General features: G+C 53.7%; 4 protein-coding genes across 9 annotated transcripts; 3 read left to right on the top strand and 1 right to left on the bottom strand.

The window, feature by feature from the left end:
* Positions 1–21,868: 21,868 nt before the first annotated feature.
* On the top strand, positions 21,869–123,794 carry NCOA2 (nuclear receptor coactivator 2). 4 transcript variants are annotated; one of them, XM_054178883.1, is made up of 23 exons: positions 21,869–21,999; positions 30,071–30,150; positions 82,788–82,889; positions 83,572–83,744; positions 93,107–93,210; positions 95,135–95,312; positions 96,630–96,815; positions 97,606–97,707; positions 97,797–97,937; positions 99,832–99,979; positions 101,973–103,236; positions 107,564–107,774; positions 108,389–108,598; positions 110,122–110,337; positions 111,131–111,260; positions 112,842–113,007; positions 114,652–114,933; positions 115,424–115,501; positions 115,999–116,239; positions 116,355–116,532; positions 118,654–118,852; positions 121,976–122,065; positions 122,852–123,794. In XM_054178883.1, the coding sequence occupies exons 3-23, from the start codon at positions 82,807–82,809 to the stop codon at positions 122,861–122,863; spliced, it is 4,392 nt and encodes a 1,463-aa protein (XP_054034858.1). In that variant the 5' UTR covers positions 21,869–21,999; positions 30,071–30,150; positions 82,788–82,806; the 3' UTR covers positions 122,864–123,794. The 4 variants fall into 4 exon arrangements, with proteins under 4 accessions (XP_054034858.1, XP_054034865.1, XP_054034872.1 ...); XM_054178890.1 differs by having other exon boundaries at positions 21,887–22,040; XM_054178897.1 differs by lacking the exons at positions 21,869–21,999; positions 30,071–30,150 and adding an exon at positions 75,863–76,097.
* Positions 123,795–128,283: 4,489 nt separating this feature from the next.
* PRDM14 (PR/SET domain 14) lies at positions 128,284–134,475 on the top strand. The gene is made up of 7 exons (XM_009904127.2): positions 128,284–129,244; positions 129,478–129,531; positions 129,620–129,777; positions 129,879–130,149; positions 131,449–131,651; positions 133,099–133,200; positions 134,296–134,475. Exons 1-7 carry the CDS (start codon positions 128,284–128,286, stop codon positions 134,473–134,475), a joined length of 1,929 nt encoding a protein of 642 aa, XP_009902429.2.
* A 32,096-nt stretch (positions 134,476–166,571) lies between these two features.
* SLCO5A1 (solute carrier organic anion transporter family member 5A1) lies at positions 166,572–192,345 on the top strand. Its single transcript, XM_054178914.1, has 9 exons — positions 166,572–167,939; positions 181,733–181,865; positions 184,226–184,449; positions 185,827–185,991; positions 187,007–187,205; positions 188,099–188,258; positions 189,615–189,853; positions 190,625–190,689; positions 191,900–192,345. Exons 1-9 carry the CDS (start codon positions 167,111–167,113, stop codon positions 192,343–192,345), a joined length of 2,460 nt encoding a protein of 819 aa, XP_054034889.1. The 5' UTR covers positions 166,572–167,110.
* A 5,116-nt stretch (positions 192,346–197,461) lies between these two features.
* On the bottom strand, positions 197,462–228,953 carry SULF1 (sulfatase 1). 3 transcript variants are annotated; one of them, XM_009904085.2, is made up of 19 exons: positions 228,721–228,953; positions 224,283–224,522; positions 218,349–218,500; positions 216,352–216,521; positions 211,289–211,439; positions 210,213–210,388; positions 209,392–209,520; positions 209,117–209,173; positions 208,045–208,174; positions 205,835–206,051; positions 204,664–204,898; positions 202,799–202,895; positions 202,623–202,717; positions 202,154–202,219; positions 201,520–201,692; positions 200,691–200,833; positions 200,483–200,606; positions 199,639–199,672; positions 198,717–198,820 (listed from the first exon to the last, which is right to left on the bottom strand). In XM_009904085.2, the coding sequence occupies exons 1-19, from the start codon at positions 228,890–228,892 to the stop codon at positions 198,790–198,792; spliced, it is 2,592 nt and encodes an 863-aa protein (XP_009902387.1). In that variant the 5' UTR covers positions 228,893–228,953; the 3' UTR covers positions 198,717–198,789. The 3 variants fall into 3 exon arrangements, with proteins under 3 accessions (XP_054034905.1, XP_009902387.1, XP_054034896.1); XM_054178930.1 differs by lacking the exon at positions 199,639–199,672 and having other exon boundaries at positions 197,462–198,820; XM_054178921.1 differs by lacking the exon at positions 198,717–198,820 and having other exon boundaries at positions 199,431–199,672.
* Between the last annotated feature and the right edge of the window lie 48,871 nt (positions 228,954–277,824).

Genomic DNA, 277,824 nt, shown 5'->3' on the forward strand with positions numbered 1-277,824 from the left:
TTTGTAGCATGGTGCCTGTGCCCTGGTTGTTCTCTGGTCATCTTGCTGATGCTATTGCACCGTTTTTCAGTGATTCAGCAAGATGGCTTTCAGCAGCAGTGTTTGTGTGCAGGTGTGTGGCCCATGCTGCCCACAGTGCCTGAGTTCTGCAATTGAGTTTCAAAGGTCTGGGACCACAGTGTCCTGAAACAGGACCTAACAGCAGCCTAACAAATAAAATCCCTTTTGGCAGGAGTGCTGCTGGCCTACCCTTGTGGCTGGGGGTAACTGGGATTTCTCACTGGAGATCTGCTGCTCCTTAAAGGGTCACAACTAGTCATAGGACACAGGTTTTAGAACTAAAAATCTTCCAGGTGGAGCTGCCTCATGAGTTGTTGTGCCAGTTGGTTTTGTCCTTTTCCTGGTGTTGTTAGGTACTGACACAGGGCACTGCCAAGATGTGACCTGCAAATGTGCTTTGATCTGCTGTGCCTTGCACCTGCCTTAAAGAAAGCAGGCACTGGGTTGTGTGTGCCTAGGGGATTCAGCTGGGTGGGGAAGGTTGTCTGCCTGCAGCAGAAGAGCTGGAGGTCCAAAGACTTCCACAGTACCATGGGGAACTGAGCTGGAATCAGAGTTCAGCCACTGGATGTGTGAGAGGGAGATGTGGCCTTGGACACCTTTGTTAAAATCCATCTGAAGCCAGAGATCTGTTGATGTTTGCATTTGGGGGGGAGTTTTATTCTTAAAAGAAGAATTGAAGAAGACCTAAGGTTTGATTTGCCTTCTGCTACCCCAGTGCTGGAGCCTGTGGAATGCCAGCATTCAGATGAGTTTGCAGTGCCTGCACTTGCAGCAGCCTGGAGGACCGTGAACAGCCCCAGTAAGCACGCAGGGATCCAGCACATTGTCTGAACGAGCTAAAATTAGATTGCTCCACTGTGTGTGCATCACTCTGCCTCCTCTGCAGGAAGACAAATTTCTTTCCAAAGTCTTTAAGCTTGAATTATGGCTCCTTAATGACGGGGAGGGGTGGGAGGCTTTTTGAGGGGAAACTCCTGCCGGGCTGGGTCTCATTTTCTGAACGCAGCCAGCACTGAAGGGAAAAGCAGCTGCAAGTTCCTGGAAAGTGTGGAGGTACCTTGCTGCAGCTTGCTCCCACAGCTCCACCTCTCTGCTCTCTGTGTCCCCCCTTTCAAGGACATCTGCACCTTGAATGCAGCAAATGCTCGAGTGCTCTGCAGGAGCCTTAGGGAAGGTGTGGTGGGAAGCGCCCAGGGAACTCTCGGTGCTGTCTGGGTTCAGTGACATCGTCTGTCCTGTGCTGAGGGGACTTGAATTCTCAGCCTCCAGCCATTCTTTGCAGCAACCCCCAGTAGCTATGTGTGTGAGGTAGGTCTGAAGGGCTGCTGATAGCAGCTGGGAACACCTGAGCTCACTGGGACTGTTGGCACAAGCCTGTTACACTGCCCAGGAAATAAACTTTCTTGTCCAGGTCACTCACTGCTGAGTTCAGTATGTCCATGGTCTCCTCTTCCCACCTTCCCAGGGGGGTGCTTGTGGGGAGGAATTCATTTGACAGGGACATTTCATAGCAAGATTCTGCCATGCTTGGCACTGTTAAATAAACAGTGGTGTGTTAGCAAGGACAGCGTGGAGGATCAATCATTGCTGAGCTGAGTTGCAGCACGCCTGGAGGTGGGACTGGTCATTTTATTTCTGGTCTCTGCGGCCCTGTTGGCAGGAGACTGCTGTGCAGTTCTGCATGGAGAAAGCTCTGCTGCACTGAGACTGAATGCAAGGTTCCTGGAGCTTGGTGTGGGGTTGGAAAGCAGGGTGAGGGAGGGGGCTCTGAGCTCTTGGAGCGCACCATTAGGGTGCTGCTGACCAGCATCAATCACCCATCTGTGCACCTCCTCACCTTGGGGACCATGACACCGCTGCCTGTGCTGGGCTTGCAGTGGCCACTGGGATGAGTTCAGACACATGGCTGAGGTCTCTGGACCCCACTGGTGTCTTGCAGTGCTCCCAGGAGGTCTCACACAGGGTTCTGCACACCCTGAGAAGAGACTGCAGGGTGTGAGTTAATCCTCTGAGGGAATCCAGGAGTTTCACATCTTTAATTTCCAGGCCAGTCTGTGAGTTTAACTCTTTGTTGTTGACCGAGCAAGAGCTGAGTCCATGCTGGGCTGTGAAAGCCTCCATCACCCCCACCTCTGCTGCATGGAACTGCACCTTTCTGCCTGGCAGATCCTGGGCACGTTTTCCCTCTCTGGTTTTCTGGGGGAGGTGATTTTTTGGGTAGCCTTTTCACCCAGAGGCACTGGGTGCAGCTGCGTATGGCACACTGCCTGCGCTCCGTGCGTTGGTGTCTCCGTGCTGCTGCGTGTCCGAACACGCCTGTGACTGCGCAGGGAGCGCCAACCGAGGCCAGCAATCCCTTCCCCAAGGAATTTCCATGCGATCGGGAACGCCGCAGAGCCGGCAACGATCAGGTTTGGCCACGCGAGGGAGCGGCGTTTGCCCGCACCGGGACCTTGTGCCACCGGAAAGGAGCCGGCGTCTGCCCGCACCGGCTTCGATTCCCTGGCTCCTGGCGAGGCGTAGGAAAGAGGCGGCGCTGAGGAAAAGCACGAAATGCAGCACAGCTGCTGAGCAACCTGCACCTACATCAGCGCTCACCTGAAAACTGCCAGCTGGCTGCGCAGAGCCTGCCCACCCTGCCTGGGCACTCAGTGCCAGGGACGACCCGGTGGTATCACTCAGGACAGAACCTCATCTCCTGGTTCTCCAGGGCCATGCTTTTCTCTCCAGTTCCCTTTTGCTCCCTCCGAGGCAGCAACTGGAAACAGAATTTTATGTCATCGTTTACTCAACAGCAAATGAGCTCAGCAAGCAAATGCTCCCCTCCTGCTGCAGGCTGCAGCTGCATTTCCCCATGGTTTTCTGGTTAATCTATTACAAAGCTTAAATCCTGACCACTGGTCACCTTGTTAGGTGGGAGGGGAAGGGAAACCGAAGGGGCTGAGAAGGGGGTCTGGTTGCCTCCCTCAGCTCCAGGCTGATGCAGAGACATCCAGTAGTGGGACAGTGGCCATAAGTGAGAGTGAACTGGGAGGGCAGGTGGGAAGAGGCTGCTTGGTGTAGGGAGATGTGGAAGGTATAAAGCTTGAAAAAGCAAGAGCAGCGTGAAAATGAGGGGTGGGGAGCAGGGAGGTTGGGCTGCTGGTCAGGGACCTGCTGGGGGTGGGAAGAAGTCATCTGTGGTTCAGCTCGAGGTGCCAGAGTGAGAACCTGGCGGGGCGGGGGGGCTGGTCCCTGTTGCTGCAGGGAAGGAAGTGGATCTCTAGAGGAGGAGAATTGCAAAAGGCCTCAAGCCGGTCCCGAAGATCCTCAGACCCTGTAGGTATGACCAGATGGCTGTTCTGGGGGGTTGTGTCTGTTTGGAGGTGAAGGGAAGGGCCATGAGCAGCTTCACCTAAAGGGGTTTGTTTTCTGGTTGCACCTAGCAATGCTCTGTAGTCTTCCCGAGACTTCCCAGGGCTTGACTAACAAACCCAGGATGGGCTGTGAGTTTCAAACCTGGGTTTCAGATGGTAGCAGCATATCTGGACTTGTTGCTTGTGATGTTCAGGAGGCTTTTTTCCTACCATAAGGTAAACAGGATAACTGAATTTTACACTTTGGCTGTGCCTAGGACATGAAAAGGTGAGGAACATCTGCACCTCTGGCAATGCTCTTGGCTGAGGGAGGCTGCAGATGGTCGACCAGGCAAGGGGATTCAGTAGAAGTTTAGGTATTTGCATGTGACAGGAGTGGTGGCTGCTGGAGGGTTTTATTGCAGGGTTTGATCTCAGCTCTGAGAGCCTGGAAGCAGAACATGGTCCTTCCTGTGAACAAAGCTCTGTGCATGTTTGGCAGCCAGCATGACCGAAAGCACTGGAGTGGCCCCATGGGAGTATCCTGAAGAAGGGTTTTCTGTAATGCAACCAGAAATGTGCTTTAGATCAGAGAGCCTGGGTGGTTTTGATCTGCTTGGGGGTTATAGAGAGAGACTTGGCCTTAGCCAGGGAGCCCTCTCTGCACAAGCCAGGTTTTAGATCTGTTCCTAGCTGCTTTGCTGATTAAGCCTTTTCCCTGTCTCACTTCTCATGGAAGATTTGTTGCCTAGTCCAGTAACAGGTCGTGGTCAGCTCAGCTGCTCTTCTTTCTCGAACAATCCTTTTGCAGGACACCAAATTTTCCTGGTGGTTTGTTTGCCTCAGAGATTTTCCTCAAGACACAAATCCCTCCAGCACTGCTGGACCAGCAGTGCTTTGTCCTCAGTCACTTGGGTGGTGCTTTGTTGCTCATGGTGAAGGCAGTGTTGAGGAGAAAAGGAGAAGGGGGGCACATCTGTTACAGACACGTCTGTTATATCAGTGTGCTGGTTTCTAACGAGATAGAAGTGAGCCAGAGCTTCACTGTCTGTGTTTCCCTCTAAAATCCTGGCTTTGATTCACAGGCTCCTGACAGCATCATGTGGAGAACGTGGAAATGGGTAATGCTGGCTGGGAAATGTCTCAGCTGTTCTGAGAGTGCTGTGGAGGAGGAACTCTTTCTAGTGGAGAGAGACAGCCAGAGGAATCCCGTGGTGAGGAACAGGTGCTGGTGAGCAGAGGTTTGAATGTGGTTTGGAAACAAAAACGTTGCAAGAGCAATATTTTGGTCCCACTGGAAAACAAACACTTTGTAAAAATCAAAACCAAACCAGCCACACACAACCCCCACACTCCCACCCCAGAAGAAGCAAAAGGCAAACCAGGGGAGGGCAGGCAGGAGCTCACTGGGGATCCCAGGTCACTTTGGGGATGCTGAAGCAGTGCTGCTGTGGGGTGAGCGGGGGGCTGGCAAGCTCAGCTTTGCCAGTCCCATCACTTTCAGCGCTTCTGTGGTGCTTGGACATCCTCTTTTCTCCGGTGGCAGTGAGAGGGCATGATGAAGAAATAAACCCACATTTCATAATGTCACTTGTGCTGCTAAAAAGCCTTGCTCCTGTGTGCAGGGAAAGGTTTCAGTAGTGTCTGCTCAGTCCTTGCTGCTGAGACATTGCAAACATGAAGATAATAACAAACAAATCTTCACCCAAAAGCTTAGCAAAACAAATTCTTTGTGTTTATATTTGCACTCCTAATCCCCGCAGAGCTCAGGGAGTTGTAGTATCAGGAGCTGTTTCACCGATGACTGAATCGTGACCACTTCTGCCTGAGAGAGCAGCATCAGTCTGACAACTCAGAGCTTTATTGCTCAACAGCTTGGAGCAGGAGAGGAGCTGATAGTCTCTGGGAGGAGCTGAGGGCAGCTCCAGGGCTGGAGCCTGGCCAGCAGCCCGTGCTCGGCTGTCTTCCCATGACACCCACGCCAAAGCCGTGTCCTTCACCCAGCTCAGCCAGCATGTCATGTTTGGGTCTCCTGCTGTCACTCTGACTGCTCTTTAAAACCCACTCTGCCTGAAAACCTCTCCAAGTGCCAGGGCTCTAAACCCAGGCAGTGCAAAAGAAGGAAATTCTCTGTTCCCCAGGCACTAGGCATCGGTGGATACACTCACTTTAAACGTGCTGTTGGAGCATCACCTGGCTGCTTCATCCGCTTAGTTCTTCACCTGCTGTAACTGTGACCATCTGAGCTGATCTCTGGTTGCTGTTCTAGAGCACACTGGACACAGCTGCCCTCTGCTCTCATCCCAGGCGAGGAAAAGCTCACAGAAGTTGTGTGAACATTAGATAGTTCTGTTTTCTTCCATCTTCCCAAGGACATTATCTGTGTACACTTACACCAGAGGAACAAACAGCTGCTGTGGATGTCCCTTTCATAATGTTCCCTTTGGCTTGGAGATCACAATTCTTCCACAGTGCCTACAGTGTCTCAAAATACAAGGTGCCCAGAGCAGATCTGGGGGGTTAAGAGAGACCACAGGGGCTGGTGTCAGCAGTGCCTGCTGCTCTGGCTGCCGTCGGATGCTCTCTGGTGCACAGAGGTCCTGTTGGGTCTTAAAGATGCAGGAAATGGGACTCAGACTCTGAAACTTACCAAGGACTTCTGAGTGCCTTTGGCTCTGTCACTCTCTCTGATGTCAGCTGCCTTTGGGGTGCTCGTCTGCTGCACCAGCTGCCAGGTCAGCTTCTTCAATGCTCCTTTCAGGATTTCAGCCTGGGTTCACAGAGAAATGCTCTCAAAATCATCACTGTTTTTGGAAATGTCTGAATCTTTCTGGAGCATTTGGAGCTCCTTAGCAGAAGCAGTAGGAGGAAACAAGGTTGTGTAAGAAGGAAGCGCTGGCCAGGGCAGAGGCTCTGGCTGTGCCACTCACACACTGCCTGCTGCCTGGCTTTGTGGCCTGCTGGGCAAAAGGGTTTTCCCACCCTCAAAACAGAATTGTGTTTCATATTTGAAGGCAGTAACAAGGTCACCCAAAAGACTTCAGAGACCTTTCTTGACCACAGTCCAGGCCACCCCATCCCCCAGACAGTTAAATGGTACACGCACCGTAAGTGAATGAGGTTGTCTTCATCATGATGAAGATGAAGGTGGTGTCCCCTCCTGTGGAGAGGAGCTCCTGTGTGGGCTCCCCTCAGCTGAAGAGCTGATCTTCACAGGCTACCAGACCCTTTGTGTCTCACAGGACAGCAGTCAAGGTGCCCTCTGAATAGACTTCATCCCTTGTCCTGCCAGGGGATGGAGAGAGACAGTGCAAAAGAAGCAGAGATTGTCTGTGGGAAGGGCAGCCATAACCTGGGACCGCTGAGAGCAGCAGGGGGTCTCAGCTGTTTGGAGAAGGGATGCTCCTCAGTGGAGTCCCATCCTGAACCAAACTTCTCAGGGGGTTGCCAACAAGTCCTGGGGGCTGGAGGAATGTTCTGCTGTTGAGCTCTCAGCGCTTTTTGTCTCTGTAGGGAAGATCTGAACTGCTTGGGTAGAACCTTGTGGGACAGGGCAAGTGTGATGCTGGGTGGTGTCTTCTGCAAGGTCTCATTTCAGAAACCAGCTTTAGTCTCATGGTCTGCTCAGTCCACAGTTCCTCTCCAAAATAAAGCAACAGGCCTGCTGTTATGCTCCGAAAATGGCTTCTGGTCCCAAAGGATTCCTTTTGTCATTTTGGGAAGGGGGGTTAGAAGTGAAATGTCACCCAAAGGGAGTCGCTGTTCTGCAGCTGCGGCCGTGTTTACATTTAGCTGTGGGCTGCCTCTGTAGCACCAGTACTGACAGACAGCAAACTGCCAGTCTGCAGAGACCAAAATGCCTCCCACCTGCCTTCCCTCCCAGCTCTAACACCGAGCTGTCCTGTGCTGGAGCTTTGGTAACCAGTGATAGAAAAACCCATTTAAGAAGCACCAAGGCCTGGCTTATTTTTGTATCAGGGAAGCTTCTGTAATTTCTCAGCTGTCTTGCAGCTTCAAAGGGAATTCAGAGCAGTGGCAGCAGCGTGCAGTGTGCTGGGGCTCGGCTGGAGCACCATGAGCTCTGCCATTAGCTGCATTTCATTGCCCCTTCGCAGGGAATCCTCCGTTTGCTCGTGCCGGCGCTGAACTCGCTGCTGCCTCCCCTTCGCCAATACGGGGTGGTAATGGGGGAGATGGCCCCCCACCAGGAGACACTAGCATCACCAGCATCTGGGGGTGCTCCCACTGCCCCATAGTCCTGGGGCTGGCACACCCTGCACCCCTGGGCTCCTCAACCACACTGCACTGATTGGGGGGTATTGAACGCTCACCCCTAGGCTGCGCTCAGCTTGCTCCTTCTCGGCCAAGTTCTCACAGCTGTGCTGGCACTGCCGGGGTGCATCGCAGCCCTGCCCAGGTGTCAGCCGTGGGACATCACTTCACCTTCTCACTCTGCTGGGAAACTGGTGAGCAAACAGTCCTCACTGTACCCTGGTTGTACCACGGGGCTGGGAGAGATGGCAAAGGGGGAAAAACAAAAATGGCATCGTAACTGCTGAGTTGTTTTTTCCTGCCTTCCCTGTGTCTAGAAATTACAGCCCGCGCTGGGCTCCTCCAGCCGCTCACTCGTAATGCCACATTTTTTCCAACACTTGGGATATAGAAGACACAAGTTAAACACACAAGATAAACAAAGATTATCTTTAGTAGCAGTATCGCCAGACAAAAGGCTCCTCTGAGCCCGCAGTCCCCACCCCTGCACTTCTATTTCTGCTCCACTTCCAGGCGCGGATCCTCCGCCTGCGGAACGCTGCGGAGCCTTTGTGTCGGTGAAGCCTGCTGGGGCTGGCCACGGCCAGCGTGACTCCAGCGGCTGTAGGGCGCCTCCTGCTCCAGACCGGGGAGGGGGTTCCCCCCTCTCCCCCACTGTCAGTGCGGGGGGCGGCGGGGGGTTAAAGTTCAGGTTCAGTTTGCGTCACTCGGCCCCGATCCGCCCGGCGGCCACGTGAGCGGCGGCGCTGCGCGGGGGCGGCCGGGGCGCTGCCGGAGCGGGCACCGGCGGGCGCCCAGGATGGGGTTATGGGCTCCTCTGCCTCTCTGCTGGTTACGAACCTATCGTTACAGTGCACAAACAATGTCGCGATGCCTGCCGTGGGGTTCTGGAGCCTCCGATATTTTTCCCGGTGAAAAAGGCTTTTTTTTTTTAAATTGCAAGTTTGCGGCAGGATGGCTGCCTGCTGCCTGTGTCATCAGCCCGCGATGGCAGCCCAGAGCATCTGCCCTGCTTGTGATAAAACCGGGAAAAGCAAAGTGATGGAACCAGGAAAACACTCGGGCTTCCAAGTCCAGCAGGATGGAGCAGACCATTGATGCTGTGGAGGTGGGATGTGACCCTGGAGAGACTCACAGCCCAGTGCCACATTCTTCTTGTGTTGCAGGACAGAGCCTGAGCCAGCTGTGGGCTACAGGCCCTTTATCAGCTTGCAGCCAGCCAGGGCAGCTGAGCTGGCTTGGCCCCAGGTGAATCCCATCCCATAAACATCACCCTCAGTATAAAGGGGGAGCTTGAGCACAGGAACCATCCTGATTCTGTCTCTTCCTGCTTTGCTGTGTGTTCCCTGGGTTGAGGAAAACTTTAACTGCTTGATATTGGGGTGAGTTTGACTGTTTCATTCAATCCATTCCAACCCAAGGGTCTTCTCTCCTGCTCCCCTTTTCTCCTGGAGAAGTATTATGGAGTGATGGAGCAGCTGCTGTAGGTTGACCCCAGACATAGGCTAAATGTGGACAGTTCTGCAGAAGACTTTGAATGGATTTAGCCAGAATGAATGGATTCAGGACATGCACCTGTAGTCCCTCCTGCCCTTTGTTGTTTGATTTAATGTTTCCAAACTTTCATTCATTTATGAAAGGGAAATTTCAAAGCCTCTTAACAGTTTAATGTTTTCCTTGCACTCTTTGAGACCTTTCCTCTCTTTCTACCCTTCATTTCAGTTTATGCCAGCATGCTGCGTTTCTCCTGGGAATGCAAAGTGAAACAGATTTAGTTGGTGAAGGTGGCTTCCTCTGCTCTGTTGGATGAGAAAGGCCGCAGCAGCAGCCTGCATTTTTCACACTTTTTAGCGACTACATCAGGTTGTGGAACCTCCTTGGAGCTGCTGCTCGGTGTCACTGCACCCCTTTGCCTGCTTGGGTTTGCTCTCCCTGCAGAGACCAGCAAACACCTGTGTTTCCTGAGTGCTTTCATTTTCTGCTGTCTCTGCTCTCACAGATGCCACCAGAGCCTCTTCCTTTAGCACTATGTGATGTTGTTCACAACACATTCTGCCATTTTATTAATGAATATTAAACCAATTTAGAAACCTCCTTAAGCTCACAGGCAGCTAAATAAGCTCCACCACACCCTGATCATCTTTCTGGCTTTCAAAGATGCTTTGTGGGACTTTCAAGCCACATCAGCCAGCCCGGAGCCCCTCGGTGTGCAGGATCAGCTGGGCACGTCCCCATGTTTCTCGTGATCACGCTCCGGACATCCTGCTGCGTTCTGCTTGCCAAACCCCCCTCTGGAGTCCCTCAGAACATTCCTCAAACTGAGGTTATCTATTTTCTGAAGGTACTTTCAGGGCATGGTTTTAACAAATTGCTAGTTATTCTGTGTCCCAGTTCTTGTGGAAACCTCCAAGGGGACCTGATTTGCAGAAGGCATTGAGGACAGGAGAGCAGACTGCATTCCACTTTCGGGTACCCTGAAATCGCCAGCAGTTAAGTCTTGGCCGCTTCTGCTTCCATTTCCCTCCCCTTGTACTCTGTGCTTTGCAGATCATCAAGCAGAAAGATGAGTGTTTTGTCTCTCATGGAGAAAGGCCCTAATCTGAGGAATTTCAGCGGATGTGGAATTCCTCTGCTTTACTTAATTTATCACCGTGTCAACTGCATTAGAAATAGGTAAATGCTAATTTAAAATCTCTCCTTTGGTTGATTTTTGTCTTGCCTCATTACACAGAAGCAGAGAAAAATACCTGATGATAGTTTGCTTGGTGTGCCTGTGGAGAAGCTGGAGTTAGGATCATCCTGATTTCCTCTCCCAGTCGTTTGTTCACATCACTGTTAGGAAACTGAAGTGCTCTCCCTGACCTTCTTCTACAGCCCTCTTGCTCCCCTGTGCTGTTCTCTGCCTTCTATGCAGTCACTGTTTGTTTGCTTTTTTTAGCTCCCTTTAGAAATGTATTTATTACAGGTGTGATTCTTTCTTTGACTCTCATCCTCAGAGATGTGGCTTCTTGTTCAATTTCTGATGAAACTACACATTCATGTCACAAAAGTTGTGCTCAGTGAAGAGGAAGGTTCTGGTTTGTGTCCCAGGTTGTGCTGCAGTGTTTTGGTGAAGGGCTGGAGAACTGGTCTCCACTGCCTAGTGGAGCTGTGAGCAAACCCCTGTCACTCCAGGCTCTTTACTGCCCAGTACTTGGTTCATTTTGAAAGATGAGAGCTCAGTTTTCCATCTGAAGTTTCTGTGTTCGTTCTCCAGCTAAGCTAAGGAAAATATGTTGTTTACTTTAAAAGGTTTCAGAGTCTGGCCAAGCTAAGAGGGAGACACAAATCCGTTTGCATGATGATGCCGCACTACAGGCCTGTGGATTCTTTTCTTCCTCAGCAATGGGATTATGGCACGAGCATCCAGGATTCCTTATCCATATAATTTGATGGCAGGAAATATTAACATAAACTATAAACTCAATTTGCAGCTTGTCTTAGGGAGGAAATTGGGCTATGGCTGGGTAAAATACAGCTGGCAGCTTTGCAGAACTGGAACACTTACATAAGGGTCTTTGTCATTCTCTCTCGGCAGCACCTAGGGCCTCACTATTGCCCCTGCTCAGTGCTGGCTGCAGCAACGCAAACCTTTGTATCCCTTGTCAAAACTGGACACTCTTCAACTAACTCTGCTCCTGGTGAAGCTCCTACACCTTCATTCATGCAATGAAATGAACTCTGAAGCTGTGTGGGATGGTCACTTCTGTGAGCAGGGCTGGGGTTTGACAAGGGCCTGGCTTCTGAAGGTTTGTTTGTAAGTGAATTAATTGCTCTTCTACTGAGGTACAAGGAAATCACCAAAGGGCCCCATCCCTGCGCTTCAGGCCTGTCAGCAACAGATCCACTTCTCTACTCCTGCTGGGGCTCTTCCCTTGTAAGAGAGGTCCAAGGGGGGTGCTGATGGATCTGCCCCCTGAAGATGCTCTGCCTGGTACCTGGGGCCATGCAGCTTCTGAAGAGATGCCCTGCCTATAGGAGGGAGAGGGTTGGCCTTTTGTTACCATTCCATTATTGTGTTTTTATTCTATTTTGTCCTCCCCACACCTGCCTGATGCCCATGTTTCAAGAGAGTTTCCACAGAAAAGTATCACTTCAACACTTGTTGGTTTTTTCTTAAAGCAAAAAACAAACCTCAGAACTTTCACTCTTTCTATATTTTATTTTCTTCACCCAACTGTTCCTTTGACTTGCCAGACTTGCAATGAGTTTTGTTTTGTGGTCCATGGAGGCTGAGGGACCATGCTGCACTTGCCAGCCTCTGGTGAGGCAGGGCCCCTGGCCCCATCCACCCCTACTCCACCTGCTTCCCCTCCAGCCACACTTGTTCAAGGTGGGAGAGAGAGAATTTCTCTGTAAAAGGGAGCCTGGGGTTTTTAATCCCCTTGGTGAGAGAGGATGTGAAGGGCAAGGGAAGGTACAATGGAGGGAGTGCTGCCTGAGAGGAGCACACCACTAGAAATTGCCTGGGTGCAAACCCAAAAGGAGTCAGCTCATGCCTCAGTCCTGGCTTGGACCAAGATGGACCCCTTGCCCCAAGTGGTAAATAATATCTCCTCATTCTGCCTGAGGAGTCTGAAGCAGCTGATTTATTTTCTCAAAGTCGAATGCTTGCATGGTTTTTTCCTAGTTAACACTGCTGAGAATGCCAGTTTGTCATCTTTGACAGTTTGCCTTCTGAAGTGGCTTCCTTCAGCAGCTCTGCAAGATGTTCTCCAGTGCCTGCAGAGCCACCTGACCCACTGTGCCTGAGCAGCTCCTGCCCCTGGAAGCCCAGCTGCAGGGGCTGCGTGTGAGGGCAGGGATGTCACTGATTGACACAGCACCGCAGCAATGCTGATGGGGAGAGCTGGGGGAACCGCAGGGTAGGGCTGGAGAGAGGTCCTCTGTGGCCTGGTTTTGATGTTGTGCAGCTCCCCTTGCTGTGAGCGCTGTCAGCGCACGGGGCGAGGGAAGGGCAGCACGAAGCCCTGCACGGGAAAGAGCTGACGCAGGGCTTGATGCAGATCTCTGCCTACCTGTGTCTGAACCAGTTACACAAGAACTACAAAGTGATTTTTTTTTTTTAGTAAGTGGTGGTTGCAGACGCTGAGATTCAGGGCAGGGTGAGGTTCCTCTCTGCTGGCCTTGGAGTCACACTGGCACTTACAGCAGGGTGCAGGGCTGGGGCTCTCCTGCAGCCCTGGGCAGTAAAACCCTGCCATGGTGCAATGCGGGTTCTGCCCTCCTGCAGTCTGCTGCACTTTCCCATGTCATTCTCTCTGGATTAAAGGTGGGGAGGTCTTGGAGGAACGTGTGAGTTTGGGGATTGCAGCAGGTTTGAATAAAATGACATTTCCATACCTTGACTACTTGGGAACTTTGCTTTTTGCAATAAACCTTCTCACTTGCTCTGAAGCAGCACTTCAGGCATGATTTGGCTATGGATTATGGCATATCTAATCTGTATGTACATTTCCTTGTCCAAGACAACTGGATTTGCAGTTCCACCTTCATTTGCATTTAATTTCCAGAACTCCTTACCCCAGCCACCAAGCTGCATTTTGTGTGTAAAGAAGATAAATTCTCTCCTGAAAGTACTCTTGCTTATTAGAATCATATCTGCCTGGAATTAGGCATCATTTAGTCTTTTACCTTTTTAGCTTGTATTATTTTGTCTCTTCTTTACTTCATGTTTAGTTACAGTGAGTATGAATCATTCCAGCTGGCACTTTTATAGGTGGCATTCTGTGCCCGTGATGTGTGTACAGGCACATTTTGAGGTGTAATGCATCACATTACAAATGATAAGTACAGGGTTTCAAAGCAACGTGCTCTGAATGGTGGTGTTAGGTGAGATTCCAAATCTTTAAATGCTCTGCTTCTAAAATAAACAGCATTAATTAGGGATTGCTCTTGCATTACTTCTTCATTCCATTGTTTGGGGTTTGCCAGCTCACTTGATTTTCTTGTTTGAGTCATGTGAATTAGGAAGGTTTGCTCGATGTGGGCAAGCCTGCTGCTCCTTGCTTGTGCTCTCCCTGGTTATAGTTTACTTTTTCTCCATGTCTTGATAGTCTGTTGAGAAAGCTCTTGGGAAATAAGCTCACCCAGTGAGTAAATGGCAGTTTATTTATTACTATGTAGTTGTACAGGCCATTTGATGGTTAAACACAAACACAAGGCAGGACTTCTCTACCCAGCATATTTTCTTGCTCCACCAAAATTTGCAAGTATTCACAAGCAATTCATCAGTGAAAAGGATGATAAGAAACAGGGACTGAGGAATTTAACACGTTCAGAGCAATGAACCAAGCAGAATTCTTGAACAACATCATGAGCCCTTCCTCTGGAGAAAGGGACATCAACATTTCTTAGGAGCAGGTGACACTGCACTTTTCTTGCAGGTAGATTATAAACTGAAGTGCATTTTGTCCTAAAGTTGCCTGTAAGAGTGGGATGGAAAGCCCAGCCCTGTGCTGTTATACCCCAAGCCAAAGTGTATTGATGAATATTGGCACATTGCTGCACAAGTTGCACACAGCTGCACTCTGCTTGCCTAGAGCAGTGCTCGCTCCACAGGTCACATCCCAGGCTCCTTCTTTGTCACTGTTATTAAAAGAAAATGAAAGATTTTTATCAAAGCAGTAGGGGATGAGATTTAAGGAAATTCTATGAAAAAAAAAGGCTTTTTTGTTGTTGTTGTTTGCAAATATGCTTTGCCTCAAAATTGTGTTTTATGAATACTGAGGTGTTGAACTGATTAATGTCTTTCATTGATTTCATTTTCATAGCAAAGAGGGATATGTGGGTCTGCAGTAATGAGCATATATTAAAAAAACCCTTTCAAAATATAGAGGAGGCAAATAAACTGAACTGAAGGCACGTTTGGAAGGCATATTGTGTATGCATGATTCTGTCTTGCAGGAGCCAGCTCAAACCAGGCCCACCAGCCTCACACAAACACATTTCAGTTTCTGACTGCAGATAGCTCCAACAGCCTCCTGATTAGCCAGGCACTTAGGCTGTGAGTAGCCTCGGTGAGTATCCCCCGAGAAAGGAACTGTATTTGCCAAATCACTTACCTAAGGGTGTCTCCTGGATTGTTGGAATTGTTGCATTGTTTACCCTGCTCTAGTTTCTACTAGGAGTGACTCAAGCACAGCTAAGCAGCTGCTGCGGCAGGACACCTCTGTCACTTGGCCAGTTTCTCGTTGTCCCTTTTACCTCCAGTCTCTAGGAGGGGGGAGGGGAGGTGTTACAGGTTAGGGGGTTGCTATTTATTATTTCAGTCCACCCATTCCTTCTCTGGTATTGACCTTGTCATCCTTGTCCAGGGAAAGTATTTTTGCAATAAACTTGTGGTACAGTCCTCAGCAAGAAGGGATCTCGTTCAGCAACTCACCCCTGTGCCAACAGGAGTGCAGGTCCCTGTCAGAGCCCACAGGTATGTGACCTGCTCCAGAAAATAGAGGTGTGAACAGAATGGTTGAGTGGAAGTGACCATCTCATGCAGAGTGCCTTTCTCCACCCTGATTTTCTGCAAGCACTCTAATGAGCTGTTAGCAGCCATTTCTGTAGCTGAGTGCTCCTCTGATATTCCTGATCCTGACCTGTAGAGACACAGCCATAACGTGTATGCCGCAGCCTTCGCTCTGCACGCAGGAAGCAGCAGCATTCTTTGTTTATTATGCTCTGATCTCTAGTCTTGATTTTGCCAAACTGCTTAAACATTGGAGCTCTACACAAGGCTGAGGGCTGGCAAAGAGAGGGGAAGAAATATGCCTGTATCTGTGGCTGATTTGAGGAGAAGATATAGGCCCAGGATGCAGCAAAAGGGACCATGTTTCAGCGCTGGTAAAAGGGCTGGTGAGAGCTGAGCCGTGCGGCAGCCTGGGAGGCTGAGATGTCTTCATCACAGGTCACTGAGAACAGGTTTGACCAATGCATTAGCAGTGAGATAGGTGTGGATCATCCTGCCTTAAAGGAAGGGGGAGGCCACCGATGGCCTCTTGACCTCTTTCAGACTCACGGTCTTGTTGTCTCTTTCTTTTTTCTGGGTTCAGGGTGTATCTTTAACCAACCCAGCTGTACTTAAACTAAGAAGGAATGTGATCATTTCTACACAAATTAAATTCCTCTTTATCCTATGGCACTCTCCAGTGTCAGAAATGGACATCTCTGCCTCAGCTCTGTGTCCTTCACAGGACTTTTTTGCCTTGGCTGACACTGTGGGTAGAGGAGCATACAAGGGACAACTGGCAGTGGAAGGCTGCATCCCAGCAAGCCCCATATCTGTCACCATCACATTGAGCAGGCTTGAATTGTCTAATCCCTTTGTAGGATCTGTAGTGAGTAAAAACAGTCAAAATGGTGAGAGGAAAGTCTAGGCTGCAATTTGTCTTCTAAGAGAACTGCCAAGGTGGGGGGGAGGGATGGCTTCATGCCACTCCTCTTCCAAACGTCAGGGCTACAGTGGCTCTTGCAAAACCCTTGTTGACTTAGGCAGGGCAAGCAGAACTATTGACAGAGCCCATCACCATAGCCGTCAGGCTGGAGTCACCAGACAACTGTAGGGTTGAGGTGGTTGGGTTGTGTGTAAGTGTAGAGCTGGTCACAAGCTGCTTCCACACCACTCAGCACGTTTGCCTTCTCTCTCAGGCACCTCTTGAGCACAGATCATCTTCAAACAAGCCCTGAGTTGGTTCATCTGTTTCTTTGTTACTATTTTTTTGGTGTTCAGTGGTTGTTGTTTTTGAAGCAGCTTTATTGTATAATGTTTGGGTTTGCAAATCATTATGATAATTAGCTAAATGTACCTGAGAAATTAAAAGTGGGATGGCTGGAGTGGCTTGGAGAAGAGAAATACCTTGATGTAGTACAGCTGTGGCCTCTTCCACCTTCAGCCTCTGCAAACCTTACTGCTGATGAGCCCTTTTTAAAGGATGTGAACTACAGGCACATAGAGGGAAACCAAAACCTCTGTCTGGAGAAGCCAGAGCTGTGAGAATGTGCTGTGACAGTACCACAGCTTCAGGAACATGAATTGCATTGTGCTGACGCAGAGCTGTCTGCTGGGGTACGCACAGACGCTGGAGATGGGCCTCCTTTTGGTGAGGTGCTATTTCTGATGCCCAGTGATGATTTAAAAATCACCTCTCCTTCCTGCCACACCAAAGGGGAAGGCAATCCACAGAGTACTTGCTGTATTGTGAGCAGTGTGTCCTCCTGATGCCACACCTGAAGGAACCCTGCACCAAAGCTCCAAAGCAGGGGAAGCCAGTTCAAGCAGACTGCAAAGTCTCCAGATCTGAGGAGCCACTGGAGGAAGGAAAGGGTAGATATCCACAACCCATCAGGGAGACCTTCAGCTTGCTCTGTGCTCCCTGGCTCAGGCTTTGAGGATGGTGGCTCCCCATCCCTGATGCCTTCCTCTGGTGAGTCAGCTGAAGCCGATGCCAAGGATATGCTGTAGGATAACTGCAGGTGCTCTCAGGCCTCTGTCCTACCTCATAGTGCAGTGCATAGTTCTAATATTTGTTAGTACGATTCCATACAAAAATTTAGTTATTCAGGAGTATAGGGTTGGAAATTGAACCAGAACCATAAGTTTAAGAAGCTCTAATGAAAATGTAATTGTTTTAATAATAGAAGTGAATTAAAGTACTAATTAAAATGAGATGGCAAGCAGCTGAATGTCTGAATGCACAGAACTTGAACCTAAACCCCTGAACTCTAACTTGAAGTGAAGCCAGTCTCTGTGCTTCCTGTTGCAGGCTTTCTTTGCTTCAGTGAAACGTTTCTGAGATTAGCAGATGGCACAGAAGCTCCACTGACAAGCTATCTGTGGCCTCAAGTTTGAAAGCCATTTGACTGGTTCTGTGACTAAATCAGTCATCCTTCCATCTTGATTTCATCTCTTTCATAATGATATTAAGAACTGCAGCAGAGAGGCAGATCTGAAGTCTGCTGCATGAAACATGCTGCTTGTACAGACATGCTGGGTTTTTGCTGGGTGCAAACTTGCTTCACCACCACTCTCTCTTTTCTCACATCGTCTGCACTCTAATTACATGAGCCAGTGCATTTGCATGTATACATAACTGGATTTGCATCATAAGTGGCCAATGGAGGGCACAGATTGATCGTCCTCAAGGTGTAATCAGCTTAACAGTGAATTTAAAAAGTGCACTCAAGAAAGATGTGGAGGGCTGCTCTGGCTGAGGGCTGTGCCATGGCTATGCCTTAGGAGGGAAGGGTTCAAATGTGAATGATCACTGATAAATGATTGTTACAAGTGGATTAATAAAGCCTCCTTTGAATGCTGTTCTGCAGAACATCCCAAAGACAGCAGCACAACGAGTGTCTGAGGGACTTGTTAAAATGCACATCTCCAGTTGCCAGCAGTGGGAGGGATTTTAATTCTGCCCTTCCTCAGCAAGGCTGCTTATTAGCAAGTTCTTGTGGAGGTACAAAAAGGGGGTGTGTGTTGAAGGGCAGGGGGTGGAGGCAGGAAGAGAGTGTTGCACGGCTCTGAGCAAAGGGAAGGTAATGTGCAACAGTGTGACTGCAAGGGAAGACAATGTTGCTCTTTAAACAGCTGGACCGGAATGAAACTCTAGCTCCATCTTTTAACTGTAGCTCATCTGCAGCCTTCGATGTGTTTGAAGGCCGCTTAGTTCAAGACAGCTCATAGGGGGAGTTGGGCTTTACTCCTCCTCAGCAGGAGGAAGGACAATGTCTTTTTCACTGCATGAATATACAGAGGATCAGAGTGTGACTATGGCTGAGCACAAGCCGCAGGATGAGGGTATGGGACAGGCTGAGATAAAGAACCCTGTGAAGTCCAGTGAATGGTGGGGCAGCGTGCTGCATCTGGGACAAAATGGGCCTCCACTTTATGAGCTGGAGGCCCAGTGGATAGAAAAGACCTTTGCAAACAAGAATTTGGTGAGCAACAAGAGAGTCAGCAGTGACCTGGCAACAAAGAAGGTCAACAGCATCTTGGGTCACAATGGCAAAAGAACAGTCAGTGGGTGGAGAGAAGTGGCTCTTCCCATCCATGCAGCACCTGTGAGATGGCATCTGATCCTGTGTGCAGTTCTGAGCTCCTCGGTAGGTGACAGACACAGATGTAACAAAGCAAACCCAGAGGAGAGCTGCCAGCATGGGGAGGGTATTGCAGCATGTGGTGTACAAGGAGAGGCTGGGAAGGTCAGGCAGTTAGTCTCAAGAGAAGGGCTGGCATGAATGGTATTGTTTTCCACAGCTACCTAATGAGCAGGTACAGAAAAGATGGAGCCTTGTTTGAAGTCCACAGAGCACCAACAGCTGCATTATGTGAAGCCCTGGTTGCACAGAAACTCTTCTTCCTTGCACGTCAGAGGTGTAAATGGAGCATGGAGACAGCAGCGAGACTAGAGGGGCCCACCAAGATCACAAAGTCAACAATTTGTTCATAACCTTTCACCTTACAGAAGAATAACTTTAATTTATTTGAAAAATCAGTTAGAAACACCCCTAAAAGTGCTGGGGTCACTCCCAGTACCTGTGTGCCAATATGCTCTGTAAAAAAGCAAGGAAGAGTATTGGTAATGTATGGCCATGGTGGTGAGGAGCATGTGGCTGCCTTCAGGTTTGGATTCTTCTGCTGATTTGGTGGGGGGTGGAGGGAAGGTTATGAGGGGGAATTTAACCACATTTGAAAAGAATGAGGAATTTCTCTCTGGGTTAAATTTCACCCCAGAAAGGGTTTGCAGAAGTACAAAAGGGAGGAGGGTGACTATGAAAGGATGGCAGGAAGCTGAAATTGCTGCTCTTTAGATGGATAAAGCTTCTGCTGTGTAACAAGGCCAGCTCTGGCCAGCACACTGCAGCAGTGGTGGCACTGGAGGAGGTTCAGAGAAGAGCTGTGGCACTGAGCACAGCCCAGTGCTGAAGTGTGGTTATCCATCCCATTCCCATCTGGAAGCTGGCACTTTCTTTTGGAAAGCAGCAGTTGGGAATCACATCACTCCTGCTCTTTGCAGGCAGTGATGTTTGTAAGCAGGACTTTGGGTCCCGCCCTCAGATCACACAATGTTTCTGCTCTGGAGTTGGAAGCTTGCAGTGGTTGGGTGGATCTGGGCACACTGTGTGGTGCAGCCCCCTCTCCTGTGAGGCTCAGCCACATGAGACATGGGGCTGGCAGTGTGAGGTCATAAACTCTGCTGCTCCCCACCCTGCGCAAGCCACGGGGCCTGCCTTGCTTTCCCCTGTGGATCCAGGCACTCAGTTATGTAGAAGGAAGTGCTGGACAAAATCAAGCCCTCATAAAGTAAGGGTTCTGGAATTAAAATTACCTGTGCAGTCCTAAAGGGAACTGCTTATGGCCATAAAATTAAAGACATGTTCTATACATTGGAATGGGCTGCCTGGGGAGGTGGTGGAGTCGCCATCACTGGAGGTGTTCAGGAGGAGACTTGATGGGGTGCTTGGTGCCGTGGGTTAGTTGTTTGGGTGGTGTTGGATTGGTTGATGGGTTGGACGCGATGATCTTGAAGGTCTCTTCCAACCTGGTTTATTCTATGTATTCTATGTACATACTTCCCCCCCTCCACCACCCCCCAGCAGACCAGCATTGCACTTAGCACAGGAGAAGGAATGAATCATGGCTGTGAGGTAAATGACATTATTGCCTGTGTAACTGTTGGCTTATTTGCTACAGAGATTTGCACAGATAGAACAAATGAGGCCAGAGGAAAAGCTCAGTGTCTCCACAACTCCTTGCCCCAGCTTTATTTCACACACAAGCCACTCTCATCTGCCATATTGTTATTTCAAGGTAATATTCTGATCTCTCTGCTCTGCAGCCAGAATTAACCATCGGTCTCTTTGCTGCCTGCCTGTGCACAGGCAGGGTGGGTGAGCTCCCTGGAGAGAGAGTCAGTTCTCCGCTGACTGGTGGGGAGGGACCCCGAGAAAGGTTGTCCTCTCCAGCTGCTGCATGTGCCCACTTGTCTTCTGTAGATGACACCAGAAGTACTCCCCTTAAACCTTTTAATGTGGGTAGGGTCTCTGGTTGATTTAGCAGCAGAGCTCTAATTGAGCATAGACAAACTACAATCCCTCCATCCTTATTTCCTGATGGGACTGAATTGGATGGATTTCTGATGGCCTTCCCTCCCAGGCCTCAGTTCTTTCTCCAGAAGAGGGAAATACAGGAAATTTTCAGTGTCTTGATTGCAAAGACTTTTCCAGTATCAGGGGAGAGGGGGGGAAGCCAGCTCTCCATTAATTCCTTTGGAAAAGACAGAATTTCCACCCACAGAAAGAAGAAAACTTAAAAAAATGGCCAGTCACAAGTATGGGAAATTGTGTAGTACAGCAGGACAAAACATAACGCTCTGAAAAATGAGGGTTGTGATCAAGAAAGGGTTGGAGTAGCCCAATTGCAAGCAGAGTTAGCCCTCAGTAAAAATGCAGTCTGTGGGGAGCTGCAGGGAGCCTGGGGGCTGTGCACCCATGAAAGAAGATGTCAGAAATAACAGCGTATGGAGCACAGCTCGGCATGATCAGCGTGAAAATGGAAAGCTTTTCTTTCGAGACAGGCTTTCTGCATCACGCATTGCTTCTTGAACTAAAGGGCAATGTTTAACACGTGCCCTCCAGCCCTTAATAATTTTTAACTTGGGTATTCATTCCTCCAGCCTAGGGTGAGCCTGCATCTTCATCCCCCAATTCCCGTGAGCCAGACACAGCCGCAGCTGGGCATTTGTGACACGGTTTTCAGCGTGTGTGCGCTTTTTTTTATGTTTTCCGGGGACACAGAAAGGCACCGAGTGCCCCCCGGCCGCTGCCGTGGAGAGGGCCCGCGGAGATTCCTGCCCGGGCTGGCCGCCGCCGCGCAGCGAGGTTCCTCCCCGGCCGGACGCAGGGGCCACATTCAGAGCCGCCCTGAAAGGAGGGCAGGACTTTCTTGCCCTCCCTTTGCTGTCTGCGGTCCGGTGCCGGTGTCTGTGCCGGGGAGGAGGCAGCGGACGGCTGCCATTGTCCCCGCGGCGGCAGCGGTCCCGCAGCAGCGCCCGGCGGCCGCCCGGCCCGGCCCAGCCTCTCCCTTCCCGAGGCCCGGGCGCTGCCGCTGAGCCCGGGGACAGGGGGAGTGACTTGAGCCACCCCCGCCTCCTCCCCGTCCAGCCCTCCGCCGGGTAGAAGGGGAGGAGGAGGAGGCCGAGTGGTGGGAGGGTCTCCATTGAAATAAACAAGCAGCAGTTATTAAAACGGGAACATGGCGGCCGCAGCCCCAGCGCCAGCTCCAGCTTACAAAGCGAAGGTCAGCGCCGGCGGCAGGGGTGGGATTCGGCACTGACCCCGGTAACGGCCCGGGCGCGGCGGGAAGCGTGCCCGAGCCCCCTGCGCCTCCCTGGCCGCCTTCTTGTGTAACGCGGGAGGACGCCGGGGCCGCGCCGGTGCGCGGAGGGGCGGCGGTGGGGGCGGCAGCGCGGCCGGGCGACGCGTCGGGGGAAGCGGGGCGGGGTCGCGGCCCCCTCCAGGGGGCACCGTGGGCAGGGGACAGTCCCAAGCCGGGGCATCGTGCTCGCAGCCCCGGGGCCCGATGCGGGGTGCGGGTTCACTTCCCCGGGACGTTCCCGGTTTCGGCAGAGCTGGGGGGGGGGCCCTCCACACCCCGCCCTGCCGGGCCGAACGGCCGCTTTCCTGCTCCCAGGCCCGGCGGGGGCTGGGGGCCGCCTCTCCGCACCCCCGGGCCCGGTGCTGTGGTGGGGACGTGAAGGGAGACGAGGTTGCGGCGGCGGGTGGAGGGCCGGGGGGGGGGGCCGGGGCAGCTCCGAGGGGGTGTGGAGGACGTTCCCCCGACACCCCCAGCACGCACCGAGGGGAAACTTGAGGCAGGGTCTCCCCGGTGACAAAAGGGCTGGCTCGGGGAGTAGGGCGGTGCTCGTCCCCTCCCTCCCCCGGCTGACAACGATCGGTGCGCAGCGGTGCGGGCCGCGCCGCTTCCCCCCGCGGCGCCCGGTGCCCCCTTCCCCTCCTGCCGCTCCGCGCCCGCCCAGCCGCGCGGGGAAGGAGGGGGCGAGCGGCAACTTCGCTAACTTTATGCGCGGGGGCTGCGCCTGCGTGTGCGGGCCGGGCCGCGGGGCCGCAGCCAGGCCGCGGCTGCACAGCTGCGTGCGAGCGAGCGCAGCCCGGGGCGCCCGGCCGCCGCCGCCCGGGGAGGGAGGGAGGGGAGGGGAGGGGAGGGGGCCCGGCCGCCGCAGTGCTGTGTGGCTGCGTGTGCGCGGGGCGGGGAGCGGCGGCGGGAGGAGGAGCGGGGCCATGGCAGCTGGCGGGGCCGGGGTCCCTGCGCGCCTGGCGGGGCGGGCGACGCCGCTCGCTCCAGCTTCCCGACAGCGGGGCTGCGGGCGTGGGGAGCTGGGAAGGTGCCCCCCGCTGCCCCGAAGGGCGGGTGCCCGATTGGCTCCCCTCCCCCCCCGCGGAACCCGGGGGCTCCTGGGCGAGGTGTAACCGGAGCCTCGTCCCTTTCCTCCGCTGCCTCTCGCTTCTCCGGCCCGGCTTGGGCCGGAGCGGTGCCCGCCAGGCCGTCAGCCACACGCTGCCCCTCGCGGAGAGGCTGCCAAGCCGGGAACGCTGCCTGCAGGAAACCTGCCCCAGCGCCCGGAAGAGAAAGGCTCCCGGCGGGGGGAAGGAGAAACCCCACCAAGAGGCAAAGGGGGTGCCGGTAGTCACCGGGAAATTAAGATCTCAGAATGGTGTTAGCCTGCGAGCTTCTCGACAAACCCACCCGACAGTGAGCCAAGAAGGAGTCTCCTTGTGGTAGAGCAGCCTGCTTGCTCAGTGACAATCAGTTGGGGTTGTATTTACCTTTTTTTTTTTTCTGTTGTTCCTTCCAGAGTAGCAGGAAGCAGGAGAACAGGCTCCAGAAGCCAGCTGATAATGTTTTCATGGTATTTGAGTGCAGTTTGAGCAATGACAGAGCAGAGCGCTGCTGCCGCGGTAAATATGCAGTTGAAAGCTGCCAGTCTTTTTACCTAAAGTGAGGGTTTTGTTCCGAGTTCGCTGCCATTGTGGCTGAAGGCAGTCATTTTTTTATCCCTTTGGGGGTTTATGTACTCAACTATAAAATCCACTCTAGGCAGTTAATTTTCTGCCTCTTCGCAGCCTGACAGGGCTGTTGGGCCACTGTGACAGTTTCAGGCTCGTGGGCTCCTCTCCTGGGGGAGTCCTCTGGGGGTACCTCAAGGGAGGGAGCTGTTGCTGGGCTCTCCTGGATCCGCAGGGAGCCATGGATGCTGCGGGAGGAGTGGCAGCGCTGGCAGTGTCACACCCTGCAGCAGGGCTCGTTTGCTTAGGCTGCTGGGATCATGCTGGGCCTTTGGTGGCAGTCAGTGGAGGCTCTGTGCCCCCTCCAGTGTTCTTCAGGACATTTGTGTGTCAGCATCAGTGGCGGTGTCGCAGATGAGCTGCACCAGGCTCACGCACCTTGGTGTGCAGATGTGTGGGCACCGATGTGCTGGTGCCTGCTGTTGGCAGTTGTGGCACAGCTGTTTGGGGATGTGGGCGTCAGCTCTGCTGTGTCACACAAGGCAAAGAGAGGCACAAATTGCCCATAGTGGTTAATCATTGAGTACATGAGAAGTGCTGTGATGAGGCTTATGGCCACTCTTGGTCACCTGCTGGCTTGAGGAGAGCACTGTCCTGGACTTGGCCTTCAGGACATTGAGAACAGTTTTAGGAAGAAGGGTTGAGGTTTTAACAGCGTGTGAACAGGGGAAGAATCCTGCCACGTTGTAATGGTGCTTGTGTCCTCCTTGGATGAGCATTAGACAGTAAATGCCTGACAGAAGCAATGGAACCATCTCTGGCTGTTCAGCCTCTGTACTCTTTTATCTCACATGCACACTGGAGATGCTTCCTCAAGCTTGTGGTCTGACCTGGGGAGAGGATCAATGTCTGATGTGCTTCATCTCTGCAGTGTCTGCAGCCACTTCTTGACCACGTGTAAATCTTGTGTTCCTCAAGGTGTGTCCTGGTGGTGTCCGTGCTAAGCTTGAAACAAGGCATGAGGAAGGAACGCTTACTGCTGTCAGGAGTGATGCTTTGGGGATAAAGTAGTGCTGGGACTGTGTTACTTGGAGAGAAAGTGAAGATAATTTCTGGTGGAAAAAAGATAAAATCCCAGGGGTTTACTCAGTTGTGGTGTTGTGTGTTAGGCTGAGGCTCTGAAGTCAGAGTTAATTACTCAAGAATCATATTTGTTCCTGGAATCCTTTAGAGTGCAGCTTGGTCATTTTCAGGCTGAAGGGCTCTGTCAGGAGAGGCATGTGGGCAGTCTGTGGGTTGACATTCCCAACTTTTCCCTCTGTCCGTGCAAACCAGTCAGAGCTGGCCCATCCACAGGGGTCCAGATCTGCAGCAGGAGGAACAAAGTCGAGCGAGCCAGCTGCTGCCACAATGCCCACTGCGTCCTGCTCCTCGCCTTTGTTGCTCTTGTCACTGTTTCATTGGCAGGACCTGGGCTGCTGCACCCAGCTGGGGCTGCTCCAGCACCTGACACCGGAGCTGCAGAAGCTGCGGAGGTTAGTGGGGCCTGAGCCTGGAGGATGCTGTCAGGAGGCCGAAGCAGGAACAGTACCAAATCCTAACTCTTTGTCTGCTGAGCTGATGCAGAGGGGCAGCGCTGAGCCGGGACAGGGCCTGCTGCACTCGGTGTTTGTGTGCTTGCTGTGGTTGGCCCCTGCACAAGGCAGTTTGTGTGCAGCAGGGGTAAAGAGCGATCAGCAGGCTCCACGGCTTGTTAGTGCTCCTGTGGGCATCACACCACTCAGCACTGCTGTATTGCTGTGTTTGGCTCTGAGGTCGGAGGGCAGATGTGTTGTTGGAGTCGATACTCAACACCTTGACCCCTGCGAGAGGAGCTTCACTCCATGGAGAGCCCACTGCAGCACCCAGCCACCTGCCCTTCTCTGCTCCAGGTTAACTCTGTTCCAGATGGCTGCCCTGGCAGCATCCCCTCGTCCTGTTTGTAGATGAAGTGAACTTCACTGCACTCCTGTATTTTTTGTTAGCTGTTAAAACATCGTGGTGCTGGTGGTGGCTGTAGGGCTGGGAGCAGGGGAGGCAGAGAACCAGGGAGGGGAGGATGCCCCTCCTGAGCATATGGAGACATCCAGAAAAAGATGTGCATCGTCAGCTGTGCTTCCATTGTGTGCGCAGGCGGCGTCCCAGCGCCCCTTCTCCTGAGAATTCCGGCCGCGCAGAAGTGCTCTGTGGCTGTGAGAGGGCAGCACAATCAATCTTGGCTAACAGGGGCCTGCATTTCGTGCAGGTAGTGTTTGATAACGCTTGAAGCTTTCAGGGGATCGGCAGAGTTTGCAGGACTCCCCCGTGCTGGGGGAGCGAGGGCTTGTGTCTCGGCGAAATGGCAACCGTGGGCTCTCCCAGTGGTCACACATGACTCAGGCATCTTGCAGCTCCCCGCTCAGTGTTTGTCAGCAGGACTCTCTGCAAACACTCCCTGGTTTTAATGATTCAGTAGCTTAGCCTTTTCAGAACGTACCAAGTAGAAACGTGACATGAAAAATGACAGCTGGTGTGGCTTGTTGAGTTTGTGCAATTTAGGACACAGGATTACACAGCCCAGACCAAACCTGGGGGATTTTTGAGCAGGGTTTCAGACAAAGCAATTTTGTCAGTGTTGGGAGGATTCAGGAGCCACATTTACACGATAAAAAAACTGAGGGGGGAGAGAGGAATTTCCTTTTATTCAGTCCTGCGTTTGCCCATTAATTAGACCAGTGTTCTGTCTCCTGAGCATTTGGAAAACTTGTGCTGATTTGATACAATTATTTAGAGTTGATGAATAGTCTGAAAAGCAGATCCTGAACGTGGTGGGTTTGCTGCGCTGTGTTTTGTGGCTGTTTATGATTTGTCAGCCGTGCTTGAGGGAAATTGCACATTACTCAAGTTAAAGAAGAATGGAAGTTTTGCTTAGGGATCTAATGGAAATGAGATAGGCACAGTTCCTATGGAAAGTGTCTGGTCACTGGGGTGCTTGGCATTTTGAAGTTTGAAATTAGTTCATTAATTTCAATGGCTGCAGCTATGCAACAGCGTATTAACAATGCACACATTTTCTCCTTGCAGCTGCATCATTGTGCCCCTCCGAGCCCTGCATTTCCTTCAACGGCTTCCATAACAATCTTGCATTAATACAGTTACTGGCAGATATTATTCCTGCTCTGCTCTGGTTTTAGCAGCTGTAAGTGATAGTAAATCTCACTCTCTGAGCATGCTTCCATTACTTGGAATTTCAGCAGCCTATTTGTGATGCGTTTGCTTTTCACAGTGAAGATGCAGTGTCCTCTGTAAGGCCTAGTTACAGCTTCCTGTTTGGTTTGGAACTTCCAGAAGTTGCTTGCTGTTTGGAAAGGATTTGTGTCTTGCTAAATAGTCCACATTGTGTGGAAAACATGACTGTGTTAATGGCTGTGCAGGATAGGTGACAAATCAATTGAAATGTCCCCAAATGTGTGGGTTTATCCCTGGATCTCAGGTGGTACTGCTCACGTGAGGCTCCTTGGCGAGGCGAGCACAGCGCTGTGGGTGCCGCTGTTGGGGCGCGGGGGGAGCGCAGCGCTGTGGTGTGCTCTGTTTGGGTGCTTTTTCAGTGAGCTGTGTATGACATGCTGTTGCTCTTGGGCAGGATTTATAGTGGGCATATCACAATTGGTTGCCTTATTGGCTGCCTCTGAGGAGAAGTCTGAGATTGAAGATTGGGCATGGAAAGTGAAATAACATTTTATTTATCAGAACTGTTATGGAATTTTACCCCTACTCTGCCTGTGCTGTAATTCATCTGCGTGAAGGGATTTAGTTTTTTGTTGCTGTCAGTATTGATCTCTAAAGAGCCTTGCTGTGGGTTTGGAAGAAAATCGCCCCAGATCAAACCAGTGCAGCTTGTCACCCACTTGTGCCTTGGAGGTTGGGGAGGGGGTTCTGGATTGCATTGAAGAAGAGAGCTTTATGAGGATGAAGGAAAGTCTGCCTATGAGTAAAGTTGCAATCCCATACTGACATGTTCATTACAGCTGGTGTTGTGAGCTTGCAAGTTCGTCCCCTGCCTGTGTGACAGAGTCAGGTTTGGGCAAAGAGAACCCACAACCCCCAAGGAGGTGATGTTCTGGTGTTTGTGCAAGACAGAGTTTGGGTATCACCCAGCCTACTGCAGATACTTCTTCATGCTTCTTTCACCATGCCTGAGTTCAGGAGGCAGCTTTTCGGTTCGTGTTCTTTACTGCTTCAACATCAACCTCAGGACTCGCTGACTAGCTGTTTAGGTTATTTCCAGAAATCAGTTGGTTATTGTTAACTGATTTCACTTGCTACCCTTACACAGATGTGTAGCTTGGTCTCCTGATCTGTCAGCAATGTCCTCCTATTTGATCAATTTCCTCAAAGGAAAGAGAGGAGGATGAGTGTGTACACATAAATACATTATTTATCTTAGCAGCTTGCAGTGATGTTCTGGAGGGCAAAACCCTTCTTCAGATCTAAATCTTTGTGTCTTTTCCAAAATAAAGGTTTACCACTAGAAATACAGCATTTTTGTTTCAATGTGACCAGAATACTTGTAGCCTTTATCTTAAAAGGCAACCTGTTGGTGCTTCCCTGGCTGTAAAACGGAGCTCTAAGAACATAACGTCAAGTTGGCTTTTTTGATTGCTTGCCACTTTGCAGTGCAAACAGAGCTCTGCTTGCTCTGCTGGTCTGTTGTTCTAACTATGCTGGCTTACATTCATACAAAGATGCTGAATTTTTAATGACACTTCAAACTATTTTCTTGCTGCAGTTGTGTGTGAAGTGCTGCACTGTGCTGCATGAGGTGAGCTCAGCTGTGGCAACTTTCATTAGGACAAGAAGGAGGGAATCTGGAAGTGGTGTGGATGAAGGAGTGTGTTGATAGTGGTCTGACAGTGGCAGCTGTTCAGCCCCTTCCAGCTAAGCTGTGGTTTGCAGAGTTGCTAACATCTCTTTTAGCACAATTCATCACAATTTTATCACAGCACAGTGCAAGGCTGTAACACATCTTGGGTATCTGGAATGCAGATGCCGGTTGTCAGGGAACAAAATGGTAGCAGAGTAGGCATTCTTGTCCAGTGGCCTGCTGCAGCTGAAGGACAGGAGATGAGTGGGAAATGACTCTGTCTGCACAGGAGCTCTCATCCTTGCTGCTCTCTGAGGAGAGGTCTCCTCACCACAGGCTGGGGCTGCAGCCTGCATCTGCTGGCAAGGCAGCAGCTTCCCTCTGGTGTCTCCCGGAGCTGTGGTGTCAGACAGACACTGTGCAGCTCCAGACCATCTGCTAGTGTCCTACACACTGTTGTGTTCCAAGAGAAGATGTTCCCTATCAGTGAGGAAGCCCCATGTGTGTGATCTGTAGAGCCTGTGTGCTTTTTGGGCACCCCTGAGGAAATGATGGAATCCTCTCTTGGGTGGGTGTGTGCCTGGTTCTGTCTTGGGGTCCATCCCAAGATGGAGCTTCGGCAGGGTTTGTGTGAGGCAGGGTCCTGTGAGGTGGCAAAGAATGAAATTGTTTCTCAATTCCAGCTCTCCTTGAGGCATAATTAGTGTGGGTTTTGCCCTCCTGTTGATGACTCTTGTAGTCTGTCTTTCATTTTCTCTATGTTCTGCCTTGTTGTTTGTCAGAATAAGAAAGCAGAAAACTCTTCTTTGGTAGCTTGCTTGGATACAGTTGACAGCAAGTCCTGTTTGACCTACAAAGAGGAGTGCAGGTGTAGTATTTCTGTGGGCAGGGGTGCATTGCTCTCCCTGAGGAGCTCTGTGAAGCTGTGCAGTGAACACCTTTGCTCCCCGGGACTCCTCAGCTGGCTGTTTATTTGCCTGCTGATGCTCATCACCCGGGTGAGGAGTGTCCCAGTTGGAGGCTCAGGGGAGAAATGTGCTCTGTACCTGCAGCTTTAATGATAGGTCGGAGACACCTTACAAGAACACCAGGTTCTCCTTTCTGGAGACTTGAAACTAATGTGTTGTGGAGTCAGCCATGCATGCAATCAACCAAAAAAGGAACCAGCCACTTGCACAGAGAGTTCCCACCGATTCTGTAGTGAAAATAAAGGCTGTGTACGGCGTGAGTTGATGTAAACATCTGAGCTGTTGTCACTGTGCAGCGGGCAGCAGGGAGGGAGGGAGCTGCGTGCCTGGAGTGATTGTGCAGCTGGAAGGGGGTTGTAGTTTTATGTAGCAAAGCAGGTAATGCTCTCTGGAGTTTGCTTCCCTCCCTGCGCAATGTGCCAAGCATCCTACTTGTGTGGTTCTCTCCCTGTCACCTACAAAGACTGATGTTTTGCTCTCTGTTTCGTTCCCAGCCTTCTTGAAATGTGTCTGAGCAGCAAGGTCCCCTGCACGCACAGCCCCTAGGAGTCGCCGCCCGCCTCGCCGCGCCTGGGTGAGTGTCTGCGTCCTGCTGCAGTTAATCGGCTCGCTAGTTTTATCTCCTTCACTGGGGAATTTGATGTCAGGTGTCTTACACTGATTATGTGGAGAAAGCAGCACAAGCCCTGGGTTTCAGTGCTGGGTGACACTGCAGAGGGAGGTGGGATGCAGCCCTTCTGGGCACCTCCAGAAATGCTGCTCAGGCTGGCATCAGGGACTTTGTGTAGTGCAGGACCAGGAGTGGTGCTGCTGAGAAAGGCTGAAGGGATCAACGCCTGATGTTCTTTCACATGAAGCTTGTCTGATCTTTTACAAGTAAGGAATTGGTGTGTTTCAGATGTGCTGATTATGGTCTGTCCCATGGCAAAGGTTGAGTATGAAATAATACCAGCTTTGGCATCCAGATATCTGCACTAATAAATTACTGAAATTGAGGGTTGAAAGGGGTATAATGACACTGACAGCTTCAGCTGCTTGTTGCTCAAGAATTACTGTCTGATGACTCCATCAGGCAGTGCTGTGTCTGTTTAGCTGCTGGCAGGAAGGGATAATGCTGCTGAGAAGCAGAGAAAGGGACCCCTGCTGACTGTTTAAATGGAGACTAATAATAATTTGGTGGTGTGGGGAGGGGAAGGGACATGGAAATGCTGTGTTTTTATGTGAGCTATGTTTAATATATCAACACACTCGCTTGGTATAAACCTTTTACAAACAGGCATTTGAGATTTTATGTGAGAACCTTTTCAGGGTGCTTGTGAATAAATGCTGTCATTCAGCGGGCAGAGTGACTTATTAAGGTCAGAAATATGTATTTTGGGGGCTTGCACACTAAATATAGAGGTGGGAAATGAGCCTGCTGAAAAGGTTTCTAGTTGTTTGGGGGGAGAGCTCTGTGCATTCTGCCAACTATCTATGGGTGAAATTCTGTATGTCCACCTCCAGAATCCTTTCCTCCTTTGTTGATTATGCTGAGCAGCTTTTGCAGGCTGACAGTGCTGTTCTTGAAGCTCACTGAGGTCTCCAGCTTCAGGGAATGAGAACAGATTAAGCAGCTTTCCAGTGATTCTGGGTTTTTTCCTGCCGTTTCCCTTGGCTGTTGTGATACAACACTTTGCGGTTCATTGCCTTCAATGAAGTTTCTAATAGTGGTTAATAGTTTGTTTATGTGTGATATTAACTTGAGAATGCTCAGCCACATAGCTGTTATTACTGAGTTACACTTATTACACTATATTACTTATTTATTCACACTGCTTGTTGGGGCTGCATAATGATCATCATCATGTGCAGGACTCCTCAAGAAAAAGCTGCCTTTGTCTTACAAAAGGGCAATGGTAAGAATCCAAATTAGTTTTTTTCCTGATGAATAGACTCAGGAAGAGTTATGTGGAATGGAGAGAGAAATGCCCAGGTTCTGCAAAGAGAAGAGGAAGTTCTGTTGTCAGGTTGTCAATGTGCTTGTTTTCAGTTGTCTCAACTGCAGATTTCCATTAAGAGAGGAATGCATTAGGTAAAGACTGGAAAAGGATTCAAATAGAAAGCAATTTGCATATAGTTTCTGCTTGGTGCTGCTACATTCCGCTCCAAAATGATGAGTTTGGTTGTTGCTATGCCAGAAAGTGATCTGCTACTGCCTAGGGTCACTTAGTGCTTACTGCAGCTGTTTTGATTTTAGATGATGGATAGAAGTGTGGCTCTTGGGCTGGTTAGATGCATCGGTGTATGTGTGCGTGAACTGCCTGGGCATCATCTCAATGGCAGAACTTGTGGCTGCTCCCAGCGCTGCTGCTGCATGCTGCCAAAGGGCTGTGTGAGTGGAGAACTTTGGACTTCAGTTTACAAAACCTCCAAACACATAGAAACAGCAACTTTAGTTCCTGGTCTGGAAGTTTTCAGTCAGAAGACATTTTCTTCTTTGCTGTTCTTTCTGCATGAAGTGGTTTGCTCTGCGAGGAGAGGGGAGTCTGCTGCTGTCACTCTGCGTTTGCAGAGTCTCATTCTGGCCTTGTAGTGATTTCAGTGGTGTTAGTGTCAAGTGCCAGGGATAGAAAGTATTGGTGTCTTTGCTCTGAGTTATAGTACTCCATGCAGTTGTTTACAGGAAGAGCAGGTAAAGAAAATTCTGACAGATGTCTCATTTTTGCCTCTGCTCCATCCATGTGTGTAAAGGGAATGCTGTCAGGAAATGAAGTGCAGGTCTGAATATAAAGAGTGCCTTAGACTGGAACAAGTGTCAGGAGCCTTCAGTATTAGTTTAGGGATGCAAGAGAGGAACCTACAGTAAGCTCCAAGAATTGGATCTCAACGAGAGCTTACCAGCATGCAGAGTTGGGCTGTGACACTGCCTGCCTGGAGCTCTGGAGTCAGCTGGGAGCTGCCTCATTCCCACAGGAGCTGTTCCTGGAATACCTGGAAAAAATACAGGGATTGACCACAGGTAAGGATAACCTGGACTGACTCAGGTCTGCTCCTGTGCAGAGGGATGTGTGAGGGAGATGGTTTGTGCTAAATGAAGGGAAAGTGTTGCCAGCCCCAGAGCTCGCTGTGGGGACCTGTGCTTTGCATACAGCAGAATCAGACCTTTCTGTTTCCAGTCACTCCTGTTCAGCAGTGACATTGCTTAACATCAATTGCCTCTGAAGATGCCTGCAAATGTTGAGGCTTGATTATAGAGAATTTAAAGTAATCAGCATTAAAATGATACTCCTAATCCCAGAGCCAAGTTCTGTGTGGGTGGTACAATGAGAGCAGAAGTAGTGAGAATTGAGCATCTATTAAGATTTATACAACTGCACCCTGCAGAGAGGGATTTATTTTGTTTCCTAAAATTGGAAATGGAGGCTTATGGAAACCTCTGGGGTTTGTTTTGTGGAAAGGCTGAAATTTACACAAGGGTAATCTATGGCATTTCCTTTTAAAAGGGATGGAAATTGAGAGAAATCTCATGGTGCTGGCAGAGCTGGGTCTGTGAAGCATGGAGGCCCTTTTAAAGGCCTTGCCTGGGTTTGAGGCCACAACGATCACATTGGTTATAGATCTGGAGTCAACCATTCCTAAAGACTGCAGCTCGCTAAGACTTAAAAGGAGTGCTCTGGCAGAGCTGCTTACTGAGCTGGATGGAACCAAGCTCCCCATCTCTGTAGGACTGCTGAGGACACTCATTCTGTGGGCTGAAGTTGCCCTTTGTGTGTGGCTGTGCCCTGGGAGATTGTTCTGAACAGTTTGGTTTCAGTGAGGCAAATAACAAATACTTAGGAAATGTGGTTGCTCACTTGATTTGATTCACTTCTGTATTGGTCTTGACTTAGTAATGGCCTTAGAGGGTTTTTTCATTTTTTACCTTGATAGGACCCTTTTTATGTGAGCAAAGGTACAGCATATTTGCATTTAGAGAAGAAATAGCTGCCATTATCATCTGTGGAAAGTCAATCTATATTTTAAATATAGATTGATGACATTGTGCCACCAGCATCTGAGCCTGGGAATTCTAGAGGGGTCAAGAACAGGACAACTGAGCACTTGCATCATCAAAGAAGATGAGATGCATTTACTTGGGCAGATTTTCCTCTGGGCTTGCCTTTAGCTCCTGAATTGGGAGGAGTGAAATATTTGCCCAGCCTGGCTCCTGACAGTAAATAGTATTAATTAAATACAGGGCTTGGAAATGACACTGGTATTTCAGATTAAGGCCAGTAGATTTTGCCTTGGCTTTCTGGAAATTGAATTCCAGTAGTCTGTTTATTTGACAGCATTATAGGACAATAATTTGAGGTTGCTGGGTATTTCTGTACATTAGAGTGAGTGACTGTTTATAATGTCAGAGTGCTGGGCTGTTGGGCTCGGCAGCCTCGTGTGGCTGCAGCAGTAACTGAGTTTGCAGCTGGCTAATAGGAAGGGTGGCACCACGTGTCCCCATCTGATTAATTTGCCTTTACATTAACTGCACTGGCAAGAAATTGCAGTTTTTCTTCTTAGGACAGACTTTGGGCCTTGAAAAATTGAGAGAGGTCTCAGCTAAGTTGCAGATGTTAAGTGTTGTTAAAATGATTCAGAAACGTTGGTGAGTTCTGCAGTAGCCTCGGGCAGGGCTCCAGCTCTTCCTAATGTTCTACACAACGCTCCTCTGGTGACCTCAGCAGAAGCAGAAGGGGGCACGGACACTCCTGTGCAGTGTCCATAAACCACCATCCTCTGGGTCTTCAGCATTTCCAAATGGCAGCAGCAGGCAGGCTGGGAATGTTGAACGTGAGAACTAAGAATGAGCTTTGGTGTGGGACTTGCAAACCAGCTCATCCTGCAGGAACTGGACTAGTGTCAGGGGGAGTTAAAATGTTTCCCTTCATGGTGCTCAGCACCCTTATCTTCAGCTTATGTTTGGGTATTATCACCCAAGTTTTGAATCCTCATCCTGAGGAGTAGCATTGAAGATCCTCTTTTGTGCTCCCTTCAGTCTTCAGGAGCCTGTCCTACAGCTGCAAGGAGTGAGATGACTCCTGCATTCCTTGCTCAGGTCATGAGCTCAAAGCTCTGCTGTGTGGTGCCACATTTAGTGGTGTTTTAAAGTGCGATTAAAACCTCTACGTTTCTCTAAAAGCAGGTGGCAAGCACGCGTGACATTCATCTGAGCTCATTGTATGGCCTTTCAGTTTTCAGTTGTGGGTTTTACCCTGGCTTGAGGTGTGCGCCCAGACCTATTTAGCATTTCAGTCCCCCCCGGGAATGCTCTTAATGCCTTGAGAGGGCTCACTGCGTGCTCAGGTGGGGCAAGGCAGCTGAAACAAGGGCGTTTTTTCTTGGAACCGAGAGGCTGTGCAGCTTGACCAAGTTTGGGTTTCTTGCCCTGTGCGGTGGCTGAAATGAAAACTGCATGGCAGGCACAGCCCTGTCCCTACCGTCGGAGGCTTGGCTGCCTGTAATTCAGTGGGTTCCTTAGGCTGTGAACCTGCAGTGCAGATGTAAAATCTAATACTGGGTCAAACCTTCTGCTAATTGAAAACGTTTCTCACTTGCCGTGGATGAATGTGAAGAGGGCTCTGTTTGTTACTGGTTTTTAGCTGATTTTGCTTACCCCTGGCAGGGAAGGAAGCCAGGAACAGGGAATTGCTGTTTCGTGTCCTGAGGAGCAGGTCTGATGCAGCCTGGTGTCAGTGAGAGTCCATGCCTGACCCAACCTGAGGATTTGATTTAATATTGTAATAACCAAGAGTCTGTAGGCTTCTCTGCCCATCTGTCTGAGCCGTGAGTGGCACTGGTTGTGTGGTCAGTTTTGAGTTCTGTTGCTCTCCTCAGGATGGTGTCAGCCCCTCTTGGGCCGTGCCAGTAATGGGCTCTGGGGCTCCTGTGGTGCCAGCCTCCTGCTGTTGGCCTCACCTGAGGGGAAGCTGGGGCTGGGGGTTAGTATTTGTTTCACCTTCAGGGTTGTTTATGAAGGGGGAAGCCTTTCTTTCCCATTCCTTACATTTGCATAAATGGTTTGTGTCCCACCAAGAATCTTACCTTTTTCCTTTCATGATAGAAGTGACTGTGAAGTGCCACTCATGTGCCCGTGGAGCTGAGGGAGAAATTCTGCTGCTTCTAAGCAAAGAAGCAGCCTGAATGTTTTGCAAGTTCGTGCATGTGGCATTTATCCTGCCAAAACCTTTACAATTAATTGGCAAAGTATTGAAACGAAGAGCTCCTGCTTTGTGCTGTGTCACACAGAAAGGGCGTGTTTGGCAGCTAGGTAGCAACTTGGGTTTGGGGAGGTCAGGGCAGGGTTTCGGTGAACACAATTCACTGGAACAGTTTTCTCTGCACCCTGGCTTATGTTGAGCATTCTGCTCATATTGCTGTTACAATCTTTTTCAGCTGCAGCTCACCTCTAAAAGCCCTGTGACAAACCTGGCCATGGCTTAGCAGGTTCCATGTTTCTGTGTCTTACAAATTGGATTTTTAAACACCTGTGGTTTGTGATGTTGCAGGGTGGGTGTGGATGAATACAAGGCAGGCTTGGTGCAATACATCATGGTGACAGCACTGAGTGTCTCCTCAGGAGTGCATGGACTGAGAAATCTCAGCAGGGTCCCTGAGCTGAGTCTGGGAGGAGTGCTGGGCTGGGCTGTGCACAAAATGCCACCAGGAGTGGAGGAAGGGATACGGATTTTCTTCAAGCCTGCTTTCAGCTTGCATAAAGAAGGGATAGATCTGTTCAAAGTGGCAGACTTCGGGTAAGAGCCTAAGCTGTGTCTGCTAGATGTGAGTGAGCAATGAGCAGCCTGAGGACTGGCTGCAGGTAAGCCAGCAGCTGGGACAGCTGGAGCTGCTCTGCAGTACGGGGGTACAGTCAGGAGCTGAGCGGTGCCAGTGTGAATCAGCTCTGTCCCACTGAGCCTTCTGCCTTCAGACCTGTGCTGCTTGTGCTAGCTGGGGCTTAAATACAGGATAACTGGGCAGGAAAAATAAGTTGCAGCAGCGGAGGCAAGCACTTCATCAGGGGCCGAAGGAAAACAACCCCGCTGCCCCTGTGCCCCCACAGCCCTGGGTGCTGCCTGTGCCTGGCTGGCAGGCAGGCATGGCAGAGCTCCCCAAGGAGGGCTGTCACCTTGATGTGTGACTGATTTGAAGCAGTGCAGCTGCAAGGGGAGCATGAATTCTGTTCTCTGTCACAGCCTGTAAAAGAGTGTTTGTTTTAGCAGCTACTGGGGATGGAAGTGTTCATCCCGTGGCTGTGCTGTTGCTGAGGCTGGGCCTGGGAGTCTCTCATTCGCTGTCCTTTCCCGTCCAGCACCTCAGCACTTCGAGCAGGCCATTGCCATGATCTTCTCAGCTCTTCCTTCTGCATTTGGGTGGAAATCTTGGAGTTCCACCGGGGGGTGTGTGAGTGTGCATGACTCTGGAATTAGCTATTGCATAAAACTTTAGGTGCAGTTGCAAAGGAGTGATGCCTTTTGTTCCGTAAAGGCTTCTGCGCAGGAGGCAGAGGGACAGCCCTGCCAGGCTGTCAGGTGATGGAGGATGATACCTAATGCACTGGGAGTGCAACTGGTCACTCACCTTGGTTTGTCATATGACTTCTGTCACAGGCTTCTGCTGCTGATAGGCAGAGTTCTCTCTGAATGTGAAAAGGCTGCCCAGGGTCTAGATGTAACTGTGCCTGAAAGCTGTGTTCTTTGGTGTAATTTATTTCAGCAGTAGCTTAGCACTGCACTTACCCCATCTCAGCCATTCAACACAGAGTCCTCCCCAGGAGCTTCTGCAGTGCTGCTGTAGTGAGGGAGGGGGGAAAAAGGAGACCTGATGGGGTTGGACTATTTTGGGTTTGTTTGGCTGTTTAATATAGAGCTGAAGCTTAATGAAGTTCAAGGGTTTGAAACTGGAAACAAAACCCATGAGAAGCAGGTCTGTGATGATCTTGGCATCATCAGAAGAGGGGTGAAGTGGTGAGGGAAGCTGGGTTTGTGCTGGTGTTGCTTACAATGGTGTGTAACTTACTAATGACCTTTGGTGTGACGTGGTTGGTGCCAAGCTGCTGCTTCCTGAGGTGCCCAGGATCCCGTGTGAGGGGATTATGCTTCCTGCTGTTTCTACAGGAGTTGGAGATGCCCAAGTATTTCCCAAGCTCCTCTTTGATGGGGAACACAATGTAACAGGGAAGGCTGACCAAAAACCCTGGAGGAAGCGAGCAGGAGAGAGATAAAAAGGTGTGAGAAGGACTGGCTGTGGTAGCTGTGTGCCCACAGCTCTTCCCCACTGCCTGCTCCGGGGTCTGGTTTCTGGAGGAAATGGAGCTGACCGAGACGAAACATGGTGCTGTGGTGTGTTCTCACTTCCTCCTCCTCCCAGCAGTTGCTCTTGCTGCCATGCTGCTAGTGAAGGAAGGACCTCACCTGTTGGCAGCCCTGCTGTGGCATTGGGACGATGATGCATGGCTGCAAGCCAGCCTTGACCTAGGCTTCAGGAATTCCTGAAGTCAGTGGTTGGGTGGCTTGGCTTCAGTGCATCTTGGAAAGTGAGAAGCATGTGGAAGGGCAGTAAAATGAGAAATCTGAACTGCAGAAGGCTTTAAAACCTTGAAATCGTGTTTATTCTGTTCCAGTGACAGATCTTGCTGGCACAGAAACTGTTATGGCATGTTAGTTCAGTTGTAAATATTAATTTGTATATTTGACTGCAAATACTGTGGTGGGTATTTTTATAAGCACCCTTTAAGAACATATTGTATTGTAAGCTCCCAGAGTCTGTACAGTTCTGTGGCAGTGTTTACAGCAGCCAGAGCCAGGAAATTGTGAATGAAGCCATGCTCTCATCTGTCACGCACAAGAACACGCTGGGCTTTCTGCTCCCAGAGCTGAGCTGAGGGCCGGGTGGGGATTCCTGTCTGCACTGCAGGCCGTGCGCAGTCTTCTTCCAGCATCATTAGCTGGGTTGGTTCTGTGCTTTCTGTACAGCTCAGGATCTGCTCAGGAGAAGTTCCAAGTCCGGCCCCATGTCATCGCAGCACCCGGGTAGCTAACTGCTCGTGAACGCTGGCAGGAGTGGGAAGGTTGGGCTCTTGCACCCAGTGCTGTTACACAAATGAAGTGTGTAGCTGTCTCCCAGGTGTCACAAACAAATGGACGTCACCAAAACAGGCACTGTTGTGAGCAGGGAAAAGCTACCAGGAAGAACATGGCCAGTGACAATTTTGCTTTTCACAGAGATGCATTTTATCCCCCTGCTCCACACCTTGGTTTCCTGGCGTTTGTTTTGGCTTAATCATTTGTGTGGTGTTTGTTTTTCTTTGAAGTTTCCCTTTGGAGATGAGCTAATAGAGGCACTACAGAAATGCTTTCTTGTTTGGAATGGAGTCTGTCACATTCAAAAGCTATTTTTATTCTTTTACTGTCAGAGTTCCTGTAAATGCAGGCACCAGTGGTTTGGTACTGGAGCAACCTTTGTGCTTTACTGGGACCTAGGTATCTCTTCAGAGAACTTTCCAGCTCCTGTAACTCCAACTGCTCATCACCCACCTGAATGTCTCCAGCTGCTGCCCGCAGTTGTAGTGCACAGGACTGCTCTAGAGCCACTTTGGAAGAACTGAAGTGATGCCCCGGTGTGACAGGGAGCAGGAAGGTCTGCAGGGCTGCACACAGCAGTTACTGCTGGCGTAAGCCTGCGGCAGCGCAGGGTTCGTGTGGAGCAGTGCTGGGGAGAGACAAAATCTAACTGCTAACCAGAGCTCTGAACTCTGAGCCCAAGGAAGAGCTGAGATGCCTTTTCACATATCACAAGCAGGGAAACCTCATTCAGGTTTTTATGCTGTGTTTCTCAACTCCCTGGATTATCTTTTAAACCCTTCTGGCAAGGCCACACCAACAGGACAATTGTGGTGCCTGTAGGAAACCCAGCAGGAGATGCTTTGCATGGGGAGGTGGAACCTGCTGCATGTTCTGTTACCAAAGCTGAAGAGCACAGGCATCTGTCCCTGCCCCAGCTGGGCTTTGCAGGGTGTGTGCTCCCCAGGCAGGTGGTGCTGGTGATGGAGCACGGGGAGCAGCATTCCGCAGGGCTTGTGACTTTGTACCCTGCCAGTGTTTAGCAACCCCTGGAGATTGTAACAGCAAACAGTTTAACCAACTTGTTGGAAAAGCTGCTCTTACAGGAAGAAAAGAATTGTTGAACCTCAAACAAACACTTTCTGAAACTTGCTGGGACAAAAATTAGTGGTTTTTTTCCTATTTTGTGGGGTGGTTTTGTTGTTTCTGGGTGGACTGCACACGTGCAAGGGCTTTGCCTTCTCTGGTGCAATGGTTCTTCATGCTGGCTGACCCAGGGTGCTTGATGGCAGCAGCATTTTGTATGTAGGACAGCTGCATAAATGCCCACTGAGTTATAAACAGCTTCAAATGCAACTGAATTTGTTGGGAAAATCAGGCTGTGACAGGGCAGTGTAAATCTGCCTGCTCCCTGCAGAACAGCCTGGAACCTCCTTCCCTGCTCACTGCCAGCCTTAGGTGTGTGTCTTGGCGCAGGGCACTGGCGTTTGATCAGGTGGACAAAGTGAACTCTGTAAGGCTCAGGAAGACTGGAAGCTCAGTTCTGGAGCGTGTTAGTGCCAGGCTGTGGCAGTTGAGAAGCCACAGTAAGTTCAATAGCAATACTGATAGCTAGCAAGGTGGAGTCCTGGTGGAGCATGCTGGTTTTGGGGTGTTTCTGAAGACAGACCCTTTAACCTGGATTGATTTGCCAGCTGTGCATGCTGTAGTATGTGTAGGTCCATGCCACGTTCAGATGAGCCCTATGGGTGCCTGAAAGGCTGCTGTGCCAGCCTGGCACAGAACTACCTGGTTTGATACAGATTTGGGGGCTTCCTCAGTGTTTGTGGAGGGCAGAAGCGGCTCCTGTGCTTGGCCTTGGCTCAAGCCAGGGGAAAACTTGCTTCTTGGGTCCTCTGCCTGTCTGTTGTGTTTGGCTTCTGGTAAACCGAAGCCAGCCCATGCCTGAAATCTCTGACGTGCCAGAGCAGAGTTCAGGGGTTGATGAAGGAATCAAGTGATGCCTCTGCTCTGTCTGCCAAGGAGAGTGAATTCTGCTACAGAATCCTAGTGAGTCCTTGAAACTCCAGATGGCAATGCTGACCAGAGTGGTGCTTCCCAAGCAGTTCTTTAAACAAAGCATAGTCTGAGGGATGTTCAAAGGCGAATTTTAATTGGCTTAGGAAGCTAATGAATGAGAGGGCCTTCAGGTCTAGAAAAGCCCTGAGAGCTAATATTTGCTTTTCAGATGCTAAAAGGGGCAAGTGATTGGTGTGAGCAGCTGCTGCCTTGCAGACTACCAGTAGGGAACAGAGCTCCAAAGACAGCAATTTGCCCGAGTAGCTGGGATGTATTTGAAAACACTTGCAATAATTGCAGGTTTGACTGAGCACTGTCCCTTAGAACCTCTCAGGGTTGTGGATGAGGACGAAAGGTTAACTGATTTAAACACTCTGCTGCTGGAGTTTGTAACCTTAAACAGCCCTGGAGCACCCAATAGGTGCTTGCAGCACCATGTGCTGACCTGGCCTTCTGGACCACCACTGGCAACTTGCTGCCTTTTAATACCAGTTGCAAGCCAGTAGTGTAGCCCTGGCCACAGCATGAGCAGGGGTTTTATCGGTGCTAGGGCTGTAAACATCCCAACCTTGGCTGCCAGCATTTACTCCTTAGATAAATCTTCCACTATTACTGCATTTCCCCAGCTTTCTCCTGTTTGATCTCTTTGTTGGAAAATGTAAGTTCTTAAACTTGAGTAACTGACCATGTGGGATCACTTGAAGCTGACAGTAAATACACTGCCACAGATGGACTTCTGCTGGGCCCTGACTTTCAGAACAGCAATGAAATCCACACTCTTCAAGCCAGTGCTCCACTGAGGAGCATATGCCTTGGGAAACAGACAGCTCCTGAGCTGCTGCAAAGTAAACCTGATGGATTTTTTTCCTTGATTCAGTCTCTATGAAATGTGAACAAGCCCAGCTTTTGCACCTCATTAGTGTGGGCTAGCAGCTTGGGTATTAACAAAGTGCAATGGCAGAATTGCAAATAGTCACTGAAAAAAGGTCATTACCTTTTAAATTCATTAAATTTATTCTCATGTTCAGGCTAAAAAGGCTTTGAATGAAGCCTGATCTCCTCTTCTACTGAAAACTTTCAGGGTTTTGGTTGATAGTTTCTTAGAAGAATTTCATCAGGAAGACTAAATGCTTGAAAAGAGCAGCAGTGGATTCGAGAGGGGTTTCCCAGCCTAACCACGGTGCTGCTGCCGGGACTTCAGCAGGCTGCTCGAGTCTCATGGCTTTGGTTTTTCAAGGCAGTCTCTGGTGAGCTGCTCAGGTGCTGGAGGGTGCTCTCTGGCTGCTCTTCATTCTCATCTCAACAGAGTAAGCAGGTCCAGTCTTGTTGGTGGCCTTGAGGCAGTCCTGAGGAAGCAGGGTACTTAAACCCAGAGCATTTGGTCTTTGAGATGCCTCTTGCTGTAGGACAGTTGTTCAGGGGGGCCTGTTTCCTAGCATTCCACCCCTTCTTTTTCTGACCTCTCAGTGGAGACTTTGTCATTGCCTGTGAGGCTTTCTGAGAAGTCTGATAGCCATCTGAAATGATCCTTAATGGAAAACCTCATGAAGAGCTGGTGTGACTCTGAGATGCTGTCTCACTGGCGGAGTCCTGCCTTGAAGTTGACCCTGTCACACGTTCAGACTGCAAGAGCCAGCTCCAGGAGGCAGGAGATCTGTTGATGGAAAGAAACTTCATGGCATGAAGAAATGCTCTGACCCCCTTCACCCATCTGTGGGGCTGGCAGTTGCTCCTTGTCCTCAGAGGGGGAGAGATCAAAGATTCCCAGGAGCGCTCCAGCATTATTTGCTTTCACAAAGCTGGCCAAACAGGGCACAAGAGATGCTGCGAGGGCTTCTCTGAGCAGGCAAACCTTCTGTGTCAGAATCCCCTCACTTGGGTGAGAGTAAGGCTGAAGGACTACCTTGGAGTCAGCAGGGCATCCTGCATCCGTGAGTGAATCCAGGTGTGCCTGTTGCTGTGGTGCTGTTGTTGACACGCTCCTTGACAAAGGTGATGTTTTCTCTGTGAAGGCTGCTTGGTGTCTGGTGCCGGTCTGAAATCTTTTGTTCTCCACGTACCTAGTAACGAGGAAGCACAGCTCGTTCCTCTTGGTGGATTTCTTCCTTCATTTGGGCATCCTTTGAGAATCCCCTTGTTAAAGGTTCTTCACTTTGAGAACTCTTCCTGATTTGCTCACTTACTGCATAAGAAATGCTGATGGAACATGAGATTGAATTCATTTGCCTTGCAAAGTGGTCAGCCTTCTTCCTTGGCCTCTTGGTCAGCCCCCTCCAAAGCAAGGTCAGTCATCTTTGAAAGAGCTCAGAAGATTCCAGCTTCTTGTTTGCTGCAGTGGAGTCTGTGCTGCAGCTAGGACTTTCTCAAGCTTTCTGGAAGTTCTTGTTGGGGCATCATGGATATCAGATGGGAAGATCTCAGTCTTGTGTGATATTCCACAAGAGAGCTACTGAGCTACTCAAGTCTCGAGCTGTCCTCATTAGTGTGCATGCTACGAACAGCAGCAGGTCTCTGCCTCCCTTCTGAAATTGCAGGGAAGGGCAGATTGCAGTTATCAGTTTTTCTTTAAAAGCTGTAAACACCACTTTGAACATTTTAATCAGCCCATACAGCACTGCTGAGCTGTGCCTGTAAAAAGATTAGGGAATATAAATAGCATTGGGAAGAAGTTTGCTTGGATGGTCTTGTGACTGCTCAGGAGAGTCTCTTTCTTTCAAGTGGCTTTGAGGCATGCACGATCCCCACACTGGAGGAATCCTTCCTGTTCTGCAGTGCAGCCACAGGAGTGGCCAAACAGAGTGTTTGGGTGGGATCATCATGGAGAAACCTGTCACCTGCCATTGCAGTGTCTCAAAGTCTGGAGTGTGCAACCTGAATTTTGTGCTCTGACAGCCACTGCAGGAACATTTTGGGGTTAATGAGTGGGAAGCAGTAAGATGTGGAACAGCAGCACTGATGTTAGGGAGTTCAGTGAACCACAGAGCTATCTGCCATCACTCTGGGAGGATGGAGCCCATTTGGGTTTCCAGGTGTGTGGATGGGCAAGGCACCTTCTGGTGCTGAGAGGGTATGTGAACCTCACCCTTGTCCAGGCCTTAAGGAGACAACTCTCTGTGTTAGCACCTTGTGGAATCTCAGCTGCTGTAGCTTCTGCTGAACCTGGCTGTTTACAGTCACTGGGTTACAAGTGAGGGTAAGGAACCTTCTGAGCTGCATGGTGGGTTTTGAAAGGTAAATTGAGAGGACATAGGGGGGAAGAGTTTGCTGCTGCCCAGTTAAATGCTTCTGGCAGTTCCATTGCTGCTTTGGGGGTGAAGGGAGCCCGGCTTTGTACCAACTGCTTATGACTGGGGTGCTGCCAAAAGTGTTGCAGGAATGCAGGAGGGGAGAAGAATCTGGACTTGAACAGTTTATACATCATCCACAAGTGAATGGAATTTCATGGAACAAAATGCAAACAGTTCTCTAGCCCCTGGGGATTTCCTCTGCTGATATTAAAGGTGCCCTGCAAACCGTGGAGGTTTCAGGATCCTTTCTGATGAGAGGAGCGGGGCGGGAGGGCTGCTAACAAGGCTCATTAGAGGCAGGGAGCAGTGCTGTGTACAGTGACCTCCACTGGACTTTGCTCCATTTCTTTTTTCACTGTTGCTGTGGGCATGGAGGCTGTGCTGCAAAGCCAGTGTGATGGGATGGCTTTGGCTGTGCCTGGCATTCTCACCTCAGCAGCCTGGCACACAAGGGACCAAACTCGCTTCTTTTCCGGGCGAGTCTTGGAACTGCAGGAGCTCCTGGAGGGCTGAGGCATAAGGCATTAGCTGGAGCTAGATGTGTTTGTCCTGCTGCGTGTGTTTTGTGCTTACCTCCTTGACAGAGCATCCTTATCACATGACCCAGCAGGTGATGGTATTTTGCAGCCTGCCAGAAGTGCAGACCAGACTCTTGCTGCCCTGCAAGCAGCAGTCTGGAGAAGAATGGGAAACCCCTGTGGGGTGCCATTAACTTTCCTGGGAAGCCTCCTCAGAGAGGCTGTCAGCTGGTGTTTGTGAAGCTCACCGGACAGCGAGGCCTCAGCTCTGGGCAGGGTCTTTGAGAACCACAGAGGTGTATCCTCCAAAAGACCCCTTTCCAAAAAAGAGGAAGTTGTGGATGCCTGAGTCACCTGCTCCTTCTCAGGTATCTGGGGTGTTCCAGGGAAAGGTAAGGCCTAGAAAAGCCATAGCCCCAACCCTACAGCACAGGTTCTGTGATCAGCAGCATATTAGTAAAATGAACTTCCAGCAGCCAACAGCAGGGCTGTGTAACAAGGGAAGCCTCCTGAGGCTGTAAAGAGAGATGCATTGCTTGATCTGTGGCTCCAAGGAAAACCAGAGGAAGGAGAGAGCTGGAATAAGCAGCCTGAAGTGAAGTCCAGAGCTGGAGCAAGCAGCCTAAGCTGACCATGTAAGAGATGAGTGAGGTGAGACTGTGCTCACGAATGGAGCTGGCTGGTTTGAAGCTGAGGGTGAGTAGGCTCAGAGCTGATGAACTTGTCATTCCAGTCCCACCCTGCTGCTGCTTTGCTCAGAGCAGATGAAAGGTTTCTTTAAGTACAGGTACTGTGGAGCTGCATTCCTGCTGATGCTGGCAGCTAATGACACTCTTTGTTATAGAAGTCAGGAAATGTGGGTTGAGCCTCTGGGATCTGTGTGGCTGCAGTATGAAAATATCAGGTGCTAAATGGTGAGGTCTTGCTGGGGCAACTTGGCATGAAGGGTGGCTAATGATAGGTGTCTGCAGCTTTGCTTCTCAGATGCATTTGCTCACTTACTGTGATGCTAATTCACTTCCACCCATGCCCCAAAGCTACTTCTGATGATGAGACTTCTCCCTGTTTCTGAGGGTGCTCGGTGTGGGTGTCTGGCTTCTGTCACCAGTGCTGTCTGGTGGCATCTTCATTCCAAGTCTGTTGGACCGGCTCTGGTCGCTTACGTGGGCTGACGTTGAACATGAATTAACTTCATTACACTGATTAAAGCACCCCTTGTGGTACACAGACTTGCATTTCCATTTGAGTTTTTTATTTTCATGCAAAGGACTCTTGCCCAGGGTTTACTCAAGGGGATCTTTGTGTGCAGTGCAGCTCCTATGGGCCAGGCTCAAGGGCTGTGCCTGTGAGTGAGAAGAGGCTCTGGGAATCTCTTGCCTGTTTGGCCTGATTTTGAGTTTGCAGTGAGTGTGGGTAGGGCAGGACTGGCACTGGGACTGGAGAAAGAGCTCTGCACTTGAGTGGGATATCAGAATCCTTGCTTCGGAAGTTTGGTTTTGGCCATGTCCACTGCAAAGCAGGAGGCTTTCACTGAAAGTGATGGTGGCATCTTCCTAGCCCACATCCCTGTGTGGGGTGCTGGCTGCTTAGGGGGAAGGTCTTAGGGTCACTCCTGTTCTATCCAAATGAAAAGTTGTCTTCCTGCCAAGGTATCTCTGGGGGGATGCTGATGCTTGGGTTGAGATCATAACTTAGTCTGCTTCTTAACCTCTGCTTTGTCTACCAAGTGTTGCATCCCTTGGGATGCTGATCTGCTATATCGAGCGGTCACAGAGCTGAAGGGGTAGTTCAGGTCTGCAGAAATGGAGTCAATGCCATCTGCACAGGACAGCTGTTCACAGAGAGGTGATGCAGTTTAACCCCTGCCTCCCCATGCTGACTCTTATGTAGCTTTTGTGCACTTCATGTTCTGAGCTGTGTCCTCTGGTGCCAAGATGTGCAGGGAAGGATCTGAAGCTGCAGGCTTATAAGTGTGCCTGAGCGGATTGCTGCTGTGGTGCTGTGTGTGCAGTCAGTGCTGGGGCTGCCTTCTGTGCCCTCATTTCCACACAAGAAACACTCACCCAGATTTAGCAGGCTTGGCTCCCTGAGAAAGTTTGGTGCCTTAAGGTTGCATGAAGACTGAAACATCAAGAGAATGCATGAGGGAGCAGTGCTGAGCGAGGTTCTAAAATAACCTGGTGAAGAAACTTAACGTGAGAAGAAATCTGGAATTCCTTTAGTACCTTTACCCCCCACCCCACACTCTAACTGCCCCACTGTGTCCCTGTAGAACGATAACAAATCCTAGGATTTAGAGCTCACTCTGTTGCATTCACCTGAATGGAGTCAAGCCCCTTGGTATCCCATCTGGAACTTTCCTCTGTGGAGCACAGGAAATGGTTGTGCATCCACAGCAGTAATGAAAGAGGCAGCTCACTCCTTGGTGAGAAGTGCAAAGGGTGACTGCATCAGAGACGAGAACTGGAGCAGTGGGGCAGTCTGAATGTGACAGTTGGGGGTTTGGAAGTGGATTGGAAACTGAATATTGCTAATTGCTCTCCAGGGTGGCAAGCTGCCTGTCCTTGCAGTCTGGGTTTGTTCAGGGTTTAAGTCTTTTAGTTATCACTGAGGTGATCTTTAGCCAGTGCTGGCTAGCAGAGATGGGATTCAGCAGAGTAAATGCTTGCTTCATTTATTGCCTTCAAAACAATTTCTTGTTTGCCTTTTATTGAGAACTGTGTTGGTTTTCCATCTGCTTTAAACAGTTGATTTGTAAAGGCTGCAAGCAAAGTTTGACCATAAAGATAGAGCCAGATTAAAACTGCAGCAGAATGCTTCTCTTGTTTTCAGCTGACTAAAGCATTTTTTAGCTCCAGCCCTAATTGCTGTGTGTGAAGAGGAGGGGGCTGTAAGAGGGGACTCTTACAGAGGGACTGTTTCAGCTGCAGGCAGGGATGGAAAACAGTCCCTGCTTTAGGGTTCTGGGTTGTGGTGGTTTGTTTCTCTTGGAATTGGGGAGGGCTGATGTTTTGGGTTGTTTTTTACCTCTCAGACCCGTATATCAAAACTCAAACCAAACCAAAACTCTTACAGCCCCTTGCCCCAAAGCTCTGCAAGGCTTCAGATACTAACGCAGAGTGACAGATGGGTGCCTCCTGCTAGCTGGCTGAGATCTCCTCAATTTCTAGAGTTGTGTGAGAGCTGGAAAGAGCTGAGAGTGAGGTGAAGCCAGGGACTCTGAAAGGTTTTGGTTTCCACTTTTCTGCATTACTTCTTACTTTGCTCTGTGTTTTGCTTCATGAATCAGAATGCTGAAGTTGCAGGCAGTGTTAGAAAATGTGGCCACTGGCAAGTACCATCACATCCTGGGCAGGCACTGGGCAGGCTCGCCAGGTTGACAGCACACCTTGGCCAGGAGAACAGAGCCCACTGGCTTCACGGCAGCCTTGGAGTCTCTGGTGAGACTGGAGACCTGCTGGAGACCAGTGGTGGCAGCCAGCATAGGGCAGGGCAGTTGTACCTTGCCCTGGCTCACCTAAGGGAAGGCCAGTCTGCAGAAAGCCCTTTTCCTGCCCAGAACAGAGCTGTGCCTCTTCTCTTCAAAGTCTGCAGCTCTGAAGCAAATTTGAAGGAAAATTACTCTGTATAGTGATTGTCCTGAAGCATAGCTTAGAGCTACCAGGAGAGAATTCTATCAGAGTCCACTGAAAATCCTCCTGTAAAGTCTGTAGGGTAATTGGGCTGCTTGCTGCACGAGTGAAAGCCCAGGGAACTTTTGCAGGGTGAGGCTGGTGTGGTGTGGGCACTGCATGGTGCTGGTGCACAGCCTGTAAGGTGGCTTTGGTGCTGGTTGAGAGAGACTGTACTGAAATGGGGACCTGGCTGTTTGTTGTTCAGATCATCTACTTTGTGTCACAAAAGTTCAGGGGAAACAGTTGAATAATTGTTCAATGATTTCATGAGGATTTTGGCATGACAATTCTAACATATAATCAGTGCTTTGGTTTGATTCAGACTTGGAAGACTTTGCCCTTATAAGGGAGATGGATGGAAGATGAGTCTAAAATAGGAGACTTGGCAGATGCTCTGCATCTTCAGAGGGGTATGAATGTAGGGGCTGTTTGCAGCCAGATAGCTCTAGAAAACCACGTAATCTGCTCCCAGTGCTGGGCAGCAAGCTCTGTGTGACAGCCTGAGATCAAACTGCTCAGCTTCGAGCAGCTGGAGAAGTCCTGGTGCAGGAAGTAATCTGGAATCAGAAATACTGAATTACTGACTGCCTCTTGTAATCAGCTCTGAAGGAGCCTGCACACTGGGTGCTCTCACGTCCTGCAGCTCTGGGACACTTGTACCCAGAGCTGTAGCAGAAGGAAAATGAAGAGGCTTGCCTGCATGGCACCAACTCTGCCCCTATCCAGCGCTGCTCACTGGCAGGCTGCTGGAACAGCCAAGGGGTCCTGGGCTGCCCTTTGTCTTGGTTACCACTAACAGCTGGTGGAGCTCCAGTGAGGAGCTGATTAGGTCAGACCAGGTGCCAGATCCAACATCACTCTTCAGTTGATGTTGTCTGGTTGTTTAGAGAGGTGGCAAGAAAGAATTTTCTTCCCTGCAAATGTGTTGCCTTAGAGACTTGCTTCCTGCCTGATGGGAAGAAGCCTCCTGGGCAGCCTCAGAACCAGCCAGGATCTGTTTCTGAGGTGGTCACTGCCTGGGGAGGGTTTCAACTGGAACCATTTCTGCTGCCAGTCAGAAGTGCAGAAGTGATGAAGGGAGGCTTACTGCTGGAGTTCCCAATTGTGTTAAAACTTTAACAGAACTTAAAATGTATAAATGTCCCAGAACTGTTGCAGTAAAGCATCTTGTTTAAGTTAGGCTTTTTCTGCTTGCAGAGCAGAGCTGCATTTTCCCTTTTCTCCTCTCTGCTTCATTGCTGACACCCAGCAGAGTTCCTGCGGAAGGCTGCAGTGCCGCTGGCCCTTGCTGTGAGCAGGGCTGGAGTCCCTGTGCCCGGCGTGCTGGAATGCAGGCAGCAGCTCTGCATCTGTGCTGATTGGAGTGCAGCTGGGATTAACTTGTGCTGCAGAAAGCAAGCTAGGCCCCAGATTCACCACTTTCTGCTTCTCATTTGAAGAAGATTTGTAATTATTATTTTGTCTTTCTTTGTGTTGTGGTTGGGATCTTCCTGTTCGCATTTGCTCCACTTTCCTTTCCAATAAAATGAAGATGGTGAAGGAGGTGGAGTTTTTGCAGCGAGATGTGAATGAGCTGAGGGTCAAGCTAAGGCATCACCTGGGGAATGGTTGTGGACTTCTTCAGAGTGCTGTTTGCAGCACATGGACATCTGATCCAGGTTACAAGTACGTAGCAAAGGAGGGCAAAAAGTGCACAAACACTGAGCAGAGGTTTTCCTGCTAGGAAAGTGAACACACAAAAAAATCCAAAGGTCAAAAGGCATTTGATGAGATTGGGGTTTTCTTTGGTTTGGTTGGGTTTTTTCTCTTTTAGATTCTTGACTGCTGCTGTCTGTGGTAGGAAACTACAGTAATAGAAAAAAATTATTAGAGACTGTCTCATTCTTTTTGGTTCCTTGGTGAAAGGAGCTTCTGAAGGTTTGCCTCTTGGTGTAAGGCAGTCAGTAGGCCAGCAGGCTTTGCTCTCAGGAGCTGCTGCTGGACACCTCTCCTGCACTGGTGCAGCTGGGTGTGCTGGCTTTCTCTGCCAGCTTCTGTCCATAGCTCTCTCTGGGATGGTCTGCAAAGCTTCCACCTATGATGTCCATTTGCCACCCACTGCTTCTGGTTTGTCAGCTGTGGGAAGTGCAGATGGACCTGGCAAAGGTTTAGCACTATCTCAGGCAGGGTGAGCTGCTGCTTCCACACCTAACAGCCTGACCCCAGCCCCAGATAAAATCTCAGAGGCTGACCAAGGGCTTGATTAACCAGTCATTACACCAGAGCAATTTAATGAATGCTAGCCAGTGTAAGCTATTTGACAAGATGATCTCTGATGTTATCTGGAGGAGCAATTAGTAGTTTTTATGCAATATGCTCAGGTACCAGAGCTCCAGCAACAGCTTGAATGAGCTTCAGGTGCCTGAGTGCAGAGGCTGCTGTCCAGCTCTCTCTCCCAGCAGCAGCTGGCCAAGGCCAGTACAGTGCTTCCTTAGGCAGCTTGATAAATGTTTTTTGTTTTGGAATTAAGAGTAGGAGTCAGGACTTTGGTTTCCTTAAAAGAGCTTCCTAACTCTGATCAAAACAAACAGTCTCAGGCTGCGCCAGGGGAGGTTCAGGCTGGATGTTAGGAAAAAGTTCTACACAGAAAGAGTGATTGCCCATTGGAATGGGCTGCCTGGGGAGGTGGTGGAGTCGCCATCACTGGAGGTGTTCAGGAGAAGACTTGATGGGGTGCTTGGTGCCGTGGGTTAGTTGTTTGGGTGGTGTTGGATTGGTTGATGGGTTGGACGCGGTGATCTTGAAGGTCTCTTCCAACCTGGTTTATTCTATGTATTCTAAATCCCCTTTGCTATCCCACTGTGCCTCTGTTCTGATACACAGCGACCTCACTCCAAGTGGCAGCAAGCTAAGGAGATCTGCTTTGAATGCAGTCAAGTATGGAGGCCATCATCCAGAAATGCCAAAGGGGGCTGTGTAGGGGTGGTGGTGGTGAATAATCAGTTGAACCCAGGAGCTCCCAGATAATCCTGGTGAAGGGACTGACACAAAGGTGTTTGTGCAAAGAAGAAGCAGAGAGCAGAGGGGAGGTGGACTGCAGGAGTCAGGATGTTGCACAATTTCTGCATTCAGCAATTATTTTGCTTGCTGGCACCCACAAGAAGACTTGGAAAAGAGCTGGGAAGCTGGGTGTGCTTCCCTTGGAAAAGACCAGGCTGAAGTTAGAGGTGACCATGGTCTAACATGGGCAGCAGTTCTATGATAGCAGGCCCAGGAGTGGAGCAAACAAATCTGTGAGCAGCTCCCAGGGCAGAGCCACTGATTCAGAACTCAAGGTGCCAGTGCTTACAGGGATTATAACAGCAGCAGAATGCTGGATTGCCATATAGGGCAGTGGATTCACAGCCATTTTTAATCAAGGTCAGAGGCTTTCTGGGCAGGAAAAGATTAATTCAAAACTTAGTTTGGTTTTATTGCCTGTAGTGAGGTTGTTGGAGCCAGGGTAGTGCAAATCTGAGTGAGTGCAGAGCGTGCTGGGGCTCAGAGGTGTGTGGTTCGTGTCTCTGGGGTGATGGGTGTGCACAGGGCTAATTTTGTGGTTGCTTGGCTTTGTGTTGGGGCTTTTTGTGTTGCTTCTTTTTTAAAGTCACATACTTTGAGAGAACTCCACTAAACATGGAGCTGGTGTACCTGTTCCACCCCTCATGAACTAATGAACCAAACCCTTGCTTAGCAGTGGTGCTCGTGCACAACCAGCAGTGAGTTATCGGATCGCCTCGGATGTGTGCTGTGTGCGCAGCAGAGAGCACGCTGCCTGGCACAGATAGTAGAGGCTCTGCTTGTGTGCTCTGCTGTGTGAAGGGAGGCTCTGCAGCCCCAGAAATCCACATGTGCATGAAGTAAATTAAAATGCATTGAATACCCAAACATTAAAATCAGTAAACCTGTAGGTATGAGCCAGCACCACTTGGCCTTGGATCTTTCTGGTGTTTTTCTTCTCTTGATGGGTTTGGGGGAAGGGGAAATTGGTTTAGGGATTTTTCTAGGTGGTTATTGCTCAAAAGAAGACTTACTACCTCTGTTTTCCAGGCTGAGATGCAGGGTGAGTGTATTTGGTGAGTGTATTTTTCTTGAAACCAGAAAATCTGATGATGTGAAAGCCCAAAGCTAGAAAGCCGAGGGAAGCTGCGGCGGAAAGGCACTCTGCGCACTGGCAGGGGCACCCTTCTGCAGGGGCACCCTTCTGCAGGGGCTGGTGCTGGCATGCATTGAGATCCTGCTGCTCTGATACCTGAATGTGACTATGCCAGCCTCAAAGCACTCCATTAAACAAAGACAGTTTTGGCTGAGAAGAACTTCAGCAGATGGGTGCTGAGCAGCACTGTGGCAGAGCTTGCAAGAGTGTGCATGCACTGGTGACAATGACAGACACTGCCCAAGCAGAGCAGGACAGCTGATGTGGGGTTAGCTGATGTGCAGATGCCTTCCTCTGGGGCTGCTGTGCTTGGAGCATGTTTGCAAGCAGCTGCTTGCTTTGTAATTTTGGACAGTGGTATGGAATGTGATTCTAAATATCTGAGCAGGTACTGCTGAGGATGCAGTTGTTGGCTTCCCAGCAGCCAATCAGTGCCAGTGTTCCCCAGATGTGCCAGGGATGAGTTTTCTTTCCAGGCTTCACCCTTGTGGTGATGCCTCAAGCTCAAGCATCCCACTGTATCTTGGGAGGCCACTGACACAGACCTGAAGGTGTCTATGTCTCTGTTTGAAACAGAAGTAGATAAAGACCCGCAAGTGCTGCCCTGGACTTAGTGCAGATGCTTCTCACAGGGAAAGCAGCAGAGGAGGCAGGGTCAAACCTCCTGACCTTCACTGTTGCTGCTGTTAGCAGAGCCCTCTGCAGCCACAAACTCCCTCTGTGAACTTGCTGATGCCTTTGCTCCTCTAGCTTTCTCTTCTAGCTCTGAGTGACTTCAGCGTGTGCCTGAGCAAAGACTCAAACTGCTGCTTCTTCAAGTGGGAGGTTGTCAGCAAGTTGTTTTTTCCTCCTCTTCTGCACTGTTTTAAGGCCTGGCTTTAAAAGCCCCATGCTGCTGCTGCACCTCGGTCAGCACAGAGCCTTCTTTTGGTCCAGGTCCATTGCCAACTTTAAGCTGCAAATGACAGGGAATGCTTCTGCTCCATTTAAATACCTTGTGGGTTTTTTAATGTTATATTTAAACGTATATGTAATGACTGCTTAGCTTTGGCTCCCCTCTTTTCCTATTCCAAGGCAGCTCCTATGGTCAGGTATTTAAAAATAGCCTCTGGGCAGAGCTCCTGGAGCCACATGCAGCGGTGCAGAGCCCCACGGCCCACGTCACGCCATGGGCAGCGCTGCGTTGTGGCTTCCCCAGGCTCTTCATGCCCTGTTGGTGCCTGTGGCCTGGCCATCAGCCAGCCTCTGGCCTCCTTGCCACAGCCAGGTTTTCCTGTCCAGGAGCAGGACTGTCTCTGCTGCTTTGTGCCAGCCCAGCTCTCCACAGTTTGTCACTAGCTGGGCAGTGGCCCTGCTTCTGCCCCTCCTGCAGCCCAGCAGCATCCCCCATGGCCGCAGCCAGAGCCTGCCCTGCCTACTCCTCCCTCCGACACAAAACGGATCTGCTAAGGACTTCTAAGAGACAGGAACCACTTTTCTGGCACCTCAAGTACTGCAGTTAGTGCTTTAATTATGGGGCTGGTGTCGTTAGTTGCCTTGGGGGCAATGGCTGTGGAGTGGGGTGAGTGGGAGCCTTCAGGAGGAGCCTCGTGGGACAGCAGCCAAGGTTCTGAGCAGGAGTCATCCTAGGGCTGCTCACTGTGACAACCCTGCATTTGCATACAGATTTCCTTTGTTTTTCCATGAATCTGCTCTGACTAATCCTTTGGCCTGTGCTTCATTAGCAGTGTTGACTGCAGACTGGTGGGTTTGGTAGCAGATGAAACAAAACTTTTCCTTTTTTCCCTCCTTCACATGTGCATGTACAAACCCAGGTCCAGGATGGCCTCTTTGATCTGATAACTGAGACGGTGCCTGACTTTGCTAGAGAAGCCACTGTCCAGGAGTGGGGTTAGGGGTTTAATCTAGCTCTGGTGTAGCTGAAAGCAGCTCAGGCACTTCATCCTGGCCGCGTTCTTCCTTCCTGAAAGCCCCATCCTATTTTCCTATCTCAGATTGCCACCAGCATCCCTTCAGTTCAAGGTCTTGCCCAGTCTTTCCCCATGACAGGTTCTGGCTGCCCTGCAGCCACCAGCAAGGTGATGAAACTGGCACTTTGAGCAGCATGGTGCCCCCGGTGGGGCTTGGAGCAGTTGGAGTTACTGACATTTGAGTAGCTCCCCAGCTTGCTTCCTCACCATCATATGCAAAGATCATCTAGGGGGGGGAAAAAGACACCTTAGGTTTTAATAAGAATTTAATATGGTCCTGGCATTGGGGTTTTCTCCCTGTGCTGAACTGTCGGTTCAGGGGTTTGCTCCCTTTTAGAGAGCCTTGCAGTGACACTCATTGGAAGCCACCAAAGGTTCATTTTTACATAGAATACATAGAATAAACCAGGTTGGAAGAGACCTTCAAGATCACCGCATCCAACCCATCAACCAATCCAACACCACCCAAACAACTAACCCACAGCACCAAGCACCCCATCAAGTCTGCTCCTGAACACCTCCAGTGATGGCGACTCCACCACCTCCCCAGGCAGCCCATTCCAATGTGCAATCACTCTTTCTGTATAGAACTTCTTCCTAACATCCAGCCTGAACCTCCCCTGGTGCAGCCTGAGACTGTGTCCTCTTGTTCTGGTACTGGCCGCCTGGGAGAAGCTGATACTGATGACAGGTTGTAAAGAATTATGGAATCTGCACCTGGCTGAATGGCTGTGGCTGTTACAAAGCAGGTTTGACACCAGGCCAGTTTTGGTCTCTGTAGACCTAATAAATGAAAGAGATTCTTCCCCTGGCCTGTCACGGAGCACAGCAGCGCAGTTCCCGGGGCTGGCTCCTCGCTGCCAGTGGGGAGAGAATGGTCCTTCTCTTGCCCTGTGCAATAAAAGCAGCACTAATTAGCAGAAAGCACTACAACAATCCCAGATGCTTCCTTTAGTATTTGAAGCTTGGAAAATAATTCTTTTTATGTGTAATTGTGATAAGAACTTTTGAGAACTCGGAGTGTTGTTAAACTTCAGTGATCAGCTTGCAGACTCTCCAGGCTGCTCTTTAGGCAGAGAGGAGCTGTTATAAGCCTCAGGGTTGAGCTGTTGGTTTGCAGGCTCTGACAGCTCCTCTGAAATAGGCCTTTTCTTCTTTGAAAGGTCAGAATAAACCTACAATTGACTTATGGAGCCTGGCACTCAAGTTGATGCCATTTCTTTCTGTCTGGGATGTAGAAGGAAGAAGTGGAGGAAAGAGGGAGGCCTTGCATCTGCTCAGCAGGCCCAGCTCTGTAATTGTGTGGAGATCAAAGAACCATTTGGTGGTGGTCGTTAACACCTTCCAGCACCATACCCCCTGCTCCCTCTGCCCATCCTCCTAGCGCAGCTTAGGGAGTTGGCACGCTCAAAGACCTGCCTCCTGACCAGCATGGGAGTAGAGGAATGAGGATTTGGGGTGCATGGGAAGTGGAATGGAAGAGGATGTAGAAGCAAGGTGGGCTGAGAAGCCCTGGAGTTGCCAAAGGACTTTTGCATGCTGTGGATAGGGATGGGAGGCTGAGTGTCCTGCTGATGTGAGAGTTGTGTCCTGCTGATGTGAGAGTTGTGCCTGCTGGGTGGGCATTAGAACCTCGTGCTTGGATGCCCTGTGTGTGTGCAGTGGTGCCAGCCATGCCAGGGGTATGGCACAGACGTGGTACAAGGGCTGGGAGTCTGCATGGCCTGTGCAGCAGCATTCCCACACATCTCCTGGGTAACTGGAGTCCTCTCCTTTGCAGTCATGAAGGCAGCAGCCAAACTGGCCTGCCTGCTTAGGAGCCAGCCAGGGAGCCATCACCTGAAGGCCTTCAGCTTCCCATAGAGTGGCTGAGGAGGAGCAGTGCCCTGTGACTCAGGGAGCAGATAAGGTGGGGCAGAGGTCCACAAGGCAGAAGGGTGGAAATGTGGCACAGAGGTGTCCAGAGTGCTCCAAAGCGGAGCCATGGACGTGGCTGGCAGCGGCAGGGAGATGTGAAGCTTTCTGTGCCCCCTGGCATTTCTCTGCAGCCAGCACTGCCCTGCAGCCTGCCCTGCAGCACAACATTGACTCAGTGAAGCTGTGGCCTGCCCTGCTCGTGGCTGGAGAGGCAGTAGCTTTGCCCTTTGCTTCCACCTGCACTTCAGCAACGCTTGGAACAGTTCAGATGTTTTCTGTCTTGTCAGATGTAACTTAACCCACTGGTGTTCAGCAGGAACAAAAGCAGTTGCCTCATTTTTGGGGTTTCTGCAGAATGATCCTCAAACCAAAGAAAGCAAGTGAGTCATCAAATTTAGTCATAAAGTTGGAGCTACTTTGATTTTCAGAAGTGAGTAGCATTTTGGGGGCAGCTTTGTTAGCCAGCATTAGAAATTCTAGCCCAGGTCCCCGTGTCTGTATCTGTGCAAATCCACATGCAGAGAGCGTGCTGCCCGAGTTCCTTGGGTTCTAGTAGATGGAGCAGGACTCCCTCCTCTCAAACTGGTGTCTGAATGCTGTACACTCCTTTTGACTCAGAAATCGGTGGGATTAATATAGAATAACTCTTTGTGTTGAAACTGCCACTGGAGGTTAGTGCTAAACCATTTCACATTTGGGGAGATGATGTGATAAAGAATCTGTTCCTTCATCTGGGTTCCATAGTGGGTTCTGGTGAGCTGGCTTACAGGAAAAAAAACACAGGATGCTTGGCAAGAAACCCAAGAATAATAGAAACCAGGCAGCTGCACTGGAGCTCCAGCAGGCAGCACACTGGAGGTACTGTTGTTGCTTCTGCCCTCTTTGCTGAAAGACTCACGAAGCCTCCACAACTGCTGCACTGTCCAGCCTGAAGTGTGTTAAGTGTGTGGTGCACGGTATCCAGCTGCCCAGGCTGGAGAGCAAAGAGCCACTGAGGCTGTGGAGGGGGAGTGGGACTTGCTCTGGCTGCACTGGGAGCTTCTTCAGCTCCTGCACCAGAGCCCAGGCTGGGCAGACTCTCTCTCTCTCACCTGGCTCTTCTCTAAGCCATTGAGGCTGTTCCCCTCCTTTTACTGCATCTTCTCCCTGGCTGCTGCTGTAATGCTGTGAAATGTGGGCAGGGTTGGCATGTTGTGCCCTTGCCTTGCTGGCTGGAAATCCTGGCCCAGCCCTTGATGACTGATCCTGTGTGCTGATCTACAAGAGAAAAGGGGAGAGTGTGATGGCAGGTGAGGGGTCTCAGCGGGTTTGCTGAAGGGTGGGATGAAGGCAAGGAGAGGGGTGGGAGCTCTTGGGATGGCTCAGAGCCCTGGTGTGAGAGCCTTGAGCGTTTCTGTCTGGAGTGCTGTTTGGGGTATTTCCACCAGAGGAAGGATTTGTGCTCAAATAAGAGATCTCAAAAAGGATATTAAGTTGTACAGATGCAGCCTGGGGCACAGGGGAGAAATCAGCACGCTAGATCAGAGCTGTCTAGATCTGAGGCACCAAGACTGTGGCTGCTCACAGGGTATCCATTAGAAACTACTCTTTGCTCCTTCTCGTGATGGGTTGCAGGCTCAAACCTTACAGTTTCTGGAGCTAAGCACACTCCTGGCCTGGCCAGGTGCTGTAGAAGAGGACACTTTATTCAAAGAAACTCACCACAGGGGGCTGGTGTGGGTGCTTCTGGTGTCAGCCTCTGCATATGACTGTGAGCCACAAAACTGAGGGTGCTGTGCCACAGCAGTGGGAAGCTACAGGTGCTGTTGTCAGTGTTGGTAACTCAGATTTCTTTCTTTTCTTTTAAATAATATGCCCCAAGCCAATAAGCCCCCTAGAATCCAGGTATAAAGTTGCTGTTCCATTTTAATCTCCTTTCCAGCATGAGGACAAGCTGTGAGCAGCTCGTGCAGTGTACTGTGGAGCTGTAACCTCCATGTGGGAGCCTGTTTATTTGCATAAGAACCATGATGTTTCATATTAGCTCACAGAGACATTTCATTTGAACAGATTGAAATAAAAGAGCAGTGCCTGGAGGAGATGTTGTGCTGCTGGTGTCACAGCACTTATGGGGATATTGCAGTTCCTGGGAATTAAAAAGGGAAGCATGATTTGGGGAGTTTGGGTGATGGAAAGCTCGCGTATTGTGGGAAGTGATGTTCCTCAGGAGGATATAAAGAGCAGCTTCCCCAAGCAAGCTTGGTGACAGAGTTGGTGTTCCCATGTAGGGAATCATCCCTCACCAGCTGAGGCCAGCACGCTGCTAGCATTCTGGTGTGGCTTTGTTAGCAACAGGGAGCTGCTGGAGGTGTCCAGGGAATCACTTGGACTGCAGAAGTGGAAAGTTAGAGGAACAGCAGAAGGGAGTCTTAGCTCACAGTGGATGAATGGGCTTGGTGAGTCTCTGCTGCTGGGTGAATGTTCAGCTGGCTCCAGTCCCTCTGGGAATCCAGTGGTGCTGGGAAGGTCAGGCCTGGTGATCAGCTCACACCCTGAGCCCCACCTTTTCCCTGAGGTGCAGCACTGAGGGTGTCTGTGCTCACAGATCTCCCAGAACTGCTCCTGGAGCCTTCCCAGGCGTTCCCTGGTCAGTGCTGTTAGGGTTTGGTTCCACTGAAGCCATGCTGCGTGCTGCCATGGTGAGCCCCTGAGCACTGCCACGAGGGTTAGGTTAGCTGGTGTCGCACGGAGTGGCTTCGGAGCTCTGCTGGCCTTTTGTGCTGGGTTGAGGCAGCCCCCTCTCTCCCCACCACAGGCAGGAATAGAACACTCAGACAAACGGATTGCAAAAGTGATGAAAGTTTAAATGGAAAGCAGTGAATGTTACAGAGAACCCAAAGCGCAGTGACAAAGAAAGATCCCAAAGCAAACCCAGAGGCATCCCATTCCCACCTGAGGGTACACCCGAGACCCTCAGGGCTCCTCCTTCCCCCTCCCTCTGCTGGGCTAGTCTCAGCTGGCCAGGCCTGAGACTGCCCATCCCCCTGTGGCCTTGGGCCTAGCCAGGCCCAACGCCAGCAGACATCTCCCCCAGTTACTGGCTGGCGGAGGAGGAAGAAAAGAGAACGTGCTAGACTCCGCACTGGATCTTATAGTGGTGCAAAGAATCATGGTAGGAAATACACACAATTTCCTGTGTCCATCCCTCTGGGCTGGACTTCTGGACACAGGAAGTGAACACACCAGGGGGGCACCCAGCTCAAACTGCAACACCTTTGCATGGGTTTTGGTCTGCAGGAGCTGAGTCTGTTACAGCTGCTTACAGCGAGAGGCAGCTACCAGTGCCTGGCACTCCTCGTCAGCTGGGCACTGTCATCTGAATGGAAATTTTCCTTTCCTTTTCCTTCCTTGAAAAGAGTGCTTTGCTGACAGAAAGTGTGTTCCACTGCCAGGTGCAACAGTGTGTGAAATTCTGCTCCCTTGCTTAAGGAAGGAGCTCTCTGTAGTTTCCATGGCCAGACAGTTAAGTTTCATTCAGCATAATTAAACATTTTCTCTTGACTGTAGCTAGTGATCAAATGATGAGTCTGGTGTTTAGAAACAATGAACCTAACTGTTTGAGGGGCTTGATAGCCAGTTCTGTTAGTTAAATTGAATTCAAGGTAGAATGGAATTGGTTGGTAACTTTTGACAGTGGAAGTGTGCTTCTAATGCTTCCTTGTTTGACACTGGTGGGGAAGCTTCTCACTTGATGCTGGTGACAGTCGTGGGTGTTCTGGCAGTGTGCATGTGGCTCATGCACAGGTTTGGCTGCAGCTCATAGGTGCTCTGTGAAAAGGAGGTCCATCAGGTGTCTCTGGGCTGAGCACAGCCTCACAGGAACAGGTGGCTGTTCCTTGGAAAGAATTATTTCTTACTGCAAAGCAAACCTGCAGCCAGCCTGAGCACACAGTGCTGGTTTTCTCTTCCCTTGCTCTGTTCTTCTGGGCCAGCTTTGTACCCAAGTGCCTAGGAGAGCTCTCGAGCAGTTCTTGTCTCGTCTGCTCCTCACAGCTGAGTAAAAAGACCTGTGAGTAGGATTTTGGTCTAAAAGAGGATTTCCTGCCTCTGTATGTTAGTTGCCAGTGTGCTGCATTTGTTTTTCATGATGAGATAAGTAACTGCTAAGCAGAAAAAAGGAAAGAAGGTCCCTGGAGATCCAGAAGGTCATTTCCCTGTGGCAGGGGCAGCAGCTCCCTGTGCAGCCACCCTTCCTCCTGGAGAGCTGACACATGACTGTGGCTCACTTGGTGCCACTGTGGGGGAAATTGTCTCTGGGAGCCCTGTGTGATCTTCACTGGGAGCCAAGCTAACCCATTTCACTCCAGGTTTTTGTGGCCTGGAAGTATTTTGTGAGCAGCTCTAGCTTTTTGAGTGAGCATTGGTGCCTCTGGGATGGGAAAAGGGGAGAGTGTGGCACTACCAGTCAAGCCTAGGAGTCACCAAGCCAAGAAAATGAGAAGCCTTGGGGAGTGGGGGTGAGATGTGGCAAGGGCACTGGAGGCAGGGATGAAGAACAGGGACCAGAGGATATGGCTTGAGGAAAAGAGGCAGGGGAGCTTGATCTGGAAAGTTCTTTTCTATAGAGGTTTTTGAATATAAACAAACACTCTGACTCCAGCAGAAGCTCCTTGAGAACATCTTCAGCCATCACCTGTGGCTAGTCCCCGTGCAGAGAATCGTTGTCCATTTGCAACCAGGCTCCTCCGTTGCCCCAGGAGCTGCACGGACTGACGCTGCAGGTGTTGGTGTGACCCCATCGGACCAGGCTGGGTGTCTCAGTGCCTCTTGTCCGGAAGCAGTGGGTGCAGCGCAGCAGTGTCCACGGCCAGGAACGCTGCAAGGAGCTCAGCTTTGCCAAGCCCTTTCCTGGCCCCGCGCCGGTGCTCAGCCCGCTGAGCGGCTGCCGCTCGGCTCGCAGGGTGGGGCTGCTCCGGGCATGACTCGGCTGGCAGCGGTGCAGGAGGCTGTGCCCTGCGGTGCCTCCTTGCTGCCAGCCGTCGGGACCCCGGCCGCTGGCAGGAGGCAGCAGCCGCCCTGGGGTTCAGCGCAGCTGCTGCCCGGGCAGCAGGACCCCTCTCCAGCTCTGCTCCTCACTCCCTGGGTGATGCTGGGTGAGTGGCCTGGCCAGGCTCTTCTGCCTTTGCTTGCTTTCTTGTGGATGACTCGAGATCCTTGGATCCCGTTTGGAAAAGTGCTGAGCACTGATAACGGCAGGCAAGGCAGCGGGGGCCGAGGGTTGAAAGAGCTAAATAAAGCACAACGTTGTGCTAAGTGCTGTGAAAAATGAGGTCTGAGTTGTGCCAAGCTGCAGACAAAGTTGTCTTCAGATCAGAGAATCGGTTTGACCTTAAAGCTGTCCCAGCCTTGGGCAGGAAGCTGGGAATCACGGAGTCGCTGGGAGTTAGGAGTAAGAGTGTGGCCATGGGACACACTGTGGGGTTAGGAAGCTCTTTGCTGCACATGCAGGAGAGGGTCAGTGCCACCTCCCAGACAGCAGCAGGGTGCAGTAAGTAGGGCATGTCCTACGCACCAGAGAGCAGGAGTGAAGAGATTGCTGCTTTGGTGAGTGGTGGCTGTGTGCTGGATGAAGCCGAGGTGCCATGGAAGTGACACAGTTGTGGGGGTGCCCCATGGCCCAGAGACAAGCAGAGATTTGTCCAGAGCTTCACCCCTGCCCTGGGCTCTTGCCTCTGCACCCAGGGGTCAGTGTTTTTGTTGTGGGATGCTTTGGGGTGCAAGAAGCACACCAGGTTTTGATGTGTCAGCTCAGATCAGCTCTGCACACCAAACACAGACCCTAGCGTTCCTCATGGCAGGAGCCCAGAGCCTGCTCCCTGCATCAGATACAGAGGGCTGCTGGTGTAGTGCCTGCTGCCAGAGTAGCATCTCTTCAGGCTCAGGGGCTGCATTATCCCAGTCGATGTCCGTGGCTAGTACAGTGCTGCTGTAGTCAGTTGGTAACAGAGGGGTTTCTGGCTGAAGCAGGGTTTAGCTAAATACTGTTTTAACTTGGCTAACCTGAACGCAAAATATCTGACAGGAGGTCAGGTTTTGTGAATTAACTGAGAAGTGGCCTGGAAATGCTGCTGGCATGTTTGCCAGGGGAGCTGCTGCCCTGGTGGGAGAGGGAGAGGCAGCAAGAGCTGAGAGGCCTTGAGAGTGGCTAAATACTGTATGAAATGCACAGAGGAAGGGCGCAGGCTCCCATCCAGCCTGCTCACAGGGCTCTGCTGCATGTGGCTCGGAGCAGCGTTTGGGAGTGCTGCTGTCTGGGAAAGCCCAAGGTGCTTTGGTTTGGCTGTGCCGGCAGTGTGGGCCCTTCCTGCAGGCTGGAAGTGCAAGAGGGGGACAGGGGAAGCAAGCTGGGTTTCAAGCAGCAGCAAACAATCAAGTTCTGTGCCTTACCCAGAGTGCTGGGGCTGCGGTGTGAGGCAGCATCACATCTTCCAGAAGCATCCCCAGCTCACACGGCCCGCAGCAGACCGGTGTGGGGCTGCGGGCAGGAGGATGGATGGGCTGATGTGGAGGGAGGAAGGACAAGGGAAACAAAGCCTGTGCTGTTCCCAGGTATTCCATGGAACACGGCCAGCAGTGGGTGCCCACTTTATTGCAATGCCACGTCTAATCCAGCATGGAAAACATTCTCTGTTCTGTGAAGGGAGGAAGGATGGCAATGGAAGCTTGCTCTGAGCTGATGCATTTTGAAAGCTGCTAATAACAGTGGAGTTTCTACAACAGAGAAGTCCGATTCCTCTGGGTTAAGTGGAACATCTGTTGAACAAATTGGCTCAGTTTCATGAGGCTGTTGCTAACTGTGACAGGTAGCTGCTGTTTTACAAACTCTGGGAGTCTGAACCTACCCAGATCCCTTCATGCTCTGTTACCACAGTAGCTCATTCTGAAGTGCTAGGATTTGGTGAGTGCAGCAGTGCTGTGGTAAATATTCACAGCCCAAACTTTAGCTCTCCTTTGGTGGAGCTTTGCCACTGGTTTGGATCACCATTGTTCACATGCTTTAATGCTCTGGCTTTCCAGCTTTACCAAATTGGTAGCGATGAAGGCTTTATTAGAAGCCTCTTTTGGTGCTTTTCTGCCTGCATTTCCTCCTGTCTGCAGCGTTTTCTACTTGGTTTACTTAAGGAGTTAGGATATTAACCAAATTTTAGTTGCTTCTACTGCTCTTTCCTTGTTTGGATTAATTCTTCTTTGCAGTGTCACAGCTGTGAGAAGAATCTTGTAGGTGACAAGTCTGTGGCTCCACGTGGTGGATGTTCAGAGCATCTGAAGTCAGCCAGCTGATTTCAGAGGAATTCTCAAACTGAGAGAAAGGGAGAAATGAAAACCAGTTTCTGAGCTTCTGGTACCAGGCACCAGGAATGCTCTGATTCAGACTCCTGCACACAGAGCTCACAGCAGAGGGGTTTCTCAGGTGCATCTCCTGGCAATAGCATCAGTGGCAGGAAGTCATGAGCCAGGTAACCTTAAGGTGCCATCAGACAGAGCTGTGGGAGCTTTGCTGCTGAGCAGTCAGTGCACAGAACGAGCAGTGCTGTGCTCACAGGGAAGAGCTGAGCTGGGAAGGCAGGGAATGTGGACTTCTTTGTAGCCCATGTGTTACATGGGGAGCACCAGGCTGGCATCCAGCATGGGCATTCTGTGGGACTGTCAGCTGTGACATCTTCAGCTGGTGGTCAGGCTGCGACTGCTGGAGTAGCTCAGTCTGCGAAGGATGCAGTGGAAGCTGGTGGAACTTCCCAATGTCACTTCAGCAGGTCAGGCACTTTGGAGGTATTAAAGCTTCCAAAACAGCCACAGTGTTAATGAGTAGTCATCACGTTAATTAATAGCCACAGTGTTAATGAATAGCCATCATGTTAATTAATAGCCATAACGTTAATTCTGTGGTGATTTGGTTTTCCTCTGTAAGGCAGAGGCCAGTGCCAGTATAAATAAGAGGGACAGCAGTGTAGGATGCCATTGCTTTGGGAGATGGCTGGGGTGAGCAGGAAGGGGGGTGTGCAGTAGAGGCTTGTGCAGGTGCATGTGAGTGCTGGCAGCACAAGGAGCTGCCCCACTGCTGGTGTGGGATGTTCAGAGTCCCCTTGGGTCAGCTCCATCCTGGCTGCAGCTCACTGCAGTTCTGGATGTCATGGATGACACAAAGCGAGGGGAAGCTCTGTGGCTGAAGTCCTGCGCCAAGGCCTTTTGAAGTCTTGTGCAGCAGCTGTGGTGAAGCTGCAGAAAGGCTCTTTGCCTCCATCACATCTGCACGATCCTCAGCAGCAGAACTGTTCCGCTGTGAGCTGTCATTCAGCTCATCTGGGCTGGCTGCCTTAAGACTTTTTTCCTTTTCCATACTGGGAATGCTCTCATGCCTTTGGGAAGAGGCTTGCAAAGGTCTGGCCTTGAGCGCTTCTATGCAGAAACAGGAGGCTCCATTCAACAGACAGCCAAGAGGAGCTGAGATGTGGAGCCTGCAGCTCAGTGAAGCAGCTTTAGGCTGCACCTCATGAGTTGGACTTCCTGTGTCCTTCCTTGTGTGGGGCAGTGCAAATGCTGCGGCTTCTCTGTTTAGGACTTTGGTGATCTGGGCTGTGAGCAGTTGGTGTGTGTAGGGTGCTTGGCTCTCACACAGGATGCCACAAACAAGAGCTGGAGAAGTACACTGGAAATGAATGGGGGTGGGGGGGAGAGGCTGTTGTAAGTAAGACTTATCCTATTCTATCATCAGGAATTACTGCTGAATGTGCTGCTGCTTTTCAGCTGAACACCGCTCAGGCCCTGCTGTAGACTCTTAGGAGTAGGCCTGTCAGCGGAAGAGCAGAGCACTGATTTATGCCACTGCAGAAGTTTGGGTCGTGAGATCCAATCAGCATAAATAAGCAAAGTGAAAAAAGGGCACAGGAAGCAGAGTGCTGCTTGTGAGAGCTGTTAAATGCTATTTGCAGAGTTATCTCTCCTGGTCACAGAGCCATTTCCTTTGCTCTCTGCCAGGAGGGCTGTGTGACTCCTCACACTTGGTGTCCGTGGAATGGGATGTTCCCTTGGCACACCGAGGAGTTCATGCCCTCCTGTGCTGAACAGCAAGGCTCCATTGCCAATGCCTCGAAACGCTGTGCTGAGAGGACAAGGATGGTTCTGCTGGAGCTGGAGCCCGGCCTGCCCGCCCCCGGCGCGACCGTCACCGGGCACCCGCACGCCCCAGGTGACCGCTGGGGCTTCCAGCCTCACACGTGGAAAACATCTGTGTCTGCTGGTGCCTGGGGGGGACATGCAGGTCCTGCAGACAGAGATGCTTGCCAGCAGCACTCCAGTTTATGCATTGTTTTGTCTGCAGGTTTATAAACTGTCAGACAAGCTCCTAAGGCCACCTCAAAGCTGAGCCTCTGAACAGCTCTGGTCCCAGCTGCAAGGACTTACCTTGGAACCAGGAACTGCCCAGGCTGATAGAAAGTTGTAGAGTTTCAGCTGTCATAAATGTGGTTTCAATGCAGTTGCAAGCAGCTTACTTCCTCCTCCAGCCAAAGGGCAAACAGCCATGTAATAAAGGATCCTGGGCTCATTCCTCGGCTGGGTTCAGTGCTTTCTTTGGTCCATCCACAGAAAGCTGGACTGGCTCAGGACTGTTCTCAGGTGTTCTTGGTCATGACCAGCCCTGCAGATGGACAAAGCAGGGTCTTTGGTCACCCCTCAAGCCTGGCAGCAGCAGCCCTGTGAGCACGGCTGGTGTGTGGCCAGGCTCCCCGGGGAGGAGCGAGCCCTGCCAAGCTGGCTCCTGGCCACCACAAACTGCATGGGCAGCAGAACCTGCTGCAGAGCTGGGAGACTGTTCTTCTCTTTAGGGACTCCCCTCCTTACATTCCACTGCAAATTGGCTTTATTCAAAGTCTTTTATCATTAATATTTTGAGGCCTGATTGCTCAGCTTTTCTGGACAGCCTTCTTCTGAGTTCATTCACCCATCCTGCCTCTGCTCCTGCACTCAGCAGGAGTACAAAAGGCAAGGAGTTGTTCTGCTCCTCTGCACTCTCTGCTGCTTCAGGTGTGGCTGGGGCTGCTCAGGGCCTTTGAGTCAAGCCCTGACTTCCCACCCAGAAAGGGGCTGTCATCACTTCTGTGTCTGCTGGTATGAGGCACTTGAGCAGCAAATACCTCCTGAATATTGCCCACATACTCTGCTTGCTGGGCAGAGCTGCTGAGGAGCTGTGCCAAGGAAAGCTGCCTCTCCTGTGGGAGCTTCTCCAGGGACTCTGCTTGGTTACTGAAGCTGCAGCACTTGCTGCATAGGATAATCCACAGTGGAGCTTTTCTTCTCCACGTGAGGGATGGCACTGCAGTTAAAGCCCTGTGAGAGACCTTTAGGCAGAGCTCAGCAAATGTGACTCTGCCCTGAAGCATTTCCCTTCTTCCCCTCCCTCGCTTTCCTCACCTCTCAGATGAGCAATGGAGAGCCCTTACTGCAGACCTGTGGAGTACCACACAATCACAGTGACCTTCTCTTGACTTCATGCAAGAAGGTTCATAGTCCTTAGAAGGACAGTTTCCTCCTGAGCTAGCCAAGGGTTTCCCTTCTTCAGGAAGGGAAGTAGGGTCAGTCAGCTCCATGCCATGAATGGGCTGCTCTGATTCCTAGAGGAGTATGGTCCAAGCAGACTGTGGGCCAAGACCAGCCTACAGGAAATTTCCATCTGCTCTGCTTACCAAAGGAGATGGAGAGCAGCTCTGCAGCAGCAGCTGCTGCCCAGTGGCTGGACTGGCTTGCCACAGTCTGGTCTGGAGGAAGGTAGTGTAGAAGGGGTCAGGTTGAGAAGCTTCCCTTCTCAGCTGGTCCAATCTCATTTCCATGGTGACACCGTGACAGCATTTCTGGGGTAGCTGCTTGTGGCATTTGCAGGCTGGTCAGGTCAGTGACTACCCTGAGGACTAGGAAGTGAGACCTGTGAGAATGAGCTGGTGTGGGAGGTTCTGCACCCAACCTCCAGAATGTGAATGCAAACCCTTGTAATAAGCAACCTCTTTTAATAGAAACCCACATCCTCCAGAGCAGCTCATGAAAGGGCCCTTATCAGTCAGAAGCTCCTAGGCCATAGGAGCAGCATCTTGATCTGTGAGAATCAAGCTGTGTGGAAGCACCTAAAGGTGCCCTGACAGAGGGAAAGGTTACAGCATGAAATAATCTTACTATTTGCCTGGGAATTCTAGTGATGGGAAAAGAGAGGCTTAAACAAATGTCCCAGCTGTGGGAAAAGCTCTGTTCAAAGCTTTCACCTTTCTAGACTCCACAGTCGACTGAGCAGGTGTAAATCTGTGGGAGCTCAGGCTCCATTAATTCTGTTGTTTGTGGGACTCCTTGCTCCTTAGATATTTAAATAACAGTAATATCAGCAGCATAAGTGGCTCCAGCCAATGCATTTTTGCATATTTAATTATGCAGAGATTTTCTTACAACAATCCTAACTTCCAGAGACAGTTTTTGTTTCCCTGTGAACATTACTTTCAGTGTTTGCAGGGCACCTTCTCTCCCTGCTGGGACAAATGGAGCAGTTGCTGCCCCTGCTTTCCAAAGCCAGGCCAGGCAGGGCTGGCTCCTTCCAGCCACTTGCCCAGAGGTCTGCAGGGCCCTGCCCAGAGATGCTGGAAGGTTCATGGCACTGTGGTTGCGCACCAGGGGAGCTGACTGGGCAGAGCGAGGTGGCTGCAGCGCGCCGCTGGGTGTGGAAGCGCTGCCAGGGGTGCAGCTCCCCGGCAAGGGTGTGCGCAGGACCCGCGGGTTTGTGTGAGCTGCCTGCCTGCAACGCAGGAACCGCTGCGAGCGTGGGGCAGAGATTACGCAGTGCAGGTTCTACGACTGGCTATGGACAAGCGAAACAGGACAGGCGAAACTTTTGACCCTGCACCAGCAGCTGGAGCTGTGCAGAGCACCTGCAGCTGGCAGGGGTTGGCGCCTGGCGGGGCTGCGGCACCCCCTGCCCGCGTTCCCGGTGCGGGCAGCGTCCCCAGCTCGCACGCTGCAGCTCTCCCCGCCCCGCCTCGGCAGCGCCTGCTTCGTTTCTCCAGGACCATCCATTAGCTTGGCAAGAAGAATTCCACTTTTGTTGCTCGTGTTTGACTCGCTGGGTTCCTGACCAGCCTGCCAAGTCCATTTGGAACAAAAAAATCATTTGAGCAGTCTGGATGATTTTGGTGGTTCAGACTGCAGCGGATTTATTGCTGAGCTTGAAAGAGCCAGGGGAACGTTTTACGGCGTCGTGCTGCTGATGTGGGGCTGAAGGGACAAGGGGATGGGATCTGGGAAGTGCCATGCCCAAGCTCAGCTCCTCCTGTAGGTGTGTGCTGTGTGACTGCTGCCTGAGTTTGCAGTCTGCAAAATTTAAGGAGCAAAGAGACCCAGAGGTCAAGTGCTCCTGTGACAGTGTTGTGGCATTTAGCGAGTTCAGTGGCTTTTGGGTTTGCTGGTACCTGTGAAATGCTTCAGGAACGCGGAGAAGTGAAAGTCTGAATTCCAGAGCATGGTTGCCCTTTTCCTGTCCGTTTTGTTGGTTAAGGAAATCAGGAGTCCGGTTGCACCGTTGGCACTGAGCAACGGCTCTGGAGCCGGCCAAGCACATTGGGTGCAACTGGCTGCCTTCGAGGGGCTGCCTGAAGCAGGGGGTGTCTGTGTCTGTGCGTTGGGACTTCTCCTAAGGTTGGTTTTACTTAACCAGGCTCTGACGTCTCTGTGTTTGGGAGCAGCCCAGGGTTGCTCCTTGTGATCCAGCCGCTGTCGCCTTTCCCTCTTGGCTTTGCCTCCCGGCTGTAACCCGATGCCGTGCCAGATGTGTGGAGGCGGAGCAGCAGCGCTCCCAGCTCTGGGAGCATTGCGGGGGGGGCAGTTACTTCATTATATCTGTGGTGCACAAAAATTTTCCTTTGGTCTTCCAGAGCGGCTGCTATGGAGTGCAGAAATTGCAAGCATATGGGAAGAAGCTAAAGGAGATAGTGGAAGAGGCTGCTGAGAGGAGAGCAGCGTTTTCAAACACTGATACAATAAAGAGGAGTTGGTTAGGTTTGTTTTCTTAGGTCATGCTGAAGCTTGCACTGCACATTGATTGCTGGTTTAATTCCATCCCTTCTTGGAGACGAGTTGTGTTCATTTTAGCCATGCCAGTACCTGCAGCAAAGAGCTGCTGCTGCTGCAAGCTCTAGGGCACTTCAGTGGCGCAGTGACCGCTACCACCCGAGCTTGGTCTGGGCACAGGAGAGTTTGAGACTTCCCTGGTTGTTACAAGACAGTGAATGAAAATTACTCCCGTGCCAAGCAGTGCATGCTGCCAGGCTTCATTCTTTCTCCAGTTCTCTAACCCTGCCCTCACATCAAAAACCTCACCACCAAAATAAACTTTGTCATTTAAAACCATCAGCCGCCTCCACCAGGGGTGAGGGGTTGGCAGAGTCACCCAGCAGGTGTCCATCAAACATCACTGAGAAACCTCACTCCAAAGGGAGCAGCAGAGTTCTGAAGCATGCAGTGATGCCCCTGTGCTGGTCAGGACTTCTGTGTGAGCTGGGCTGCGGCATGGCAGCTATTCCTCCTGCAGCTGGCAGCAGCCAGCTGTTTGCATCTGGGCTGCCAACCTCATGGAGGGCTTCTGGGCTTGTTGTACGCAGGAGATACAAGAAGCAGCCGTGTGGAGAAAGTGTTCTTGATCCATGGGGCAGAAAGGCAAAAGAATTAAAGAGGTGTTTCATACTGGAGAAAAGAAGAGTTTATGTTCTCTTAGGGGTTTTGAAGTTCAAAGAGGCATCGGAATGTTGTTACTGAAAAGTTGTTACTGAAGCATTGTGGATTATTTCCATAGTTTCACTGACTGAACAGAAATCTAACTGAAGGACAGGCCCCTGCCACAGGCTTGGCTAGCTTTGTGTTCCAGGGGCTGAAGTATCTCCAACCATTACTTAATAAATACAATTTCTGCCTCTATCAATGCTCTGTGAAGCATGGCAGCACATCACCCAGACTGAGGGCTGGGTCCAACTTGTGCCACCCTGCTCCCCCTTTCCCTTGCTATCTGCTGGGTGTGCAGTGTGCACTGCCAGTGATGTGCTGTAGTTTGGAGTTCCTCACTTTGCGCTGCAGCATCACACTGACACTCCCATTTCCTACTCGTTGCTGGAAACAAAGTGGTTAAAGTGACTCCTGTGGTATCACTCCAAGCTGGGTACGAAGGTTTCCATGATGAGTGGCACACCAGGCTCTTATCTACCCCTGCTAAGTGGGTGAAATGCCGCCTGCGGAGCGCCCGGCCCAGCTTCCTTCCAGCCTTATCTGCATATCTGAGTCACTTTTCTTTGCTGTGCTCTCAGAGTGGCTGACAGAAGCCAGCATTTCTGACTGCATCTCACAGACAGGTACAGGTAGAGTGTGATGGGGACTTTGCTCCCAGGAGACATCTTTGCAATGCCGGTGGCATCTTGCCCTGTGTAATGGGTTGGGGCAGACCCCCTCCCCACCACAGGCAGAAATAACGACTCAGGCAAACGGATTGCAAAAAGTGATGGAAAGTTTAACTAGGAAAACAATAACAACAATGAAAGCTTTACAGAGACCCACAAGCACCGTGACAAAGAGAGAGATCCCAGAACATACCCAAGAACATCCCCTCCCCACCTGGGGGTACACCCAAACCCCCCCCCAACCCAGCCTGGGGCCTGGGCAGGCCCAAGGGAGGCAGCTCAGCCATTGTACCTAGGCAGCAGCAGGGGACGAAAGAGGAAGTGAAGACCCCGCATGGACCTTTTATAGGGGAGCAGGGCATTATGGGAATGGAATACCTGGTCCCTGTGACCACCCCCTGGGCTGGGCACACCCCTTGGGACCTCCCAGGTGTGGCCTGCGCAGTGGCATCTGGGCCAGCACCCAGCCTAAACCACCACACCCTGCTGTCCCATGTCTAAGTGTTCCTCACCTGCAGCCAGACTCACCTGGTCTAGCTCAGGGCTGGAGGCAGCAGAGCACCATCCACCACATCATGGATATTGGGGTTACTGCCACAGGAGTATCCTGGGTATTGCAATGGTTTTAACTTGTTATTGAACTGTGATCTAATCATTAGTAATTAGCAGACAGATTGTAGGTACAGTGTAACACAGCATTATCTGCATCTCCAGACTAAGTGCTGGCTGTGGAACTGGAGAGTAAAAGCAGTAATTTGCCCATCTAGGTGTAGCTAAAGGAGCTGGTTGTCAAGGTAGATCTAACTGAGTGCACAAGGTGCCCCGAAGTGCCAGGGCAGCCTTGAGCTCGGCACTGTGCTGCGTGCCTGACACAGGTACTTGGAACATGACAGGAACGGCGGCACTCAGCATCCATGTGCTCCATGGGCATGAGGACTGGATTGATTCTCGGCTCTAGCAGCAGGTGGGGGGGGCAGAATGGAGAGGTGATTTCGTACCCCTCATTGGCCTGGGTGCTGGTTCTGCCCTCTGACAGCCAGTCCCAAGGCTCAGCTGGAGCGCTGGTGGGGTGCTTGCAGATGTGACTGCCTCTGGCTGATAAGCTTGTGATGAGTTACTGAAGGTTATAGGGGAAAAAAAGTAAGGAGCTTAGATCTAGGAAAAGGGTAGGGGGCTGCCTGCAAGGGGCTAAGGCTGTCCCAGCACGCCCTGCCTTCACTCCTGCTGTACACCAGGCAGGGCAGTGGGGCTGAGTCCACCCTCAGCATCCTGATCTCTCCCTGACTGCGATGCTGCTGCAGCTGGACAGAAATCTCCAGACTTGTGCTGGCTTCTTGTAAAGCCTGCCCAGGGATTTTTGATGACACATCACATTTGGGTTGCTGTCTGGAGGACTCCCTGTGCACAGAGCAGTGTATTTCATTTGGCCTTCCCAAGCTTCTGTTCTGAAGCTCCTCTCCTCTCACCCAGGCTGCTTTGCTGTGGATGACTTGGTTGGAAGATAGTACAGGCCCCTGCCTACTGTGCATCTGGTACCTAAATGGAGTAAATTCAACTTGGAGAGGCTTGGGGAGAAGAGAGGAGTTTAAAATGGCTCCTCTTTAATTAATCTTGGGAAAATTCTGACAAATCTGACTTCACTTGGTGCATGCTGCATGTCCTTAACTCCACTGCATTCTGACTGCACAGACAGAAATCAGAGGGTTGGTTTTGTCTTCTTTTTTCACAGTGATGCTTTGGTTTGTCAGTAGTCAGGTCTGGGGTTACCTCATTTTAGCACCTGCAGAGTGAGGAGTGTCTGTGGTTTGTGATGTTTCTGCCTTTCAAAAAGCTTGCTTTCTGCCAAGGAAACATTCTGGTGGTGGCTTTAGTAAAACCCAGCTTTGAAGTTCTGACCTTTTGTGAAAGTGGTTTGTTGCCAGTGCTTGTAAAGCTCTGCTGATAATGGTGGTGATAATTTCCCCCCCCCCGTAATCCAGAAGTCTTGAGCTTGTTTAAACACCTTGGCACTTGCAGAGAGCAAGCTCCCTCTGTGCTGGCTTAGAGCTACCTCCTTCCTTTGGGGAAACAAACACAAACAAAGCAGGGAAGCAGCCCAAGCCTTGCTTTTGTTAGTTTTTTGGCTAACAGGTAAAAGGATCTTGAGACCTGCTGCATTCAGAGGGCAGCTGGACAAGGAATTTAGGTAACTTCTGTGCTTCTAAGTCCTCAGCAGCCTGAGACAATGTAAGGACTCTGTCCTGAAGAGTAAGGAATATTCTGATTTTATTCTAGCAAGGCACATACCCATGAGCTTTGCTGCTAGGGATGTGAATGGAGCCCTGGACTTAGGTCTGGTGAGGCAGCTCAGAGAGCTGCAGTGTTGAATCCTCAGCATTACTACCCTGCTCTTAACTACAGGCCAGCTGGATCTTCACACTGCAGCATGAACATCTCCAGCTGGACTTGGAAGCAGCAGCAACTCATATAGATTGTGGGCAAGTGGCAGACATTCCTGCTAGGATCTGCTGCTTGTTTACCTGGGCTTCTCTCTCATCAGCTTTGGCCTCTGCAAAGCTTTGGGAATGGTCTTCAGCTGAGCTAAGTCAGAAGCAGTTTCCCAAATCCAAGCGACTAACGGGAGTGTCTGTGGGGACCTTCCAAAACAACAGCTTCCCAAACCCACAGATCCCGTCACCTGCAGTACAGAGAAAAGCAGCTTCCAGTGTCCAGACCCTTCATGGCTTTATCACAATCAGTTGTGCAGCATCATCTGTCCCTCATGTGAGACAGATGCCTGGCATAGAACCAGCGCAGGAGGTGGTCTCGCAGTGTTGCTCAGCCAGTGAGTGGTGGCTTGTCTCCGTGGGCAGTGGCTCTGTGCTTGGTGCTGCAGGTGGCCCCAGGGTCATCCTGCTGCTGGGGTGCAGGCTGGAAGCACAATGCTCATGGCTGCTCCTACACTGCCTTTGGTTGTCTGTTGGCTTGTGGTTGGATTTCTGACTTGAAAGCCATAGAAGACTTGACATCCAGATTATTTCTCAGGTCATCTCTGGCTCCCTGTGCCATAGTGCTGCTAAAGCTGCCAGCAGATGTTCTCTGTTAGCCCTCTTTGGCTGGCTGTGCTGCAAGTCCTGCTGTTTCCTCTGTAATTTTGGGAAAGAAAGTGCCCAGGAGCAGGGACAGTTATGTTCAGGGCCGTGGCTGAGCTCCTCTCCTGGGGATCCCTCTTCACTCAAGGTAAAGGGCCTAGACACTTCTGTATTTTTACCTTGTTAACATGAAGCTTACAAAATGTAGGTTCTTAAGAACCTGGGACAGGCAATTTGTAAGAACCTCAATAACTGCTAAGGGTGATTGTCCAGGACTTCAGCAACTGGTCCTGTGAGCTGTGAAGTTCTGAGATGAGTCCTGTGAGCTCTGTGTGTGCAAGGTGGAGGTGGGAGCCTCTCTGCAGAAGCAAAATGACCAGGGAGCCTGGGGTTCCTCCAGACTTGGCTTCTCTCCCCCATCACTGCCCTTGTGTCATCTCCTGCTGCAGTACAGGTCCTCAAACATCAGCTTCAGGAGAACGGAGCAGCTGGCCCTGAGGCCAGCCTGTGGAACTTTGAAGAGTTAGCAGTGGGCCCAAGTCCTGAGGTGTTCCCTAAGGTCCACTTCACTACTTAGTGCTGAGCATGCGGGGGCTGCGACCGGACACAGCTCTGCTCAGGTAGGGCTCTGGTAGAATCTTGCACCTGGTTTCCCCTGCAGGGAATTCTCTGTGTACCTAAACTGTGCTGTTTGTGTCCTTGGATGAAATGAGTGTTGAGAACTGAGAACTGCCACTGTCACTGCTGGCACTAGTGGCACACCTTGTGGCATACTTTGTGGGATGAGAGGTGAACAAGCCCTGTTCCTGCTGAGCTGTCACTGTCCCTGCTCAGATGCTCCTCAGTGCCCCACACCCTGTGCTTCCCCTTAGCACAGCAGGGGGATCTGTGACCCTCATCAAGGAAAATTGGAAGTTCTTGGATTTTTACAATACTTGGGCTAAATCCCAGTTTTGTGGCAACAGTCTGCTTGTAAAGAGGAGCACAGGGCAGTTGTCCTAGAGCTGGCCTTTGTGTCTTATCGGAGTATTGAATGATTTGATTATCATCAAATTAATTCCAGCTGCTGCTGCTCTTCCTTTCACTTTTGTTTTACTTGGTAGGCTGCAGGCTCTGCCTCTTCCTTTTCTCACAGGTGGTGTTCTCTCTGACAGCCTGTGTGGTTTCCAGGAGTACTTGTGAGGGGTTCAGCTGAGCAGGGTTTTTCTCATGGTTCTGTCAGATACTGATAGAAGTTAGCCCCATGTGGTGGTGTAGCCCCAGCTGGCAACTCAGACGCACGCAGCTGCTCTTTCACGCCTCCTCCAGTGTGATGGGGAGGAGAATCCGGGGTAAAGAGTGCAACTCAGGGGCTGAGGCGAGAACCGTTTAAGTATCTGAACTCAGATATAATTGTATTAATCAGTAACAACATTTGCTGCCTGGTCAGCCCCTTCCTCCTCTGCAGTTGCACGTTTCCTTATCGCTGCTCAGACTGCCGGTTTTTCACCCCGTTCTGCAAGCGAGCCGGGCGCTGGCAGGAGCCGAGCCGTGGGAAGAGTATTTATTGCAGCAGAGCTGCAGTTACAGGCAACCCCCAAAGTACTCGGGGGGTGGGGAGGGGTGGGGGGGGGAAGACTGAGTCTGGCATGCCAGAGAGCCAGGATGAAGCATGCTCGATGTGTAGTTTAGTCTCCCATGGGATGTTTTGGGCAGCGCGTGTGCCCCACGCCGGGCACTGCCCGCAGCCCGGCAGGTCCTTGCTGCCGTGGCAGAAGCGGTGGCCGCGCTCCGCTCCTCCGCCAGCGGCACGGGAAGGTGCAGGAGCTGCCGAGCGCCCCGCGAAGGGCCGGCGGCCGGGGGGCGCCGAGGGGCGCCGGCTGCCCCCGGAGCGCCGCGCCGGCCCCGGCGCACGTGACTGCGGGAGCGGCGGTTCCTGAACGGGGAGGAAGCGGCGGAGAGCGGCGCGGCCGCAGGAATTTTCGAGCGCTGCAGCGTGCTGGCTGTCACAGGGGCATCTCCCCGCTCAGCACTTAGGGGATTAGCGGGGCCGGGCTGTCAGCTGTGGCCAGGAGCGGATCACAGGACCATAAGCTGCTGCGTGCGCCTCCGCGTCCCGCGTGTGCTGCGCTGTGCAGCCAGACCTAACCGCTGGCCTGCCTCGGGCTGAGAATTCACAGGCTCCTGGTCTTTGCTAGTGCTTTCCTCTTCCGTTTTCCCTCTGCTCCTGTTTTTCACACAAAGCCATGTGATGGATGGGAAATGTATCCGCGTCTTGATCTGAAGACGCAGAGAAACCTAACTGGAGAGATCTGCCGGCAGCTGCAAGGGCTGCGAGCCCAGGAGGTGTGTTGCGAGTGACTTCATTGTCCGTGCGCTCCTTGCACGTAGGTGTGCTCCGCGGTGCCGGGGGCAAGGCAGGGGGGCTGCTTTGGGGGCGTGGGGGAAGAGTTGGTTTCCTTAGAGCATTAAGGCTTTCGAGACGATGTTTCTAAATAGCAAATATAAAGAAATGATGTACGTTTGCTTCTCCAGGCTCTGTAGTTTCCCCTTTTGTAATGGCTACAGGTGTACTCGTTGTTGGCTGTGACAGTTTTACGTGTTTATGAGGCTAAATATATCTCCGTGCACAGGAAATGTTTTTGTAAGCAAGTTTTCTGGCGTCCAGAATCCTACACAAACCCAGCTAGATTTTCCCACTGTCGAGAGGAGGTGGAGCCTGAGGGCGTCTCTTTCTCTGCAGTCATTACTGGTCAATATTCAGTAATTGCTGGGCACGTGAAGAAGTACAGGTATGTCAGGCGGAGAGGTTTGTGCACGCAAGCTTTCTCCTGAGCAGAGCTGAGGCAGACGAAGCAGAGGGACAGGCTCCAGTCGTTGTGTAACTCCTCTGGGCTCTAATCTGAGCAGTTTTCCTTACGGGACGCGATAGCTAAGCAGAGCCACGCTCAGCTAATCTGCAGACCTTGCATTTATCTCATGGCTGTGCGTGCTGATGTCATTGGCTGTCTTGGCACTGTTTACCTTCGTTTTGACCTCGGGAGGGCAACATTTAATGTTGAAACTAATAATAATAATCTCCTCTGGAAAAGGTTCTAGCCGCTGGTATTAGGTGAAGATATTGTGCGGTGTCCCTTGCTCGGGAGGCCGTGGCAAGCTTGGTGGCTTTATCTTCCTGTCACACAGCACTGAGCCCAAGCAGCAGCAGTGGTCCCAGACTACAAAAGAGAGCTAACCCCGGGTGTCTGGGTCTGTGTGGGAGAGCTGGTGCCACTCCTCCCGAGTCCTGCCCGACGTGCTGGGCGGGATGGTGACGCTGGGTACCGCCGGTCGCTGCGCAGGGTACTGCAGCTCGCTCTCCATGTGTTGGCCGGGGTTCATCTCAAGGTGCTAGTGGGGACTGCTCTGCTTAGAGCATGGCTGATAATTAACGCAATCCACACAGGAAACGCCCTGGTTTATTTTATGTCGGACCTTGAAAAGCTCGTGCTGCTTTGAGATAGGAGCGGGGAAGGAAAATGTTGTTTTGCAGGGGAGCGTGGTGTGTGCTTGAAGAGACCTGATGTCACACCGGGAGGGCAGGGCCAGGAGCCACAGCACCTCAGTGCTATTTATTTGCTTGTTCTCTTTTGTCCTGCTTTGATTGTTTGAATTGCTATGCGCCCACATCGGGATGCGGAGACCGGGGCGGGCGGTGCCGCGGGGCAGAGGCTGCAGCGCCCAAGCCGCGGCAACAATGAAACTTCCTCTGCCGCTGCTGTCCTCTTCCTTCGCTTCATTAGGGAAGATCTAACGAGATAGTGGGGCCCGAGGGTGCTCACTGAAGTGCTGGCACCTTGGTTCTGTGCGAAAAGGGATTTTGCTGCCTCCGCAGACGCTCCAATTTGCCCTGTGCCTATGCAGCATGAGGTCCTGAGGAGCTCTTGCTCATGTTCACTGGTGGATGTATCAAGCTGTGTGGTTAGGGCATGCAGGCTGCTGTGCCCAGGCTAATCAGATGTCCCAGGTGTTTGTCAGGCACTGGCATGCGGCTCTGACGTGATTTCCTCTGCTGGGTTTGATTTGTGTGCTCGCTAACACCGTGCTTGGTGCTCCCCATGGCTTTGCCAGGAGTTTAACTCACACCTGACACGTCTGTGCTCAGCGCTGAGCTCCAGTTGTGTATCCGGGAGGTGGTGCAGGTATCATCTCTTCTCCTCAGGGCTGTCTTCTCTCACATGTATGACCTGGGTTGTGCTTCAGAATTCAGTGAGAAAAAGCCCCAAGTGTCTGGGGGTTTGTGCTTCCTGTCTCCTGCACTGCTGCTCCAGTAGAAATGGGCATGGGTATCTGCACCCACTGAGGTGCCTGCTCCTCGTGCAGATAGGGGCCAGACCCTTCTGGTCTCTCCCATGACATCTGGACCATGTCCCTGTCAGCAGGGCTGGAGAGAGCGCTGGGTTTCCCAGGGCAGAGGCTCTGCGTGCGTATCAGAGGCCGGGGGAGCTGGCTCTCTGCTGAAGAGAATGACTTGGGGGTACAGCTTCCAGGGGTGCTGCAGCTCATGTGGGCAGAGTCACCCTCTGGCACTGCAATTTGGGGGTTGATCTGTAGTTTTAAGGGGAGTGTTAGTGTTACTGAGCTGCACTTCTTTTGCCCTGGAGTGTTAAACAGAAGCAGTAGTTGGTAACAGGAGAGAGGCAGAGTCCCAAATGTGCAGCTGTGGTACAGAGCCTGGAGTGGTTTCTGCAGCAGTACCACCTGCCTCCTCTCTGACAGTGTGCTGGGAAAACAGGCCTTTTCCTCTGGAAAAGTGGAATTTGAGCAAACCTGTTACATGCTATGTTTAAAAAAACCCCAAGGTACTTTCTTTCTCTGTTATTTTTTCTCTCCTGCCTTATCAGAGCCTAGTCCTGCTATTCCGGGGCATATTAGAGGTGGCTGACGCAGGCTAATCCGTAAGCAGCTGGGTGAGTGGCTCTGTAAGAGCCTTATCCCATGGGAATACTGGAGGTAGGAGCCATCCCACCCTGCTGGGTCAGCCCAGAGCAGGCTTTGCAAAGTCCCAGCAGGAACAAGGAGTTCTCCAACCTGTGTGCTTGAGTAGCTGTGAAGAAACTCTTCTCCTTCAAGATTCTGGAGGGGTTTCAAGCAAGCCCAGTTAAATATCAGTCTGTACCAGTGAACATTAATGTCAGCCACTTCGGGGGCTGTTACAGCATGTGTTAAAGAGCTGCTGCCCATTTGCAGCTAATGTGTTTATTAGACAGCCCTCCCAGTGGCATCTCCAAGTGTCTGTCAGGTAAAAAATTCATGAGCGGGGTCGGCATGCAGGCTGTGAGTGGGAAATGTCTCCTGCAGCACTCTAAAGCCATTACAGAGGAGATGCTGAGGAAGGAGCCTTTGGCTTAAACATTTGTTTATAGTCTGTTGGCTTTTTGTAGAGTGAGCAGGAATCTGAGCAGTAGGAGCTGGAGCCAGTTTTCTGCCCTGTTACACACAAGCTCCGTGGCCATTGCTAGTAAATTACGTAGCTCTTGGTAGTGGCAGCTTGTGGAGCTCAGGAGCAAGGCAGAGTTCAGTGTCAGCATAAAGCGTGTTTGAACGTTGCCTGCCATGGGCTGGCTGTCTCTGGCAGGTAACAAGTCTCATTGTCAGAGGGAAGAGGCCACAGGTGCACTCAGGTGCTGGTACAAGTCCCCTGAAGGGGACCAAGGTCTCCCAGCCTGCTGCTGCCACCTTTCTCCTGGGAGCTTTCTGGAGAGTGCCAGGTGTGGGCAGCTTCATCTGCAGTGGTGATGATGGGGGGGGCAGTGCTCTTCCAGGCAGAAGCTCAGCTCAAGTAGAGGAGTTCTCCTTGGGGGAGGCTGGGTATCAGTATGAAGTCGTTTGTGATTTGGAAATGGAGGCAGTGAAGAAGGGAGTGGTAAGCAGGAAAAGCACAGCCTCAGCAGCTGCCTGTGACTGGTAGCTTCCCTCCAGCCCCTGCCAGGATTGACGCAGCACCTCAGTAATCCTGAAACCAAGACTGAAAGCTTCTGCTCATGGGAACTGCACAGGAAGGAGCAAGAATGGTGCTGGATGGGGTCTGGAGCTTAGCACTGAGCACAGCAGCAGGGTCTGGTGGTGGTTTTCAATCGGGCTGGCAGAGAACTTGTGACACTTCCCCCTGCCCTGCGGTGTGCCCGGCCAGTGGCTGCTAACATTGCTTGAGCTGCTGGGTGCCAGGGTCTCCAGGCAGCCAGCCCCTCCTGAGCTGTGCTGATGGCTGATGGTGCTGAGGGGTGAGGCCCAGCACTGCCACCTGACTGCCCACTTGGGGGACTTGACCTTTTGTTTGCTCCTTTTCAGATGGAAATAGCAGCTTTGAAGGTGTAATCCTCATTTATTCTCTAACTGCATTTGTTGGGCTTACCATAAATCTGGCATTTAGCAGCCCGGGCTGGAAGATGGCCTGCCCCGATAAGAGAGGCAGTGCTCGTTGTCTGCGGCACTGGCTCTGCCTGGTGAACCAGCCAGGGCTGCCAGGGTCACTGCTGGGCTTTGGGGAGCCCTTGCACACGGACCCAGCAGGGTTGTGCCAGCTTTTCTTGCTCTCCTTCGCAGGGCCTCTTTTTCTGCTCTTCTCCCATGTGTTTTACTTTTGGGTTTGCATTGCTTCGGGGTTTTGCCCTTTGAAAGATGCATGTCTGGTGAAAATGTGTTTGCCATTGCCTTCTGGTGAAGTCTCTCTGTGCACTCCAGCTCAGAGCAGTTGCTGGTGGAGGATGTGGCAGGGGATGTGCTGTCACAGTGAGAGCAGAAACTTGTGTTGTTGCTGATAACAAGAACAAATGCATGTGAGCCTTCCAGGCTCCCTCCTTCCAGTCTCCCAGCTTCTGCTGGAAACTGTTTAGGTCTCAGTGGCTATGGGTATAACACAAGCTGCCCAAGAGTTTATTCCCTTCATTTCCCAGTGTTTGTCCTTTGCCTTTAACAGCTGGGTAAAATCAGGGAGGGATTTTTGTGTGCAGGAGTTTTGGTGGCAGTGAAATGAAGAGAGCAGAGAAATGCACTTGTGGTGCTACGTGTGAACACAGAGTATTTACTTACCTGTGGTGTCCTGGTGGCCCAGGTCGTCTGCTGGAGCCTAAAATTAGTTCTTTAGGTATTTTTAGTAACTAATTCTGCTTCTCTAATGATCTCCTTCCTCCTATCAAAGTGCTGCAGTGAGTCTGTTTATCTTTCCACTGCTCTGTTGCTCCTGGTTGATGCCCACTGGAATAGATGCTTGAGGGACATCTGAGTCAGCTTCAGAAGCTCAGCTTTTAGCTATGGCTGTAGGGGGTTTGTAGGACAAGTGGAAGCCCTTCCTGTCTTTTGGGAAGAAAAATCTGCTGCTGCCACTGAGGGCAGCATGCTGATCCCATGGGGGGTCAGGTGTGGGTGCTGGGGAGCAGTGCAACTCCCAAACAACTCGCAGGAGGAAGGGTCTGGCCTGACACTTGCCCATTCCAGCTCAGCTGTGGGGAAAATGCTCATTCAGATAAAAGCTGCCTTAGCTCAGCTTCTGCCAGGTCCTGCTGCTGCTTTGTCCTTAGGGAAGGCATCTCTGTGCCCCTCTGCTCGGTGCAGTGCTTGTGCCGGCTTTGTTTTCATGCATTCCCACTTGGGTCCACACCAGGCTCAGTAAGCCTTGCTCACTTCTTCTGGATGTTTGCTCCAGGACATCTCCAGTTCTTCTAAAGCACTAAATGGACCCAACTGTTCCATTTCTTTATCTTTCTGCTCTCTGGAAATCTCTGCAGAGAAGTATGAAAGGAGCAGAGGAGCAGGATGAATGCTGCTTCCTCACCTGAGGTGGCTGCCTGCAGATGAAGATTACTGGAGTAAACCTTGGAGCCTGTGGCTTGTCACTCTGCTGGCAGTGGCTTCAGTTCTCAATGGTCATCTTTCCTGGAAAAGCTCAGGCTTCAAGCCTGGGGCTTTGATTTTCTGCTCTGAGAAACTCTCAACATCTTATAGGTGATGTGGTTCAGCACCCTCAGAATATTTGGAGCAACTTTAGAAGTTCAAAATGGTTAGAAAACTCTTCCTTGGTGTGTGTGCATTGTAAGTCCACCAGGAATGGTGACTCACCTGGAGGTGGTGAGTGAATGAGTGTGGAGGCAGCTAGGGCAGAGCCTACAGGCAGCCTGTGCAGTTCAGCTGCACCTGGGCCACAGGTGTCTGTATCTGAGATCTGGCCATGCCATCTAAATTCATCAGGCTTTCCCCTTCTCACTTGAAAGCTTCTTGGGTGCCCACTCCTGGTGCTACCTGTGCCCAGAAATACTCTGAGAAATGTGGGGTTAGTTCCTTGCTTGTGACACGTGCCACTTGAACTCTGTGGAGGTGCCCAGCCCCTGTGGAGATCTCCATCGAGTCACAGGCTTAGACCTTGTGTGTGGATCAGCTGCTGGGAGCAAACCCAGGTGTAGCCACTGTCTGTCTAAGCACCCAGGGAGTAAGGCAACCTGTGGCATTGTCCTGATGGGGAGGGGTGGCATGTACAAGCTCTTCACCAGTTCCTGGGTGAGCTCTGCTGCTGCCAGCTGTTCTGTGGCACTGTACTGTCCATGTGTAGGCAAAAGCTGCATGAGCTGCCTTCTCCTGGAGCTGGGATGCAGGTTTCATACGGTGCCTTCCCCTGGAGCTGGGGTACAGGTTCCATACCAGCTGTTCAGGTCTGTTGTGTTTTCCTGTGTGGCTCTGTGGCCTTTCCTTTGTCTTTCCTCATTAAGCCTTGCAAAATTGCTGTGACAATTCAGCAGCCCAGACACGAACTCTGCTCTCCTACACGACTGGTCACAACTAAAAGATGGTGACCCTTTGCTTGGCCACCACAGATTTTCTTCTGCAGGAGTTCTGTGCACTGCTGTGGGAGGCCACAGAGCTTTCAAACAAACTCTGTTTTGAATGATGTTGAATGATGGATTTGCCAGGTGAAAACTGAGCTAAGCATGGAATGAGAACTTTGGAAACACGAACAGGGGACACTTCCACCATAACCCTTTTCTTGCACTTTCTTCCTTTTAGTTGCTGATATGTGTTCAAGATGAGTGGTATGGGAGAAAACACCCCAGACCCATCCCGAGCAGAGTCAAGAAAGCGCAAGGATCCCGACCAGCTCGGACCCAGGTCAGACCCTTTCTGTCTGAAGATGTTGAAAGAGAAATGTGTTTGAAAATGTAATGTTGTCTGTGTAGTTATTTGTGGGTTGGACAATGGCAAACTGACCCCTCTGGCAAAGAGGAGCTGGGGCCAAACTCTGCTGCTGTAGCTCTGTGGTGCTGTGGGTGTGGGACGGGGGTGGAGGCTGTTGTCTTTTATTGGTAGTTGTTGATTTGGTTTGGTTCCAGGGAGGGCCAAAATACCAAATGCTGGGGATGGTACAGAAGTGATGTAAAAACCTTTGTTGGCTAATCTTTGCTGGGATTCTTCAGTCACCCATTCTGGCAAGCTAAGATTTTTTACTACCTCTCTTGTGTGTTGTGATCAGGAATGTGAAACCTATTCCTCAGGCTTGCAGCAGCTGCAAGGACAGCAGCAGTGTGGGAGCAGAGGCAGTCCTGCACTTTTTGTGTCTCAGGACAGCAGCACTGTGGGAGCAGAGGCAGTCCTGCACCACTGTGCTCATGACTCTCTTGTCATGTAGAGGCAGGGGATGGCTTCTTTGGGTCAAGCCATCAGTTAGGTTTCTGTGGTGGGAGTGGGCTGTGCTCTCTGGGTTGGTTAAACTCCTCAAGCCATCTGAGCTGATCTTTGAGCTGGCCAGCAGGTGAGCCGACATTAAATCCTGTGTTACAAACTCCTCTTGCAGCCCCAAGAGAAGCACTGAGAAACGCAATCGTGAGCAGGAGAATAAGTACATAGAAGAACTGGCAGAGCTGATTTTTGCAAATTTTAATGATATTGACAACTTTAACTTTAAACCTGACAAATGTGCAATCTTGAAAGAAACTGTGAAGCAAATTCGTCAGATCAAAGAACAAGGTAAGAGGAGAAGCTAATTGCCTTCGGATGCTTTCTGTGGGGGTTCTTGCTTTATTTTTGGCAGACCTGATAGTCTCTCCTGTGCCTCTTTAGCAAATTCCCAGGTTTTTCATTAGCTAGTAGTGGAAAATGCTGTAATGGCCTGGGAGCAGGGTGTGTGAGGTGTCATACCCAGCATTTTAAAACTAAGCTTCACAGAAAGTTCAGGAGGTGCTGAGAGGGGCAGAAAATCCATTGGTCTGATCCGTGCGTGTCCAGCGGCTGAGATCAGCTGGGACTGACAAAGGTCAAGCTGGCATATGGCTTTGGGGGGAAAAAGACTACCTAGAGACTCCTATGTGGGTGAAGAATCCATGCAAAATAGGGACAGTCTGGGAGAGGGGGCTGTGAAAGCATCCTGCATGCCCCTTTCTGCTGCCCTTAGCTGGTATGAATAGATATTGTGGACAAAATTATCTCCGTTCCCTCAAATGATGACATCACATCCTCGACTACAATAGATCTGAACCTGCTCTAATCTCTAGATAGGGCCCTTCATAAATGTAAACCAGAGAACAAGACACTTTTCTTCCTGTTCTTGGTCCAGAAGATTAGTTCTGCATTTCTTTTCTTTTGGTATGTTTCCTACTTCAGGGAAAACCCCAAATCCTTTAGAAAGTGTGAATTCTGGGAGGTGGGTTTTGGGGCACAGCTCTGCCTGGGCAGGTGAGAGCAGCACTGCTTAGGGCAGTTTCAGGTTCTTCAGTAGGGGTGTGTTGGGTTTTTAATGCAGAGGATTTAACACAGCCTCTTCACAAACCCTGTTCAGAGAAGTCCTCTGAAGGAGCCTCCGGCACTAACATGGGCAGGTGGAAAGGGCTCCTTGGCTGTGCAGAGGCTCTGCCCTGCCTTCCTTCAAAGACAGCCTGGATTCAGTCAGTGAAGACCCATTGGTTGGTTCTGTTATTCAGAAGCTCTAGGGTCTCTTCTAGGGTTGCACCCCAGAGCCCGGTGGCTTAGCAAGGCTCAGGCAGCTCAAACACTGCCTTCAGCCTCTGGAAGCAGCACACTTTGGAGCTGCTGCTGGGACAAGGAGACTGCTGTGGGCTCCAGGAATGAGAGTGGGGAAGGAAAACAGAGAGATTGATGTTCATTTTCCATACCAGGCTTGCTGGGCTAGAGCTTGTGCTGTAGTAATAGTGGCTAATTGAGGGCAATGGTGCCCTGATCTATTTTCTATGCAAATAGATAGTTGCAGTGCTCCATCTGTTATCTCTAGATCGTTTCTCACAGTGTGCACTTCAAAGATCCTTCAGTTGTGGTGTGTTCCATTGCAGTTTGAAAGCAAGTTATAAATATATGCACATGACTGAGTTCAGCAGAGGAGTTAAAGCTCTTTTGAAGATGTAACCATTGTCTGTAGTTTTAATCTGGATTTTGAGGTGGGTTAGTCCTTGGACAGATGAAGATGAGGTTCTTGACCAAAGCTTCCTTTTCTGCTGGCCACTTCGACCACAAAGTCTTGCAGTGGATTTTTTCAAGGGCTTCTGCATGGCTGTTATTATTTCTGTGTGCTGTGCTTTCAGCCTGATGGGATTTCAAGACTGAATGAAGTGTCAGAGGAATTTGTGCTGTGAATCCAAGCCATTTAAGCAGAACATTCACCCAAAAAAATCTATTCCTGAGCTTGTTTGCTGTCTCCTCTACCTACAGCTGAGAGGGATGCACTGAACGGGGCTTTGATCTCCCTCTGCACATTGTAAAGCTTTTTGGCCAAGTACCCAGGGCTGTTGACCTTACTGCTTGCGTGTCTCCAGAGAAGCACTGATGTGCTGAAGAATTTAAGTTGGGGTTAGGTAATGCAAACCATCAGCTGCTTCTCTTTCTCCAGAAAGGCAGAGCCACCAAGTGGGACATTCCCTGGGGCTTGCTTACTTGCTGGAGCTGTGTGTCATTGGCCTGTACCTTCTGTTACTCACAGGGTAGGGCACCTCAGTTACACTGCAGCAATGTTATAATTAAGTAGTAAGGCTTAGGAGAGGAGTAGCTGAAGACACCTGTGTGTGACATATCACTGTGACCATGCTGGACTCAGCTATGGAGACTTGGGGTTGTTTGGCCTGGAGAGAAGACCTTGGGGACACCTTCTTGTGGCCTTTCAGCACTTAAAGGGTCCAGGAAGGGAGAGGGGGACAGGCTTGCTGCTGAGGTGTGCTGCGGCAGGAAGAGGGCAGTAGCTTTAAGCTGGAAGAGGGGAGATGCAGACTGGGCAGAAGGAAGACACTCTGTGCATGAGTGGTGTGGCTCCTGCACTTGTGTGGTGGGCCTGGGCAGTGCTGCTGATCTGACAGGGAAGAAGAAATTGGAGGGGTGTCCCAGCCCTCCACGAGAGTTCTGAATGCCCTGAAAAATGCCTGCTGCAGTTCAGGAGAGGTTCTGGGGGTGATGCAGGAGTCACTGTGTGAAGTGTTCTGAGATGCCTCAGAGAGGTCCAGCTGGACAGCTCGAGTGTCCCTTGGCATCTGAGGATGTTTGAGCATGAAGAGCATGAGCCCTTCGCTGGCACTTGTTCTTCTGAGGCACAGTTTCCTAGAAAGCCTTGGAACAGCCTGCAGTTCCCGTGGCCCTTCTGAGGGAGAGGCCTTCCAGAGACAGCTTACTCTGGGTCACACTAGCTCCGGGCCATGTTCAGTTCTGGAGAGGAAGTGTGCTTAAAAATAACAATTGATTCACTTGGAAATGAAAAAAAACCAGCACCCAAAAAAAGCCCAAAGAGGAAGAGATACCAAGGTTGGGAATTCTAAACATAGCTTGGAAAGCTCCATGGGACCCTCATTTAGACTTCTCTTGGTTTGTTTTGGTGTTGAGTGGAAAAATATCCAGGTATTTTGTGCCAATAACATAAAATTCTTCCCATCTTCCTTCTTCTGTACAAAACCTTTCACCTCCTTAGCTTGGAGGAAATACTTGAATGTTTGTTTTTCTGTCTTTAGTTATTTCTGAGGATGCCTTTGTCTTTCTGAGTGCAGTGCTCCTGTCACTAGCTGTCAGAAATGGTATTTAATGCAGAGTGGATTTTCTGTTTCCCTGTTTCTGCCTTTTCTCCTGAAGGCCCTTAGTGCCCAGCCTCTGCTGGTTTCTTTTCTGTTCTTTTAACAGCAATTACTGTGGTGTTCACTTCTTCCCCAGTCTTGCTCTCTCTTGCCTTCAGTGTGGCTGTGGCTGTAACTCTGGGCCTGGTGTCCCCATGGCAGTGACACTTTGATTCCCTTCATTGTTGACTCTCTGATGCTGTTTTTTTCTCTTAGTGCTGCAGTAAGAAATCACCAAATAGTTTCAGGGAATGTGACAAAAGTTGTTAATGAATCAGTGAGTGCTGCACTGATTGGTAGCAGGGATTGGTGTGGTTGCTGTTAAGCTTGAAAGGTGAGTCCCCATCTGCCTAGCTGCTGGAGAAGCTGCTTTTGGCTAGACCTTGTTCAGTTCATCAGAGCGTGGTGCTCAGTGTTCAAAACACCTTTGCAGCTGGCAATCTAAACTGTAAAGATGCACAGTGAGCTGCTTTTCCCTATCAGGGCCAGTCCAGAAAGCCTCCATTGACTGTAACTGAGGGAGGAGACGTGCTTTCCTGGGCCTGCTGTGAGCTGCAGTGCAAGGAGGCTCTCCCAGGTGGCTGTGGGTGTTGCCATTTGCCCTTTCTTGGAGACAAGGGACATAAAGCCTTTACCTCAACAGCTGAAGCCCTTCCCAAGGATGGGGGCTGGTGTCTTAGGTTGGGGATTTTTGGTGATGTGCTGGGTTTTTTGTTGCAGTGGTTTTGGGTTTGTCTGAGGGGGTTGGCTTGCTCTTTTCCTAATGAGCGCTTGTCTATAAATGGCTCAGAATTTAGATACTTAGCTCAAAAGCCAATAATATCCTTAAAGGCAGAGGCTGGGGCAGACCCCTCATTCTGTGGAAATGACACATATACCAAAGGTCTCATCTGTTGGTGAGGGAGGAATGAGGAGCAGGCTCTCATGCTCCTGTTTGCAAGCCAGCAAGTCGGTTGCAGACTGCGGGACAAGGTCCTGTGCTCTCTGATCTGAGGCAGGGGCCTGGCTGCAGAGCTGCACTGCCAGCCCTCGTGCCAAGGAGGGACGTGACTGGAGTCAGCCCCTAATCTCCAGCATTTCCTGGCTGAAGCCAGTTGGCTCAGCAAACTCCATGCAGATGGGGCCACCTCGCTCCCAGCCTGCTCCACATCAGGAGCTCGTGTCGGTGGCGCAGCCCACCCCCAGGACACAGAGCTTCCCTGGCCAGGAGCTGCTGGTCACCCCTGCTTTGGGGAGCTGTGTTTGAGGCAGGGCAGAGTTTCTTCTCGGCAGAGAACTGACAGAGCTGGCTGGGAAACTGAGAAAGTGATGGTGTTTGTGTGCTGCTGTTTGTGCATGCTGAGTTCTTTAAGCCCAGGTGCTGATGCCTTCTTCATGGCTCTGACACAGAGGAGGAGCTCTTAGTGAAGCTGTGAGTAGGTTCAGTCCATGGAGAGTAGCCCATTTGTACCCATCAGTGCTGTTAGCAGGCATCAGAACAAATTGGTGTCACTGAGATTAAAAATAGTGTTGTCTCAATGTAAATCATTGACTAGATCAGCCAGACTGTTCCAGGGTGATGAAAAAAGCTCTTTCCATTCTAGAGAGCATCTTTACCAGTGCCAGTGGTGATTCCCCGCCATCAGCAGCCACCCTGCTGACAGACCTCGAGTAGCGTGGCCTCTGCTGAAAGGCATGAAGTGAGTTCTAAACACAGCTTCAGAAAGGATTTGGGTTTAAAGATTCCTTTAAGCCAGTACCATGCAGAAGAACAGAGGGTCTCTTGGGAGCTTTTGGTTTCCCTTCTGCCTTCCTTACAGTAAGAGGAACATCTCTGTTTCTGAGCAGACACCAAGGCTGCACACTGCAGAGACAATACAGCTTAAAGGGCACTATGGGCACAGGTTAATGTCCAGCATGTCCAGGGGCTCAGCAGATGGTGGTGATGGAAGCTTCAATTCCATGTTCAAGAGATGAACAACCACTTCCCACTCATGATGTGGTGGTTTGAGGTATCCTCACAGCTGAGGAGACGTGGGGTGAGGAACATTTCCACTGCTGCAAGGGGTCTTCTTCCTCAGCTCTGAGAGGCTGCTGAGGGCAAAGAGGGGTGGTGATGATGGAGGAGACAGACAGGGTGGGAGTGGGGAAGAGGAGCATCCCAGGTGGAGGCAGGGAAGTGCACATTGCAGTGTGTGGATACAGTGTGCTTGGTCTGATTGAAACACACATGGACAGCAGGCTCCTTTCTGTCCAGCACTTCAGTGTTATTCTTGGTGAGCTGAATTTCATTATTTTTGTCCCTGTTCCAGTTTAACTGAGCTGGAGGCAATTATTTCCCAGGCTGGACTTGTTGCAGAAGTTGTGCTGTGTGACAGAACTGCTGACTTATGTGAAAGAAAGAGTGATGGAGAGCTGTCAGAGTTACTGAGGGAAACGAAGCTGGTATTGCTGTTGTGTTGGTGCCTCCCTTTGCTGCTGCTGCCAAGCCCATCCTGCCTCTCCACTGCTTGCTTCACTTCCAGCAGCCATGAAAATTTTATGCACTGGCTACTGATAGTGGATCTCCTGAGAGCAGGCAGCACTTGGAGACTGCCAGGAGAGCTTCTTGGAGTTGGGCTGGGCTGGGCAGGCAGGTGGGCACAGAGGTGTCCCTGTGGCGGCAAGGGGAGCCCAGGCCGGCCGTGCTGAGGAGCTGGCGAAGCTGTGCTGCAGGGAGCAGTGGTGCTGGGGAACAGTGCAGCTGTGCTTCTGTGATGTGCACTGCAGGAGATTTCAGCAGCCTGCTGATGGAGCCTGCACTAATGGTGAAAAGATAAACATGTCTGAGAGCACAGGAAGGCCTCGTGTTTTTGTGTTAGCAGAATGCTTCCTAATGAATAAGAAGGTGCTGCTGGCTTCACAGAGCCATATGGCAGCTTTGCTAATTTTAGGCTGGTGCAGATGCATAATTCTCCCTTGTTTTACCTCCTGAAACCTTCCTGAGATCTTGTGCACTTTTTCCTGTGAGACCTGATCTACAGTTTCTAGGGGAAAAAAGTCTCCAGGAGTCCGGTGTCTCCTGGCCATCAGTGATGGAAGGGCAGAAGGGCAGGCTCTGCACCATGCCCTCCCTAGCACAGCAGCAAGCTCTGCTCACAGGGGTGGCACAGGCTGCCCTCCAAGCTGATTGATGAAGTAGCTGCTGTGTCTTGGGCTCTGGAAAAAGGAGTTGCTTTCAGGGAGGAAAACTCACCTCAGTGGGAGCGATGGGGACTGGGAAGGGAAGGTGCCTGTGGGCACCCAGTCACACAGCTCCAAAGTGCAGTGGCAGCTGAGCTGTCACAGCTTGCAGGGTGCACTTCTGTAGATGCCAGCACTGCTTCTGGTGCTGCACCCACCCTGCTCTTCAGCCCCTTGCTGCTTTCACCTTCCTCCATTGTTTGTTTGGGTTTGGTTTTTCCGTGGCAGTTCAGCAGGGATCAGAAGGGCCACAGAGGGTAAAGGGAGTGACAAACATGGGCAAGGCAAGACAGGAGCAGCTGGCTGTGCATGGAGGGGATGAGCTGCTTTCAGGGCAGGGGCTCTGGGACACTGGATTGCACACTTAAACATGGCCTGGCATTTACAGGCACTGCTAGGGGATGCTGCTGTTGCTGTTACAAGGATCTCTCTTGATCCTGTGAGATGTCTGCTGTCCAGAGTTGAGCTTTCTAGCGTCCCTTTTAAGAAATCTCTCTGGTGGTTGCTCCCTGTTGGTAGGCAGGTGAGGGGGGCATGATTTGAGCTGGCTGTGGCATTTCAGTAGCAGTTCCAGAAAGTGCCAAAGAGGAATTAGGAGGAGCACCTGAGAAAAGCTGTTTCAGACAGTGCTGGGGAGTAAATTGGATTCTGCCTGTCACAGGTTTCTTCCTGCTGACCTCATTCCTCAGCATTTGTGGAGCGGGGTGCAGCCCTGGCCCGAGTGTCAGCTGCAGCTCTTGTTTGCTTCAGAACTGCATGTTGGTGTTGCAGAGAGGGAAATGCCTCTCTACCTGGTTTCAGCACAATGAGAGCTTTTTCTTTTGGGGAGGGCAGGGGTTGGGGCATGTTTGGGTGTGCAGCTGGCCCTCACCTGTGGGAAGGGAGGGTCTGGAACACAAGCCCAACAGTGATGCCCCTCAGCAGCACTTGTTGGGATACCTGCAGGAACCTGAGAACACCCAAGGAGCTCGAGCTCGGAGCATGGAAAACCGGGAGGAAAAACGTAGCAGGAAACTTCAAACTGTTGCTGTTAGCTTCTCTTCCTCTGACTTAAGAGGTTTCTGTTGGACTTGTCTGATTTCACAAAGGTTTGCCTTCTGAGTCGAATGAGCTGCAAAATAAAGCTTGAGGCTTCCCTGCTGAGCTCTCTGGCAGGTATCTGAGAGGCGTTTTCTGCCTGCTCCCTTCTGTCTGTTAATGCAGAAAAGTAAATACAGTTTGTGAGCGTCGGGGAAGTGCCCTGCTGGAAACATCAGTGAGTGTTTTGTGTAGTGCTGCTTGCACCGTCGTAAACATGCCCACGTTCCACACATCACTGAGACGCTGCCTGACTGCCTCTGTTTGTTCTTTGGAGGAGCTCTCTGAGGACTGCTTCTGTTTTATTTAAATTTTTCTGTCTCTAGGCTAAGCTCTTAATTGAGCAGAGCTAATAATTATTTCATGTGAAGTTTAATCCTCTGTAATTTAGCTGAGACAAGCCTGATCCCTGGTAGCCACGTCCAGGAGGGTGGGCTGGGTTCCCTCCCCAGCAGAGCATCCCCTGTGTGGAAATGCAGCCATGGGCAGTCCCTTTCCACCCGCTCAGCGCCTGTGCTCGCCGGGGCGGTGAGCGGCCGGCAGCGGGAAGCTGCTGGCCGGGGCCGTGGGGGGCCGGAGCGGGAAGCTGCTGGCCGGGGCCGTGGGGGGCCGGAGCGGGAAGCTGCTGGCCGGGGCCGTGGGGGGCCGGAGCGGGAAGCTGCTGGCCGGGGCCGTGGGGGGCCGGAGCGGGAAGCTGCTGGCCGCGCGGTGTTGCGCTGCGGGAAGCTGGGAGCGCTCCGTGTTAGCAGAAACAGATGGAAACCGATATCAGCACCCACTTTATTAAAAGCTCAGCCCTATTTTTAGTATCTTACCGAATTCTTTCGCAGTTTTTAGAGCCTTTTGGTAGTGTCCCATCACATGGTGCCAGCTCTGCTCTTTGCTGCGTCTGTGCAGCACACACTGATCCCCTAGCCTGCGCCAGGAAGGAGTCCAGGGATCTGTATCTGCAGACAGTGGAAGCTGCTGGAGGCTTGGGTGTGTTTCAGTGTGTGACTTACGCTTTCGTTTTCACTACGAGTGGTGTTCCAAAGCCCTTTGCTGCGTCTTCACATGGTGCTGTCAGCAGTTCCTGCAGTGACTCTCCTGGTTTATTGTAGAGAACACAAATCTTTGTGACCATCCTTTTGGTGTGCTTTCATGTTTATTAATCTATTGCATGATAGTAAAACCACCTTTTGCTGTTCTGGGTGGCAGTCTCTCCCTGGCTGTTACAGAATGGCTTGCCAAGCAGTGGAATGTTTTCAGTGTAGAGCTAGCAACAAAAAAGTCCTTGTTTCATTGACTTACAGGCTGTGTTTTCTGCAGAGGTTTTATGACTTTTATTACTTTTGCTTTAAACACCAATCTCATCTCTGGAGTACAGAAATGAATGCAGTCCATCACTTGAGAGGAAGTGGAAACCCACTTGATTTGAACTGTCCAGTGTGCACGATTGTCCCTTACCTCTGGAGCTGGGACTGAGCTGGGATGCTCTGCAGAGCAGTTTGTCATATGTGGCTTTATGCTCCAGAAACCTGCAATCATCCTTTTCTTGCCTGTGATGTTCAGCTGCAGCACTGGCACTGCCTTTAGCAGTGTACTGGAGAGCAAGGCAGTGTGAAAGCTGTGAGATAGTGCAGGGGGGGTGGGCAGAGGAACAGCCCCGAGCCCACTGCTGCCCAGCACCAGGACAGGAGCTTGTAAGCTTGTGTTTGCCCTGCTAAACAGCAGCCCTGGACACCTTGTGCAGCCTCAGGCAGGTTGGGCTTTCCATTCCCCTTCAGCCTGGCTCTTGGTCGTGGCCCTGCCACAAGGAGCCTTTGTCTTTGCCCGGAGTTCTGGTTTGCGCTTTAGCAAGGTGCCAGCAGAGGAGCAGCTGGAATCGTTTGTGTGGCAAATGCAGTGGCTGTGCCTCTGCTGAAGCGCTACAGGAAGCTGTTCCATCTCCTCCACAGCTGGCCTGGGTCCTGGGGGGCTCTGGCTGTCACTGAGCCCTGCTCTGGCACTAACACAGCCTCTTCTTTGTTGCAGAAAAAGCAGCAGCAGCTAACGAAGATGAAGTGCAAAAAGCAGATGTGTCATCCACGGGTCAGAGTGTCATCGACAAGGATGCGCTTGGGCCAATGATGCTTGAGGTGAGGAGCACAGAACCCTTTCTTCATGCCAGTTCTGCTCCCCTAGAATGAAGAGCAGGGCAATGGAATGAAAGAGTGCAGCTGGGGGTGCTGCCCAAGACCAGCCAAGGGGGAGAAGCCCTCCTGGCTCTGCAGGATTGTGGCGGTGAGGAGCAGGCAGCAGACTTCTGTTGGTGATGGAACTGATTTGGGGTGGGGAGGGGCAGAGAAAGAGAATCCTGCTGCTGTGACCACTGACAGGCTGCACCTGGCAGCAAGCCATGCATGTTTTATTGTCCCACATCATGGAGAGCTGGGAGCCCTGTCACACTTGAGCACTGACTGCACCCCCAGGAGCACACCCCTGAGTGACGCCTTGCTGGCACTGCACGTCCTTGCCAGGCTGTCAGGTAGCATCTCAGCACCTCTGCCCTCCAGAACAGGAGAGGCTCTAGGAGAGCTGTTCAGGATGTGTGTCAGTTTGCTCAGTTCAGGTGTTACTTTGATACCCCAGGATGCTGCTTGATAAAGCTCAGTTCCTAAAGGTGTGACTGGGGCTGTTGGGTGATTTGTTAGCTGGGAACCTGATGGCAGCTGCTGTCCTTCTGCCTGCTGCCTTATCTGCTAAAGCTCCCTTGCTAACTGTTTATTCCTGCTCTGACTGCAGACTTCATCTGTAAGGAAGAATAAATGTTACTTTAGATAAAACACAAACCCTGGATCAGGCTAAAGGAACCAGCTCTGGCAGCCCTACAGGGCAGAAGTGGGCAGCATTTATTGGTTGTTTCCTTGCATTAGTTTTCAGCCAGGTCCTGGTATCTTCAAGCAGCACAGGGAGCTGCCATGGTGTAGAAGGGACTAAACCAAAGGGGTGGTGCTGGCTTCAAGCAGTGGTGAAGTGCAGCCTGGGACTAATCCATAGCAGAGCTGCTGATAGAAAATTGTATTAGAGCCTCAATTAATTAAGTCTTGTAGATCATTGTTAGTTAAACTAAACAGTAGTCAGCAGGCAAATGTAATGGATGTTGGAAAGCATGTGGGGAGGAGGGAGCTCTTCAAAGGACGGGAATGAACAGGGGGAGCCAGGAGTGATCAGAAACAAAAGGGAGGCAATGGTGAAAACCAAAGTCAGAGACTGGAATTTGTGGCAGTTAACAGGAGCAATGAAGACTACAAGTTATCTTAATTTGTAGAGGCACAGGAGTCTGCACTTTACATTTCTTTGTGTGGTTTAGAGCAAGGAAGGCATTTGGTAACCACTGGCTGAGCTGCTTTGCTCCTGTTGAGCTCTCACTGTGCCTCCCCTCTGGCAGTCACTAACTCAGGCTGTTGGGGAAGCACCTCTGGAGCGTCTGTGGTCCCATCTCCTGCTGCCAGCAGGTCTGACTCGAGCAAGTGGCTCAGGCCTGAGCCCAGACAAGGGCTGAATATCTCTGGGGAAGGAGATTTCACAGCTTCCCTGGGCAGCCTCTTCCCATATCTGGCCACCTCTGGTGAAATTCTTATTTTTTTGGTATCTCCATGAAGCTTCCTGTCTTGAATCTCATACTTCCCTTGTGGACCTCTTAATTGAGCCTGGCTCTGTCTTCTCTACAGCCTTCTGCTGTGTGACTGAAGGCAGAAATAAGATTCCTGCTTAGGCTCATAGGCAGGCAGAGATACTGCAGCCTCCCCTGTGGTGTTTGCGGGTTGGTTTGGGGCAGTGGCTTGGTTTCTTCCCATCTGTGGGTCTCATTTCTGTGCGAGGTGTGCACCCTCTGTGCTCTTGCACTGCTGGGGTGCAGGAGTGGGTGCTGGAGCTGAGCGGTGCCCTTTGCTGCTACAGACAGGGGTGTAAAAACTGGGGGGGGGTGCTGCAGGGAGACCCAGCTGTTCATTGCCTGGGTACCACGCTATTAACATGACTGTCTGGTATTGTGTTCCTCTCTGCCCTGCTCCCTGCCAGGCTCTGGATGGGTTCTTCTTCGTGGTGAACCCTGAAGGCAACGTGGTGTTCGTGTCTGAGAACGTGACGCAGTACCTGAGGTACAACCAGGAGGAGCTGATGAACACAAGCATCTACAGCATCCTGCACGTGGGGGACCACAACGAGTTTGTCAAAATCCTGCTGCCAAAGTCCTTAGGTGTGTCTCCTTTCCTCACCTCACACCATCACTCCTTCAGCTCTTGTTTCATCACTCAGCCTTTCAGCTGCTGGTGTCCTGCTGCTGCCTGCCGTCTCCCCGCATGCACTCCGTGTGTTTCTGCTGTACCTAAGGCTGCATGAGTGACCCACGCTGCTCTCAGCAGCACCCTCCACTCCTGCCAGACTCTGCTTTGGGAAGGTCACTCTTAGTAACTGCTGGCTGATGTTTATAAGGCATCTCCAAGGGACTCAATAAAGACTTAGCTGTGTGAGCTCTCAGTTCTCTCCCTGGGCTGATTATCCCAGGAATGGCCCAAGAGAGGGGGAGCAGAAGAGAAAAACCAGAGCAGGCCTGACGCTAGAGTTTCTGTTTCAGTGGGGTTAGTTTCACCAATCTTTACCCTTTCTCTTTCAAAAGCTGTTTGTGTTGGTTGCAGTTGGGTTTGGTTGGTGTTTGGTTTTTGGAGGAGATGGAAAGGCAGAGTCAGTGCTGGGCACCTCTTTTACTTGCAGAGCTTTACAGAGCATTGTGCATTTCACTGCAGCTTTTCATTCCTTCCCTTATAGACCCTGGAAGAATCAAACATGCAAGTGGCTAACCCCCACAAACTGCTGCCTTTGGTGCTCCTTATGACTGAAGGGGGCAAGCAGAGAGTGTTTTAAACATGACCCTGCTCTTTCCACATCTGGTGTAACATTAATTGCCTCTGACTGGTGTCCAGTACCTATATTTGTGCCTCTCAGGATTGTGTTTCCTTATTTACTTGTCTTAAGCACAGTGTTAGGCTTTAGTTTTATCCATTGCTGCACCCAGGTCACTCCCATCCCTTCATTCTCCCTTGCTGGAGCTGTGTTTCAGTGTATTCCCAGTTGTGTTGCTTCCTGGTTCAGAGGTGCACAGCAGCTCCTGTCTTTGCTCTTTGGGACCCAGACACAGATCCTCACAGTGCTGCTGTCTGCTTTGTGTTGATCCCTTCTGAACTCTCTGGACAGAGCCTGCATGCTGCCTTGTTTCTTCCAGGTACATGAATGACCTTGATCTGTCCAGAAGCCTTTCACTGGGCTGGGTCACCTTTACCCCCCCAGTCCTTATACTTCCATCCTGCTTTTCTGCTGCACTAAGTCCCTCGACCAGAGTCCTAAGAGCTGAACAAAGCAGCCATGCTCTTAAATCAGAGTGTTCTGGTTTACTTCCTTCTGTGCTGCTGGAGGCTCTGGAGTCAGAGTGGAGCTGGTGTCCTGGTCAGTGTGCTGTGGGTGGGCAGCAGAGGTGGCTGTGCCCACTGGCTCTGACTCTGCCCTCTGCTTTGCACAGTGAATGGAGGATCCTGGTCCGGAGACGCTCCCAGGCGGAACAGCCACACCTTCAACTGCCGCATGCTGGTGAAGCCCCTGGCTGACTCTGAGGAGGGCCATGACAGCCAGGAAGCACACCAGAAATATGAAACTATGCAGTGCTTTGCTGTTTCTCAACCAAATTCCTTCAAGGAGGACGGGGAAGGTAATGACCACCTGCAGCCTGTGTTCCCAGTTGCTGTGTTGTTGTGGGTCAGCATTTTTACTGCAGCTGATGCAGTGAACTCCAGCTGGGAGTTTGTCCTGCATGCAGCTATAGGAGTGGTCTTCCCTCTGGGATCAGGAGTGTGTTGCTTGCCTGCACCTCTTTGTTAACCCAGTTGGAATGGGGAGAACCTCAGCTCCCTGTAGGAAGTCCCCTGGGTCTGTGCCACTGCAGTCAGAGCTAACTGGCAGGAAAGTTTCGATGGACCATTTTGTGAGTTCTTAGAATTTGAAGAATTTGTGGTTGGCTGTTTCCTTTGTCATCTACAACTTCAGCAGATAAATTTCCTCAGATTGTATTTAAGTGTTCAGATAAGTAAAAATGGGTCATTGTGAAGCTACCTTCTCAGGGACAGCAAGCACTGGGGTGTGTGTCACAAGAGTGGCTCAGGAGGCATGAAGTGGTGAGTATTGGAAGAGTGTGCTCTTCTACCTTTGTTCCTCACTTACCTGCTGAGAGGTGCAGCAGAAATCCCTGCTAATAGTGATAGGCTGTGGCGGAATCCCTCACCACTTTGCTTCTAAGCAAGAAAGCAAACCCAGATCTCCTGTGTTGGTTAATGTAAGAAACAATGAAGGTGTACAAAGTTGAGGATGTGCTTTTGTTGGTACAAAAATCTCTCCTTTTGGCCCAAAAAGACTCCAAAAAACTTGTTAAAAACATTTCTGAATTCTTCATGGAAACAAAATCTCCTTCTCTATAAAGTCCTGAAGCAGCTCTTCTCTCAAAGATTTGCAGTCTTGCTTGATTTGTGTTGCAAGAAGAGCTCCAATGAAGGAAAGACCACTTCTGCCTTCCTCAGAGAGCTTTACTACTCGCCAGGATCTGCAAGGTATTGTGACCTGGAGGCCTTCATCATTCTGGGGCTTGGGTTGCCCTCAAGGAGTAAGCTGCTCTGACAAATGCTTTGTCTCATTTCAGGCAAAATAACTTCCCTGGACACGAGTACCATGCGAGCAGCTATGAAGCCTGGCTGGGAGGATTTGGTGAGAAGGTGCATCCAGAGGTTCCATTCACAGCACGAGGGAGAAATCTCTTTTGCCAAGAGGCATCACCAGGAAGGTTAGCTGGCAGGGCTTTGGCACTTTCTCTGTTTAAACTTTCTCATTTGCATCTCTTGGTTGTGTTCTTTGTTATGTTCTGGAACAATCAGGAGCTGCTGCCAGTCCCTTCCTCGAGCTGCTTTGCCTGTGTCTCTGGAGTGGTTTTGCACCTCCTGCTTGCTGTGTCCTGCTGCTGGTTGCCATACTGGAGGGTGCTCTACATCTTCAAACCATCAGTTATTTCAGAAGGGAAGACCTTTGTGTGTTGCCCACCAAAACATTTGTGGCCTGTGGCTCTTCAGAGCCTCAGCTCACCCCTTGCAGTTCACTGCAAAAAGGACTTTTGCTGCCACAGCTACAAGGAGAAACCAAAATGGGGTTTGCAATTTTTAAAGTCATTCTGGCTTGAGAGTAGAAGCAAGGAAAGTGATGATCCCCTGCATGTAATTAGTGTGAACCAATTGGTAAGCAATAAACCCCACAAGCCTTGCAGCTTAACACTCAGCATAAAGTGCAGCATTTGTGGCAAGTTTTTATTGGCCAGGGTCAGAAAAACAGCATTTCCTGCAGAGGAATGGGGAAGCATTCTTGTTTGCTTAAAGAATTCATTTGAAAAATGATTTAAGTTGAGATTTCACTTGTATCCTGTTGGCATTGAGTGCTGGAATTTCCTGGTGTGGATATGGTGCAGTTCAGAGCCCTGGCCCTGCAGTGCCCAGAGGCTGAGCTGGAACAATGACAGCCCCAGCAGCGAAATTTGCCTCCAGATTGTTTCACAGTTGTAGGGCTTTGTTTTTCTTTACATTTTTACTCTGAAAATCCCCTTCTGGTTGTTTAAATTGTGCTTCCTGTTTTCTCACTGCCTAAATAATACTTTAAACCCTGGCAGAACAATGTATAGCAGTGTGGGGGGCAGGGGAGGGAAGCCAGGCTGAGGATCTGGGGGCTCTGCAGAGGCTGCAGCAAAGCCAGGCTGGGCAGCCCTGCATTGCCTTAGTCAGGAAGTGCTGACAGCCCACAGGGTGCAGATCAGATGAGAGCTATTAATTAAGAAAAAAGTCACAAGGAAACTGAAACCACAGCCTGTGTGTGTGAGTGAAAAGGTAGGAAGTTACAAGCATTCCCAGGGCTCCAGTCCTGTTTTTTCCCTGAACAGTGACAGGAAAGTTCTGAAGTGGTGCCCTGCTGCCCTCTCTGCAATCCTAATGTGACAGCTTCTGGCCTGGGAGCTGCCAGGGAGCAATGGCAGGGAGTGAGCAATAGAACAGATGTGTGAGACTTTGCTCTCCATGTCACAGGGGTCTACAGAAGTTAGAGAACTGAATTTGCTGCAGTTCAGATTTACACTGAAAGCCTCAGGGCTGCAGAGCATGGGCAGTGGAGTGAGGGCCAGAGCTGAAATGCAGCCAGGTCCAGTGCTGGGGAGGGCAGCACAGCCTGCTTTGGGCATAGCAGTATTTGTGTTTGTCACTTACTTCTGCTGTATAATGTTGTATTTCTTCTGTTAAAAGTAATCATCCCTCGTTCCTGGCCTTGCTTCTGGCTGTACCCTGCAGAGATTTACATACTTGCTGAAAGGAAGCAGTGGTGAGAGTAGCTGTCATGAGGGGGCTTGAGCAGGCTGGTGGCAGCAGATCAGGGCATTGCTGGTGGTCATCGTGGTGTAGCTGACACCTGTGGGGAATGTCTGAGGAGCAAAAGGAGACAGATACATACAGGATGAGAAGGGACACGGGCACGAGGGCTTCTCAGAGTGTCTGTGCTGCTCATCCCTGGTACACAGGATCCCTTCTACAGACACATGTCTGGCTGGTTTGTGTGCCCTGGCACAGCGTCCGTGGTGCCAGTGCTGGTGGGTGTAGGGCAGCACTCTTCTGTGGCTGTGCTGTAACCCCTGCTCTCCTTGCCCACAGTGCTGCGGCAGGGGCTGGCCTTCAGCCCCATGTACCGCTTCTCGCTGTCCGACGGCACCATCGTCTCGGCCCAGACCAAGAGCAAGCTCATCCGCTCCCAGACCACCAGTGAGCCCCAGCTCGTCATCTCCCTGCACATGCTCCACAGGTAACTGACTGCTTGGGCACGGCCCTGCAGAGACAGGCAGCTGCAGAGCTGCCAGGGGGATGGCTGAGGCTGGTGGGTGTTCAGCTGAGCCAGAGCTGGTGGTGCGAAACCAAGTCAGTGGTTGGGGTTGGTGCTTACAGCAGGAGGGGGCTGTGAGGGCAGCTGAGGGGTCGGAAGTGGCCTGCTGGACTTGCGTATCACCATCTTCCCTTTCACGTGCAAGATCTCCTTGCATCTCATGCTCTTGATGTCAGTATTTCATTTCCTGCACTTTGCCCAGTGGAAACCAGGCAGCTTCCACAGGGCACTGGATCTGGCAGGGCTAGGCAGATGGAATCGCTGCTGGGTCTGGGCACTCTGTACGGTGTGCTGTGACCCTTGGAAGGGCATTGTACAGACTGCCTGCTTTGAAGCCTTGGCTCTTCATTCCTTGTCTTTCTGGTGCTTGGGGTGGTAAGCCACCCCTGTCAGTGCTTTGTGCAGGGGCACAGGCAGCAGCATGTTCAGGTCAAGGGTAAGGAATCACTGAGCTCGCAGCTTCAGCAGAGTCTGAATGAACTCAAAAGTGATTAACTCTTTTTCTTCAATCCCCACAAACTCACTGCTTCTGCTACTGGTTTTGTCAGTGTTCTCTCAGGTTTATTGGCTGACTTTAGTGACTCTGCTGTTCCACTGCATCCACAGCATCACTTTTCTTGAAAGGAGGAAAACAGCTCTGAATGGAGTTTAAAGTGAAACCATTTCACAGAGGTTGTGAATGTGGAGATTGGCCCAGCCAAAAGCTGCCCGAGATCTGCTCTCTGCAGGCTGCTGAACATACAGGAAGTGCTGAGCTTTAAATTTAAACAAGCCCCATTAAGTTAGAAATGGTAACTGCAGACACTGCTGGCTGTTAGCAGAGCACTGATGCTGTTGCGTTTGTAATAAGGTGTTTAAGAGTCACCTCTCACAGCTGAAGCTCTTCACGTTTGCCATTGCACCAAAGGGACCAGATGCAGGACTCCAGTGTGCTCCAGTCCTTCACTTCTGCTTAGCACAGTGGCTGCACATCTCCTGTGCCAGCAGGGATGGCTTCTGGCTCATATTAGGGATGCTCCATTTGTATTTGGATTTGGAAGTCCAGAGCTGATTTGATTTTTCTCAGAACCTCATTTTGTCCCTTCCTAATCTACTTGACTCTGTCTCTTTTATAGCTTTTAGCATTTGGGAATATCTCTGATAGTTCTGATTGAGGTTGAGCACAGAAGAAGTGGATTGCATCCTGCTGTAAACTGATTAACATCCACTGGGGGAAGGAGAAGTGACCCTCAGGTGCTCTCACAGGAGCTTTTTCTCTCTGTATCTGTCTCTCTTCTCTTTCCTCTCTCTTACAGCCTCCATCTCTGAATGAGTCTAAGCTCCCCTGTGTGGGTTTTTCCTTTCTCCTCCTCTTCTCCTGAAGGTCCCTGCAGGAGGGCTGTTGATGGAGCCTTCCCCTTTCCAAAGCAGCATCCAGGAGGCCTCCTGGCTCCCATGCTGCTTTGCAGCAGCATCAAAATACTCTGGCAGTGTAGAAATAGGACCTTTCCTGCTTGCCTTTCAGTCTGGACTTGGTGGGCAGAGAGCCTGCTCCAGCTGGGCACAGCTGGCCTGTGCAGCATGGCTCTGTCTGGCGCACGGGTCCCCTGGCATCAGTGCCAGCCCCACCACTTAGCTCTGGCCCAGATGCAGAGACACATTCAGGGGTGAGTCTGAGGTTGTAACCTCTGCACATCCCCATGCCAGGGAGGCATCCTTTTGGTCCTCCTCTCTCCCACTGGTTTGCCACTGGGCTGCTGGAGCCATGCTGCTCGTGGGCAGCGTTGAGAGCCGTGGGCCACCTGCCTCTGCTCCCTGGGGCTGTGTTTGGTGTTTCTGGGTGAGTCTGGGGGCTGCTGCTTTTCCTGCGGCGTAATTGCAAGTTGTCCTCTGTTGCTTGTGCTAACAGGTTGTTTTTCTGCCCCTTGCCACACAGAGAGCAGAATGTCTGTGGAATGAATCAGGATTTGACTGGACAAGGAATGGGGAAGATACTGAACCCGATTAGCTCCAGCAGCCCTGCCCATCAGGCCATGTGCAGTGGGAACCCAGGTCAGGATATGACCATCAGTAGCAATATAAATTTTGCCATAAATGGCCCAAAGGAACAAGTGGGCATGCCAGCAGGCAGGTATGGTGGGTCAGGGGGAATCAACCACGTGTCGAGCATACAAGCATCCACTCCTCAGGGTAGTAACTATGCACTAAAAATGAACAGCCCCTCACAGAGCAGCCCTGGCATGACCCCGGGGCAGCCAAACTCGATGCTTTCCCCAAGGCATCGTGTGAGCCCTGGAGTGGCAGGAAGCCCCCGAGTGCCACCCAGCCAGTTCTCCCCCGCCGGGAGCCTGCATTCGCCGGTGGGAGTCTGCAGCAGCACAGGAAACAGCCATAACTACACCAACAGCTCCCTGAACGCGCTCCAGGCCCTCAGCGAGGGCCACGCCATCTCCCTGGGGGCCTCGTTGGCTTCACCTGACCTAAAAATGGGAAACCTACAGAATTCCCCTGTGAACATGAACCCTCCCCAGCTGAGCAAGATGGGCAGCCTGGACTCTAAAGACTGCTTTGGGCTGTATGGGGAGCAGTCGGAAGGTACGGCCGGGCCGGCGGAGGGCAGCTGCCATTCGGCAGAGCAGAAGGAGGGCGAGGGCAGCGTGCCGGCCGTCAGCGGCGAGCGGCCTGAGGGACAGAGCAAACTGCACGATGGAAAAAGCCAGACGAAGCTCTTGCAGCTGCTGACCACCAAATCGGATCAGATGGAGCCTTCACCTTTGTCCAGCACCATGGCAGATGTCAGCAAGGACTCGGCGGGGGGCTTGCCTGGGTCTGGGTCGGCACACGGAACCTCGCTCAAGGAGAAGCATAAAATTTTGCACAGACTCTTGCAGGACAGCAGCTCTCCTGTGGACCTGGCCAAGCTCACAGCAGAGGCCACGGGCAAGGAGCTGAACCAGGAGTCCAGTAGCACAGCTCCTGGTTCAGAGGTGACTGTCAAACAGGAGCCAGCCAGTCCTAAGAAGAATAATAATGCACTACTCCGCTACTTGCTAGATAAAGATGATACTAAAGATATTGGCTTACCAGACATGCCCCCCAAACTGGAGCGGCTGGACAGCAAGACAGAGCCCTCTGCCAGCACAAAGCTGATGGCCATGAGGACAGAGAAGGAAGAGATAAGCTTTGAGCCCAACGAACAGGTAAGAGGTCTTGGTGATGTGTGTGAATGAGATGTCCTAGGCCTGCGTTCCTGCCACCCAGCTGCCCCTGAGAGCAATTGCCTGATGCTTCAGGAGGCTGTGACCTGCTTTTGGAATCCAGCCTTGAGTTTTCCAGTTGTGTTCCTAAGCTGTGGCCATCACCCTGTGCAAAGAACAGGCTCTGCTGGGAGGAGCTGGGTAACACTGAGCAGTGGGGAGGACAAAGGTGCCACTGCAGCTGGGCACAGCCTTGCCCAGGTCTTGGTCATCCAGGAAGCTCCTGAGGCCTCGTCCCTTTCAGCAGACTTTGCCAGCTGTTGCCAGCTGTAGGAGCAGTTGTTGGTTTCCAGCCCTTGCCGTGCTCCGAGGGCAGCTGAGTCAGATGCCCCCCATTGCCACAGGGCTTGCTCCTCCAGCCTGGCTGCTCAGCTCTGAGCTGTGTTGTGGTGCCTGCAGAGGGAGGGCTTGGATCCTCCTGAGAACTGGAGCTCTGCTGGGCTGAAGAGACAGAGAGCAGGAAACTGCTAAACTGGCAGCAATGAACTGTTGAAATAGGTTTCAGTTCCAGCTCAGATCCTACACATTGAGGACAACACTGGGGTGAAGGCAGAGATCCTCCAGTCTTCAGGGCTTGATACTGAACAAAGATGTAGGATTTGGTAATCCTCTAAACTGTCCAAGCAGAGCAAAATCAAGGCCTTCAGATGGTTTACTCCTCAAGAATTAATTTTCTAAAAGAATGAAAACTTCCTCTTTAATGATCTCTGTGGAGCTGACAGGAAATGGATTTAGCCTGAGAAGGTTTCATCCTAAATGGAAAGACTAAGCCTGGAGAAGGGAACTTCAGTGTCTGCAAGCATTTGAAAAGCAGGTCCCCACTATGGTGACCTTTGGGAAGTGAGTAGTCTGCTTGGTTTTGCTCTTTGGGCTTTGTGTTTCTGAGGTCAGGGACAGGATTTGAGGGGCTTGGAACATGGACTATGGATGCGTTGCCCTTTCCTCAAATCTGAAGACAGAGGTTGACTCCCAGGAGAGAGGCAACCCAAGGTGCAGGAAGCTCCAGGGGATGGGGCAGTTCAGAGCAGCACAAAGCAGTGCAGGAGCCATGGAGAGTGGTGAGGCTGCAGGGCTGGGGTTCCCTGGGAGATGCCAACCCTGCTGCTGTGATGGGAGGCTGCTGGAGAGTGACAGAGGGGCTTTTGTGGCTCCCCTTGGTTGTAAACAGAGTTTTAAAACCTACTTAAAATGCAGTGGAACCTGGAGCTGAATCAACAGGAGTCCAGCGTGGAGCAGCAGAGGAAGTGGTGGGGAGTATGAAATAATGTCAGCATTTATCTGGCTGAGGCTGGGCCTTTAAACAAATAACCACTTTACCCCAATTAGAAAATCACTGAAAATATTTAGCATGAAAAAGTCCTCAGCTCTGGAGATGTCTCCCACAGGAAGTGCTCCTTGCCTAAATTTAGATCAAAGCTGGAACTATTTAGCACAAGAGCAGAACACAGATTCTTGTGCTAAATTCTTCCATCCTCCTGCGTCCTTCCCCCCTTCTTCCTCCCAAACGTGTTGGAGCCGTGTGTTGGGGCACCTCCAGCACAGTGTCTCTCTGCATTGCCTCTTTTGCAGGGTTCTTGAAAGCCTCTGGTCCCCAGGGAGCTGTGTTTTTAAGGAGTGGTCACCAGCCTGCAGATTGTCTGGGAGCTGCAGCGGGATGGCTCTGGAGGGGCACTGGGGTGCCAGGAGCCAGCAGAGCTGTGACGTTGTCTCCTTTTGCTTCTGGTGTGACTTTCTGGGCAGGAAATGCTTTGAAGTGCTCCACTGCACTAAAAATAGCAACCTGCTAGGTAGCATGTTCAGCACAGCTTCTGCAGAGAGCAGCCAGCAGCAGGAGGCCTTTCTCAGGTGGCAGAGCATTGCCAGTGCTGCCTCTTCCCCCTTTGGAGGGATGATGGCTGTCAGGCTCTAGGGCTGCTCCAGCTAAGGCAGCTGTGGGGGAGAGGATGAAAGCTGCTTGCTGGGAGGCTCTGGTGCAGCACCAGCAGCAGCAGGACTGTTGCTGTCAGCACCAGGAGTTCTCTTCTGTCACAGAGGACAAGTGTCCACCTGTGAAGTTCAGAATGCAGCTCTCAGTGCAAGCCATGGACACTGCCCGTGGTGGATCTCTGGAGAGTTCAGGAGCTTACCCAGCCCTTCACAGCCTGTGGAAGCCAGGCTTTGACACTGCAACTTCTGTCCAGCCAACTTCAGGAGGTGGAGCTGCTGCTGAGCAGAGCAGGCAGCAGCTCTGTCAGCAGTTAGCACTGACTCTGCCGGTGCTGAGTGCTGGGCAGGGAGCCTGTGTGCAGTGCAGGGGTTTCTGAGCACCATTCATCTCCTGGCCTCTGGCACTTGGTGTCCTGTGCAGGCTGTGGTGATCACCTTGCCTAGAGATAGTGAAGCTATGTGTACCACAGCCTTGCTCTGCTGCTTTAGCACTGGGTCAGGCCTCTGTGCTTTTCATTCATGACAAATCATTGTTTTACAGGGAGGCAAAGGTGTGCCTGCTGTGTACATGAAATTCAGTGTAGCCCATTAACAAAATAAACACAGACCAGGAGTCAGGGGAAGTCCCAGGAAGGTAACCAAGTCAGTATTTTAATACAGTGTTCTGCACAGTGGTGCCCTTGGGGCTGGAAGGGCTTGGGCCAGTGCAGCAGTTTGGGGTCAGTGCTGGATCTGTCCCAGGGCCTTTGCAGCTGAGAACCTCATCAAGGGATAAAGATGGAGTCCTGGGTATTGGCTGTGTTAAGCCAAAGCAGAAAAGTTGTGCAGCTGTGTTGTGGCAGCACATCTGCTGTATTTGGCCTTTCTTTGCCACCTAAGAGCATCCTGGGGACTGCACTTTCTGACACACTTGGCTGGATGTGTTCTTCTCTGGCTTTGAGTTGGGGCTTTGGGGTTTTTTGCATTAATGTTTAAACACAGAATTGCAGCAGCCAGAATAGTTAGTTAATTAAAGAGAAAGAGAGAAAAGAAAAAAAGAAAGGGGGAAGGAAAAGAGACCCCAAAAAGCCCTCCCCCCACACCCCCTGCAACATACAAACACTGAGCATGAGAACTAGAGCTGTCAGGCAGAGGGCTGGCAGAGGGCTGGAACCAACTCATCCAGCTCTGGATGTTCTGGCACTTCTCTAGGGACTTTTGTAGGGAGTCACAGACACTGATTTTACCTTGAGGCTTTGAATCTCTCCCAGCCCTCTGGTTCTGTGATTTCCAGTAACACCAACACCCAGATCCCCCATGTGCTGCCTCTTGATGGAGTAAACTCCTTCCTCTTTTGCACCAGAGATCAGGTTTCGCTTGTGGGCACCTCTGTGGTCTCATTTCTCAGTTCCCCATCATCAGGGCTGGCTGCTTGCCCTCTGCCCCTTCTGTCATGGCACATTTCCTAGCAGAGGAGCTGATTTGGGGCAGGTTTGGGATATAAATGCTGCAGTGAGCTGTTTCCTGCATGACTTGGTAGCTGGGACAGGACTGCCTGTTGGTAGTCATTGCCCTGTTGAAAGGTTTAGGATTGGAGAATTCCCTTGTAATCATTTCCAGACAGAGGGTTTGTATCCTGAAGGTTTGTAGACAGAGAAGCTGTGACAATCCACCTGAGAACAGCCTGCAGGTCAGTACTGCTGCTTCCATAGGCTGGATTGGGGGTTTCCAGTTTTTATTTCAGGATCATTGTCTGCTGAGCTGCACGTGCCTGGATCTCGCTTTTGTCTTGCTGCAGAGAAGTGCTTCTCGGTGATTTGGGAAGTTGTGAGCAAAATAAATCCCTAAACCGAGTAACTAGCTGACAGCTTTTGCTTTAGAGAACCTCAATGAGATGTTTCCTCCCAGTTAACTCCTGCAGAGTTCTTCAGCATGGAGGTTTGGAAGGAAATGGAGAAGGGCACGGGGAATTGTAGCCATGGCGCAGCTCTGTGTGTGCTTCTAGTCGGTCATAAAGAGAGCAGAGGTGTGACTGTGCTGGAAGGAATGTTGCTTACACCTCCAGGAACCCATCTTCCCTTGCCCAGTGGTCCCTGCTGCCAGCACCAGATGCAGGGTGCAGGGAGAATCCCGCCCTCTTCCCGGGGTGTGGTTGTGTGGATCCCCACAGCCCGATGCCAGGACCTTGAGAGGGTGCCAGTGTCACACTGGGCTCCCCAAATGCAAGGCAGGTGAGCCCCAGGGAGCCTGCGCAGTCCCCTTGCAACAGCTCTCTAAGCTACCTCCATGGTGGCAGTGTGGGCATGGTGGCTGTAGGACATGGACCCTAATGGTGACCTGCCTGGGGGTGTGCTTTGTGTTGCAGCCTGGCAGCGAGCTGGATAACCTGGAGGAGATCCTGGATGACCTGCAGAACAGCCAGCTGCCCCAGCTCTTCCCAGAGAGCCGCCCAGGCGTGCCTGCGGGCTCAGTCGACAAGCAAGCCATCATCAACGACCTCATGCAGCTCACCAGTGACAGCAGCCCTGGCACAGCTGTGCCCACCCAGAAACCAGCCATGAGGATTTCACAGAGCAGTGAGTCTGCCTTCTGTGCATGCCTGGGCCAACCTTGGGAACCCCCAGAGCGTGGTGGTGCCCCTGGGTCTGCCTGATCTGATCTGGTCTTGGATGATGACCTAGTTAGGGAATTCCTCATCCTGGTCCTGTCTTGCCTGATGACATAGCTGAGGAGCTCCTCATCCCGGTCTGACTCGTATGATGGCATAGCTGGGGATCTTCTGCCCCTGCTCAGGTGCTGTGTGGTGGCACAGCTGGCCCTGGCTCACTCTTGTGTGGTGACAGCGCCATCTGCGGCCACGTTTTGACACACACACGGAGGTGGTGGCAGATGGACACAGCACCCTGGGAGTGGTGCCTTCTGAGGAGCCTCAGAGGGCACCCTCCAAAGCGATGGAACGTACCCAGATGCAGCCACAGCTGCTGGGAGGGCTTTGGCAGGACCCAGTTAGTCCCATTAGAAGCTGAGGCTGAGGTGCCAGGGAGGGCTGCTCCAGGACAGGACTGGGGTGTGGGTGAGCAGGGCAGCAGAGCCCAGCCCAGCAGGTGGCCTGGGCTCAAGCCTTTTCTCTTCATTTTTAACAAGTTTCCATTCTTGTAACTTTGCTTTTTTCTTTCCTCCTTCTGCCTAGCTTTTAATAACCCTCGAGCAGGGCAACTGGGCAGGTTGTTACCAAACCAGAACTTGCCACTGGACATTACGCTGCAGAACCCAGCAGGAGCAGGAACCTTCCCTCCCATCCGAGCCAGCAGCCCCTACTCGGTGATCCCACAGCCGGGGCTGATGGGCAGGACTGAGGGGATGATGGGAGGCCAAGGAGCTCTGGGCAGCAGCAGCACAGGTAAGAGACTTTCACCTCTTGAAACACCCTTCAGCAGCAGACTGCTGCACGTGTCACTTCGTGTGGGGGATGTTGTAAGTACTTCCCAGAAGCCTGGAGGAAATCCTGTTTCACAGGCAGTTGTGCACTGATGTGTTTAGTGTTTATCTGGAACTGCTCTTCCTGCTCACCTCAGTCCTGCTCTTCATGCTCTGCTTTTCACCTGTCTGAAAGCTGCAGCTGAGCAGTCTCTTCACGTCAGTACTCCAGGTTCAGAGGAGGCGTGGATAGGTCCAAATCCAGTCATCCTGCCTCAGACAAGCAACCACTGAGCTGCTTCTCCAAGAGGTGCTTCTTGCCACAGGAAGTGTTCTCTGCCAGCCTTTTATATTTGGTTTGCATCAGTGTTGGCAAAGCTGCCTGACACCAGCAGACCCTGTGTAAGCAGTTTACAGGTCAGCTCGTAGCCTTCCAGGTGCCCTATTACTTCCCTGCTCTGTGTACATGCTAGAGGGTGTTACTCAATCTTCTGCAGACACGTTGGGATGTTACCTCTGCCCCTCTGTGTGCTCCAGCACAGCCCTGATTTCAGCTGGTAGACCTGGCACGCAAATGGCACAGACCTGAGGCTGCCACAAGGAAGGAAATGTGCAGCAGCTGATGCAAGGGCCCTGCTCAGAGGGGTTTTGTCCTGGGCCATGCACCACCGAGCAGTTGAGCTGAGGGCTGATAATTGGTTGTGTATTCATGTAGGGATGTTTCAGAGTGCAAGTGGAGAGACCAAGAATCCAATCTGAAATCAGAGCTTTATCTGCTGTCCTGACTGTCTCAAACTGAGGTGCAGAGATGCTGTGAATAGTTGGCTTTGGGGGTGGATTTTGTGTTGGGGCTGGGGTTTTGGCTGCTGTCAGTGCAGCATTCTGTGTATTCCAAGTGTAAGTAAAGTGTACCAGTTGTTTACAGTAGGTGTAGGAGGACTTCCCCTCCGCTAACGGTAACGGTGCAGCATCTGCCGGAAAGTTGCTGCGGGTGATTTCCCTGCACCGGGTCCGGACTGCCTGGCTGAGCCCCGGCGCTCAGGTGCTTCCCTTCTGAGCCAGAGGACTCACCAACAGGTGTCTGCAGAGCATGAATGTTCAGTGCTACTTTGTGAGCCTGCATAGTGCTGACAGGTTGTTGCTCAGGTCTGGGTTCTCACTTGGTGCTTGGAAAGTGAAGCCCTGGCAGACAGCAGCAAGCGTGGCTTGTTTCCTGAGGAAGGAAGCGCTGTGCACACCCTGGGCACCTGCTGCAGGCTGCCTGTGGGAGCACCTCTGCCAGCAGTGCTGAGAAAACTGCAGCAGGGGCCTCCTGCTGTGCAACACCCCCCTGAGCAGGCAGTGAGACATGGTGCTGGGGCCCAGCACACCTGGAGGGGCAGCCCTGGGGCAGTGGCTGGAGTGAAGCTGCCGCGGTGCCATGGCCAAGCGCAGCTGCGCAGCAGTGGAGCCGCTGGAGCCGATGTGAACCATGTGCCAGTGCCTGACCGTTTGGCTTTCGTGCAGGCATGATGGGTGGCAGCGCCCCTCGGCCCGCCATGGCCTCCGGAGACTGGGGCAGCCCTGCGCCCGCCGCGAGGGTGAGCTGCGCGCCCGCGGCCAGCGCCATGAGTCGCCCGGCGCAGGCAGGCCTCATCCGCGCCCCTGCCGCCAGCCTGCCCCTGCGTGCCGGCGCCCAGCCCGCGCCCCGGCAGATGCTCCCGGCACAGGTCATGGGCATGGGTAAGTCAGGGCCCCTGGGCGCTGCTGGGCTCTCAGGGGTGAAGCAGGGCGGGGAACAAAGCCATAAAAGCCCTCTTGCAGTGCTGCATTTGCTGAGAACGGCATCCAGGGCAGTTGCTCCTGTGGAGCCCTGGGGTGGCTTGGCTTGGAGGGGACCTCACAGACCACCCAGTTCCAGCCCCCTGCCACAGGCTCCCACTAGACCAGGCTGCTCCAGGCCCCATCCAGCCTGGTCTTAAACACTTGCAGGGATGAGGTGACCACAACTTTTAGGGGCAGCCTGTTCGAGTGTCTCACCACCCTCATAGCGAAGATCTTAGTCCTCATGTCCAGTCTAAATCTACCCTGCAGTGGAGGGACGGTCTCAAGCCCTGACTTCTAGCACACAGACTGATGGGAACGTTTCCTGCTGCTCTGCAGCTCCACAGTGGTGGCCATGGAGCTGCTCTTGTTCATTGCAGCCTGTGGCTCTTGGAGAGGAAGTGCTGGGAACATTCCCTTGTTCTGGGTCACTTTCAGAGCGAGTACCTTATGGAACTGACCCCATGTGCTGCCCTTTCCTTGCACTGATCTTAGCAATTCTTGCATCTGTGATGTTGTAGCCTCTCTTTGATGGCTCTGAACCACTCTGAGAGTTCTCTCAAGTTTCTAGAGCAACAGCTCACAAAACAGTCACAGAGCACTCCAGTGCAGCCTTACTGAGCCTTTCCAAGCTTGTTTGCTCTCAGTGTAACAGAGAATGTGCAAGCAGATTATTTCCCCAGCAGTGATGTGGTTGTTTCTCCTTGCTTAGGGCCATCTGAACTGGAGATGAACATGGGAGGACCCCAGTACAGCCAGCAGCAGGCACCTCCCAATCAGACTGCGCCGTGGCCAGACAGCATCTTGCCCATAGACCAGGCAACCTTTGGTAACCAGAACAGGTCAGTGGGTGCCACAGCAGCACAGGCAGAGGTTTCACAGGCCTGTGCCACACACCTCATGGAAACAAAGCTCTACATCAAGCACTCACTGGGTGTGCATCGGCTCAGGGCATGCAGGGCTTTGCACTCATGGAACAGGCACCGGTTCTGGTGACACCTGCTAAGCTCTTTGCCCTTAGTGTGCTGGAGGAGCTGGAGGGGCTGTGTCACAGCCAGTGCTGCCAGCTGCCACCTGCACCTCTCCAGCATCCACGTGGGGAGGATTCTGGCTGATGGTGCTGCTGTCACTAAGTGTGGCAGAGAGCCAGGGCCTGCGTAGCTCTGGTGTCACTGTCCCTGGAGCGGGGCAGTGCTGGGGGTGGTGCAGGCAGGCTGCCCCTTCCCTGCAGTTAGCTTCTTAGGGAAGGGGAGGCACAGTCAGCTCACAGCTCATTAACTCAGCTGGGATGGATTAACTTTGGCCATTATTAAGTAATCTGATTCAAAGGATTTTTTAATCTCTTTTGTTGCCCTTCCCTTTTGCTGGTTTATAATTCTACAGAAACTTCTCCATGAGACTGATTAATGTCTGTGATGTTTTGGAGGTCCTTATTTTTGTTTTTGCAATCTGAGGTCTATTTAAAAGAACACATTTTTGATGGTTTGCCTGCCTGCCATGCCTTGGTCTGTAGGTGCACAGCTCTTTCCTTCTGCTGAGCTTTGACACAGACCAGACTTCCATGGCAACCACAGATCCCGTTGTGGAAACTAAACACAGAAGATGTTTCTTTGTTTTTCCAAGCAGGCAAAAAGGGTCCACGTACAGAGCCCTTTCCTCCTTCCACAAATGGCACTTTTGTTGTCCCAGGGTAACTGCCTGGGATGAGGCTCTGCCACGATCCCATCCCATGGCTGCCCTTGCTTGCAGAATGCTTCTGTTGTAGTCCCTGAGCTGGGCAGGGTCTGCCTGACAGTGTCCAAGCCCTTGCTGACACCTCCTGAGGCAATAACCAAGTGCATCACTGGTACCCACGTGTGCAGTTCAGCAGAGGAGCTGAGCTGATGCAGTGGTTTGCTGCAGACAAAGAGGGGAATGACCCTTTCTCCCTCATGCTCCTGGCCAGCTCCTCCAGGTGTTTTGATTCATGTGAGCCCAGGTAGTTCTTGGGGCCCTCTGTGACCTCTTCAGCTTGCTTAGTCTGATGGCAAACCAGTTAAGAAGAGTGTCTGTGGGAATAGTTCTGTCTGCTTGTGGCAGTACTTAATCCAACATCTAGAATTCGAGGCTCCAATTAGCTGAAAAGAATTACTGACTCTCCTGTGCTCCTCTGTTGGCCCTGTAGCATGGAATCAGCACCTGGGTGTCCCTCTGCTGTGCTGCTCACTGGTGGACCCTGAGCTTGTATGGGCTTGACAGGCATTAATCACACTCTTTAGCTGTTGCTTTGTGTAACTTCATCCAGAGTAGTTTTCTAAACAAAACTGGCAGTGATTAAGATAATTTCTGTCTCCACTTGTTAGCTCAATTTGAGTCCTAATCCTCTGATATTAGTTCTCATTTCCCAGCAGCTGTTTACCAACGCTGTGTTCGTGTTTTCACAGGCAACCCTTTGGCAGCTCACCAGATGATCTCTTGTGCAATCATCCTTCATCAGAGTCACCAAGTGATGAGGGTGCTCTGCTGGATCAGCTTTACATGGCACTAAGGAATTTTGATGGCTTAGAGGAAATCGACAGGGCTCTTGGAATACCAGAACTAGTCAGCCAGGTACAGTGGGCCATGCATGGCACGGGGTGGGCATCACCTTTGGATGCTGTGTTGCCAAGGTGGAGGTAGAATGTGTGTTGGAAAAGGAGATTATGAAACACTTCCTGCAAGCTAGGATGGAGTTACACATTTTGGTAGGAGTCCATCTAGCAGCTCAAGTCTACCTGAAAAGCTTCTTTCAGATGAGCCACTGCACTTTATGCGACTGACTTGACCAACCCCCCAAAATTACCAGGCTTCTGCTTATCTGGTGGTCAGGGGAACAGCTCTGTGCAGGAGAAAGGTAAGATCACAGCCAGCAGCAAGGTCTAGGAAAGGAGAAAAGGAACATGAAGCCCTAGGAGCAGAGGAGCAAGACCAGGACCTGTGTGTGATGGAGGCAACAAGCTCTTACCTGAGCAAACCTGTGGTGTGTCCCTTCACCCACAGCTCTTGAGCAGTGCCTGGTAAGGGACAAGTTCCACCTGCAAAAAAGGCTGTTAGGGAAAAATAAAAGCTGGGGGAGAAAAGTTAGTGCTTGATGGGTGCAGTATCAGAAGTGCATTTCCAAACCAGCTTTTGGTGTCTGTGTAATGAGTGAGTGTGGGGAGACAAGCCTAGCATTACCACTGCATGTCCCAGCCCCCACCAGTGCCCAGAGGATGCCTGCTGCACCAGCTCTGTGCTGCAGGTGTGCAACAGCACTGAGGATCCCTGATTTGGACAGGAGAACTCTCATCCCCAGGCCTGGCTGGTACCACACAGAACTCTGTTGGGTGCTAAGCTGGAGATAGAATTTATTGATGCACTCAGGTTTCCAGTGTGAGATTTGCATGCAATATGACATAGCTTGTGGAGTACCACCCCCAGAAGAACCCTGAAGGACTGATTCCAACCCCAGTGGTAAATATCTTTCTCTGTAACTATATCTCATTGGAAACAGCTGAAGGCTTTTACAGAGCACTGTTGCACTTTAGAACATGTTTTTAGGAGATCCATCAAATATTTTATAGCAGCTGAAAGTCTGTCTTTCATGAGGGCACTGAAATTTGAATTAACTCCATTTCCAGGGTCAGTGTGGAATAAGTCATGAAATTATTCTGGCCAGAGTGAGTATTAAGGGAGTGTCTGGAATGGATTGAGGGTTGTGTGAGCTTCTTAATGCTAATGCTTAATCAGTTGGTGCCCAGGTACCCTGGAAGAATCAGGCACTCTGCTCACATCGGCCTTTGAGCGTTTCAGGCCTCTTCATCTGAGGTCATTACTTTGGTTAAAGCTGCTGATAAAAGTCTGCCTTCGTTTGTAACACCTTTGGGTCTGTCTTGATTCGATGGCGAGCAGAGGCTGGCACCGCTTCACTCCAGCCTTTGTCACTCCAGGCTGTCTTTGGTAGCAGGGGGACACCATGGCTGTGTTAAGAGCTGAGGGAGGGTGGAGGGCTTTCTGTTGAACAGGAGAGGAGGCGTCTGTCTCCGTGAGCGCATTGGTACTTCCAACCTCAGCGCTGAAGTTTTGTATGTGGGAGCTGGTGATCTGTGGGGTTTCCTGCCCAAGGACACCTCAGGCTCTGAGGCTGGCACTGCAGGGTGGCTGTACCAGCTAGCAGCCCTGAGCAGCCACATCCCAGCCCCGCCAACCTCTGCTGTCGCTTTGGTGTCTCTGCAGAGCCAGGCTGTGGACCCAGAGAGCTTCCCAAGCCAGGACTCCAGCCTGCTGATGGAGCAGAAGGCGACGGTGTTCTCCCAGCAGTACCCGGCCCAGGCCCCCATGGCGCAGGGCAGCTACGGGCCCATGCCCGACCCTGGCTTCCACGCCATGGGGCAGCGCCCAGGCTACGCTGCAGCGCTGCGCATGCAGCCCCGGGCCGGGCTGCGGCCTGCAGGCATGGTGCAGAGCCAGCCCAACCAGCTGCGGCTGCAGCTGCAGCACCGGCTCCAGGCGCAGCAGGTATGGGCGGCACCTTGTCCTGGTGTGGCAGAGCTAGGAGGGACCTCTGGGGGGCATCCAGTCCAACCCCCTGCTCCAGCAGGGCACCCACAGCAGCTTGCCCAGGATCACAATGGCCAGGGGGGTTGGAAGCTCTACAGAGAAGGAGACTCCGCAACATGCTTCAGGCCTCCAGCACCCTCAGTGGCAGCTTGCAGATGTCAGGAGGGTTCCCTGCTTGGTTACAGGGAACTTCTAAACCAAAAGCACTGCCCAGAAGGAGTTGTTTTGTGAGACACTGCCTTACACACCCATGGAATCAGAGAGCTGTGTGGGTTGGAAAAGCCTTTTAAGCTCATCCAGTCCAGTCATCCTCTAACTCTACCAAGGCTGCTGCTAAACCATGGCCCTCAGCTTGGGGAGCAGATGTGTGTTTCTGGGTGTGAAATTTCCTCCTTTTTTTCCTTCTCAAACTTCTGGGCTTTGGTGTTGGGTTTTCTTTTCCCTTCAGAATCGGCAGCCACTGATGAATCAGATCAGCAGCGTCTCCAACATGAATCTGTCTCTGAGGCCTGGAGTGCCAGCGCAGGTGAGAGCAGCAGTGCCTCAAGCCCCCTGGCTCACTTGGTTCTCGCCTTCCTGCCCCCAGCTGGGCACAGCAGTGCTGCTGTCTGGCAATGCAGACAGTGCAGTGCAGAGCTTGATGCAGAGCAGCCTGGGTGATACTCTGCTGTATCCAGCTGCTTTGTTTCCTAGAGTCCTTCCCACAGCCCCTGGGTGGTGGTTCCTGGGGAGCTGCTGCTCATTTGCTGAGGAAGCGACTGCTGACGAGCTGCTCGGGGCTGCAGAGCAGTGCAGCGTGCAGAGCAGTGCAGCGTGCAGAGCAGTGCAGCGTGCAGAGCAGTGCAGCGTGCAGAGCAGTGCAGCGCTGCTGTCAATGTGGTTTCCCGCTGCTGGCAGCGTTCCAGCACAAGCGTTGCTGGGACTGCTTCCTGCCATTTCCCTGGTCACTGGTGCTGTGGTGGGAGGGAGCAGAGCTGGCAGGTGCCAGTGCAGTGTTCACTGACGGGTGGTGGTCTCCCCCAGGGCCCACTCAACGCACAGATGCTGGCGCAGCGGCAACGGGAGATCCTGAGCCAGCACCTGCGGCAGCGGCAGATGCAGCAGCAGCAGCAGCAGCAGGTGCAGCAGCGGACGCTGATGATGCGTGGGCAGGGCCTCAGCATGACCCCCAGCATGGTGGCGGCAGGGGGCATCCCAGCCACCATGAGCACCCCGCGCATCCCGCAGGCCGGCACACAGCAGTTCCCCTTCCCTCCTAACTACGGTACGGTGCCCACCCGCCCGCGGGCATCCTGCCTGCCCTGCGCCAGCAGGTGTGAGCCCTTGGCTGGCTCTGGCTCTGAACGTGCAGTGGCTAAATCTCTGCTTTTCTTCCTCAGGTATTAGTCAGCAGCCTGATCCAGGCTTCACAGGGGCCACCACTCCTCAGAGCCCACTGATGTCCCCGCGGCTGGCTCACACTCAGAGCCCCATGCTCCAGCAGTCTCAGGCTAACCCTGCCTATCAGTCCTCCACGGAGATGAACGGGTGGGCACAAGGGAACATGGGTGGCAACAGGTAAATCCAGCATGGCCCCAGGTGAACATGCAGAGCAGTGGGACTGCTTGTGCCCAGCTCTTGGTGGGCTGGGGTGGTGGAGTTGCTTGTTGGTGGTGAGCTGCCTGTCCTGAAAGAGGTTTCTCCTGGGTTTGGCTGGGTGAGGTGGTGCAGATTCCCCATCCCAGCCAAGGCAGACCTGCATCCAGCCACTGCATGGCTGGCTGCACCTGCTGCTGGCATACTGAGTGGCCTTCAGGAGCACCTCTGCTGCACAGTCCCCTTTGTGTGGATGCATTTCTTCTGCACACCTTGTTCATGCTGTGCTCCCACACTGTCTTGCACAGGGCTGGGTCAGCTGTGACAGAGCCTGTGTGCTCCCTGGCTGCTCTGGGTTGTGGGGATGGGGACAGGGACGGGGTGTCCCTACCCTCTGTAAAGCTGCGGTGCAGGAGGCTCAGTCCATTGGTGCCTGCACATACCAGGGGTCAGCATGGAGCTGTCTTCCCAGAGCACTGTAGTGTGCCTCATGCATGCAGTCACCAGCCCAGCTGAGGCCCATGCCCAGCTGGTAGGGCTGTAAGAAGCCCTCAGGCCACACTGCGTGGATTGAGTGTGGAATGGTCTCAGCAGGCAGCAGTGAGCTTCCCACTGGCAGTGGCCTGTGCTCTCCAGGGACAGACAGGAGCTGGTGTACAGCCTGTGCCACCTGACACCGGGCTGCACACAGTTGTGTCCAGCATGGCACTTCGGTCATGCCAAGGTTCCCAGGCTGCTCCTGCTATCCCAGCCCAGCATCAAATGTTTTTCCCACTGGCTGACAAACTTACTCACCCCCCAGGCAGCAGGATTTCAGCCATGAGGGAAAGCCAGGCAAAGTTCCCCTGAAGTCAGCTGTCCCTCTTACCCTCAGCCTTGCCCACGCCTCTCCTCCAGTGTCTTGCTGGAGCATCTGCAGGCACTGTAGCTTCTGCTGCCAGGGCAGCAGGGGCAGCTCCACCAGCCCACTGCTTGGCTTGCTGGGCTGCAGCTCTGCAGTGGGGCCGTGTCAGATGTGCTTATACAAGCCACTGAGTATTCACAATGCTCTGCAGTGTGCTGTGCCAGCCACCCAGATAACAACCTGAAAATGGGGTTAGCTGGCCTGGAAAGACATGGAATTGGAGGGAGGAGAATGGTGGGATTTTCCAGGCTTGGTCCCCTGCCCAGAATACCCTTCTGCTCCACCAGGTCTCACAGTCTGATGGAGGACCTCAGTGCCAGGCTGAGATGAGCCCTGAGCGCTGTCCTCAGCTGTGGAGCAGTGCTGCACAGGGCAGCAGGATTCAGGGTGGCTACTGTGTGCCATCTGCAGAGTTCAGTTGGCTGCAGATCCCCAGGGCTGTGGGTGGGAATTCCCACTCTGGCTGCTGGGTGAGCAGGAAGGGCTGGCACAGCAGCAGCCAGGTGTGTTAGGGCAGTGTGGGAGTCTCTGGTGTGGCTTCAACACAAGGGGAAGGGAGGTACTGTCAGAAAGCTCTTTTGACTGAGTAAAACCTGGCACGAGATCTTCCACAGCTACTGCTCCTTGTGTCATTCTGCAGTGGCCTTAGAGGGTCCTTGTTCAGCCTTTATGCTGTGACTTGCAGTGCCACATGGTCCAGACCCGAGCCCAGGTCTGGTGGGTGGCTTTCTGCACAGCTGCATGTCGGCATTTGTGAGCCCACCTGCCACGGCTGTGTGCGAATCTGCTATTGCCCTGTGCAGAGAGCCTCTTCTGCAGCAACAGAGCTTAGCAGAGAGGCCCAGTGTCAGTCCAGCACTGCTGTGCTGCTCCTGCCTGCAGGGAGAGGAGTTTTCCTTCTCCTCCAGAAATGCCTTTGCAAACATCTTCAGAGCCCGTCCAGGTGGCTGCTCCTGCACAGCCATAGCAGATTTGTGCCCTGCCACAGTTCCACACGCAATGGCATGTTTCTGTGCACAGACCTGGGACCTTGCCCTCTGAGCCTCTGCTCCTTGGACCTTGATGGTGCTGGAAACAGGGTTTCCTTTAAGTTGGAATCAATAGCAGCAGATACAAATTCTAGCTTAAGGTACTTGAAGAAGAAAGTAGTGGCTTCAGCATTGAGTCTGACACATTGCTTTTTCCATTCCTTGCTGTAGCATGTTTTCACAGCAGTCCCCACCACATTTTGGGCAGCAAGCAAGCACCAGCATGTACAATAATAACATGAACATCAGTGTGTCCATGGCAACCAACACAAGTGGTATGAACAACATGAACCAGATGACAGGGCAGATCAGCATGACCTCAGCGACCTCTGTGCCTACATCAGGGTTGTCCTCCATGGGTCCTGAGCAGGTGAGAACTGAAGGATGTGAGCTGACAGCTAGAGGGTTTGCTTTGGCTTTCAGGAGTTTTCCAGGTCTGCTGCTTTGGGCTCTCCCTGCTGGGAGCCATTCCATTTCTTGTACTGGTTTTCTTGAGAAAGAATGATGTTGAAAGGCTTTTGTTTTGAGCTCTGCATTCAGATAACCAAGGTAGCTGATGAGGTAGAGAGCACTTTGTGCATCTTAATTGCCCACTCTGACCTAGCACCACTGTAGCTCGCACACGTAGTTGCTCCTGGATGTCTGTGCTGGTGTAGCTCTTGTCCTCAGTAGGTAAGTTTCTGTAGGTCATCAGTGTCCTTGGTCTTCTGGAATGGGACTGAATGGCAGGCAGCTTTCTAGAGCTGAGCAAAGGCTGTGGAAGATGCTTATACTGCCACTCTGTAGTACCAGACATGGGTGGTGAACCTCAAGAGCTATCAGTGAGGCCCTTCAGAGCACAAAATCCACACCTTGTCTAATGCAGGGCACGTAAAATAGGTTGCTGGATCAGTAGGTAAGGAACCTGTTCTTTTCTACTGAGAGAAGGTCACACACTTGAGTCTAGGAGACTGCCACTGAAGTAAGGAAACCAGCAGTTCTGTTTGTCAACCTGCAATTAAACTCACACAGCACATTAATCAGTGTTTGACAAACAACTCTTCTTAATTAGCAGGTTCATGTGTTTGTTCAAAGCTGGACTCTTGTTTGTTCAAAACACAGACTTGAATCTATGGACTTTTCCTACAGACATTGTCAGGAAAGTGCCTCTTGTGTCTAGAGGCAGCATCTCTGCTGTGGTGGACAGCCCCATAACCCTCTTTCTCAGCCCATAAGGTTCCAGTTCAAAGCTGATTCAGCTCTTGGCATGTTCCTGTCCTTTCTCCAGTCTAGATTTGAGCAGAGTATTTGCTTTCTCAGTAGTGCCCTCTAGCCTCAACAGATCTTCTTCTCTTATGCCATTCTGTCAGCCTGAATTCTTTGTTGTTTTGTTCTGGCTTTCTTGGGATTGTTCTTGTAAGTTAAGCTGCAATGTTTCAGTCTCCTCTTGTGGGCTTAAATTCCCTTCCCTTTCCTCCACCTGTTCCAGTTTGCATCAGTGTTTCCTAAGCACCAGAGCCACGTGCATGGCACTAGCTCATCCCTGTTTCTCTTGGAATACTCTGACAGATATAGCCCTAGGTCAAATTTGTCTTCTACAGCTGCCACACACTGGTGACCTACAGTAATTCTGTCACCCCTCTGACACTCCCAGTTGCCAAGCCCAGTTATAGCAGACTCTCTTGTTCTGAGTCCCCAAGTACATGCTGGTGCTCACAAAGCAATAGCAAACCCAGCAAGGAAGAGAGTGGGAACATGGAGCTGCCCACTCTGATTTCTCAGCTTGCCCATGCAGGCACCTGAGCTGAGGCTCGTCCCATGCAGGCTGCTGGTCCACCAGTACAGTTGTCACACTGCTTTTACTCCACATTGGGCTGCAGGTGTTTGTGTAACAGAGCAGTGGATCTTTGTAGTGTCTGATACCATGGCAGGCAGGACTCTTGTATCATCACTGCCAGGTTCTGAGCTTCACTAAGGCCTCTCCAGCTCTGCAGCTTGCAGCATGGAACCCTTCTTCCCTCCCCATCCCTGTCCTAACAGCTGTGATGCAAATTTGCAGTCATCTTGCTGGGCCAAAACTGCTGCTGATTCAGGATACAGTTCTGTTTCTGCCTTTTCTTTCCATTCCTTTGCCTGCCAAACAGAGAAGGCACTTGTGTCTGTGCTTTCTGATGGGTGCTGATCAGTAGCAGACACCAGTTCTCAGCCATGGATTCTGTTGCTTGGTCAGATGCAGGTGGCTAAAGCTCCAAGGCTGTCTCCTGTCTCCCTTTCCAGACAGCAGTGTGCTGCTCTTCCTTCTGAGTCAGATTTGCACATTTAGGTTTTTTAATCTGCTCATGTGCTGAGCAGCAGAAAGCATCCCCAGGAGGCTGGCAGCCCTTGAACCATCCATTTCTTCAGAGGTGGAATTCCTCTGGCGAAACTGCGGAAGTTTTTAACCTTTCCTCTTGACCTCAGTCTCATCTCTGGCAGCCTTTGAAACCAGCTCTGTAGGGAGTTGTGCCTTTAGCTTTGTGGTGCTTTGCAAAACCAGTGAACACCAACAGAAACAAAGTCAGGAGGACCTGAAATGAGAAGATTTAGGTGTGGTAAATCCAAGGCAGTCTCCTCCACTTGCTGCAGCAGGCTCTGTGGCTGGAGTGAGGCAGTGCAGTGGCAGAATCTCCTCTCCCTGGCAACACAGCCTCCTGAAGGGCACGTGACATGGAGAACGTCTCTTCTCCTTCCAGCAAAATCTAGAGGGACATCTCTGCACTCTTACACAGCCACCTGCCAGGGAAGTAGCCAAGAGAGCTGACTCCACAAAGGCTCCCTGGGAAGAGGCTTCCTTCCCTGCCTGGCTGCCCAGGGAAACTGGGTGCTCTGGCCTTTCAGAACCATGCTGAGGGGCTGTGCTTTGGCTGGCGCTGGGTCCTGCACGAAGCCTCTGACTGAGCAGTGCTGTCAGTCTGGGCAGCCACTCCTGCCACCCAGCTGGGCACAGCAGACCCTTTGGCTGTGCAGAAACACACAGCTCCGGACCTGTCTCAGTTCTTTCTGTGATGTCAGCAGACTGTGGAGCTCAGCCCTTCAGGAAAGCGTTCTCCTGTTCAGTGCCACCTTTCTGCCATGCTTCCCAGCCTCTAGGGAAGCCAGGGTCATTGGAACTCAGCCTCAGCTGGTGTAGTGCAGCCTGTGTCATCTCTTGGGAGGAGTGGTGTGGTGGTGTGCAGGCAGGCTGGGGAAGCAGGACAGTGGGGGCTGGCATGTCCTCTTCAGACTGAGTGACCTGGCTGGTGGAGCAGCACAGACAGGGGTCAGAGAGTCAGGAATGTTCTTTGTTGCTGGCCGTGAGGCAGAGTAGCACGAGTCAGGGACATGCTGTGTGGAAAGGGAGCTCCATGGAGCCACTGCCCTGACCATGGCAGGAGGGGACTGGTGTGTCGAGGAGCAGAGTGCTCCTTAGCGTTGCTTTTTGTGCCCAGCCCACTTCTGGCGTGCTTCCTAACCCATCTTGCCCTCCTGCTGCCAGGTGAGCGACCCTGCTCTGCGAGGAGGCAACCTGTTCCCAAACCAGCTGCCTGGCATGGACATCATCAAGCAGGATGGAGACGCAGCGCGGGTGAGGAGCAGGGGGGCGCAGGCGGGGGGCAAGGGGAAGGTACCCAGGGGTAGCAGTTGTTGTCCATAGCTCTGCGTGTGCTGAGAGATGAGCGCTCAGCGCGGTCCCAGGACGCCTCAGGCACAGGGGTGCAGCTGAGTCTGCTGCTCAGGGCAGTGGCATCCCTGCTGGTGATGCCGGCTCCCGGTGCGGCTCGGCCGGCACCGGCTCCAGTCCGCCGCTGGCGTCAGCCCTGCTCGCCGGCGACGTCTAGCGGCTGCGGCAGGTAGCGCTGCAATGAGCTGCTGCGGCGGGTCGGAGTGGGATGGGATGGGATGGGATGGGATGGGATGGGGTGGGACGCCTTCAACCCCACAGTGTGCCGTGTCTATCGGAGTAGGCAGGACGGGCTCACTGTTCCTCAGGAGCTAATTCTCCTGGCCCTTGGTCTGTGGTTTATTGCTGTCTCCTGGGGCGCAGGGCTGAGGGCAGAAGGGTGGACTGCAGCAGGCACATTCCCCCTGTGCTGCACCCAACAGCAAGGTGGAATCTGTTCTACAGTTAAAGGAACTTAAACAATAGGGACAGTTACAAAAAATGGAGCACCTGGAACTCAGTCCAGGTCAGGTCAGTGGCTCTCAGTGTGCACAGATTTGCAGGTTCAGGTGAGGGTTACTCTTTGGATCAGGTTTGCAGCAGCACACCCAGGTGTGGCTGGTGGTGAGTGCTGCCCACATTGACCTGTCCCAGCTCCCTGCCCCAGCAGGAAGGATTCATCTCTTTCTCTTCACTGTCTCTCCTCTGCAGAAATACTGCTGACCCTGAGGGCACTTCGGTTGCTCCTTTCCTCAGCTGCCCGGGCTCCTGGCCCCAGACCCTCACCAGTGTGAAGAGCTGCGTCTGTCTGCTGCGACCCAGCCGAGTCGCGGGCAGGGCCGGTCCCTGGTCCCGGTCCCTGGTCCCCGCTCCCCAAGGGGAGCATGAGGGTGGCCGCAGCCCAAGCAGCCTCCCTTGACAGTCTGGAGCTGGCGCACAGACAGAGGCTCAGTCTGTTCACTGCATTCACCTTAGTGCAACTTAGATCTCCTGCAAAGTAAATGTTGACAGGCAGTTGTCATAAACCATGTCAGATTGAATGTATTTAAATGTATGTATTTAAGGAAAAACAACCATGCTCTTGTTCTCTCTCTTTAGTTCTGGACCTTGGGGGGGTTTTTGCTTTGTTTTCCCTGGCTTACTCAGTCTGGTGCAAAGGATTCCGTTCTGGCTGAAACTGGTGTTCAGACTAAAGCCTGCACTGGGGCCTGGAGGCGACCCCTGGAACATGCAGAGACCTCCAGAGAGCTCCGGCGAGCACCTCCCGCCGACAGCAAGTCAGAGGAGATGAACCGGTGCAGAAAACTGTGGAGCAGTTGTGACTGGGGGGAAGTTGTAATGAGATGGAAATGACTCTGAGAGGGCTGCTGGGAAGGAGCATCCAGGGGAGGTTTGGTGATGATGTTTGTAACGCAAGACATGAGCCCAAAAGTACGAGCTGGTTCCATTCTCATCTAATTAAATTCCTAACAATTAGCAAATCCTGATTTTTTTTTACCCCTGGCTCTCCCCACCTCTGTCTCCTTCCTCCTCTTTCTGGCAGAGTCAAAACCAGGATTCCCTGTTACTCGCCCAGTGTTTCCAGCAGTCGGGTGGGCAGCTGTGGGTGCTGCAGGCCCATGGCAGCGCCTGTGCCGACGGCAGCGGTGGCAGGATTGGTCCCAGAGCTGGAGATGCCTGCTGGAGGCACGAGCGCTGCTGGCTCACGTGCCCTTGGCTGGGCAGGCCCTGTAGCACCCACAGCAGACATCACTACAGACTCCACCACTCTCCTGTGTTTCTGGTCGTTTTAAAGCGGTGTGGGCTACGAGGATGTTTTGTAAGGTACCTAAAATCCAGTTTATATGTAAACAAGCAATAATTTAAGTTGAAAACTTCAGTGTTTTACTGTATAATTTTTGTGAGATATACATGTTGTGGAATTGAATCCAGATGAGGTACTTCAGTATTAAATTAGATAACTTCTTAGCTGTGCGTGTCTCCTGGAAAAGTGTTTTGTAAAGGATCACAATGCCTTGATTAGACCTAATTTGTAGGCTTGAGACTTCTCATTTTCTAAACCTTGTGATTCTGCTCTTAATGTCATTTACCTAACCCATGTGATATGCAGCCTCTGTAGGAGCCAGTCCTTGGGTTTTGTATATTTATAGCCTTTCCTACAGACCTTAGCAAAGCCGCTGCTGGGCCTGGGCTGGCTCTTGCCTGCTGTGGTCGGAACAACCTCCTAACCTTCTGCTAAGCCAACATCAGTTTCTGAGGACTTGGAATACGAAGAAATTGATGAGTTTGACCTCGGTTTTCTTTCCACTGGCCCCAATCCAAGCTCTCCAAGCCGAGCACAGCTGCTGGGATGTCTGGGAAACGTGGTGCATTTTACATCTCAGCGTGCCTGCCGGGAGGGGAAGGTCGGTTCTGTCGCTTTGGCTTGCAGGTGGGAGTGCAGATCAAACAGCTCTGCTGCGTGAAGGCTGGTTCAGAAGAGGCTATTTCTGTAGGAAGCCCAGGAGATGGAGAGGTGTTTGTCCCCAAGGAGGGCAGAGCCACTACGATTCTCAGCTGCCACCACTCTGTTACCAAACAGAATCACTTAGCTGAGCCATCTCTTACCCACTGATGGGAAACCAGAATGGCTCTGCCCTCCACAGCCTCGGTGCCACAGTGATGTCTGCGTTCTAGAGCTGCCAAGAGATGTGTCTGCTTGAGGGAATTCACTTTGTGCACCACAAAGTGTAAAGGAGTTTCTGAATCGTTGTGTTCCTGTCCCATTGCTTTTGGTTCCTAACTGTAACCTCTGCAGCCAGATGATTCTTTGTCACAGGGGACAGAGTAGTTTGGATCTGTCCCACCTCACGACAGACCTGCAGGCCCTGCTCACCTGTAGGCTGTGGCTCCTCACCCGTGGCTGCTCTGAGGCAGGAGGTTGTTCTGACCCCCATGGCTCTGGGGGGCTCAGCACAGCTTTAGTCATCCTACAGCCAACGAGAGGAGAAGCGAGTGAAGGAATCTTCTGATCATATTGATCACTCTAGAAACAAAGCCAAATCAGGTCCCTTCGTTGTCAGTATTTTTCATCCTGTATACAGTAAATCAGTTGGAGGAAGCACTTGGAGCTCGTTGAGCAGAGCAGTTCCTCAGTGTTCTACTTGCATTAAAATGTGAAAGGTGCATGACATGAGCCGAGGCCTCCAGGCAGGGTCAGGGCCCCTGAGTGTCTGCTGGGGTGGAGGTGCAGTGAGCTGTGTTGCTGCAGTGAGTGAATCTGTGCTGGACCTTCCCAGTCCTGCCCCACGCCGGCAGCCCCTGGGGCTGCGGAGCAGCAGCGACGTTTCTGCCGTTTCTACGTTTTTGTAGCCGTTGTGTAAAGCAGAATTCCTGTGGGCTGAACAGATGAAGAGGGTGGCACAGCTCCACTTGCAGAACCCAAAGATACACAATCAGTTTTGAAATGCAACTTAAGCCATTAATTGTTGGTGTGAATTTAAAAGTTTTCTAGTATTTGTATGGTAGTTTGCTGCCTAAGAGCAAAAGCATTCTCTGCACAACAGAAAATTTACTGTAGTGGCTTTGATTTGAATTAGGACTTTCTCCCTGGTGTTTCTTTGTAGACTGAAACAAACTCTTTTAAGTTTCTTACTACAGGTAAAAGCTATGTGCAAGAACCTCAAAATGCTAAAATCTAGCATAATGCCTTAGATCTGTTTTTAAGTCTTGTATATTCCTACCTAGCTGTCCGATGTATTATATTTGTATAGTGACCTGTGTACAATTCCGGACTCGGTGCATCACCGCTTCCCTTTGCGTTGGTGGCGGGGAGGATGGAGACCTTTCTTCGAACATTTGCTGTCAGTTAATTGCTTTGGTTTGGGTCTGTTCTGTTTTCCCTTTATGTCATTTGTGGGTTTTATTTTGTACAGTTCCTCATGAAGTTGCATCTGAGGTGTGTGTATATGAAAAGATTATACAAGGGTAAAATTAAGCAATATATAAACTATGGTTCTTCAGGAGAAAGCCGACGGTGTTTCAGGTTGCGATTTGTTTTCGGACGGAGTTGACTCTGGGCATCACCTTGTTCACCTGCATTGATGTTTGTATTTCTGGTGTGAGCAGTTTATGCAAAGGTAGATCTATTCAGAGAAATTTTAAATACATTTATGCAAGTTAATATTGCTTTGCCGCCGCTATTTGCTTATTTGATGTTAAATAATGCTATTGTAAATAAAGAATTCCGTTGTTATTGCATCGTTTAATAAATTTTAATGCCTCCGGGTTTTACATGGCTTTGGAGAGCTGGGCCTCTTCCTGTGGTCTCTTCTCTGGGCGGCAGAAGGGCGCAGGGGCAGCTCCGGAGGGTGGTGAGCCGGCAGGGTTGGGGCTGCAGGTCTCTGTGTGCAGGGGGCTGCAGGTCTCTGTGTGCAGGGGGCTGCAGGTCTCTGTGTGCAGGGGGCTGCACATCCCGTGCCCAGCGTGGCCTGCTGGGAGGACGCTTCGGTGTCGGCACTGCTTGTCCGCAGTCGGGACCGGGTGGGCATCAACTGGGACAGGGCACCTTCAGCCTCCACGGAGTCTCTGCAGCACGGTGACAGCAGTGCCTCCTGCCCTTCCCTTCTCCCTGGCTCTCTGCCATCAGCTGCCTGGGGGAAAAGAAAATACTTCTGCCCACATCCACAGCTGAACTAGTGATGGGAGCTTGAAGCTTACACCTTTTGTTTGTCTTCATCTGCCCCAAATCTCCGATCTGAGCATGTCTCCTCACAAGCCACTTTCCCTGCTGTGATCCCTGGCCATGGCCAGAGCACCTCTAGAGGTAGCTCAGACTTTTGTGCAGTCAGAGCTCACAGGCATAGTGCTGGAAACCTGACCGGCTCTGGTACTTGTATGCTGCTGCTGCATCAATAAATCCCTGCCTAGAACTGTTGCCTAAAGCAGTGCAGCATAAATCCTGCCTGCAAGCAGCACAAGTCTGGAACAACACAGGAAATAAATAAGCAAGCCTGAGAACATCAAAATCAGGCTGCTTAAGCTAAGGAACTGTCTCAGGCAGGTTTGAGAAGGCTGCATTCCTACCCCCTGCCTCCCCCTCCTGGGCCTGTTGGCTGTGTTCAGCACTTCTGTCCTGCAGAGGGGTCAGGGTGGAGGGTAAGGCTGTGGGTACAATCAGCCCAACATGTTCAGTGCAGAGGACACAAATGTTCCAAGGCAGGCCTGTGGACACAGCTGCCCTGTCCTACATCCTGAGTGAAAACCAAACCACAGGCAAGTTCCAAATGGGAGCTTTTGGCAGGAAGGGATTCCAGTGCTCTGAACACCCCCATTTCCCGGGCACTGGTGGTCCTTCCTCACACTTCCATTCCAGGGCTCTTCATCTAGGCTAGAGATCAGGACTGGGAGGGTGGCTTCACCGCTGGGCAAGTGCAGCCAGGGCTGTGTTTGGAGCCATGCTCTCTGAGGCTTCTCAGGTGGCTCCTGATACTTCCCTTCCTCGGGATGAAGACAGCTTTGCAGATGATCGCACTGAGCTCTGTTAATTAGTGCTTACAGTACACCCTAACGACTCAAATGGCAGAAGGGGATCGCCCAGCATGTCTGCAGGGGGCAAAGGATGGATGTCTCCTCTTGGTCTCATTCTGGGCAGGTCCTGGCGTAGGTCAGAACCTCAAGGAGCCTGGGGAACCCCAACAGAGCCCAGTGTCCTGCAGGCAGCCCCAAGCTAGAGAAGATCACCTCTGCAATGCCTGTGAAAGCCTGCTGCTGGGTGTGCAGGCAAAGGAGCTTCAGAGGAGCGTTTTGCTTTTCTGTGTGCCCCAGGTGCTGTGGGACACAGCTGCAGGTCCTTAGCAATTTGGAGCCCTCCAGAGCTGGCTCCAGGTGAATCCCATCCCATAAACATCATCCTCAGTATAAAGGGGGAGCTTGAGGACAGGAGCATCTTGTGCTTTTCCCCATCTCTCTCCCCATCTCTGCTCTCATCCTGTTCTGAGGCTTTTTCTTTTTGCTGTGCCTGCTGTGTTCTTCCTGGGCTGAGGATAACTTTGGCTTCTTGATACTGGGATGAGTTTGGCTGTTTCATTCTATCTATTTCCATTCCATTCTGGGGGATCTCTTTTTCCTGTTCCCCTTCTAGGCTGAGGAGGGGTCGTTGAGTGATGGAGCAACTGCCGTATGCTAACCCCGGACACGGGCTAAGAGCGGGCACCAGCCCCAAGCCCATCTCTGCAGCCCTGAGACGCTGCATAGGGCCGGTGGGTGCTGCTGGGGGGTATGGGGAGCATCCCTCCCGCACCCTGCGCGGAGGAAAAGGAGAATGGGGCTGGCGGCGGGGCAGAGGTGGCCGGGAGGGGCGCTGGGGGGTCCCTCTAGCCTCGACGAGCCGAGGTGCCGCTCCAGGCGTGGCCGCGGCTCCGCCCCGGGGTAGGGTCGCCAGCCGGAGCAGACACACCACCACCCCCCCAGCCCATATAGCCCTGAAGGTGGTGGCTGCTCCCCTTCCCCCGACGGCGCCGGGCAGCGATCGGCGGCTTCATCCCGACCCTGCGCTGGCAGCTCCCGGGTGTCTGCCCTTCGCGTCTCGCCCCTCATCTGCCATGGCTCTGTCCGTGCCCGGCGAGACCTGCCCCGGGGACGGCGGGGACGTGCCCGGGGTGAGCCCCGCCAGCTTCGCCGCCTTCTACTCCTCGTTCCTGCCTCCCGCCCCGTACTTTGAGGCTTCCTCCGACTTCTTCCAGCTCCCGAAATCCCTGGGGGGGTTGCTCCCCGCCTCTCCACCGCTGACCCCCTTCACCTTCAGCAGGGTCCCCTCTCTCCTGAGCCAGCCGCCCGCGCTGCCCCCAGCTGAGCCCTTCCCCGATCTCCCCCTGCCCCTCTACGCCAGGCCGTCTATTCACGGCCCACCCCGGGAGGACTCGCCCCTTGGTGCGGGAGTCCTGGACTCAGTGCCACTGCTCTGCCCGAGCTCCCCGCGCAGGGCTGCCCGCAGCCCGGAGGAGCCCGGCCGGTACCGTTTCAGCGAGGAGCAGCTCCAGGCCGTGCTCTACGGGACGCTCCGCAGCCAGCCGGCCGGCAGCCTGCACGCCATCTCGGGGCTCCGCCTGCCCCCCGATAGCCCGGGTAAGGGGTCGGACGGGCACCGGACGGGGGGCTAGGGTTCGGGAACGGTCCCGAAGCGGGGATGTAGGTGGTGCCGCGGCAGCCGGGCACCCCTTTCCCGTGGATTTCCGTCACTACAAACCGACCCTGGGGAAGGGCTAGGAGGCAATGGGGGTTGGGGGAGGCAGGACCTTCTCCCCCGGCCCTGCTTCTTCGATGGGGTCGGACTGAAGACCGGGTCCCCTCTTTGGCAGGTGCTGCGGACTCCTGCCCGTTGCTCGACAGGGACGCGCTGCAGCTGCCTGAAGGTAGGAGTCTGGTCCTGGCTGACCACCCCATTGTCCCCTCCGGCCCTACCGAGCCACCCGCCGAGCGCCCTGCCTTGTACCCTCGTAGGGCTGTCGGTGCTGCGGGTGGCCTATGGGGACGTGTCTCAGCTCGGCGTGTTCTGTACGGACCCCATCCCCAAAGGAGTCCGCTTCGGCCCTTTCCAGGGCAGGGTGGTGAACACCAGCGAGATCAAGACTTACGACGATAACTCGCTGATGTGGGAGGTAGAGGAGGCACCGCCGGGCATCCCCGAAATAGGATCGGGGTCGGGCCGGTGAGGGTGGTGGGTAAGGTCCGACCTGACCCGCTCCTCCCTGCTCTCTAGATCTTTGAATACGGCCGCCTGAGCCACTTCATCGACGGGAAGGGCACCTCCGGCAACTGGATGTCGTTGGTGAACTGTGCCCGGTTCCCTGAGGAGCAGAACCTGACGGCCATCCAGTGCCAGGGGCAGATCTTCTACGAGAGCTGCAAGGACATCCTGCCCAAGCAGGAGCTGCTCGTGTGGTACGGCGACTGCTACGTCCAGTTCCTGGGCATCCCTGTCAGCCTGAAGGGCATGGCGGAGGGCAAGAGACCCCCGCAGCACCCCGAAGGTGAGCCAGAGACGGAACTGGGCTGGCACGAAGGGAGGTGAAGGACTCGGGCATCGCCTCTTGGCGGTATCACTTCATACCCTCCCCGCTCCCTGGGTACCGGTGACCCACCGTGTGCAGCGACCTCCGGGGTAGTAGTATTAGCCTTCCCCTCTACTATGGCTCCTAGCACCCCAAAAAGCGGCTTGTGCTGGGCACTGCGGAGCTGTCTGCAGGCAGAGGCTTCCGCAGTGCCCGGGTCGCTGTTCTGGGGAGCTCAAAGAGCACATCTGGGGCTGCAAAACATTTGGTGGGGCTGGGCTGAGTCTGCCCCGGCTCTGCAGCTAGGGGAACCCGCCTGGGGAGGAGAGGGGGTTGGAGGGGGACTATTCTCGTTTTGGTCCCACTTTTCCCTAGAGACTTACTGACATTTTCGTGGCTCTAAGGCTCCGGGTAACCAGGGCGGGCTGGGGCCGTTCCGATGCGGCGATGCCGGTGTTGGCGGCGGGAGAACCCCCAAACGCGGTCCGGGGGAAATTCCGTTTGTAACGCCACAAAGAGCCAGAGGACCGAAAAACTCGGTGCGGAGAGAAGGGATTTGTGCCAGCGCCGGGGAAGGCTGCGGGACGGGTGCACGATAAGGGGGAAGGGGCAAATTGGCGTGGAAATCCGCGTGGGGATATTTGTAGGTGTTGTCTCAAGGAGCCCGGTTCGGAGGCTGGGAAATGGTTTATCTCTTTCCAAGACTTCAGCCCAAGTTACTTTTATTAAAGGCAGAAAAATCTGTCGACGTTTGGAATACTTCCTGCGTTTTCCCTAACCCCGACGGTCAGCAGCCGTTTGTAACTCAAAAGCAAACCAAATGCCTGTGGGGTGTTGGGCAGCCTCTTGAAAACGGGAAGATGTGCGGCTTGATTTTTCCTTTTGGGGACCGGAGGCAAAATTAGCGGCCAAGGAATCCCTGGCGATGCTCCGCGGGGGCCGCTCCTGTGCGGGCTCCGCGCTGGCTCTCTGCGCATTCGCTTGCTGTTCCCGGGGCTCGCAGCGCTGGTTTGGGGGTCGGGAGCGAAACCCAGGGATTTTATCAGGCTGTGGGCTCCAGTTTGCTCTTCCCTGTTAGACTCTAAGCGCCTCTTGCTCGAGGTGCGTTTTAGTGACGTTGCCAGGTGCCATTAACATCCCGGAGACTTGAACTCCCCCTTTGGGGACCAGCTCGGACCAGCAAACGAGTCCGATTTGAGCCCGCGCTGCGGCGGTGTGACAGAAGGTGGCACCTTCCTTTCTGACGCGGAGGGTGGCACGGTCCCTTCTTCTCTGCAGAAGCCGGGGAGAGCTTCAAGTGCGAGCGCTGCGGGAAGGTCTTTGCCTACAAGTACTACAGGGACAAGCACCTCAAGTACACTCGTTGCGTGGACCAGGGGGACCGCAAGTTCCCTTGTCACCTCTGCAGCCGCTCCTTCGAGAAGAGGGACAGGCTGAGGATCCACATCCTCCACGTCCACGAGAAGCACAGACCTCACAAGGTGAGCCTGAGCCGAGGTCTATCTGCACTGACTAGAGGGGAGGTGTGGGGGGGCGCTCATTCAAGAGGTGTTTTGGCTGAGCTGAGATGCTGGCAGCCAGCTGCTGGCACCATACAGCAACAGGCAGTCGTCTTCGGCAGAGCTTAGTGGAGTGAGTATTGGATTTATATCCACTACTGTATGTGCCCAAACCCTTATGGTCTCAGTGAGCTTGAAGTGAAGCCACACTTCTCTCTCCCAGGACTTTCAGACATTGCCATGCAGGTTTTGCTGCTTCCCATACACAGTGGGGGCTCAGCTGTCTGAAGGTACTCAGCTTGCCCAGCACCAACAGAGCTGCTCTCCCGCATCCCTCAGTCCCCTCTTCAGCCTGGGAGCTGGCAGACATCTGCAGGACAAAACGAGATAGAAGTTTTGTGGTCTGTGTGGGGCAGATTTTCAGCTGATGGAAGCAGGGGTCTCTGCCGAGGTACTTTTCCTGTCCCCACCAAACACCTCTGTAGCTCTGTTTTTCTGTGGGAGCACTTTGAGAAGGAAATCAGACTCCTCCTGAAGGCTCGGGAAGGGCAAGTGCCAGTGCTGGAAGTGGCACAGCTCAATCAGTCCAAAACTTCCCCCAGAGGTCTGTTGTGTAGCTTGTCCTGCAGCAGAGGGAATTTAACTTAACCTTTGTCACCCCGAACCAGCTATTTTACAATGCCAGAATGTTGCAGGGGTTTATTAACAGATGAAAACTGTTTTTCTATTAAACGTGGGGTGTTCAATACCATGGAACTTTCCTCTCTTACTTTCTTTTTTTCCTTCCTTTTATACGTGAGTGAAATACTTCAAAACAGCAGAAGGTAAACTTGGTTGGGAATACTTTGTACTTACATCAGAGTAACCTCGATACAAAGGTGCAAAATGCATCAGCAAAAAACCAAACCCCAACAATTCCCTTTGTTTTGACTAGCCTCAGCTGAGTATATTTTGAACTTCTGAAAGATAATTTACTTCAAGAGATCCCCTGAGGACTTTTGATTTAGGAAGCTCATCTTTGGAGCAAAAACAGCAGCTGGAGCTAGGTTTGCTTTTCTGAGGAGAAGTGATTTTACAGACGTTTTCAGACCTCGCTGCCTGGCTGTGTTGGCTGTTCCTCTTTGAGGGGGGCTCACTTGTAATGAAACTCTTGCAACCACTCACAAAAGCTTCACATTGCTGTTATTGTATTTTATTTTTAAAAGGAAGTTGTTCAACCAGAGTCAAATCCTGACTGATTCACACAGCTGCTGCTGGGAGCTCTGCTGTTTGCATACAGAACAAGGGTGTGGTGCAGACCCAGCTGTCTGCATGCACAGGAGTACACACGTGGGGAGGAATGCACAGGCAGGCCCCCTGCACACCTGCCTTCTGGTCTTAGCTCTGCTCTTTTGTGCTTCCTTTCACCTTTATTCCTGTCTCCCCCCAGTGCTCGGTGTGTGGGAAGAGCTTCTCCCAGTCCTCCAGCCTGAACAAGCACATGAGGGTCCACTCCGGGGAGCGCCCCTACAAATGTGTCTACTGCAACAAGGTACAGTCTGGCCCCGGCTCTGCCTGCTGCCTGCTTTGGGGAGGGTGTCTGCGGTTCAGCCTGAGCCCCAGGGGATTGTTCTGGGTGCAGACAGGGCAAGTGGGGTCTGGTCTCAGTGCCCATGCTCTATCCAACGCAGAATTTGTGCTTCATCCCAGTACAGAGCAGCTGCTGGGATGATGTCTAGGGAAGCTTTGAAGGCATTTCAGTTCCATCCAGGGCATGCAGAGAGGTCCAGCATTCCCAGTATTCCCCTTTTTGCCAGGCAACTGGGGTCTTTTGTGTTGTCACACCAGTTCTGGGGCACACTGAGCGGGCTGCATGTGCAAGACAGGGCTGTGCATGCTTGCCTGGAAGCAGTGGGGATGCAGAAGTGCCTTGGAGAGAATATCAGAGCTGCACAGCACGAGGTGCAGTGGGTGCTCAGCTGCTGCTGGATGGACATCCATAGGGCTCCAGGTGCTGTGGGGTGTCCGTGGGATGTATCAGCACTGCCAGCTCAGAGGATTTGTCTGGCTGGGTAGGCTAACATAAATAAGCGTGTTCAGTGGCTGGGCACACCTGGCCCAGCCAGTCTGGCATCTTGTGCTGTGGGGAGTAGGCTTCGCAGCCTGTGGGTGCTGCACTGGGTGGGCTTCTGCATCCCTGGCCAGTTGAACCTCTGAGCATTAAGATCATAGCAGGCTGGAATGTCACCAAGGAGAGCAAAGTGGTGGAGAGGAGAAAAGCCTGCAGGGATGGATTCCGGCAGCTGGATGCAAACCCCAGCATTTGCCTGCGTGAAAGGGTTTGACTCTGGAAGTGAACCTGCATGGCGTCTCCCAAGCAAAGGCACTGCAGAGCTGATTGTACCAGCAGTGACCTCTTCTTTGACAGCAGAACATATTTCCTGGTGCCTCTCGTCAGAAACCTCTCTGAGCTCCATCTCACTCTGTATAGCTGAGTGGTTGCCGGTGGGAGGTGGTTTTCCAGCTATCCAAGGATGGAGCGACTGGAGGCCTTGTTTTTGGGGTGCCCTGCTTCTGGCGGTGTCTGAGCTAGCTGAGCCTGGGGCCGTGGACGCAGCACTTTGACCTCATCCCTCTCCCCTTGCAGGCGTTCACGGCGTCCAGCATCCTGCGCACGCACATCCGGCAGCACTCCGGGGAGAAGCCCTTCAAGTGCAGGCACTGCGGCAAGGCCTTCGCCTCGCACGCCGCACACGACAGCCACGTGCGGCGCACCCACGGCCGGGACCGCCCCGGGGAGCCGCCCGGCCCCGGCACCGGGCAGTGACCGCGGCCCCGGGAGGTGTCCTGGCAGGGCTCTGTGCACCGGAAGGTGACGGCTACCCTTAGAGCTGCTCCTGGGCTGTGTCCAGCCTCTGCACCCCGCGTGCAGGGACCTGGGGTGATCTCAACCAGGTGCCCTGGTGCCATACTGGAGTGTAGTCCACCAGGTGCTGCCTCACCTTCCCCTCCCTCTCCCACACCATAACTTCCGCCCAGGGGAATCCCAGCATGGCAGGGGGTGGAAGGGACCTCTTGAGATCATGCAGTCCAAGCTTCCTGCCAGAGCAGGAGCCCCTGGGCAGGCCATGCCACAAAGGACACAGGAATGTCACCTCTCAGCCTGCTGTGCACAGGTGCCACCGAGGAGTGATTCTGGCTCTGAAGGGTCGTGGCTGTGGGCTGCCTGGTGCAGCCCCTGACAGGCCTATGTGAGGGATGCTGTTACCAGGTGCAGGTCCCCAAGCCTGTGTTGTTTGCTGGCTTTGGGTGTGTGGCCAGCTCTGGGCTCTGCTTCCCCTTGGCCTGCAGGGCTTTTAGAGATGCTCTGTTGGAATGTTGGCTGCTGACTGTTGGACCAGCATTAGGGGTGCTTCATTCAGCTCCTGGGACATGGTGATGTGCAATAAGGGAGGGCTCCCTGGGCTGGGATGATGATGTTGTGATATCCTACCTCCCCTAGGACTGACAAGGTCTTTGCACTGGAGATGAAAGTGTTTGTTTTGTGCCAACTGTAACCTCCTTGGAGGCAGAGCAGGACAGGAAGCTCCCTGCATGTTGAGCTCTATCACACAGCCACTGTCTCTGTAAATAACTTGGTTTGCACTAATTCCCTGTGCTTTACTGTACCTGAAGTTGCTTTCTCCTCATTGCTTTCATAGCCAAACTATTTAAAAATATATTTATAGATCCACTTGTAAGTAAAATCCTGAGGCCCAGCACTGGGTGGTGTCTGCAGCAAAGGAGCTGCTGTTGCTTGCTTTGGTCTCGGAGCTTCCTGCCGTGCAGCAGCCTGGACTCTGCACGCTGGGGGCTGAACTGGTGAGCTCTAAATGGGTGGGACCCCCAAGCAGAGAATTCTAGCTTTGGAACAGGGACTGCTCCTGCACCCACCCAGCTGGGGTCTCCTTCCTGGGGGATGTTCTCATCCTCACTGCACTACCCAGGGCAAAGAACTGCAGAAGCTGGACCTGACAGCACCCTGGATCCTCTGTCCCCTGAACGGGGTTAAAATTGGCCCTGCCAAGGGGAGCAGCAAGTCAAGCCCCTGGGAGGAAGCAGCCGGTAAGACCCCAGCTGATTGGAAGTGCTTTGCATTAACTGTCTCAGGGATTTTGGATGTTAAACAAAGTGACCTAAACAGAAACCTGAGGGTGAGGGCAATCAGGGCTGTTTTGCTGGGGCAGGAGAGAAGATGAGCTCTGTGAGGCAAATTCCTGCAAAGCCCCTGGGTGCTGAATGGCAATGGGGAGACAAAAAACAGTGGTCCCAGAGCTTGGGCTGGCCAGTGCTGGGGAACAAAAGCCCTGGCCCCTGACATCTGTATCTCCCCTCTCCTCTCCTTGGTCCCCATCCCCCTGTGCTCCTTAGGGAACCTGGGGAGAGGGAGGTGGTTAACTACTGAGTGAAGGCAAAGGGCAGTGAGGAGCTGAGTGAACTGGAGATGATGCCACAGACAAATATTGATTAGTGCCAAACTGTCGATTAAAAGAGGTCATTCAGCAGGGGAGCCCTGACAGAGTGCAGGGCCTCAGGTACAGGAGGGCTGTTGGCAGACATGGGCTTTGCTCCCTGCTTTCCCTCTTTCTTCACCTCATTTTTAATGGGACCAGCAGCTTCCCCTCTGGACTGCAGGGTCTGGAGCAGAGCCAGGAGGAGACACTTGAGTCACTGACACAAATGCAGTGGCAGAGGGACATCCTCAGCATGTCAAGGAAAGGGATGGATCCCTGGGTTAACTGGCCAACAAAAGCAACTCCTGGGTAATCCTTGGAGTGCAGTTAGGATGTGGAGATTCCTCCCTAGGGAGGAAGGCTCAGTCCAGCCTTTAGCCCACGTGGTCGGTGGTGTTCCCTCTGTGTGGACTGGAGGATGCTGCCTGGTGTGGTGGGGGTGTGGTGGCCAGCTGCTCCCTGCAGAAGTCTCACTTTCCCACAAGTGACCCCTCCCCCCCCCCCCCCAGCAGCCCCCATGAGAGGGATTACCTGCATTGATTCTCTAATGGCTGTTGGGGTGGAGGGCAGGGCAGCTCTGCTGCAAGCTCTGGGCTCTCAGAGGTGTGGGACCCCCATTAAGGGGCTCACTCAATAGCAATCTGCACTGGAGCAAATGGGCAGCAGCCCCCAGTCCCCAGTGCAGAGCCATTATGGAGCAGGCAGGCAGCAGGCAGGGCCCTGTGCTGCTGCAGTATCAGTTTCACAGCAGGCTCAAACCACTCTTTAATGAAAAGTGGAATTGGTTTTCACTTTTTTTTCCCCCCCAGGATGTGAAGCCCCAAGTTAGCAACCCAAGGAGAATCCATTTGCTTTCTTGAGCCTCCCCCCAGCCTGATGAAGGGCTGTTTCCCACCAGCACAGCAATCGGCATCCTGCTCTCACTGCTGCTGGGGATGGGCAAGGCAGGAGCAGTGAGCACTGATGGGGCTGGGGGCTTCCTCTGTGCCACATGCAGTGCTGAGACAAGCCCTGCCCTGCATGGCAGCAGTGCTTGGAGCTTTCCTGATGTGTCTAGAGCTGCCTTCTCCAGGGCTTCCTCCCCTCTCCATGCTGGCACTAAGAGAAGCACCACACCATGGCTCTGAAGAGCTGAGGCAGGGGTCTGCTGGGGGTCCTCGCTCCGCACAGTGTAATGAGGCTGATCCAGGCCTTTGCTACTCAACGTGAGTTTTTCTCTTGGATGGACCTGCGGGCAAGGGTGATATGAAACCTTGATGGCTATTGCTGTACTTGTCACTAATTTATCACTTCTAAGTACCCCACACCTGTCTGAGCCTTTCCCACTTACTCTCAGAGCTGGAGGAAGCCCAGGCATGGTTACCTGGGGGCACCCCAACCAAAACCCAGCATGAAAAACACATCAGCAAAAGGGGGAATCCTTGGAAGAGCCACCTGCTGATCTGGGCTCTTTGGCTGTCCCACCAGAGCCCTTCCCAAGGCTGTGCTCAGCCTGATGAGGAGCTCTGAGGCAGAAGGGATGGAGAGAGGAAACCTGCCTGCTAGTTTTGAGTTTCTTTCCATCAAGGAGAGAGTTCAGGGAGGCAGCCTTGGAGGAAACCTCTCTGAGCTCAGCTCTGCTTGGGGAAGGTGCCTGAATTTAGGAGGGTTAAGCTCCTTCTGTGTTCCCACCCTGCTGTAATGCTGTTCTCGCCGTGTTCAATGTGCCCTGCTCACGTAGGTTGGGTTTGTAACTGGGTAGTACCCAAATTACAAAGCTGTGTTGGCTCCTGGTGGAGTAACTGCCCAGACCTTCTCCAGAGGGTCTGTCCAACCCTGTTTAGCTGCTGTTGGGCTCGCAACAGTGAGGCATGAGCAGCAGGACCTGCCATGACAAAAACATTCCTCTTTTATGGCTTTGATTCTGTCTCATGGGGGCTGATGTGGCCTGGATGTTTCTGTGGCAGGCAGGTTCCACAGGAGGGCTAAAGGGGAAGAAATGATCTTCTGAATGAGAGAAAATAGTTTAATTGGGGGGAATCCAGGAGAGAAGGAAAATTGAACTGTCTGGAAGCATTTAAAACCTCCCCCCAAAATCCATGGAGTGCTTTGGTCTGAGACTTGTCTTTAATTACATGTCTGGTAGATGGATGGCTTTCAGCAGCCATAAGGAAATCAGAAGGACTATCAAATACCTTGAATTGTATCTTTACTTCCCCTGCCATTGGTGTCTTTGGGACTCATCCTCCTCGCAGCAGGATTTCACTGCCTTGGAACAAATGCCAGCCCCCTCTGAGCAGAGGGGGTGAGCAGAAGACTTTACAGCCCTGGCAGAGGGCACCAGCTCTTCCTGTCCTGCTGCCAGCTGTGGCTCCCTCAGGCCCTGGTGGGACAGGGGTTCCTTCCCTTTCCAGCCTCTGCCTGGAGGTTTAGCATCCCTTGCATGCTGCTGTATGTTCCCTGGCCCCTTCTGCAGTAGGGCAGAGCGGGTGGTGCCCAGCTGAAGGGGTGAGTCCTCTGAAGCAGCTCTGCTGCCAATACATCTCGGCACTTGCACTCGGAGCCGCTCTGCGGTGTGACTCTGGCTATTGATCCCTGCTCTGTAGGTCCATATTTGTCAAGCACTCAGACACATTATCAGAGATTTCTACAGGAGAGAGTAATTAAAGGTCAGCCTCATAAGTAGTTCTCACACCCAAGGCTGGAGCACAGCTCCTGCAGCCTATAGGAGCTCTTCACAAGTTTAACCTGCTGGAGTTTAATCCTCGTGGCTTCAGCTGCAGCTGGCTGAGTCCTTTCAGAGCATCTCTCAGGAAAGGACCCAGGGGCAGTGCTGACCTCGGGGCACACATTTTCCGTGCAGGAGCAGGAGGTGATGTGCAGCTTCCCCTGGCCAGCAGATCCCAAATGCTTGTGGATGGCAAATGGTTGTGTGTGGCAATAACCCCGCCTCAGCCCTCTGGCAGGAGACTTGTCCAGCTGCCTGGTAGGGGAAATCTGATTTGCCAATAAACATCACTTTGGAGTTAACAAAGCTGATGGGAATGGTGCCAGCAGGAACCTTCATTTATCGCTGGAGGAGTTTCCTCCCCTCCTTCTTGGGGCTTATTGCCTGCACTAATGGGGTCCCGGGTCCTTTCCTGATAGATGCCTGAATGCAGGCAGCAGATTCAAAGATAATAATGACAATGACTCTGGTAACAGTCGGCTCTGTAGCCTCAAGCTGGCCAGGGGGAGTGTGAAAGCATCTTGGCCCAGCACTTTCCTCCCTTCCTGCTGGGAGATTATCTCCACCCCTCAGGAGTTTAACCTGCTGAGGGTCAGCCCTGCTTGACCTGCTCTGTTCTGACACCAGAATTGACATGTAAAGGTATTTGCAGCCATCCCTTTTGATTTCACCACAATGGCTCCTTTGCAGCACAATGGCTCCAATCCTGCAGCCTCTGGATGGGCTGCTCTGGGCAGCACTTCTGGCCTCCAGTTGTGTAGGGCAGATTGGTCTCTTCCAAGCCCCTGTTTTGTGGACTGCTGACTGTCACCTCTGAGGTCCTGTTCCAGTAGCCAGGATGCAATGGAGGGAGGTGCTGGAGCTAGTCTGGTGACCTTCTGTTTGTGGTTTCTCTGCTGAAAGGTGGTCCAAGAGGGAGCAAGGCTGATGGACACTGTCCCAAACAGCTCTTAGATCTTTGTCCTTAGGTTTTGTAAAGAGAGAGGAGGGTATCTGTTCTTGTTTTTCCACATGGAAACCAAGCCCCACCAGAAGCAGCACTGAGTGCAGCTGAACTGTTGCACAGCTGAGAGACCTGAGCAGCAGAGAGCACAGTTCTGTGTTTGCTTTCTTCCTTGGCCCAGCCCAAAGCAAGCAAGTTTCCCTCTTGAGCACTTTGCTGTGCTGCCCCTGCCAGCTCCTTGTTCTGCTGCCTGTGTCTTCCTGATGCAGTTTGGCCACTTCCTCTGTGGCTGTGCTCAGCAGCCCACCCAACGATCTCCTCTGTTGGAGCTGGGCATTGGAGGAGGGGAGGTTGTCTCTCCCCGTTGCAGCTGGGCTCCAGCAGCTCTTCACTACAGCCCAGACAGGTTGCTGTGGCTGTTTCTCCCTCTCCTCAATGAAGTTTATTGTTATAGGCTTTAGGTGTATCTGGAATTTCCTTCTGCATGGCTGAGCTCCCTTTTGTGCTGACTTTCTCCCAGGAGATGAAGCTCTTTTGTCATTTTAAACGCTGAACAAATGGACACAACTTTGTACCTACTTAAACCTTCCAGATTATCATTAGCACACATATGGGGAAAGATCTGAAGCTCAGAGGGTCTTTGGGAGAAGGCCAGATGTCTGCAGTGCTCCAGTGAAACCCACTGCCTGCTACAGCACTGCTGCTGCTTGAATTCACTCCTTGGCTGGCCCCTTCTTGAGAAAACAAACCACCCCCAATCCTAATCTCTGTGCCTGTCACACCTCTTACTTCCTCCACAGCACTCAGTAGCTACTCCCCTCACATGCCATGGGCCTGATGGAAAGGCAGATAGGTGAGCAGCGCCCATTGTGAACCCTCTTGGCTTGAGTGACCAGAAGAGAACAGGCTGGGGAGTGGGGAGGAGCATCTCGTGGTCTCTTTAGAAGTCTCCTGGGGGTGGTGGTCAGGTTGGGGTTGCTTTTCCTTGCCTTGGTACTGGATTTTCACAGTCAGGATGTCCTTGGCTGCTCCTTATCGATGGACTGTCCCAAGGCCCCTGCTGCATTTAAGCACAGTGTCTGTAAATAAAAGCTTCAAAAAGAGACTCAAAGAGCTGGGGAGAACATTTGCTCTTCCTCGTGTGAGGGCTTCTTACCAGAAATTGATTTCTTGATGTTTTAAATGCCTCTGAGCACAAAGCCCCCCCCCAGTGCACCTCAGCTCTCAGCCCATGTGTGATTGACAGCTGTGAGTACATCTGCATGGACCACATCTGCCCTGCTCAGGGATTCTATTGAACATCTCTTGTCCTGAGAGGTGTGACCTTGAGCTGGGTTTGTTTTAGCCAACTCAGCCTGGTTAGGAATCTTCCATTAATGTCCTCGGGTGAAAGCTATAGCTCAGGCCCCTGGGATCTGGGGGCTTTTCGTGCCCTCTCTAGACTGCAGTCCATTTGTTAAACAGGTGCTGAGCAGGATGGATCCTACCCTGAAACCTGCATTGTGCTAAGGCTGGCACCCTGCTCACTGCAGCTCCCCCGAGTTCCTTAACTCACATCCTTTAGGTGCACTTCAGACCAACACTTCCACGCACTGGGAGGAAAGAGTATAGGACAAAGAAACAGAAGACTTTCTTCCCCCCTTTGCTTTACACAGAGCTGGCTCTTCTCCTGCTGTGCTGGGTTTCCACCCCCTCCCCAGGCACAGCAGAAGAATGAGGAGGCTTTAGCAGAGGCTGGAGCTCCCATACTTGATTAGCAGGTTCTCCTCAGAGTGATGGTGTGAGAGGTGCAGGCAGGGTGGAATGAGCCTGTGCCAGCAGTCCCAGGGAACAGGAGGGAAGGATTTCAGCAGCAGGGTTCCGTGGGTTGGAATGGGATAGACAGGTTGTTGACTTGCTGGAACGAGTCCAGAGAAGGGCAACGAAGTTGGTGAGGGGCCTGGAACACAGCCCTGTGAGGAGAGGCTGAGGGAGCTGGGGTTGCTTAGCCTGGAGAGGAGGAGACTCAGGAGTGACCTTACTGCTCTCCACAACTACCTGAAGGGAGGTTGTAGACAGACGGATGTTGGTCTCTTCTCCCAGGCAGCCAGTACCAGAACAAGAGGACACAGTCTCAGGCTGTGCCAGGGGAGGTTTAGGTTGGATGTTAGGAAAAAGTTCTACACAGAAAGAGTGATTGCACATTGGAATGGGCTGCCTGGGGAGGTGGTGGAGTCGCCATCACTGGAGGTGTTCAGAAGACTTGACAGGGTGCTTGGTGCCGTGGGTTAGTTGTTTGGGTGGTGCTGGATTGGTTGAGGGGTTGGACACGGTGATCTTGAAGGTCTCTTCCAACCTGGTGTATTCTATGTACTCTATGTTGTGATAGGAGCACTGAGAATGCAAGGACACTGTAGGGATATCTCATGTTACTAATCACTGTTGGCAATGACTCTGCTTGTTGGACAGCCCAGAAACCCCAGAGGAAGGTCTGGGCTGGCAGCCCCAGCCCCATGTTGTGGTTCCTGGATCGCCTGGCCTGGGGGGCAATGGGCTGTACTGAAAGCCTTCCTTTGCTGGTTACAGGTGAGACAGAAACCTTCCACATGTGCTAAAGCCTTCCCTGGTCACTGGTGCTGGCAGGGCTGCTTGCATCACAGGGGAATGCAGAGCAGATCAGATAAAGCTATTCCCGGTGTCAGGCATGTGCCCAGACAGTGATTAGGAAGAGCCTCCCCCCACAGTCCTTGAGGGCATGGCTCCTGCAAGACAATATGGCCCAGGGCCTGCAGAGGTGGCCACTGGGCTCCTGGTAGGACCAAGCATCCTGCAGATCAGTGCCTGCACAGGGGGAAGCAGAGGATGAGCAGCTCCTCACCAGGAGTACCTGTGGGCAGGAATGGCAGGTCCTGCACTCTTGGCCAAGTTTGCCTTGTCCTTTCCTCCTGCTGCAGCTGGCTGTGCACCCAGCACTTGGCCTAGGTGAAGGCTTGGCAGCAGGAGCTGATGGCTCCCCCAGTGCTCTCTGTGCCCCCCGAGGCTTACTGGCTTGTGTGTTTCTGAGCAGGGTGGGGGTGGCGGGAGAGGGAGAGGAACAGGTAATGAACAAAGGGACAGGGGGAAGGTATCAGTTGCTACCTGAGCATCTGTGGAAATGAGGCTGGAGTCTGTAAGTGTCTTATCAGGACAAGGCAAAGGTCAGGGGAGCTATGGAGAGTGAGGAGGAAACAGCAGTGAGGAGAGGAGGAGCAGGGACAGGTCAAGGCAAAGAGCATGTTCCAGAGAACAGGAGGGAGATGGGGCAGTGGAAATCAGCAGGTGAGATGGGTTGGACACTCACCAGGTGTTGGACATTTGCTGCCTGAAGTTCTTGGCTGACCCTGAGCTCAGCTGAAGTGCATCCAGCCAGAGGTGTCTGGAGAGCTGTGCCCTTTCCTGTGAGCTGGGACTCTGTGCTTACCTTGCTCCTCAGCACCCTTGGGGGTGGGGGGAAAGGACAGCCATGAAAGCAGGGTGACAGCACAACACTATAATGTGAAGCTCCTCATAAGTCCCTTCCAGGGCAGTGTGACTCAGAATGACAACAAATGAGCAGTGCTGTATCTCACAAACCCATTGCTGTCCCCAGCTACAGCTTAGGTTCTGCTGATGGCCTAAGAGAGGCTGCGACCCAAGGGGCTGTGGGGTGGCTCTGGGAGGGCTGTGTCAATGCAAGGGAAAAGCAGACTCTGCTTCCTTAGCAAAGACCAGCACCAGTAGAGATGATTTACTGCACACCTCTAGCATGGTGCACCCTCACTGGGTGAGTAGGACTTTAGCTCCTCCGTACTGGGGTGAGTCTGGCACAGGGCAGCTGTGATTTCACACCTTTAGGAAGCTGTGGGAGGTAGCTGGAAGCCAATGATACACGAACACTGGTTGGTGTTGTAAAACTTCACTGAAAATGTAAACCTTAAATGGAAGCAAGACCCTGAGGCCTGAATGCAGGGACAGGAAGGCATTTCTGGAGTTCTCCTTAAAGTCTGTGCTAGGGAATTTACCCTGCTGCTGCCAGGCCAGAGATTTAGAGCTGAAACGTCAGAGAATTTGTAATAGCTCAGGAGTGAAGATGCTTTTGCAGTACTTGCCTTGGAGCCCCAGGAAGAGCCCTTGACTCCTTATCAGTCCCATGACCAAAGGTGAGAAGAGCTCACTCCTGGCTGTGCTTTGTTTCCCCAACACTCCTCCACGGGATCTGCCTGGAAGCAGCCTCTCTAATGGCAGGTTCCCTAAGAAGGAAGAGTCCCTCCCCACGGTGATGTTGCACACAAAGGTGGGCGAGGTGGCTCTGAAAGGCTCTGGAGACCCTCCTGAGCAATTGATCCTTAGCACTATTGAGAGTCCTTATTGCCCACTACCTCCAGACAATGTAGTGCACAGAGTGTTGTGGTTTGTTGCCAGTGGGCTGTGGGAAGCATAATGGAAGTGCTTGGTGCTAGACGTTGTTTTGAAAGGCAGACACTGATGAGCAGAAAAAAGCTGCTCAGGTGATCAGAAGAGACAAGGGTGGCATTCAATGAGGAGCCCCGGTGGGCACCCCCTGGCCATGCCGCCTGTGCAGCTGGGTGGGAAAGTGGTAGCCTGAGAAACTTCACCCTGCCACATCTCACAGCCACTCTGGCCACACTGAATTCTCTGCTAGCACTCTTGTGGTGCTGGGGAATTAAAAACCTGATCTCCTTTTGCAGACCTGGGTAGCCCTTAGGTCTCCAGCAGCAGTGTGGAGTTGGGGGCAGAGGAGCTGGGGGCCATGGGAGATGTGCCACCAGCTCCATTTTGGCCACTCACAGTTAAACTTGCTCTGCCTCAGCTGGGCGCTGCTTTGGCCGTGCTGTGCCGGCAGCTGCTGCAGCAACCCTTCAGAATCGAAACATCTTCTGTGGTATCATCAACACGAAGTGAAATCTACCAGCTGCCTGCCCCTGCCTCTGCACAGGCTGCAGAGAGTGTGACACAGAGGGCAGGGTTCTGCCAAGCCTTGCCCAGTCCATCAGTATTCTGCACAGGAGGAAACCACAACCCTTACACCCTGGGCACCACCCTTCAGCAGCAGCAGCAGCTCAGCGCCTGGGAAAGGGCCCCTCGGCACAGGGCTGCCACCAAGATGCTTCTGCTTTGGGGAACTCCATTGAGAAAATTCGGTTTGAGGAAACTCAGCAAGCTGTCTTGCTCCAGGAGGGGACAGAGCCCCCTGCACACCTCTGTCCCTGGGGGCACGTGTGCTGCAGGCAGCGGTGCCTGGCTCTGTCTTCGCAAAACAGCTATCCTTAGTTTGCCCTTGCACTGTTCAGCATCAGTGCAGTATCGATTGGAATTAGGAAGTTAATAAGGTTTGGGCTAATTAATCAGATGGGTAGGGACTGGAACTGCACTGCAAGGCTTAATCAAGTCATCAGGGCTCTCAGGCCCTGCAGAAGGTAATTAAAGGATACCTGTTCTGGAGTAGCAGCAGAGGAGGGGAGGGCAGGAGTGAGATAGAGAAGCTCCATTTGCTTCTGTGCACTTTGCTGGCATAAATCAGACCAAAGGGCCCAGGTGTGGTGCTCAGCTTCCTATCAGCAAATGAAGCTGGATGAGTTTATCAACCAGAGAGACATTCAGTCTGGGGGTGGGGGGCAGTTGCCTCTGTGGTGCTGAGCTCTGCAGCACCATCTCTTACTGCCTGAGACTGCTAGCCCCAGGCTGCTGGATACAGAATGAAGCACCACGGCTTACAGAACTGATTCAAAACCAAAACCCTTGTCTGTGAGGGCAAAACTGGTGGATGTGAGAGTATTTTGTGGGTTTGGGTGCTTGCCTTAGAAAGCTGAAGTTCAAACCTTCTTTACTACATTGCTTTCTGAAAGGAATTTGAGTGCCACAACCCCCTCAGTGGTTTCATTAAGAAGCCTCTGTGATTGCCTTCCTGCCTGTACTTTGCAGCTCCTTGCTGCCAGGTTAGCAACAGTGCAGACAGCACACAAGAAATAACCACCACTGACCTAAGCACAGAACTCAGTGTCTTGCGTGCTTATGGCCACTGATGGGGCTCATGGTGGGTGCCAGCTAGCCACCAGAGCTGAACAGCAGCCTGCTGGCATCCAGTGCCAGTCTGGGTGTTGCTTCACTGGAAACATCAGGCTGGTTCAGGGCATGAAGTCAGCCCTGACTGATTGATTCATGTCTCCATTCTGGACGTCTCTCCTGACATTGTCACTCTCTTGTTAACCCCTACCAAAGTTCTGATTCTTGCCAGTCATTGCTTGTCCTGCCCTGATCTCCCTGCTATAGGCCTGGACATTGCCACACCTTGTCCCCGAGGCTGCTGTCCTCCAGCAGAGGTGCAAGGGCAGTGAGCTGAGTGGAGCTGAGGAGCTTCCACCCTCCTGGGAGGCTGTGGTTTGGCAGGAGATGGGATTAGGAGGCAGATGAGCTCTTGTGCTCAGCAGGAGCCAGACCCATCAGGGGGTGTTGTGCCACTCAGAACAGTGATCAAATAAACAGCAAGAAGAGCAGAGAAGGGAAACAAGCAATCAGGGTCTAACAGCTCACCGGTTTGGCTTTGTCTGTGCTGTATTTGACAGGCTGCTTCAGCTGCCCTGGGAAGACCCAGGCAGTAGAACAGGAACCAAGTTTAGGGTAGTCTCTACTGTCACATTTCAGAAGGCCCCAAGAAAGGCCTCCCCACCTCTGGGTTGAGAATGGGGTCCCAGCAGGGCAGAGCCAGGGATGCCTGGGAGACCCTGCTGGAGGTTGGGGTTGTGTGACTGGAGAGTGGCTGAGGGCTCTGGTTCCTCCCTGGTTCCTCCCTGTAGCCTCAGCTGGGGGGCTGCTGCTGGGGCAGAGCAAAGCAGAAGGATGTCTGCAGATGTCTTGTGACTGTCTGTGGTGTCTTCTGTGAGCCCAGCAAACAAACCCCTGCCTGATGTGCTGAGAGGCTGAGCTGGTCCCCTGACCTTCACTGATGGTTTTCCCATCTACAACCTCTCCTGCTCTGTTTTTTATCAGCTGCAGCTCCCCTCTGGCCACTCAGCCTGCAGCAGGACATTTATTTTGTGGTGCTTACTCCTAAACACGAGTCCCTGATCCTTTGGAACTGATGCTTATTAAGATTGGCCTAATTGAGCTGTCACTCATTTACTATTTATCTCCAGACCCTTTAACCTGTCTCTATCCATCTGAACAGAATAAGGCTGTCCACAAGGATTCCTCTGCTCTGGAGTACAGGCAGCTTGCAGAAGGCTCTGGGGCTTGGTACCCAGCACCACCACCTCCTTCAAGGAGAGACTGCTTTGCTGTGTCTGGTGGGAGCTTTGCTGAGCCTCTCAAGAGTAACCAAGCCCCAGGTGTGTTGCACTGACTGCCTTCCACAGTGCTCCTGCTGCTGCAAGCAGCCATGCTGCTGGGCTGGGGCTGCTTTGGTTATTAGTGTTTTGTAACCTTTTGGTTTTAATTTCTTTAATAAATCAGGGCAGTTTTCCAGTCTGGAGCAGAGGATGTGCCCATGAGATCAGAGCATTATATCAGCTGAAGGAGCAGCACCACGGATGGGTGAAGAGGAGAAGGAGGACTTGCACCAGGCTACCACCTACCTGCCTGTGACATCCTGTGCCCATCACTGCAGGTCAGACTTCACCATTGCTCTTGGGGATCTATCAGCTGCATCCCAAAGCTGGCCCTGACTACCTTCTGCTTGTGTTGCCAACCTTAAACTGCAGCTGCTGGTGGAGATGGCCAAATGGGGTTTGGGAATGAGCTCCTAAAGGTTTGTGTTTGAGATACTCCAGGGACTTGCTAATCACATTGCTCAGGTCTTGGCAGCATGGGGAGATGCTCTTGAAAAACCTGAGTTTCTCTGCTGCCCGGGTTTTGCAGGAGCTGAGGCTTTCACTGCGTCCCAACAGTTCCAAATGCTGCCAGCTGCAGTGCTGCTGCACTTCCCTGCTGCTGGAGGTGATGTTATACTCGTGCATTTCACTGCTGGTATCGTGGTGTCTCCAGTTCAGTATCAGGGGTTGGAGCTGGATGATCTTTCAGGTCCCTTCCAACCCAAACCGTTCTGTCGTCCTGTCTGAAGTGCTGAGCTGACTCAACACCTGTGCTAGTGCCAGGAGGTTGTTTGCCTCAGGTGGAGCCGGAGGAAAATTCTCTTCCTCCTGCAGTAGCCCAGGGCTAGTGCAAACCTGGGGCAGAGGAAGAATGGGTCCTCACCACCCAGCCAAGTGCCCTAATCACTGATCTATTCCTCACTCTGGGCAGGAGATGTCTCTCCAAATTCCTGTGCTGCAGAGTCCTTTCCTGGTGAGGCTTTCCTGGAGGGGGGCACATTCCCGGCTAATGTCTCCAGATCCAGGAATTAGCATGAGGCTTAAAACCAGAACAAAACCCACAAAACTTGCCAAAAATTCCTCAACGATTCCCACTTGAGGGCAGGGCTTTTGTTGCAGCAGCTGGAAGGCTGCAGTAATGTCGCTGGGGTGCAGCAGCAGGAGGACGCTAGGTGGGCAGGCGCAGTGCAGGAGTGACCCCATCCCCAAACCCCTCCACTCTGCACAGCCCAGCCGTGACTGGGAGGGGAGGACCCTGCACCGATCAATTAATCCTTGACCCATTTGCTTCTCTAGGTGGATCCTTGGGGACTGACAAATAATGGATCCAATATTTGGATGCAATCAAGGCTGACGTTATGAGAGTTAATAAAACTCATTATCCTCCGGCTGTGTGCTCCCCATGGCAAGGGGGAGGGTGCTAATTTAACGTTTTTTTAATTAACTAACATCCTCGGTAGCCACAAGCCACTGCCTCCAGCTAGTGCTTTGAAAACGGAAACAAATCTGAGAGTGAAGCTGCTTCTGTAGCAGCTCAAATGACGCTGCCCCTGCCTGGCTAAGCGCAGCTTCCTCGCTCTGAGCTGCTCTTCTCCCCAGGACTGGCTGCTGCTCCGCATCTGGTGATGGCACATCTGGGACCCCATCCTGTCATAGCTACAGGTCTCTGTGCCTGCCCCGGTGACTCCTACCTTAGCAAATTCCACTTGAGCTAAATCCTCAGCCTCATTTCAGTGACTTCAGGATGTCTGCATGGGTTTAAATCAGGATTTTGCATCCAGTGGTTTAAGCATCTCCCTCTGGGTTTATTTACAGGCACAAACCCACAGGTTGGAAAGGAGCCCTCACAAATCTGGGCCTGCAGTAGGACCCCTCCCCAGACCACCTTCTGACTGGATCATCTGTCACCGTCTCCATGCCTTCCTGCCCCATTCCTGATCCATTCACTGCCAATCACCTCCTGGACAAGAGGGAAGAAAGATTTATCCCCTGGTAAGTACAAACTCAGTGTTTGAACTGTCTGCTGACAGCGCTGCCCTTCACACGGGGCACTGGGATGCCTCCATGGTGAAGGAAGTCTTCCAAACCATCCCTCCCCTCTCAGGTGCATTAAACCAGTCGCTAAAATGCATGAGCCTGAAACCGGCGCTGGGGCTGCGATCCCATCGAGGTCAGTTCAGTTTTTATGTCGCTTCTATTTTGGGGCTTTAAGACGCTGCCAATCACCTCTAATTGCTCTAAACAGCCTGCATTAAGTGCGATTACCCTGCTGAATTCCCACTGTTGTCAGGGTCTTTATTTCAGCAAAAAGTCTGAGCACTTATCAGATCTTCCTAACAAAACCCTTGAGCTGCAGCCCAATGCCTTAACCCTGCTGTGCTATTGTCTGTGCCAGCTACATCCTGTGTCTAACTGTGGCCTCCTTGATGGATCTATGTAAATATGGGCTGCAAAGGGACCTTTTGTTAAGTAAATATGGAAATTCAAATACGGACACAACACAACCGATTTCGCCACCGAGCCTGCGTGCAGCCCAGCCTCGCACAACCTTCTTATCTGCAAGCCCTCACATCTCTGCTGGCAAACCTCCAGCAGGAGCGGGAGGCAGCTCTTTGGTCACAGGTTTAGGGGTCTAGCTGTAGGGGTTACAAGTCATGATGGAACAATAGCAGAGAAATGCAACAATTGCAATGTCCTTGAAACACAGAGAGTGAATCAAAGTATGCAGAGATCTTTAGTGCGTAGTTTGTAACGATGAAAGCAAAGATGGGGAAGCCTGGGAGGGAATTTTGCACCCATAGCAATGTCCTGCACTTTATGAGGCCTTCGCTGGTGCACCAGGTTCTGGTGGATATTTGCTTTGCCACTCACAGGTTGGGGAAAAGGAGCCAGGCAAGCCTGAGTTTAGGTAGCTGGGTTGAGATAAGCATCAATCATCCTGCAGAGGCCAAGTTCATCTGCAGCAGTGGTCTGATGCAGATCAGCATTCCCTGCCCTGGCTGCCACAGTGGCAGAAAGGCTTCAGCCATCACCAGCAAGCCAGCTCCACACTTAGCTGTTGGGAAGGTGCATTGCTGATGTGCTTGAGGAGTTTGTTTCACCACAGAAGGAACCCTGCAAGGGCTTCAGTCCTCTGTGCACCCTGCAAAATAAAACCCAAGACCCCAGAAGATTGGATTCCATCAGGATATGCCCATGAGCAACGCTGAGACCTTGGCATGGCACCGTCAACACTGCCATGAGCATCACAGAAGTGGATGGTCTCAAACCCAGCAGTGAGTGGCTGTAATCTCTCTGGAAGTGCTGTGGTTAAGATCCTCTGGAGCTCCTTACAGTGAGTAGATTAGCACCTTAGAAATCAGTTCAGGAACAGCGCTGGCCTGGAGGTGCTGGGAAAACACAGTGTGTGAGTGTCCCTTGTTCCAGAGACCTTTCAATGCAAATGGACAAGATAAGTACAGGAGGAGGAAAAGGAAGCCAGGAGTCAGTGCAGTGAGCTGCAAACAGTCAGCTGCAGGGGCTTGGAGAGGGGAGGGCAAAGCTGAGGGAGAGGGAAAGAGGGAGCCAAAGAGAGAGGATTAGGCACACACAATGGGCAGAAAGGTGAAAGCATGCAGACAGCTGTGAAGATATTCAGTGGCTCCTGCTTTGGCTGCTGCTGTGTTGGCACCACATCATTCCTTGGCCACTGCAGAGCTTTCTGTGGGAGCACCAGTTTTACTACTTAGCCTATGGGAATCTTTTCTGAGCTCCCTGGGAGCAGGAGGCTGGGCCCCTGGGGGTCTCATGCAGTCTTATCCTGGCTCCCTGACGGAAGTTTCAGCCACGGCTTTGGAGGCCATGCTGCAGTAACACAAACCCTGCTGCTTCTGCTGAGGCTCCAGCAGCGGATGTCAGAGGCTGTCTCGCTTGTTGGCTGTCAAAACTGCAGAGAAGAGCTGATCCTTCATGCTGCAAATGCAGCCTGTCCAGCTCCTCCTCATGCTGGAGATGCTAAACGACCCTTCAGCCTCTGCTGAGAAACATTATCTGCCCGATTAACGGGCCAGCAAATGATTAGATAGAACACCAGCCCGGAGTGCCCTCAGAATCCAGGGGAGGAAAGCTGACACTGCCTCGGCTCGCACACTCCAGGGATGTAAAGGGTTCAGGAGATGTCAGCCACGGCTGGCAGAGGGCTCTGCAGGACACTTGAGGAAAGCAGAAATACAGGGAAGGAGAAGGGCAACGTCCACTGTGCAGGGAGCCATGGCCAGCGCTTCCCAGCTGGGGTAGCTGAAGAAGATGAAGGTCAAGTGGTCTGACCACAGGGGCTGGGCAGTGGCTCTGTGTGACTGCAAAGAGCACCTCCCCAAGCACCACACCCAGGGCCTGTCACGACCTGGAGTTTGGTCTTTCTGGTGGCAGTCAGTCTCTTCTAACACACAAGTGACAGGACTAGAGGGAAGGGCCTCAAGTGGTGCCAGGGGAGGTTCAGGTTGGATATTGGGAACATTTTCTTCAGAGGCACTGGATCAGGCTGCCCAGGATGGAGTCCCCATCCCTGGAGGTGTTCAAGAAAGGGGTGGCCATGGCACTTGGGGACATGGTTTAGTGGCCATGGTGGTGTTGGACTGATGGTTGGACTGGATGATCTTAGAGGGCTTTTCCAACCCTAATGATTCCCTGGCTCTATAAATATATGTAGGTTCCTGCAAGCAGAAGGGCAATTAGCAGTTATCAGTGGTAAGGAGCCAGCTGCACTCAACACAAACCCTTCTCTTTGTCTTTGAAAATGTTGAACCACCGAATCACATAGGTCCCTGTGGACCTGGCTGGCCAGCCATGGTGTCCTGGTGTTGCTGGGCCAGAGCTCTGGGCCAGCCATGGGCTGCAGGCTCCTAGCAGTTTGGAGCCAGCCGAAGCAGTGACCTGAGGCAGAAGGCAGAGGTGGGGAGGATGGAGAGGACCTGGTGCTGGCTGCACACACATTGCAGGTCTGCAGTGCCAGTGCAGCCCTGGGAGGTCTGAACTTCTCCTGGCAGCTGTTTGCCCTTCTCTGAACCTTCAAATGCCTGAAAGAAATTAATTTGTCTGTTTCTGCCTTTCTTCAGCTACATTTGCACTTCTGCTTGGAATTAACCCTTGCTCCCTGAGGATAAATCACAGCACCTGAGACCTTCAGGTGGCAGCTTTGGCAGGCCAAGAGGTCTCCAGGTGAGCAGGCTTCTACCAGGGCCTGATCCTCAGCCCTATGAAGCAGCGAAATACAACAGAGTGGGGACAAGGAGTGGAAATGCTGCGTGATGGCATCAGGCGCTCCCCTGGCTTTATTCCACGGCCGGGAGCGGGGTGGAAGGGGTTGAGGGCGCTCTGGGTGGCGTTACACTGCCCTCTGCTGGCCAAGCAGCGACGTGGCGGTTTGGGTTGCGCTTAAAGCTATCCGGGCAAGTCCGGCTCCCGCCGCAAAGGGTGGCAGGGGTGACGGCAGCCACCAACCCGGGTCCTGTTGCCAGGCTGCAGAAGCCTGAGAGACAGCTGCAGAAAGAGCAGCACAGCACCCTGCACTCTGGAGATTTGTCTTTGTAGCCAGAGTCAAACTCGGTCCCGAGACAGCGACACCCGCACCGTCCAACAGCCCTGAGCCAGTCGTTGCCAGCTCAGGTGACTTTGTGCTCTTTGATCGCATTTGGTATGCACGACCCACCCGGAGGCTGCTCCCAAAGTGCAGCAGAGCCCACCACCGCTTATGCCTGTTCTGTGGGTACCTGGGGAAGGAAGCCCTCTCCTAGAGAAGGACCACACCAAGGTTTCCTTCTGCTATTGGAGGGGGACAGCCAGTGCCGTGAAGATGCTGCCAGGAGATCTTGGTGCTCCTGCCTCTCACAGACAAATGATGCCCTGCTGCCACCAAGGCCTTTGTGAGCTGCTCGGCTGGGAGGATGGAGTGGCCACAACTCACTACCCATCTGAGGTGAGCTAAGATCCTGCTGCAACTGAGCTGCAGCTGAAATCCCACAGGGTTTGTCCTCTCCGTGCCAAGGGGACCCTTCCTGCAGGGACTGCAAAGCCTGCAGAAAGCACTGGCAAAGCTCCACTGGTTCCTGTGCCAGAGCAGCAGAGCCCTGGTTGCAGTCCAGCAGACAGTGCATGGCACTTTAAGTTCCTTCCTCATGAATATTTCCAGAGGCAGGAAGTGTTGCTGCAAAGCTGTTTTTAAATGCAGATTTAAGTGATTCATAGCATTTCCAAATACTGGTTTGTCATGGTGGTTATTGACCAGCTCTGTCTGCCACCTCCCTGCTGCCCTTGAACAGGTCACAGAGGTTTTATGTTTAATGCAAAAAAGCTTTACAAAAAGCCTTTGAGAACCTTTCGTTTTCCTTAATGCAGTCAGCTCAGCTGTGCTGCTGGAAGCCCTTTCCACGTGGCTCTTGCACATCTGATGCATGATAAAGCGCAGGCTGCAGTGGGAAAGTGCCAAAACATCCTCAGGCTTCCCAGTTTATCCTTTCCCCTTGCTTTTTGTCTCCACAAAGGCTCACACAGAATCACTTCATGAGCAGATGTTTGTGCTGCTCCTGCTCGCTGCCCCCAGGCAATGGCCCAGCCTGGAGGCTGTCACTAAGCAGGTGCCACCTCCTCCCCTCCTTGGGGGCCACAGGAGGTGCTGGCTGTGGTTTTCCAGGCTGTCCAATGTACACATCCCCTTTCTGCTGTCAGCTGTGAGGCAGAGCAGCCTGCTGTCTGGCAGAGATGCAGATGGTGCCCACACAAAGCCCTGGGTTGTTTGTGTCACCACAACATGGGCTGAGACCCTGCAGGTGCCCTGGCTCTCGAACTCCACGGCTGCAGTGGAGATGTAGTCTGTGGTGTCCTTGCAGGGATTACAGAGGGATTTTCCTGGCCTGTGTGGGTTCTTCCCATCACAGCCTGCTCAGGGTGGCTGCAGCCCTCGCCAGCATGACTCAGTGCTCTGCTGAGGCAGATGGTGTCCAGATGGATGAGCTGTCTGCCTCCTCCCAGCCAGCCAGGCCAGCCGGGGCACTGGTGTGAGGGCAGTGCCCAGTGCCGAGGGAGGGCATTAAGGGATTGCTGCTGAGGGGATGAGCTCTGCCATCCAGGGCTCACACACAGGAGCTGCAGTGTCTGACCTGGATAGCACAGTTCAGTTAAGATGGACACTTGGTACCTGTGTCTGCACAGATCTGGTTACTGAGGCAGTCAGGGCTGCACCACCTGGGCTGGTGGCTGTGGAATCAGCCCTAGGGCATCCCCACATCTGGAGCTAGGGGTCCCAGCTTAGCTTTGCCTGCCTCGCTGAGGCAAATGGGCTCATTCCCACCTCTGCAGTACTCTCAGATTCCTTTCTTTTGGAGCACTGCTAAAAGGAAAGGCTGCCCAGCAGGCACTGCTCCTCTCACCACCGAGAGTCGGAGCAGCAATGGACTTCTGGGCATTTCATACAGGCTTTAACAATTAACAAGCAATTAGCAGTGATTTGGTTTGTTTGCCTTTTGCTCTGCCATGAAGCTGCTGCTGCTGCCAGCTCTAAACGAGGTTGCTCTCCGGTGGCAGCACCTCCGAGTGTGCTGGGAGCGGCTCGGTGCAGTCTGGGTGAGCTGTACCCTGAGCTGCCTTTCAGCCCTGCCCTCCTGTGCCCAGCGCTCTCAGCCAGGCTCCTTCAGATGCATCTTTCCCACTCCAGGTCAGGTGGTTGTTGTTTGCAGGGGTGGGGGCATCACCTCAGGTGTGCTCTGAAAGCCACTGTGCTGCTTCCCTGGAAGGAAGAGCTGCCTCTGGCTGGAGAGGCACCAGGCCCAGCAAACAACAACAGTTAAATGTTTTACATTTAGAACAACCAACATCTGTGTAAGCAGAGCAGGCACCACTGTGGCAGGCAGGCAGCCTTGGCCCTGCCACAGCACTGTGCAGTGACCAGCACATCCCAGTGCCTGCCTGGGTTGTTTATAACCGTATCTCGATGGCCAGTTCGTGTTGCCTGAGCTCTGGATAATTACAGTAGCCTCTTAATGTGTTTTACCCTTGAATTATTGACAAGTGCTTTCAGCCTTAAATCCACTTCAATGTAGAATAGATTTCTGAAGTGATCGTTGCCCTGCCTTGTGTCTCCTCTGTCTCACTTCAGAGCCTGCAGAACATCTGTGTGCTGGCTTTGATGTGTGAAGGGAGGCTCTGCAAACCCCTCAGCTATGGCCACCGACAGCATCTCGGCAGGACTGGCACCCAGCTGCCACCTCCTCTCCTTTTTGCTCGGTATTTCACCACATCCAAACCCATCTTGCCTTTCCCTCCCTTTTTAGAGGAAGCTTCTCTTCAGAAGGGATTTTGCACACACGACACATGACCCAGGAGCCATGGGTAACAGCCACCAAAACAAACCTGACACTGTTTAGCAAGAGATTTGCTAGCGACGAGGGCAGGCTGATGGCTCCCACAGTCTCAGGCTGGGTGCTTTGCTTGGTGCTGGGAAATGCTGTGATCACTCTCACTTTCCCCTGGCTCTCTGGCAGTTTGAATGTGGTTTTATCTGCTGTGGAGCAACAGGAATTTATTGTAAGGACCTCTGTTAGGGGTTTATCAGAGTCATCTCTTGAAGAAGGCATTCTCCTGCTTTGGACTCTCAGGAATTTAAGGAGATTGTACTGCTGGATGTTTATAGGTGAAGGAGAACAGCCCCAGTACTGCTGGTGCCCTGTTGCTGTCAGAACTCACCCAGCTCCTGCCTGGCTGCCAGGGCCACAGGAGAGGACATTTCCCTCCTCTCTTCCACCCACTTGGAAGATGTGACTTGACTGACCAAGGTCTGAACACCAAGCCAGCTGTGCTCCTGGACTGACATTGTGGTGCCTCAAATACAGTTTCAGAGCTAGAAATGTTCCAGACTTGCCTTCCTTCAGAGGAGGGAAGCATAGGCAGGTGTGGCAGGGAGCTGAGGCCCCAGCAGCCCAGCCCAGCCATGGTTCCCCACTTGTGGAAGGTCTCCATGTGCAAAGAGGTCTCATCTGCACCCCTGTCCATGTCTGGCACATGCAGCTCAGCAATGCCCTGCACATCACTTGCTCTTTCAAGTGTTGTGTGCCTGTAGTCCCCAAAGTGCTGTTTTCAAACCCAGCCCTGTGTCTTTGCTGCCTCAGCAGAAGCATTTCTAGCAGTGCAGGAAGAGGCCTTGCTAGGAATCACCAGTGTGCTGTACTCCCAGGCTTGGGGAGGCTGGATTTAGACCCAAATGGGTAACGCTCTTCATGCTGAGGAGCACACATGGCACTTACAAAGTGCCACAGGAGCTGTTGGCTGGGAATGCCTTGACAAAGACCTGAGGGCCACCATGCCTCATGTTTGTGCTCCTCCCTGTAAGTGTGAGATTCCATAAACCTCTGCCCCTGAGGACTCCTGCTCTGGGAATGCTCTTCAGGCGCTGCAGGTTTCCCAGTGTCCCACTGGGAAAGGAAAGGAATATTTTCTTGTATCAACTCCTGCAAATGACTGCTCTGAGAGATTCCATCCTGGTTCACTCTTCTCCCTCCCAGAACCCCCCACCAGCCATTTAAAATGCTGTGCTGGCAGCTGGTCCATTTGGATTCCTGCTTCATCTGCTGCTTCTGCTGCTTGCTGCTCCTTTCCCAAGCAGTGTCAGTGTCTGGATTGAAGCCTCTGCTCCTTAAATGGATGAAGCTCTGCACACTCAGCACGGCCAAAGTGCATTTATCAACAGGTTAATCCCTTTGCCACGTGGGTTTGTTCTCGGGGAATCTCAGCCTTTGCCTTCTCCTGGACCTCCAGACACACAGCCCATGTGAAGCAGTGGTGTAGATCAGGTCAGGGCTGAGATCAGAGGAGTGGGACTGAGGCTGCTGCAGTGCTGATGCCACAGCTACAAGGAACAACTTCAGTCCCCAGCACCCTGTGTGTTCTGCAAAAGCTAATCAAGCAAACCTGCCAGAATTTAAGATCAATCCCCTGCTCTGAACTGTGGCCTTTGCCTTTTTGTTTTTCAGTGGCAGATGCAAGTTAAAAAAAACACAACCAAACCTTATTTAAAGGCAGAGTAAAAATAGAAGCTAAACCACTTTCAGCTGTCTGGTGAGATGGCAGACTGCCTGGCTATGAAAAATAACAAAACCAGTCTGGGCAGAGCAGACCTCATAAAAGAAGAGAGATGTCACTGGAGCAGTGGGGGATGAGAGCTAGAGGGACCCCAAATATTCCTGCAGAGCGATCAGCATCACCCAGCCCCTGGCCTTGGCTGCCTGCAACACCTGCAGAGCAGCATATGCTGTGCAGGCCCTGCTGGAATCATTAATGTGAATCATTAATGTCTGGCAGTGTTCTGGGGGAAAAGGGCTGGGTTTTTAAATGCTCTCCCAAGGTGCTTTGTTATGTAAGGGCAGGGATCCCAGGCTGGTGCCTCCAATTAAATCAGAGGTGAGCCTGTTAGGTAACAAGGGCAGGGAGCAGTGGCCAAGCACCCAGATCTCTGAGCTTATTTTTAACCTCTTCATCACACTTGGGCCAGCTCCTCTGAACAGATCAGCTGCTAATAGCAACAGCACCTCCTGCAGCTGCTGCCTTTGCTGGGTGGCTTGCTGGGGTCAGGCTGGAGCAGGGTCAGCCAGTCTGGGGAGCCCAAACTCTTCACACTGATGGAGGATTTGGCTGGAAGGTGCCCAAGCCATGGCTACAGGGCTTACAGGATTTAGCCAAAGATAGCACAGCACAGGGGACAAGCTCCTACTGGGCATTTGAACCTCACTGTGCACCACCAGCACCTGGGTCCTGCTGGCTCCAGGTGCTTTTGGACTTTTGCACTTCCGTGGGCAGCGTATTTCTGGGGTTTGTTCCTGATTCAAGACAGCAGTGTGAGGCAGAACCATGCTGAGGGCTGTCCTCAGGCTTATGGAGTTGATGGCTTTGAGGATAACAGACCTGAGAGGCAGCCTGTTGTTTCACTGAAAGAGGTAAATCAAAGAAATGATTTCTTAACAGGGAAAAAAACCCCAACCAAACCAACCCAGTCAAGCAGCATGCCCCTGGGGAGGAGGAGTGCATGACAGGAAGACACGTGAGGAATTCTCTCCTTTTATTCAGCAGCTGATTTCAGGAGGGCAGCTGGTTCTACCTGGACCTGCCTGGTCCTGCCTGCCCCTGCCTGCCTCAGGGCTCTGCTCCTCTACAGAACAGGGAACTCTTCAAGGTGAGACCTGTCCAGAGCACAACCACTCTGCTGGTTGTGGAGCCTGCTCCCTGAACCTGCAGTCAGCTATCTGGCAGCTGGTCCCACTCACTGCTCCTGAAACCTCTTAGCCCAATAAGGGCAATGGGAAGAGACTGTCTCCAGAGCAGATCAGAATCAAAGGGCATTTGCCTCCCCTGTACTTATATTTCCCATGGCTGCTATGGCAGCAAAGAGTCTCTAGAAATGAGAAAGTCACCACAGGCTGTGGTGTGGATGCTGACAGCGTCAGCTGAGGGCAGCCTGCTAACAGAGAGGCTTCCAAGGACACAAAAGAAGAAAGGACCCAATGTAAACAGAGACCTGGCTCAGCACTTGATATTCTGGAGTCTGCTGGAGCTGGGTTGTGGAGGTGTCCATCTAATGAGATGTCTTCCTTACCGCGCTGTGTCTGCTCCTACTTTATCTGACTCAGTGGACCTGCATCTCTGTAACCTCATTTTGATGACAAAAGGCAGTGTTTGTGCCAAGGACACTGCCCAGAGGAGCACAGCCACACTGCCAACCCCACCCCAGCAGAGCTGGAGGCCTTAATATGGAAATCTCTCCTCCAGGGTCGTGGCTTGATTTTGCATTGGGAGGTTTTTAAAGTTCATTAAGCTATTCCTTGCCTTCTCCATCTGAGTCATCCTTCAATCTCCTTCCAGCATTCTGTTTCTGATTAATAGTTATTAAGTAGTAACAGCAACCATGGGAAACTGCCTCTGTGCCCTGCAAGACTCAGCAGCTGGGGAGCTGTTGGTGTTTCCAGAGCTGGATGTGAGCACACAGCCTTGGAAAACCCTCTCTGAAGAACACTGTTGGGCTTTTGCCTTTGCAGCAGGGCTGGGAGCTGCTCTGTGCTCTCAAGAGTTTATTTTAATAAGGCTGATATTTCCTTCTGTGCAGCAGACAGCAGAGCTGATCTTCCTGCTGCAGGAACAACCCATGCTGCAGAAATAATTGAAGCTGTAGTGGTGCAATATGCCCAGAAGAAGGGCAAATTGGATAATGCCAACATCTGTTCTTGCTCCCAGGAGCAGTGTGGAGCTCCGTAAACCCAGCCAGGGTAAACCCAGCCTGCTTTGTGTCTGGATTCAAATGAAGTGCCTGCAGAAGAGGAGGTCTATTTTGCTATTAGAATGGTTGGGTTTCAAGGCTCCTAACAATGAGGCTCTGCACATATTTCAGGTGAAACCATGGAAACAGCAGGAGCTGTTTTACTCAAAATAGAAATACCACAAATGACCTTGGCATTAGAAAGCTGAGGCTTCACACTGTCACTGAGATGGTGAGTGATGGGCATACTGTCCTGTGCTCAGCTCCAGAACCCTTCTTGGTCTTCCAAAAATGAGCATTTGAGACCTGGGGACTCCTCTCATCCTCCCTTCTTATGTGTGGGGAAGTAGGAAACCTGCAGGAGACAAACTCTCAATGGTGGCAGTGCAGCTTGGGGATGCATTTGCAGCTGCAGGTAGTTTGAGTTCTCTCTGAAGACCCAGGATGCAGAACCTCTGCCCTCAGAGCAAGCAGTGGGCACCAAATAAGGAGAGAGTGCTGCTGGAAGCGCTGCTGCACACAGTGGCTTTACACAGCTCCCCTGCATTCTCAACCTCCTTTGTGCACGGCTAGCTGCGTGTGCTCTGGGTGCACCTCAGGAATACTGGGGCTTGCCTGCTGGTCTCCTTCACCTTGTTGAGTGGCATTTGTTCTTCTAAAGGAGATTTTTCACACTCCAAGAAGCCTGCTGACACTGCCCTTGAAGCTGAGCTTTGTCTTGTCCTCAGGCTGGAGGCAGCTCTTTGTTAGGTGATGGGTAGGGAGCCCATTTTCTGACATTTCAGACCCAGATCCAGCAATGTCACAGCATGAAAGGCAAAATAACAGCTGCAGGGGCAACAGTGACAGGCTCAAACACTCCAGTGAAAATCTGCACCACTCCTGGCAGGGCTTCCTTTCAAGACTCTTTAGGATTAATTCTGCATAGCCATAGCTATGTGAAATCAGTTGATGCCAGGTGAGGTAGCACTTGGAAAGTGCAGCATTCGTTGTGCAAACACAGGCTCTGACCTGGAGGACCTGAGGGTTTCTGAGGAGCAGTGAAGACAATAAGAAACTCAACATTTGCTCCTGCTGACAGTGGAAGCAGCAGTCCCAGTGATGTCCTCTGTGACTTCAAGCCTACCATGACAGCCTTGATGATGCTCAAGCTGCACAGCTGATCTTGGTCCTATGGATGGAATAAACTTGGTGGCATTTTCCTGATCCCAGGTAGTTTCCTGATTCCCAGGGGAATTGCTTTGTCCTGGAGCTTGGGCCATTTGTGTTGTGGTCATGAACATGGAATGGGAGGCTGCAGTGGTTTAAATTCATCCTTGGGTTTCATCTGGGAGCTTCCATGCCTGAAAGCTTTCTCAGGTCAGCAGCTGCAAGGGCTACTGCTTGCTGAAATAAGCCTTTGGAGTGCTCACATCAAAAGCATGCTCTCAAGGATGTAAGGTGAATAATGCTTCAGCACATGGTTCCTCTTAGAGCATTTCCTTTGCTGCTGTTCTCAGCCTTACAACAATAAATACCTAGCTCCAGGACAATTTTGCATGCATTCCTCCGAGAGATCTGCAGGTTTTACTTGTGTAGGGAGCCTAAGGCTGCAAAATCTGCCTTCCTGGGCCAAATACTCCTCCTAAGCCCCAACAGAGCCTGCTCTTGTACCTGGCCTGAATCTGTGGTCAGCACTGGTGCGTCTTTACCAGCTGCTCTCCTGGCTTTTGTGTCTGTTCTGCAGGGTGATGTTTCAGAGCAGATCACAAATCCAGCGCTGCATTCCTGCCTGTCTTTTGTATTCCAGGTGGAGAACTTGGTTGAAGAGTGCAGCAGCCCCAGGGCTTTGAAATATCTGTACCACTCCAGAGGCTGGGAGCAGAGTCTGATGGACTTGGCTCAGAGCACAGCCCTCCCCATTCCAGCATTTCCTCCCTTTCCCTGCACCTTCCCTTGCCTCTGTGTGCAGGCACCAGTGGCACATTGCTGGCTCCCACCTGAGGTGACTGGGCAGGGTGGCACCTTGGGGCACCCCTTCAGTCCCTGGCACTGTCCAGAAAGCTGTAGCTGACATGTCTGCCCCTAGGCACAGTCTAGATTCACTTAGAAGCTGGAAGGGAGCTTGATCTCTGCCTTGCTTGCTGTTTGATGGTGCATTAGAGATGTGGGGTTGGGGGTTTGTGTTCCGCAGGCAGTGGTGGTTGTGGTCAGGCCACACTGTGCCCACAGCAGGCTAAGAGCCTGTCGTGTGCTGGTGGCTGGCATCAGGGGCTGATGACCCAGGGGTTCCCAGGCACTTTCATCTCCCTCTGTGCTGACTTTCTTGCCAAGAGGATTTCACTCAGTGGCCTTCTTCCACATCCCTTCCATTGTGGTGCTGATGCTCTGTGCTTTTGCCAATGCTTTCCCCCTGATCAGGTGAGAGAAAAACAAGAGCAAAGGTTTTACTTTAACAGGGAATTTTGCTTGTGGATGTGAGCAAAGAGGATAGATTCAAACTGTTGTAGCAAAGGATTTCGATGTTATCACTTCAAACTTCAAAGGAGCACACCTGAAGGTGTGGGTGTAGAGGAGGATGTTTAGTGCTGGTTAAGTCCCAACAGGTGCATTAATCAAGTGGAGCTTCATTAGCTTCTGCAGGAGCACAGAATCTCTGCCAAAAGGCTGCTGAAAGTGACACTGAAATACAGCAGCAGATGCTGAGAAATTGGATCTCTGTGAGTGAAAGAGAGGGAAACCTGCTCCAGTCTGTGGCCATGGCTTTAGGCCTGGGTTCCAGGGATGCTGCCACAGTTTTGGGTGAGTGCTTTCATCACTTTAGAAGCAGGATGTAGTAGAGGAACTGGGGCTTTGGGGAAAAAATGTGAATATAAAGACTGAAATGGCCTAGAAATTCACCCAGGGCAGGTGAGCAGAGTTGGCTCCAGGTGAATCCCATCCCATAAACACCACCTTCAGTATAAAGTGTGGGAGAGTGGGGGCTTGAGGACAGGAGTCCCTCTTGCTTTTCCCTATCCTGCTCTTAATGCTGCTTTCCTGTTTGCTGTGCCTGCTGTGTATTCCCTGGGCTGAGGATCACTTTGGCTGCTTGACACGGGGGTGAGTCTGGCTGTTTCATTCATTTCCATTCCAGCGTGGGGGGCTCCTCTCTTTTTCCTGCTCCTTCTCTGCTGGGTGATGGAGCAGCTGCTGTATGTTAGCCCCAGGTATGGGCTAGATGTGGCCAGCTGCCTGCCTGGCTTTCTCAGACAAGCACAGTGCAGTGTCAGGCTTGTGCTGGAGCAGGTGGGTCTGCCTCTGAGCACAAGTGCTGAAGCTAACTCAGGCTGAAGCTAGCACTCCCACTGGCCTGGCCAGGCTGGCAGGGCCCAAGGCAGACAGCTCAGGGAGAAAAGGAAGCCCTTTTTTCTCTCGAGTGTACAGCTTAATGCTGATAGAATAGAACAGAATTAACCAGGTTGGAAGAGACCTTTGAGATCAAGTCCAACCTATCACCCAACACCATCTGATCAACTAAACCATGGCACCAAGCACCCCATCCAGTCTCTTCCTAAACACCTCCAGGGATGGTGTCTCCACCACCTCCCTGGGCAGCACATTCCAATGGCCAATCACCCTTTCTATGAAGAACTTCCCAGTCACTCCTAAGCTTGACTATAATCCCTTTCTTTTTTCTTCCCTTCTGGTGCTGCCCTGCACCTCTCACTTCCCTGCCCTCTTGATTTCAGTCATGAAGCTGTAGCTCTGCTCTTCTCTGGAGACTAACAAATGTTAGGGTGGATTTATCTGAACGGTCTCTGAGTGTGGTTAAGCTCATTTCTTGTACTAAATGAGCTCTTTAGTTTCAAATCTGCTGCTCCAAGTGTGCTCTCTGACATCCCACATAACAATAATGAGCTGCTCCCTTCCCCTCAGGAGTTCATTAGGGCACTAGCTTGGCGAGGGTCCCCAAGGACTGACGTTACTTGTCCTTTGGCTTTATGCTTCCCAGTGCTCATGCTGCAGAAGGTCCTAAAGCCCATTAGCCTCCTAATGCACATCCTGTTTTGCTCATTGCTTTATTAATACTGAGTTGGGAATGAAGAGCAGATGCTGCCCAAAAATGGCAGTGGTGTGAGGGAAAAGGGAAAGGAAGACAAGGGTCTTGATTTCTTGCATTTGTGGCATAGCTTCCAGTGGAAAACCTGGCTGGAAATGTGAGATACTGAAGGAAATGCAGAGCCATCAGCTCAGACACTCCATCCGAGTTCTTCTCTCTCTTTGATGCTGGGGCACCACATTGGGCGCCAGCAGCTCCCTGGACTAGCAAGCAGTTGTAAAGCCCTAGCCACTACTAGCTTGACCTTTAGAGGATGGTTCCTTTGAAGATCTTTTACCTTCTCGCCTGAGTTCAAGCTCTCCCTCTCCACTGGTGGTTGCCCTATCTCTGCCACGAAGTCATGTCTCTCAGAGCACAGCAGCCAAGAACATCATGTGGGTGCTCAGCACCGTGGCAAGGGCAGTCCATGGTGGAAGAGGGTAGTCAGCTGGGAACTGGGGTGGACATTTAAGATGAAGAGCCTGCTGTCTCCCACTAGTCATGGCTTGATGTCTCTCGCTAGCAGGCAACCCAAAAGCAGGATGTTAGCCCACGTCCTTCATCTGACAAAGTGGGAGCTATGTTCTCTGGCCATCCACAGACTGTTCTGCACCACCAGCTGATTGCTTTGTGCCTGAGGGACACTGTGTATTTTTAATGCACTAGGGTGAGCCTTTAAAAGCAGGGAGCTTGCATAGTAAGTCTGATACATTTATATTTTATTGTGAACTTGGGCACCATCGTTGCACCTTCTGTAATCAACCTGTCAGGAGAAGAGAACAGCATTGATTTCCCATTCATCACTGGGCACTAGATGCTCATACTTGGAATGCAAATCTTCTCCTTGCTCAGCTAAGCCTCTACCGAAGTGTTCAGAGCCAAAAGCAAGCAGGGGACTTGGGCATTTTGGTGCCTGGAGATGCCTTCACCTAGTCCCGAGGACGATTTTATCTCTTGGCAGGTTTGCCACTGCAGAAGGAACTGAAACTGTAGCTGCTTGTGGGCTGTGCTGTCTGCAGCAAAGGCTGCGAGTGCTGCGCCCTTACGTTTCCCCGTGGGGCTGAAGGAGGCTTCTGTGATATCTGCTCTTGTTCTGTGCCTCGTGAGAGGTGAGGAATCCTGGTCATAGGACGAGCTCCCAAAGCTGACGGCCTGTAAAGGTTACAAACTGCACTTGTTGGTCCATGCAGCATTTTAAGTGCACTGCAACTACTGAAATTCACTGGGTTGGTGCCCAGCAGCTGGATGATGCCTGCGTTTTCTGGGATGGCTCAGCAAGGTGGCTGAGTTAAGAGCTTGGGTTATCTTCTTGTCCTCTTGCTCCATAGACCTCTCCTCTTCCATCTTTGAAGTGCTTCAGTTTACAAAACAGAAAAAACTACTTATTTCTCTCAGACTGGTTTCCTGCCACCTCAGCAAGCTGAAGCAGGGCTGAGCAGAGTGCCAGAGCCGGCACAAAGAGAGCTGTGTCCAGGAGGGGCTGATGGTGGAGAATGAGAAGAGAATCACAGAATGCCAATGATCATCTGGTCCAACCTGACTGAGCTGTGTGATGATAAGGAACAGTGTTAGGGACCTTATGTAGAAAGAATCACTGAGATGAGTTTTTCAAGGGTACTTGAAGACCTGTCTGAGTGGAAGATTAACTGCAGGCCTGTCCAGACGCTGAACTTGGGCTTCCTTATCAAGAGGAGAAACACGGTGAAAAACAAGGGGGGGAAGGGATTGTTTTGGCTGTATTGTCTGAGCTGTCTGAGTGCCAAGCAAGCACAAAGAGGAATAAACCAGGAGCTGGATAAAAATGGAAAATGGCATCCTCTGAAATAATCTTATTGATCAGGGTTATGAATAAATAAACAACTGTGGTGAGTCAGCCTTAAACACTCTTGGGTGCTTTGCTTTTTGGCTTTTGTTTTAAAGGAGGTGAAACCAATCAAAGGTAACTCCTCCATCCTGCCATCCAAACACCGTCTGCTCTGGGATGTGTAGAACATTCTGCTCTGCTTTATTCCCTGGCATTATTTTGTGGAAAACTTAGGGTGAAAAGGGGAACAGCTCCTCACTTCACCGTCCATCAGCCCCCAACAAAGGGCATCATTTGCAGGACTAGACTGTTCTTGGTACTAGGGCTTTAAAACAGACTGGAGAGGAAGAAGGCAGTGATTTGAGACACTGCACAGAGTGAGAGAAGGGATTAGGAAGAAACTCTGAGGTGCAACCCCCAAACTACTTTTCCCAGATTCTGTGTGTGTTTCCCACTTCTGGATGGGGTTTGTGCTGGAGATAGGACTGTGGGCAAACCGGATTAGAAGCTGGCCTAAATAATAATAACCACCTCCACTCTGTTCTTTCAGTCATGAGGTCTGTGGTGACGGGTTGGACTTGATCTTTGAGGTCTCTTCCGACCGTGGTGATTTTGTGATTCTTGTCACTTTCCCGCAGGCACTGTTAACAGGTCTCAGCCTTCCAGTGTTTCAGCTTCCCCCGGAGGGAGCAGGCACCGCACCCCGAGCGTAGCCGAAGCCGGCATCCTTGCCCGCAGCCCCCGGGAGAGCGAAGGAATTGGGCACTCCCCACAGGCTCCCGGAGGGGCTCTGTGGATTTACTGCGGGGTATAGCCCGGCCGACCGCTGCCCGTGGAAGCAGTGGGGGCCCCGGTGCCGGCGGCGGGAGGCAGCGGTCGCGCCTGCGCTGCGCTGCGCCCGGGAGGGCCGGGGCAGGGTGCGGGCGTAGGGCCCGGCGGGCTCCGGGCTCGGCCGCCGACACGGTGAGTATCCCTGTGCTCCCTCGCCGGTGGGAGGAGGGAGCCTGGAGCGGCCTGGGGTGCTCCCGCCCCGCCCGCTGCCCGCCTCCGGGGGTCGGAGGAGCCACCGCCTCCCCCCGTCCCTGAGTACGGAGCGAGCGGCGGCGGAGAGACAAAGGGGACAAAGGCGAGTTGAGCCTGGGCTGGGCACGGCTGGGTACCGCTCGGCAGCACCAGGGTGCGGGCTCTGGGGGGGCACCGGCTTGGTCCTCTTCTCCCTGCCCGCTGCCTGGGCCGCCCGGCCGCAGCCGCGGTGTTTATCGCAGCGCGTTTATTTTTAGGCTGGAAAATTAAAAGCTCGGCGCGGCGACCTTGGGCTGCTGGAGGAAAGGGTCGCGCAGGGGCCGAGGCCCCCGGGGGCTGTGCCCGGCCCTGGCTCATGCCGAGCTGCGGTACCGTCCCCGGGGACGCGGCCCCGGGTCCCGCGCCTGGAGCTCTGCGCAGACCCCCGGGGCGGGGAAGGCGGTGCAGGGGCCGGCCCCGCTGACCTCCCGTGCTTCTCTCCGCCCCGCAGATCGGCAGCACCACCGGAGCTCTGTCAGCGGCTCGGCAGGAGGAGGATGCGAGCGGCGGGTTCCCGGCGGGCGGCTGTCAAGCGCGGCGCCGTAGGCATGAAGCGGCGGCGGGGAGCCGGAGCCGGCGGGGCCGCCCCAGCCGCCCCTTGTCGGCGAGCTTGAGGAGGATGGAGCCACAAAGGGCTCGGGCGGACACGTGCGGCCGCGGCTAGGGCCACCCCCTGCCCTCCTCCCGCCCTCCTCCCCTCCCCGCTATGCTCCGCTCCCGCCGGGCCCCTCAGCGCGCTCGACGCACGGCGGCGATGGAGCCGGCTGGGCTGCTCTGAGGCCGCGGCCGGAGCCGGCATGGCCTCGGCGGAGGGGACCGGCGAGCGGCCGGAGGCGCGGGGGGGCCATGGAGCCGCGCTCGGCTCCCCCCTGCCGGCCGCGGGGGAAGGCGGCAGCTGCGCCCGGCCGGGCCCTGCCGCGGCACCGGTGCCCGGGCACGATCGGGGCTGCGGAGCTGCCCGGCCCCGTGCCGCCGGCAGCGGGAGCTTCCCGCGGGGGACGGAGCCCGGCCGAGGGGTGTCCCCGGTGCTGCCGCCGCTGCTGCTGCCGGGCCCCCCGGGCGGAGCCTACCTGCGAGCCGTGCTGGCGGACTCGCGGTTCTTCTTGGTGTGCATGTGCTTCCTGACTTTCATCCAGTCCCTGATGGTCTCCGGTTACCTGAGCAGCGTCATCACCACCATCGAGCGCAGATACAGCCTGAAGAGCTCGGAGTCGGGGCTGCTGGTCAGCTGCTTCGACATCGGCAGCCTGGTGGTCGTGGTCTTCATCAGCTACTTCGGGGGCCGCGGGCGCAGGCCGCTCTGGCTGGCCGTGGGGGGGTTCTTCATCGCCCTGGGAGCCGCGCTCTTCTCCTTACCTCACTTCATCTCCCCGCCGTACCAGATCCAGGAGCTGAACTCCTCGGTCAGCAACGAGGGCTTGTGCGTGACGGGCAACGGCAGCACCAAGGAGCAGTGGGACTCGCCGGGCTGCCTCAAGGACTCGGGCGGCAATGACCACTCTCTCTACGTAGCTTTATTCATTTGTGCCCAGATCCTCATTGGCATGGGCTCCACACCCATCTATACCCTGGGACCAACCTACCTGGATGACAACGTCAAGAAGGAGAACGCCTCGCTCTACCTAGGTAAGGTGTGCCAGGGCGCTTGGGAGGCTCAGGGCTCTGGGAGGACCTGTTACAGGTACTGCAGCACTCTTGCTTCTGAACGACGTCTGTGCTGAGCTCGCCTTCCAGAGCGAACTTTGGAAGCTGCCAAGGTGGCGTGGTCTGCTGTGCGAAGGTTCTGTGTTGTGACAGTGACACAGAGGTGGCTGCGAGGAAGCGCTGCGCTCACACCCTGCGGCACCCGAGCGGCACAGACGGGAAGGCCGGGCTCTGACCCTGCTCACGGCTTGGCAGCAGCCGGGGGATTTCAGAGAGCAGTGAGACTGTGCCCTGCCCCTTCCAGGTTGTTTGCCCATACGGAAGCTCAGCGTCTCTCAGTTTAAGTCAGCGTGCCTTGAGCCTCGAGGTTCATAGTGTTAATGTTTGATAAACGCCTTGAGAGACTTTGGTGTGCTTCACTTGTGCAGCCTTCAGTTAACTTTAGTTAGCAAAGAATGTTGGCCAACATTGATCAATCGTGTGGCAACTCACAAAGAGTTAGCAAATCGTTGATGAAGCAGCCAGTAAAGCTTCAGGGTTAAGAGCTCGGTTGGGGGGCACAGGAAAGCTCAAGGAACACAATAAAGTGGGGGTCTGGTCTGGCAGCTAGGTTTGAGTGGGTACGAAGGAGTGTTCTGATGATGGGAGAAAGGCTTCTGAGGTAGCCAGGTGCTTTGAAGTTGGAAGGTGCTGATGTGCTTGTGATGGTTTGTGTGAGACGGGAGAAGATCGACTGCTCTCTGGCTTTGCATCAGTCTTGAGTGGTTCTGTGAGGAGTGAGTCCTGCACAGCCCTGCAGAGTCTTTGCAAAGAAAGAGAGGGACTCGGTGGGGTGGGAGTGGTGCCGGGGGCGTTGGGGTGCGCAGTGTCACCGTTTGCAGGGCTCTTTGGCTTGTTGCTAGCCGTGCAGATGTTAGACGTGTGTGAAGTGATGCACCTGGGATGAGTCTGCAGCTGCTGTGTTAAGCAGTACTGAACCAGCTCACTATTTTTATTCCTTTTAACCTAATTTTTAGCACTTTGTCCCCTGAACCGTTTTAAAGCCATGCAGAGGCTGCCTGAGGTGCCTTGAGAAAGCCTGAGGTTGGTTTTGGGAGGAGGAGAGGCATTATCAGGGAGGTTTCTGCTGTTGTCACAGCGTTGCCAACCTGCCTGAGGAAGTACTTGACAAAGCCTTTTCCCTCTTTCTCCCCTGTAAGAAAGGTTAAGTGGTCTGGAAATTTAGATTAACCTGGAATCAACTTAATTGGCAGCATGAAGGAACAAAGATATGGTTGCTGAAGTCGGGACCTGCTGTTTGGAGCAGCAGAGATGGGGCTGAAACTGCTACAAACAGATGGTTTCATAAAACCCATGGGAAACAGGAGCTGGAGAGGCTGTGAATGAGGGATGAAGGGTTAAAGAGATGGGCCACAGTCACCGAGTGGTTTGGGTTGGAGGGGACCCCAGAGATAATCTAGCTCTAGCCACCCAGCTGTGGGCAAGGACACCTTCTGTATGAAGGAGAGAGAAGAGAAGGAAGAGGAGAGGAAGAAGGCGGCTTCACCAAAGGGGGAAGCAAGGTCAGCGGTTGGAAATCCTCGCTGGGCAGGAGGCACGATGCCAACCACTGAAGCGATGCCAGCCCCAGGCTGCTTCTAGCAGGGGAAATGGCAACAAAGTGACTCAGGTAGCTTTTAATTGTGGCAGAGATCAGCCCTGAAGCTGGCAAAGGTAAAAGACACCAGCAGCTGCTGGAGGGCTCTGTGGGACCCTGCACCTGCCAGGCACTGAAGGCAGCTTTGATCTGTCCCAGAAGTACCCTGGCAGAGCTGAAGGTCATGTGTGGTGATCCAGAAGAGTAAAGATGAGGTGGGGACAGGGAACAGGGATGCTCCTGATCTGATCTGATTGTGTCCACAGGGAGAAGAGAATGAACGAACACAAAGTGTGTTTAAACACAGCAGGATGTCCCTCAGCTCCTGGCAGCCTGGGAGTTATCCCAGGCCAGCAGGGACGTTGCTTGCCGCTGGAATTGGTGGTGTTGGCGTTTGTGTGTAGTGAGGAACTTGTGAGACCTCACTTGCTCGGCTTTGAGCGTTGTCCTCTCTTTAGGCTTGGGCTGGAGGCTTGCTGAGGGGCAGGGGTAAAACGTGCGTTGTGTGGGGAGAAAAGGAGCATTGTTTGGCACACTGCTGTGAGCAAAGGTTTTCTTGGAGCTTCCCAGGGGGTTGGAATGTTTCGTGTCCTCGAGGAGAGGGATTTGTGGCAGCACAGCTGGGCACAGGGGTGGGATGGAGGTGGCCAGGGCTTGGCTCTGCAGATCAGCCACCCCACATCTGGTGCTGTGCAAGGCTTGCTTCCCGAGGCAGTGTGGTTTGATTTCTGGGGCAAGCTATGCAGGTGATGTAAGATATTAAATGTGTGCATGCAGGCACGAGGTAACAAAAAGTCTTGGAGTGGGCCTTGGGAGTGGGAGGTTGGAGAAGAGGAAGCCTGGTGAGACAACTGCTGGTCACACTCAGGCATGTGTCTGCGGGAGCACAGTTTGCCTGCAGAATCCCCATGCTCTAACACAAGGTGGAAGGTCACCAAGGTGTTTGCTCCTAATCCTGCTGCATTTTGTGGCTTTTGGCCAGCTTGAAGATGTGCAAAGACACAAAGATGTGTTCGGGAGGGGGCAGGACCTTTATGCGTGTGGCAGGACTTTTACCAGGCAGCAGAACTGAAGAGCTCTTCACCCCCACAAGTGTTCCCACTGCTAGTAGGTCAGTAAGGGGCCCCCCCAAGTATCACTAATCCTGGTTGTGCAAAACTCACCTTCGGTGGCTGCAGGAGCTGCTTTCTTCCCTTCCCAGTTAATCCAGCTCAGGGCTGGAGTGGCCATAGCCTATCCTCTTAAGTGCAAGCACGCAGGCTCAGCCCGGACAGCTGTTTCAGCATTCCTGGCTGGAAGTCCCGCTCTCAAAAACATATTTGATGCTTATACACAGTCTCTTGGCTGCCTGCACCGAAGCCCATCTGTCAGGGTGGCTGAGTGCCAGCTCCAAGGTGGTATGTCTGTGGTTTTCGGTGGGACAAGGGTGGCAGTCAGGGAGGTGAGCGTGGGCTGCCCGCATGGTGCTGGGCAAACTCTCTCTGCTGCAGGATGCTTCTGTCTTGTGGAGGCAAAGCACCTCCAGGGCCTCCTGCCCCATGGACCCCGTGGGGCTGACTTTGAGAGGATGTCTGACATCAGGCTTGGAAGCAGGTCCTGGTTGTAACAGGTGCCTGGGAAATAGAAGCAGCAGGCCCTTAGTGATGGATAATCCAAACTGGAAGTTACATGCCCGCTGCAAGAGTTGTCTTTGTCCTCTGCTGAAGTCTCTCCCTTCTGTGCTCAGCTGCACCACAGCATGTCTGTCATCAACTGCCCAGCGTGTGGGGGGTTCTCCTTTCAAGTAATTGTTAATTAAATTAATGGCCATTCAACTGGGAGTCGGCCTGGACTGCAGGAGTCTGGCTCTGTCCTCCTGGTGGTGTTTCTGCTCCCTGGCAAATGCCAGCCCCTGGAGCACCGTGGGGCTTTTGGAGGGATCCGATAGTTTGTCTCCACTGTGGGTTCATCTCGGGATCACATCGTGGATTTCAAAATCAACTCCTTACAATGAGCTGTGGCACTTGGAAAGGGAAGTTTCATTGGTGGCACTGACTGATTGAAATACTTTGCTTCTTTTGCAAGTGGCCCTTGCAGCGAAGGAGGAATTTGCTGTGAAATTCAGCCACAGAAAGGCAAGGGTAGGTTTTACAGAAACATCTTCATTAAAGCTGGTATTTTCTCATTCAGGGCCCCCAAAAGTGACCAGTGTGTGAATCAGTAGTTGTGCTAAGGATGCTTTATTTCAGACTCCAGATTGCTGTAGGCTGGGAAGGGTAGGAGAGGAGAATTTTTCCTTCCTTGCTGTGTTCCCTATGTAAAAGAGCAGTGGCTTCCGAGACTGGCAGTGCCTCTTCCTCTTGCTCAGCCTGGGGAATGGTGTTTGTGGAGAACATCTCCTTTCTTCTCTGGTGAGCTCAGCTGCAGGGCTGGTTTGGGCAAGGAAGTGTCTGAACCTGCCTGGTCCCCAGAGAGCCTTGGAAACTGAGACCTGAAAGTGGCTTTTGAGTAACAGCTTGTTCCTACCTTCCCAGGAGCCCGGGGCTGGGGGTGCAGTGTCTGATTACCCCTGGCTGGAAACTCTAGCTGTCTGCTGGGGACCCTGCTGCTGTGAGGGGCACAGGAACAGCTCCTGTTGCAGGTGGAGCAGAGATGCTTTGTGCTTCCTGCACTTTCCCTTCCCCTGCACTCGGGTGTCCCCCCCGGGAGCACTGGCTGTGACAGCGCTCATACACTCAGCAGAGCCTGGTTCCTCTCCCCATCATTCAAAGGCAGATTCCTGTCTCAGCTGTGCAGGTAGCTCTGGCATGAGGCTTGACCTGCTCTTCTGTCCTGAGGGCCAGCACCTGAAGATGTGGATTTTTAGAGAAGGTGAAGGGATTTCATCCATGGATTGGAAAAGAGCAGAAAAAGGACTTCATTTGTTAGCCTCTTCAGCCTCATGCTCTCTTTCAGTCCAGCCTGGGGTCTCCTCTCTTTTCTCTGCTCCCATTCCAAAGCCGGATGGCAGCAGGACCTCAGTCTGACCATCGCCCTCTGTGCCTTTTGTCTTTGGTGCTTACAGGATCAGAATGAAAGCCTCAGGGGTGTCTCAGTGCTGCCCTGAGACCAGCTCCCAGCTCCTCAGCTGTCTGAACTTGACCAGCTTTTGTAAACTAGCAGCTGTTTTCTGCAGTTATCTGCCTGTTTTCAATCAGCTGCTTCTAAGTGGTAAAAAGCAGATCCTGTGTGGATTGTCCTGTGGTTGTGTCCTTTCCTTTCTGGATTAATTAAGCTGTCCTCTAGAGCCAGAGCATTTCAGATAGTTCATGGATTAGCTGAGTGTATCTTCTGCTGCCTTCTGAACTGCTGTTTCAGGCTCCAGTTGTAGCTTAGCCCAGTGGCTGGCACAGCTTGGTTCACAGTGGTTGACTTCAGGTGTCATGTAGGCACTTCAGGTGCTCCTGCAGTCCAGTGCTCTCATGTACATCTTGATCCCCACTTGTCCTTTTCCTCAGTCCCTGGTTGGATTAATACCTGCATACCCAGCCTCCCCAGAAGTCGTTTTGAGCATTGTGTTTGTGTAGATAAAGCAGAGCAGGCAGGGAAATAGCTGGGAGCATGCCTTGGGGGCTGCCAACCCATAATTACTCTGAGTGTATCAAGCAAGCCTCTTTTTCCCCTCTGAAATCCCTAAAGGCAGTGGTGTGTGAGAGGTGTCTGTGTGTTGGGCTGTCCCTGAGCCTAGAGCAGTTGCTGTGTTCAGCTGAGCTGCTGACTGAGTGGATTTTGCTGAAAGGCAGCTGCCAGCAGCACCTTTCCCATCAGAGGTCCCAGCCCCTGGGCTCAGAGCTCAGAACCATGAGAAGCTCAGGAGCAGGACACTCTGAGGATGCTGCTCAGGTGGATTTATCAGCTGAGGAAAAGCCAGGAGAGGGGAAGGAGAGAGGTTCAGTGTGGAGCTGGCAATGTCTTCTCAGTGTTGCCCAAGGGGAGGAAGGCATTTGAGCCAGGGGGCATCTGCTGGGGCCAGTTCCAGGTGGGTCCATGGGAAGGGCTGAAGATGCTGCAGTAAGTGGCTGTGGAGCCCAGGAAAGCCCCTGGCAAGGCTGGGGAGTTTTGGAGGTGGAGAGGACAGAGCAGCTTGGCTTCTCCCACGCTTCTCTTCCCCCCAGCCCAGTATTTGCCGCTTTGCTCAGCGTGTCCCCTGTGGCTGCTGCTGGATCCCTGCAGTTTGGCACTTTGGCATTTGTGGTTGGAACTTACCTTTCCATTTGTTGCTTCATCCCAGTGAGTGAGAAAGAGGTTTAGTGGAGTGTGGCCTTCTGGGGTGCACAGAGCTTCAGTGATCAGCCTCTCATTCCAAACCCAGATAGCAGCAGTCTGTGAGTTCTGTGCACCTGAGGCACAGTCCTGTTAGCCAAGGGCAGTGAAGAGGCTCTGAGCTCAGCACTGCATCCCTGGGATGTGAGGGATGTGTGAGCTGACACAGCCTGGAGAGGTCCTGCACTGGTGGTGTGGGAGCAGCTCGTAGCCCATTGGGTAAGCAGAGATGTTTGGCTAAGGTACAGGTTTGCTGCCTGGGACCAGACACATCTGCCATTAGCTTCCCTTCATCTTCTGCTGATGGCTGGGTCAAGGTTTTCCACTTTCCTCTAGGATGAGAAGATGTAACTGGTCCAGACAGCGAGAGGGCTGCTGAATGGTGGTGGAAGGGTTTGATAACCATGAGGTTTGCACTAGCAGATGGGATACTCACTGTGAGTCAGCTGCTTTGGGCTGAGCTGTGCCTGGCAGGACACATGGACTGTGGTGAGCTCCCCTTGCCTGCTGGAGTGAGGTGCTGGGATCAGCTGTTCTGTGGACTGGGCAGTAGGATTCCTCCGAAGGACAGCTGCCTGGCCTAGCAACTCTTCCTGTGCTGGATTAATCCCAGCTGGTGTGGCCTGTCTGGGGACATTAGAATTAGTGGCACAGCATTAGAGGAGACGGCAGCATAACCCCTGTGACTGTGTCAGAGTCCCTGGATGCTCCCAGGACTGCTGCTGTCTGCTGCTCTTCCACTGAATCAGGACATGGAGCTTGAGGAGCAGCCTGGTTATTTCTGTCTGCAGAGGGCTGAGAAGCAATACAGCAATAACCCCACAAAAGGAATCCATCAGTCCTGCACTGCACTGCTGGGAGGCTGAAAGCAGAGCACTTCTGGGCTTGCTTGCTTCCCACCCTTCTTTTCCTGAGTCCCAACTGGTGTGGGGCTTGGGAAGCTGCCAGTTGGTGGTTTTCTGGTGTGGGAGATCTGGAGAGGATAGGTGTGGGTGTGGTGGTGGGAGGCAGGCTCTGTGCAGCCCCTGGGATGTGCTGAAGGCTGCTGTTATGCGGTGCCAAAGCAGACAGTAATCCTCTTAGGTGGGATTGTGAAGCAAGCAATAATAGAGCACAAGTCAGTGTCAGCAGTTCAGAGCTGGGGCTTTGATGAACATCCTGGTGTGGAGCTCCTTCGGTGCTGCTTAAGCTTTACACTGCCCAGCCCCTCCTCTCCAGATGTTCATGTCTCACACTGCAGTGACAGCTGCAATCAGGACCTTCCTGTTCAGCTTTCTAATTGATGCCCTTGCTTAGAAGGGCCACAGAGATTTGCAGTTTCATAATGCAGCTCATTTCCTGATAGGGAAAATTCAGCTGCAGACACACTGCAAGCTGCCTCAGCCTGCATCAGACCTGTCAGCCGTGGGATGAGGCAGCCTGAGAAGATCTGAAGCAGTCAGAGCTGCTGTCTGCAGGCTGCTCATCCCTGCTGGAACACGTGGAGCTGGCAGCTGTGCAAAGCAGAGCGTGTGTGGAGGAGAAGCAATCGGCTCTGCACCAGCGCTGCCAGAGCACAGGGAAGGGCTGGAGGCTTTAATTAACGCTGGAGCTGTGGGGGCCAGAGCCAGGGCAGGCTGCTGTGCCTGGTGTCTAACGAACGCTGGGGTCAGGAAAGCTTTCCCAAGAAGTTACCAAATCACAGCCAAGTGTGGCACCTTCTCAGCCCCCTGCAGGCAGAGGTGTGTGCCTCTGGTGTGGGGCAGGAGCGGCACAGAGCTTGGCCATCTTCAGACCACAAACCCTCTGGCATTCTAGTGCCAAACTTACTCATCTGAAACAACAACAGTTGCTGCCCTTTGTTAAGCATTTCTCAGGTCCCCCAACCAATTAGGGAAGGACAAAGCAGGATTTCCTTTCCATTGTGAAAGCAGCCTGGGAGCTGAGCTTTGGATGGAAAGCTGTGCAGCCATCTGGGGATGCTTCTTTGGTCAGGCACTGGCACAGGCTGCCCGGGGAGGTGCTTGGGGTCATGGTTTAGTGGCTGTGGCGGTGCTGAGCCACTGGCTGGACCCTTAGAGGTCCTTTCCAGCTAAAACAGCTCCATGATTCTGTGATTGTTTGCACAGCTGACGTTCTGAGGAGAAGCTGAGGGAGCTGGGGGTGTTTAACCTGCAGAAGAGGAGGCTCAGGGGAGACCTTGCTGTCTACAGCTACCTGAAGGGAGGTTGTAGCCAGGAGGGGGTTGGTCTCTTCTCCCAGGCAACCAGCACCAGAACAAGAAGACACAGTCTCAAGCTGTGCCAGAGGAGGTTTAGGCTGGAGCTGAGGAGAAAGTTCTTCACAGGAAGAGTAACTGGCCCTTGGGATGTGCTGCCCAGGGAGGTGGTGGAGTCACCATCTCTGGAGGTGTTCAGAAAGGATTGGATGTGGCACTTGGTGCCATGGTTTAGTTGTCAGGAGGTGTTGGGTGACAGGTTGGACTTGATGATCCCTGAGGTCTTTTCCAACCTCACTGATTCTGTGATTCTATGATTTTCACTCTTCAGTTCTCAATTCTTACTTTTCATTTCAACTTCTTGGGTGGAAGATACAAGTGATGTCCTGTTTGGTGTGAAGACCACTCTCTGCAGCTGCTCTCACTCCAGCTTTCATCCCAGACACTGCCCAAGGCATACTGAAACTCCAGGGGGCTGGAGAGGACAGGTTCCATTTGCTGCCCCTGGAATTCCAGCTCTGTGGCTTCAGCCTTTCCTGTTTGGCTGTTTCGTGAGTGTGTCCTTGGTGGGTTTCAGCAGCAAGCAGCAACGGAGGGCTGCTCTGTGGTGATTCATGGCAGCAGCACCAGGGGAATCCAGTTAGAGATGTAAGCACAGCCAGTCTGGGGAACTGCAAGAGGCCATTTCAGATGTATAACTTCTGTCTGAAGATTGCCTGTGTGCTGGATTAGGGTCAGTAGTTAAGGGTCCACCCATGTGTGATGACATTTCTGTCGTGTGGTGAATTCCCAGGGGGTGGCAAGGTGCCAGATGGATTTTCATGAGACTTGGAAGAGCTCTGATGGCAGCAGAGCCCACTCGTGGTGCCTCCTAACCGCTCCAGCCTCACTCTCTGGGGACCTCCCTGTCAATCTCTGTCAGAGCAGTTTTGGAGCTGAGGGGAGGATTTCCCAGGGAGCCTGAGCCAAGGGGGCTGACTGGCAGAGTTCTGTGGGATTTAGGGCTCAGATTTAGTTTTCTTTGCAAACAGAAGGCTCAAGTTTCAGCTCACAACTCGCTTGTGGTACACTGGTGGGAAGCTGTGATAGTTTGCAGATGGTGTGCATGAGGGTAACCCTCCAGCTGAATCTTCCCGGTGCCTGTAACCAAACCCATGCTCCCTGTGGGCAGGGATGCTGTAAAACAGGGCCCTGGATTGCTGGAGTCAGCAGTATCTGTCAGGACATGGATTTTGTTTTCCCTGGTGCCTAACAGTTTAATGCCCAAACCTGGCTGAGCAGTTTGCATTTGGGCATCATAGAATACATAGAATAAACCAGGTTGGAAGAGACCTTCAAGATCACCGCGTCCAACCCATCAACCAATCCAGCACCACCCAAACAACTAACCCACGGCACCAAGCACCCCATCAAGTCTGCTCCTGAACACCTCCAGTGATGGTGACTCCACCACCTCCCCAGGCAGCCCATTCCAATGTGCAATCACTCTTTCTGTGTAGAACTTTTTCCTAACATCCAGCCTGAACCTCCCCTGGCGCAGCCTGAGACTGTGTCCTCTTGTTCAGTACCAGCCCGTGTTTCCAGAGAGTTGTGGAAGGGTTTGGGTTGGAAGGGACCTTAAAGATCATCCAGTTGGTGCTCTCAGAGTCAGCCTAGCAGAGAGGGATGCCCCTGGTTGTACCTAGGAGGTTCCCCTGCCCATTCTGGGGCTAACTCTGCCAGACCCTCAGGCAGCACGGGGCCAGCTCTGGCCCTTCTCTTCCCTGGGTAAGGACTCTGGAGGTGTCTGGAGGCAGCGTGGCCAAGGAGGGAAGGTGGAGAGGTTGCTTGTCTGTTGGCATCCTCCTGTGTGAAGGATGATGACTGCTTCTGCAAGGTCTGCTGTGCTGGAGATGCAGAGAGAACTCGAGGGATCATTTCATGCTTTGCTGGGCTGGAAAGGGCTGCTCTGCTCAGGTGCTCTGACATCTGTGTCTAATCAGAGTCCATTGCAGCCTCAACCCTCTGCAGAGCTCCATCCATGCAGAACCAGGCAGCTTCAGATACTCCACACAGGCACAGGGAGTCTGCTCCAGCCCTTGGAACAGAGAGGAGTTAATGATCCTGTTGGGAAAGTTCCTGCTCCCAGAGTGTGCCTGGAGCTGGCTGGCAGTCATCTGTACCCAGCCTCAAGCCACCACCTTTCTCCTGCCTGCCTGCTAAATGTGAAGGCATCTTTAGTGCTGGAGAGCAACAATATGCTTAACAATGTGCTAATCTGAGGAGCTGGGGAGCAGAGCTGTCAGGGCCAATTCTGCTCACACGGGAGAGGAACAGAAGGAGCAGGCTTTACTTAGCGAAAATGCAGACTAAATAAACAGATATTGGCCAACTTCCCCCCGTATCAGCTGAGTGATTAAATCCCCTCCTCGGTGAGAGTAACCAGAGCCCAGTCTGAACGTTGTAGCTTTTGTACATCGGCCAGGTCTGGTGTTTGGGGAGATCTTGGAAGGATCCCTGCCCTGGGGGAATGCCAGTGCTCAGGTCAGTGATAATCCCCTCTGCATGGGCAGCTCACAGGGACACCAAGGCAGCTCACAGGGACAGATCTGCCTCCAAAGGGAGGCCAAATGTAATTAAATGTTACCATCAAGGAGACCCCTTTGGAAGGGTAATGAGTGAGTAATTACTGCTGCAGTGCTGCCCTTGGTGTTTAGGCTGAGCCATTCAGCAGCTCTGATCAAGACGTTCAGATGGTTTTGCTCTGGCAAATGATGATTCAATTAACTCCTCATTTTGGGATAGATGGATTGAGATTTTTTCCCCCCTGTAGCAGAGATGATTTCTTTTGGAGGAGGTTGGGATATTTCACTTGCCTTGCATTATTGTGGCCTCTGTACAGGAGCAGAGGTTAGCAGTGGAGAGTTGTTGTTTTCACCTGACCCAACCCACAGCACTTAGTGTCAGACCCAAGTATTTGCAGTTCCTGTTCCCATGTTCCATGGCAATCTCTGCTTTTCCCTGTGACACAAACATTGGCTGCTTTCAGGACCCTGCCTGGGACTGTCTGAGCCATCCCTTGTGTTTGTGGCACCAGCTGGCACTACCCAGTGGGCTCTCTGGTGGTTTCTGTCCAGAGCAAAGCATGAATCGATTTCCTTCCCTCTTCTCTGTCACTCTCCATCCCCTGTTTCTGAGTGTCTTGTACAACTCTGGCAGTTCACATCCCTTGGTCTGTCTGGTTGAGCAGGGCCTCCTCAGGGACCAGCATCTGTCTCTGTCCTGTTTTGCAGGCCTGCTTTGAGTGTCAGGGTCCTTTGGGGACAGCCTGTGTCTCCATAGAGCACCTCTTAGCTCCCATGCTATGGAGAGGCAAGGAGGTGCTGGGGCATTCCTTGCTGACCTGTCTCCACAGGCTGGGATGTCCACACCAGGAGAAGATCATCCTTTCTCTAGCTCTTTAATTCAAGGTGTTGAACCCCAGGAGTCTTTCAGTTCAGTGAATCCAAGTCAGGGCTCGGAGCTCACAGTGCTGCTGGCCTTTGGTCTTGCCACAGGGATGGAGAGAAGCATCTCTTGCTTAGTTGATGCTCTGGCTGTGTGGTTCCTGGGCAGGCTTGTCATGGCATGGGCCCTATGCAGGGCCCCTTGGGTTGTACTGACCTGAGATCTAAGACCTGGCTGTCGAAGGTCTAGAAGGGAGCACTGTTCCCTTCTAGGTGGTTTCCCCCCTCTTGCCCTAATTCTATTAGAAGCTGTGATTAGAGCCATGAAGAACACTGTGTGGTGGGCAGTGGTGTGTGCAAATGCCCAGGGTTTGTTCCAAGGGCAGGAAGAGCAGATTTGGAGACTTCAGAGGGTTTCCTGAGGTGGTGGTGCTGCCCTTTGGCCAGAACAAATAGCCTCTGCTATTTATAACTCTCACACATGGCTGGAAATGTTCTTCAGACCCTCTGACCTGTAATAATATTTCCAGTATGGTTCCAGTACAGCTCCAGAGCTCTCCAACTGGGATTTAGTATCTCTCTTGGTTTTCTGAGGCAGTTGCAGCCTTCTGGGGTGCAGGACCCGAGCTGCTCCAGCGGCGCGCTGGCTGCTGGCGGAGCTGGCAGGGTCAGCTGCGGATCGCTGCAATAGTGTGCTGCTGCTCACAGGCAGATTCTCGGTGGGCTCTGAGGAATGAGCCGTGATTCCTCTGGTTTCAGCTGGAAGATGGCAATGGGAGTGCCGTTTCCCAAGCAAACAAGGAGTAATGCTCTGTGCTTGTCCTTCTGAGCCACCTCTTAGCGAGCAGCCATCACCAGCGTGTGCAGTGATTAACCTCTGCCTCCTAGGCAGAAACCGATCTTTGAAAGGAAATTAATGCTGCGCGAACATCATTGAAGTAATTTCCCTCTTTGCTTCTTTGTTCTCTTGTCTTGCTGTGGGACAAAGGAAGAGTGAAGCTGCAGAAAAGGCCTTTGGCTGCCGGCAGCCGGCCTCCCCCCTCGGCAGAGAGCTGCGCTGTGCCTGCTGCTTCCTTGTGCAGGGGCAGGGGTCCCGGCTGGGGATAGCGATCGAGTCAGACCTGCCCCTGCAACTCGGAAGGGAGCAGGAGTCCCTCAGCCGATGCTGTAGCACTGCCGGCTACGAGCAGAGCACAGCCATGGGGCGGCAGGGCTGGGCTGATACAAATGATGTCTCAGTAGCAGTCTGTGAGAGAAGGGCAAAGGGGTCCTGCTCCTCCCCTGGCAGTGCCAGCTCCCTGGGCAGCGTTGTGCCAGCCTCAGCATTTTCTCATGCAGTGTGCAGCCGGACCAGTGGGTTTGGTTTGTGTGGCAGGCAGCAGGGATGATGCTTGGGTTCAGCTTCTCTCTCCAGCTGTCTCCTAGGGTCTGCCTGTGAACACAGTGATAAATTTACTCCATCCAAAGATCAAGGGAGGCTGCTGCAGTGATGGTGCTGCTCTCTTTGCTGTTTGGAGTGGAGCACTGGATCTGAGAGCCTCCTGCAGCCAGGGTAACACTAATAGATGTTGAAAGGAAATGATTTAGAGATTTGCTCTGTAGGTTGTTATCTGAGCTGCAGTAATGCTCAGAGTATTGTTTTTTCCTGAGCAAATAAACCACATTAAAGGGAACCCCTAAAGCCCCTATAGATAGGCTGCTTGTGTGCTCAGGAGGCAGAGAAGGAAGTGAACTGATTTCCTGGCTGAACAGCCTTGGAGAAGTCTGCTCCCTGCTCCAGTCAGCTTTGTCTCCTCTGGCTCAAAAGCCTGCTTAAAACTGAGGGGTTTTGGGTGTCTTCTGTGTGGGTGAGTTTGGGCAGGGTGAGTTAAACACCTCTGAGAAGGGTGGAAGCTGCTTTATGCCTGCTTGTCCCATGCTGCCCCATCATGGTGCTGGGGCATGAGAGGAACAGGGCAGAGCTGAGATGCGTGCTCTGTACCCTGGAGAGGTATCCAGCTGCTGGCTCCCCAGGGCCAGCCACATCTGGCAGGAAAGGACACCCCTGTATGTGTGTACCTGTGTGCACACTTGCTGATCAATACCTCAGCTGCACAGAAGATGCTGTGCCTGAAGGTTGCACAGAAAGGCCTCTGAAGGTTCCAGGGCTCAGGGAGCATCCTTTACTGCTTAGGTTTTCAGGTGAGTAGTGAAACATTGGTTTTACTGATGCACAACTGCCCTTCTGTTTCCTCAGCCATCATGTATGTGATGGGAGCCCTGGGTCCTGCTGCTGGGTACCTGCTGGGAGGACTTCTCATTGGGTTCTACGTGGATCCTAGGACAACTGTGTATATCGACCAGAGTGACCCCCGCTTCATCGGCAACTGGTAAGGACCGAGGGCTGGCCAGTGGTAGGGAGCAAGGGCTTTGAGAATGGTCCCTTCTGGGTTGACTCCATAGCAGGCAGCATGAAGCAGCTCTGCTGCCCTGGTGAGAAACCACAGACTTCATTTAGCCTGGCCCAGGAGAGGGAGATGGGATGGGGTCAGAGCATGGCCTTCCCAGTCTTGTTCCCTTTTTCCATCATGTTGATTAAATTTGCAGTTGGCTTTCCCTGAAGGGTTTCTAGGGCCCTGTCTTTCATTTTTTCTCTCCCCAATTTGTGAGGAGGAGCTCACCCTGCTCCTTAGGCTCTGGAAATGTGGTTCACAGCCTGTGGTAGCTTCTCATCAGTTCTGGTGGTGCTGATAGCATCTGTGCCTCATACTCTTTCCTCTTCCTGAGGCTTTATCCTTCAAATGAAGCCTCTGATGTGTAAAGGCTGCTCCTTTGTCCCCTGCTGCTCACTGCTTGCAAGTGCAGGCTTCCCTTGCACTGCAGTCTCTGCTCTGGGACTGTGACATTTTCTCCTTGCAGGGCAGTGCCAGTAGCCAAGGTTATTTTTACTTCTGTAATCTAACAGCTTGAAATGTAAGAGGAGTCCAGCACTCACTTCAGCTGACAAGCTTTGTACAGCAGAGTGCAGTTACTGGGCAGCTGTGCTGGAGGTTCCTCAGCCTTGTCTCCTTTGCAGGGAGTCAGTGTCTGAGTCCCATCTTTCCCTTTCTGTAGCTGTCAGGGATGCTCTGGAAAAAAACCCTTATTGGGGGTGCTGATGGCAGAGCACACAGTAAGTGCAGCAGCCAGGACAGCTGGCAGCAAAGCTGCTCTGGCAGAGGTGTGCTGCATGCCTGCAGGACAGGTGGCTTGTGGCACCTGGTGACCAGAGTGGTTATGGTTCAGGGTTATTTCTGCTCTGGGGGGTCCCCGAGTCACACCGAACTGGGGTTTGTGCTGCTGGGCTTTGCACACCTGGGCTTTCTGGGGGTGCTGGGGGCTAGATGGCGGGCAGGTGTCTCTGCCAGCCCACCAGGGCTGCTCTGTGTTCGGATGTGGTGGCTCTAGGGGTGTCTGCTAGGAGCCATCCATCATGCTGCTGTCTGAGGGCTGCTCAGCTGCCCTACAGGGACCTCATTAATTGTGGAGTGGCCCTTGGAGCTCTGTCAGCTGCTTTGAATCTGATTCTCTTTTGCTGACACTTCTCTGAGTGTTCTGAGGCTGTTCAACACTTGGATCTTCCTGTGGAGTCTTTCATCAGCATTCCACACAAGCAGTTTAAAGGAATTCCTCCAGCACTGTCTGCTTCTTCCTTACCTTTAATTGCTTTTACTTGAGGTCCCAGGGCTGGTGCAGATTCCTCTGAGGTGTTCTGCATATTTCCTTTGACTTTAGAAGGCAATCAAGGGTTTTAATGAATGCAGATGCTGCTCTGACCTCTCCTTTCCCTTGTAGGTGTCCTTGGAGTTTTTGATATCCTCTTTTGTCTGTTTTCCAGTTCTTTGATTTGCCTCCAGCAGGATGTGAGGTGTAGGCAGTGCAGATGATTGCATCCAGTGCTGCACTGGTGGCATCTCCAGCAGTGGCTGTGCTGCTGTAGGGTCCCTTTGGGTCTGGATTCCTCACAGCCTCACCTCCTGTGCTGCTCCCCCTGAGTGGGTGTTTCACAGCACTGCACGTTACTGCCACAGATTGTTGCTTTGATCTGCTGCTGCCATCTGAGAGGGATGTTGCTACATTGCCACTGCCTGCTGATGAATTCCCTGCCTGAGAGTGCTGACTAATCCTCCTCAAAGGCTGGGCTTTAATCCCTGTGCCTTATCAGCTAAAGTGAACGAAGAGAGGATTTTCTCTTTACATAATGTCAGAACCAGGCACAACTTCCAGTTGCTCAGGTTTGCCCCACAAAAGCTTCCCCCAGCCTAACAGAGATGCTCTTGGGTGGGTGTCTGTGTCACCATTTGCCACACAGCCTGCAGGTCAGTTTGTCTTCATTTAAAAATGCAGCTCACAGCATCTTGGCATTACAAAGATGAGACCAAATGGGTTTTTCTGGAGCAAGCAGCCCTGTCTACTCTAGAAAGTGACTGCTCTCAGCAGTTGCTGCTGAGTAGCTCCCAGGATGGCTCAAGGCTGACACTGTTTCAGTGCATTTGGTGGGTTCTGGATGCAGGTCTCTGTCCACAGACACACCAAGAGAGGCATCTGCTAGCTAGGGGCTTTGGGGCAGTGAGGGCTCCCCCCATGCCAGCCCTTTAATGCCTGCCAAAGGCCCTTGCCAGCCAGCCCAGCCTGGCCTGCAGTGATCCCTCTGGGTTTTGTGCCACGTTAACCTTGGCCTCTCCTCTCTGCTGCTGTCTCCTGGGGCTAGGTGGAGCGGCTTTCTGCTCTGTGCCATCGCGATGCTCCTTGTCATCTTCCCCATGTTCACCTTCCCCAAGAAGCTCCCTCCTAGGCACAGGAAGAAGAAGAAGAAGAAGCTGGACTCTGAGGATGCTTCGAGCGATGATGAGGTGATGAAGGAGAAGAGCAGCAGCAGGGTGCCAGCAGACGGCGCGGTGCCTGCCTCCATGGGCTTTGGGAGGAACGTTAAAGGTGGGGCTGGTTTGTGGCTTGGAGAGCTTGAGAACCTTCTGTACAGGCTGGCCTGGGGCTGTCTGTGGGTGACAGGGGCAGAGCTGTGCCGTGCTGTGTTTAATCTGCTGGTGGCATTTCAGTAGGTGGTTGTGACAGGCTGCGGCGGAGGGTGCTGGGCACCCATTCACTGGCGCTGCTGAAGGGTTTGAGGGGCAGGTAACAAGGTCCCCTGCTTCCTGTGGTGACAGGACCTCTGCTACCAGACATGCTTGTGCCCCTCAGTCTGCAGCTGTCAGGCTGGCTGCAAGCTGCCCTTCATCAGCTGAAGTGCTCTTCTGAATCATCACTGGCAGCAGTCACAGGAATTCTGCTTGGAGGGTTCACTTACCCTGGAGTGAGCTAACGGAGGAAGGTGGTTTGGTTTGTACCCTGTCCTAATCTCATGTAAGTTTCTAGATGAATGAAAAGGAGTCAGAGGCAGGACAGGAGAAGGAGGAGATCCTTCTTCCTGCAGTGGCTGCCAGCGTAGGCTGAAGGAATAAACCCAGACTGACTCCATCTGCAAGTAGCCTCCAGCCTCAGGGACTTGAGCTCTGGCACGTGGCTGGGCTGAGATCAGTTAAAATGCAGCTCCACCTTGGCTGCTTCTCATCTGTTGAGATGCAAGGGCTCAAAATTCAGTCTTATTCCTATTGCAGGTGGAAAACACGAGAGGCAGAGTGCTTCTGAAGCAGGTATCAGGGTTCAACACTGAGCAGGCCACAGGAGGGAGCAAACTGGATGTAGTTTATTGGGAGAAGGGAAGGCAGTGAGGTCCCCTGGGTGGGTTTGTAAGTAAGCAGCCCCAGTTCAGCCCCCTGCAGGGGGATGCATTGTGAACCCAAGCAGAGAGAACCCCCTGAAGAGCTGACCGAAAGGTACTGAAGTGGCTTTTTTAACCCCAGTCCTGACTCCATGGGGTTTCCATATTTGCTTTGAGGACAGTTCCAACATCTAGGAATGCTTTTCCCACTGAGGTTAAGGATGTGGTCTCTTGGTTGCTGGCTTTGTCCCTTCTGAGGACTCGAAACGAGCTGTCTGCAGGGTGCTGAGATTCATTGGTGTCCCTGGCATGTTCTCAGTCTGCTTTTGCTGCATCTGCTGTGAGTGCTTTAAAATCATGCAGACAAATCTGCAATTAAAGCTTTTTGGTTCTCCGTGGCAGCATTATCCCAGCTTCCCACCTGTGGAGGACTGGGATCCCAACATGCTCTCTCCTTTCCACTGGGCAAGTGCAGCTGGGTGCCAGCAAGCCCTCACTGCCAGCCCACCACAAAGGGAAGGGATTTGCTCTGCTTCAGTTTGCTTTTGCCTCATTATTTGTAACATTTGTCTGTCATTTCTGTCATTTTGTAGAGCTCCCAAGAGCAGCTGTCAGGATCCTAAGCAACATGACATTCCTTTTTGTCAGCTTGTCATACACAGCCGAGAGTGCCATTGTCACAGCTTTTATTACCTTCATCCCCAAGTTCATCGAGTCCCAGTTTGGCATCCCAGCTTCCAATGCCAGCATCTACACTGGTAAGGCACTGCCCTGGAGCACAGCCTCCCAGGGCTTGGTGTTCTCTTGTCAGTGAAAGGAATCAGTGTAGGGAGTAGCCTGGAAGGTGCTTGTTGGGACATGAGAGGATTCAGCTTTGTGCATCTGCCTTGCTCCTCAGGCTGTTCTCTGGTGCTTGCTGTGTGTGCTCACTAAGGTGGGAGCCCAGTTCTTGTGAAGGGCTTCGCACCAGCCCAGGCTTTAAGATGGTGATGGTCTTCAGGGGTAAAAAGCAACAAAACCAAGCGAGAAACCCATAGGCATTGCTGCAACTTGTGTGCCTTAGGAGATCTTCTAAAGCTGTTTCATTTTCTGTGAGTTTCCTCTTTGATCTTTAGAATATCTCAGTCTCTGCTTTCCCCCAGTGCTGAAGCTGTTTGTCTGTTCCATCCTGCAGTTATCTCTCCCCTCCAGGCTGCTGCCTCTCTCCTTACTTGCTAGCACTGAGCACACCACACCTGGTCTAGTCAGGGCAGCTCCTGAGCTGCAGAATCATGGAATTTTGGGGCTGACCTTTAAAGGCCATCTAGTCCAACCCCCTGCAACTAGAGCAGGGTGCTCAGAGCCCCAAACATGTGCGGGCTCCTGGGGGGCAGGCTGCAGGACTCCTGCCTGAGGGCAGTGCTTGTACTTGGCTGGCACTAATCCTGAGAGCAGGGAGAGGAAGGTTTGTGTCCAGAGCTGGGCTTCTCCAAGTTCCCAGTAGTTAAGCAATCTGTGGTCCTGCTCCCCAGTCCAAAGCAAACACAAAGCCATGTTCTGCATGCAGGCACAATGGCTCTCTCATGGTGCTTTGGCTGCTGGTAACATCATAAGGAGGCTTTCATGAGTTCTTTGACAGCACTCCAGAGGTCTGCAGAGTCTGACGCAGAGAGGGGAACAATGGAGAGCTTAGTGCAGCCCTTGCTGCATCCAGTGAGGGAATGAAGCCTGAACCTGTGTTTGGCAGCCCTCTACAGCTCCTGTGTGACCCTCGCTCCATTCTCTCCCTGGCAGGTGTGGTCATTGTCCCCAGTGCTGGAGTTGGGATTGTCCTGGGTGGCTACATCATCAAAAAGCTGAAACTGGGTGCGAGGGAATCCGCCAAGCTGGCCATGATCTGCAGTGGGGTGTCCCTGCTCTGCTTCTCAACCCTCTTCATTGTTGGATGTGAAAGCATTAATCTGGGGGGGATAAACATCCCTTACACCACTGGGTAAGTGCCTTGGGGTCAGCTGGGACAAACCCAGCTCTTTGTAGTCAGCCTGATGCAGAAATGCACCAAATGCTGGTGGCTGATGTTCTGAAGCAGCCACAGGTCCAGGTGGGCATGTGGTGAGTGCTGTGACACAAACAAATGCCCTGGGCCCTGTGCCTCTGCCAGTCCAAGCAGCCAGTTGGATCTCTTGGCTTGAAGGCAGTGAGTAACTGGATCAGAACAATAACAGCACAGAAGGCCCCAGGCCATGAGAGGGTTCCTTGTCTGACAGCCACACAAGAATCACATCATTGCTGCCACTCCAGCTGCCTGCAGCTCTCTGCCACCCAGTGTCCCTCCACACCCACCCAAGCCACTGCTCCAGAGCAGCCTGTGTGAGATACAGCCCAGCATAAAGGCTGTAGAAGCTGTGTGCTGAGAAGCTGTCTGCTTTCCTCACTCCTGTAGCTTGCTGGAGTGATCTAAACAAACAGGAACAGAACCATGTGCAAGCCAGTTCCATGTTCAGCTGCTGCCAAGACACAGCCAGGCACTGCTCTGTGTCTGTGCAGAGCTCCTGGGGCCGTGCTGCTCCCAGGGAATGCAGTAGGTCTGAGGTGTGTCCAGAGGAGGGAAACTAAGCTGGGGAAGGTTCTGGAGGACAGGTCTGGTGAGGAGCAGCTGAGGGACCTGGAGTCCAGCCTGGAGAAAAGGAGGCTGAGGGGAGACCTGGCTCTGCAAGGGCAGGGCAGGGCAGGGCAGTGATGGAGTCCCTGTCCCTGGAGGGGTTTCAAAGCTGTGTAGATGTGATGCTGAGGGTCACCTCCCAGTCCCAGGGTCTGTGTGGGATGTTTTCTGAACAGCAGGACATCTGTGCTTGCTCTACCAGCCTGTTCTTTTCCTTTCCCCAGCCCCACTCTTGCCATGGCCCACAGGAACCTGACTGGGAGCTGCAATGTGAACTGTGGCTGCAGGACTCACGAGTACGAGCCTGTCTGTGGCTCAGATGGCATCACCTACTTCAACCCCTGCCTGGCTGGCTGCATCAATGGTGGCAACCACAGCGCTGGGGTAAGCTCCTCACACGCTGCCTGCTGCTCCTGGGGGTGCTGAGACTGCAGGCAGGATTTTCCTGGTTGAGAAGGATCCCAGGGCTGCTCACAGATCACAGAATGGGTTGGGTTGGAAGGGATCTTAAAGCTCATCCAGTTCCAACCCCAGCTCCATGGGCAGGGACACCTCCCACCAGCCCAGGTTGCTCAGTGCCTCATCCAGCCTGGCCTTGAACACCTCCAGGGAGGAGGCAGCCACAGCCTCCCTGGGCAGCCTGTGCCAGTCTCCCCAGCCTCACTCTCAACAGTTTCTTCCTTCTCTCCAGCCTCAATTTCTCCTCTCCCAGCTCAAAGCCATTTTCCCTTGTCCTGGCACTCCCAGCCCTTGTCCAAAGTCCCTCCCCAGCTCTCCTGGAGCTGCTTCAGTTACTGGAAGGCTGCTCTGACGTCTCCCTGGAGCCTTCTCTTCTCCAGGCTGGACAGCCTCAACTCTCCCAGCCTGTCCTCACAGGGGAGGTCACCTTGCACAGCCAGCTGCAGTCAGCAGGGTCAGGTTGCCGTGCCGGGGCTCAGCAGGGCCGGGCTGAGCAGGGCTGAGCAGGGCCGTGCCATGCTGGGGCTCAGCAGGGCCGTGCCGTGCCGGGCTGAGCAGGGCCGTGCCGTGCCGGGCTCAGCAGGGCCGTGCCGTGCCGGGCTGAGCAGGGCCGTGCCGTGCCGGGGCCGAGCAGGGCCGTGCCGTGCCGGGGCCGAGCAGGGCCGTGCCGGGCCGGGGCCGAGCAGGGCCGTGCCGGGCCGGGGCCGAGCAGGGCCGTGCCGGGCCGGGGCTGAGCAGGTCCGTGCCGTGCCGGGGCTGAGCAGGGCCGTGCCATGCCAGGCTGAGCAGGGCCGTGCCGTGCTGGGGCTGAGCAGGGCCGTGCCGGGCCGGGGCTGAGCAGGTCCGTGCTGGGCCGGGCTGAGCAGGGCCGTGCCGTGCCGGGGCTGAGCAGGGCCGTGCCATGCCAGGCTGAGCAGGGCCGTGCCATGCCAGGCTGAGCAGGGCCGGGCCGGGCCGAGCAGGGCTGTGCCATGCCAGGCTGAGCAGGGCCGTGCCGGGCCGGGGCTGAGCAGGGCCGTGCCATGCCAGGCTGAGCAGGGCCGTGCCGTGCCGGGGCTCAGCAGGGCTGTGCTGTGCCGGGCTGAGCAGGGCCGGGCCGGGCCGAGCAGGGCTGTGCCGTGCCGGGGCTGAGCAGGGCCGTGCCGGGCCGGGCTGAGCAGGGCCGTGCCGGGCCGGGGCTGAGCAGGGCCGTGCCGGGCCGGGGCTGAGCAGGGCTGTGCCGAGCAGGGCTGTGCCGGGCCGTGCCAGGCCGGGCTGAGCAGGGCCGTGCCGTGCCCGCAGGTGCGCAACTACACGGAGTGCGGCTGCGTGCAGAGCCGGCAGGTGATCGCGCCGGGCGCGGGGCCGCGCAGCCAGCTGCGCCTCGTCATCCTCCAGACCTACCTGAACCACCACGGCTACGCCACCTCGGGCAAGTGCCACCGCACCTGCAACACCCTCATCCCCTTCCTCATCTTCCTCTTCATCGTCACCCTCATCACCGCCTGCGCCCAGCCCTCCGCCATCATCGTCACGCTCAGGTGAGGTGGTGCCCGGGGGTCCCCGGGGGCTGCTGGGGTGGTGCTGCTGTGCCCTTCAGCGCAGGGCTGCCCTGGGTGGGCTGCAGCTGGCTTGGGTCTGCGCTGTGCCACAGAGTCAGAGAGGGGTTTGGGTTGGAAGGGACCCCAGGGTGCTCTGATTCCAGCCGCCCTGAACGTTGTGATCCGGGAGCCCTGGAGTGCCCAGCGCTTCCCAGGCACTGCGGGGAGAACAAGTGAAGCATTAGCTAAGAAGAGGACTCCTGAAGGAGTCTTCAGCCTCCTCAGAGCAGTGGTTTGGATTCTCGAGTGCAGAAATCAGTAACAATCCTTTGCTTTTCCTTAGCCTCCTGCCTGGGCTTGGGTCTCCCCTTCTCTTCACAAGAGCAGCTCCTGCAGGGGGGGTGGTGTCGCTGTGGTCCTGTAGAGCAGCACGGCAGCTGCATTCTCTGTTAATTGATCTGCACAATTAAGGAAACAAAGCAAGACATTGTATGAAGTGAGAGGAAACTGCCCTGAGAAGCCATCAGCACTGGGGGGGGTTCTCCAGATCTCTGGGTTTGGACCAGGTTCTTCAGGCTAGCAGAGAGGTGAGCTGGAGCCCTTGCTCGGGCAGGGACAGGAGGGGCTGGCTGTGGTTTTCCCTAGCAGTAAGAGAAGCTCATTGGAAGGAATTCAGGCACTTTTGTAGCTCAGGGAGGGTCAGGAGGCAGAGGCAGGACATACCCTGGTAGCTCTGTGGTGACCCTTCAGAGGAGGTCTCTCTCCCAGCAGGTCTGTAGAGGATGGGGAGCGACCCTTTGCCCTGGGGATGCAGTTTGTCCTGCTGCGGACGCTGGGTAAGTCTCTGTCACTTGCTGCGTGTGGCTCAGGTGTGCCCCAGGGGTGCCTGCACCCCACAGGCCTGCAGCTGACTGCCTGGCAGTGGGAAGCAGAAAGCAGCAGTGCCTGGAAGTGATGCAGCTAAGGACGTATTTGTCTGGTTTTGTTGCTGCTGCCCTTGTAGAGCAGTGTTTTTGTCCCAGACAGAGATGTTTCACACTTTCTAACTGTACTTAGAACTGGTTACTAAATATCACTTTGTAAGGATGTTGTCTGTTTTGGAGCAGATTTCTATTGCTTCCAGCTGGCTGTGTTTTGAAAACCAGGAGCAGCTGTACCTTGGTGTCTCATTTCAAATGTTGCAAAACAAAAAGGGGACCTGCAGAAGGCTCTGAAGAGCTGCTACAAAGCTCTGAGCTGCTGACAGAGTCACAGATGGCACTGGGTTGGAAGGGACCCTCCAAGGGCATCCTGTCCACCCCCCCTGCAGGTCACCTCCCACTAGAGCAGGTTGCTCGGGGCCACATCAGGTCTGACTCTGAATGTCTCCAGGGGTGGGGCCTCAACCACATCTGGACACATCTGGAGCCAGCAAGGGCTGCTGTAAGAGCAAGAGGAGGAGCCCCTGCAGCTGCACCTGGAAGGTGTCTTTGAGGCAGGACATTGCTGACTTGTCTCCAAGGTGTCTCGTTCCTGGGGAAAGCAGGAGGGCTCCAGGGGCTGGCTGTGTTTTCAGCAGCTATTCAAGTCTGTGTCTGAGGAAGATCTGCTCAGTTTCAGTGCTCTCACTGCTTCAGTGACAGAAACACTTTGGCATCTCTGTGCCTTTCTCCTTATTCTAAAGTAGCACCTCCCCCTTTCCCAGCCCATGGAGCAGTGGTCTGGATGGGATGTTGTGTTCTGTTCCTCTCCCATCTTCCCAAGAGCAGTGCTGGGTTTGCTTCTGGGGGATGCAGTGGTCAGGAAGCACTGGCTGGGGCCAGGCAGTTGGAGCAGTGCCTGTTGTCAAGTGCTGCTGCATTGTCCTCCTCGCCCGGCTTCTCCAGTTCCTGCCTGGGCTCAGTAGCGGTGCTGAGGCCGCCTGACCATTCCTACGTTGTGCATCTCCCGTGGGAGCAGCAGCAGAGCCCTCGGGAGCTCTCGCCTTGCCCTGCTGGCCGAGGCCTGCAGCTGCCCGGTTTCCCCTGCCTGTAACCGGTGTCCTTTCTGTCGCCGTGTTGCTTGCAGCTTACATTCCCACTCCCATTTACTTCGGGGCTGTCATCGACACCACGTGCATGCTGTGGCAGCAGGACTGCGGCGTGCAGGGCTCCTGCTGGGAGTACGACGTCACCTCCTTCCGCTTCGTCTACTTCGGGCTGGCAGCCGCCCTCAAGTTCGTGGGGTTCTTCTTCATCTTCCTGGCCTGGTACTCCCTGAAGTGCAGGGAGGAGCAGCTGCAGCGGAGGCGCTGGGGGGCTCCGCCGCTGAGCACTGTGAGCGAGCTGGTCGGCCAGGCCGGGCCCCGGCACAGCCACGCACGGACCCGCTCCTGCCCCGCCTCCGGCTGCCGAGCGGAGCCCTGCGCGGCGCCCGCGGCCCCCTGCGCGGCGCAGACCTCCCCTGGGCCCCCGGCAGAAGCAATAAATTCCTCCTGCGAGACCCCCTTGGAAGAGGTCACTGCTGAGATCTAGGCCCGGCTGGGCGGCGCCCTGGCGGGTCGGGCCGGTTGCCCGCTGCAGCCGCCTTGTCAAACGCTGTGCCTTCGGCTCCCGAGGTGGTGCAACCAAGAGAGCTTCCTGCAGACACCCCTGGCCTGCTCCGCGGGGCTGCACGCCTCGCACCCGCCCTCCCAGGGAGGCCTTGGAGGAGTCCTGTTGGTCGCCGTTGCGAGGTGCCCGTCCGGTGGCCGTGCTCTGCCAGCGTGAGGGTGGGCAGGAGCCAGTGACAAGAGCTGGTGTCCTTGGTGTCCGGGTGGCACCGAAAGGCTTCAGTGCATCTTCAGCTTCACACCTGCAGGTCCTGCTCTGCAGACCTGGGGAGTTACTGTGAGTTCTGCTACAAAGCACAACTGAACTCGTTTCAACTATGCAACTGGTGGGGATGGTTTGTGCAGCGGAGCCAGGCTAAGGTTTGCTTTTAGGGGCACTGCTGGCCCCCACTCTGTCCTCAGCCTTCAGCGTGGCAGAGAAGACCAGGAGCAAAGTGCTGCCAGGCACCTGTAAAGCCATACAGAGGTGGTACAGCAGGTAACGAAGGCTGAGTCGTGATGCCCCTATCCTGTCAGTGGGTGCTGGGTGGATGTGGTCCTGATTCACAGCGTGCAGGGGCTGGGCAGGCACCGCGCCTGGGGTGTCACACTTCAGTGCCAGCCCACAGCTGCACTCCCCCACCCCAGGGCAGACAGGGGCCTGCTCCTGCAGTGTCACCTGGCTGTCACCAGCACCAAAGCCCTGCTATCCCTGAAGACTGACACAACCAGTTAGAGCTTTACTGGAAGGATCCCAGCATCCCAGTGTGGCTGGGCTTGGAAGGGACCTCTGGAGATCCTCCAGTCCATGCCCCTGCTCCAGCAGGGCACCCACAGCAGCTTGCCCAGGAGCACAATGGCCAGGGGGGGTTTGGAAGCTCTCCAGAGGGGAGGAGACTTCATAACCTCTCTGGCAGGCTGCTCCAAGGCTCTGGAAGGAAGTTTCCCCTCATCTTCAGATGGAACCTCCTGGGCTCCAGTTTGTGCCTATTACCCTTTGTCCTGTTGCTGGCACCACTGAGAAGAGTCCAGCCACATCCTCTTGTCCCCCACCCTTCAGCTCTTGCTGAGCAATGATCAAAGCACCTCTGGGGCTGCTCTTCTCCAGGCTCAAGAACCCCAGGGTGACCAGCCTTTGCATCTTACAGAGATGCTCCAGGCCCCTCAGCTCAGCATCTTCAGAGCCCTGTCTCTCAGACATGGGTGACAGGCTGTGCTCCCCAGCACTGGGCAGGAAGTGCTGGCTCAGAACCTCAGCCCCTCCTGTTTCTGCCCTTAGTTCAAACTCATCAGGTGTGCTTGGCACCTCCCTCTCTGGCTCTGGAGGCTCTGTAGTGCCGTGCTTGTGAGCTGCTCTTGGTGTCTGCAAGGGCAGGGCATGGCCTCAGGTGGACACTGGGAAGTCAAAGCTGTCTTACACCCTGCAGGGAAAGTCTTAGAGGTTTGGGAAACTAAAAGCACTCTGCTGAGAGGACTCTGATGGTCAGGTTTGGGTTTTGCCACGGGGAGAGCTTGTATGAAAATAAGTGGAAGACTAGACGTTGGACATGGTTGTGAGCACAGTTAGTCCTGGTTTAGCTCTTGATTTATCCTACCTGAGCTGATCAGGTGCTGCAGGGAAGCACTGTCAGACTCGGAGCCTTTTGGGCAGGCTCCAGGAGCTGTTCTGGCTCTTCCTGCACTCACTGGTGGGAGGTGCTCTGGCTGAAGAGCTGCATTTTGAGGACATCTTCCTTGGAGCCAGGAAACTGCTCAGACTGTGCCCTGCCACAGAAGGTGGACCTGGAGGCTCAGGTCCCACACGGCCTGCTGGGCTGTCCTGGTGGGGTCACCCCCAAGCACCTCAATCCCTGCTGCCTTACTGCATGTTCTGTGTGACACCACAGCTCTGTGTAGTGTTCTGTCGACATCAGGCTGATCATAAACCAGTCCAAAGTGTCTTACTGCTCTCCTGGAGCCAGATTCCCAGCTTCACCAGTCCCCTGGTGGGGCTGAAGAGCTGGGCCAGTACCTTGGGTTGGACATGGACATCTCCAGCAGGCGTGTGTGAACCAGGTGCTGTCAGGCGCTTGTTGACCTTTTATACTCTGGGCACCACCACTGCTCTCAGAGAGCAAAGCCAAGGTGTTCCCCAGCCAGGCTTATCTCTTTCTGTGTCTTCTCTAACAGCAGGGGAGATGCTGTGCTGCAGGGGCTGGCTGCCCCCAGCTGAACCACCCAGCTGTGGTGCTTTAAAACATGAGGTGTACCTGGGCTGTGGTTGGCACTGCTTTGGGCAGTGTTTGCCCCACAGAGGCCAGACCTCTATCTGCACACCTCATGTTCTCCATGGCTTGAGGTCATAGACATTTTATGACCTCAGGAGTGCTTGGAAGCTGGACAGTTGGCTTGGTGGTGGTAGATTTGTTCTCTGGTGTAGCACTAGAGCTTCCTTTCCTCCCTGTACCATCATGGTTTGCAAATAACAGTTCAGAGAGGTTCTGTGTGCAGGTGGTGGAGAGTGGAAGCATGGGGGCCAGGCATGGCCAGGGCTCAGGTGAGTGTTCTTTGAGCATCACTAAGCCACGTCATGATGTGGCTGAAGGCTTGAGGGCCACCTGAGCTACAGGAAGGGCATTTCCCATGTCCCTTCTGTGGAAACAGCCTGGAGAAATCAAGGAGGACAGCAACCACCATCCATGCCCCACAGCCACAGTGAGCTGCAGCTTTTGGCAGCTCCCCCACCCAGTCCTTTAGCTCAGCAAATGCTCTGCTGAGTGCAGCCTTTCAGACACAGACACAGCTCTGCAAGTCCAAAGTAGCTCCGCACTCCTTGTTCCCTGTACCATGAGACAGGTGCTTGCTTAGCCCAGCCCCATCCTGCTCCTCCAGTTCCTGTGTTTCCCTTCTGTGTCCTGTACTGTCTTAGCTTTTCTGTCTCAGTTGTCACAACCTTGTCCTGTAACAGTGAAAAGCTGTGGAATTCATGAAGGGCTACAAACAGCATCCAAAGCATTGCTCACCTCGAGGCAGTGTGAGCCAGCTCCATGATCCTGGGACAAGTGACTGAACAGCACCATGGTGCTAATGGGTACTGAAGTGTTGGTGATGTGGTCACCATGGCATACCCCAGGTGCTGGAGGTGTGCCAGGGCTGGATTTGTGCTCAGGGCCTGGGCTGCTCCAGCACACTGCTTGCAGGTCCTGCTGGGCAACTCCCTGCCAAGCTCTGCTGAGGGAAAGTCCTTCCAGGAGGCAGGGCAGGATCAGGCCCAGGGCACAGCTCAGGCAAAAGCTATGCAGACTTCCACAGAGATCTCCTCCTGCTGTAGCACAGTACTGGACTTGCCCAGCAGCCAGGGCAAGATACATGGGGCTGTGTTCTGGAACACCTTAACCAGGCAGCCTTGGAATGAAAGTGAGGATTCACATCTGGAATAGGAATGCTTGGGTTTAAACAGAGGGGTCTGGGTTTAGAACATTGAAGGCAAAACTTTTCCCTTCTGTTTTGGATTCTGTAAGGTAATTCTTGGGCATTGCTGTGGCTGGACTGCTCGTGCAGAGCAGGTGTCTGTGCCCTCAGTAGCACCAAGAGGGCCACCTCCAGCCCCAGAAGGAGGTGAGGAGTTCTACCTCTTCAACAGCCTCCATACTTGAAAATGTGACGGGCAAGTTCAAAGCAGAAGAGCTGTGCAGAATGATCCCAGATGGAGTTCTGTTCCAAAAAAGGGAATCTGGAATCAGTGAGGCAAGGGCTGAGTGTGGAGGTTCTCCTCAGTGACCTTCCTGCCCCTGGCTGCAGGCAGGTGAGCAGGGAGGGTGGGGGGAGCCTGCGGGGCTGTGCCGCGGTGCCAGCAGCCCTGGGGGGCTGTGCCCTGCTTGTTGCACGCTGCAGGCTCCTGGCTGGGACACCCTCCCTGGTGTTGGTTTCTCAGCAGAGCTTAGGCTAACTTTCCAGCTGTGTAAGTCCTCAGTGACTGGAGCCCGCTGGCAGCAGCTGTGGTGAGCAGCTGTTCCCAAAGCCAACTCTGGAATACTTGACCTTTGGAAATAAAGTGATTGCATATCCTGGCTGTGTGCTTCCTGACAGGGGACAGAGGGGGCGAGGGGGGTGCTCTGCAGCCTGGAGCACCAGAGACGGGCTTGGGCCTTGGAGCTATCACAGCCACCTCCTTGACCACTTAACCCAAGGGAGTTGTGATGGGAACACCCAGAAATGAGCTGCTGGAGAGCTCTGGGAGGGGGGAGAGAAGCTGAGCAGGGACTGGCACCAGGCTTTGTGCCTGGCACCTCCATGGGAGAGCTTCCAGGGGGAGGGGAGCAGCTTAATTAGTGGAAGTTAAAATCCAGTCCCAGCAGGGCTCAAGCCCAGGTGTTACTGAGCAGCCCCTGGGGCAGTGCAGGATTGGCAGTGTGCAGGGCAGTGTTCCATTGCCCACTGCTGGCGGCAGGAGGACACAGGAGTTGTCTGCACTGCTCTGAAGCAGGTAGAGTAAAACACCTTTTATTTCAAGAAATATTGCTTCTAGACTTTCCTGAAGCCAGAATTGTTCTATAAAAGTAGCACAGAAATACTGTACAAGGTTTAAAAACACAGTTTGTATCCTAGAGACTGCACCCCTCTGCACACAGAGCATCACTCACCCCCATAAATAGGTTTGTCTGCAGTCACCCCTGGCACAGGCACCAGACGGGGCCAGGACCTATAGCACAGGTACAGAGTCCAGCAGGAGGCTGCTGCCTCAAATCAGTGAACTCCTACCAAAAGAATCTCCTTTAGAAAGGACATTTCAGCTTAAAGCACAACCCCCATGGCTGGAAGTTGAGCTTGCAGTGCCTGTGGAGCTAGAAATGCTGCACAGTAAGGTGAATCTGGCAGGATTTTGTCATTCCCAGAGGGAGCTTGGCTCTCAGCATGGTAGTGATGCTCTCCAGGTGAGGCTCAGGAGGATACAGCCCAGCTGGTGACAAAAGCATTGCTGATGGGAACCTCTCTACCTGCATCAGCAAACGAAACATCAACCCCCCTGCTGGATTCGTGCTACAGAAGATCTCAATTGCAGGGAAAGGCTCCAACTCCAGCAGCTCCTAGAGCCTGTGGTTGTTGGCCACACCCTTTAATGGAGAGCTACACCCTTTTAATTGAGAGCCCTGCCCTCTTAATTGGGAGCCAATTAAAGCAACCAAAAGATGCAATGGTTTTGCTCACACAACACCCAGTGTCCATCTCCACACTCCAGGCTGATGAACTCTTCCCAGTTTCACAATGACAGGAGACCAGGAGCAGGCTGAGGGCAGAAGGTGTGAGAGGTGGGCTGTGGGCTTCCAAAGTGCATTCTCCTCCCACACCTGGCATTGGGGGCTTCCAGTGGTTAAAATAAGCTACAGAAAAGACAGTCTGTAGGTGGCTTGGGTGGAGTGAGACATTCAGTGGCACTGGGATGGTTTGGGTAGCCTCTTGAAGGGAGCAGAGCTGAGTTTTGGAGCCTGTGCAAGTTCCTGCCCCAGTCCACCTCTGACTGGAGCCCTGCTGCCCAGCGGGGAGGGTCTGTGTGTGTGCACAGAACATCTGCACACAGCTGAACCCTGAGCTGGGCTCAAAACCTGGCTGTGAGGAACATGGGGGCCCAGCTGTCACCAGGACCTTTGTTAGCTTGCTAAGGAGCAAACAGAGATGATAAGGAAGGGTTTGGAGCTTGAGCTAGTCCAAGGAGAGCAGAGCCGAGGCGCTGCCGTCTGCCGGTGGGGTCTGGGAAGCTTCCCCTGCAGGACTCTGCTCTCCTTCTGCCAAGAAGGTTCCTGGTTTCTGGGTGCCAAGGGATGGATCCCTCATGGAAGTGTTCACAGCCTGGTGAACAGGGGCTTCATCAGACCTCACAGGAAGATACATTTGGTCTTCAAATATATCCCCCCCGGCGTCACCGTCCTGAGGAACACTGATGGGCTGCAGCACGAAGCTGTGCCGGGACTCCAGCTCCAGCAGCCCGTTCCCGCTGAAGTCCGGCTGCAAGCGCTCCCAGCCCAGCTCCCCTGCCCCTGTCCCAGTGGGGGGCTTGTCCCTCCAGAGCACAGCTCCCAGGCCACGGCTCTCAGCACCATCGTGGTGCCATTCCAGTTTCCTGCCCCGGCTCGAGGTGCCGCGGCTGGAGGCCAGCCCCACGGGCCCAGCTGGCACCCCAGGCTCCCCTGCTGGCTGCCCGCTGGGGCCCTCAGCAGAGGTCATCTCCCAGGAGGCCTCTCCCGCGGCGGTTCTCTGGTCGTGGCTGTGCAGCAGTGCAAACATCCTATCTACATCCTTCAGGTCATGAGTCCAGGCGGCCAGGCTGGGGCTGTGTCCGTGCCCGCTCCGGTTCACACTGTACAAGGCCCCCAGGCTGTGCCGGTCCCTCTCGCCGGTGGCACCGGGCAGCTTAACCTTCCCATCCGTCCCATAACTGCCCTCTGTGGAGAGAGAACAAGGCCCAGTGGTCAGTGCCAGCGTCAGAGGGAAGCGGAGCTGCCTCCGGCTTGCTTTGCAGCGCTGTGGTCCGGCAGGTGAGTGACACCTGTGGTGACACCAGGGACCCTGGGCTGCTCACAGCTCCCGCTCAGCACGCGGCAAGACCCTCCCTGCCTGCTGCTGCATCCTTGCACTGAGTGAAAAAGAGCAAAATAGGTCTGATGCGATGAGAAATTGCTCCCCACGAGGGTGGTGAGGCACTGGAACAGCTTGCTCAGAGAAGCTGTGGAGGCCCCAGCCCTGGCAGTGTTCAAAGTCAACCTGGTCTAGCAGGAGGTGTCCCTGCACACAGCAGGGAATGCTCTTCCTAGAACAACCTTAAGGTCGCTTCCAGCCCAAACCATTCCACAGTTAGGCTCTGTGGATACCTCAGGAAGCTCTCCAAACACATTTGGTTCATGTTTCAAAAGCAGCTGCAGACACTTCCTAAAGAAACCAGAAAGACCTCCACCAACCCAACCCATTCCAGATCAACCCAGCAGCAGGACAGCAACCCAGAAGCAGCAGCTCTGTGTGTGGCTTCCTCAGTGTGCACATCTCAGAGGTACAGGCATGGGAGATGAGCTGTGTGAGGTCTCACTACGTTAAGTGCAGGGTGGTGGAGCTAACCCCGGGGGCCAGGCTGGTGGTGAGTGGTTAGAGCATGCATGGAGAGCTGAGCTGTGGGCAGCAGGGCAGGATGTGGACATTAGTTGGAATGGGCTGGGTCATGCAATTATTTGGAAAGAAGCTGCTGAGGAGAATAAAAAAGTGTGGATACCTGTGTGGGTCATAGCTTCCTCCATCTTTATTTCCTGATATAGGAAAATACAAAGAGTAACTTTTGTTAGTGTTTAGACCTGGCAAAACCATTCACAATGAAGAGGTCCATGCACAGCAGCTAACTCCTAGGAAGAAATGGACTGGGTTACATGAAGACAGCTGCAGGCCAACAGAGAGCTCCTGCAGGCCTGACACAAAGCAGCTGAACCCCACCCTCTTCCTAAAGGGGTGAACCCCCAGCCCGTCAGAGGTGGTGAAAGAGAGACCCAGCTGTAGCTGAGCAGAGACACAGAGGTGCAGCACCACAAATGAGGCAGGAGGGAAAGTTCCTGTGGAAAAAAAGGACAATCTTCAACCAACCAAGTTGAAAAGCAGAGTTAGGAGGTGTGAACAGCAGCTGTTTCTCTGCTCAGAGCCTGCTGCAAGGATGAAAGCAAACAGCCTTCCGCAGAGCCAGAGGGGTAAGAGCTGGCAAATTCAGTCTCAGTGTGGCGCAGAGCCTGAGGCTGTCCAGGTGGACGGACAGAAATGGGGATGAACACGAGATTTAACACCTGCCCTGCTACCAGGAGTGGAAGCTGACCCTACAAACCCTGCAACAGAAAAAGATGATGGCCGTGGAAGGCTGGGCACAGCTTAGTGCCATTCACAGGGTCACCTTCCTGCAGTCTGCCTTTGGGCTCTGTCCAGAGCAACCTGAGCTGATGGAGAAGCTTCCTGGCTGCATGATGTGCAGGGTGGTGGCTGTGCACCCTTCCAGACTTGTCCCAGATGGGGGGGAAAAAAACCAACCAAACACCAAAAAACCAACACATGAAATGGAAATAGTATTTTTGCTGTACCTGTTTCCAGTCCCTTGGGCCTGGGGTTGCACTGCTTGTAACCCTGGCAGCTCCTCAGCTCCATCAGCTGCAGGTGCAGCTGGTTCAGGATGCCACGCTCCACCGTGTGCACCGTGTTGGTCAGCTGGGCAGGGGAGAAGGGCTTCTGTTAGCAGCCAGCAATACACCTGGTGGTGAGCTGCATTCTGTGGCAGGGAAGGGGCTTTACCTGATAGGGATCAGTGTTCATGTCAAAATACTCCAAGAAGCCAGTGGCAAACTCACAGAAGAGGAAGTTGTGGGTGTCGTTGACTGTCCTCAGGCACCAGTAAGTGTTGTTGTTGGAGCTCGTGCAGGCACAGAAGGAGCCCACTGCAAGCAGAGAGACAGCCTCGTGGGTTGCAGTGGAAAACAAGAGGTGTGCCTCTGCTGCTGAAACCTGGGCAGGTTTCTCATCTGCTTAAATGCTCCCTCAACTAAAACATAATATCAATTTGAACAGTGCTAGGGTCTCAGGCAACCCAAACTAAAGGCTGGTAAGGTAATGCTCACCAGCAGCTAGGGGGAAAATGGGACTAATGGCAAGAATTCATAAGGGAAAGTATTTGCAGCTTCTTCACAGGAAGTCCTTGGTGGCACAAATCTGAAACCCAACTGGCATGGCTAAAATAGGCCTCTGGTGTGCTGAAGTCCCTGGCAAGGTTAAAGGCCCAGTCCCCAGAAGGCTCATGGCAGCTGGAGGAAGAAGCTCATCCTTTAGGAGCAGAAACACAGTTTAAAGCCCTGTCACCTCTCTGGCTATCTCCAAGAGCTGGCAGGAGTCTTGGTGCCTGGTTACCAGAGCCTGTTTCAGAGGCAGCTCCCTCTGGTTTCAGAGTTTAGCACTCAGCCTGTCAGGCTCCTGCCACCTGCACAAGTGATGAAACAATCCCCAGCGCTCCGCTGCTGGCTTCCTTCCCACTGCAGAGGAGCAGCAGCACTGGGGCCAGCTCTTCAGCACCAGGCTCTGAGGGCATGGCCTGGGGCTGTGTGGCACAGCAGGTGGGCACAAGACTCACGGTTCCAGAAGGGGGCTGTCTGCCAGTGGTTGTTGTCGTGGGTGAAGCAGGTCAGCCCGGGCAGGCTGCACTCATCGCCTTTCTTCTGCCGCTTCTTCCCCTTCCTCTCCTTCTTCCTCCTGCGGTTCTCCTTGAACAGCTGCACTTTGCCATCCACCTCCTGTGCTGCTTCCCTGTTCAGAGAGAGGGCTGGGCTGGGCAGGGCTCACAACAGCACTGGCAGCTCCACAGTTTCTGCCATTCTGATGAGGAGAGGACCCCAAGATGCCCTTCTGCTCGCTCAGCTCCCACCCCAGCTGGCAGGACAAGGGCTTCCCTCCAGTCAGTGTAGGAAATGATGCCCTCCTGCCTTTAGGCTCAGCTGGGGCTTTTAAACAATCATGAGGTCAATCAGCTGCTGAAACAATTAATTTAATCTATTTTCTATCAATAGGTTTAAAATTATTATCCATAAAGTTTCACAAGCCTGTCCAAAGCTGCTGGAGGTTCCTTGTCTGAGACAGTTCCATGGGACCTTTGCCTCCCTCCCCTCTGCCCTTCTCCTCTCCACAATAAACCTCCAGGCACCCAAGAGTGTAATTCTCCAGTCCCCAGAAAGCCAGCTGAGAGCCTGAGGGGGCAGTAGCAATCTTACTTGAAGGGATGAAGGTGGCTCTTGAGCTTCTCTTGGGCCTTTACCCCTTTCTCCTTGTTGTAGTAGCTACAGGGGAAAGGATGAGCAATTAGCAGCTGATGAAACTGTTTTGAACACAGAAGCAAAGCAGACACATGCAGCCTGTGATGCAGCTTCAGGGGCTGCACAGAATGGCCTGCAGTGGTCACTGCAGTGAAAGACTGTGTGAGTGACCCTGTGCTGGCTGATGGCAGCACCACAGCTGGGGCAGATATTAGTTGAACACAAACAAATCAATCTGAAAATGTGAATATTGCTGCTCTTTGGCTTCCCAGAAGCTTCTGCTGGGTTCTGACTGAGATGAGTACCCACAGTGGTCAGAAGCATCAGCAAAGCTTCTGGACTTTCTTCTCCATCTCAGACAGCCCTGGGAAATGTGCAAGCCCCAGCAGTGTGTGCAGCAGTCTGGTCTGGGTGCCACCTCTCTTACCTCTGCTTGCTACAGTCACATTCATCTGGTTTCCTCCTTTTGAGGTGTCCTCTAACCTCCCTCAGGTTCTTAATTTTGTCCTGGAGAGCCTCAATCTGCAGGGAACATTTCCAAGCATTAATGGCTCTGAGAAGGCAGAGGTGCAAAGGCTTCTCTCGGGGTCAGCTCCCTCTCACCTCCTTGTCAATGTAGGCCTTGTGGTCCTTCCAGGCTCTGGCAGACTGGTACAGCTCCCTCTCACAGTGGATGGTGTCGTTGGGAAGGATAAAACATCTGCAGCCAGGAGGTTAACAAACAGGGAGAACAAAGTCAGTGGTTTCCCAGCTGCCTGCCCATATCTATTTCTTCTCACATTGCTGATCAATTCTTTGTTATTCTACAAGGTCTCCTCCTCCATGACAGATGCCCTGGGCCTGCTGAGCAGAAATGCCCTGGCAATGCCATCCTGGAGATCCTTAATCCAATCAGGAATGGAACTGACCCCTGAATAAAGATCTGTTCAGAATGGAAAGCCTCTGGTTAACCAAAGCTGCCATCTCTTATCTAACCACCAGCTGCTGATAAGCCTCTTCCTCTTGCCAGCAGGAATGGGACTCAGCTTCCAGGTATGAAAGCAGTGCAGACCAGAACGTTCAGCTGATGGGCTAAAGATCAATGGGATCAAGGAAGATCAGTAAGAATCTAAGTCAGAGGAAAGAGTTCAAACAAGTGGTTAGAGAGAAGCCAGCTGGTTACAGAGGGGAGCAGTGACAAAGCTGTTCACAGCAGGGTGTGAAAAAGGCTCTAGGCAAGAGGGAAAAAAGCCACCAAGCAAAAGGCCAAGGAGGTGGCTGAGAGGGAACCCCCTCCAGATTCCAGAGTGTCCACACTGCCCAACAGAGCTGACCCCGCTGCAGGGGAGGATTCTGCTCACTGACACACAGCTCAGGGGCCTCTGGAACCTGCAGTGATGGCTTTGGGTTCTGCAACATGGGGACGATGGATCCACTGGGAAGGTGGAGAGGGAGACTGCAGCGAGGAAAGGAGGGAGAGGGCGGCGAGGAACGGAGGGAGAGGGCAGGGAGGAACGGAGGGAGAGGGCAGGGAGGAACGGAGGGAGAGGGCGGGGAGGAACGGAGGGAGAGGGCAGGGAGGAACGGAGGGAGAGGGCGGCGAGGAACGGAGGGAGAGGGTGGGGAGGAACGGAGGGAGAGGGCAGGGAGGAACGGAGGGAGAGGGCGGCGAGGAACGGAGGGAGAGGGCAGGGAGGAACAGAGGGAGAGGGCAGGGAGGAACGGAGGGAGAGGGCGGGGAGGAACGGAGGGAGAGGGCAGGGAGGAACGGAGGGAGAGGGCAGGGAGGAACGGAGGGAGAGGGCAGGGAGGAACGGAGGGAGAGGGTGGCGAGGAACGGAGGGAGAGGGCGGCGAGGAACGGAGGGAGAGGGCGGCGAGGAACGGAGGGAGAGGGTGGCGAGGAACGGAGGGAGAGGGCGGGGAGGAACGGAGGGAGAGGGCGGCGAGGAACGGAGGGAGAGGGTGGCGAGGAACGGAGGGAGAGGGCGGGGAGGAACGGAGGGAGAGGGCGGCGAGGAACGGAGGGAGAGGGTGGCGAGGAACGGAGGGAGAGGGCGGGGAGGAACGGAGGGAGAGGGCAGGGAGGAACGGAGGGAGAGGGTGGCGAGGAACGGAGGGAGAGGGCGGGGAGGAACGGAGGGAGAGGGCGGCGAGGAACGGAGGGAGAGGGTGGCGAGGAACGGAGGGAGAGGGCGGGGAGGAACGGAGGGAGAGGGTGGCGAGGAACGGAGGGAGAGGGCGGGGAGGAACGGAGGGAGAGGGCAGGGAGGAACGGAGGGAGAGGGTGGCGAGGAACGGAGGGAGAGGGCGGGGAGGAACGGAGGGAGAGGGCGGCGAGGAACGGAGGGAGAGGGTGGCGAGGAACGGAGGGAGAGGGCGGGGAGGAACGGAGGGAGAGGGCGGCGAGGAACGGAGGGAGAGGGCAGGGAGGAACGGAGGGAGAGGGCGGCGAGGAACGGAGGGAGCCCCCAGCCCGGGCAGCCGTACTTGTGCGTCACGCGGACGGAGCTGGGGTGACCCACAGCCTCGGTGCCATCGGCCACCATCCTGTCACCCCCAGCGTCCTCTGCTCCATGCCTGGCCGCACTGTGACGCTTGGAGATGCTCCTGGCCCTCAGCACCTGCAGCTCTTCCTCCTCCAGGCTGATGTCGTAGATCTGCCCCTCGAACTCCACCGACAGCGAGCGGGTCTGGCGCGTGTGCACGAAGCGGGGCTGGTACCCTGGGGCAGAGCGAGGCACGCTGCCAGCTGCGGCACAGCTGCACGGCCAGGAGCACCACACACCCCACAGAGGGCAAGAGTCTTGCCTAAACCCAGCTTTATTCCCCCTGGGGCTTTACAGAAAAGCACTTAATGAATGACTTTTTGGTACCTCGGGGCCCACACTGCCCCGAGAAGCAGGAAATTTCCATTGTCTGCCTACTGTCAGGTGGAGAAGGGCTGCCCAGCCCCGTCCATGGAGACACCCATCCTGAGGAGCACCCCAGCTGAAAGCAGCTGTCTGCTCTGTAACCAGATTAGTCCTCAATAAAATCCTGCAGGAAGATTTGTAGGGTCAGATGGGGCAGTTCCTGGCGTGTTAAGCACCTCTGATGTTGTCACTCATTCATCAGATGCCTGAGAGAGTGCAACACACCAGCATCCTACTGCAGGAACAGCCCCAAGCCTGCCCGAGCTCTCCGGTGCCTGCCCTGCAGCCCCACTGGAGGCCGCTGCCACCGTGCCGTCCCTGCGGGGGTGGTCCCGGGCCGGGTCCCCCTGGAGCAGAGGCTCGGCCCGGGAGCAGCCCCGGCCCCAGCTGCCCGCGGGCCATCAGCAGACAAGGAGATCGGTGCCCACCACACCAGAAGCCCCCATCCCGGTCACCTCAGCCCAGAGCTGTGCCACTTCCTTGCCATGCCTGGGCACCGCGGTAGGTGTCACCAGAGCATCAGCGGAGCATCAGCGGAGCATCAGCACGGGGACAGAGCCTGCTCCTCACCCTGACTGCCGCTCACCTGGGTATCGCTGTGCTATCAGTGGGGCTGTTACCGAGGCAATTAAGCAGAACTAATCAGGGCTGTACTTAGCGGAGCCGGAGACAGAAGCATTCCGGCAGCCACCACCGCTGGCCGCTTGCCCCGCTCCCTGCCCGAGCCCAGGAGGGCAGCGACTTACTCTGAGCGCTGGGGTTCCTCAGGAACTGTCTTTGGTTCTTCCTCTGGGCCCTGCTGCTGCGGTAATCGCTGTCCCCGCAGCTGCAGTCCTTGTCCTTGCCGCTGTAGCGCCGCGAGTGGATGCTGCGGGTCCTCTTCCTGATGGCCAGGAGGTCCCCTGGCACCTTGCACTTGTGAATTCGAAGCTTGCCAGAAGCATCCTCCGTGCACTGCCACTTCTGAGAGCCAGAGAAGCAAAGGTGATGCCTCAGCAGCTGTCCCAGCCCTGCTGCTCTCAGTTGTGAACCAAGGCAAGCAGGTTGGTTTAGAAACTCATCACTCCCTTACACAACAAACTGAGAGGGGAAACATCTCAGGGGCTAAACTCACTCATTCTTCTCAACATCCCTCTCATGGCATCAGGACCAGAAAGCAGCCCCAATATTTGTGCAGGTGCCTTGTCCTTCTAGGGATGAGAGTGCCTGGGAGCATCACTGCTCAGCTTGGGGAAGGCTAAGACCAGGTAGCAAAAGGAAACCTGCATGAACGTAAACATGTCCTCAAGAACTCATTTCCCTTTGTTCCTCTTTCAGAGGTATGGCCTAAATCTGAGAGCAGTTCAGATGGAAATATCATCCTGGGCCACAGAGGAAAGTTTCACCCTGTCCCAAGCCCCAGAGCTGAGCAGAGAGCCTGGGCTGGGGTGATAATGGGACCAGTGTGATGGAACCTGCTGTGCTGGGGATGAGCACAGCTCCACAGCTGGGGGAAGGAGGGAGCTGACATTGAGTTTGGATCCAGCTATGATATGGGCAGGTGGCCCAGAGCTCTCTCACAGGGTGGACAAAATGAACACTCCCTAGGTTACAAAGCTCAAGAGGAAGAAAACATCAAAGCCTCAAGTCCAAGTACTAAGCAAGCAAAAAGCAGGAGCAGCACTGCTAGGGTCTGAGAATGTCCCTGGATGGACCTTCCACAGCCTCTCCACCTCCAGTGCTTCCTGCCTCCTGTAGCACTTTCCTCCACACACCTCATCAGTCTGTCCCTCTTGCTGAGAGCCCTTTGCTGTGCCCCCCCCAAGGAGCCAGTCCTTGTCTTAAGGAAGCATTTAGACTCTCTCTTTGCCTTCTCTTAGCTAAACAAACCTCTGCCTCTTCTCAGTACTTCCTCAGCATCTCTGGGGTCCTCCACTGGCCTTGCTCCAGCTTACCAAGGTTCCTCTGCTGATGGAGGCCCCAGGTGGAGCTCCAGTTGCAGCCCACAAATAGCAAAGGGAGGCAAGGACTCGGCTCCCATGAACAGTCAGCCAGCACAGTGCTCCCCCACCAGCTCCCACTGCTGACTCGGGTTTATGACCATCTGCCTGCAGCTCAAACCACCCCTCTGTGACTCTGGCATGTTGGAAGCCCTTGGCCTCCAGGAGCCCTGGAGCCCTCCAGCCCTAATCTGTGTGCAGTGGCAGCCTTTGAGCTCCCCAGCACTTCGCCCTCGGCCAGGCCTGGGACACTGTCTGTGTCCCTCCAGGAGTGGCCTTCATGGAGCGTGTGTGAGGGGAGGGCTGTGGCAGAGGACCTGGCCCAGGACCTGCCAGGCCAAGGATGCTCCAGGCCAGCCTGGGACGAGCTGGGATGCACAGGGAAGGGAAGGACCTCTGCCCATCCCCTCATTTGCTGCACAGAGCACGGCTGGAGCCTGTGGAGCTCCGTGAGTGGGAGCAGAGCACAGGGCAGCCTTTATGTCCCTGTTCAGAACAGCTCCAGGGTCTGAGCAAACATCTGAGAGAAAGGTCTGGGAGGAATCAGCTCACACTCCTCCGGGGAGCTGTGTGGGGATGGGGATGGAGCAGGAGGATGGCAGCTCCCTCCCACACCTCCCCAGTACTGCCTGGGTAGGTTGCTGTAGGTGCAGCATGAATCCAGAGCAGACTGGAGAGGATCTGGGGTCAGGCTCACTTTCTGCTAGCTCAGCTTCTCCGCCCTGTCTGCACCCCAGAGCTGCAGGGCCGAGCACAGCAGGCAGGGCTGCAGCAGCTTTGCTGCTGCGAGCTGGCAGCTGGGGCTTTGCAGCAGAGGCTTTGCAGCAGGGCCAGGCACTGGGACCACTCAGGCTGCAGCAGTCACAGACAGGCTTTGGGTGGGAAGGATATTCCAAGGCCCTCCAGCCCTCTCCTGCTGCACTGAGCAGGGACACTTCCCTGGGGCACCCAGAAGGGTGCAGCTGCCAGTGGCTTACCTGTCCTGGCTGCTCACAGGCTGTCTGGTATCTGGCTTGTTGGCACAGCTCCTTCACCCTCTCGTACTTTGGCAGCTGGTTGGACTGCTGAGTGCTTTTGCTGCCTTCCTCCTTCTTGCGTAGGAACTTGCTGTAAAAGAATTGGAGTTCAGGGTTTTAGACACATTCTGCTGAACTCTGGGGATAAGGAATTCCACGGGAAAAGCAAAGCTGCCAGAAGATTTGATGTCCCAGGCAATCAGGAGGCCAGAAAGTTCCTGTGATAGTCTGGAGACCTTCTCAGCACGCTCCAGTATTCAGAAAGTGGCTACACAGAAGGTGGAGACTCTCTCCACAAGGAGGCACAGGGGCAAGGTGAGGAGCACTGGGCACAAGCTGCCCCTGGGGAGACTCTGATTAAACATGAGGGAAGTGATGGAGAACCCCAGCCTGGACACTTCAAAGACTGGTCTGGCCAGAGTGCTGAGCCTTCTTGTCCAGGCTGTGCTTTTCCCAGGACAGGTTGGACCAGATGATCCCTGAGGTCCCTTCCAGCCTGCCATCCTGTGACTGTAAGCTTGTGTCTTCTATCACCTCACATCTTCTGTCATCCCCTGTGTTGCCCATGGACCCTCGTCTCCTACATCACACAAGATGCTCTGTCATGCCACAGAGAGCTCTGAGGAGTCTGCTGTGAAACCTTTACCCAGAGAAAATACTGACAGCAGTAGCTGGCAAGGTGAGAGGGAGGGAAGAGGTGCCAGGGACAGAGGGGCAGCCCCAGGCAGCAGTCTCCTGTGCACACAAGGCTCAGCTGGGATGATGTGTGGTGGGAAGCACAGCATCAGTGGGCAAGAGAGCTGTGCATGGCTGGGGCTGAAGCAGAGGTCTGGGAAGCGCAGGAGTCAGATGCTGACATGGGTGGGCACAGGGCAGTGTGGGAGCCAGGGGTGGGGAACTAAGGCAGGAGTCAGCTTTGCTTGCAGGACATCCTGCTTTGCTGACCACAGCAAGCACGAGGAGGCAGCAGGGAGGAAAGCATATCCCAGGTGCCAGCAGGCAGGCTGTGCCCAGGCTGTGCCCTGGCACTTACCCTCTCTCCACCAGGAACGTGTCGCGCCAGACCTTGGGCTTCTTGTTAGTGCGGAACCTGAAAGCAGAGCAGTCACAGTCACTGCAGGCCCCTCTGCAGCACTGCTGCTGCTGCCACTGCAGCCCTGCCCCAGCACACCTCTTGCAGAGCCTCCCCCAGCGCCCACGCTGCGCTCGTTGGCGCAGCACCGCTCCCCTGCTCAGGATCTCTTCTCCTGCTCAGGAGTTCATTCACTTAGCTGCTTGCTGGCTCAACCCCTCCGTGCTGGGACCCACCTGTTTCCTGGTCTCTCCAGGTCCAGCAGCTTCAGGACGGATTTGCCATCCATATCTGGAGGTGTGTCAAGCCCTGCTATATCCAGAATTGTTGGAGCCAGGTCAATGTTCAGAACTATCTGAGGCACCCTGCGAGCCGACAGAAAAGGTCACCGTTGTCACGTGCTCCACGTGGCAGTCTCCACATTCCCTTGGGAATGGAGTGGCAATGGATGGCTGTCAGGGCTTTGAAGGTGGAAAGCTCCACACCAGCGCTAAGTTTAGAGAATCCCCTTTGAAGTCTCCAGCTGGGACCAGCAGCCCAGCACTGGGACTGCCACCACAGAGGGCTGGGCACAAGGAAACAAGGAGCTGCAGGATCCACACTGCCCTTATCTCACTGGCATGACCCCATCCATCCTGCTCAACCAGAGGCTGAGCACCCCCATTTCCAAACCAAACCCCACAGCTCTACCCTGCAGGACTACAGGCTGCACAGTTGCTCCATCTGCGCCGTAACTCACGGCACGGGAAAGGAGAGCTGTGGCTCTTGGCAAGACTCATGGCTCTGCAGTAATGGGGCAGTCTCTCTGTGGTGAACAGGCTGCCCAGGGAGCTGGTGGAGTCTCCATCCCTCGAGGTGTGCAAGAAACCTGGGGACATGGTTCAGTGGCCACGCTGGTGCCGGGTTGGTGGTTGGACTCTGATCTCAGAGGGTGTTTCCAACCCAAACCATCCTACAGATCTCTTATTGCATGAAGCTGCACAGGGTGAGCTCTGCATGCTCCTGGGAATGTTCTAGTTGAGGTGCAGCAGCTGTGCCAGAGCCAGAGGGGACTCACACTGATCCTGGCTCCACGCTGGGGCCGCGGATGAAGAAGGGCACTCGAATGTCGAAGTCGTAGGGCATGGACTTGCCCTTGACCAGCCCGAACTGCCCGATGTGGTAGCCATGGTCAGCAGTGTAAATGATGTAGGTGTTCTCCAGCTCTCCCAGCTCTGCAAGCATCTGGTGCAACTGCAACACGACAGGGGAGAACACTCAGGCTGAAAGGCAGCCAGAGAGGCTTTGTGCACAGCCGAGGGGAGCCGACGCTTTACCCCCTGCAAGGCACAGAACTCAAGAGGACTTTGATGAGGCTGCTCTGGGGATGGACAGCTTCACCTCTTGCCTTTACTGTGCTGCTGAAACAATCAGGTCACACATTCAGCTTCAAATTTGGCAGACAGGAGGATTAAGTAGGTGCAGAAAGCTGGAAAGGAGAGCCTGGTAGCACTGCTGGTGCTGCATTAGGATGTCCAGCGTGCACCCAAATGCAGCTTGGGAAGGCAGGAGAGCTGCTGCAGCTCTGGAGCAAGTGGTGCTCAGTTTGATTGACTGTTAGGCCACAGCTTTCTCATTCCTTGTGACCCTGGCCTTGGGAAAGGGCTGTGAATCTTTATTAAAGTTTAAAGAAATCTCTCTGGGGGAAGATCTTTGGTCATGCTGCTTGATTCTGGAACAAAAAGCCACGCAAAGTGCACCTCCCAGCTCATGGCTCAGGTTACCCATAACGAGCTGAGGCTGCAGGGCCAGGCTCTGCAGACAGCAGCAGGCTGACACCTGAGGGGCTGGGGTTTGCCAGCTCCCAGCCTGTGGCTGTGGCGTGTGCAGCTGCCTGCCCATGTGTGCCTGCAGGTGATGCAGGTCCTGCCAGCACCGGGCTTGGGGCAGGTCCCTCAGCAGCTCCCAGGAGCGAGCAAGGAGCCTGGCCCCGTGCTGCGGAGAGCCAGGACTGATTTCTGCCTGGGATGTGCTGAGTCACTCTCTGTAGCCCAAGGGCGGTCCCCGGGCTGTGGCTGCTGAAGGCAAAGGAGGAATCAGTTCAGTGCAGCTGATTTTGTTACGCTGATAACCACAGCAGCTTCTTGAACTCACCCTCTCCATGGAGTCATCCACGGACATCAGGGTCTGGAGCCGCTTGCGCTGCAGGACGTTTGTGAACTCCATGTGGATGGGCAGCATGGGCCCCGTGTACTGCATGATCCAGTGCTTGTCCATGTTGGGGGCATAGTTATAGCTGGGAGTGCTGGGAGGAAGAGCAAGAGTCTGAAAAGTCACACCACAGGCATCAGAGGAAGGGGACAGCCCTGAGACAGGGCTGACCAGCAGTCAAATCCCACACGCCAGGTGCTCGCCGCTCTTTCTAGTGCCAAGCACCAACAAGCATTGCTTCAGTGGCTTCTCATTGCTTGGCACATCACTGCCTCAACAAGTTTTAACTTGCTCTCTGAGCTTTCCCTCTGGCCCAAAGACCACTGCCAGACCCAGGGTGTTACCTGGGACATGCCACAAAGTGAGCATTGAAATTGCTCATCTGAGAGCTGCATCCCCTACAGGCATGCAGCGAGATGAGGGGGGCCAGAGACACGCAGGGTACAGCAGCTCCCCATCCATCCTCTGCCCACACCCAGCAGACATGACAAGCAGATGCTGAAGGGAAGCCAGACAAAATCCCTGTCCCACTCTGGTTTCAGCTACATATGAGCAGGCTTCTTCTCTAGCACTTCCAGAGTCCAGGCTTTGCCTACAATGAGCAGAATTGAGCCCAGGAGCACAGCCCTGACGGGTGTTGGCTGGCCAGCAGACCTGGCAGATGGACCAAGGGAGCCCTGAGCCTTGAGGGAACAGCTCTGAGGAGTTCTGGTCACCTATCAGGCACTGGGCAGGTTGTCAGAGAAGGACAGGTCCAGTGCAAGCCTCCCTCTGTTTCCTTAGCAGTCTGCAGGCAGGAAGCTTTCCCCTGAGGAGCTGAGCTTTGCCTGACCAGCATTTTGCCAGCCTTGCTCCAGCAGCCTCCAGCCCCCGGCACGGAAGGGCTGGGGTGGCTGTGACAGGCTGCCCCTGTGCCAGGAAGGAGAGCCAGCTGCTGGGGCAGGCTCCACTCCCCTCTTCTCAGGAGCCTCCTCCACATAATGGATTGCCCCTGAGAGCAGCACTCAGGGCTTGAGCAGGGAGGTTGAAGCCTTTCACAGACACTTTCCAAATGCACTTCAAATTTTGGGGGTGAGAAACGCAGCAGGCAGGGAGAGAGCAGAATTTTCCTCCCAGGCAATTCAGGGAGCAGGACCTTCTGTGACAAATGCAGTGCCAGGGGCTGACAAAGGAATGTGGAGCCGAGGAGGAGTGACAGCCTGCCTGTGCTCCCTAAGTAACCTCTGTGCTGTGCCTCACAGAAAGCCAGCAGAGTGCCACTGCTTGCCAGGCTCAGGACCTGCTGCTGCCTTCTTTCTGAGTTAAAACCTCCCCAAATTAGTGCAACAGAGCTGAATTCTGGGCCTCCTTGGAGTCAGATTTCCTGCCCAGCTGTCTGATGGAACAAGATTCTCCTGCAACAGCTGCCAGGGACACCTAGAGAGCCATGCCCTGTGCCACAGCTCCACTTGCAACACCAGCACAGCCAAAGCTCCAGCAGCCCTGCTCCCCAGCACAGGATGTTCCTCACCTGGGCACTGCTTTCGCCCAGCACATCTCATCCAGCTCCCTTCCCTGCTGTGGCACAGCTGGAGACATGCCCCAGGATGGTTTATTTGCAGGGAAGAGATCACTCTTAATGGGGACAAAGCCAGCATAAACTCCCAGAAATGTGTTTGGGTGCCAGCAACAGGACAGATTGCCAGGAGAGGAGAGGTGGGGGAGTGGGAGGGAGAAGGGACACCTAAACCCAACCAAGTGTCTGCTGCTCCCAGTGTGGTATGGTCTGTGTGATGCCTTCAGCTGGAGCTGATGGGAGGGTCACTGCCAACTCACCATTAACCACTAATCACATCCTCACCCTTCTTGTCCTTTAAGACTCCTCCTGCCCTTGCTGCAGGTCTGTGCTGAGCACAGGGCTGAGCCAGCAATGATTCCTCAGCTTCCTTTGGGATTGTCACAAATCTTAGGGACTTTGAGGCTGCACTGCTTTGATTTTCTTCTTTCCACGCTGAGAACTGGGGAAGCAGCCACACTGCGGGGCAGGATTCCCCCTGGGCTGGAGCATCTCCTGCCTTAGCTGCTGCCCTCTTCCTAAGTGCAAGCAGAAGAAACTCTTCTGAACAAACTTAGTTCCTGGGCTGCTTAAATTTCCAAAGGTGTTATTTCAGTCAAGTGGCAGCACAGAAACATCACACAAGGTAAGGGTCAGCTTCAGCTGTTGTCCTTTCAGCCCCAGCTTCTCTTCACATGTGGCTGACAGGCTCTCCTAATCCCTGGTTTGTAGGCATAACCTTGCAGCTGGGCTTGTAAAGCCGGCGAGCAGCTCCTGACCCCATTTCCCATGGCTGTTGGAGGCAGGCGTCACAGAAACTCGATCCAGCAACTACATCTCTAAAAACAGAACCCAAGGTCAGGTGGCTGTCACCCAAGGTCAGGAAGGAGGAGACTCACATGGGCCTTGACCACCAAGGAAGAAACCCTAAGGGTTGGATGTCCAGGTTACGCAGCCCCTGGCAGGAGAGGTTTGTTGTTCTCGTGCTGGCAGCACCAAGCCCCGCGGCGGGAGCCCAACCTCTGCTGCCTTCTGCAGCGTGTTGCTAGCATTTCTGCTGGAGAAATCCGTTGTTTGGAGGCCTCAGCCACCCAAACTGGCAGGTTATCTTCAGCTTGTCTCCTTCCTCACTCTGCAGACTGAACTCTAACACATGCAGTCAGTCAGTGCAAAAGGAAACACAGCAACCCAGCCAGGAGCTCTTGAGGTCACTGGAGAGAAAACTGTGCAAGGCTGCCAAGGAGCCAACACCACCAGAAGGCAAGCAGAGGCCCAGCCGAGCCTCCTGCTCCTGGCAGTCTCGCAAGCAGCTCAGCAGACCTCAGGAGTCCACACGAATGAACACGAACGTGCACAAGCGCCCAGACGCAGCCAAGCCTGCAGGCAGCTGGGATCTCACTGGGTCTTTGCAGGCAGCCTGCCACCCATGTGAGGTGCAGGGGTGGTTAAAGATTGGGAGACCAACTAAACCCCATGGGTCCAGCAGCACAAGCTGCCAAACAAGCAGGCTGAGCAGGGCAAAGAGCAGTAGGTGTCAGGAGCAGGATGAAGCGACGCAAGTTGCTGCAGCACTCTGCTGGCAGGAGCTGCTCTGCTCTGGGCAGGGGCAGGTGCTGAGGGCATGGGGGAGGTTCACAAGGACAGAAAGGGGATGCTTTGCCCCTGACATTATGGACCTTGTCACCACAAGGTAGTGGGGTGGCCACCATGCTTGGAAGAGGTGAGGCCAGCAGAGAGAGAACAGGGCACCAAGGCCTGGATGCTCCACCTGAGGGGTGGCAAAACAGTGAAAGTTTTCCAGCTTCAGAAGCTGGGAAAAGGGACAAGAAATCTCTCCTTGCTTTTCTGCTCCTTTCCCTAAGCATTCCCTGCTGCTGTCTGCTGGAGCACACCATCAGGACCCTAAGAGAAGAGGCTCTTCCGTGCAGCCCAGCCCGCCAGGTTTCATGTGCCCACATCTGTCCTGCTTTCCCTTTAGGGCATGGAAAGGTGAATATTTACAGCCTCACCAGCTCTGCTCCTGGGTATCTGACTGACTAGGAAGCATAGCTGGCTGGTTTGCATCACCTCCAGAGCCCAGGAATGTGGGACTGGTGAGAATGCAGGAGAGAAAAACTCAGCTCAGAATGTAAGGTCAAGGGAGGTGGCATCTCTGGCCACTACCAGGACCAAGAAATACCAACTCACTAATGCTTAACCACATGCCAGGAGCAGTGAAGTCCTGGCTGGCCACAGCTAGGGATCAGTTTATGCACTAACTGCTACTGCTTGAAGTTAAGCTCACTACACTGAGCGTCCCTGCCTGGGGGCTGCCCAAGATGTGATCTGGAGCCCAAGGAACTTTCCTGCTGTGTGATGGAGCTGATCCCTCCTCATTTTCAGAGGCCAGATCAATGCACAACCAGCAAAAGTATTTCATTAAGGTTTGTTCTGTGTGGAAAGAGCTGCAAAGACTTTGTGCAAGCAGCAATGAAAGTGGTCTAGGTGTCCATGGCAGACAGAAGGGCAATCCTTCACACCTCACTTTGAGGGAGAGGACCTTGAATAGTCAAGGGTTAGCCAGGTGTGGAATCCAGGACTGTCCTCAGATTTTCACCTGGAGCTGGTTTCAGTCCTAGGACAGAGTGCAGGACTCTGGGTTTTGTTGCAGAGAGGAAGCCTGTTCAGAAATGCAGCCTGGGGACTCTGCCTGCATCTGAGCAGACCTGGAGCCCTCACGCGCCCCAGGAGGCTGGGTCTGCTCTCAGAGCCCTTGGCTGCTTGCAGCCCAGGAAGCTCTTAGCTGAGAGGCAGGCAAGGAAGCAATCCCCTGCTGCAGGCCCCAACCTGTGCTACATGTTTTCAGGGTACTGTCAGAAGCTGCCCTTACACAGCCAAACGCTGACCTTTCAACCTCCCACCACTCGCCAGCAGGAAAGGAGCTTCCCTGCGTTAGTCACGGTGCCAGCTGTCACTCTCTCCTCCAAAAGGAGCAAGCATGGCCAAAGACAGAATCTCAGAGTGGCAGGGCTTGGAAGGGGCTTCTGGGGAGGTCCAACCCCCCTGCCAAGGCAGGAGCACCTGGAGGAGGTGACATCCAGCTGGCTTTGGAACATCTCCAGTGATGGAGACTCCACCACCTCTCTGGGCAGCCTGCTCCAGGGCTCCACCACCCTTAAATCACAGCAGTTCCTCCTCGTGTTCAGATGGAACTTCTGACATTCCAGACTGTGCCTGTCACCCTTGTCCTGCCCCTGGGCACCACTGAACAAAGCCTGGCCCCGTCCTCCTGCCTCCTGCCCTGTGAGTATCGATCGGCATTGATCAGATCCCCCTCAGGCTGCTCTTCTCCAGGCCAAGACTAACAAGCAACATTCACCTCTCACTGTGAGCTTCTTTCACTTCAGTTCTCTGCTCCTGCAACGTCTGCAGACACAAACTGCCCCGAGCAGCAGCTGGAGGAGCAGCTCTGGCAGGGTGGGGTCTGACTTACATGTGCTGGGAAGCGTTGGGGTAGAGCTGGGAGAACTGTGGGGCCGAGTCCTCGGGGCCGTGGGGTGCGGCGTGGCTGATGACCATCATGATGGGTCTGTGGGGGTATATCCTCTTAGACATCCTGAAGTAATTAATGCTCTCATTAGTGATTAGGTCTGTGAAGTAGTCCTGGAACATATGATTAACACAAAGCAGAAGTCAGAGAGTGCATGATTATTAATTAGATCACACCCCACCATGTCGTGATGCTGCTGGCAAGCCCTCACCAAAGGAAGGGAAATCTCACCCCCGAGGGGCTGGGGGTCAGGGCAGCAGAGCCAGCAGGAATTACCTGCTGGAACAGGTGATGCCACACAAGAGGAGACAGCATTTTGCACACCAGGGACAACAGGAGGCATGCAGCAAAGGTGATTATCAGGGGCTGCAGCAGGGTGCTAAGTAAGATGTCAGACACAGACTGTCCTGATCCCCTCGCTGCCAGGACAGTCTCTGCCATGGGCTTTCTGTTTGCTGCAACCTTCCCTGCACACTCTGCTTAGCCCATGCTGTGGTACCTGCACAAAGCGAGGGGAGCTGCCAGAGGCAGCAGGCTGCAAACCCCTGTATCAGAGGAGCTGCAAAGGAAGGCAGGGAGCGGGGAACTCCTGCAGGCTCTGCTCCTTTCGTTGTGCAACGTTCAGGGTGCAGCTGCCGAAGGCTGTGAGTCACTAATAACCTGGCTTAACCCACAGCCAAGGTGGCAATTAGAAGGCTACAAGGGGAAGGGAGGAAATGGAACTCAGGAAAAGAGAAAAAAAAAAAGAAAAGATGCTGAACACTTAAAGTAAACCACCTGCACCTTGGAGGGCTCCCTGCTGGCCTGCAGGGCTGCAGAGAGCTTCTCTGAGAGTGCCCACACAATGTCATTTCAGGCACTTCCAGGCATGACTAATCATATGTTGTGGGCTGGAGGCCCTGGACAGCTGCAAAAGCAGAGCCTGAGGGACAAGGTCTGTGCTGCCATGTCAGTGCTGGGATGAGGCAGGCAGCTGTGACCTCTGTGCTTGCCTGCTCCTGTCCCCCCGTCCCCTCTCCTGCAGCACACCCAGAGCTCAGAGCACAGCCTGGCTGCTGCGGGCCCCGCAAGGCATGGAACAGACAGCCAGAGATGCTTTGGGCTGCAAAGGGAGCACAGGGCACCAGGGCTGGGAGAATGCCTGTGTTTGTGGCTGTTCAGGTGGAATTCCTGCACGGCTGCCGTCCCAGAGCACCTGCGCTCCCCCCAGCGCCCTGCTTGCTGCAGCTGCACAGGCAGGCTGGGTAAGGAATGCACAATAACCAATACTCCCGATTTCCTTTGGTTTCCCCCTAGATAAATACACAATCAGCTTCGTGTAATTTCTGCTGGGGGGGAAATCAGAAACAGGCAGCCTGAGCTTCCAGCAAAATCTCATTACAAGGGTCAGAAACCACAGCCCCAACATCTGCATCATCTTCTGCGAGCCATGGGCTGGGGAAATTCCAGATCCTGCCTTCTGTCTGAGCTCCTCAGCCTTCTCCAGAACCCTCATGGTGGAGGGCAGGTCACCTTGGCACGCGGTCCCAACTTTGCCAGGAGCCCTGAGGCGCCCCAAGGACCCTGTTCTCCTGCTTGTCCTCATGGTCATGTCCAGAGCCTGACCCCAGGGGCACACAGCACTTGGTGTGCACTGGGACACAGCACCAGGATTCCTCTGTCGGTAACACCCAACAACAGCCAGCTAGCTTCCAAGTTCAGCAGAGCAAGGGGCACAATCATTCTGGGGAAAAGCCTTTAACTACCCTTTCTTCTGCCACCCAACCACCACTTTCTAGCCGAGAGGGAGGGAGGAATCACCAGGCTCCACCGAGGAAGCTTTCCTCCACCACACCATTGACAGTCCCCTGTGGAAGCTGCTCTGCAGCGCCCTGGAGGGGAAATGACCTCTCCGTTTCTGGGCTCCAAAGGGTTAACCAACTCCTTAGGGGTTTGCATACCTTGGCATAGTCGAAGCCGTGCTTCTCCTTGTGCCCGTTGCGGGAGATGGTGTAGTTGTAGAAGCGAGAGTTCTTCACCAGCCCCACCCACTCCCTCCAGCCGGGGGGGATGTAGCTGCCGTTGTACTCATTGAGGTACTTCCCAAAGAAAGCTGTCGGGGGAAAACAACAACGACGACAAAATCACACACCGAGGAGGCTCTGCAACCCGAGCCTTTGGTCTCAGCCAGATCAGGCATCAATGGAGATAAAAACGTTCGAGTGAGCCGGGGCTGCCTTGCCCGATGCTGCTCTGAGACCTCGGAGGGGTCTGCGGCTCAAAGGAGCTGTTTGCAGAGGCTCTGCCAGAGCTGGAAGCCTTTCTGGCTTCAGGCTGTGTTCCTCATCTTGTGGAACCCGGTGCTCATGTGAAATATTGTCAGGGGGTGTTTAGAAGGGTTTGCTCCTCCTGGTTTGTGCTTGGAGGTGGAATAAAAGCTCAGTGTGCAGGAGACACCTGAGCAGCTCCTTTGCTTTTCAGCAAGCCCTGCCGTGTTTTGGAGCGTGGCAAAGCTTTGGCTTTCCAGAGTCTGGACTTGGCAGCCTGGCTGTGTTTGCTGGTTCAATAAGCACTTTGGAAAGCCCAGATCTGCATCCCACTGGATGTGTACAGCGAGAGGGATCCCCACCCTGCTTTGCTGCCATGAGATCTCAAGGGCACAACTCGACCTGAAGGTCTGGCAGCTCCTTGCCTGGCCTGCCAAAGCAAGGGTCCAGGTGACAAACCAGGACCCACTGATGGAACTTCCAGCCTTTGCCAGCGGGCCCAGGAGGGTTTGCAGGTGCTGCTGCCAGTTCTCTGGAAGGAAGCAAAAGGCAAAACCATCGCACAGGGCAGCGAGCTCCCAGCTCCCTGAGAGCTATGGATTGCTTGTGCCAAAGCTACAGACACCAAAATCCTGCCAGCTGGCTTGGGGAGGAGGATGAGTGCTGGCATGGCCCCCTGGCACACACAGCCCTGCTGCTTCCAGGCCCAGATGGGTATGGAAGCTGTGCATGGCTTTGGCTTGGAGCAGTAGCACACTGGGATGGCTCTGCCCTGCTTTTCCACGGCCTGGCAAACACCTGACCTGGCCGGCAGCTGGGGGGCTGTGAGGGTTTATCAGCTCCAGCTCAGTCCCAGTAAGCTACTGAATAACTCCATGCTTTGAACTCACTTTCTTGAGGTTTACAAGCTCCTGAAGGTCTCTTGTGGCAGCAGCTCTGCCACCCCTGTCCCCAGCAGCCAGCACAGTGCTGGTGCTCAGATAGCAAGGCACCCCGAGGAGGGGGGAAGGACAGAGATTTGTGCCTTCCATAGACACTGCTGCTCTGGGAGGTAGATGACCACCTTGATGCACTCTCAGGGAGCTCAGCCCCTGCCCTGGCTGCTGGCCCCAGCAGCCCTTGTTTCCCGGGAGGAGATGAAGTCACTCTGGAGAACCTCACACTCAGCCTAGACACATTCAGTCTGCCCAAGGAAGCACATTTGGGGAAGGGCTGAAATAGCTCAGGTCTGACTGATGTGGGCATGGTGAACTTCCTGGGAAAACCAGTGGAAAAATCCAAATGTTGATAATTAAGACTTGCCTGAGGCAAGGTAACCATAGTGCAATCGATCCCAGAACAGCCACATGTCAGTACCCAGAGGCTGCAGGCACAGATCATGTTACTGCCCTACACCACATGGAATGTGACACATAACCAAGTCCTACAGCCAGCAGGCCAGGATTCCAGCTCTTCCTCCCACAGCCACCAGGAAGCCAGCCCAGCCTCTCTCCCTTTTTCTCCTGAGGCCAACCAAAAGTCAAGAATGTTGGGGTGAAGAGGGTGACATAGGAGGGAAAGTGCCCAGCACCACTGCATCCTGGAACAGAAACCAATTTGCTCCTCTGAGGCAGCCAGACTGGGTTTAACTCTCAGCTGGCCAGGGAAAGTGCAAAGGTAAAAGCTGGAGGGAAGCCAAGGAGAGAAGTAGTCACAGAGATACAACAGTGAAGAGACGATGGGAGAGTGACAAGGGAGAGGAAGCAGAGCTGAGGCAGGTGAAACCAAGGACAGGCTGTGGCTGCAGGGGAGCCCCAAGGTCAGCCCTCCTTAGTGCCACCCCACACCCACCAGCTGCTGCTGCATGGCTGAGGGACATCTCGAGGTGCCCCGCAGGGCTCTGCTGCCAGCCTACCTCCCACAGAGATCAGAGCCCCTGGAGCTGTGAATGGCACAGAGCAGGGTATCAGGCAGGGTGTTTTGATGGCCCCAGCCACAGTCAGGACTAATGCTGAGACCTGGCCTCTGCTGAGTGCAGCCCTGCCAAGCTCCAGGCACTGCTGCTGGGTTTCCATCCCAGCCGACTCAGGCTGCAGCATTGCCAAGGCAAAGGCCGAGGAAAAGGAAGGGTTTTGTCCATTTCAGACCCGTGGGTGAGCTTCTCTCTCAGCGGCTCTGGTGTCTCTGGGTTTTGATGCGGTGCCCTTGCAAAGCACAGAGGTGGCTGTGAAAACCTGCCTCAGAAAGCACAGCGGTGGCCATGGGGCAGGGCATCACCATGGGCGTCCTGCTGGGGTTTTGTTAAGCAGAGGATTGTAAGCTGTTAAAGTGCTGTGGAACATGTCCCAGAGCGGCCCAGGAGCTGCCTCCATGATCTGCAAACGTCCTTGCTGGATCTCCACACCCTCAGCTCCGCAGCACTTGCTGACTGGGAATGCTGAGCGTGAGAAGCTGCTGATACCCTGCAGCTGCAGGGTTTGGGAAGCCGTTTCTCCTTGTAATGACTAAAAGGGAGGCTGGGAGTGGATGGGTACAAGCCTCATTAAAAAGCAATGTCATTTCAGGGAACAGCTTTGCATTACAGCCTGTAATGGCCCCCCAGGGCCAACGGGAGAGGGAAATGCCAGCTTTTGCATTTCCATGAGACAGCTTTTATCTGCATGCTGGCAGTTGTGCTAACTGCTCCCAGGAGCTGGTGCACTGAACCGCAGGCAGCAGCCCAGCGTGTCCCAGGCACGGTGTCCTGTTCAGCTGGCTTTGTGCAGACACCTCCCCGTGGCCTGCAGAGCAGCTGTGCAGGTCAGAAGGGGCTGCAAAGTGCACACCTTTGGTACCCACCGTGAGGAGGTGCCTGAGTGCAGGGGGCTGAGCTCCTTTTTGCTGTTAGCTAATGATTGCTGAACTGGACCAAGACCCCAGGGGTGTGGGATGAGGAGTCTTTGACCCAGGGGGTCTCTGGAACCAGGATATAAATATATACATTACAGAAATGATATAAATTATACAAACAGCTGAAAGTGACTCAGATTCCCACAACCCCCAGGGCTTCCCCCCCCAGTATTTTGTACAGGCATCTGTGGCTCACATTTACAGCACTGCACCATAGAATGAGGCTCTGACTCCTGTCACAGGCAATGGATTTCCCTACATCTACTGCTGGGACATCTCAGCTGTTCTGCATCCTCATCACTTGTTGAGGTGACTCAAACCAACCCCAAACCTGTCTAAGGAGGTGCTGCAGGAAGCTTTAGTCACTGTGGCCCAGACAGGAGCCTGCAGCAGCCAGCCCACATCCTCTGCCCCAGCCAGCAAAGCGCTGCCAGGAGCTGGGAGCAGCCGTGTGACACTCAGGACACAGCTTAGGAGCACAGGAGCTCTGCAGAGGGGACCCAGGACCCCCAGGACCCCCATCCTTGCTGGTGCAGGTACTGGCACGGTGCCACGTGGTAGAACTGCTCTGTCTTCTGAAACCAGGGAAGCTCACTCTCCAAAAAGCAGGATGCTGCTCTGGAGGTACAGATTGTCTCTTGGCCACAAGCACGGGAGAGATGAAATAGCAGCAGAGAGAAAGCTCTGCCCAGATTTGCCTAACTGGAGCACTGGGATGTGTGAACTTGCTAACAGGCTCTGGAGCAGGGTTTCTGTGATGTTTAATAGCACAGATTTCTGTTTTAAGCACAAGTAGGCAAACATGCTGTGGGTTTTGATGAGGCCCTGGCCAGGAACCAAAGCGAAGTCTCACTTCACATGACACCACAGAGCTAGCAAATCCTGCCTGCTGCCCTCTGCAGCCTTCTCCTTCTTCTGCCTTTCTCTTTCTGTGGGACATTTGAACACATTCAGCATCTTTCACTTTTATTTATACAGTTCTTAGTCTGACTGCAGTTGGATTGTGAAGGGTAAGGCAGAGTTTCAGCGACTGGAACAGGGCTGGGGACAGAGCCTGTTTGTGCTCCACACCGCGGAGCTGCTGGACGCTTCCGGAGCAGGTGAAGCAGCCATACATCAAGCCAGAAGAATTCCTGAGCCACGAGACAAAGCTCCTGTTTTGGGGTGAAATCATCACCTTTTCTAGCAGTGATGGCCAATGCTCTCCTTTCTCTCTTCCCCCAAAGCCCGGCTGCTGACCCTTGCTCAGGTTTAACAGTGCTGTGCTCAGAAGCCCCTCTGACACCAGCTTAGCAGAGCCTGAGCTGTCTGGTGACTGTGGCACAGCCAGTCCCAGCCCCAGGGAAGTTCAGCATTGGCCTGGGTTTGCTTCTTAAGATGCAGAAGCTGCCCAGAGCCACAGATGCAGGTAGGGAAGGAAAAGGAGCGAGGGAGCTGCCTGTGTGGAGAGGAGGAGACGGCGACCAGGCAGATAAGTGCAAGGTGTTGGATCCAGCGGCACAGAGAGCACCAGGACAAGCAGAGAGTGTGGAGGCGCCCTCCAGCTCTCCTTTGAGTGCAGCTTGTTCCTGTGCCTCAGCTGCTGACAGACACCAAGCCCTCTGCTGCCAGGGGCAGCGTGGGGAGCAGGCTGGCACCGGGCTCTGTGCCTCGTGGCCCAGTCAAGAGGACTCTTTGTGGCTGAAGGATGCTTCTGCACAGATTGCCCCCTGATGACCTCACACAGCTCCTGGACCCTGAGCAGGGGAAGCCAGGCTGGAGCCTAAGGTGTCTCCAGGCTGGACCTCGGGGGCTAGGTGATGCAGGGATGAATTGGGTTTCACATGGGGCTGAGGCGTGGGCGAGGGGAATAAGAAGAGCTCTTTGTGGACAGGAAAGGGATCTCCTGACCATAGGAAACCACCAGGAATTTACAAGGAAACTATCAGGTCATATTGGTGCTCAGCAGAACAATCCTTCCCAAAGGCAACTTTCTGCTCCTTTGCAGAAAATGCAAATGGGATCTGGCCCCATGGCAGAGCTTCAATTGTGCCATTCACCCCTGCTCACTGCCAGCATGGGCACCTCGCTCCTGTGAGGTCTCTGGCACCAGTCCCCAGCCTGGCCCTGGCATCTTCTTCCATAGCTGCCCACAAGCAGGTCATAATGCTGACCATAACCACGGCTGCACTGCCAGCCCAGACCCACAGTGCCACTAAACTGCTCCTGGTTTGCACTAGGTGTAACTGCTCAACAGCTTATGGCCCAGCTGGGACACCTGAAGGTGGAGACACTCTGCTCAGATACCGGTGAGCTTCTTTCAGTGGCCATCAGACTGGGACCAGCAGGCAGCAGTACCCTCCCTGTCCACAACACCAGAACTCTGCCCTGCAAGCCCACCTTGGGGCAGGAGTAGACAAAATCATGGAACCGTTTGGCTTGGCAAAGCCCCCCCGGATCATCCAGTCCAACCAGCAACCCAGCACCACCACGGCCATCAAACCCAGTCCCCGGGTGCCATGGCCACAGGTTTCTTGAGCACCTCCAGGCACGGGGACTCCACCACCTCCCCGGGCAGCCTGTGCCACTGCCTACAGGAGAGAACGTTTTTCCTGCTACCCAACCTCAGCCTCCCCTGGCACAATCCCAGGCAGCAATCTGCTGTCACAGGATCAGAGAGCAAAGGAACGGTGCGGAATGGAAGGGACCCTGGCGGGTCCCGTGCAAGGCCTGCCACGCAGCGAGCGAGGCGCCGGCTGCCCCCGCCCGGGCGCCCCTTACCGGTCCTGTATCCGGTGTTGTTGAGGTAGACGGCGAAGGTGCGGGGCTCGTGCGCGGCCTGCCAGGACGGGGAGGAGCAGTTCTCGTTGTTGGTGTAGGTGTTGTGGTTGTGCACGTACTTGCCGGTCAGCATGGAGGAGCGCGAGGGGCAGCACATCGGCGTCGTCACGAAGGCGTTGACGAAGGAGGCTCCGCCGCCCTCCATCAGCCGCCTGGTCTTGTTCATCACCTGCAGGGACCCTGCCGGGGCAGCCCCAGGGCCGGCCTGTCAGCGCCGCCGCCCGCCCGGCCTGGGGCGCCAGGGGCTCGGCCGTCCTGCCTGCCTCTTGTTCTCCCCTTCCCCAGCCAGCGCTGCACAGCTGGCGGGATCACAGAGGTGACCGCGACGGAAGAGGCCTCCGAGAGCACCGAGTCCAACCCATCACCCAGCCCTGCCCAATCGACCATGGCACCTACTGCCTCAGCCCGGCTCTGCTTACACACCTCCAGGGATGTCGACCCCAGCCCCTCCCTGGGCAGCACATCCCAAGGGCAATCTCTCTCTATGTGAAGAGCTTCTTTCTCAGATCCGGCCTGAACTTCCCCCTGCACAGCTTGAGACTGTGTCCTCTTGTTCTGGTGCTGCTTGCCTGGGAGAAGAGACCAACCCCCACCTGGCTACAACCTCCCTTCAGGGAGTTGTGGACAGCAATAAGGTCTCCCCTGAGCCTCCTCCTCTCCAGCTGGGGCTCTGACTCTGAACACCCTGCTGCTGCTGATACACTGGGAGGTTTTCCTGGGCTCCTTTGGGTCACTGGAAAGCCAGTTAAGAAAAAACAAATAAATGAAAGAACCCAAAGGGCACAAGGCTGTGACCCTCACAGCTGCCAAGGAGCCTCAGCTTGAGCACCGAGATCTCACAGCTACAGCTGCTGACGGTTTGCTTTGGGGCAAAGCAGTCAGTGCTGAAGGTGAACTCTTTGGCCTCGACATTGTTTGGTTAAAGAAAGCTCCACGGGTGCAGCAGAGCTGGGGTGAGCCTTCCTGCCTCTGTGCTTCACACACCAGGAGCTGCTGGAGCCTCTCTCTGCTCTGCCTGCTCAGCCCTCTGCTCCTGCAAACCTGCTGCTCAGGATTCTCCCCCCAGCTATGCACTTACTGACCCCAGTAATGGATTTAGCCCCTCTAGAAATCCTGGAATAAGCACTTCAAAGCAGGTGGGACTTCCTCATTTGGAAAACAAAACACAAGCAGGAGATAAAACCTGCTGAGTGAAGCTCTGATGCTTTGCTGCTAGCTCTGCTCACAGCCTGGGCTCTGCCATCTGGCACAGTCTGCAGGGCACAGAGCTGGGGCTGCCTGGCAGCAGGACACTCGCTCTGCACGGCCAACTGGGGAGCACCTGAGGGGAACCCAGCAGCCAGGAACGGCCACTTTGGGCACAGGAGTTAGCAAGTTTAGCCAGGCAAGAAACTCAGTGTCCCTTGTCAGTCTGTTCTCACATCTCAGTCACAGGTTCACAGCACACCTCAGAGCTGCCATGGCTTCCACGCAGGTGTAGCACAGGAGGCTATCTCTAGAAGGGGGCAGCCACCATGTGTCCATCTGAGCGGCACACAGCCCCAGGAAGGCCATGGACTCCCTCAGATCTCAGCACAGCCCCCCATGCTTTCAGCCCTGATGAGGATGGAGGCCAGGCCAGCTGTGCCCGCTAGGATGTATCCAGCTGGTGCTGTCACCTCTTTGCCCAGTGCTGTGCTCAGTGGGTGCTAATCTGCATTTTACTGGCTCAGGCTGGGGACAAGGGCACAGAAAAATGGAATTCTCTCTGATGCTTCTTTCCCAAAGATGTTTAGGTTGGACATGAGGAACAATTTCTTCCCCCAAAGGGTCACCAAGGCCTGGCCCAGGCTGCCCAGGGCAGTTCTGGAGTCCCCATGCCTGGGGGGTTTCCAAAGCTGTGGAGATGTGGTGCTGAGGGCCATGGCTTGGTGGTGACCTGGCAGTGCTGGGTTGGGGATCTGAAAGGTCTCCTCCAGCCACAAGAGTTGTGTGAGTCTGTTGTCCCCATGCAGGAGCACAGCAGCAGTGGGAGCTGGTGCCCATCTGCTCAGTGCTGGGCAGCAGTTTCTCTGCCCTCAGGATCTCGGTGAGGGAGAGCAGAGCACAGAGGCACAACCTCAGCAGGCATCTGCCAGCTCCTGGGCCCAAGGGTTTGCTGAGTTTCCTCAGGAGATGTGGCCTAGGCTGCTTCACACCGCTGAGGCTGGCATCCACCAGCTGGTGTGTGGCACCCTCCCTCTGCTACAGGTCCCTCCTGGCATGGAGAGGAACTGGCTGGAGCTGTGGAGCAATCTGTGAACTTTCTCTGGCGAGTGGGACGAGGCAGCAGCTCTGCTGCCCTCCTGTCTGCAGAGCTAGGGGCAGGGCAGCTGGGCAGGAGGAGGTGCACGCTCTGGGCACTGACCCCACGGCTCCTGGGCTGCTGGACCTTCCCTCTGGGTGACTGCACAACATCTGCAGCTGAGCACTTTGGGTCAGTGCTCCTACATGCTCTGGAGACAGATCCTGCCAGCCTGCAGGATTTGAGCTGCTTTGGAAGCTTTTATGTCAAAGCACTTGCTCAGAGCAGCTTTTGGAGGCACTTGTGCTGGGGACACAGCAGCAAAGAGACCACACTGAGGGACTGCACCTTGGCAGCCTGGGCTGGCTGAGCCCAAGCTGTGCTGGTGGTGGCAGGGAGCAGAACTTCTCCTGGCGTTTGGGAAACTCCAGACTTTCATCAGGCATGGCTGGAGGGCCAGGGGCTGATTCACACGCGGAGAGCAGTTTGGCTTTGCTTTTCAAATCACAGAGTGATTGATTAGCAGAAGTGTGAATAACAGAGAGCAGGGAGCCGTGGGGCTGGCTCCTGTTTCCTGTGGGATGATCTATGGAAAAGGGAAACCTGCATCTTCACTCAGCCTGGGGGGAATGCAACGCCCCAGCCACGGCTCAGCTGCCTCCTGCCAGGAGCATCCCGAGCAGCTCCCAAAGAAAGGAGCCCCTGCACGGGGACAAAGCAGCTCACCACCTCCATCCTCCTCTTTCACCACTCACAAGACTGCAGACAGAAGGTCGGTGACGTTGTTCAGAGCCCTGCTGACCTGCTCGCCCCAGCGCCCCGCAGAAAGCAGGAGCACAGAAGGGAGGACACAACCCGAGCCTCTCGGTGGGCTTGTCGGGACAGCTCCGGCAGGAAGCGGCAGATTCCTGCCGGGAGAGCCGCAGCGAGGCAGAGCCAGGCACAGCCGGGCTAAAGAGAGCAGGGGCTGGCCAGTGAGGAGCAGGAGAGCCAAGATGTGCTCAGATCCAACAGCCTGCTTGGAGCTCCGCTGCACAGCACCCCCAGCTCTTAGCCCCCGGATCTGCCTCAGCAGACCTGCTCTGCCTGGAGGTCTGTGAATCACCGCAGCAGGGCAAGCAAAGCCACCAGCAGCTACAGAGCTGCTTTTAGATCTTCTCCACTGCTTGCCTACAGCCTCCTGGCTGAAGGTTTGTGACTGCAGAGCTGCTGGGCTGTCCTGTTGCTTTCTCAGTGTCCTATGGCATTTTGTTTAGACATTCACTGCCCCTTCACCAAACTGATGTCCTTCAGAAGCCAGCTGCACCCCACACTGAGAATGCAAGATTGCATTTCACATCGATTTGCCAATTTTTCACCTTTTTGATCTAACCTCCCACCCCCAAAACTCAACTATTTGCTGGGGGGGAAGCCAGAATGATCCTCTTTCTCTCCTTGAATTCTCACTTTGGGCAGTGACCCAAAAAATCAGTTCTATGCATAACTACCATTAATATCCTTCTAACTGACTTAATGGAAAACATTCCAAGGCCTCCTGGAACATCATCCAAGCATTTTAACTTTTTCCACCCTGAGAAAAAATATGTGAAAATCCCTGCTGGCTGCTCTGGCCAGGTTGTGCTCAGCTACTTGTGTGCTCCTGCAAGCTGAAGGAGCCTATTTTCACAACTCCAGCAGAGCTTTCCAGCAGAGGGGCTGCAACCCTTCAGTGAGCCATGGAAGTGCCCAGCCCGTGCCCTGGAGAGCAGGTGGTGAGCAGGGGCACCTCAGGTGAGGCACCTGCATGTGACAGCTCCCTGCAGATTTGCCTGCAAAGCACAAGGGGAAGCTTCCCCTCATGAGCCCTGGAAGTGCCACAGAAAGTCACGAAGTGACAAAGGGCTTCTGGTGTGAGCCCTGTCCCTGCGTGCTCCTGAACCCTTGTCTGGTGGGGATTAAAGCCTTGCATGCATAGCCTGTGGCTGGGGGTGCTGAATGCTGCTGAATGACTCCTGCTACCTCCAGACCTGCCCCACGCTCTGACACGGCCCCGGGACCAGCTCCCCCTCCGCACCAGAGCCCTTCCCAGCCCCGAGGGCCCCGCGGGGACACAAGCAGCCGGCAGCGACTCCTCACCCAGCTCCACATCCTGGTCGTCCGTCAGCACCAGGATGATGTTTGGTCTGATGTTTTTCCTCTCCTGCTGCACTCGTCCTCTGAACCTCGGGGACTTGATGGTGGAGCAGTGGCTGGTGAGCAGCTCGGCACCCAGCACAGCCAGCAGCACTGCAAACCAAGCAGACTTCATAGTAGGGTCCAGAAGGTCGGGGAAAAGGCTGATCCAGAAGCACCTGAGCTGCAGCTCTCAAGACCTGTTAGGGAGGAAAGGAAATCCTGCTCAAGCACTACCTCAACTTGCAGTCACACAGCCAGAGGCTGAGGCTCTGGGGGTCAGTCAGGTACCACTTAGCACAGGGACAAAGCCATGCTGCTGGGTGCCAGCTTTCCTCTCTTGCTGGCTCAGAAGGAACTCGGTCACTCTGCAGCCACGCTGCCTGCAGTCAGCTCTGCTGCCAGTCCTGCCACTGCCTGCCTTCTGCAGAGGCACAGCTTTGGGTATCCTTCTCCTGTGCTCCCTCCTCTCCACCCCACGCTTCTCTTTGTGCAGCTTGCTCCCCACGTTCCCTACCTGGGTGCAGGAAGAAGTTGCTGGGCTGCAGACGTGCTCAGAACATCTGTAGGAGGAGCCCTGCAAGAAGGAGAAAGCAGAATCCTTGTCAGAGACCTCAGTGCTGTGCCTGTGCTCCCAAGCTGCATCCTCTTCCTCTGCCCTGAAAGAAAGAGGAGGGAAAAAAAAATCTGCATTCCCCTCATCTCCTCTGCTGAATTTAGTGCCATGCCCACGCGGGGCCAGGTGGCATCTCGGCTGCTGAAGGACACAGATCCCTCACCGTGGCCTGCAGGTGCTTCTCCCAGATCTACAGTCAGCCTGAGCTGCTGAGCACAGGAGCCTGTGGCAGCTGGCCAGAGCGCAGCTCTTGCAGGGGAGCTCCCCTGCCCAGGGAACCGAGGCTCGGGAAGCAGAGGGCAGAGCGTGGCCGCTGCTGCAGTCTGCCCGGGATCCCTGCATGGAAGGTCGTTGTCCCACCGACCAGGTCACAGTGAGAGACAGCCCAGATGATCTTACCCAGCATTGTGAAGAGCATCACTGTCCCTCTGTCACTCAGCACCAGCCCTCAGAGCCTCATCCATAATGCACAGCACCCCTGGCACCGTTCCCTGCTCGCTGCTAGCCTCGCTCGGCGCTGCCGGAGCCTCGGCTGCTCGCCTGCCACTCACAGCCCTGCCTGGGCAGGACCTGTGCCAGCACACAGCCTGGGCTCCCGTGCTGCAGAGCCCAACCTGCCCTGAAAACTCCCCCTGGGCTGGGAGAGGGGGCAGCCAGGGGAGAGGGGGCAGCCAGGGGAGAGGGGGCAGCCAGGGGTGGGTGGTGATGGACAGTGGCTGCCTCTGAACCTTCTTGGACATCGGGCTCTGCAAAGCCACCCTGTCTGCTGAGGGGAGGAAGATCATATCTGGGGGCAAGAAGGAAGGGTGGGAATGAAGCCACAGAGCCATGCCTGCTTCCTGCAGGGCACTGACCTGCTGCCTATGCCCTCTCTGGATTTCCTCTGGGACTGGGGATGAAGCAGGGTGACATCAGTCAGTGCAACACCACCACAAAGCCACCCAGAGCCCACAGCATTCAAGAGATGAGCCCCAGGGAAAGCCTGCATGGCGACTGGGGTGCTCAGGGTGTAAGGAGGATGGAGCTTCCTTCAGGAGCACCTCACAGCCAGCCCAGCAGCATGAGCCAGAAGGCAGGGGATGAGAAGGGCCTCCTCAGCCAGCCCAAGCTGGGGTAAGAGCAGGGAGCTCTGATTTTCCAGGGAAGAAGCCGTGGGGAGAGGGAGGGCTGGGGCCGGGTGCTGGCCTGCGGGAGGAGCCTGCTGCTCTTCTTTTCACACACACCTTTTATTTTAAGCTCCCCAAGCTCCACGGTTTCCTGCTCCTCGCTCTGGCAGGCTGCAATGACACCAGCAGAGTGTGAACATCTTTAAAAGGAAGCCCCAAGTGCCTGCTGCAGCAGAACTTGTCTGTCATTGTCTCTGCAGCGAGCGGTGCAGCCCCCAGCTCCCGCAGCCAGCACGGGGGGCTGGGGCTGGGCGTTAAAAGCCACTGTGGTGATTACACAACACCCGGCTAAGGGGGCTGGAAGTCTGGACTGACTTGTAAAAATAGTTCCACTTCCATCTATTTGTTCTAAATCACACCAAGGCTGACTAAAGCCCCAGGACTGGGCTTGCAGGAGGAGGCAGCCCCTTCCCGACGGACGCCAGCCGACAGCTCCTGCTGCGAGAGCAGAAAGGTTTCTCTAGATGCCCAGTCTTTAAATAGCTAAACCCTGACTCACCCAGCGTGAGCGGCTGGGCGCAGGCAGCCTCAGTGCTCGGTTTCCTACCTCAGCTGTGCTGCTCAGCAAAGCCCCTGCTGACCCGGAGCAGCCCGTGCTGGGCAAGCAGCAGCCCAAGGGTATTGCACACCCCCGGCAGCTCCAAGCTGCCACTGTTGGCAGGACCTGCACTCACCCAAAGGAGCACAGAACCACAGAGCTGCTTGGGCTGGGAAGGACCTCTGAGATCATCCAGTCCGACATCAACCCAGCACCACCACGGCCACTAAACCCTGGCCCCAAGTGCCATGGCCACAGGCTTCCTGAGCACCTCCAGGCATGGGGACTCCACCACCTCCCCTGGTAGCCTCTGCCAGTCCCTGACCACTCTTGCAGCAATGTTCCCTAATCTCCAACCTCCTTCTGTCACCTGAGACTAGGGGGAGGTCTCGCCTCCCTGCAGCCTCCTTTCAGGGAGCTGTAGAGAGCAACGAGATCTCCCTTCAGCCTCCTCTTCTCCAGATTAAACACCCCCAGGTCCCTCAGCTGCTCCTCCCCAGCCCTGCTCTCCAGCATGAACAAAGCTTCTTAATTTCACCCCCTTTGGGCTGTATTAGTTAGTTCTAAGAAACCCTTTTGCCCTGCCAAGCTAGGGCTGCCTGAGGCAGGGCTTTCCTAGGGGGATGAGCATGGAGAGGTTCTGCTCCAGCTCTGTTTTTATTCCCTAATCCAAGAAGCAGTTAATTACAGTGGCAGTTGGGGGCTAATTGTTCTGCTCCTGCTTCCTAGCCAGTACCTGACTGATTCTTTCTCTGCACTCAGATCTCCCTGCCTCCAAAGCCTGACACAGTTCTAGATCATTAAGATGTAGTCCACAAACCAACAGTTTGCTGCATCTTTGAGGTCTGCTGACAAGTGCTAGGAACTGGCACAAAAATACTTCAGAAGCACAGGGAGGAAGCAGAAGGCTTTGCAAGGGAGAAGCTGTCTGACTGCCTTCAGCAGGGATCAGCTGGGGTAATGTCTTCTGACAGGTTTGTGTGGTAACAAATGGGTAAATCTCCATCAAACCAAGCAACCCTCAGATACCATCACCAGAGGGAAACGAGTTTCCCTTGCTCACCTCAGCCACCCAGCACCTTCCCCTGCTCACCTCAGCCACCCAGCACCTTCCCCTGCTCACCTCAGCCACCCAGGAGCTCACTTCTCCTCTCACATCTCACCTCTTGTGGGACACAGGTGAGTGCTGCAGCCTCGGGCCCCAGGCACAGCCACCCAAATCCACAGGGCAGATTCCTGTGGGAATGTTGAGCCTGCAGCCATGGGAAACCCACTGAGAGTGCAGCAGAAGTCAGGAGAAAGCAGGAGCTGCCATCTCTTCCTAAAGGTTAATCCTCTAATCCCAGCTGTAAAGGAGAGGATTTACAGGGAGCTGAGGGAATGCAGCTCCTGACTGGCTCTGGACCCTGGGAGCAGGTGGGGTTCCAGCACACTTCAGGCATCTGCTCAAGACACTCTGGAGCTACAGGGATGTGTCCTCAGTGCCTGCAGCCAGGTGTGCCCAAAGGACAGGGGCAGGGAGCAGCAGGCCCTGATGTGAGGGTTTGCAGTTACAGGGAAGGACAAAGCCTGCAGTGAGCTGCTGGTGGGATGCACATCCTCTATCTGCCTCACAGGATAAAGGGTCTCCTAGTGGGTGAAAGTGTCCAACACCTCACATCAGAGTGAAGCAAGGCTCTCCAATTACCTCTTGGAAAGAGCCCCCAGCATCAGCACCAGCCTGCCTGTGAGGAAGGGGAACTGTGGCTTGGATTGTAATGCTCCTCATGGAGTTGGGAAAAACCCAGCAAAGGAAAGAAACATTTGTGTTTTACCATCAGCTTCAAATCTGTGGCAGCTCTAAGAGACATCCCCCAGATTTCCCAGCCAGAGGGGTCCCTGCTGCTGCCACAGCCCCCAGGAGCAGGGTGCTGGGGCTCTCTCCCCCCACCTGATTGGCTCTGCTTTAGGATCCCATTCTGCAGCCCGGCCGAGAGGGGCACTTGTCCTACAAAAGGGCTGGGTACAATGGAGCCAGCTGAGTGCCCCACCAGGAGCAGCAGCCATTCATGCAAGCTGGTCACCAGAGGCCACCTCGAACAATGCACATTTCAGAGTAATCTGAAGTAATCCCTTTGCTGGGCTGGTTTGGTTTCCAGGCAGCCCTAAGCACATGTGTGCCCCAAACAGGAGGCTTATTAAAACCTGATGCTACATGGGAAGCTGTAGAGCCCTTGGCCTCCTGAGAGAATTCCCTGTCTGTAGCCTTCAAAGGCAGGGGGGAGAAAAATCAATTAAATTTATATGCTTATTAGACATGAGTGTCATGATAGGTGCAGGTTATTAGCACTGGCTAAATAATTAAGGCTGAGAAAGATAATTAGATGTGCAGTAGGCTCTGAAAGGGCTCTGCTGATAGCAGAGGCTTTTAATGCTTAAAGAAAGTGGCTTTGGAGCTCCAGGCAGCGATGGGAGCCCAGGTGCTTTGCCAAGGGGAAGCTCTGTGTCTGGGGGACTTAGAGGGCCAGTTAAAGCTCCAGGTGAAGCCAGCTGCCCTTGCTGCCCTGCTCACCTCAGCAGAGGGGCTCTAGGAGAACACCCCCGGCCCAGTGACCCAGCACTGGTGCTGAGCTGGCAGACCCCAGGGCAGAGGTGACCAAGAGTGGCACAGTTTGCAGCTCCAGGAGCTGCCCAGGAGCACAGCTTGCCACACACCCTTCTGAGAGGAGTGAGAAAGCTTCCCTCCAGGCACAGAATCCCAGCCCCAGCCTGGCTGAAGGCACCTCTCAGCTCATCCTGCCCAGCCCTTACCACTGCCAGCTCACCCTGCACCATGGCCCCTCAGCACCACATCTCCACAGCTTTGGAACCCCTGCATTACTTGGGGGGCACAAAGCAGAGCCCCAGCCCAGCAACACAGGAGGCTTGTGCCTGCTGTGCTGCTACTCCTCCCATCCCCCTGCCCTCCTCCTCCTCCCTGTCCCACAGTCCCCAGCACACACCTGTGAACACCTGGGGGGTTCCTGGGGTGAGTCCTCTCTGCGTGGCCAGGTCCCACCAGATGAAATCAGGCTGTTGATGTCCTACCCACACTGGGGACCCAGCACTGTCAGCTGCTGGCCAGTGCTAGGTCAAACACATCAATGTTTGTTTGCTGAGGTTTTGTTGCTGTTTATAGAGGGAGAAGTGAGCTGAGGGAAACAAAAGCCTCCCACATCCTCTCACTTGCCAAATGAAGGAGTTGCTGAGGAGTTTCAGAGAGCTGGGTTGCCTGCAAGCATCTTTCCTATATTCCTGATTATTTCTGAGCCTTTTGTATTCGTCTCAGGACCAGAAATTGTTAACTTAAACCCAAGCCCCAGGGGGTGCAGCCTTAGAGGCTGCCCAAAGTCCTCTGGCCTGGGGAGAAGCCTTCCTGGTACGGCAGCGCTCATCCCTTCAGCAGGCACAAAAAGGGATCGAGACATCCTTTGGGGCTTGCTTGTTAACAAACCAGAGGGAGAGACACAGCCAGGAGCTGGGAAAGAAATGCAGCCTCATAGAGGAGAGAGAGAGGTCTGAAAGCCCCTCTGCCCCTGGCCCCATGGAGATGTGACGAGTGCAGCTGGAACAAGAGAAATGATCTGACTGGGTCCTGATGGGCTGGGGAGTGCGAGTGCTTCACCCTGCCCACACTGCAGCCTCATCGTACAGGAGCTAATTCATCTGCCATGAATGCCTGGCTGTGTGCTGTCCTTGAGCATAAACAAGCAAAGCTGAGCCATTTATCAGCAGCTGGAGCAGTCTTCTCCAGAGGGAACCCTTCTGTCCCTCACAGCTCAGTCTGAAGTGTCAGTGCAGGCAGCTGGGATGCTCCCCAGCACAGCTCCTGCTTTAGCACATGGAGCTGCCAGGGGTTAGTGCGGTCAGCAAGCTCCAATTGCTCCTGATCCACCTGGATCCAGGTGAAGCTTTCACAAGGACAATACTTTGATTTCCCTGTGGCACCCTGCCCAGCCTGACCTGAAGCTCCTGAGGCCACCAGGCGGAGGCTGAATCATAGAATGCCCTTGCAGCTCCCTGGGCATTACCCTGGAGGGGGGAAACTTGCCAGTGAGAATCAAATGTTGTCTGCCAAAAAGAAGGAAAACCTCAGAGAAGGAAAACTTCTCCACAGGAGAGTTCCTCACAGAGACACCCAGCACGGCCCAGCTGCTCAGAGGGGAAGGGAGGAAAGCTGTGGCAGATACCTGAGGGATCTGTGGCAGTTACCAGAGGGATCTGAGCTTCTGTCCTGCTTCGGGGGCTGCAAAGGAGCATTTAACTGCAGGGCTCCTGCTGCTCCTGAATGAAGATCCAAAGCTTCATTAATATTTATCCCTTTTCCCTCTCACACTGCTATCCATGCTCTCTTCTGGAGCTCCAGGAACGCCAGCAATTATCACATCAAAGGTCAGCAGTCCACCAGGGAGACTGCAGCCCCTGCCCGGTGGAGGCTGGCTGCAGCTCTTGCAAACATCTCCGCTCGGGCAAGTGCCTCCCCTCCTCCCTGCCCTCCTGCCTCTCTTGTTGGCCTTATTTAATCAGCTTAGACGACCTCCCCAGCTCTCCTGTGCTGCCATGCACCAGCCCAGACATGACAAAGGTTCTGCATCAGGAGAGGCCATAAAGGAGCACGGCCTGGTGGGGCCACGTGGGAGGGTTTTGCTCATTCCCTTCCCTGCAAGATGTTTGTCAAGCTCCATTCAGGAGGTATTGGCAACACTCTGGCTTGCTTCAGCAGGAGCAGCAAGGAAGGAAAGCGACCAGTGAGGGTGAAAATGACAGAGATGTTCAAACTAGGGAGGAGCAGGAGTCAGGAGAACCACTGCAGAGCAGAGGAAGACTCCTGTGAGCAGCAAGCCTGCAGTGACAGAGGTCTGAGCCACCCCCAGGAGAGAGCGAGAAGCTGGTTCCCAAACCATGGCATTAACAAATACTGAAGGCTGTGTTGGTGTTGCTGATCTCTTGGGCTTCTCAGGCTCTGGGCTTGTGCCTTTGGAAAGGGCTTTTGGCAATCCCAGGTCCTAAAGAACATTTCTTATCTTCTCCCAAAGGAGAGAGAAGTTTCCCTAGGATCACTCAACGCCAAAACTGAGCTGCTCGACCCAGCAGAGAGCTGCCAAGGCTGGAGGTGTCCTCAGCAGCGCTGAGGAAGGGCACCACACTCCTCTGCTCCCAGCTGGCTGCAGGGGGGATGAAGGGCACCACACTCCTCTGCTCCCAGCTGGCTGCAGGGGGGATGAAGGGCACCACACTCCTCTGCTCCCAGCTGGCTGCAGGGGGGATGAAGGGCACCACACTCCTCTGCTCCCAGCTGGCTGCAGGGGGGATGAAGGGCACCACACTCCTCTGCTCCCAGCTGGCTGCAGGGGGGATGAAGGGCACCACACTCCTCTGCTCCCAGCTGGCTGCAGGGGGGATGAAGGGCACCACACTCCTCTGCTCCCAGCTGGCTGCAGGGGGGATGAAGGGCACCACACTCCTCTGCTCCCAGCTGGCTGCAGGGGGGATGAAGGGCACCACACTCCTCTGCTCCCAGCTGGCTGCAGGGGGGATGAAGGGCACCACACTCCTCTGCTCCCAGCTGGCTGCAGGGGGGATGAAGGGCACCACACTCCTCTGCTCCCAGCTGGCTGCAGGGGGGATGAAGGGCACCACACTCCTCTGCTCCCAGCTGGCTGCAGGGGGGCTGCCTCACCAGCACTAATTCTCAGCACTACTTTTTTTGGCTCTCCTACTGTTGCACAATGAATTGATTTAGGCTTGTAGGGATCTCAGTGCTAATCAAAACACGGGCTCAGTCTCCTGCAGCCTGCTAGCTTGGGCAGGTTACCTCCACTCACACAAAGTATCATTCAGAGCCTAAAAAAAATCATTAAAATAAATCAGTGGATTTGGCAGAGCTGTCTGGGAATGCTGCTGCACTCTGTCTGAGGTGTCACTGCCTCTGCCTGCTGCTCCTGGCTCTGATCCTCTGCACGGCTCCCCTGGCCAAGCCCCATTCCAGCAGAGCCTTTCCTGCCTCCTGTGCAAAGCTGGGCAGGGAACTGGCCTCGTAACACCATAAAGCAAACCCAAATCACCACATCCAGCTCACTGCTTTGCAGTAATTAGTTAATTGATTTGATTCAATAATTTAATCCTTGCTCCCCAGTGCCACCCTTAAAGACAGAGTAGGAGGAAGCACTGCTGTGTGCTGAGCAGGGCAGCTCTCTGCTTCTGGAGCCTCCATTCTGGTGTTTCTCCTCTGTACAACAAATTCATTCACTTCTGCTGGCTGGGAAGCCATCCAAGAAGCCACAGGACCACCTGAGGCTGCAAGGTCAGCCCTTGCCAGCCCTTCTTACCAAGAGGACACCTGGATTTAACTCCTCAGACATCTCTGGCACCACACCAAATGGGTGTCTGAGGTCCCACCCCAGCAGAGGGGGATCTGGGCTGCACAGTCAGGAGAACCTGGGAGTTACTTGGCTGTCCCAGTGCAGCTCTCCAAGCCCCAGGGTCAATGCAGATGCTCTTCAGCAGGGGACAGTTTGGGGATCATGCAGGAGCAGTCCAGGAGCAAGCCCTGAGGCTGAGGACATGACTCCAGGCTCCCAGCATCTGCTCCCCTGATTGCAGCCCTGACCCAGGTCTCTGTTTCAGGGGGTGTCCATCCTTTTGCCATCCCCTGCAAGCTGTTTCCACTTCCCCTTGCTCAGATCCCAGTCTGGGAGGAAAGAAGTCTGCCACACAGCTGTCTGGTGATGTGGAGCAGACTCTGCTCCCAGAGCAACACAGCCTCCACTCCCTCTGCTGCCTTTGACAACAAAGCCTTTCCCCAAGCAGCCTTCACAGCTCAGAGCTGCAGCAGGAGCCACCTGTGGGCTGTGAGTACCTGGGAAGCAGGCAGCATCTGAGCAGCTCCATGTGCTCTCTGTGACTCTCAGCAAGGACTAAGCCTTGCTGCTGTCACAGCTTTCTCAGCGCTCAGCAGCCTGGGAAGGGGTCAGGAAAGCAGCACTTCAGCTCTGCTCCTGGGGCTCAGCCCCTGGATCAGGCTTGCTCAGGCTGTTGGGTTGTAGCTGCAGGGCTAGCTGGACCTGAATAGATTTATGCAGAGGAGTGCTCACACCCCAGTGACTACAGACACAATCCTTTCTCTTTCTCATGCTCAGGAGAGCTTTGCTCCCCAGGTGAAGTCAGCTTCCAAATGGTTTGCTGTTTAGCTACAGGCACAGCAACTCCTTCGGGAGGTCTGAGCTAAGTGAAGCCACAGAGCTGTGACCTGGAGAGGCAATAATTCCCTCTGCTGTGTGCTCAGAGCCTCTTAGGCAGAGGCTGCAGTCTGCCAGCTTCAGTGGACGGATGCTGCAGAGCCCCTGCTCCTCTCACAGCCTGAACAACCTGTCAGTACCTGCAAGCAGCTGACCTTTGCTGCTGGCAAAGCAGCATCCAACAGCCCAGAGGGACGTTCAAGGAGCTTAACGTGGGATCAGCTTGACACCAACATTAATCTGTTGGCTTGGGAGGATCACAAATCTTTTACTGTTTGAAGCAGGTCAGAGAAGCAACATTTGAGTTCCCACATCAAGGCAAATCTCCATTGTTCACAACTCTAAGACTGTTCCAGGTACTGCTGGGAGCACACCAATGGCCTGCACTGAAGGCTCAGCCTGCAAGGTTCTACCTTCCCATGCAGCAGCATGTGCCTAGTGAATGGCAAACTCCACAGCAGCAAAGCAAAGCAGCCAAGTTTGGTCTCTCATTGCCCCGCTGTTGTCTCTTGCAGGGGTCAGACTGTGCCCTCCCAAGGTGGCTACACAGCACTGGGTAGCAACCAGAGGGTAAATCCTGAGAAAAAGATCAAAATCCCCCAAATACTGCCCAAACCCTTCTCCTTTTCCATGAGGTTAAACACCCACCATGATCCAGCTGAGCACCTTGAGGTGTAAAGGCCACCTACAGAATCCTTCTAGAACCTCAGGGGTGACCAAGCAGGAGGCCTGCACACACAGGTCACCACTTCCATGACCTCACAGCCATTAGCTGGGAAATTCCAGCACTACCTAAATCCCACCCTCGCCTCAGAGCTCAGGTTTCCACAGGGAAGCTGCCTCCCCCTGTGGTCCCACCCTGCTGTGGCGGGTTCCCGTGCTGGTGCGTGGCTGTGCCAGCCGAGGGGCAGCGGCCGGGAGGGTTTCGGCTGGCACCATCTCAGCCGTGGGAAGGTGTGGGGAAGGTCTCCCCCCCACAAGCAGCAGTTAATGTGTGTGCAAGGGGAATGTTTTCATTGCATTACAGTGGCCCTGCCAGCACATCTTTAATTGCTTTCCATTAGTTGCCTGGCTGAACATGGCCCCTCAGACACGGCCCAGCTATTCACAGCCAGGACGAGCGGCTAGGAGGACCTGGTTGGTAATCAGAGCTCAGCTCCTCCTGCCTTTCTTGTCTGAACTTACACCTCACTGGCTTGGAAAGTCCCACAGAGCTCTGGACCTCATCACCCTGGGGGCTGAGAAAGCCTTCAGTGGGAAGCAGCGTGGCCAGCAGCTTCCAGGAGCAGTTGCTGGAGACAACCCTGCCTGCTGTGTGATATGAAGCTGCTGAGCCACGGAGCCTGGGGGTCTGGCACGGCACTTGTGAGCATCCCAACACTGCACACCCAAGCTCTCCACAACCTGGAATGTGTCTGCATCCACAGGTCTCCTGGGATTTAATAATGAGATGGAGCTAAGGTCACTGGTGGCAGAGAGCCCTTGGGAGAGATGTAGCAGCAGACAGCTGAGCACGGGCTGAGCTTAGACAATCCATGTGTGGCTGCATGTCAGAACGTGTGTGTGCATGCAGCAGAGGCAGCTCTGTGCTGGGAGAGGTTCCCAGGGGACTTCCCTATTTCTCTAGGCATTTCCTCATGACCTTTTAGCAGGAGGGAAAGAAAAAGCCTCTCGACAAGGAGATGAAAACACCTGACAAGCTTCTGGCTGGAGAAAGGCTGCCCAAGCACAGACTCAGCATGACTTGGCTGCATCCTCTGTAGGTGACTAAAGGCAGTGAAAGAGCAGCTGCAAAGGCCTCAGTTCTGCTGTGTCCTCTAGCAGGACACTCAGCAAACCTTCTGTGACTGTCAGCGACTGTGCCTCAGGGGCCCTGCCGTGCAGGGAAGGAGCTGCAGCCAACTGCAGATCCCTGTCCCTTGCCCTCAGCCTCCCAGCCTCTTCTAACCACCTACTGCCTGCTGGCATCTCCTGAGACCTTCTGGGACCTCTGACCACCTACCCAGCGTCCTGCTGGGAGGCACCAGCACAGCCCTTGGCCTGTCCTTCCCTCGTGCAGGTTCGCTCTCCTAAGCCCCGGAACCTGGAGTCAGCTGCCACAAAGCAAACCTCTCCAGTCCCTGTCTGCAGACCATGCTCACTCCAGCTGAGGCTCTCACACTTCCCAAACCAGACTGGGCTCTGGGAGCCTGTCTGGGGCTGGGAGAGGTGTGTGTGTGTGCAGCAATAAAACCGAACGCCCTGACCCCAAGGGTTAAGTTGTACTCCACTTAATTAACTGGAGCTGGCTTGTGGAATGTCCGTGGATGCTGTGCCAGGAAGGGCTTTGCATGAGTGTCAGGGACAGATTATACACACCAGAGCATTGCCAAGCTCCAGGTCAGGAAGCCACCTTTGCATTTTTCTTGGAACTTTGCGAGGGTTTTATCCCTGCTGCAAGTGATAACACTGACCTCATAGGAACTGCTCTGCAGGCACTCCCAGCACTGACACACATGAATCACGCTCTGCATACCTCACAGGGAGAGCCTGGCTGGCTGAGGCACCACGGCCCCAGAGCTGGGCAGAAAAGGGATGTTCAGAGATTTCTCTTGTGGAACCTCTCCACACCAGCACACGGTGCAGGCGGTGGAGAGTGAACCTCCACAGCTTCAGGTTAGATAAACAACCTCCAAGCTCCTTAAGAGAAAAATATTAACCTTTGGTTCTGTGAAAGTTGCTTGGAAGTCTTCCAGTAGAAAGCCCTTCAGAAGATTAGTTGTGCTTCCTGCCTTGGGCAGGCTGGGAGCCTCACCAGGATGGGCACTGCTCCTCTCAGGGACTGGAGCTGGGGGTGCTGCAGGGAGCCCAGGTCATCCCCTTCAACAAAAGCAGCATCACCTCTCTGCAGCTGTTCAAGGCCAGGCTGGATGAGGCCTTGGGCAACCTGGGCTGGTGGGAGGTGTTGGAACTGGATGAGCTCTGAGGTCCCTTCCATCCCAAACCATTCTATGACTTAGGATCTAAACCACCTTCTGCTGCTCTGGAAAACAAAAGGATGCATTTTCTTGGCCCTGTTCTAGGTGATCTCTTTAAGAGCAGCCCAGGGCTAAAGCTGGTAAAGGCTCAGATAAAGCAGGGAGAGGTGAGGGTGGAGCTGGAGGCAATGCCTGGACCAGTGGTGCCAGGCAGCCTGGATGTGCTAAAAGCTGTGTGGGAACAAACAGCCCATGTGGGACCAGCACACAGCCACACAGCTGGAGGGAAAGGAAAACAGCCTGACTGATGCACAGCTGTTGCAGGTGTGCTGAGAAGTGACCTGAAGCTCTGGTGGCTGAAATATTCCACCATGAGAACAACTGAGCTGGCAACTGGCTGCAAGCAGAACCCCGAACCAGGAGCTGCAGGCGACGCAAACCTGCTGTCCTGCAGCTGCCCTGCAGCTGCCCTGCGCTGCCAGCCACACACACCTGCACCACCTGTAGCTGCTGTCCAGCCATGGGCACCTACAGCTGCTTGTCCAGGTGTGCCTGATGTAAGTAGGTGACAGCATGGTGCAGATGTGAGGAAAAAGGAATCTTGGAGCACTGCAAGCTCCCAGCCCTGGCCCCTGGCTTGGTGTTTCTGTCCAAGCTGTCTGATTTTTCACAGTGAGCAGTCAGCCACTGCAATCACCTCCCAAGGGCAGCAGTGGAGTCCCCTCCATGGGACAGTTTGAGGATTCATCTCAACAGGCTGCTGACCAACTGCACCATCACCTAGCAAGGCTGGACCAGAAGATCCTTGGGACAGCCTGGCATTCTGGGGTGCTGTGATTGATACTCAGCCTAGTGCCATCACTCCCACATCAAAAGGTCAACACAGCTTGCTGTGACCTCCTAATCCCACCTAGATGTCAGCCAGGCCTTGAGAGCACAGAACCAATGCAGCTCTTCTGGAGCTGCTGGGGCAGAGCCACCTAGGACAGGTTCCCCTGTGCTGTCCTTTGCCATCAGCAGCTGCCTGGCACCAGTTCTTTCCACTTCTCCAGTATGCCAGAGCCACCTGGCATCAGTGTCTGCAGCACCCAGCACTGGGTGCTGCTGGATGGAGGAGAAAATGACCAAAGGAAGGGAAGAGCAAAGCTTGATTCTCTCTGAATGTAGCTCAGCTTCAGCTCACAAACAAGAGAGCACTGCCCACCATCACCTTCTGCAGTAGAGGGGCACTTTCCCCCTGGCACACCTCAAGCCCAGGAAAGGTTCCCTGCCTGCAGGCTGCCACAGGCTGTTATTCAGCAAGCACAGAACTCACCCTTTTGGGATGCCTTCAGCCCCAGAAGGTTACCAGCAGCACACTTGGGCCCAAGCAGCTCTGGGTAATCATTTACTGGCTCCCTGAGACCTTAAGGGTCCTTGGGCTGGTCTTGAGCCTTTAAAGTCTGGCAGGATAGGACCTCCAGAAGATTGACTGCAGCTTAATGATTGACCTGACAGAACACTTGGGTGGTGCAGCACCAGCTGGGGGCTGGTCTGGGTTCATTAATTACTGAATAAGCAGTTTAGTTCTGTACCTTGGGAGATTCCCTGCAGCTGCTCTGCCTTGGTTGATTTTCATAGCACTGGGCAGAAGCTGGTGGCTCTTGGTCACTTGGCTTATTGTAGGTAACACCTGCAAGGAGAGGAAGAGGTTAACACTGCTCACTGCTGTGGTGGCAACAAGCTCTGCCCAGGCTGCCGCTAGACTCTGCCAGGCTGAAGCTATCCTTTGCTGTTTGCTTTGCTGAGTCACTCTGCAGGTCCAGCCCTGCCTCATTACCTCACTCACAGGTCAGCAGGCTGCCACTGCTAAAATCCTTGGAACCTCAGAGAGCAGACACTAAGTTTTCAGCATCTTGACTTCCCCATGCTCTGCTCATTACTGAGGTGCCCAGCAGCCTGCTCCTGCTCCTTCGGTGCCTCACCACAGCTGGGGGAACCTGTGGCAGATCCGGAATAATTCCCACTGCTGGAAAAGACCTGGACAGGGATGCTGAGCTCTGGCTTGGGTTTTTGGCAGAGTCAAATGAGAGCTTTCCTTCTGCATCCCCTGTGGGATGGCAGCAGACCTGTCTGCCACGGAGTTAAGCACAGCCTGGCTCTGCCTAGTGCAGCTTTGATGCTTCCAACCCTGGGTTCACACAGCTGGGTGTCCCTCATTGAGCTTCCCAACCCAGCAGGATGCTTCCTGAGAGCTTTTGTGGTGTTTAGACAGAACTGTCAGGCAGCTTGGCTTTGGAATTGCTCACCTGACCTTGTCCAGAGTGAGGGCACACTGGCACCATGCACAAATCAAGAGAGCCCATTGGTGCCTGAAAGGTGCTTACCAATATCTGCTGTGTGGATCTGAAGTCCTCTCTCTTCTGCCTTTGACAAAGACCAACCAGTCCACATCTACTCTCCCTTCTCCTGACCTGAGCTGCTATGCAGACCTCATAGGTGACTCCAGCCAGGAGAAAGTCTCACTGGCAGGAAAAAAAAAGGCTCTGCTTTGTTTATCTCCATGAGCACAGGAAATGTTTTGTCAGCAGAGGCTGTAGCTCCACATTCCCTTAACCTCCAGCAGTCACAAGCTTCCCAGAAGAGAGACACCACCTTCCCCTCCCACCCCACGTCCCCAGGGTGTGCCAGCACTGGGGCTCCTGGGCTGGGGGCTGGCAGAACAAACTTGCCCAAGCCAAAACCAGCCAGCAGGTTCATTGGAGACTGAGCCCTGTCAGCTGGCCCCTTGTGTGGGCACAGAGCTGCCACAAGGCAGGAGCAGCGCTGGTGCCGCAGCAGCCGGCACGCACCTCATGGACCCTCACCCTGGGGCCACAGAAACCACCAGCCAGGGCTTTGCTGCCTGCAGCAGCCCTTCAGCCAGGAAAGCCTCTCTCAGGCTTTGGTTTCCTCTGGTGTGAAGCCTGCTCCTCTGTCAGCCTGCCAGCTCCCCTTCTCCTAGCCCTCCACCCTGCTGGGACAGGCCAGCCACAGCCTGGTTGCCTGATGCCTACAGACTCCTGGAGAGCTCAGGGGCTGTGTTTGGAACAGGCTGCTTCCTACAGCTGTGTTACAAGGGCAGGGACCAGGCAGCCTGCCTGCTTCTGGGGACACTGAGCATGGTTAGAGTCTTTGTCTGAGAACTTCTGCAAGGTCAGACCCAACCTCATTGGGACAGCTCCGGTGCCTGGCACAGACACCAGCCACAGGAGCCGTGGGCACACGTGGGCAGTGCTGATTCATGCACAGCTGGGGGCCAAAAGAAAAGAAAGCCCAGGGAAAATGGCAGCATTTATGGCTTCCAGGGAATGGAGAGGCAGGGGGAAAAGAAAGAATGGACCCTGCCTCTAACCAGCCCACAGTGGAGATGGTGTAAGTCCAGGAACCTGCAGCAGGATCAGAGAGTCCTCTGGCTGGAAGAGACCTTGAGATTGAGTCCAGCCATCATCTGACACCTGCCAGCCCATGGCCCCAGGCACCTCACCCAAACATCCTGTGAACCCCTCCAGGGATGGGGAGTCCACTACCACCCTGGGCAGATGCATGCTCCTAAGGGAGCCTTCTCTTCTCCAAGGCCATAGGGTGGCAGGTACCAGGCCTGGCAGTGGGCTCCTGGTCTCCACCCATCAGAAAGGGTCAGTTTGACATCAGCAGCTTTTGGGTGGCCAAGGCAGAGAGGCTTTGAATGAGTCTAAGTGAAAAGCTGCCAGGATTTGGGCACTAAACTACCTCATGGCTGCTGCCACGCTATCAAAATGTGCTTGCACCACAAGAGTGCTCTCAACCTTACCTTCCCCCTGTGCAAGGAGATGCTCTCATTGTTTCTCCACTATTCCTCAGCTCAGTCTTTTTGCTTCCTACAAGAAACAAAGCAACAAAAACTATTAAATTAATTGCTTAGAGATAGCTTAATTTATCTTCAAACCCCACCAAATCCCACCACAAACCCAACCCACTTGCACTCCTCTATAGACTACTGCAGGGAACCCAGCACAGCTAGGCAGAGACACTGCTCAGAGTGAAGGGGTTGGAGCCATGCCATAGGACCCACTGTGACCACTGCAGCAGAGGAGGGCTCCAGCAGACATCACTGCTGCAATTGCTTCATCTATCAGCAATTCTCTTTCTCCTTTAATCCTTCTCAGCAGAAGGCTGCACACAGAATGCAGAGCATCTACAGAGGGCAGCAGCACAGCTCCAGCAGGGCTGATTGAGATTCCCTCCCACCAGTGAGCTCAGCTGAATCTGCTTCCCAATAAACCCCAACACAGGCCAAGATGCCATTAGGTTTGGGAGCTGGTGGCTGGTGGGAAAGCCAACAGGTCTTGGGGATCTCACCTGGAAAACACAAGGCCAGAGTTTAACTTGCTCACAGAAACACAGGGATGGGATAAATGGGGACAGGAACACCAACACCGTTGCTCTCCTTCTGAGGGGCTGGGCTGCCCAGCTTGGGCTGATGGAGCTTTGACTGATGGGTTTCAGTTAGCAGTAGCTGAAAGTCTCTCTGCATTCTCACTGGCTGCCATCCATCCTCTTGGCTCACCAGCAGCATCACAAGGTCGTGGGCAAGCCATGAGGGTTGCCTTTCTCCACGGGTACCCTCAGCACTCTTGAGCAGGCACTGCTTGGGCCAAGGGGCTGGGAACCAGAACAAGCACTCGGCACAGCTGCTCTGTCCCCATCAGCACAGCACCTTCCTTTGACCGCACCACAGGAGCCAGCACCACCCTGCCAGCCTTCTGAGAGCCAGCAACACCTCCTGGGTGAGCGGCGCTGGGGATGGGGGAGTGCAGCAGACCCCTCCCCACAGCAGCTGGCTGGATGCCCAGCACCGTTCCAGCCATATCCCCCCAGGAAAAAAACCTGAGAGGCAATGAAAGGCCAAGAAGTCAGCAGTGAGGTGGTTGCCCCACTCACTGCATTAGACCACGTCTCAGGCACATGGTGCAATGCGAGATGAGTGAAGGGCCCCAGCAGAGGAGGATGTGGAGGAAGGACAGGTATGCAGACACGGGGGGAGGATCAATCACATCCTGCCCTCGCTGTGGACACCCAAATGAAGTCTGACTCTGCTTGGTTGCAGCTGCCAGCTGCAGTTGCAGGGAGAGGTAGGCTCTGATGCACCAGGTCAGATTGTTAGCCTCTGAATGCAAATCCCACTGGAAGGCTGACTGCACACAAGGGATGAATTTTGCTACAAAAATTCAAAGTGCTGTAAAAGAAAGATTGTTTCCCCTATTCTGGTTGCTGTTATGGGAAATTGGGCAAAGAACTTTTGGAAGGAAAGTGTTTTCTAAAAGCCAAGAATGTAACAGCAAATAAAAAGACAGAAAGAAAACAAAATGATCAGGATGGAAACAAGCTGATGAAGAACAGTGGTCAGAGCAGCTAATGGGGCAGGGGGAGATGGCTGAAGCACAACCCTCACATCAATCCTCCTCACCATCAGCCAGCTGAGTCCATGTGGGTCCCAAAGTTCATTCCCCACCCTTGTAAAGATCTCCTCCTTTCCCTGGGAGAGCTCCAGGCCTCTTTCTCGCTCACTTCAAACAGCAGCTCTGAGCACATGCAGTGAGACCAGAACAAGAGCTGCCCAGCAGCACCAGCTGGGTGAGATGCTGCCTGCAGGGCCTCCTTCATCCACACCCCCCCAAAAGAAAATACAGCAGGTGATGAAGCAGCGTGGTGAGATGAAATGAGCCACAGATGAGCCCAGCAGCACTGGAACCCACAGGAATCTTTCCATTTCCCTCAGTGGGCATGGAACCTGGCACAGCTCTCCTGCCATCCAGACTTGCCCAGGACAGAGGCAGGAGACAGAGTGAAGGCAGCAAATGCCAGCTGGGCACTGCTGACGTCAGCAGCGTGGCAGCAGGGCTGCCAGGACGCTGTGGCTGACATCCATTGTTTGACACACAATGGAGCAGCTCCCCCAGATCCTGCCCAGCTATTTCTGTCTGCAGGACAGTGACTGCAGGCTCATCTCTCCTGCTTCTGGATGCTCAGGACCTGCTGGGCTCCTCCCGGCAGGCTGCCTTCTGAGGGACTTCCATCCCTCACTGCTCAGGATCCCTGGCTAGAGGAGCACCCTCCGTCAGCACACCGCACATGCACGGAGCAGCACAGCCAGGAGCTGACCCTGCCCCCCTCACTGGGTGGATAGTGCAGAACACAACTTGGAGTCACCTTTCTGAAGTGTGGGAGGCTGCTTTGAGCAGCCAGGAGCAAAACCTTCCACTTACACTAACCTAGAGACATCTCTTGTCCTGAGCCAGCCTCTGCTCCTCTGTTCCTCAGGATTTTGCTGGATGTGGCTCTGAACTTCCCATTTGGCCAAGCGTGGGAGCCTGCTGCAGGAGATTCCTTTGATGGGAATGCAGTGGCTGTAGGGTGCCAGGCTGCTGCCAGTGTGCTTTCAACTCCCTTCACCTCTGTCTTCCAGGGGATGGAAATGTGGCCAAAGAGCAGCACGGTGGTGAGGAAGGAGAGAAGACAATTCTCCCCCTGCAGCTTCTCAGTGCTTTGGGGAGCACACAGACACTTGCCCAGCTCAGAGTCAAGATGTGGAGGGGGAGAAAAAGGCAAATCTATGAGAATTTTCTTCTGAAATTGGAACCACACTTGAGCACTCTGATGTATTTGTTTGCTTTAGACTCATTAAGGGTTCTGCTTTACGTTACCATGAGAGACACCAAACATTTGCAACGTATTTAGTGCAGGGATTGGGGGGTGGGTTTGTGTCTGACACCACCAGCCTTCAGCAGAGCTGCTCCAGCTATCAGCTGGAGTGGATTTTATCAGTCACAGGGGTGACTTCGGTCCAGCCAGAGACATTTTGCACCCTCAGTGAATTACAGAGCACAGAAATGCTCTTTCTGAGGAGCAAAGATCCTCCCTTGCTGCAGTCTGCTGTTGCATCGTGGCACAGCTCGGCTGAAGAGGGAGGCGAGGGCTGCTGGGTCGGTTGGAGCACTGCCTGCACTCTGGTCTCTGCTCTGATCTGTCAGACTAATGAGTGTCCTTATCAGGAAGGGAGAACCAGCCAGTTCCTGGAGTAAAATACACCCAGGAGAGGGAAAGCCAAGTTAAAGAGCTGGGATACACCCTGGGGATGGGTGGGAGCTGTTGTGGGAGGAACTCCAGCAACATCGAGATGAGGGGAGGCAGCAAGGAACAGAGCCCTCACTCCTCACAGCAGTGTGGCAGCTGGGGAGCACAGCAGCCTCTCCATGAGCAGCAGCAGCGTCCTGAGGACGCAGATCCTGCCTCCTCTGACACTCTCCTGCAGAGACTGAGGAAGCATCTTGGAGCCAGCACAGCAGGGACCCTCCTCACCAGCCCAGGGAGTTCTGTCCCACACTGTGCACGGGGGAGCAAGCAAGGAAGGTGCTCAGGCAGGGGTGGAAGATGTGGCAGAAGCAATGCACTCAATGCTCAGAGATGGCATCCACAGGAATTCCTGACATCTGCTCCCAAAGCCAGGAGAGGAGGTGCTCGGGAGGAAGGCACTGACCACACAGACCTGCTCCAGAGGCTGGTTCATCCCTGGCATAAGGACTGCCCAAACCCTCACTAGCAGCTAGAGGCAAGAGAGAGGGAGGCTTGGCACCTCAGCATCATCGCCACTTCTCCCTGAAATCCCAATCTAACACCTTTGCTTCAGGAAAGATGGATGCCCAGCACCAGGAGAGTAAACACGAGCCAGGGAGAGCCTTGCTGGTTAAGCTGGAGAGATATTTCCCACTTAACCTTCAACAAGGAAAAGGTCAGGAAAGGGCAATGTGTTTAAGGAGGGCAGGGGATGGAAGAGAGCAAAACTTCCCATGAAAAACAGCCAGCTCACATTCCTTTGGCTTTCATTAAGGCTACTCCACATCACTCCACACTTTCATTTACAGCAGTTTCCTGACAGCACTGAACACATTGAACAGCTTAGAGTAGGAAAAGCAAAAGATAAAAGCAGAGATGGAAAACAGTTTGTGTGCTGTGTAACAACAGGGGGGATGTGAAGGACACACAAGGAACTGCCAGCAAAGGAAGAGCAGCTCCAGCCCTTGCAAGTGTCCAACACGTGGTGCCCCAGAGAGCCCTGCACCCCAGGTACTCCATGTGCCTGTGCTCAGAGCTGGGCAGCTCCTAGCCCACCTCTGGCTCCACCAGTCAATGATTTTTGTTTCTCATGAAGCTTCTGAAGTTTTCCTCCAGCACTACAAAAAGAAAGTCTCCATCTCTGTCACTTCCAGACTGCTGGAGCTCCTCTTTGGCACTGCCACCTCCCCATGTCCATCACAGCAGCTGCAGGTCCTGGACAGCAGAGTGTGGTGCATGGCAAGTGCCCTGGAGATGCCTGACTGAGCAGTACCATGCTCAGGATTTCTCCTGGAAGAAAAGCTCAGAGCTCTGAGCAGCTGGATGGGTCACTAGGGGAGTGCAGGAAGCACTCAGACACCACAGAGCTGGAGAGAATGGATCATCCTCCAGACCTGCTCTGCTTATCTCTGCAAGGTCTATCAGCCACCATTCAAACTCCTGCCCTGTCTGGTTCAGAAGCTGCTGATTACTGCTGCCCATCTGTGATGCTGTGTCTGCAGTGTCACAGCAGCTTACTGCCCACCTGAACTTCATGTTCAGCAATGCTGCTCCTGTTAAGTGGAGATGTCCATGAGCAGGGCAAAGAGCTTCTGCAAGCAATGAGGGTGACTCTCACAGAGCCCTGAAGATCAGGGCTGAGATGTGGGCTCCTCATTTCATCCCAGCTGAGACTCAGCAAGGTGTCTGCAGGAGAGGGCTGGGGCATCCCTGGAGACCTGTGCTAGGCTCTTACCAAATCTGACTGCAACACCTCTAAAGATGAGCTGCTTGACAGCAAGGTTTGACTTCAGAGCAACCCAGAGCCATGAACAGATGCCACTGGGATCAGTTCCACACTGCAGTCACCCTCCTGTCCTCTGCTCTCTCCCTGGCATGTCCTGAGGCAGCCAGGTCAGCAGGATGATGCTCACAAGGTCTGGAAGAGCCCAACCCAGACTCGTGGGTACTGAACCTCTCACTTCTGCCGTTCTTCCATTCTTTGCCCAGCACCAGACCCCTGCCAGCTCACCCTTTACTCCTCACCACACCTTTAGTGCTTGCAGGCACCAGCAACACCTCTGATGCTCTGTGCCCCACCAGCCTTTGAGGCATTCCTTCCAGGGCCAGCAGCACAGCCAGCAAGATGCTTTGCTGGGTGCATCACCCAGGGCAGCACCAGCACAGATGCAGCCACTACTCCGCTCTGCTCAGCACTGCCAGGACATACCTAGAACTCCAGGCCCAGGCTTTGTCCCTGTCACGCAAAGAAGCTGTGGGCAGGCTGGGGAGAGTCCAGAGAAGGTCCACAAAGGTGATCCAAGAGCTGGGAAGATGCCATATGAGCAAAGGCTGAGGCTTGTCCAGCCTAAAGAAGGCTGAGGGGAGACCTTCCCACCCTATTCCAGTATCTAATGAGTGACTGCAAAAAAAAAAAGGGGGGGAGGACTCCTTTCTGTGAGGAGCTATGTGGGGAGGACAAGGGGCAGTGGGGACAAGCTACCTCTGAGACTCAGCTGGACACTAGAGAAGTTTTTTCCAGTGAGAAATGATCTCCCCAGGGCAGTGAGGGAGCCCCCAGCACTGGGCACTAAGATTTCAGGGTGCTGGGAGATCTTGTCTAGGCTGGGCTTTGGCCAGGAGAGGTTGGAGCAGATGATTCCTCCTGGCTCCCCCTGGGTTTCTGGAGCTGCATGCAGGTCAACCTCCTCAGCAAGCAGGAGGATTAGGTTAAAATAAACCAGAGAGGGGAGAGATTTGAACTTCTCACGTTAGATCTTGACTCCAGCCCTCGAAGCTTCACGAAGGAGGTTGAATATCATGAGCCCACTGATAAAAGTCAGGGGAGTTGGCAGTTCTGCAGACATTTATGGGCTTGGTAACACATTTTTCTGGGTTTAAGTGAAACCAGAGCAAGCAGTGCACATGCTAGAATAATGAACATCTTGGCACATGGCAATTACAATGCTGGAGCAGCTCACTGTGCTGCTTTTATGGAGGCTTTGGAGAAAAACAATCCCTGTTAGCTCCCTGTTACATTTATTCTCCACAGCTCCAGTGCCAAAAGCTTTCCCATCTTCTCTGTGGGCTTTCCAAACAGAGTTCCCCTCCTGTGAAGAGCCACAAAAATACAGCTGCTGTGGAGCAGCTCCTTTCCTAGCTGGCACGGGTTAGAGTCACATCACAGAGCAGTGGCAACACCCAGGGCCACAGCTGCACTCAGGCAGCACCAGCAGAGGCTTTGCTCTCAGAACATCAAATTATTGACTTTTGGTGTTTTGCCTCCATGTAGAAGCTCCAAGAGATATTTTGTGGATAACCCAGCACTGATCTCCTGAACACTCTGGACTTCCACAGCATGGTGCCCCTGGAGAGCCTCCAGGGTTTGGTGGTGGTTGTCACACCAGCCTGGGATAAGGCTGGGGGGAGAGAGGGTTTTTGTTTGGAGCTGCAGCAGCCTCAGCAGCGTTGCAGGGAGCTGCACGAGTTACAGGGCAGGGCTGCAGGCAGCTGCAGCTGGAAGTGATTTCTTCTTTTACTCTAAAGCAAAATTCCAAGAAAGTTGTGGCAAAACCTTGGGTGAAAAGGTTCAGCTCCTACAAAAATGTGACACTGTGACCAACCCAGCAGTGATGGGGAGGGCTGCAAAGAGCTGCAGGATTAAGAGCAGGCAGAGTGGCAAAGGCTTACCAAACCTTGGCTGTGTCTCCTCAAAGTGGGAATTGAAGTGCTGGGAAATCCTTGATCCCAGACCTGCTGTGTGCAATGCAGGGACCAGAAGATGAAATAAGCCTTACTCTCTGAGCAGAGAAATACTTAAGGCTCCAGAAGTTAAAGAGGGATTTGTCTCACCATGAAACAACAGACCTGGAGCTTGAACAAGCAATAGCAAAGCAAAGACCTCTCAGAAGGAAGCTACTGACAGAACTGAAATAACTCAGCTGCAAAGGCTCTGCTCTGGCAGTTCACACATTGCTGCCCTGTGTTCTGAGGTGATACCAATGACAGCCTCGAGTCCTTCCACTCCAGAGTGTCCTCTGCAAGCACTGAGCATTTGCAGCTTAGTGTGGTCAGCAGGAGCTGCTAGGTTCTGCTCATGTGGAAGTGTGAGCTGGGGCTGGAGTGAGGAAAGTGAAAGACACAGAGAGGGATGTGGGGATTACTCTATTGCTGGTCCAGCAGAGGGATCATGTAGGGCTTGCTAAAGGAGAAGCAGGTGGACTTGCTGCCACTGCTGGGGCACAGCCAAGGGGATGGTGCCACCTCCCACTCCAGTCCCCATACCTGGCCATGGAGGGATGAGGTCTACAGGTAACCACAGGACAGCTGCAGCTCCACGGGCTCCTCACTGTGCACTTCCAGCCCCCCTGCCCCATCTGCAGCCCCCTCACAGCAGCTCTCCCTGTGGTGGAGGTGTTGGGAGCACCTAGCCTGAGGAAGGCCACTGCTGGGTGACCCTGGTGCCACGTGTGTCACGTAGCCCTGCTGAGCTGCACCGCTCGGTGCCTTCTCTTTCAGCATCCTCAAAACCTCCCAGGACAGCAGTTAAAATTTAAACAGGGGCTCTGCAGCCAGGCTCTGATCCCATTATCAGTGTCGTGGATGGGATTACAAGGAGGGCAGGAAGGGTGGACATTTTTCAGGGCAGATCTGGTATCAGCAGCAGGAGTGGCCACTAATTGGATTCTTTGTGCCACCGCAGAGCTGTCACGGGACCCCCGGACTCCGCTGAGCGCTGCGGCTCTCCAGGCACTCAGAAAGGAGCTCTCTCAATTGTTATCCCTCAGCCTGCCCTCCCACTCCAACACAAATCCCCAGAGCCTTTCTAAAGCTGAGGAAATCGTGGAGCCCACGGCTCCCATGGCATCTGCACAAGCATCCGGGAGGAGCCCGGGCTCAGACCCCTGGTCCCTGCAGGAACACGGAGCGCTGGGTGCAGCCTGCCAGCCAGAGCTGGGTGACGAGCTGCAGGCTGTCAGGAGCGTCTGCCCCAAGCCATGCAGGCAGAACAGGAGCTGCAAAGCCTCCACAATGGTTTTGGTCCACAGCTGTCCCACCCCAGCTGAGCGAGGGGTTTGTGAGGGCTTGCACACAGGAGGCACAGCCCCTGCATTACCACACTGCTGCTGACCCTTTCTGCTCAGCCCCTGACTGCACTGAGGGCTGCCAGCAGGATTGTCACAGCGATTCTCACACTGGTGCTTGCCATCCATAGGCTACCTCTGCATTCCCGAGGGCTTGCCCTGCCGGTGGCCTCTCTCTCTCTGCTTTTGGAGATGCATTTACACACCCTTTGGACACTCACCAAAGGTTTGGCCTTTTCCAATGGGAAATTACCCCAATCATAACCAGTGTGCTTGTCCCCCTCAGAAAAGGAGACAACAATCACTGCAAGGCCATGGGGCCAGGCAGGCAGCAGAGACTGGAGCTGCAGATGATGGTGGAACAAGCTCACCCACCTCGATTATAAAGTGCTAAGAGGAGGAAGCCCCTGACAAGCAATAAAATGACACGTAATTAAGACAATTCAGGGCAGGACACAATTCTGGCTGGGAAACACTTCCCTGGGCTCTGTCTCACTGCTGGGAGCAGCGAGGGGGGAAAAGAAAAGTGCCAGTTTGAAAGCAACCCCACGAAGCCCCTCGGTGTCCCACCAGTCCTCGCAGCCAGGGCAAAAGTAGCCCCCCAGGTTCAGAGCAGCAGGACTCCCTCCCCTCGCACAGACATGCCTGGTATGTTCAGCATTCCCCAGCAAGCACAGATGAATCAGCCATAACAAAAATGTGCTCCAGCTCTCAGGCAGCAGCTCCTGGACCTTTTTGTTCCTCTGGAATTTGTTACCTTGAGCGCCTTGCGGAGCTCCTGAGCTCGCACCGCTCTCAGATCTTTCTCCTCAGATTATTTCTGTCTCACTGGGAGGAACATCTCTGGGAGCTCTGAGCACTTTTACAGCTGCCAGGATGCTAATGGGAACTTCATGTGTGTACCCAGCACAAGTGCTCTCAGAAAAAAAACCCACCCCACAACCCAGCCAATGTCAAAGGGAGGTATGTAGGAGTCACCATAAATATGTCTTTGAATGTTTACCATCTGGAACAGTAGATTACGTTTCGACAAGGAGCTGGACTGCCCCGTGGGCATTGTCTGTTAAACAGCCCCATCATTAGAGAGGAAGGGGAAACGTGATTTGCTGTTCCCAGTTCCTTAGCGAGATTTTCTGGCAGTGCTGGAGAAACTCGTTCCCCCCAGCAAGACAATAACAAGCTGGGCATGTGCGGCTAGGAAGGCACTGTCTGAAAGAGAGGGCTCCTTACAGGTCAGCTGCTCTGTGCTCTGCTGATACCCATGGAGAGGGATGTGGCTCAGCTGGGCTGTGACAGCAGCTGTGCAAGTCCCAGTGCAGCACCTCAGCCACGCTGGGGGACTCGGGCCCCGTGCACCAGAGCTGCCCACTGGGCTTCCTCCAGGACTCGCTGGGGAGCACAAAGGTGAGAAATCCGCTGGACAAGGCCTTAACACAGAGTCATGCTGAGGGCTTCCTTTGGGCCTGGGTTCATTTCTAAGCTTGTGAAAGTTTCCATTGCTTTTTGCAATGAGGGGGAGTGAAAGGAGAGGAAGAAAGAAAATCAAACGAGTCAAATCCATCCCCACACCTCCTGGGAGGGTCACACCATCACAGTGGGGTTTAGCTAATTCCCTGGTTCACATTGCTCTGAGTCACTTCTGAAGACAGGTTCCTACTGAGCAGAGTCTGGAAATGCAAGCTAAGAACAACCTGCAGAGGGGCCCAACAGCCTCTCAGAAACAAAGAAGTTAAACCCCCCCCAAAAAAAAGAAGTTTGGGGGCAGAGCTGTGTGTGCAGCCTGCAGCAGGGGGGTGTGGGCACCTCAGGCAGCTGAACGCTGCAGAGCCTCTCGCTCAGCCCCTCAGCAACTCCCACTGCAGCACACAGCCCACCCAGCAAGACCGAGGGAAGCTCTCACCTGCGAGTGGTGAGGACAGGGTGAGACTCCCTTCACAAGCAGCAGGCAGTGACTCATGAGCTCCACAGGTGTGAGAGAGTTAGTGTGAAGAGCTGGTAGTATGAAAGAGACGAATCTGTTACCCTGCACGGGAAGAGGTGACATCCAATCCAGCAAATTCCTCGTGGAAAGAGAGGAAAGAACCCATCCTCTGGCTTCCCCGTGCAGGACGTTGCGAGCAACACCGCGAGAGAGAGCCTCTCCATTCTGGCTTAAGCCATCCCACAGTAATTAGTGATAACGTTTCTGACTTCCCAGTTCATTTGCTGGGCTTCCCACGCTCCAGACATCAATGAACTTAACGGAATTAAATGGGGATGATAGCAGAGCACTTCCAGCGCTGATCCCACCCCTCCCTTCCTCCTCCAACACTCCTTTTTTGCTTGCTTCTAATTAACACTTCAGATCTCCGGGCTGGAATCTGTAGCTGCAGCGAGGCTTTAATGCTCCATTAGAGTGATGCTGCTCTGTCTTGTAAAACTTTCCCAAACAGCTCCAAGAAGAAATCCCATCCATCTGCTCCGCTGCAGCTGCGGGAGCAGCCTCACACCCTGCCCAGCCTTTCCCTGATTTTCTCCTAAATGGAAGCCCATGTGGCAGCCAAACCTTCTCCACACCAGCCCCCGGCGTCCCGGCCAGGACTCTCTGAAGGAGTCTTCCAAACTTTACAGACATGCACTCTCCGAAAGCTTTGCTTCTCCTCCAGCTGAGCCCCGGCCCCGGCCCGGCTGCACTGCATCCTCAGACACCTCCCAGCACCTCGGGAAGGCTCTGAAAGCCCCGGGAAGGCTCCGCCGCGTTCCTCCCCGTTCCCACCCGTGCCGTTTCGCGGACCCAAAGGCACACTAAGGCTTCAGCCGCGGACCCCGCACCGGGACCGGCAGCAGCGGGCTCCACGCACACGCGTGTGCGGGAGGGGAGCGGGGGAAATCCCGCAGAGCCCAGGGGCTTGTCCTCTCTGCACCCCAAAGGCGTGAGCCCGGCCGCGCTGGGGGTGTCATGCCGTGGGCATCGGCCCCCGCTCTTATCTGTCAGCCGGACAATGGCAGCATTGATAAGGCAGCAGCGACCGGCTCTGATAAGGGTGCTGTGCCAGCATGCCCCCCAAAACCGGGAAGGAGAAGGGAAAAGCGGGAGACAGAAGCTTGAGGAGCCTTCGCTTTACCTGAACAAAGTGCGGGGCTTATTTCTGCTGCTGGAAGCGATCCCTCGCTGCTCTCCCTAGCGCTGGGCAGCTCTTGTTGCGGTCTCCGGGGCAGACCTCACACAGCTCCGGCCCCCTGACCTCGCTCGCTAACCCCAACCATCTGCTGGGACACGACCACCAGCTCCGGAGCCCCCGGAGCCTCAGCCCGGGCTGCCCAGTCCCCGCCGGCTGCCGAGCGCTGGAGCAGAGAGTGGGGCTGGGACTGCCGGGCTGGGAGCTCCTCAGCCGAGTAACCTGAGATTGGGAGCTATTGGGAAAGAAAAAAAGGAGCGGGAGGGGGAGGTGCCAGCGGGAAGGTGGAGGGGGTGGGTCAGTGGGGTGGCCACTTGTGTTCTGCTCACCACTGCCTGTGCTCCCCGGGGACCGCGGGGACCCCCGCGCAGCGGGATGCGCAGGAGCAGCAGAGCAACGCCAAAATCTGGGGGGTACGGCGGGGGCTATCGGGGGCAATCTCCTCCCAGAGAGAGAGAGCAAAGATGCGCTTTGAGATCCCCACCAAGACTAAGCAGGAGCCACCCCCGTCGCGATGGGACATCCGCATCCTGGGATCCCAGCCCGAAGCTGCCTCCAGCCTTCCCGGGGCATGGGGCTGGGAAGGAAAAACCGAGGCGAGGGCGGGTGTGGAATCCAAAGGGTAAAGCTTTCGATTCCTGCACAGAGATCTGCAAAGCCCTTCCGAGGAGTCTGCGCTCGGGAAGGGATGGAAATGCTATGCCCGGGGGCTCGCTTCCCCCTGCTCCCTCAGTGAGAGCTGCGGACACCGCGTCGGGCACCGGCGCCCTCGCACCGGACTCGGCACCAGTCCCGTTCCAGCACCCCCACACCAGATCCTCTCTGCAGGGTGCCCCCAGTCCGTTGCCCCCAGCCCCCGCCCCCGCCTCGGACTCTCCTGCGGGAAGCAGCCCCGGCGCAGGACCTCTGCTGCTCGTCCTTTCCCCGATCCCGGCAACCAGAACCCACCCAGGCTTGGGCTGGGGGCTCCGGGCAGCACCTGGCAGATCAGGGTTGCGTCTGGTCCGTGCCTCAGGTTCCCTCGGTCACACAGCGAGTGTTGTCACACCTTGCTCCCTCCCGGGGACACTGTCACGAAAAACGCACTAATACGCCGGAGATGTCGGGGAAGGGAGAGAAGGGACACAGAGGAGTTGTTAGACGCCAAAGAAACAGCTCTTTCCCTTCCCCTCCCGGTAACAGAGGGGCATCAAAGAGCCACTGCCCACCTCAGAGGCTCGTCACCACGAGCCTGACTCCACGCTCGCATCAAATCCGTTTGCCATTCACACTGATGTGAGGTTTTCTCTGAACCCAGAGGGAGGAACAGTTTGGACACTGAAAGTGCCTCTGGAGGTGTTAACATCCAGCTCCAAGAAAGGTTTGCAGTAGTGAAAAGCATCACACAAGATCAGAGGATGGTAGGGGTTGGAAGGCACCTCAGGAGATCATTGAGTCCAACCCCCCTGCCAAAGCAGGAGCCCCTGGAACAGGTCACATAGGGACACCCCCAGGGGGGATTTGAGTCTCCAGAGATGGGGGATTTGAGTCTCCAGAGATGGAGACTCCACCAGCTCTCTGGGCAGCCTGTGCCAGTGCTCTGTCACCCTTAAATTGAAAAAGTTCCTCCTCATGTTCAGATGGAACTTCTGACATTCCAGACTGCGCCTGTCACCCCTTGTCCTGCCCCTGGGCACCACTGAACAAAGCCTGGCCCCGTCCTCCTGCCTCCCACCCTGTGAGTATTGACAGGCATTGATCAGGTCCCCCTCAGCCTGCCCTTCTACAGACTGAACAGCCCCAATTCTCTCAGCCAGCCCCCTCAGCATCTTTGTAGCCCTTTGCTGTACTCTTTCCAGCCAATCCCTGTCCTGCTTGAACTGAGGAGCCCAGAACTGGCTACAGGATTCCAGATGTGTCCTCACCAGGGCAGAGTAGAGAGGAAGAGTCTGCCCAGCTCTGAGAGCCACGGGAAAGCCCTGAAAGGCTGCTCTGGTTCACCTAGCCTGCGGTACCCTGCACCAGGCTGCTGTGAATCAGCAGTGGCAAAGCAAACACTTGGTGAAAAACGAGGTTAGAGAGCTGTGGTTTGTGCCCAGATAGCTGCTGTCAGAGCTGACCCTGGGGAAGAAGAGAAAACAAATGAAGCAACTGCAGTCAGAAAACTCCGTTTGCTGAAACCCTTCCCCAGAGTGGTGACACAGGGACTGCTGCAGCCTCCAGAACTGAAGCTGCTTCCCCAGCTGTTGGGGGTCACCACACCGCTCCCTGAGCTGCTAGTTCATGACAGGCAACTAAATATCCCCAGCAATCAACACATGGTGAGGTGAGGATGCCACTGCTGTCCCTGCAAGGTCCTTAACGTGCCAGTTATGTGTTCAGGGCAAGGGTTTGGGTTGACATTTGTGGTCTGCAGCAGGCTGGATAACCTTACACACCCAGAAGGCCCTGGGGACATCCTGAGACCCATCTGCATTCTCCTTAGCTCTACTTCTTACCAGGGTTGTATTAAGAATATCTCCTGGTCAGAGACATGGAACAGCAGCCAGCCCCCAGGCTGTGCCTTGTCCCCCTCTGTGCCTGCCTGAAACACAGCTCACAGCTGCTCTGTTTGGCACTGGTCTGAGAAGGCACAAGCTCAACAAGGTTCCATCTCTAGATGCTTCCAGCCACCATGACTGACAGCTAGGTGCAGTACAACTGTTCCACGTTGTGTGGATGCTTACACAGCCCTGGGGGCCAGATCTCTGTCTAAATACACGCAAGGAAGACCCTGAGTGCCCACAGGGGGCACAGGCCCAGCTCTGCGGCGGTTTTGTGCCTCTGCTGACACCTGTCAAATCACCAGAGTGCCAAACTGGCGCTGCTGCAGGACCCCTAGTTGCAGGCTCTGTGCACAGACACATGCACACACTTAGCTCCAAAGGCTCCTCAGGCACTCAGAACAGCAGACTTCCATCTCCCACACCAGCCCTCAAACACTGTGCATGGCCAGGTTTGCACCTAGAAGCCACTGCTGCTGGATCCACTACCCTCCTGATGACAGCCAGGCTCAGCTTGCTCTGACAGCTTCTAACAGACTCTGCTGCTGCCTCTCCTCTGTCCAGACTGCCATCTGCAAAGCCTTTAGGTTTGAGGGGCTGCAAAGCTGCACTGGGAGAGCTGCACCTGAAGCACTGTTAGAATAATGCATCGTGAGCCAGGTGCCCAGATTGGCTCCAGACCATGGTCTCCTGCTGAGGTCAGGCTGACCCTGCTCAGATGAGCCCCATGCACAGTGAGTGATGCTTGGCAGCAGCAGCTCAGGACAGTCCTGACAAGCAGGATTAGCTGTGGGTAGTTGTAGTATCTAACAATAGTCACTGCTGCTTTGCTCCCACAGGAAATGTATCCCTGGCTTATTAGCTCTGATTGGTTTCCATGGCAGCCAGCAGCATCCTCCAGCCAGGGCACCAAGCTTCCCTCCTGGGTGCCCAGGCTCTGTTCAGCACCTTGCCCCAGCACAGGTCCCTGCAGGCACAAGCACACACTCACACAGGTGAGACACACCTGCCCTTCTGCTCCAGAGCCTCACACACTGCTCAGCTCCAGCACTTCCAGATCTTGGAAGTGATTAAAGACCATTTTTGATGGCTCCTGCAGCAGCCTCAGCCTCTCTCTGCTGCCAAAAATGAATAGAATTGGCTTTTTTTCCCCCCCCTGAATTATTACAAGTCTTCCCTGGATTCAATTAGTTTTAAAGAGTTTATATAGGAATAGGAGAGGTTCTAGAACATGGCTGTAAATCCACAGACAAGTTCAGCCTGACTCCAGCCTCAGATGCACACACACAGAGGGGCAGGCTGAGCTTGGGTGATACATTGCTGAGGTGTAATAAAGAAAAGCCTCCGAAACCCCACGTGGCACAGAGAAGAAAGTGCCAACAAATGGTTCTCCCTAAAGACCCCAGGAAGCAGCAGCTCCACAGAAGCACAGGAAGGGAAGTTGCTTCCCATGGAGCCCAGCAAACGCTTGGGAGTCCTTGCTGCAGGACCCAGCAGAGGCAGAAGCTGACATGAATCGGATGCATTCAAGTGTTTGGGCAAGTTCATGGAATTCAAAATCAGTCTGCTCACAGCAGTTAAATAAAATACAGAGCTGCTGCTCCAGGGAGCCCCTGAACTGCCTGCAGAGGACCCTGGCAAAGTACCATTCTGTGGCTGTCCTCCTTGCACCCTACCCCAAGCATCCACCATTTCCCAGTGCCTAAGCCCAGCAAGCCATGGGTCAGGGTGGGACAGATGTTCTTTCTTTCCCAAAGAATGCAGCCATTGGCAGCTCTTGGGCCACATCAAGGGCAGCAGAGGAGAGGTGAATTCCTTCTAAGAACTTCAGCCAAGAGTTTTAAAGGCTGGCTCACAGCTCCACGTTCAAGAGCCCAAGTGAAAATGGCCTGATCAAAGGTGTTGAGCATCCAGCAGCTCGTTTTATTGCTCTCCACAGGTAGGCATTCCATGGTCAGGCATGGGAAGTGTGGGTGCTAAAAGCCAGGCTAGGTTCTATGCAAACCCCTGCCCTGCAGTCACCTGTGCTCCACAGACACCTGGGCTCTCAGGAGCCTTCCCTGGCAGCCCTGCACATCCCCCCTGCTGAAAGCTCACACCTAGGGCCAAGCAAAATTCATGGCCTGAACATTCCTTCCCCTGGCTCTCAGCTGGATTCCCAGCGTGGCACCTTGGAGAGCTTTGAGAGGCACAGTCAAAGATCAGCTCCTGCTTCTACAACCTGCCCAGAGGAGGAAGAAACCAGGTGATGGTTCTGTGTGAAAATCAGGCAATGTGCAAAGCCTGCTGAGACAGTCACTGAGCTGTGGAGTGCAAGCACAGGGAAATGCAAGGCTCTGGATCCTGGAAGCCTGGGTGCTGGCTCAGCTGTCCCAGAACAGTGCCCACACCTCCTGGGTGGTGCTTTTGGGCACACACGTGCACTCTGACAGTCCACACAGGTGCTGGGGACCAAAGGACTGCTTCAGACATGCTCTCAGGACACAGCTGCAGGCTCAGAGCTGTCGTGGGGTGGAAGGGTTCAGCCTTTGCCACTCTTTAAAGGAAGCTTTCCTCCCTCCTCCACCTCCCCTGCCAGGGAATCAGATGGTATGGAAGTGACACCCAACCGCAATTTCTCTCAGGCCAGCAGTGCTAAACCCCTGCCCCTGAGGGGCAGCTGGGACAGAGGGTGGAGTGCAGGTGAGACAGAAGGAAGTTCATAAAAGAAGTTGATAATTGGCTCGATTCATCACAGGGCTTCACAGTTTGTCAGGCTGCTGTCATCACCACCACTTGCCTCCAGAAGAAGATTAATGGTTGCAATCATCAGTCCCAAACCCAGGTTGTTTCACTTCCATCCCCTCCCAAAACACTCTCCTCCTCAGCTGCTGCTTGTCTAGAGGTAGCAGCTCCCTTATTAGTGGCTGCACAGCGATTGAGTAAACTGAGAAGCAAGCAAGGCCGCTGCAACGATGAGCAAAGACCAGTTCCTTCCCTGAGCAGGAGAGCTGCTGGTTGGACCACAAAGGATGGAGAAGGCCTCCCAGATCACCCAGTCCAAGCAGCCATTTCTCACAGCTATTTATTTCTTTTGAGTATCCCAAAATAAAATAAGAATGAATAACCCCCAACCCTCTAAACAGCCACATATTTGTCATGTCATGCTCAGGGAAGAGAAAACAAAGCCAGCAGAAGGGTTTTTTTCCAAGCTTGAGCCTAATCTGAACCATTTAGTGCAGTGAGAAGCTGTGGTGCTTCCCTTCTCAGCTGCCAGTTGGCCAAGAGTTGCAGCCCCAGCCCAGTAAACAAGAGCTCAGCAAGGCTGGGAAGAGCAAGGCAACACCAGGCAGGCAAAGGAACAGAGCTCAGCAGTCAGCAGAAGGCTCCCCATGCTCAGCAGCACTGAGGGGAGAGCATGCATGGACTCTAGAAGGCTTCAGAGTGTGAGAACCCAGCCAGCCCTGTGCTCTCAGAACTTCTGCTGACTTCACGTTGTTGGACAGAGTTCAATTTCATTACTGGAGAAATTTGAGGTAAACCATCCAATACTTAGCAAAAAACCCTGAAAAAATGCCAGCAATGGAGGGGCCAAAATGTCTGACAGCTCCTAGTGCTCACTGGCAGCAAACTGATGGCCAGTGGTCATCTGAGCCCCTCCCTCTCACACAGCTCTCATCCTTCCCCTGACTCAAAAGCTTCAGCCTGGAACAGCTGCAGTGAGAAGAGCAAAGGACTTGAAGGCCTTCTGGGCTAAAGCCACCCGGGCTGGACCAGCTTTGCTCTGAAGGCTCAGGCTCTGAGGGTGCCTCTAACACTGCACAGAGTCAAGGTACCACTTGCCTAAAACAACAAGCCTGGCCCTGACGTGGCTGTGGACGGAGCGTGGGAATAGCCAGAGCCTAACACTCGGCTTCAGCTTTTCCTGGAAAGCCAAGGAAGCAACAGCCCCTGCAGCCCTTTTATTTTTATAACAGCAGAGCATCAGCAAATCCCACACCACTTCAGGCAAAGAGTGCATTTAACCCCTTTGTGATCTTACCTTGGGCAGCAGGAGGAGACTCTCTGGGAGCAGAAAGAGCAGAAGCACTGCAGGAGCAGCTGCACATCGCCGGGTGGGCAGCTGATGGCGGAGCAGGGGATGTGCTGCTGGTCATCTCCCACAGCATCCTCCCACCCACGCTGAGCAGGTGTGGTCTGCACCACTGGGGGGTGAGGTGGATGGGAACTGGAGGAAGGAAAGAAGTCAGAGAGCTGTGGCTAGTGGGACAGAGCCTAGCTGGAGGCCTGTGTCTAGGGGAGTCCCTCAGGGGTTGGGGACCAGGGCTATGCAATACATTCAGCAATGCCCTGGGGGAGGCTCTGTGTCCCTAGAGCCATCAGTCAGTAGATGGTGACTGTAAAGCTTTCCCAGTCTGGCTGGAGCTGGTGTGAGCTCCAGAGCTGGCTTTTAAGATCAGCAAGAAAGGATTGGGTGAATGCCAGGGGAGATGAAGGGGCTGAGGGCATTCAAGCTGGGCAGCAAGGAGCTGGAGAGCCTTCAAAGAAGGGGAATGATTTTGGAGGGGCCAGTGAGAGGTTTGGGGAGGGAATAGGTGCAGGACAGGGGTGCCAGCAGGGCTGGATGCTTTCCAGGTTTCCACAAAAGACAGAGCCTGAAGAAAACCTCTGGGGTGCAGATCCTCCAGCTGGGGCACTTCTGAGAAAAGAGCCTCCTGACAGGGGCAAAACAGAAGCCTGGCTGGAGAAGCGTTTGCTGCTCCTGCTGCCCACCATGGGCCTGAGCAGCCCTTCAGCTCTGCTCTTCTCTCTGTCCAAGCCAAACCTTCCACAGCAGCAAAAGGAAGCTCCCAGCACAGTCCCATCTGCTGTCCTCAGGCTGACACTTACCTCAAGCCTCCTCTCATGGCAGATCTGATGATTATTTACTCTGGGTGGTAATTTAGGGCATTGAATCCTGTCCAAGCCTGTGTCAGTGAGGCTGGCTTGGGGCTGCAGCAGGAAGCTGCACTATTTGCCTGGCTGCTTTATTTTGGTTTTATTTTAATTCCATGTTGGTTGGAGGCAGGGAAAGAGAGTTTTTCCTCTGCCTTCATTCTGGTGGGGAGGTGGAACCTGGTCAGTTAAGATCAAGGCAAAGCCATCCTTCCTCCTGCAGGTCCCAGGGAATGTGGAATGATTTTGTAGCTGGCTGCTTCTCCTCCCAAGGCTCTATCATGCTTCTAAAAAAAGGACAGAATGCCATTTTGCAACCAGTTTGGAAATGTGTTTTCATTCCACTCTTTAATAAATTCAAGACCTTTCTAACACTTCCCTCAAGCTGAGTGCTGCCAGAGGGTCCCTTGGACAAACCAGGGCCTGCAGAGGAACTGCAGGCAGGGCTGTGGTCTGCTGTGAGGTCCTGCACCAGCCCCACCAGCAGCTTGGAGCTGAACTCCAGCTGCAGAGGGTGCAGCTTCAGAGGGCAGGTTCACATCCAGCAGAAACCACTGGAAGCCACAATCCATCCTCTTCCCTGGCTCTGCTCCCCCAGCCCTTGCTCCTGCTGACTCCTTTACACAAACATGAGCTGACCACTTCCTCTCTGTTTGCAAATGGCTGCATTTCAGTCAGCTTGAGTCAGACCATAAAGCTCTGGAAATCGGAGGATCACGGAGTCGTTTTGCTTGGAGGAGACCTTCAGGCTCATCAAATCCAAATGCTGATGCTGACACAAGGAGAGGCAGAGACCTCCAGCCAAGGGAGAGAAGGAAGAAAACATCTCTCTTCCAGAGGCAGTCTGATCTTAAATGAGCTTAAGCTGATCTGAAAAGCCAGCTCTGGAGCTCACACCAGCTCCAGGCAGACTGCTGGAGAAGTTTTACAGCCACCATCTACTGAGTGATGGCTCTGGGGCCGCAGGGCTCTGCCAGCGGACACTTGTCCTGCTGCAGGAGGTGAGACCTCACAAGGCAGTCAGCAGAAAACACAGGTCTTGGGCACTGGCCTAAGTGATATTTAAGCCAAAGTCATCAACAATAAAGAAGCTTGAAGTGGAGTTGATTTCCCTGTAGTGGGACTGAGCCTAGGGTGCCTCTGCATAGTGTCTGAAGACAGCCTGGCACAGACACTGCACAGACAGCCTTGGCTTGTGCTGCAGATGCATTCTGCCCCAGGGAGGCCTGCTGAAGTCCTCTGCTTTGGATCTCAAGGGGGTCAAGATGGCATTCTCCAGAGTACAGATGTTTTAAAGCTGCTGTAAGGGGCTTTAGACCTGCCCTAAGCTGGCTACACCAACCACGTGCTGCCAGGGCTTTGCCTCCCAGGTGGCAAAATGGCCTAGGTGAACTTTCTGAGAAGACAGAGAGATGAGATGAGATGATCTCTGACCACACCATCCCTAACTGCACTGAGGATCTTCCCCTTCAGCTGAGTGTCTCTGAGCAAAAGCAGAAAGCTTTTGACCTGTGTTTAGCAGCTGGCAGCCTGAACTGGGCTCTGACAGCCTGGCCCAGCAGTGGGACCCAGCAGCCAGATCATTTCCCCGACACCAGCCATGCTCAGCCTCTGCAGGGCAGCCCCTCAGCACACGAGGCAGAGCTGAGCTGCAGGGGAGCAGGACCCCAGCCCTAGGTGGTGATGGGAGAGCTGATCAGTGGCTGTGCCACAGTGCTGCTGAGGAGGACAGCCCCACAAACCACACACGCTGGTCATGAGGAGTAGATAATGCATCAGAAATGATAATTACTAGGTGATCAATAGCAACGAACTATTCATCTGCTCCCTGCAGCTCCTGGTCCCAGCCTGCCCCTGGTGCCGCTGCCAAAGCCCCGCCGTGCAAGCCCTGGGGTTTGCTGACCCTTTTCGAGCAGCCTGAGCCCAAGACCTGCTCTGCTGCCTTGTGATCCCCTCTCACTGCAGCAAATGCAGCAGAGGCGTTTGATCACCCAGCGACAGGCATCGCTGCCACCTCATCGGTCACGCTGAACAATAAACCTTTCCTCTCGCGGCCAGTTACTTATTAAAGCACAATAAACCTTTCTGCTTGCGGTGGGCTCCTCAGCGCGGCCCGGGCTGGCCATTTGGACGGGGACAGCGCCGTTTCCCGCGGGCTTTTGCCCCGCTTTAGGGTTATCCCCGAAATTAGCAGAAGCTAAGGCAGCCTGCCTTAACTCTTTCTTATGCTAAGCAGCCCTTGTTGGTTTAGCAGAACAAAAGCTCTGATTGTAGGCGCAAATGCGTGTGAGAATCCGGAGCCGGAGCACACCGGCGCCTTTCCTGCTCAGTGACTTGCTCGGGTGCGAGTTTCCAAATACAGATTTAATTGCAGGCACTTGCATCAATTACAATATCAAAGCCCAGGAGTTATGAAAACAGAAGGTGCCCACACAATGGCCGCTGCCCAGCCTGTGGGGAAACAGACTGAACACAGTTATAATGATCAGCGCTTCAAAGCGGCTCCAGATTAGCAGCGGAGCGGACCGGAGATTTTAATTGAAGACTCGGGCTGGATCCATTGTGTCCCTCCAGCCCGGCCTGCGCCCCTGCCCGGCGTTCCTCGGGACGGTTAATGAGGGGGTTTAACGGGGGGAGAGTGGAAACCAGGGGATAAACTGGGTGGCGGTGCCCAGCTCCCAGCATCGCGGTGCTTGCGGTGCCTTGGGTGAGCTCATTTCCTGCACTTGCTCCCTGACGTAACAACACTCAGCACCTGTAGGCACAACTCAGCCTTTCATTCCAACAGCCCAGACAGTCCTCACAGCCCCCTTGGAGCTGCAAATCACAATTTCCAAGGAGAAATCTGACTCCTGTGGACCTGAAAGCCCTTTGTGACCCTGAGACTTCAACGTTGCTAATGAAAATTAGAAAGCAAATGCAGAAAGGTACCCGAGCTGCTCTGCTCTGCTCCTCTCTGTGCCTGCAAGGGACCTGTCCCAGTGCCTGAGCTGCTCTGCTCTGCTCCACTCTGTGCCTGCAAGGGACCTGTCCCAGTGCCTGAGCTGCTCTGCTCTGCTCCACTCTGTGCCTGCAAGGGACCTGTCCCAGTGCCTGAGCTGCTCTGCTCTGCTCCACTCTGTGCCTGCAAGGGACCTGTCCCAGTGCCTGAGCTGCTCTGCTCTGCTCCACTCTGTGCCTGCAAGGGACCTGTCCCAGTGCCTGAGCTGCTCTGCTCTGCTCCACTCTGTGCCTGCAAGGGACCTGTCCCAGTGCCTGAGCTGCTCTGCTCTGCTCCGCTCTGTGCCTGCAAGGGACCTGTCCCAGTGCCTGAGCTGCTCTGCTCCACTCTGTGCCTGCAAGGGACCTGTCCCAGTGCCTGAGCTGCTCTGCTCTGCTCCGCTCTGTGCCTGCAAGGGACCTGTCCCAGTGCCTGAGCTGCTCTGCTCCACTCTGTGCCTGCAAGGGACCTGTCCCAGTGCCTGAGCTGCTCTGCTCTGCTCCGCTCTGTGCCTGCAAGGGACCTGTCCCAGTGCCTGAGCTGCTCTGCTCCACTCTGTGCCTGCAAGGGACCTGTCCCAGTGCCTGAGCTGCTCTGCTCTGCTCCACTCTGTGCCTGCAAGGGACCTGTCCCAGTGCCTGAGCTGCTCTGCTCTGCTCCGCTCTGTGCCTGCAAGGGACCTGTCCCAGTGCCTGAGCTGCTCTGCTCCGCTCTGTGCCTGCAAGGGACCTGTCCCAGTGCCTGAGCTGCTCTGCTCTGCTCCACTCTGTGCCTGCAAGGGACCTGTCCCAGTGCCTGAGCTGCTCTGCTCTGCTCCACTCTGTGCCTGCAAGGGACCTGTCCCAGTGCCTGAGCTGCTCTGCTCCGCTCTGTGCCTGCAAGGGACCTGTCCCAGTGCCTGAGCTGCTCTGCTCTGCTCCGCTCTGTGCCTGCAAGGGACCTGTCCCAGTGCCTGAGCTGCTCTGCTCTGCTCCACTCTGTGCCTGCAAGGGACCTGTCCCAGTGCCTGAGCTGCTCTGCTCTGCTCTGTGCCTGCAAGGGACCTGTCCCAGTGCCTGAGCTGCTCTGCTCTGCTCCACTCTGTGCCTGCAAGGGACCTGTCCCAGTGCCTGAGCTGCTCTGCTCTGCTCTGTGCCTGCAAGGGACCTGTCCAAATGTTTTAGGAGAGAGAGAAAAAACCCTCTTGGAAAAACTGCTGCCTCCTCCTTTCTCTTGGCTTTTTGCTCTCCTAAATCTCCAGGCTGAGTTGTAGCAGTGGTTTAAATCATGTTGAATTTCTCCAGGGGGACCAAACATTTTAATCACACTGATGTGAGAAATGCCTGGTGATCCATCCACAGAGGGGTGGAAAACAGAAAGGAAAATCTTCTAAGGCTATTGGATGATTTGGAGTGCCAAGGACACCAGCAGAGGACACTGGGGGATGGGCAGTGCCAGGCAGAGGTAGCCAGGTGGCCAGCTCAGAGCCCAATGGCCACAGTGAGCCTTTGTCATCTCTCTCTATGGACAGACAAACAGCTCTGAGCGGGGCTGTTCCCCCAGCTCATGAGGGATGAGCCCTGCAGGAGGTGTGTGGCCACCTGCTCAGGCTCTGTGGGAAAGCCCTGGCCCAGAAGGGCCACAGGATGCGTGCCCAGCTCACGCCTTGCCAGCAGCAGTGCCTTTAACCCTGAGCACTGGGAGAGCTGGGGAGGAACAGGGGTGAGGAGGGTCACAAAGGAAAGAGCTCACTGGGAGAGTGGCACAGGGAAAGCAGTTTGGGAAATGCTGTGGCAGAAACCTTCCTCCCCCCCTGCCCAACCCCTTCTTGTCCATTGTTGCCTCCCTGAACAAAAGCAGCCCCTGCAAAGACAAAGGCTTGGGAGCAAGCCCTGACATTTCCTCAGCTGCTCCCAGACCTCTCCTGGGTGAGCAGGTTTGCAGCTCCTGCACCACCAGGAGCTGGGACACCCAGCTCCTTTCCTGGTCTCTCAGAAAGCAACATGCTCTGCCTCCTTCCCAGCTTCCCAGTGCTCAGCACTGGTGGGCTGCCTGTCCCCATCGTTGTCCTGGGGCTCCTCTTTTCCACAGCCCAGCCCTCGGTAACCTTTGCCCTTCCATTCGACCGCAGCCAGAATGCCACCTTTAGAAAGCTGAGGCAGCAGAGAAGGGAAGGGTGGAGCTGGGCAGCCCAAGTGCTGCTCTCTCACCCTGCTTGTCACTGGCCTTTAGTTTCTGGAGTTACACAGAGGAAGGCTTTTCTGAAGGGCCCCAAGTGTCTGAAGGCTCTGGATCTCCCCCCCCAGCACACCCGCTGCGAAGCACAGCCTCTGGTGAGTGTGAGGCACAGCAGAGCAGAGATTCACCCGAACTGGGAAGGGACTTCACCTGCAGCCTGCTCCAGAGTCATCTTCTCACTCCTAGATCCCATGGAACGATCTTGCCATCCCCAAAGCAGCTCTCTGCTGGCACAGGAGAAGCTTCACCTTCCTTTTGGTCCCACCAGGGAAGCCATGTGGGAAGGACTGGCAGCGGTGTCAGGAGGGCAGCGCTGGGGTTGAAACCTGGGAGCAGGCAGGAGGAGGGCAGAGAAATCACCCCCTCCCTCCCCCCATGATTGCTGGGCTTGGGTCATTGAGGGGCAGGCTCCAAAGAAGGAGGTCCTGTCCCTGTGAAGTGCCGCAGGGTGGTTTAATAGCAGCCATCACTTGTCCTCAGCTACATCTCCCCAGCCTTCCACCGCTGCAGCGGCTTCGGGGTGGCTGCAGCACAGCACAGAGCCCTTGCACAGAGTCCCTGCTACAGGCAGCTGCTTCTGCACACCGTGAAGCCTTCTGAGTCTGAGTCAGGCCCCATCCTTGCCCTGCTGCTAAATCACCACCGTGGCACCCAGGCTTCCTTCCTTGTTGCCAGTTTTCTCCCACACCTACCCTGTCTTAAGCTTCCCAAGCCACCTGGCTTTGCTGGACCCACCCAGCCATCAGTCCCACCACGAACCCAGCTGCTGCAGCAACTTCCTTTGAGCCTCATCCTTTCTGGGACAGCAAGCCCAACACTTCTTTAAAGCCACCCAGGGCAAAGGAGCTGTCTGAGCTGAGACGCTGACTTCAAGGAGGCTTCTGCCTGCCTGTGCACAGCACAGCTCTTAGCCGCTGATCAGGGACTGCCTCTGAAATGGGTTTGGCACGTTGATGTGTTTTTAAGAAGGGAGTTCAAAGGAGATTCAGAGTCACTGATCCAGCATTCAAAGCCCTCAGGAGCTCTCCAATTAAGGTGTCAATTAATCAGGCATGGGCCACATACACCTTTAAGGCTGTTGCTGGGGACATACGAGAATCCTGAAGCTTCCCAGGCTGTGGCTGAAGCTGTTGGCCTGAGGTGTTCTGTGGTGCCAGCTGCTTTGGTGACATCTGAGGAGCTCTGCAAACAGGGAAACAACAACAAAATGACAGCACCTGGATGCTCCCCAGCAGAGGACTACAGCAGCTTTGGGGTGCCGGCTGCTTGGCTAAAGGAGTTGGGGTACCACTGTGGGAGGACAGCTGCTGTGGGATGGAGAAGAAAAACAGACTCTGATGGTTGTTTCCTGCTGAGGGGTGGACTGTTCATAGATGTTCCATTTTCAAAGCCACTCCTCTCTTCCCAGCCACCCCAGTGTCCTCTGACTCCTCTTCCACTCACCTGCACCCCTCCTCTGCGAGTCACATCCTGCTTGCCTCCAGAGCTGCAGCTTGCTGTGCAGCTTGGGTTGTTCCCCGCTCCTGTTCTCTGGCAAACAATGTGTTAAATCCACACACAAGCCTTTTTCCAGGTCAGTGAACCCTGAGTGATGTCAGGGGAGACCCTTCCCTCTCCTGCAGCCCCGGGGAGGTACGTGATGGACCCAGCTGCCCCATCAGAGCTGGATCAGGATGGAGCATGGGCAGTGTGCTGCAGCTTTTTGCAACTCTGCAGTTTTCCTCCGCCAGTTGGAGATAGGTTTTCAAAAGGATGTCAAGGAACAATACATTTCTATCCTCTGCTGCCAAGTTTTTAGTCTCTTATTGGGAATATTCAATTTTGTGTAAATAATTAACCACCCGAGGCAGAGCAGGGCTGGGGTTGCAGCCCCAGTGGCTCTCACATTTCCCTAGCCCTGTTGCCAACTGGGCAGCAGAGCAGTTTGCAGGCTGCTCCTCTGGGGTTCAGGTAAGTGATGGAACCAGGAGGCTTTTCTCACAGTCCCATGAAAGGAACTGCAGGAGGTAATTTCTTCCTTCTTACCTCTGCCAGGTGGGGTTTGGTGTCCTGGCCACAGGCAGCCCTGAGAAGCGCTCCTGTGGCTGCAGCTGGTGCAGGCTGCTGGGGCTGGGAATGGTCTGCAACAATTCTTATCACCTCGCTACAGAAGCCACTCTTCCCTCTTCAGGGGGTGAGGATCTGAGCTAACTCCCTTGTTTCAGGACCTGTGTGGCTGGGGTTTGAGTCTGCCCCTGCTAAATAGTTCCCTTTCCTCCTCCCTGTTCCCCACTGCTGCACACATCAGCTCCAGCAGGAGCCTGGGCTCTGTCCCACCACAGCAGGCACTGCTGCAGCCATCCCTGCTTGGGCTGTGGCAAACAGGAGGAGGTTTTGCACAAAGGCTTCTGCAATCCAAAGGAAGCTCTCAGCTGACCTCCTGCTGCTCTGCAGTGACACCACAACAGGGGCTGAGCAGCCTCTCCTCTCTTGGACCACCCAGATGCCACCAGGATGCTCTCTGGTCACCTCATTTCCCCCTCCTTGCTTAGCCTTCCACCTGAGGCACAGCAAGAGCAATGCCCACCAGGGAAAGGACAGCACTAGCTGTGGTGCCACCATCACCAGGAGCTTTGGGGACAGCCCCAGTGAGCTCTTACAGCCAGGGAGTGGCCAGGCCATGCCCTCTGCACAGTGCAGTGCTCATAAAAGCCTTTGCACCTTGCAAACCACCACAGCTCTGTGCATGCCACATGAAATGCAGCACTGCAGGGATTTAGAGAGCTTTAAAAAGTTTATTGGGGCTTTTTTTGGGTGTTGCTCCACCTATAACTTTGGGCTTCCTTAATTAGTAAGGACCCAGGCTCAGGGGAAAAACAGTCTGGGAGCTGCTGGCCCCGCTGGGCGTGCAGCACTCCAGCTATGGGAGGCGTTGCTGCCACACAGTTAAAGCCAGAGCCCCACAAGCTGGGGCTGGAAAGGACCTCTGGAGATCATCACCTGCTCCAGCAGGGCACCCCCAGCAGCTTGCCCAGCAGCACAATGGCCAGGGGAGGCTGGAAGCTCTCCAGAGGAGACTCCACAACCTCTCTGGGCAGCCTGCTCCAGGCCTCCAGCAGCCTCACACCGAAGAGGTTTTCCTCCTGTTCGGGTGGAACCTCCTGGGTTCCAGGTTTTGTGCCCACTGCCCCTTGTCCTGGGAGGCTCAACCTGCTCTTGTCAGAGAAGATTTCCCCCAGAAGTAAGCAGCTGGACATTGCAGCTCAGCTGAAGCTGGCAGGCAATCCCCTGTCCTGGAGAAGCCAGGCTGCCTCTGCAGAGGCAGTCTGTCTGTCGGGCTCGTGCTTGAGCAGAGCCCTGCATCCTTCCAGAGGGAGCCAGGAGCCACGGCTGATGTCTGCAAGGGCCATGTAGTCCAACCACTCTGTAACTTCCCCAAGGCTGGGGCTACACTCCCCCAGCACCACATCCCTGCCTCTTTGAAACAGGGATGAGGATTCACCTTGAGCAACCTGCCACGCTCTAGCGGACACTTCAGCTGTGCCTCTGCTCCCCAACTCCATCACCACAGTGAGGACCCTGCCAGCAGTATTTTTCCAGCTGTGACTGGCCTGGAGGGAGGTTTGCTGTGTGAACCAGCAGAGAGAGCCTCTGCCAGGTGCTGTGATCATTGCTCCTTCCAGCCAAGGTCTCATTCATATGATAATCTGTCACTGCCTGCCCTTGCATCCCAGCCGATCCTTAATGCTGCATTGATCTCCGCTCCCATCGCTGGCCTGCTCCAGCAGTTCACTTCCCTCCCTCCTCAGAGGAAGGGGAACTGCAGGCTCTGCTTCTTTTCCCCTCTTTTGCTAACTCTGCAGCCATGGAATTTAATTCTCTGCAACTTGTTTTTGAAGCAGAACCTACACTTCTGGAGCCTGAATAAAATACACTCAACCTGCCTTTGATCCTGAAAGCCTCACAGGAGCCAAGATTCCTGCCTGGAGAAAGGGAATGGTTGCTGAAGAGGCTGAATGGTGGCAGTTTGCCTCTCCTTAAGGAGCAATGATTTGATTGCTTCACACAAAGGATGTCACTCTTCATAACACCTCAGCTGGAAAGAACAGATGAGCTGTCAATAAAACAGGAGGAGAGGTGAGGGCAGGCTTTGTGACCAGCTTCTGTTCCAACCTACAGCAGCCAGCAGCAGATGCAGGCTCTGAGCTCCCCAAGCCCTGCGCTGCTCCCTGACCCTCCCCATCCCTGTCCCTCTGAACACAGAGCTGCAGGACTGCTGCAAGTGCGGGAAAAGGCAGCCAGAGCTTGCAGCAGAGTCAGGAGAGTAAAGCAGAAGGAAAAACCTGCAACAGCTCTTTGCAGGGGGAGAGGGGAGGGTTGTAGGTCGGCTCACAGCTAATGTAAACTGCAGGGTGGATTCCTTCCAGAGCTCAGCTTGTGCTTACATCAATCACACCAGAGCCAGCACCACACTGCAGCAGCAGCAGGGCAGAGCTGTGAAAGGGGGAAGCAGCCCCCAGTGCTGGGCACAGCAGGAACAGAGCAGGAAAAGCCTGTCTGGAGCAGCCAGTGGCTGAGCACCCAGGGAGCAAGGAGGCAGTGGTGAGCACTTTGTGATGGAGGTGACCACTAGCTGCTCCTTTTGAGCCCACCCCTTGCTCCTGCCACTGCAGCTGAAGGGACTCAGTGCCATGCCCACAACAGCTGCTCCCTGCCTTTGGGAGCTGTGGTCACCCTAAGAAAGGGCACAGCTCAGCTCTGCCCCCCAGTACCACTGGAACCCTCAGCTCTTGAATTCACGCTGCAGCCTTTCTGCTGCAAGGTCTCCAAGACACACCTCCAGCTCCTGCTTCAGAGGCTGCCAGCAGCCTGTGGCAGGGGGCAGGAGGTCCCCCTGATGTCCTGCCTTTGCTCACAGTGAAGCCCTTCATTGGATTGTTCTGATGCTGTCTGCCCAAATCGATGTGCAGCTCAGCTGGGCAGCTTGCTTGGCCCTGAGCAAAAGCCCAGCCCAGGTAGAGCTGGCTCTCAGACTGCTCGATGGAATACTGAAAGGGAGCTTAAGATCAGGTGCCTTCACCAGAGCTGTGTTTGAGTTGGCACGGGGAGGGCTCCCAGGGGCTTCCAGCCTGCTGCTGCTGCAGGTTTGTCCCTGCACTGCCCTGCCAGTGCTGCCCCACATCAGCAGCAGCCTGCTTGTGCTGTCCACTGAGCGCTGCTGGGGCAGCCCACGGCCAGAGGCCTCACCCAGGCACAGCCCCTGAGGGTACTGCAGCCTGCAGAGAGACCTCTGCCTTTAGGGGGCAGAGGGGTTTGGAGGAGGAAAGAGCAAAGTGGCATGGAGAGGGCTTTCTGCAGAACACTTTCTGGGTGACCAGGACTGCACTCATTCACCATCCACTCCCCTTGATAAACCTACAGGAGTCCTGGGAAATAATCCCCAGGGAGGAGTTTCAGCACAGAAACAGAATGGTAGGGCTTGGAGGGGCCCCCAGAGATCAAATCCAACCCCCCCACCAGAGCAGGATCACCCAGGAATGCATCCAGGTGGGTCTTGAGAGTCTCCAGAGAAGGAGACTCCACAGCCTCTCTGGGCAGCTGCTCCAGGGCTCCAGCAGCCTTACACTGAAGAAGTTCCTCCTCCTCATGTGGAGATGGAACCTGCAGTGCTCAAAGTAATTGAAGACTCCAGGCTGAGGAAGGCTGGGGTGGGATCTGCTGTGTAAAGAGCACTTTCCTCTTTCTTCCCCAAACCCTCTCTGAAGGGAGAAGGCAGAAGGGGTCTGGACAGCAGCCCCTCCCAAACTGACAGCCTGCCAGGTCCAGCCCCTCCTGACTCTCCAGATCTGCTGCTATGGCCCAGCCAAGGGCACACCACGGCCCCAGCACAGATCCCTACAACACAGCAGTGTCCCAGCCCCAGCCCCAGCCCGGCTGCCCAGCCCCAGCCCCAGCCCCAGCCCCAGCCCCAGCCCCAGCCCGGCTGCCCAGCCCCAGCCCCAGCCCCAGCCCCAGCCCCAGCCCCAGCCCCAGCCTGGCTGCCCAGCCCCAGCCCCAGCCCCAGCCCGGCTGCCCAGCCCCAGCCCGGCTGCCCAGCCCCAGCCCCAGCCCCAGCCCCAGCCCCAGCCCCAGCCCCAGCCCCAGCCCTGGCCACAGCCTGCTGTCCTTGCAGCTCTGCAGACACCGCTCAGCCAGCACGGATGTGTTGAAGTGGGAATTGTGTTTTCACACATCTCCCTCGACCCTCCTCTCATCCCCAGGCACAGAAGCCACCCCTCTGCCGGGGGCTGCCCCTCTGCTCCGCCGGAGCCCTCTGGCTGGTTGCTGACATGGAAGCGCAGCAGCGGGAAGCCAGCGTCTGCAGGGCAGGAGGGCAGGAGCCAGGGCTGTGCGATCCCCCGGCTCCCTGCTCTGCTGTCCAGCAGCACCGAAACCCAGCAGGTGCTCTCTACCTGTTCCTCTTCAGCTGGTGGAGCTGAAACAACCGATTAGGAGAAAGGATCTGAGCTCTAATTAGCAATCAGGGCCATGGCAAGGGAAAGCCGTGCTTCCAAAGGCTTCACCAGATGTTTCTCATTGCTGTGGCCGAGATCCAGAACCTTTCTTACATTCCTGTTTTCTTTCCTCAAAGTGAAATAAAAGCAGAGGTCATTCCAAAGCCTGTGTGTGTGTCTCTGTGTGTGAAGAAAGTGGACATGTGCAGAAAGAATCCAGCCCTCTAAGCAGGCAAAGCAAGCCAGAGATCCCACGGAGCAGGGCAAACAGCTCCTGAGCAGTGCAGACCTTGGGAAATGGAACCCTCGGAAGCAGCCACGGAGGAGGCACCAGAAGGCCTCGTGAAGTGAGGGTTCTTGATGAGGAAAGCAACTTCCCTGGCCGAGGGAAGGTGCCACAGCACCACAGAGCTCACACAACCTTCCCAGGTAGCTCAGGAACCAGAGCAAACTCATCCAGACCAGAAAGGAGAACATGAACCAAGACACTGGACTCCCAAACCAGCCACCAAAACATCAGCTGGTTGCACAGTGCTCCACCTGCCAAGGCTCAAATCTAGGACAAAGATCCCAGAGGGGTCAGCATCCTGTAATCCCTGCTCAGCCCAAAGCCCTCTTAGCTCTAGAGCTCCCCCAGGCCAGAGAAAACGCCTGCACTGTGCGAGGGGAGCAGAGGGAAAGGCTTGCTGTGACAGCAGCCTGCTCTGAAAGGTGCCAGGCTGCCAGTCCCAGGCAAGAGAAGGCAGCTCCAGCTGAGGCAGAAGCTGGACTTGCTCGTCCATCAGCCTGCCACGACCTGAGGCCAGGACAAAGAGCCCAGGCTGCCTGCCTGCCCAGGAGCTCGTGTGGCCAGCGAGGGCGCTGGGCAGCGCCGGTGGCGGTGCTGGGCCGGCACAGAGGCAGGGCACAAGCGCAGGGCTGTCTCCACTGCCAGCCCCCAGCCAGCCCCCCGCAGGCTCAGCGCCACAGCAGCCCAGGGGCAGCAGCAGGGGTGCCAGCGCCTTGCCAAGCGCAGGGGAGGCACGGAGCCGTCCCAGAGCAGCCTGCCCACACTGCTTGGCATTCCACGTGTGTGCAGCAGCCTGTTGGTATGCCATGGGGACAAGATGCAGCCCTGGCAGAAATCAATGGGACTCACAGCTATTGAGCACCAGCACTGCCAGGGCACTCAAAAGCGTCTCCAGACGGCGCAGGAAGCGGTGATGGGAGGGAGGAGTGAGGGGTGTGTGGGTGGGGAGCAGCACAGAAGGGCAAGGGAGCAGAGCAGAAGGTGAGCAGGACCTTCTCTCTTCTTTCTGTTGCTCCTTCTCAGCAACTGGCAGTTCACAGTTTGGGCTCTTTTTCCCCTGCATCCAAACTGTGATAAATTGAGGAACAGCTTGGGAACACTCAGAGCCTTTTAGGGATCAGTTACACCTGATGAGTAACAACCGCTCAGGTCCACCCTGAGCAGGGTCCAGGGATCCCTGCTGAATCTCCATCTGCTCAGCACAACCAGCTCCAGGGGAATCTGGCTGCCAAACCTGCTGGAATGCAGAGTGCTGCAGCCAAGGCTTGCTCAGCCCAGCCCGTGCCACCTTCTGGACCCAGCCTCCTGCAGCTAACAGCCCCCAGCCATGCAGACCCAGACAGGCTCTGCTCCTGTGCTCCTCGGTGCATGTGGCTCCCAGCAGGGGCCACATGCCCTGGTCCCAGACATCTTTAGTCCTTCAAGCAGCCTGTAGCTCTGTGAAGCAGAATTAATTATCAGAGGTATGGAGCTACAAAGGAGAGCTCTCTGCTCTCCCCTTCCACCGAGGCAGCTGCACAGAGCACCTCTGAGACAAGATAGGAGGGAAGAGAAATCTGTGGCCTGTTTTGGGGTGAGCTTCTGCCAGGCACCCCTGGTTTCTGCACAAGCACTCATTCCTCAGAGACATCAAGGCCCCCCAAGTCCAGAACAACAGCTGCAAGCTCTGGGGTTCTCCCTGAAAGGGGCACTGGGGCCATCCCCTGCCCACACCATGCAAGGTGTCCCATGAGGTATTTCCCACTCCTGCCGTGGGTGGGAAGCAACCCAGCTGAGAGTGGCTGGGACAGGCTTGAGAGCAAGCTG

Source organism: Dryobates pubescens, chromosome 3, assembly GCF_014839835.1.
Source record: "Dryobates pubescens isolate bDryPub1 chromosome 3, bDryPub1.pri, whole genome shotgun sequence".
Lineage (NCBI taxonomy): Eukaryota > Metazoa > Chordata > Aves > Piciformes > Picidae > Dryobates > Dryobates pubescens.

What these genes read in the sequence shown, in the direction of transcription:
- NCOA2 (XM_054178883.1), top strand. Translation starts at nt 82,807, where the DNA reads ATGAGTGGTATGGGAGAAAACACCCCAGACCCATCCCGAGCAGAGTCA. An exon ending in CCCGACCAGCTCGGACCCAG is followed by an intron (nt 82,890 to 83,571) that starts GTCAGACCCTTT and finishes CTCCTCTTGCAG; the next exon opens with CCCCAAGAGAAGCACTGAGA. An exon ending in CCTCCATGGGTCCTGAGCAG is followed by an intron (nt 118,853 to 121,975) that starts GTGAGAACTGAA and finishes TCCTGCTGCCAG; the next exon opens with GTGAGCGACCCTGCTCTGCG.
- PRDM14 (XM_009904127.2), top strand. Translation starts at nt 128,284, where the DNA reads ATGGAGCAACTGCCGTATGCTAACCCCGGACACGGGCTAAGAGCGGGC. An exon ending in CGCGCTGCAGCTGCCTGAAG is followed by an intron (nt 129,532 to 129,619) that starts GTAGGAGTCTGG and finishes GTACCCTCGTAG; the next exon opens with GGCTGTCGGTGCTGCGGGTG. An exon ending in AATGTGTCTACTGCAACAAG is followed by an intron (nt 133,201 to 134,295) that starts GTACAGTCTGGC and finishes CTCCCCTTGCAG; the next exon opens with GCGTTCACGGCGTCCAGCAT.
- SLCO5A1 (XM_054178914.1), top strand. Translation starts at nt 167,111, where the DNA reads ATGGCCTCGGCGGAGGGGACCGGCGAGCGGCCGGAGGCGCGGGGGGGC. An exon ending in CAATGCCAGCATCTACACTG is followed by an intron (nt 185,992 to 187,006) that starts GTAAGGCACTGC and finishes TCTCCCTGGCAG; the next exon opens with GTGTGGTCATTGTCCCCAGT. An exon ending in GTGGCAACCACAGCGCTGGG is followed by an intron (nt 188,259 to 189,614) that starts GTAAGCTCCTCA and finishes CCGTGCCCGCAG; the next exon opens with GTGCGCAACTACACGGAGTG.
- SULF1 (XM_054178930.1), bottom strand. Translation starts at nt 228,892, where the DNA reads ATGAAGTCTGCTTGGTTTGCAGTGCTGCTGGCTGTGCTGGGTGCCGAG. An exon ending in CGACCAGGATGTGGAGCTGG is followed by an intron (nt 224,523 to 228,720) that starts GTGAGGAGTCGC and finishes CTGCCCCGGCAG; the next exon opens with GGTCCCTGCAGGTGATGAAC. An exon ending in CTGGAGAGACCAGGAAACAG is followed by an intron (nt 209,174 to 209,391) that starts GTGGGTCCCAGC and finishes CTCTGCTTTCAG; the next exon opens with GTTCCGCACTAACAAGAAGC.